This window comes from Manduca sexta, chromosome 25, assembly GCF_014839805.1.
Source record: "Manduca sexta isolate Smith_Timp_Sample1 chromosome 25, JHU_Msex_v1.0, whole genome shotgun sequence".
In the NCBI taxonomy this organism is placed as follows: Eukaryota; Metazoa; Arthropoda; class Insecta; order Lepidoptera; family Sphingidae; genus Manduca; species Manduca sexta.
Window position 1 is genome coordinate 2,028,802 of NC_051139.1, and position 288,358 is coordinate 2,317,159.

A 288,358-nucleotide genomic window follows, 5' to 3' on the forward strand; every position below is an offset into this window, starting at 1 on the left:
ACTATTATTGCCAATACACAACATGTGTATAAATTTCTAATTCTTTCCTTCATATGACAACAAATATGTGTGTATCAATTCCTCAAAACTATGTGAATTGATACGAAAACGTAAAAGAGTTAAATAAAAAGATACAATAATATATACAGACAATATGATATGCTGGTGGGATTATCTACTATATATATCCTAGATATACTCTTCGTCGTCATATGAATGAAGACAATAAAAATTGTATTAAATTTAAGAGACCCTTAATTCATTTCTGCCTACAGGTAAAGACGTGAACATGTTATTTATGATTTAGCAAGGGCATTATCAACATCATCTTATTTTTTATACGGGCAGAACAAAGTGCCCCTCTGCACCTGATGGTAAGTGGAGTGGGGTCCAATAGAATGTCGACAGACGAAAGATGATTACCCCTCGACAGTCAACACAATTTGACCGGCCTGTTGGAAGCGGATTTACACAGGCAAATCCCGGAACGCGACACACTTACGTGGACCACTATGGTGGGTTTTAACACCTTGCGTACGGTGGTCGCTATCCGGGCGGATATAAAATATATCCTACCACCAGCAAACATTTTAGCATTATACTTTGAGAAACACCAGTTGAGAACTAAAAGATCTCGAGTTGCACAAATGAAGTGTCTACATCGTGTCAGACATCTTGTAGATCATAGTCTCGGCTTGTCACGCGGACGTGTGGGTCGGACGCGAAGATTGATTTTACATGCAACGAGGTATATTTTATGACACTCAATGACGATAAGAATTCAGAATCCGTGAGAATCTTAGGTGAAATCTACCAAATGGCCTTGGTGGACTAACGCTTGCCTTTCTGTAGTAGAGAAGACCCGTGAATTGCTATGGGACAATGTGACATTCGGTTGGTTATTGTTGATGATTGAACGAACATTCATTTAATGGTTAACGCCATGCATGCCCATAAGTTGCATTAACAAAGAATTTGAAATCAGAAATGCAATCTGTTTTAGCCGAAGCTATCAAACTACTGGGTCCAATACCATCCATTACCATCCATAATTTCAAAGAGTTCAAGGATGCGTCGGCCTTTGGGAAAAGAAAACCAACAGAAAATTACTTGTTTTCTCTCTGCAAAGATAGCCTAATCTCAATCAAAGCTACAACATGGCTCTACAAGCGAAAATTTAATTTTCATATTATAATGTACTTCAGAATTACTACGCAGATGTCGCGCTCTTTAACTTTTTATTATATCCCTACTTTGTTTGTTAAAACCTCTAGTTTGAAATTATAATCGTGTAATATTAAAGTCGCTAGCAAGACGAATGAAATATTTAATATTCAAAAATGATTCGTTCAGTACAGTTTAAATCGAATTGAATTGAACTTGTTCGTAGCGCTTTAAATCAAATAGTTTACTTTAGAATTGCAATGCCCCGCTGTTCGGTTATATTCAACAATTCACGCTTGAAGAATTCGAAAAATGCTCATTTTCAGTTTTCTACGGATCGCTTTCTTAGATTTTGCATCGTATGCAAATTCTACAAAAATGAAGTGAAATTGCTTCGCATATAAGAAGCCCACGCATTTTTCCCTGAAGATTAGCACAGGCATTATCATGTAGTTCTTAATATAATATGATAGGAAATAAGCATACTTGCGTGTCAATCACGATCGTAATATTACGAATCTGGCGGGTTTTGGTTTGCGTTGTTTGTGAAAATCTTCAGATTTTTTGTCGAGAAAATGCAGCCTGTATACATTATTGACAGTACTGTTACTCTAGTAGAATTAGTCCTTTCAACGTTGTAGACATACCGGCCTAATTTTTATATTCAGAAATATTGGAAAACAAATTGTGATTCTAACCCATCCTAACCCAACCCGAAACGCGCAACTGGTATCGAACAGTATAGGCGAAACTAATTGTACTATTAAAGAGATGTAAGTTCAGGCAATTGTAACGGGGCACGACTGTTGGCCAGCTAATTGAAATGAGCGGGTTGTTAAACCGTGCCTCGTTTGTTTACCCGGTGTGGGCCACTATAATGACGCAATCGCGTGGCTCGCCTGCATTAGCCCGCGAACCTTGATGCTCTGAATGGGATCTCACGTTTATAAGTAATATGGAACATTATTTTACGTGCAATTTGTTTGTAAATTTTTGTATTTTAGAGGTGATTAACGACTCACATAAGTTGTGATGATTAAGGGTAAGAAATGTTATGCATAATAGTTATATAACGGAATAGAATATTTCTTATATATTATATGCTAATTAGTCAGCTGTGGATTATCATTGCTCCCTAAAATCCTACAGAGAACTATAGAAAACATGGCCTGCGTTTAAAAATTAGAAGGATTGTTGCAACTTCATTCAATGACAAAACAATAGCTTAACATATTTGAACTTTTATTTTAATTTTTACACCACCTTGTTGAGCCACCTCTACTAATGTGGTACCTACTACCCTGCTGGACTTTTTTTATTAATTCCATAATCAAATACGTATAGTGTCAATCTGCTTACAAAATATTTTTTAAATGCAATTGGACGCGTCTGATTGTAATGATCCTTTGTTTCGAGATCTAACACCGCTCATTATCATCTAATAACGATCTTAATGAAACAAAGTGCAATAACACTACAAATATGTACTTTAATAGAGCGCTTAAAGGTAACAAAAAAATAACTAATCATCTTATAATTTACGCAGAACATTATTTAAAAAAACGTTAAAATAATACCACAATAATAAACCACCCTAAAACAAAAGACTTAAATAAATACTCAATACTTCATACATAACGCGAAAGCCACAATACTGGCCATTGAATTTTCATTTTATATTTTAAATAAAAAAAGAATCTCCTACTAACGAACCTCGCTCGCATACCGATACTCGAATCGTTTCCGATCTCGTCTGGGACCCGATCCAGCCAGTCATCAATTAAAGCGAATGACGGCTCGTCCGGCCGGTTTGCCCACTCCGCTCGCCGCACCAAAGTGTTATTAAAGTGGGGAAAAGGGTGAACGATCACGTTGGAAAGTAAAATCGAGTTTTTAAATAATGATATGACGGAAATCGTACGTCGTGAGACGCTGAGTAATTGAACGCCGATGGTTATTGTGAACGTTTTTTAACGTCAACTGTACTTTATGCGGAATTTTTATTTTTAAATAACAAATATTTGAAAAATGAATTAGTGCGAATTCTTAGAAAACTTGACATATATAAAAAAAATACCGTCTGACGTCTAGATCAGATCGTGATTATTATAACATAAAATTCTTTTTATAAATTACCAGAGTAAAAACGCCATAAAAACATTCAACGTTACTACAAATATAAATAATTGATATTCCAAAAAAACTAAGCTCTTAAGAATGATTTACAATCGAGTCCAACCTTAAATCTAGATTTCGATCTGGGTCGTGTCTAGAATTTATCTCGTTTGTGCAACGTAAGATAGTAATTGTATGTATTTAAAATGTATAATAAATGGAATGATCAATCTTCTTTAGTCGGCATTATGAAGTCGAAATATTCATCCATCAACCGATTGCATTGGCAACTGATTGCTTTTGTGCGAACAAATCTAAGTCTAACTAATGTTTGGGTATTGACGCGGCGATGGTCAAACCACTTGTGAGAATGCAATGCTAAATTGCAAACATAAGTTTTACTCACAGTAGCAACTGGCCAGTTGTGAAAAAACTGGTACAGGCAAACCGTAAATATATTTTTCTATTTTTATGGAAGGCAAAGAGCCCTTATCATCAGCTCAAACCATTGTTTGTTTGTCTGTTGATCCTATAAAAAACTTAAATACACATACACACACACGCACACACACACTCATGACTTTTATCCCCGAAGGTGTAGGCAGAGGCTCAACTGCACCAACTTTCCGCTGGGCGTATTCCGTCCCATGATATAACAGGAACGATACTAGCATATCGGGCACAACTTTCAAAAGCCGGACTGATACTAAATAGAAAACCCAATATCACTTTACCCGACCCGGGGATCGAATCTGAGTCCTCAGCAGACGTATTTTAATACAACTACGCTAAGATACTCAAAAAACTTAAATAAGTTTAGACTTTTCTATTTGTATTATGTTGGTGGACAATATGGGGACAGAATCGCCCTGTATCTTTTGTATGTACCTATATGGTATATTTAACCGACTTCAAAAAAAGGAGGACGTGTATTTTTTTATTATTTAATACAAAGGAATATACCTGCTGATTGATCCCATAGATATTTTTTCAAAATCGCTTCAGTAGTTTGTTTATAAAACTAAAATAACTAGAATAATTATGTCGTCCAAGTAAACGAAATTGTGAGTTTTACTTTCTTCTGACGTTTTTAGTTATGTTTTTAACGAACTTAGTTGCATACACCCTCGGGTATCAACAGTTTAGCATTCTTGCATTATTAAAAGACCTAAGGGTCTATACACACGTTCATTAAACGAGCGTATCCTAAACTTCACACGCAACTATGACGCACAGTAAACACGATGCAGTCGCGATCTGTGGGATTTAACCTTTCATATAACGTCCTTACGTTTTTAGGTACAAAGAATAGCAATCAGAAACCTAACTAGAAACCTCAAATTTACTTAATTTGCCAGTCGCGAAGGGTCCATACAACCCGATTCCTATCGGCTTCCCTTTTTGTAGAATCTAATTATTATTAGAACGATATGCAGAACGCATTTATGCATATTATTAGTACCCATATGTTATGTCGGCTTCGCTTTTGGAAAAATCACTTTTCGCCACTGCAATCTGCTATTCTCATTCTTTTCCATGAAAATAATATATCTACCTATAATTTCTGCATTGTAAATGATGATCATATCACGTGACCCACCATTCACCTGTATTCTAAACATATTTTTTTATAACCTTGGTAGGCAAACGAGCAAACGGTCCGCCTGATGGTAAGCAGCATCCGTCGCCCATGGACTTTGCAATGCTAGAGGCAGAGCCAAGCCGTTGCCTACCGAGAGGTGAGCAATCTTTTTAAGCCTCAGCAAGCAGTCCGATTGATCGTAAGCAGCTCCGTCGTCCATGGACTTTGCAATGCCAGAGGCACAGTCAAGCCGTTGCCTACCGAGCAACCTACTTAAGATGTAAGGTTTAATTTTATTTTTATTGTCCCGTTGCGAATTGCCTTTACTTCCCAGCCTGGTCGTATCTCTACGACACATTAAAAATAATGGGCGCAACACTTGACGTTGTATGCTAACGACTCGTGTAAAATAAAATGAACACACGTACAAGAAATATTTTTATTTTTTTGTTAGGCAAATTACCGTACTAATCTAAATGTGAGTTTAACACGAATAAATGTCAGGATTGAGTTAGTAATAAAAAATTACCGGTACGGAAAAGTTTCGTATTGCGATTGTTGAGTGTGGTACAAGTGGCAAAGCGTCCATACAATCTGATTCCTATCGGCTTCCCTTTTAGGTTTATTTCCGATTGTCTTAGATTTTTCTGTAAAATTGTCCGCGATATGTTTTCTAAGACAATTTTTTTGCCTCAAGTTACCTTTAAAGAATTTCACCCTTCGAAACTGTGGTGGCGTGGTGTTATTACGATATGACTGCAGTGCTGAAGTCTAAGCGGACGGCAAAGAGTTAATTTGTTTTTCTACACTGTATCATCCCGGAACTTTAAATATACACGGTGAAAGAATGTGCACTACTTGCTTCTCTGTCTACCCCATCAGCGATAAAAAGGTTACAAATTTAGGTTAACAGTGGAGGTTACCAACACAAGCCGCTACTCCGTCATTCATTTGCATAAAAAAGATAAACAAAAGCTTTTAGCGTAAAACATGTTATTTTTACATTATTTATTACAATAACACAAAAGTAAATTACAAATATACCGTAATTCCACTTTATATTGTAAGCTACCGAAGCTATTAGCTAGCGAAGTGAACTAATAACTGCAGCCGGCTTATCTCGCGTTATCTCCAATTAAATGGGGTGAATTAAACCACAATCCACGCGGGGTCGAAGAGTAAGTGGTCGATTAACACCACGCACGAGCCTTCCGGCAGGCAGATTTACACGAACTATTTACGCAGACTGATTCATAGCATGAAACGTTGGTCTATTGTCGGCGGTTGTGTAACTCGAGGTCCAGGGTTCAATCTATAGTTTTATGGATGCGGAAAATTAGCAGAATTCTAAATTGATTTGTGTCTTTAATGATAAGTTCCTTTGTTCGTTTAAATTAGGTATTACACGCGGCTCCGCTTAAAGGCAACTAAATACTTTACACTATCTATTCTCCCAAATAATTATTAGTAATATTTACGTCAGATAGCTTATAGATTAACTTATGGATATTATTCATTTGAAGAGTATGAAGAGGCACAATTGCTGCACCCACTTTCCGGTGTTTGGTGGCGAGTCTATCACCATCAATCAAATCAATCAATCAGCCCGTCGCTATCCACTGATGAGGCCTCCCTAAGTTAGCGCCAACCATCCCGGTGTTGAGCAGCTCTGTCGCCATATCTGACACAAATTCCAGACTCCGGGCTAATACTGAGTAGAAAAACCCAATATCCATCACACCAATATCACCTAATAATCCACGTCCTCACTGATTAATTTTATAAATAGATGAAACTTTGTAGCAGTTCTGTCTACGCCCTTGGGGAAGCTGCCGTAAGCCAATGTCAAAATACGTTATAACTAAGACTTTGTAGAACGTATTGAGGCAAGTAAAAGCGCTAAAAGCTTTCCTAAATGCCTATTTATGAAAACGTACTTTATTAGTTTCTCAGGTGTTGCCGTGGGTGTACGGTATTGTTCTCATTTTGTTGGCTGTTTCTATTTAATTTATTTTACATATTAGCATACCTCACTGCTCTTGAAATTTTACGCTTCTAAGATTCTACTAGTAAGTTGTCACTTCCAGGAAGAACGGGAATGTATGGAATGAGCCGGCTGATTTGCATGTGATCAGATACGTAACGAAATGCTATGTACAGCGCAATACTACTAATCCAAATAACTCTAAACTTTAAGAAAGTCCCCTATTTGCTAACTTAGGTGGTGAACACCTAGAATGTTCTAAGTGGTATGTCTCTTGTCAGAATGTGTTTATGTAGAATAGTTCCGCAGTTGTATGTCTATTTCTGTCGCCCATTAGGGTTGTTCAATTTGGTTGTAGCGATGATGGATTTTTTGCCGGCGACAAAAAAGGGTTGTTCAACTATTGTTGTGTTCCAGTTTAAGCAAGGCTAAAGTAAAACACTATATGAATAATGATTTCTTATGTTCAGGCAAATCTTAAACATTGAAATAAAACTATTTTTCAGATTTTACCGCGGTTTTTTATTTAGTTTTCTCCCGACCTCGGACACTGTAAGTCTGTCTATAGCTAAAAACATTAAATTTTGTGTAAGTGTCAAATGTAGGTACATATTGTAATTTTGACTTTTCGGACGCGCAATACCTCAGCCCCCCCCCCCCCCCCGCTGCCCCGGGACCATGAAAGTTGTAAAGTCATAGAAACGTTTAGAGAAAATAATAATATAAAAGACCGCGCTAAAATCCGAGATATAGTTTTACTACACTGCTTGTAAAGTTCAATAAAATAGTGCTACGACCTAACCTAACCCTGCTAAAAATAAAACTGTACATCACTGCTTTACGTGCAATAAAAACATATTATTCTTAAACTGTACAGCCTTAATTAACCTGGATAAGAAATAATAAAAACTATGCAGCTAACTGAATTTTTCATAAAAAGTATTTATTTAATTTTAAAATCAGAAAATATTTTATTCATTTTTCGTTACAGAAAACCTGATCAAATCCGCGCACGCCAGTAATAAATGCAGTAAAGATCGTGTACCCGACACGGGTACCACGGTATCTCGAACGCGACACTTACATTAATTTATGCCGTGTCGCAACTAGCAACGATAACGTGCATCCACGCGAATATAAATTCGAATAATTTCCGCACGAAATTACCTGAGTAGGGCCGCAGTCGTGTACATATCGGGAACATATTTTGATTTGAGCGGTAATTCTATTACAAACCGTGGGTTATGAACAAGGAATCGATAAGCTGAGAACGAGGATCACATACCCTAATTCAATGTAAGATTACTGTTACAATGTGTATTAGTTTAATTATAAGAAAGCTTGCAACTCTATTATTATAAGTATTTTCTCGTAAAAGATAAAACCGTGAATTTTTTACTGAACAGAATTTATCCATCTCTTCGCTAAAATATGGTGATCCGTTCTCCACTTTCTATGAAAGGCCTTAAAGCGAACAATGATTAAGAATCAACCGTACTATACCTATGTGTATGCTGAGTGCCCAACGTACCTTAGATTTCTTGTATTTCCATATAAAAACCAAGTGATTAGTTAGCGTGATCTTCATCACGATAAAGATATTATAATAAATAGACTTCATAAGACATAGTGCAGGCCCATAAAATATATTTCTACCCGCAGATGGCTAAAATGGTTTCCCTCTAGCCACCAAGAAACAAACATATTGCGATTTGCTCCTTCATTTTCTAAAGTATCATTCTAATCTATTTTGATAATATTTTAGGTACTAAGGCATATTCAAATTCCATAAGGAATCTTAATTGTCATAGAGAATTCGGGCTCCAAACTGTATTAATTTCACTGTCATTCGATACATTTGTAAAACGTGTTTGTCTCTTTATTGTATTTATAAATTATAATGTTTATATTACTATTGTAACAATAAACAGTTTAAATAATTTGTTAGTGACGTAATAATAACGTCTGACATTTATTAGCTTTATACCGAAATGACAAAATTACTACAATCAAACCTATTCAGTCTTATTTCAAAGCAATAGGTTCTATAAAACCTACATAGATCAATTATTGCTAACAATATTCCTATTTTGAATATCTGTCAAAAGAGGTGACGTCAACGTGGACCAAAATTGCCTCGCCACGATCCATAGTCAGACGGGGTAAATTTCTTAAGCAATAATTGCGTACGTTTATTGCTAGCAATAATTGATCCGTCTAAATGAACCTTAAGAGAAAACTAAAACTCATGTTACTGGGCATTATGAGATTTGACGACTGATGTCTCAGGATAACAAGTATATGATGGTGCTTTGTAGTGCTAAGGTCAAAAGGTGTTGCTACTGTTTTTGATTTCTGGATGGTCGAGATGAAATGCTTGTCACAAAGCGAGAGATTTGCCCATTCGGTCATTCGGATTATTAAAAATGAAAATCTTTATTCTAATAATGAATTATGAGACGAGGAAGTCGCTCGTTATTTATTCGTCACTGAACCAGTTTTGTGTAAAATTAGCCGAGACATGTTAACTAAGGCATTTTTTTTGTCTGTCAAATAGCGGAGCCGCATCCTCTCATCCTATGCGAACAAAGTTACTGTAACCTAGTTACTAAGAAACATTGTAACCCATAATAGAGAAACAATAAAATATTTAAAAAAAAAATCAGATCATGTGAATGTGGGAACCAAACTCTAACACAATAATATCTGTGATACCATAAAATCCTCTAAGAGTTGGCGGTATATCCGACCGCAACATTAAGTTAATTCGGCCATTACAAATTTACATAACGAAATAAACTAAAAAACAAAACCATAAAAATAATTCAAATATGATAAAACACGATAATATATCAAATTAAAAACGGTGAAAGTTAAAAATGAGATATCGGATGACAAAATTTAAAGCAGCTGTTACACGGTGCGAGCTACTAAACAGACATTGACTTAGTGCAGTCTCTCTCTCTTACATATTACATCTCCTTATAATACTGAATACACATTGCAAAACATTAAAGCCTGATACATAAATAGATACTAACTGACACAAAACTAACATACGAACATACAGTACAAATAGCTTCATTAATTATTCCAAGTATCATGCACGCTCGCACTGTGTAACCAAGCCATTACGTGCCATCAAGCGAACCATTAAATCACTTAAAACATAAAACAGTTGCTCAAACTCACTCAAATGTTTCGTTAGTCTACAAACAAATCAAAACTCGCCAGACTTGTTATTTACATTTTGAACTATGATTTCTTCATTTAACGTGTTCGTGATATTAGGGATGTCGACTCCAATCGATTTTGGACTCGATTATATATTAAAGTAATCAATTAATTTGCTTATTTTTATATCTTTGTTACGTTTTTTTTTATTAACTGGTCATTAGCAATTTCATCTATTATTCATTTAATAGAATAACCATTTAAATACATTATCACATGAATTTTTGCATTAGTTGGTAAATCGAAGCAAATTAACATGGACTATATTTTAAGCTTCACTAAGCCAGTGAGCAACTATATGAATTTTCTAATCGATTAATTGATTTAAAAAATATCGATTTTATTAAACCTTTAAATCGATTTTCCATAGTCTATATTCACAATGATGTACAGCTTCCTACAAATTACATTAAATGTAACTCTACCGCCTTCGAAGGGCTGTCTTTGTCTTCGAAACTGTCCGACTACATAGACAGAACTGGCATAATCTAAAGCCGGAACTACACGAGCAGTTATTTCATGTCTATTGTGGAACAAAATGTACACAATAAAGGTCAACGCACACTTATCGCTCGACATGAGACCGAATCAAACTTAATAATATGATATATTATGTACTGAACGGACTTAGGTTATGTGGTATATATGTAGGACATTATATTTGCTGGTGGTAGGATATATTTTATATCCGCCCGGATAACGAATACCGTACACAGGGTGTTAACATCCACCATAGTAGCCCACGTAAGTGTGTCGCGTTCCGAGATCAGCCTGTGGATATCCGGTTCCAACAGGCCGGCATAATTGTGTCGACTAACGAGGGGTAATCATCTCTCGTCAGTCGACATTCTATTAGACCCCACTCCACTTATCATCAGGTTCCATTACACAAAGATCGGTAGCATATCATATTCGTATCAATATAATATCGATTCAATACGTAAAATTAAATTAAATTACCTCATTAGGATTATAATTCTATATACCAATTTACGTAGCGAATTATGATGAAAGTATTTCCTTTTATATCACACGTCAGTTAAAATCTTATCCACAGCAAACGCTGCATTAAAAAAACAATTGAAGCTTGAAGCAGCCTATAAGTCCGCGCCAACCGTAATTTGACACAACCAACTCAAATTCCGTATATCACGTTTAGACACTAAAATGCTATCACGCTCATAAAAAGGTACGATCCGCAACAAAAGTAGCTGAACAAAATCAAAATTTTATATCAGCTTTAAATTTTTGTGTCCCTATCAACCGCTTTTTCCCTCATTAAAATAAACTTAAAAGGGTTTACGTTATTTTGAATAAAGAAAAAATAAAATTCCGATTGATATTCATTTGTAGATGAGTTTGAAAGTTTCGATTTTGTTACTTTTGTTGCTGACTGTACCTACGAAATATTTTCCCACCGCCATGAATGATGTCATTCCCGATCGTAGCTAAAACAACAATAACCACTTTCCAAAGAGGTGACTCACACTTCTTTGAACACCAATCAAATTTTATTATAATTATTTTTATGTAGCGCCATTTTAATTTATCGATAAAAATTTGGTATCTAGTTGAAATACATCCACGTAGAATTTTATTTGCATAATGATTTCTTATGTTTACGCGAACACTAGAAATTGAAATAAGTAAAAAAAAAAAAAAAAAAAAAAAAAAATTATGTACGTTTAATTGTTTTTTATTGCTTTAAATGACGAGACGAGCTTGCCGTTTGCCTAATGGTAAGCGATATGACTACCATAAACAGTAGAAACACCATCCAACACCTTGAATTACAAATTATTGTTTGGTATTCCACTGCGCTCGCCATCCTGAGACATGAGATGTCTTCGAAACGTCGGGAAAAAATGATAATATAAAAAATCGCGATAAAATCCGTTTTTTTTTTTATTTCAATTTTATTTTTCCTTAAATTTATTCCTGTCATATGTTTCCGAAAACCATTTCTTAATGCTCGTCGTTTTGTGTAATGAACTCGTGAATTTCTGTTTAAGTTATTGGTATTTTATGTCAGGTAGTCAAAGGTAAATCTATATCAAGAATGTTATTTAGTAGATTTGATTACCGATTTGTAACCAACAATTATGTATAATAAAAAGTTTATCCAAAACCGTTTAAGTGGTGAAAAAGTAGATACTGAATACATATTTTTTGTATTTGTACTTTTTAAGTACGTTTTTCAAAATTTATACATTCTTCTCTCAGGATCTATACAAATGACCTCCATAACAAAAGCCTTGTGTTTTAGAAGGTCTAAACTCTATGTTACTTGTTAAGTGTTATTAAAAAAGGGTTGAATCTAGCCGGAACTAGTACGTTTCATAACAAGCAAACGTTAGCGTTTCTCAGCGACGATTCTCTTGACATAACAAATTTATATTAAGTTTTTTTACATGTCTAGATACCTCGTCCCTGTGATCTCGTAGAGCAAGCTATGGAAGAAACCACATTAGCTGCTTAACATGGATTCTCTATATGTCGTATAAATTCTATTATATATTATTATTAGCCTTTATAGCACTGGAATTGGAATTCGAAAATGGAAGTGTACATTTGTATTTGAAGTGCAAAAATAGTTAAATATTGTGCAGTCTTTGTTTTGCAATATACCCAATGTAATAAAACTGTTCCATTATAAAAATCATAGATCTATATAAACATATTAAACTTTAATCGGAACGCTGTAAAAACGAAAGTCACTACATGCTACCGTTTACTATATTTAGTCGCAATAAGCCGCCCATCTAGACATATATAACATAGTATGTCGAAACCAGTAGGCTTGGCAAACACGGCGATACACCCACGCGGCGCGTGCTCAGAATACGAACCTTGCACTCGGCACTCGCGGGCATCATCTGTGTAGGCCATTGTCTCCAAATTTACCCAATTTGGTATTGAAATTAGATTTGTATCAATGTTACTCGATTTTCTTTTCGAACCAAACTTGAATCGGAAAATAATCCTTCTCATAATGCGTATCATCTGATTCACATTTAATTAAAAAAATGTTTGCTTTATTTTTGATATCTTCAAAGAATGTGGAGATTACTCAATTCGCTGTAAAAATGTAATGTAAATCTAATATGAAGTGTACTTTGAGTCGGTATAGAATGACAATGCACTTTATGCACAGTATAGTTCTTGTTCTTGTAGTGCCTCTCCAATTAGCGAAGATTGACAGTCAGCTCAGCATATCTTCTTTTGTCCTTTGTAAGCCGAAATATTTCTGCAGCGCTTGCAATCCCCGTCCACTCGCGGATGTTCCGTAAGTCCAGTGTAGTACCTACGCAATATATTCTTATGTAAAGACTACCAACTCGCCCTAGGCCAGCCTACCATAGGTATTTCATATGCGAGTTTCGAAACATATACTCTGCCTCGGTAAGTACGCACCGGAATCTCTTCCTCCCGCCGACCAGTAATGTAATCCCCCGAGGCAATTCTTGTGCCCTCAGTCTTCATACCAAATGCACGCCCATTCACGGGAGACATTTGCCGCGGCCTTAGAACACAGTTCAGTGTGTATACCTCATGATTGTAACTACACATTAAGGTTTATGACACTCGAGAACATTTCCTAGCCTTCTACCCTCCGCCCTACTAAGGAGGTTCCTTCTTCTTGCCCCACACTTCCCCTCTCAGATATACCCCCAAAACTTTCCTTCAGGGTTCTGCAGTCGTTAAGCCAGCGGATTCCAGTATCCCATTCGCAGATTTCCCCCAGGGTTGATTGCGGAGGCCAATAATAAAATAAAACAGTTATGTATCACCTGTTCTGCCGAGGTTTCAACGATATTGATTATTTTTTTTTAACAATATGAAATGATAGAGTATTATTCCTAAATTATTGATAGTTTGAAGCAATATGCCGAATATGTAAAAACCCCATTTAGCTCAGAGGCGGCGATGCATTAAGTGTCGTGAGATCGTGCGGCGCGTCGCAACCCTTCGAGTCACGACTGCGGGACATCACAATGACGTCACGAACTCCGACAACCTCTTAGGACCTTGAATAAAAGGTAAGGGACAAGGGTCGAGAGAAAATACATTTTTAAAAGTTTGTGCCTATGACAGGGTTAATATGTGGAGAGGTAAATATGAAAATAATTTACTTTACAAAAATATCTTACGTATATCCTTTGCATTCATAAATGATCACTAGAAACACTTATGAGATTTTCTAAAGTAAATCTATGATTTCTGGACGTAAATAAGAAACGGATAGATAATTGTAGTCTACTGTGGGATACATTACGGAAGTATACCAGACTATCTCGTAGCTTGTCATCCACGGTTACATTATCTTTAAGCTATCCACAACGTTTATGCCGTATTATATCCTACATAACGTAAGAAAGCGACTAATTATTTATCCCAAGTTCACGACAGCAAAAGCAAAACTTTCTTCATATCCGCTCATTTATAACAGAATAACCCGTCAAGATGTAAGATAACGATAAACGTTTGTAGAAATATCAAAAATGGAATCTGATAAGGCATAGAGAATGAATCAAAATGAGTGCGAGTTGCGCTGGCGCAACGATTGTCTCAGGTCGGCGACCGGTCCGCGCGACCAAATGGACCGGCCAAAAACCACCAATACTTGCGTTTGGTTCGCCGCTCCGAACGTACGAAGAAAGTTATACCACGTATACCATGAACGTTTTACATACTGATTTTAAATCTAAAATGTGTATATTATATGGATTTATTAGATACAGATTTGTTCAGTTCGAAAACCAGTTGGAGTAGTAAGAGGTAAAGGAGTTTTTCTTTTCTAAAAACGGTCTGGAATTGTTAGAATTGTATTTTTATCTCGTGTACCGTTAGGCCTTTATCTCTCTCTTGAGAGGATATTATGAGCTAATAAAACCTCTAAAGCCTTCAGGAATAGGTACACTTCTGCCTACCACACCACAGCCTTATCATATATTTGTCACTCGTCAGAGCCATTTCAGGTTATATTTTATACCTGGTGATCTGATAATGGAATTTGAGCACGATACGGCGATAAGCTGGCATGATATCATATCATGGGACGGAATACTCAAGGTTAAAAATGGGTGCGGCTGTTACGCCTCTGCCTACCCCTTCAGAGATAAAAATCGCGACAGTATACATACGTATGTTAATCCGGTTCTATCTAATAGATACTCTATCAAACAATTATATGATCAATACTTTTTACTAAATGGCAATATCTGCCTTCACACTTAACTAATAAGGTCCAATATGCATACCCCCAGACCATTAGACACCTTACTGTAATATTTAAAGCAAATGTCACCAATATTAAGAAAACGAAAACTCATTCAGCTATAAATGATTTACATTTTGCAAAATCAATTTATCTAGATTTTATCTCGTGTCTCGCTATTGCTTTGAATTCAATCGAAAGTGTCATTAAAAACACGTTACGTTAAAATTCAGTTATGAAACAAATTTATTTAAATGAAGATGTTTATTCGAATAGAAAATAATATTTAGAACATTTCAATATTTGGCAAATGCAATAACTCGATACAGGTTTTTATTTGAGTGACGTTATGGAATTCAGATTTTGTGTATAATACCAAAATAATATTAATAACATACATTTTCGTACATTGTTGGTAATCTCTATGGTGATGCATATTGTTGGTAATCTCTATGGTGCTGCATATTAAGAAACTATTGCATTTAGGATATATTTTGAATTATCACATAAAAATTATTTTTATGATAAAATAAAAATACGCTTTGTATGAATAAAAGTTCTTTAATCACTGTCACTCTATATTCAGTCAGATTATAATTTATGACGGATAACTTTTATCTGACGAGTGAAAAATCGAGCCTGCGTCTTATACTTGGATAAATGCTAATTAATCTTTTATACTCGTATCTGTATTTGTGTATTTTACGAGAAAGTTCTGCTCACCGTGCATTCATAAATCATATTTTAAAATGAGATGATAGATACGAAAGGGTTAAGGACAGTAAAATTAAGGCAAAAAAAATACTGGATCAAATATTGTTTCGGCAAACAAAAATACATTTTTATACCTATAACACAGGTTCTCCTAGCATAGGTTTCAGCACAACATTTTCTTATTGTGACAAATGTAATGAAATGAACTACTCTATAACATGTGTACACCAACTGAGTTTTGTTACATTTGTCTAATACAAATTTATTATTATTTCCCAAGTCCATGTTATGTCCGGTCACAGCACCTACATACTTATACGCATCTCGCAGCGCAGCCCATGGGGTATCTCAGAAGACCGCATTCCAGACGCCCCACGCGCCCGCGCCCCGCCCGCCACCCGCTACCCGCCGCAACATGTTCTTTTATGCACCCATCAGTTGCTACCCAGTGAACCCTACCACCGCCTTATACCTTCGAAATAACACACAATTTAAAACAACAACTGTTAAATCAACTGCAGATATAGGATTGTATTCTGCCGCCGATCGGCGTCGTTTTTTTAACAGCACCAGCGAAACCACGGAAAGGATTAATTTGAAGCAAATAAAGTGTTACGTGAAATGTCGGCTTTATGTCAAGGTAATAAGAAAAGTCGGGATTACGGCATATCAAGGAATGTTTATGGGACGAGAATCAATTGGTTTTGCGATTAATTAAGAGATAGTTACTGCTTGCGATTCTCTTTATTGTAAAGGTCACAATAGTTCAGCATTGAATCACTTCCTATGTTCTATCAGATATTGGTAATAAAAAATATTTACCATGAATTGGTAGTATTTTATATAATTTATGGTTTCCCTCTAAATGGTAATACATTAAAATAAATACATTCTTCTATAATTATTCTGGACATTCTGAACAACATAATCATTCTATTCAAATTATGATCACAAAGTACGCTATGTGGCATTACGAGAAAATACTTCAAAACAAAGAACATAAGATTGAATGCCAATCAACATTATTCAATCTAAAAAGACATAAAAAATCAGTCTCCGTCACGCACTTACCTTAGAGTCCTCAATCGTACTAAAATACAAGCAAAACGCGACCCTAGAAAAACAGCTTAAAGGAACCCGAGAAATTGCCCTGTCATTTCTTTAAAGATACGCCACGGATAAATCTCGAAGGAAATTAAAGGAGCTTTAGAATTCGTTCGACGACATTTAATTAACTGAGAGAGTTAAATAGATCATGGAAGATGATAAACTAATTAATTTACCACCAAGTATGAAGTGTTATACTTGATTCATTTCTTAATCTATAAAATTAATTAATTTTCCTAGATATTTGCTAATTTTACGGACCTCCGTGACGCGAATCGGTTGTTGAGCAGAAAATTTATTTTGATACTCTGGTCGGCTTTATGCTGTCAACTACTACTTGCTATTCTGTGCTGTTGGACTGAAATTCTAACAATGAAGCAATGTATTAAAGCCTTATTTGTTAGCTAAGAGTGAATTGAATGAACGAATGATAATACTTTACACCACATACTGCAAAATAAATACAACTATAATATTTAAATAAGTGCATCAGTAGGCGGTCTATAGCTAAAAAGCATTTGATCCAGACACCAGTACTAATAATGAGAGTCTAAATATTACGAACTAAAGAAGCTAAATTGATCGTTAATATTATTATTATACAAGTATTTATATTACTAATCAATTATATGAAAGTCGAAATATTACGAGTTGAGGAAGCTAAATTGATCGTTAATATTATTATTTTATAAGTATTTATGATACTAACCAAATACCATAAATTCCCTATTCTAGGAGTAACTATTGTTTGTACTTTTGCCCTTATTACACACAAATAGAGCCTAACTTAACTGATATGTCATCTAAATTCTACACTACGCGTGTAAGTCTGAACCCTACACCCATTTCTCAGCTCGTACCCCTCCACATTCAACCAAAAATTCATTAACCCTAGATTTTAAAAAACGATTAAACTAAATAATTTGTTAAGATAAAAGAAATATTCAAATAGCATTTTAAAGTTTCCATTAAAGAGACGCGTATGGTCGTAAAGTCAGTGTTATAGCTAGACCAGGCTAGAATACCTAGGCGAGATCGGTTATCCGGTCAATGACCCTTGACAGTCGTGCACTTGGTCCGCTTAAATATTTTAGTACGTCTTGTCTATATTCAGCTAATTGGCTGTGATTGATGGTAAAAAAATTGCGATTAAAATTTGTAAACGTGTTTAGATATGAGTGATATTGTGACGGTTTTGGATATTATGCGAACAAGTTATTGTTTTACGATATTACACGGAAGACTGCTTCCGACAAACTTGCTCGGAATTTTATACAAAGCAGTTAAAAAGTCACGTTTGCACGCTCGATGCATCTACCACGTAATAATTTGGTAAAACTGCAGAACAAGGATAAAAAACTTCCAAACTAATTCGTATCATATTAGCATTCATTAAAGACAAAACCTTCTCACTTCATATAACACAGAATTTTGCTCATAGAACTTTACCAACAAAAAAAAATAAGTTTTCTTATATGACACAATATAACCTATAAGCTAATGCTTGGTATATTTATAAACCAAACAATCAGACAGCGAATTTCGGCGTTTACTTTTAACGACATCCAAATGTTTCCACAATCTATCTCATACATATAATATTATATACAGGCATCTAAATATTAAGGCTAGCCTTTCTAAGAAATATAGATGCCTATATTAGAGAAGCATTCGACCAGATATCAAACGCGCTATCTTAAGGGCAGCGCTAATTAAGGGCAACGTTAGAACTTATTTGTTACTTTCAAGTTTCAACTAACCTTTACAGTGACTGTTTAACTGCTGCTTCGGATACACGCATATATTGTACACAGAGTTATAAATAAATATCTAGAAGCATGCCTTTATATTATTTTAGTTATACAGTTTATTAACCACCGTATACATTGTGGTAAATGGCGATAATCGCTTGATCCGACATCACGGTTCGCGATCAGCTCGGGTACACTCTATATCGCTCGGCATAATTGTTAAGAGCTTCAAACCTTTTATATTAGCCAAAATTTCGCCCAAAATTTTTCAAAGTTTGTCTTCTATTGGTATTAAGACCTCATAATATGTCAGTAGGTATCTTAAGTATTATATTTTGAACCCAAAAAAAAAACAAAATAGAAACGCCGTTAACGTTAAACGAAGAATATTAACGATTTCTAACATTCGCTTAATTAATCCATTCAACAGAATAAGATTATCACAAGGCATGTTTAGGTCTCAGACAACGTTTCGACTACACAATATCATGAAAATACATTTCAATACATTGTAACAATAAATGGTGTGTGTTTTCCTAAGCCTCGCGATTGCATACAATAGACATCAACGCGCTATCTGCGCCTGCGCACCCGATCTCAGACACGATTCAACAAATGTGGAACAATGTGTACAAGTTGCCTATATGTACGTGCGGCATGCTGTGTTTAGATATATCAACAGTACATAAAGATGTATGTATTTTTCTAATATAAAATGGTATTTAAACATTTCATAGTATAGTTGTATTCCTTATAGAAAACATCAAAGCACACAAAGAAAGGAAAAATCGTGAAATCGTCACTGAACTTAATTTGGAATGTGTTAAAAAGAGGAGTCACATCTAAACTTTATGAAATTTCGCTGATCGTACAAAACGTTAAGAAAAAGAAACAAGTTATACCCCCGTTTACAGCAAATAATGGCAGCACTTAAGTAACATTGTACCTGTAACGGATATCTACCACTCATATACAAGACTTGTATCATCAATTTCGACGAAAAAAGATACCAAAAACATACATTTTCGGACTAAAATCATTTCCTTCGCGTATTCTTCTCGGCTCTCTCTCTCGACGTAACGACCACGTCACGCAACGTAAGCACGACAATTGTCGCCAAGAAATTAGGAAAATAAATACCGCAAAGACACAAATCCAATAACTCCATAAATAACGTTAACAAGCCTTATTTAATGTAACTACAGCCTCCAAAGCTCGGTCACAACCTTTGACATTCTTATAAACGCGGGCTGCCTAATTACAAAGTTACTTTCACGTGTGCCACGCTAAAATCATCTTTACCACCCGGTAATAAGGTTCACAGCGCTAATCAAATAAAGTTAGTAATAAAAAGCACAAAAGCGTCTACAATGCTGAACAAAGTTAATCTCAGGTTGCTTTGTACAGAAATAATAATTGTAAAAGTTTTAATTTAGCTACTCCAGTTACAGGAGTTTGTCTTAAGGGGGATTTCCGATGATGCGATTTTGTTGAAATTATTTTATTTAAATGCATTTAACGTAATTTTAAAAGAAGGATATGATATAAAGTTTATTAATAATTAAATCTATGGCTTTTACAGACATACATTTTTATAATTATTTGTGTAATTAAATCAGTTTTAATCACATGTAAATGTATTTACTGTCGGTAACTATAAATCCGACTTCATCAAAATATAAAAAGAATAATGAAAACCTGGTCAAAATATTGAGGTAATATTATAAAAAAAAAAAAAAAATTTGGTATAGGCACAACCAGCAAATCAATAACAATGTCGTAATCCCATTGAATCTAATAATAAAGGTCCAATCATTTGCGTCATAGTGCGACCACACCGTAATGATTATCGAAACCGCACACTAACCCCGTAATGAACCCCCCGCCCCGCCCCGCCTGACTGCTAAATTGCGAATTATAACATTATCTCCCTCTTATTCGTATCATTACTGTTGCCATGGAAACAAAGGAATTCCTTAAAATTGTTCAAGTATAACAATATGGAGGTAAATATTTTTTAAAGAATTTGTCGGTTAGTATTCTTTGAATAAAATGCGTCTCATGTTGATTGAATGGTGGTAGGATATATTTTCGACGGTCGACGTGGAGATCCTTGGGGGAAGGCAGCAGTGGACTTCCTGTGGCTGAGATGATGATGATGATGAGAATATATTTTATATCCGCCCAGATAGCGACCACCGTACACGAGGTATTAAAACCCGCCATAGTGACCCACGTGAGTCGCGTTCCGGGATCAGCCTGTGTATATCCAGTTCCAACAGGCCGGCATAATTGTGTCGACTGCCGAGGGGTAATCATCACTCGTCATATTCTATTGGACTCCACTCCTTACCATCAGGTGCAGAGGGGTCAAATGGCGGTGCCGGTACAAAAAAACCTTTGGATTTAGACTGTACGCTACTGGTCATCAGGTAGTGAAATCCACGAATGTATAAAATAGACAAATCGAGTAAAAAGCAGTCAAATATGTGAGAGAGCGAGAGAATATAGAACAATATCTACTCTACATACCTGCGGTAAAAAAATGGAACTGCGCCACATAGACGTTTTGTCTATTTCTACAGATGCTTCTTTTTGTGAGGATTATGATTACTCTCCTGTATGGCGTAAGTCATTCAAATCGGGTTAAAACAACCTGAAACTAGTAAAAAAACTAAATTGTACAAAACAAATATTTTAATAAAGTACTAACATAATAAGAAAACTATTATGTACTTAACAAACAAATTAGTATTGAAATACACGTCATTCTAATGGTTTACTTTACTTGCAGATAAAACTGGTTGTAGATACAGCAGCCACTTTCAACAACGTTGATAAATTAGCTGCGATTGTGCCTAACAGCCAACTATGTACAGGGTGTATTTTCATAATAAAACCTCATTTGTCGCGTGATAACTTATTCTGGTTCTACAACCGGGTTTCTGGGTTTTCTCAACTCAGATAAAAGTAATAGGCGATTATTTTCTTAACTTGTTTGTAAAGTTAAAAAGCAGCGTGTTTTGATTGTTACGCCGAGATCCTGGATTTCCCTAAGCCAGGCTGTAAAATGAATTAGTAAAATAACCTTAATTACATGTGTCATTAAACTCCAGAGGACTCGTGGCACACTTTAGATACTTTATTTAATATTATAAATACGAAAATGTGTGAAGTTATTTAGATGTATATTAGAACTTATTAATATCCTCTGTAGTTAAAATAAAAGCAGAAACTGCTAAACGGGTTTGAATGAAATCATGTATGTAGATAGACCATATCTTCAATTAATATATGGACTCCTTTTTTATTCGAAAAAAACAGCTTTTTGTCCATGGCTTTCTTACAGACGGAGTCGCAAACAACACCTTGTACCTCAAAAACCAAACAAGGAATCGCCTGTCACTAGCTATTATTCCCACTCTGTATAGCAACAGCAGCTACAAGTTATAATACTGGAAATAATTATGTACAACGAACAGATAACTTAACAGAGTAATGACTCATTCATTTGTTTACTAGTTTACTGTCCCACCACTGCATGCGTGGAAGTACGAAAAACATCCCCTTCGCACTTTTCTGGGATTAAAAGTAAAATGCCATCATATTTCTGACGTCAATCATTATACAAATACTACTTTGTTCTTGTTTAACATTGTAGTCATTGTAAATTCTCTTTATTATGAAATTTGATATCTAATGTCTTAGGATGTTGCGCGTAGTGCAAAGAGACGCAGTAGTATATAATTGAAATTCTGCGTTTTAACTGTTACCGCATTATCGGTTTGCTTCACAATTGAGTAGAAATAATCGAAACGAAATAAAATAATTTATTTGAACCTGTAAAATGATATACATTATTTAGATTCCGTCAATATTAACTCTACTCAGTTCGGAAAGCAGTTCTCACTATAGAAGAACGAGCAAGAAACTCTGGTGACGCTCTTTTAAAAATCAGTTGAAAATATTAAGTAACACAAAAATACTATGATTTAAAGCGCTACCAAATATTACAACGCGCAATGATCGCACGAAGATCTTCCAGTGAATAAGAGATGAAGCATACATTTACACTTTGAAAGCATATACAACCTTCAGCGATGAAACTCAACGGTCCCTCGAGAAATTTAGTCATCTCAGTCTCCAACTGGAGGAAGCTTTAACGTGTGCAGAATAAACAAATTATTTGATTGACGTTTAAGAAATGGGAAATATGGGAGGTACTGGGTAATTTAAAATTTAAAGTCAAATGTGAATAAAGTGTCCAATCGTAAGTCTCGGATTCAGACAGAGTTAAGCAGAAGCGCAATTAGTGCAACTATTTTCGTTGTTTATTCCGTCTCATGATATGATAGGGTACGCGCCTGTCGCCTCCGAGCTGATGGTGATCACAAAAACTAAATATCAAAAGTTATGCAGAATAGACGACCACAAGCTAAGCCAACATTGCAGGCGTCGCACCACACTTTGGTAGAAAACAGACAGCGTCTGGCGAGGCTGCGGTCTCGCTCCGTGTTTACCTCACACAAACAGACACGTGCTGAATATTGTTTCTTAGATATTACAAATGCCGTTTTCTGTTCAACGTCTAATCTTATTTCTTAGTAATATCATAAACGCGAATGTTAAGGAAAATGTTTGTTAGAAGTAAACGCAGTAACCACTAAACGGATTTGGATGGAATTTGCAAACGGATAGATTAGTTCCTGGATAACATACTGAGATTATCCCAGTAATTTGCTCCCGAGAGAAATATTTAAATTCTTATCTTATTTCTGAGTAGATGACATCATATAGATCACTCTAAGGAACACTACAATAATTTAGGTATTTTTGTGGCTGGATTTTTTTCACGAAGCCGCGATTAACACGTAGGCATGAATATAATTTAATTAATTATCAGGACCAAACACTAAAAAAAGTAAACTGTGTTAACATATTTTATTTATACATACAATTGCAAAAATATAGTCTTGACTCTACTTTTATCGGTAACTATAATGGACTTTCGGTTCCAAATACCAAAATTTAAAACTACATTCAATAGAACTTAGCCACAAAAACTAGCCAATTAAAAAAATAAACATTTTCTTTATTCTTTAAGTAATGGCAATCTAATCTACTTAATTAAAACAAAATATCTCTCTTAGTGACAGAAAACGCGCAACTACAACCAGAGAAATTAAATCTGATTTTCTGCACTTAATTTTTTCGTAACGTAGTTGATACCAAAAAGATGTTCTAGAAACTTCTTTAGAAAGTCAAATTCCATCATATTCAGAGGTAGTTAAAACGAAATCAGCGAGACAACTTTAGGTATAATCAATCCTAAAAACCATCTCAATAATTTAATCTGAGGTTTACATCTCAAACAAGAGTTGAACATGAATGTTCTATGAACATTAGATATTTATCGAGCGCTGTATTAATATTAAACCGTAAGCCCGCGGCTAAATTTCTCTAACATTCGGGAAGTTGTTTTTTAATGACACCTAAGATTTCTATAGAACTAAAGTATTAGACCAGGTCGTTCACAATAGAGTTTTACAATAGATTTGAAATAGCAAAAGAATGCATGGTCCTAGACTGGTTATTAACAATAGCTTATTCTAATACCAAAAATTTCATTGAACATTAAATGTATTGTTATGTCATGCATGACGTCAGAAATAGACAAATGGGACGCCCCAGAGACATGCTACTTTTTGAATTAAAGGGATCTGAAATAAAATTATTTTGCAGATTTTAACGCGGTTTATAAATTATAATTGTCTCCCGACGTTTCAAAGCCTTTGCCGGACCTGTCCGCCCCGTGACCACGAAGTGACCACGAATTATTATAATAATTATTATTATTAAAAACCGCGATATAATCCGCAAAATAATTTTATATCAATGTCTAACATTAAGTGCGTAAACATAAGAAATCATAAAGCGATGTGATTTAGATCAAAATTATTACTAGGTAAGTAATTTGGCTGTAATGGAAGCCACATAAATATATTTGCTTTATCTATATTCTCCTATATTTTTCCATGTCAAAAGGTGCTATTCATTTATCGTAATCTGTACTACAACAAAATATAATTAAGTTAAAATAAATTGACAAACTATAGACTATAGCAACAATGTATTAAATTATGTACATAATATTATATTTGCAATATATTTAACGCCCGGGCCCCATTAACACTCAACAGGTAATATTATACTGGCATAGAGCAACGACCGATATGGGCCAAAATTATATATTTTGCACAAAACAAGTTATGCGCCATTTTACGACGTTGTAGTTTCGGTATGTTGAAGTAATTTTGGTTTTTCTCTCCTTTTTTGTCACATCCACATTTGTTCTAATTTAATCAACACAAACACTGGTGGTTAGGGCACTTTTTTTGTTTGATTTAGATTTGATTTGATTCTTAAGGAGAAGGCAAAGGCTCTCAGCCATACAGCCTGGTTAGGGCACTTAATAAAATAACTTCTAGTAACTTTTTTTTTCACCCGGATACTCTACGACCCTTGTATCACAATGCCATCGTGTCTATGGTGCGAAAGACGTTACCATCTTTATGGCACCATTTACGCATCCCATTTTATACATAATCCATTAATTGCCCCGGATTGGGGCCGCTTTTTTCAACCTCACGCTAGTTTTTTGTTCACCAAGCACCTGTGCCTAAAAACCGACCCTTCGATTTCGATGACTAGTTATTTTTGTATAAATAAACCACGACTGTACATTCAAAACGCATTGATATTTGGACTGAATCCAGAAAGATTTAGGGTCTACTTTTCATTGACTGCATTTAATGTTTTACGTAAATTCTTTTCAAACGCACGATGAGAAGAGTTGAGCACGGACAAGCCCGGGGAAGCAGGTAGAAAATCAATTGTTATTGAACGTCAGATATTCTCATAATAATACAAATATATTTATCGTCCTTTGCGGAGAATAGGCGCGTAACAAAAGACATTATGTTAGATTAGCTTTGTCATTTCGGTGACGGTTTTTGACACGATGGGACGCTATTGACAAAAGTCACTAGCCGTGAACACGTTTGAGGACAGGTGTCATGTCATAAATAAATTCAGTAATGTCTACTAGTGAAGCCGATCTTAAAATAAATAATTTATATCGGAATAACTCAATAACAATGCAAAAATATTTTTTTAGTTTCAAGGCAAGTTAAAAAATTCAACAGCAGTGTTTTTGGTCAATTTTCACTGTATGTCCATAAATAATTAACTAATAATACTGTTTAATGTCTATGTGGATAAGGAATCAATATAAAATTTAAAAAAAAACGCAAAAACATGATTAAATATGAACAAAATTCATATTTTTTTAATCGACGTAAGTTGATGACTTACCATAGCCACCCATAAGCGACATAGTTCAATTAATAATATGTCAAACATCAAAAGACAACAATAAATTAAAATATTTATCGCCGTATTTCTGCCGGCGATCTCCTGCGTGCATTATGTCACTGCATGTCTGGATTTTCTCTCGACGCGCCCTTATGCGCATAAATTGCAATTAAGCTGCAGGCCGGCTAGCGGCTGTCAGCTCACCTGCCTGCATGAAATCATAATTTCATTGTATTATTAAGAATGTTAGATGCTATGAAATTCCAGTGTCTGGCATAATCCGGCCGCATACTGCAAATGCTTATATAATAAGTTGCTTTTTACGTCGAGATAACCAAATTTTATGCTGATATTAAACGCCTGCTGTTAAACAATAGCAATAAGACTCGCAAATTTAAATTATAAAACTTTGTATTACACTAAAGTCTAATTTTATGGCTCCTCTGGTCATCCCAAGACTTTAAATTTTAAGCCTCGTATACAAGACTGGTTGCACACTGATGATTTACGGTAAATATATAAATAATACGTAGATGTGTAAGTGCTCCGAATTTCGAACCCCAAGGTACAAGAGCGCACATCGAAACGATCTATGTTGCAATATTGAATTCATCTGACTTAATAGTTATTATCATATTATACTATGAACACACACATAACACAAAATAGTATCATCGTGTCCAAGATAATTCTGATTCGAGGGATAGTGATACTTATTTCGTCGTAGTGACAGGAAATAGCATTTCGAAATTAATAAAGTTAACGCTTAAGTATATGGATGTAGGTACACCATACATATAACAATTAAATACTGGTGATAATTTTAGTTATTTGATGAACATGTAAGCGTAACCATAGTAATAATTGATAAAAGGTTACTTTATCTATAAAGGGAGTGGAACTCGCGACGTGATTGGAAAGCAAAAACATAAACGCATATTAACTACTTTAGTTGGACTTTCCTGGAAGGGAAAAGTTACCTAACTTTCATCCATAAAACTAATACGATTATTTTAATACATATTTACGTCCAAAATAATTCAATCTCATGTCACTAAATCCGGCCACTATCGTACTGTTCTAAACCATTGAGCGTACAAAATAAACAAGCTTAATAAAATTAATAGATCCAAACAAAGAACTACTCGAGTTGAAATAAACGTTTTGAATAACCGCACTATCTATAGATAGAAGGTACGAGATTAGAAAACGATTGTTTCTTAATGCAAGTATCGTGCAGTCTCCCGGTGAATTTATTTTATTTTATACGATCAGAAGAAAGTACGCAGCGAGGCGGCGGCGGTACAACCGACCCGACCGGTTATGCTAACATCCATTGTGGTCAGTTTTTGTACACCAAACTCGCCGCTAGCCTGCGTACGAAGGGTTCGCCAAAATAAAAATACGTTCATGAGTAAATTTTAATGCTAAGTTGCTTTAAACAATTTGCTTTTGCGCACTTGATGCTTATGCGCATTACTGCATCCGGAGCTGTTGAGAGAGGCGGTTGATGTCAATTTTATACAGTAATGCTAATTAAACGAGTTTTTAAAGAATAATTTTGCAAATGAGAGTACCAAGGATAGTTTGCGAGGACAATTTAAATTAATATAGTCATTGATGAGACAAAAATTGCATGACAGGAATTTCCGAGAACGTTGCTACGTAGAGCCAAATCGGAACGATTACATTGTTGCAACTTGCCTGCGATTATTTTCGCTAATATATGTATATGACTTTACATAATTTTCTCGGAATGAGGTGGATAGAGGTGAAATTCCATCAAGATAACACTTTATACTGCGATTTAAGACCCCAGACTTTAAAGGTCGCGAACTTAAAACACTGTGTTGGGCACTTGTACCTACATAATGTTATTATTTATTACGGTGAATCACCAGACTACTGCACACCTGTTATTTGTATAGGTACATTTAAATATGATTGTATTTTTGAGAACCACTTAATAATAATAAAATATAATTTCCTTTTGCTAATAAACGTTTGTTTATGTCGCGAGAAAGAATTAAATTTACACTTATATTTAAAGCTGAGGAGTTTGTTTGCGCTAAACTCAGGGATTATCTAACCGGTTCAAAAATTCCTAATAGGAAGCTACTTTACTCCTGAGTACTAAGGCTACTATTTATCGCGGGAAAAATTTATCCGCGATAAATAGTAGCCTTAATACTCAGGCAAAAGCTAGTAGAATATGAATTTACCTTTCCTTGCTATAAAATAATAGCAAAATACGATACGTTTAATATAAAAATAAATAAATTTATTTTAATAAGCAAAATTTTCTAGGTCGCCTTAACGGATATAATTTAAACGAACAACTTTACAACATGTCATGTGAAAGTAGTTAAACTTTTCGGATCAACCTACATCTGTTATTATTTTGACAGTTTAGCCAAAAATAATTGATTAACGAAACATAAACTTAAGATGGTTTTACATTTTTATTTCATTCCACACCTTCGAAATCAAACAAATCATGCCAACTTTTGAGTATGCTTATAACATATAAATTTTTTAAAATGTATATTAAAAATATGTGTAGTTACAGAATCCAATGGGCTGATACCACTTGAATGGTTACTGGTTTGTTTTTTTTTTTATCGGGCACGGCAAAGTTATACCACTGCACTTGGTAAATGGAGTGAGGTCCACTAGACTATCAACTGACGAGATGATTATCCCCCGGTAGTCGACACAATTATGCCGGGCTGTCGGATATACACAGGCTGATCCTGGAACGCGATACACTCACATGGGCCATTCTGGCGGGATCCAACACCTTGTGTACGATACCTAGTCTTTAATATACCCTACCACCAGCGAAAGTATCTGCAAATCTAGATAGGTGATAACACCCCTGTTCCTCTCCTGATTTTTCTCTAAACCCATGAACGCATTTTTTATTTCATGGTAGGTATTCCACATTGTGGGAATGTAGGTATAAGTTTTGGAGATAACTTATGTAACAGATGACCCACATGCGTTTGTCGACCTATGGAATTAAAAATAATAAAGAATCTTATAAAATTTTGCTAGATCTGAGAACCTAACTCAGGACCTCCAGGTTTCAACCAATATAGTTACCGCTACGCCAAGGAGGCACGTTTCTCGGATATCCAATATTAATAAACCAAAGTAATAAAACAAATATTAATTACAATTAATTTTACATAATTCACATATTCATTTTGATATTAAATTACGTTTCACTACTTACTGGACTGCCTCGGTGGCGTAGTTGTATTGCATGTCCGGTACAATAGCGCTCTGAGGTCCTGGGTTCGAATCCCGGGTCGGGTAAAGTGATATTTGGGTTTTTCTGCTCAGTATCAGCCCGGAGTCTGGAATTTGTGCCCGATATGGCGATAGGCTCGCCCCCTATCACATCATGGGACGGAACATACTTGGCGAAAAGTGGGTGCCGTAGTTGCGCCTCTGCATACCCCTTCGGGGATAAATGCGTGATGTTATGTATGTATTACGTTTCATTTATTTTTCTAGATAATAATCAATTACATTGCCATCTATCGTCGAATAGATAAATTAAATAACAGAGCATAAAGAAGACTTTTTGACCAACGAATGGAGAATGTCTTTCCTTATGGCATCATTTTTAACCTGTGATTATATTTTCTAAAAGCTGTGACACTATGGTCGGTCAATGTCTGATATGACAAAATGTCTTTTTGACGTATTTCGCCGACAAAAAATATTTGGAAAATATATTTTATAAACCATGGGAGGCTCGCAGAGCACTCGAAAACTAAGTGTTGATAACGAAAATGCCATTCAAGTATCTCAAGAAGCAATAGACCGGATACAAGCTCAGCTACAAGCCAAAGTAAATATATTGCATTACATAATTTAGATCAATGTCATATCTATATAAAACAAAATACACCTGTGTTTGCACTATTCAACAATTCTCTGTTAATCTTCAAATATATTTATCCCATATATGCTACCATATTTGGAAGACTACCATATTCATTACGACACTGAAGCTTGCAGGTTATGTACTGATCAGCTTGGTTAAAAAGTGATGTCATCTCTAGATATCTCTGAATACTAAATTATAATAAGGATATGAACGGATAACTAGACCGAATGTGTTTTTCTATATACATAGTTTGTATACTCCTGCTTATGATTGTTGGCTCATAATTCAGTCATCTGACATACAACTTATGGAATTCTTATCCAGCTGTTAGTGAGAAGATATTCATGTCTTCACCCGAGGGTGAATCGTTTTATTGAATACAATTAGTACAAATGTAAAATAAGTTTAAATTAATTTTATTACTTGCCACCCTAACATGTTACTTATTAAGCAATGGACCAATACTTATTACCCCGCTGTGTGGAAATAGTCTCCTCTGCCAAGGCTATGACTAAAATTGTATGCTTTTGGAGATAGAAACCCTTATTTCCCTTGGTTTATAATGTCTACATAGAATTAAATGTTATAAACTTCAACAATCTTAATAATTTTGACTTCTCCTAATCTCGAAACATTGTTGCACAATAATATCAATAATACAATCACAATCAAATATGTTCATAGCAAGCTGAGCAACCACAGCCTACACCTCAGTACACTGCTCCTCCACCGCCATACTATGATCAACGGAAACAGCACGAATATGCAGCTGAAGAAGCTTACTGGGTTCGTCGTATAGAAAACTTGAAACGAGCACATGACAAAATAAACAGCGGCATGCATATTGAGTATCAAAAGACATTGAAAGAGGCCAATGAATTGTTTGATATGGTAAAAGATGATAAAATGGCAAGCAAATTGCCACCGTGCCAGGAAGAGAAAGCTAAGGTAAGATACATGGATACTTTATACATGTTTATTGGGTAGTGAATCTAAGGCCTTTTCTATAATTGTAAAAGGAAAAGTGTATCACATTCTTATCAAAGAACAAGTAAAACATAAGCCATACTATCTACTAAGCATCTTGCACAATAATTAATGCAAATAATTGATTAATGAAATTGACACCCTACCTGTATTGTATGTAACATGAAATAATTTATATGTTCCAACAATGTACTATTTTCAGTATTTTTGTGATTGTGCCTATTTATAAAACCCCAACTCCAGACCACAAATAAATGTCTAAACGTAATCCAATTGACATTCCAGGTCCTTCAATGCTACAGCACAAATCCAGACAAGTCACTGCTGTGTTCTGTGTTAGTGAATGAGTTCAATGACTGTGTGTGCAAGAGCCGGGTGGCGGCCGTGACGGCGTCCTGAGCTGTGTATATAATCAATTAGATAAAGATTCCAAACCCGTATCACTAACTATATACTGCGACTTCAGAAACAAGGCATGGCTCTGCGCAGTAGATTTAATTATTGCTGTATGAATAAAATGTTATTAATTTATTTTGTTTGTATTCCTTATACCTGTGTTATTTTGACTGCTACGAAAACATTGGATGTATAAGTTAGAACCGAAGTACTACATACTCTATGTAAAATAAACTTTTTTATGAATCTCGCACATGTCATAATATGAAACTTGGCGTTGTTCGGCTTCCACATTGCGATAATTCTGAATTTGCGCCGGCGTACCTTCGTTATGTGAAAATCACGTGACATTTCATGTATCAGCTGCAATTACAACATTGGTACAGAATTGAAATTATTATTAATTATTAATCTTGAACTTAGAGCTATCTGAAAAATTTAAGACAGGGTTCCTAAATGAGTATGAACTTGTAATACAGTAATTTAAAATTAATAAATAAATAGATGCTTTTTTCGAAAAAAGCTTTATATCACACTTATCTGATAAGGAATAGATCTATGATGTCATGACACATGTAAAATGATTATTGATAAAACATTGGTTACCGACTCTGGTTACCAAAGTGACATTTCTGCCAATAAACAAATAAAGTCATCCAAATTTTGGCAACCTACATTATTAAATTTATATAAATCATGACTGAGCAACCAGCAGAACAAAAAAGACGTGTTCCTCTATACCCGGGATTTCCCGAATTAGCCAGATCTGACGTTAGCATCTATCCGGCATATTCAAGACTAGCTCTAGCTTAGTAAGTAAACACATACGAATATTAATATACTTTTAGGATAAAATGAAACCCAAAAAAATCAGGCTTTCAATTTTATATAAGCTTAAATATTATCACCAACTGATAATGTTTACAGCCGCGTGGTCTGCCGTCATCGATACCATTGGGCGAAGGTAGCGCAGCGCAAACAGTTCATGCGGGAGCTGCATAGCTTCGAGAGGCTCCAGTCGAATGCGCTGGACGGAGTGAGAGTGCACCGCGAATTCTCTCAAGGAATCCTCTCGCACGTGATCCCACCGCGCCGGTACATACAGAAGTTGACCCCTGACCCCCTCACTTCTAAAGAGAGGATGCGTGTAGAAGAAATTATAAGCGGGAAGGTAAATTTCAATCAGAAATAAGAAAAAGGCGACTAGCAGTTTGTTAAATTATTTTAGAATATATTTGTTTATAGTTTTTCATTATTATTTGTAAGAAATTTGTTGCGGGAATCTTTATTTACAATGAATCTCTGAATAAATAAATTTATTATAGTTCTGAAAAGTGTAGATTTTTATTGCATATTGATGTCTTATCCTATCTTACTCTTGTAATACTTACTTAGTTACTAATTACATAAAATTTTGACTGCCCAAGTTGCATAGTAGTAATGCGTACGCGATACGAGTACGACTACCGCGCTAAGATCATGGATTTGAATCCCGGGTCTCCGCGGTCAATGAGAGTAAAGGAAGAGAGTGCATCTACGAGTATGTATTGCACTCACTAGTGCACTATAGTATCTCGTGCGTACCTGGCTGATCAGATAAAATTCCGCTAGGAGGGATTCAGTCATTTATTGTACTTTACTTACTGATTTACTAAAGATTCTTATTCTATTTAGTAATATTATAAATGTGAAGATTTATTCAAATGTTAGAATATTTTTTAGAAGTAAACACAAAAACATTAACACATAAGGTACTTTTTATCCCAGTAATTTGATCCCATGGTTTATTACGCGAGCGAAGGTTCTAGGTACTAATATTTTAACTTTATATTACCTTGAAGAACACTCACTTGAGTCCTCTCATGTCATACAATGTTAATTCCAAAATCAATAATCTCTTAACATTTAAAATTATTACCCTGGTTTAGGAAGTCATAAAACATGGGGCTTAAGTTATGCCTCCTAACCTAACACCTTCAATAATAAAGATGAACTTATGTATAAAATATTTCATAAAATAAAACTCAGTTTTTTTATAAAATAGTTTATTCAGCAGTAACCTTTTTTTTCTTAATTTTTTTACTCTTCTCCACATTGTTCTGTAAGTAATGTGCCTCCTTCTTAGCCTGTGCTATCTCTACTCGGAGTCTCTGTTTCAGTGCTGCTTTCTCGTAAGCAAGTCTTTCGCTCAGATGTATCCATTTAAATCTTGGTATGTATTTTATATTCCATATCATGTCATAGTATCGGGATTTCTTTCTTGTACCAATTTTTGTGTTGTTCAGCTTGGCTGCCACCTCTTTAGCAACTCTTTTCTTCTGGAACTCTACCCAGCCTTCTGTAAATTGGTTTGGTATTCTTTTTCTTTTTTCACCTTGTTCTGTAATATAATAAAATTATGGATATGGTATATAGATAAAACAGGCTTTTTTACAGACTGTTTCATGCACAATGGAATTTATTGTTAAAGAATTAGATGGCACAAACAGTGCCAACACAATATACTTAACCCTTACTAAGTTGCTTCTAAACATCTTGTTATAAAAATGATATAGTGCCTAAATATTAATAAAGGTGGTTATTGACCTAAATTGAATAGCCTTTAATGGCTTCAAAGTTATACAAAATCAGTTACTTTCATAACATAACCTTAAAATACTTACTATTACTTGGTTGTAAATAAATCCTTCCAATATCCCCGTGCTGACTAAATATCTCGCGTATTTTAGCTACATTCATGTACGGAGGAATCGTAGATAAGTAGACTATCCCTCGTTTCCTAGTTTTCTTCTTACGAACAAGTTTATCTTGTTTCAATGTATTGTCTTCACTATTTTGGTCACTTTCATAATCTGAACCGTTTTCTGGCACCCTTTCCATCTCGATATCCGGCATATTTATATTTCAATAACTTCACAATCTTAGCTTCTCTTTAATCTGAGCAATAAATATATTTCAAACTGTGTTTTTATTTCCAAAATCCAAACTTAACCTAACACGAATCAATGTGACTTTGACAGTTTATTAAAAAAATGGACGTTGATTATAGTTGTATCGTGAATGACATTCTTTATAATACGACCACAGAGGCTGTATGGCTAAGAGCCTTTGCCTTCTCCTTAAGGAGTAAATCAAACCAAAAAAAAAAAAATACGACCACAGACAAACTCTGCTGAGCCTGAATATGACGCATTCAGACGCATTTGATTACTGACGTCATCTGACAATACCTACCTATTTATTTGCCAAATGTCAATGTTGTAATTTGAACACTGTTGTACACAAACATTTCTGATTTCGAGTTTATTTCTTTCTATTTTCCAAGCAGTAAATTATAACCCGTAAATATGGGTTGTGATGGTGGTACTATTCCCCGACGAGATGAACTCGTTCGTATGAAAAAGAAACCAGAACAGGTGCGGAATTGTTTTTATCTCGTGTCATATGAAATAGTTACTTTTACTTATGAAAGCTTTATTTTACAGAAAGACAAAGATGCAGAGAGATCCTTCAAATGGCGAAATTGCGCACTATCGCAACAGCCGCTTCAGGAGCCCATAGTGGCCTGTGGATTGGGTAGATTATACAGTAAAAGTTCAGTGATTGAATCTCTTCTTGATAAGGACACAAAGCCAGAGTCGATTAGTCATATCAAAAATCTTAAGGTAGGTCATACATTAAAATAACAAGACAAAAATCTCACTGCAAATAATTTCATATAAAAAATAACCTTACATATCTTGACAGGACATTAAAGATTTGAAACTAGTCAAGAACCCAGCGCATGTAGAGACCGACCACACTGATGGTGTTGTGGGCAATGGAAGTGCCCCTTACATCTGCCCCATCAGTGGGCTTGAAATGACCGGCAAGTTTAGATTTATATTCCTGTGGAGTTGTGGCTGTGTGCTCGCTGAAAGAGCCCTGAAGGAAGTTAAGCAGAATTTATGTCACATGGTATGTATTATAGAGCTTTTCTTTGAAGACATCTATATATATAATAATGAATCCCTATTTCCCTTGGTCAGACCATCACGCCTGACTGGCTGGACCGATTTCACTAGTTTTTTTTTGTTGTGTTTGTTAGGAGAAGGTTCTTAAAAAAGAAAAAATTCAATAAATTAAAAACTTAAGGAAAATATTAATTTTATATAACTGTCAATTGTTTGAAATAACTGTCTGCGATTGACAGAAAGAGCACTGCAAATTCATAGTTAAGATGGGACAACGTCTGTCGGGTCAGCTAGTTTTTATTACTTACACAAATCAATTTTGTGGTACTAGAAAACTAAATTAAAACAATTTGTTCTTAATTTTCAGTGTCAACAGCCATTTATGGATAATGATGTTGTGGTCCTCAATGGGACTGAAGAAGATGTAGAAAAACTTAAGGACAAAATGGCGTTACGTATTGCCAACCGAAAAACTAGCAAGAAATCAAAATCAGAAAAAAAACTAAAAGTTGAAACTCTTACTGAATCTACATCAGAAACACCATCAACTTCTAGCACAGAAGTTAAGACTGAAATTAAGGAAGAACCAGAAGCTGGTCCCAGTAATGCTGTTAAAAAAGAAATTGAGACTATACCACTGTCATTACCAAAGTTCAACCCTAATAAACAGGCAAGAGGTCATTTTGGCTCATCAAAACGTGCTCACCCTACGGAGTTGGCAGATGATCCTTCATACAAAAAGACTAAGAAGAATTACAGCATCGCTAAAGATCCGCAAGCTAGTGATGTGTATAAGTCTTTATTCACAACACATAAAGATGAGAAACAACAGCAAAGAGCACACTGGGTTACGTACAATCCTTTTTACAATTAAGGACTTGTCTCACTGTCACAAATCTTATATCATTTACAAGATGAGTGAGTTTGCGAACAGCACTAGTACAAAGAATGCCTGTTGCAGAATTTTAAGCTTTAGGATTCATAGTCAGCTAAAGCAGGATGGTCTTGTGGCCACATTGGTTTGTATTTCATATACTTGGAGCCCAGTGCTGCAACTGCTCTGCTAGTTTAAAAGTGGTACCATACAAATGAAAGTAAATAATGTAGCCAGAGCACACAAACCATGCTATTGTGAGAAAATTGAATTGGAACTAATTTATTATACTAATAATCAACTTTTACAAGTGGGTTTAATATTTTCCTTGTTAGACTAATATATACTATTTTGTCCTGTCTCTTACTTTACTCAAGAATGACACCATAAAGAATACGAAACTAATCTTAAAATTGTGTAATAGAAATAAAATATACTAGATATTTTTTATTGTTTTATTTTGTCACATTTATTCTAAAATATTGCACATATGAATTGCACATAAATGGAATGTCACGCTACAGCCAATTAATCTAATCTTTGTGCTTCTTTGGTAAAAACTTAAGACAAACTCCATATTGGATATATGTGAAATTATACAAAATTATAATTCTACATTTTAAATAAAATTTAAAATCAGAAAATACAGTACTTAGAATTCAAAAATGTTTTAAAGTGCAAAATACCACATGTAATTGATATAAAAATAGAATATATAAGGAATGCAGACAAAACAAAGTCATACACATCAAGTGCAGTTAACTAAAGTACATAGATGTCAGTTCTTCTGAATAAGACAGGTGTGCAAAGTAAACTACAGCAAACAAAAATAATACTAGACCATTCAATTAAAAACTGTTCTACAATATATTAAACTGCTGTTGACAATATTATTTTAATGATCTATGACGCGTTGACTGAGGCATCAAAACAATGAATTACCACCCGGGCTTTACACCTGGCGTGTTTATCACGACGCTAACGCCAGTGCGTCTCCACTCACCTAACGTGTGAAATTAGCGCTACAAGCATACGGCCCACACGAAGTTGGTATATAGCCTGCACAACACATGTATGTATTTTGCCGCGCTGTTGTAGTAGAGCAAGAGCCCGTGTAACCCAGACCTTCGTTATTTTATAAAAGCTGAACGTTTATCAGCGCATGCTCCCAACACAGGTAACAACGATGGGCCATTATGAAGTTTGGGCCACAGTGGCTTTGGCAGGTACACGGTACTAAAGGTGTGTAAAATGCCGATCTAGTTTCATCAAATAATAAAGAGAGATTTTATGGTATTACCATCAGAAAATTATTAAAAATCACGTTATTCATTGACAGACACTTAACATCGTGGCAATCCCTTGCCAGACACCCTTAATGTTCATGAAATTAAATTTTATTTACGTTATAGTATAAAAGCTGATTTTTATATATAGTACTTGGGTAATAAGTAAATAATGTTTCCTCGTTAGCCAGACGTTTTTGATACACACACACCTTTTACACACCTTTAGTACCGTGTACCTGCCAAAGCCACTGTAGCCCAAACTTCATAATGGCCCATCGTTGTTACCTGTGTTGGGAGCATGCGCTGACAAACTTTCAGCTTTTATAAAATAACGAAGGTCTGGGGTTCACGGGCTCTTAGACTATAGCCCTTATTATAACACGCCTGGTTGGTGGTCCAGCACGCTAGAGATCTTTTATGACAGGCCTGGCTTGTGATACCGTAATAGCGACGCACATATATATGGAACACAAAAAACATATTAATCATAGAATATTCATATTGAAAGTAATTTTCCCGTATTTATTCATAATTCTATAAGTCACGTTAATAGAGATCAAAAAGTACAAAATTAAGTACATACGCCATACTGGGCCTGACCTAAGTCTAGCTATTCTACCCACATTTCTTTGCACGCATGAGGTCTTAAAGATATTAAGTAATAAATATGAAATATTAATGAAATCTCCAGTAGATTAAATGTCACGTTTACGCAGAGTTATCCTGTTGCACAGACGCTAAGGTAGCTTCTATTATAAGGTTGAAGTCCAATTCGTTGAGGCTTGCCTTGGCTGTCAGAAGATCCAAAAAAGTGTCCAATGGGGAGAGACGCTCGCCAGAGGGCAGGGCGGCAATTCCAGCTGAAAATAGAAATATAAAATAGGTAGGTAATTTTTTATTAATAGCAAGCTTTATAGCAATGTATTCCACAAACAAACATGATCCTTAAGGGCTGTGATCACTAGGTGGAGAGCAAATACGACTATACGTAACATCCATACTTTAAAAAATTATGATTTCCTGCCATTATTTAAATATGAAGAACAAGATTGTATGTATTGACTTTATAGTGTGTAAAGCAAGAATAAAAACATACCTGCCTCTTCATGCTAGTATTCTGAGTTGATAGCAAGGTGTCCGTGAAGCCAGCCAGGGTAAACTTCAGCTGAAGGGGATGTTACAATTTCAAACAGGTCTGGTTTGATGGCGCGTGTGCTGTGTGTGTACCGACCGGTGTCGCTGAGCGGGCGGTGGCGCGCGTGCTCGTGGTGGTGGCTGGCGCCGCCGCTGAGCAGCGTGGCGGCGTGGTCGCGCGCGCGCACGAGCAGTGCGGCGCGGCCGCCCCCGCCGGCACAGGTGTGCTCGGGTGGCGCGTGTGCTGTGTGTGTACTGACCGGTGTCGCTGAGCGGGCGGTGGCGCGCGTGCTCGTGGTGGTGGCTGGCGCCGCCGCTGAGCAGCGTGGCGGCGTGGTCGCGCGCGCGCACGAGCAGTGCGGCGCGGCCGCCCCACGCCGCAAGCGCACGCCGTGCGCGGCCCTCGCCGACCAGCTGGATCAGCCGCAGCTTGTTATTCACCGCAGTCTTGCTCTCGTCGTCCTTACCTGTGTTCAAATCATTTTTGCCATTATTCTTGTCAACGCACAAACTTATTAGTGCCTTGACTGCAGCCCACACCTATTGTGTAATTAAACGAGCAATACCAGTGCACCACAGGTGACGCATTAAAAACTACAAAGGAGCACACGTCTAGCGTGCATAACGTGTCAAGATAAGCGCTACACTAATGCAACCAAACACATAAAAACAATGTTATGTAGCCGATGGGGATACACCTGTCGTGTGAACCGCATGCTCGTAACGCTTATTTTTATACGTTAAGTATGTGAAGCCGCAGTCATTGTGGTCAGTTACGCGAATGAAGGAAACATGTGATGAAGCGATCGGATAGGGGTTTATGGGTTTGACGAAAAGTTTACGGATTAATAGAGGCATTCAAATGGATGTATTTATCAGTAAAACTTGCGTTTAAAACAGTAAAAAGATCAATATTAAAAAAGAAACAATAATACTTACAAGCAATAATAGCTTTCATGACGTCTATCTGCAGCTCGAACACGTTCCTGTGCACGTATTGTACGAACGCGTGGAACGGCAGCGCGCGGTACCCCAGGTACGTGAAGAACGAGCTGAACCCCTGCGGCAGCGGGAACGCGATCGAGTCCGCCGCCAGGTAGTATTGCTCGAGGATCTTGAATAGCAGGAATGCGTGCGTTGGCTCCATCTCATCGCTGTTGGAGCATCACTTCATTAATATTGAGTAAAGCTGTAAACTTAAACCAGTGTTAAGAGGTAACACAGTAACGAAAGTTAAACTTACCGTAAATTATCCGTGACACATTAAAACATTCCCATAACAAGCCAAAAAAAAAAACAAAATACAAATCACAAAAAATGAACGCACCAATAAAACCAACAAAACCACTAAAAATAGACAAAAGAACGTAACCAAACGAAGCACACACGTCCATTATTTAGGAAAACTAAACACATCACACGGTAAAAATAAGAGCAACTCAACACAACCGTCAAAGGCAGCTACTTCACGCGAAAATCGTCAAACCAAGAAAAGCGACAACACAATGATGAAAAACCTCGCAATGGTGCAAGAGGTTCGCAATCCATACATGAATGTGAAGCCGCGATGCTGGTTGTGCGCGGGCGCAGCGGCGGCGGCGCGCGTCACGGCGCGACACAGCGCGCGCGACGCGTCCAGCTGCGCCGACGCCCAGCGCGTCGCCACCGCGTGCACGCCCGACTCCACGCCGCGACCACCACCACCACTCGCGCCACCCGCGCCCGCCCCCCCGGCCCCGCTCGACCCGCCCGACCCGCTGCACTCGCGCATCAGGTGCACGCTCACCTCGCGTAGGTTCTGGTTATGAGCGAGTAAAGTGAGAGCAAGCTCCTATTAGCTCTTTGTTCTTGATGAAAACATTGAGATGTCTCATCAAACTAGGAACCCGAGGCTGGTATGTTGGGAATACCAGCTATAGCGACGTGGCACTTCGATACATGAAGAAGTCAGGGACAGGAGGCAATGACTCCGATTGCTACGGAAAGCCTCAAACAAACACAGTCCTACATTATAATAAGACATCATGTGCGTTCAAAATCACTCACCACGGACGAAGTGGATCAACACATATCAATGTTCTAAAAACGGTGTCACAATTTATCACTCCAATCAGGACATATACGATTATAATAAACTATCAGGTTTGCGCCATAATATATACTGCCTTACAAATATTAAAAATGTGAAAGTTTGTGAAAATATTTGGATTTTTGTTAGAAGTGAACTCAGAAACAGCTAAATCTAATTCCATACGCGCAATGATACTTTTGTTCCGGTAATTTGCTCGCATGGGAAATACCTTTTTTTATCTGATTTTTCAAAGAAATTGCGTTTGGTTCGAACAGGTGGCGCTATGAATCGCTACAATGCTTTAGGGACTTTTGTAGCTGAAAACACATTTTACGTAGACGAAACTGCGAGCATCACCTAGCAAATCATATATTACCAAATATCTTTTGCGCTACGTTGTACTACATTCTATATAACCTATCATCAGTAATTAAAATGACACAAAAACTGGATTATTCACATAATTAATACCCAACTAACACTACGTGACTCACCGCGGCAATAATATGCTCTTGCTTGCTAGCAGTGCAGACGTCTAGTTCGAAGAAGGGCAGCAGGTCCTGTCCGCTGCCCACCGACGAGCGGCGCTGCGGCGCGCCCAGCGCCGGACCCGCCGCGCTCGGCGACAGCGGCGTGCTGCACCGCGACAGCGCCTCCGGCTACACCATATTACATATTTACCTATACATTTGTCCAACCCATGCTGAGATTATAAATGCGGAAGTACGAGGTAACTCTGTCTATTTTGATAAAATTTGGTACGGTAAGCTTCAAACTCAAAGGAGAAACCGAATAGCGCAGCTATGGCTAAACACACGTAAATTGAGGGTTCGATAAAAAAAATGACTAATGTGTCAATTGGAGAACGCACAGACGAAAGTGTTTTACTAAGAATCAAAATTCGGCGGTCAACGTACACAGTAATATATATGGGAATATTATTTGTGGCATGTAGTCGTACCTGGTAGCAGTGCAGACTGACGCGCAGCTTGTCGAGGACCTGCTGCGGCGCGAGGCGCGGCGGCGCGCGGTCCGTGAGGCGCGCCCACACGCGCGTCCACACGTCCTCCGCGAACTGGCACACGCGCTGCCTCGGCGCCAGCACCACCGCCGCGCTGTTCCACAGCTTCTCCTGCGACACCGACACGCACATGTTGCGCACCTGTACACCAATAACATTCCAATTAATACGGTAGTTTAGTGACCATTTCCACCACTTTCACACGTAAATTGCGGCGCCTAAACAATGAATTATCGTACGTGCGGCACATTATCCGCACGGCCCATTGTTTCACACTCACGTAGCAAGTGCAACTCCACACACCTAGCGTGTAAAAATAAGTGCATCGCCAGTGCAATGACACAACACAGACTGTTGTGTTCGCATCGGCTACATGATAAACAGCGTATGTATTATGCTTCATTACTGTAGCTCTCATGCGTGTAATTTCTTGTGTGCATCCTTGTAAATATATTTTTATAACACGCCTAGCATAATATGATGCTGCACTGACGTTGCGTGCCTAAAAACGCAACAGGTGTGTGTGCCGCAGTCAAGTTGTTAATTACAAAACGGTGCGAAGAACCTACGCCGTAATTTAAGAATATTGACATATCAAAGACTATGTTCAATTTTGGATTTTTACTTTCCCAGCAAGTCACATTTTGATTATCACTGTTCTAATCTATGTGTAAAAGCCTCAAGAAATCCCCAAAGAGTAAGGACCGTCAACATTTAGTTTTTCCAATTATAGCAATCATACATTTACTTCCTCGTTTGTTAAACTGTAAAAAGTATTTGAGTGGTGCCATCGACCTTGACGTCAGCGAACTTGAGGTGCAGCGTGAACGGCAGCATGTTGCACAGCGGCAGCGCGGAGGCGGGCAGCGAGCGGCGCGTGAGCGCATGCGTCGTGCCCACCAGGTACTCCTGCAGCACGCGCTGCAGCCCCCACAGACCCTCGCGCTGCGACACGCACGACCACGACACCAGCTGCCAAAACATTTCACCTAATGTTATGAGGACCTCTCTGACGCCGAACCCCTCAACTCTCTGAGAGATCTACTCCAGGCACATCCTGTTAGAATAACAAACAAAATGCGTCCGGCCAGTTGGAGTAGAATCACGGATCGCCGTCAATAAACCAATAATGATCTTAAATTAATATTATCTATATTTTAAACACGTTACGTGTCCGACGTCCACTCCAAAGTTTTATTTAATTAATAATACTGCCTGCAACTTTAAACTACAAAAGACCATTAAACATATGTAAGTTTTCCATTATCATACCTCTTCAGCCAAGTCCATGTTCCCCTCGTGCAGTATCAGATAGTGCATGATCGCCAGCTTGTTCTCTATCGCCGTGTTGCTCTTAAATGTAGCAGCCAGGTCCTTATCGGCGACGGAAACAGTCACTATGTCTAGGGTGTTAAGGTCGACCATCGCGTGCGGCCCCCAGCCGAGGATGGGCGCCAGGCTTGGCCCGCTCTCGCGCTCATCTACGGGTATAACGATATGGCAGCACGGCTCGTGGTAGAGGCTGATGTCTATCAGATGGGTGTATAGCATCGGAATGTTCACCAGAAGATGGTTATCTGTAAATAAGATGGTATAAGAAGATAAAGAATAAATTTCCATTTATTCTTGACTAGGGTTTTTATGGCCCCGCCTTCGTAGACATCCTATCAGGACATATGAACACAATTCTGAGATAAAAACTACCCTATATGTTAATACAAGACTTGGTCTATCCGAGTTAAAGTCCATTCAAAATTGTTTAGCGGTTTAGGTGGTTATAGAAGGTACATTTAATTCTTAAAATATCTCAACAAAATTAATTGGACACGATTGCACTTTGTACAGCAAAAAATTGTACTTGTCATTAACCTAAAAAATGTGACAACTCATCATGTTTGCTGAAGACAACTATAGTGACCTTCATATAGCGTGTAGGAAGGGCGTAGTGACTTGGCAAGCGCCCACGGCAGGTCCGGCACCACGCTGTGCACCACGCACCCGTGCTGCAGCAGCGTGATGGAGTACGCGAAGTTCACACCAGAGTCCTTCAGGTCCGCGCTGTCTTCCATCACTAGGGATGTGGTCGAGTCGTCTAAGGGCTGAAAAAAAACCTCATTGTTCCGTGTACCATAAGGACCAATTTCAATCGCTTCGTTCAATGTTGAGATTAAACCAATAGGAATAAGTCATTTGTATGTATGTCAAAAAAACTTTATTAATTTTGACACCGCAATGACCCACTGCACCTGTTGGTAGAGTTGATTCCATATGGTGTCGACTGACGGAAAAAATACGTTACCAATCGATACAATTATGCCGGCCTGTTTTCAACCGGGGTACACTTACATGGGGTACTATATCGGGTTTTACATTTTTGTTCGGTTGCTGCTATTCAGGCGGGTATAATCATCCCACCACCAACATGCTTTAAAAAATATGTTGCGTCGCCGTGACATTAGTTTAACTAGCGACCTGCTTCGTATTATATTATCCATAATTTATTTGTCGTACAAAATATTAATGAATATACACATAAACTTCGTCTTAAATCCGTCCATTGGTAAAAGCCATATAAAAATCCGTTAGATAATTTTATAATAGCTTTTGCGGCTCCGCCCGCATGAAATAATTTCCCGGATTAAAAATAGCCCATAGCTAGGTGTAATGTAGTTTCCTATTAGTAAAAAAAATAATAAAAACCGTTTAGTAGTTCCTAAGATTAGCGCGTTCAACCAAACGAACTCTGCAGCTTTATATATTAGTATAGATACGTAAGGTGAAGAACAAATGGGAGAAAGTAATTCCTTACCTTGTACAGATAGTGATGGCAGATGCACAGTATGCCGCGCTGGTCGCACACTATCTGCAGGTCGAGGCTGCAGTCGTGCACGCGCAGCGGGATGGGGTCGTCCTCGTACGCGCCGCAAGCCGCGCCTTCAGACGAACTCGACACGTTCGGCAGGCTTAGCGGGATGTTCATCTGGGAGAGGACACTTACCATGTATAATTAATAATAAGGTGTAAAAACCCCAACTACATCAATACGTGTTACCGCCATTTTTAATGAATTCATAATTTCGGTCTAAAATTGGAACAGATCAAAGGTTTTTTGACATGCTTGCATATGAAATAAGACTGACTCGGTAGTGTAGTGGAATTACGGTACGACTGCAGTGCTAAGGTCTCTAGTTCGAGCCTCAGACAGGACAAAATTATATTGGGTTTTCTGCTCAATATCAGTCCGGAGTCTGACATTTGTGGTCTATATGGCGATAGGCTCGCTCCCTATCACATCATGGGACGGAATACGCACAGCGAAAAAAGTGAGTGAGGTTACAAATGACTTTAAATTTTGACCACTTTATTCTCTTAATCAGATCTGTATCACCGCGCAAGCTCTCCAAAAGAACCGGTCTTCGTACCATGATTTTCCACGGATAAAATAGAATATAAATAATAATACTCGCCTTGTATTATATACTTATAGGGGTTAAGGAAGTGTTGTAGATGTTTGGGCCAAAATTTCAACATTTATGTTAAGTAATTTATTTATTTATTTATTTATTTATTTCATTTTAGGAAGGCTTACAGACTAATTTACAATTATACAACAATATATTCTAACAAATTGCTGACAATAAGCCTCCACCTATAGATAACTTAAATAAGCGCCTTACATGTATAATCGAAATTAGGAAGGACTTTTACACGGCATTACATTAAAATTTAAGCCATTGTGTCCATAAGTATTTTATAAAGTATTCAATTAATTATTAGTAAAGAATTGCTGTGATAACAATCGTTTTACAGTTGTCGTGCTGGTGCAAAATAGATCGATGTTTAGGTTCAGAGGCAGACTATTAAAGTTGTTCATACTACGAAGCAAAAATGAATTTCTCCTATAATTTGTTTTAGCAAACAACACACTTAACATCCCTCTTTGTCTGAGGCCTAAGAGATTTGTACGAAGAGATATTCTTGCAAGTAAATCAGGGCAATCAATAGTGCCATTAGCTATCTTCATGAGTAAGCAAATATCATTAATTTGGCGTCTAATTTCTAGTGGTAAGAAGTGATACTTTTGACAGCGAGCATAATATCCAGGCGTCGATTGACGTGCTTTAAAATCAAGATATGTTAAGAATTTCCTTTGAATTCTTTCTAACCTCTTTATGTATGTATCATATTGAGGATTCCAGACTTGAGATGCGTACTCGAGATGGCTACGTACGAATGAACAATATAAGACCTTTAGTGGCTTTAGTGATCGAAAACCAGCGGTGGTTCTTAAAATAAAACCTAACGCCTTAGACGCCTTACATGTAATTTCATTGATGTGCTTATCAAAGAGTAATTTGCTATCATGTATAATACCGAGGTCCTTTATACTATTCACTTTAACAATGGTGTCGTTATTGAAGTTGTAGCTAACGTCTATGATTGATTTTGCCTAGAAAATGTAATATTATAGCATTTAGACACATTTAATTGTAATTTATTGCGACTACAATATAAAGCAAACCTATCAAGATCTTCTTGAATTTTAAGGCATCCGACTCTAGGCGGATGGATTTAAAAATTTTCATGTCGTCGGCGTATAATAATATAGTTGAATTACGAAAACATTCTTTTATATCTCCTATAAATGCAGTAAACAATAGAGGGCCGAGTATGGACCCCCTGCGGGACGCCTGATGGTATAGACTTCCAACAAGATGTGTGTCCATTGAGTACCACAGCCTGAGTGCGATTGTCAATATATGACGCAAACCACCGGTAGAGGTCACCGTGTATACCTGCAGCCATAAGCTTTTTCAAAAGTATTTGATGGTCAATTCGATCAAAGCATTTACTATAGTCAGTGTAGACTACGTCCACCTGAGCATAGAGACTGAGAGATTCAGTTATAAACTCATTGAACAGAGTAAGATTGGACGTAGTGGACCTATTTTTAAGAAAGCCATGCTGCTCATTAATAAAGTTACAGGATAAGGCAGAATAGACTGCTGAGTATACTATTCTTTCAAGGACTTTCGAAAATAGGCACAGCTTTGAGATAGGGCGGTAGTTAGTAACCTCTGCCTTGTTGCCTTTTTTATAAACAGGGGTTATAAAGGCAGATTTCCAAATTCTCGGAACAACTCCTTCTAATAATGAGCGCCTAAAGAGAATACAAATTGGAACAACAATGTTTTCGGCACAATTTACAACGTATATAGGTGGTATAAGGTCTGAGCCTCCAGATTTATTGAGGTCAAGCTTGCGAAGAAGCTTCAATACTGTACTCGGACATATATCAATGGAGCTAATCAATGAGTTGTTATAAGCTGTATAATTATAATCATCTATTAAGTTGGAATTTTCAACAGTGTCCTGAAAGGTCGAATAAAAGAATTCAGCAAACAGATTACTTATACTCTCACCAGTATCAGCGGAAGATTCTTGATATCTCATTATTTTTGGAAAATTGTTAGAACATTTCTTGTTTTTAACATATGACCAGAATGTTTTAGGGTTATCAATAATTGCTTTTTCAAGGTTATTCATATATGTATCAAAGCATGAACGTTCAATTTCAATGACTTTACGTCTTAACAGAGAGAAACATTGATAATCAGATTGATTGCCATATATTTTGTACTTTTTATGGTACTTGGACTTTTCCTTTAGCATTTTTATTAAGGCCCGACTATACCAGACTGGATGAGACTGCTGTGTTACTAATTTTAATGGAATAAATTTATCTCTTAATTCGTATAATTTACTATAAAACTTAGTTACTGCATCGTCTAATTTATTACATTTTAAAAACTCATCCCAGTCGATGTTGGCAAGAGCACTGTTAATTGGGCCATAATTACCTTTGCGATACATATATTTGGCAGTTACCTTGTCAAGCAAATTATCTATTTCAATATATTTTGTATAAATAAGCAATGACTTATGGTGAAGATCTATGGGTACAGCAAGAGAATCAGAACACTCAATGACTTCCACTTTATCATTCGCGAAAACTAAATCGAGGAGTCTATTATTCATATTTCGTTCTTTGTTATACTGGGATAAATTACATAGGTTCATAGTGTCAAAGAAGTCAGAGAGTAACCGATTTTGATGATGTTTAGGTAATAATTCACTACTGTCAGGGGAATCATACCACTCTACTTGATTGCCAAAATTAAAATCACCTATTATAATAAATTTATCCAGAGGGTGGCTACATATTACTGTGTTGAGGTTATTAGTGAAATTACACAGTTGAGTGCTATACGAATTACCAAAATTTTCATTACACAAGTACAGTGCACAAATATTTATATTATAAACAACTGACGGTCGCCTTTTCTTTAGTGAAATAGTAACCCATAAATCCTCTGCTGAGCTTCGCCAATCACATCTTTCAAAAACTGTCAAATCTTTCCTAACGGCGATTAAAACGCCTCCACCAAGCGATTGCGATGTCAGTCTGTAGTCTCGGTCACGTCTCCATACCAAGTACCGATTGTCGAATAGCTCAGTGTTACCTATTCCATCAACTAACCATGTTTCAGTAATTATAATCACATCATAGGAACTTAAACACGTATTCCTAAAGAAATTATTAGTCTTCGTACGTAGCCCACGCACATTCTGATAGTATATACTAAGAGATGAAGGAACCATTTATGCTGCGGATCCAAAAAACTATATAATAGCATACACAAAGAGTTACAATTTTTGTATTTAAAGTGACATAAGTTAAGTTTGAGAGGGTAAATCTAAATTTATTTAAAGCACACATTAAAACACGGTTGTTAGAAATCTTTAACTTCGAATTATTACTTACTAAGGTGAAATGAATAGAAACAAAGGCGGCTATTGTGACCGGGTCCCAAGCACAACACATCCTAATCGACAATGAACAGCCACTGAATATAAGCTCTAAGTATAAGAATCTAAGATTTAAATTTGTATAGCAACTTAATATTAAATAAAAATATAATTTCACCGTTTCTTTGCAACACACTGCACAGTGACACAGTATTTGATGAAAAACGTGAGTAGCACACACAGTGATGTGGTTCTCAACATTTAGCGACGTATGTATTATCAAACAATAATTTATAGACACTAAATTGCTAAACATAGGCATTAAATTATTTTTGTAAGGTCTTTTTCTGAATTTATCACAAGAACAGGCGAGGTATCGTTTTTTCTTATATGTATCTTTGCATGCTTTACCCAGATATAACGGAAATCCTTTACGGCAGCGGCTTTCTTTGCTTTGGATAGGAGTAGCTTGTTTTTTGCTGTTAAGTGGTCATTAATGAATACTCTGCGCTGACCTGGTAATCCAAAGTATGCAGCTGTAAATGCGGACGACTTAGAAGAAATCCTGGCTGCTGCAATAAAGTCCTCTTTCACAAATCTGTTATTGAAGCATACAATAATTGGTTTTATGTTGTCCTTAACAAGTGTTGGTACTCTTGTGATAAAGTTGATTTGGTTCTTAGTGATGGGATACTGAATTTTAGCTCCAATGGTTGTTAATATGTCGAACAAGTTTTCGCCATTATTTTGAGGTATGCCTTTGATTTCAAGATTATTCATTCGTGACCACTGATCTCTGGCATTAATTTCCTCCTCAGACTTATTTATTTGGGCTTGTAAGGTGTTAACTTGGTTTTGAATCTTCTCCACTTGAGCCAAACGCTGCTCGAAATCCTTGATTTTTATATTGAATTCCGTTATTGTTTTATTAGACTCTATTACTGAGGTTTGCAGCTGCGCAAATTCTGAGCGAAGAGCCTTAATATCTTCTGCCAGTAATTCCAAAGGAGCCAACTTTGCACTTATGGCCCTAATTTCTTTTAATACACGCGATTCCGTGTCGAGCTTTGGCGAATTTTGTTCGCTGGTAGTAGTTGATTGTTTACATTTAGCGCACCTCCAAGTGAGTCTTCTATCACCCAATTTCCTGAAGCCTGTCTCGGTGACACCCGCGCATTGGTAGTGTAGGACCAAGTGACACACTGAACATTTGGCTCCTTCCGTCAAGTGATCTCTGCAGACGCCACAACTTTGGGTATCCATTTTCAAAAATATACTAGGAAAAATGTTGAGACACACTGATGTTTTTAATAAAACGTAGTAAGGGCGCACGTTAAGAGATGACCGAACAGCACCAAGCCTACGGACTGACTGAATATTTACTGAATATTTTAATTAATACAATTCACATGATGTAGGATCGATTGTGCAGGCCATTCTAAAAACTAAGCGTAGTATTTTCCACAGCGTGTACATTTTGCGCTGACCCTAGTTTGAGATGTATATTAAACGTATAGGAGTAAGAGAATCAGAAAATATGGACGATATTAGCATGGATAAAGCTGGAATTTTGGAAACGGTCTTAAATGTAGGCTATATTTTATGATGTACTCGTAAGTAACTTTAGCGCTACCATTAAAATATCTTCAAATCACCAATCCAGACTGGCGGTAACCGCAATATCTATTACTGCCGCCAAACAGCCGTGTGTAGTCACTGTTGTGTTCCGATTAACATTGTAACCAATATAACTACTGGCCATAATAAAACTTAACACCTCATGTCTCAGGAAGGCGAGCGCAGTGGAATACCAAACAACATGGTCCCCCCCGTGACCATGAAGGCTGCAAAGTCTTCGAAACGTCGGGAGAAAATAAAATACCAGCACCGCGATAGAATCCGAAAATTAGTTTAATTTCAATACCAAACAATACTTTGTAATTGAAGGTGTTGGATTGTATTTCTACTGTTTACGCTCGATCGTATCGCTTACCATCAGTCATTCGAAGCAATAAAAAAAAATGACTCCAGCGACAAAAAAAAACTTATTCCCGTAACTATTGTACTAAGATAGTTGCCAAAACAAAACAGTCATCAGACAAAAATAACGACAGGTTAAATTTGCGCGAATGCATCACCTTCTTACGAAAATAGTGCAATAAAAATGTGCTGCGTGTGTGACAAACGCGATGCTTCTATGAAATATTAAAAATGCTGATTGTAGTTGCCAAGGTGTAAGATTTGCAATCTTTGCTGTGGAAAAACACAACAAAGTCATTTTCTAGGTAAAACAACGCGGGATTTTTCATGTTGCTAGCAACATGTGTTAGGCTTCTATTATGTTTAAGCAGTACGTCTGGGTAAGAAGTAGGTATCACTGCAAGGTCTGTTTCTACTTCCATGAAGCACTATGCAAGGACCAGTCCTGGATTTGTAAATAGGCCGTATAGGCCGCGGCCTATACGCGGCAGCTTCTTAGGGGCGGCAGATTTCAGAGGACGCTCACTCGATTTAAGTAATCATTCGTTTATTTAACTTTAGTGCCTTCCATAATACAAACAAACGGAAAATTATTAAGTATTTTAGAAACCTCCATACATACATAAGCCTACCTACGTGGTACGACGGAAATAAAGTGGCCTACACTCATAAAAAAATATAAATCTGGCACTGGCAAGGACTGTTATGTTCTGATTTGAACAACAATTTTTGCGAGTGTAATTACTGGGCATTGTGGCACGTAACATAAGAATTACGTGTTAGACTGAAAAACACAATTCGAAGTACTGCTACACTATGCAAACCATTCAAGGTGACGCTGCATAAGCAGTCGTTGCGATTATAATGACACGAGCGAACTGCTTTCGCGTTTCCACACAAATTACACACGACATAATTCTACATTTAAAGATCAATTATATTATTGACACAATATAATCCTTATATTAAACTTAGGTGGAAGTAAGTGTGAAAAAGGAGGTGCTTAATTGTACTTATTTATATTTTAAGCACTGTATAGTTAGGTAAGGATACACTGGTCTTAAAATTAGCTACACCATAAGGTCATATCTTAGCACTTACGACAGTCTCGTGAGGCAGGTCAGCGTGGAACTGCAACGCGGAGAGCGTCGGCGTTGCCTCCGACGGAGACTTCACCTCCTCGCCCTCCGCGAAGCTCTGCGCTGATTGACGGAAATGGATGTAGTAGAGGACCTGGATACAAAATAAAATTACGGTAACTGAATATCAGTGTTTAAATTCTGCAAAATATAATTCATTTAATAATAGAATTTAAAAAAGTATCAAGCGAATCAAGGACCACGAAATAAAGTAGGTACTTGGGTACAGTTTTGGATATGTCCTTATAGACCGTGGCCTAGGAGCGACAGCGGTTTAAGGGGCTGTATATTATACAATATGTACGGCATGGCTGCAATCAGGAATCTTTTTTTATGCCCCTGTTAAAACAGGCGCACAGACACGGGAGTGGCTTATACTTAGGAAAAATATAAATCCGCACTACTTGACTATCCATATATTAATAAACGCAGTTTATAGAATTATTATCCAGTGCATAACCACACATTCAACAAATGTTTATTTTGTGCATAAATTATCTAACTGCCACTTGACTCATAAAATTATAACTTATCACTGTACCCATTTTCCTTGTTTTAAGTTGTATAACAGCCAAGTGTACTACACTGGTTTAAAAGATTTGAAGTCAACAATAATTTTAATGTTAATTTCAAAACTGAGTGTGTTTTTCCTCCACTACTCAATTATCATATTTTTATATAATATTTAACTTGCAGCTGCACTTGCACATTATTCTTGGAATAAAAGCACTGAGCATTTGCTCAAATTAAAAAGAAGCTTCTATGTTAATTCAGGATTTATCTATGAAAAATATTTATTCAGTAGTAAATGAGTGATATGCTAACAAACATCATCACAGAACCAATCTATATTAGTGAGATTACCTGATTGACACAGTCCCACTGCGCCCATGAGAATACTTTGACAATGGTCTCAGGTTCAGGGTAGATGCCGTCAAAGCCCCATTTCTCTGTCCCATCATCAAACTCATTTAAAAACATTGGGGTGCGGTAGATCTTTATACCTAAAATCATAATCATTTAATATATAACATAATGCAATTTTATAACAAGATATATTTATTATTGCCACATTGACATCCAGTCACAGAGTAACTGTCAACTATGAGGTTGTGGATTCAAATTATATGGGCTGTTAAATTTATTGCTTGTGTTTTTTTTTATTTATTTAAATTTATTGTTGTATTTATTTGTGCAAAAAAACTATTCATCAAATGGTATATTCTTAAAAAAATGTGTCAATTTTACCAAAAAAGAGCTTGCCTTCATTTGCTACTACTTTGAACTATGGTCAACCTGAACCCTCTATTGACCTCTTAATTAACTAAAAGAAGTGGCTTAAATGGCATGACAACTTACACTCTAAATGTTTAAAAAGCAAGAATCTATCATTCCTTATACCGGGACTGTACTTATTGGTCTTTCCATAAACATACTGCAGCATTATCTGCTTCGTAGAGCACTCTTCAACTTCTTCAGGCACTCGCTCTTTATCAGGAAGCAAGCAGATCAGAAATGGGCAGTATAGAGGTTCCTTTACTTCTGAATCATCTGTTGGTAGTGTCTTCACCACATAGGCTAGTAGAGTGTGTGTGGCATTCACAGAAGCTTGGATTATGTTCAGTTTATCATCAAATGTGTGGAGTATAGACAATGTTTTAGTTTTATTGGCATAGACACCAATGTTCTGAACTTCCTTATCATCCTTTGCTGTTGATATCCATGTGAGGATCTGTGAACCATCTTGTTCCTGGCCGAGTAATCGCCACTCTCGTGCTGTTACCTCTAAAAGAAACATTCATCACAGGCCATTCAATAAGTTAAAAAATTCATTGTTAAAATCTGATAGGTTATCTGACAATTTTTTTATTAAAATTATACTGCATACCTCCTCCTCACAATTTCTTATGAGCTGTAGAATTACGTTTTTATAAAAGTGTAAAGATATAAATGCATTATAATTGTTTTTTATTTCTGAAATACTATTATAAAAGATTTATGTATGTCATAATATTCGAGAATAATAATAGCCATCATAAAATTAAAATCTCTTATGTACACAACACTGTAACAGTTTATAATATAATGTAGGTGCTGTATTCCTCTCCTTATAAGGCGCCAAGCTCTAGCTAGTGACAGAAAAAGCTCGTGAAATGTGACATTAACTATCATCAATCGAATTATTATTTGATATAACTGAATCGAGATGATCACAACACTATTTTCATGTAGTATATACTTTTACCGTGTTTCAATAATTGATTTATAAATATAATGCTTTTAAATTGCAATCAAGCACTTCAATCGAAATAAAAACATTGGTGATAGTGAACCGACGCACCTACCTTCTTCAAGTTGAGTTTCAAGAATTCCACACAACTTGACAGCTAGATTTTGCACGGCCATTTTATACAGTATTATACACTGAATTCACCTGTTTTACACAAAAATACTATTTAATACCATACCATATCGCCACGTTATCAATCAAAATAGCGCACCTTTATTGACTTTTCTCGCTCATTTTCTATCAGCTGGCGCCCAGCTGTTAGAACAATGTGAAGTAACTAATACAGAACCAACAACATAAAGAACAAACATTGAATGATAAGGTTGGCCATACTACGGCGCTACTTATACAAATCAACCAATTGTATCGAGGCGCTTTAAATCATAGCGCGTTTCATTTCCCATATTATAATTTATACACACAATTAAAACTTTCACAATTTTTTTTTAATTTATCATCTCACTGCTTTATTACATCATAAATATACTTAAATTTCTCGCTTTATGTCTAAAATTCTGAACAACTATAAATAACCAATAACCGCACAATATTTTTAATTTATTAACCTTGCTTGTTTGTAATATAAGGTTTTCATAACTTCTTTGAATTATACGAAATAATATAATTTTACCGAAATACATTAACATGGAATCTTCTAACGGTGTATCAATATCATTTCATAGTATTTTCTGAGTGAAGTGTAACGTAATCAAACGGTGACGTACATTTTCAGAAGAAACAAACATGAAGTTAGCAACTTATAACCCCGCCGAGTACCAAAGTTTTACCGCGACATTTTCGCGCGGAAAGCCGGGCGTTATCGAGCCGTGAAAACCTGAAATGTAATGTGTAAAGATAGATATCCTTCTTAGGTGTTACATTTCTATTTATATTTTGTGATTTTAAGAACATATGTGTGAAATATATAGCAAAATCCATGATATTTGTGCTTAAAATTAACATCCCATATATAGTGGAGGAGGAAATTTCGTTTTGTGGATATTGGATTAATTAGTGAATGATCAGGTATGTTGTGAGTAACGATTTCGTAACTTAAAGATACGCTTCATCTTATACGATAAGTAAATTTACCAATAATTTCAGACTTTGGTCATAATTAGGTTATAAAACTACGGTGGGCGATAAACCAAGCCAATTATATTGTCAACGACTGTGCCGTTTTAGATGCTTTTACTTTGATTTTTCTACGAATAATTCATTTCTAAATTGGTTTTAAGATTGTATCATCTCGTGCACGGGCTATTTTTATCAATTTCCATAAGTGGATGGGCCGAGAAACCCAAGCTTGCGACGTGTCTAATGGCGCTGACGGGATGATTTCGCGCGCGAATGTGACGGATTCGTGGCATTTTTTCGAGCAGCGGATTGATAAATTTCAACATTTTAACGCTTAATATCGATAGTTCATGCTCTTTAGCGAATGTAAAATACTAAAATATCCACATTATCTATGAATTACTGCCCTAAAATACGCTTAGAAAAATTTTCTCCCGCCAATCAGCAGGGGGCACGCTGTAGGAAGATCCATCTATTTAGCGTACAATACGCCCTAATATACCGTATTTTTAGTATTTATGCAATTCTACAATGGTTCCAGTTAAAATAGAGCCGATCAGTTTTATGTTAAATTTGGAAATATGCCCTCAATTACGGTTGTCAAGTGACATAACCCTATTTGCAACTTGAACATGACATGCGGTAATTTTAGGCAGTATTTAGCTAATTTGAATAGTAGAAATTAAAAATGGAGAGTCGAATAATGTATGGGCTATATGTTTTAGGCTGTGGAGATAGTGTGGCGGTGTCGCTGCCCCCTCTACAATGGCACAAACTGGGTATGTAGAAACTCGACTCGGATATCACATTCGAATGCTGACCTTGATGTCTATTGCTTATTTATTGCCATTGACACTCATTTACAGTTCCTCCAGCGAATCTAGTGAAAATCGTATGAATCTAAAGAGAAAGAGGAACTCCACAGACGATGAGGTGAGTACAGTCACAAACATTCAATGCACAACCACACAAACCCATGTTAACACCACTCAATCCACTTGTAGTTAGAAAACCAGCCCCCGGCAAAGATACCTTCCAAGACTGATGAGGACATTGATGACCAGCCTGCTCACAATGTGGTGGTGGAGTCATCATCATGCTCCAGTGACGAAGAGAGCTCACAGTATGAAGGGAATGAACCAAGGAGTGTTTTCACAGACTTAGATTATAACCCAGACAGTTTCTTAAGCCCACCGAGTATACCTGATCTTCCTAACTGTGTGCTGAGCCCTTTGGAGAATGTTGCTAGAGGCGAGTCCACTCCACATTCAAATAAGAGGCCAAGGTATGTATATTAACTAGTTTAGATGCAATTGTTTTACGAATCACTGTTAACTGCATTAGTCCAATCAGTATATTGTAATTAACATAATGTTTAAGTTAAGCATAGACTTCTATTCAGACTGAAGAACTACAGAAACAATAACATTCCCCTGCAGTGTCATATTCTAGGTGTTGAATATGTAAACTTTGACTTCCAGTACAAGTAAACCCCTGTGCCCCACACCACCAAAACGTAAATGTCCCCTGCCTGGATTGTCCTGGGCGGATCCTAAAGATGTGTGGAACAGCATGTGTGATTGTGACGCCAGGTCTAGCATGAAGAAGAATCCCAATATGTTTGACAATCATCCAAATCTTCAGCCGAGGATGAGAGCTATCCTGCTGGACTGGCTCAATGAGGTAAGATGAGGCTCCTTTTACAACTTATTTATAGTCTTTTAGAGTTTAGAATGTAGGTCCAGTATTACAGAGGGTTGAATGTGTAAGGGATATATGGGAAAGGAACTTCAGTTCAATGTAAGCACTTGGGAGTAAGTACTTCAAATACAGCAGCAAAATTGCAAATGTTTTAAAGGTTTCTTATACAATTTTATATGTCATTTTGTGTACAGATCTTAAATGAGTAGTTGTATTTAGGACATGAATTTAGATAGTTGACTTTATACATAGATAATATTATGTATATGAAGAAAGTAGACCTGTTATGAAGTAGTCATGTTAACATATTTTTTGTAAAATTTCATGCTGTCATGCAGTGGTTTTTTGATGGTAAGTGTAAATGGTTTTTTTCTACCAAATCTTTACATGTGGAAAGTGATGTAATAAAGGGTTCAATGACCTCCTTTTTTGCAATGTTCATTGAACTCTTGGCCACCGCGTTCCCGATTCACCACAGTAATTTGTTTTCAATATGATTTTTTGACAGTTTTGATGAATCCTTGACATAAAATAGCTCAAGTGAAATTTTGTTAGCACTTGTTGCTATGTCGAAAATTAAACTTGATTCGTTTGCATCCGCGAATTTATCGAATAAGTGGAGGACGTAGGTATAATACAATTAAAATACCGTTTTTAAAATTTCATTAGAATGGCGTGGTGTAGCCCCGCCACAGAACGACAGCACGTGGTGCATACGGGCGCACCGTTTCGCGCGTTTGCAGCGTGTGACTTTCGGTATAACCCTAAAACCAAACCGCAGAATATCAGCGACGATAACCTAGCGTAGAGGAAAGCATCCCGTTGACAACATTGTAGCTAACGCTTTAAATATGTTTGTGCTATATTGGTTTATATATTTATTACCTAGGTTTGTAATATAGAGACTACTGCAGTGGTAGTCCTAATATCCTATTGACATCATGAATATGCAAAAAAGTAGCGTAAAACAAGAAATTCCATTAATAATTATTTATTATTTCGGTCTCGAGCTAGGCTGCAGCCAGTTTTGTGTACAGAATGTCTTAGAAAGCCGGCGTGCATATTTTTGCTCTAGCGTTTCTTACATCCAGTAAGATTATCATAAGTTCCCCATTCTTTACCATAAATATCGACAACTTAGTGTAAACGTTGTCTAAATTCACTTACCACATGCATAATGCAGGCATAATAGTAACAAACTATACTGGTAGGGGAACTAATTTGTTAGAACATAGATTACCAGCTTACCGTCATTAAAACATGCACAACACAATGGAACTTGACCTTCATGCGCATTTTCGATTCCGATTGTGTTGTGAATGGTAGAGATGCATTGCGGGTGTTTACTTGGATCCGGCTCGATTGAGGAATCCGTCCCATAGAAATTTTGTATGAGGAAACATGCGATTACTTAATATTTGGGGTGTAATCGAAATAGACGGTTTTCGAGTGAATATGAAAACTTGGACTTAAGGACTCGTGATGCTTAGTCTGTGAAGTCGGCGAGGTCCTGGTTCCAGTGTTGAATATGTTAGTATTAGTTGCAGCACTGTCTTTCGGAGTATAAGTAATTTCATCATTGACTAAGCTAAGATATGTAATCGATGCCTGCACAGTAAATAGTAATGTCTCTAGTTGCTCGTTGCATATTTGACGTGGTCGCTGAAAATGCGTAAAATTCCATGTTACGATGTTATGTATATGAATAAAAACTTAAATTGAACTATAACTGATTTATAGCAATAATTACTAGATACTACGAGATTTAACATCATATGCCTCAAAGTGGCGGGCAGTTCAGTGCCAAGCAGTTTTTATCAACTTCTGGGTTATATACGTACTTTAAAGGATACGGTATTTACCCACAAACAAGCCCAACTCGTTATTCTATTGCACGTTAATCACGACTGTTTTCTCCATTGCTTGTTGTTTTTTGTCTTTAGGAGTAGCGTTGTTTTTCCTTATTACCATCGGTAGACGAGCAGGCGTGCCACCTGATGTTTAGCGATCTGCACTCCCCAAACACTTACAATTTACAATCATGGGTGCGCTACCGACGTTAAGGGAAGGGAATAGGGATTAGGTATGCGTGAAGGGTTCTTTTGGCATCCAAATATCTTAGCAATAAAGCTACGAGCCGTTACTCCACCTCGGCTTTTGTTATACCGGTCGAGCTGGTCATTTATGTCGTAGATAATGAAATATACAGCCTCATGGTAGATAATTTTACAAAAAGAAATTAGTTTAAATTTATCAGCTGTTTTATGACTGCCAACTCGCGTGTATCACTGGTAGGTACCGGACTATATTCGGCGCAGCGGTCGACTACCTGGCTGTAAAAAGAGAGGCCGCGAGTTCGATTCCCACACGGATACATTTTTGAGACATCCGTAAATATTTATTTTGAGTTTGGGTGAGGGGTGTCGAATATTCCTGATATCTAAAGATTTCTAAGTGTGAGATCAACGAATGGATTTTTAATGTCACCTGTAAATTATATTGATTTTTTGAAGTTTATAAATTATATGAGTTACCTAAAATCTCTAAAGAAACACTTTGCTTTAAAATTATAGTCCGCAAATTTAAATAAAAAATAAAATCGCAACTAAGCCTCATTTAATACAGCATCCATCATCACGTATTTTGCTTCAGGTATAAGGTGGACAGTGAAACTGAACACTCGTTTGACGGCATTTCTAGACTCGACAGTTACACGTATAGTTAGAGCATCTATTTTATATATAGAAAACATTATGATTGACCTTGACCAGCATCTATTTTCCGCTCAGTGAATAAATTGTTCCCTAGGTTACCAAAATTATGTGGGAATTTGCATATTTCAGGAAGAAACGAATTCGATTTTTTTTAAATAATTGTAGGACTCTAATCCTTTCCTTCCTCCGATCCTTTTCACATGATATAGGGAACTGAGCATCAATCCCTCACTTCACGTTGTCGGTGTGACGTCATGCCGGCAATTTTTTGTCGATAATCAAGGGAAGAGAAATCTCTTGCCGGTAGACATTTTATTAAGTTTTCTATAGCACTATATATAAATCCTTACAGCATGAAAATTAATTGGTACATAAATCATGATTACAGAAAACTGTATGTTGTAAGTAAAGTACAAAAAATAAGTAAATGTTATCTTAATCAAGAATGTTTTGAGATGATTTTTCTTGAGCTTGACTTCACCTAACATGCACAATGATGTAGACTGTAGACTTAACGTGTTAGAATAGAGAGACGGCGCGGCGCGACGGTGCCGGTAAATTCTTACGATGGACTTATCTAGCTGCTCTGGTTCATCTTGCTAAGCCAAGGCGCTATTGACAACGTCTATCGATGCGATTGTAAAGAGCTGATCACATTATATCCGTTTTGAACGGTTAAACTTGGATCCACAACACTTTCACGCGAATAATTATGCCCGCATGATTTAATTTTAAATGCATTTTTTGTGTCGTGCATTTGCTTTGTCCACGTGGTAACTTTATTAGTTTTTGAAGGACTGAAATGCTTATTGGCTTGTAATAAATATTTTTTTTTACTGTTATTAAATTAATTTGTTTATATATCTACACCACCCTGTCGAGTTGACTGGTACAGAATGACTTTGACTACGGCATTAAATTCGCCTCTACACCATGTATGAAGTATTAAATAAATTATAACAGGTTAGAGAAATATCTTATATTGTAATACGAATTTATGAGAAATTTATTAGCAATAAAAGTTATGAATTTTAAACCTTATGGTTTCATAATAAGAAATATATACCTAATTAAATAGTCTTGTAAGTGGCCATACTATGTTCACAGAATAAATGGTGCGAATTTAAAGTAAATTTTGGAAACGTTTGTACGTCCGTCACGCCATAAATATCGATGGCATTTTAATGGTACTTTTACTGTTAACTAGTTGAAGGTCGCGTCTGGCTTCTGTGTTCAGTGTTCCGGCCATTGGGTTATCTTTAATCTATAGATGAGCATTTTTTGCGCTTTGACCTTCGGCAGTCTGATGGCTTATATTTGCCGTATCATCGACATTGTGATAGGTATTCCACCATCTGGATGAATATTTTGTTTTCTACAACTTCCTTGTGAAACTTCCAATAATATCCTTATAGAATCAGCTTTGCGGCTTTAGCAGCAGTGCTTGGCATTACTCTATAAGTAGAAGAACACGTCCTCCCGTTTCAAACCTTTAAATATACTGAATGGCGAAGAAAAACATCGTGAGGAAACCTGCATACCTGAGAAGTTCTTTATAGGAATTTCGTGGGTGTGTGAAGTCTACCAATCCGCACTAGGCCAGCGTGGTGGACTAAGGCCTAAACCCTCTCAGAGGAGGTAGTGCCCAACAGTGGGGCAGTATATAATACAGGGCTGATATTATTGCATTATAAATATACTGAAGTTTAATATTATAAAGCTCACGTGAAATGGCATGTTCTAGAATATAGATAGAGCGAGCTGTAAGTCTCTACATATAAGCATTCTGGGTAGCTATTTAAAGTGTTGTACTGAAAACCCGCACATAGTATTCCCCTTGACGTTAAATAAAGCTATTTCAATACCTTACACTTTCAATATGAGGAAGTTCGCCATTTAAATGAACGGAATAAAGTTGGCGCGAGTCGATCGGTAAACCTAAAGCTGCTACAAAAAGTTTATCAATCGTGAGCCGTTGTCGACTCTCGTAAGTAACTGTTTATGCGACAAAAAGCGAAGGTACCGCGCTCCACCACCTCGAGTAATGTTAGACATATTGTGCAAGCCTCGCGGGCGTCGGCTTTGTCAATGGACATTGTTGGAGCCTAATCGATCTTCGACTAGACGAATGACGATTTTGAAACCGACATTTGTATTTGTAACTTTGACACGGACATTGTTAGACCAAAGTCTTTATATCTATGTGATATCTTAACCAATGTTTCAAGTGTATTTGTAAATTTGTATGCGCAGCAAAGAATCTAGAATATAAATGATTTAGTGTCTAAATAGGAGCTGGAGAGTATGGGCTAGTTTTATATCGAAAATAGTGACTGATGGAAATTCACTCGGGCGAAGCTGCGAGCCAAAGTTATTTAAAATAAAATGTATAAAATTTCTATTTAAAACATGAAATGATCTTATTACCAATCTCTTTGGTCCAGTTGATTTAAAAAGAGCATTTAAATGATTAGATATCGCGGGCCCGCGGGAAGAGTCGCGCGCTAAGTTTTTTTGTATTCGGACAGGTGTTAGTTTTCATTCAAGGTGCGCGTGTTGCGGAATCATTGCTTCAGTTATACCTCTATTCTTTATTGAAATGTTCATTGTATAATGAACTTTGTATATGATTGAAAAGACTGGAAAAACAGTTATGCCTGCGGTTGAGAAGTGTAAGTCCCTCGTTGATTAATCTTTTACTTTTTTCCCGTAGTAAAAATCCATGCCACGGGTGCCATTTATGAACCTGGGAATTAATGTTTTCCGTGGCTTTGCATTTAATGTCAAATAAAGTTCATCATTGCTGTTTTAGGATGTACAAAAAATATTATACATCCAGGACATTCATAACAATGTCAAGTATCGCCAAATTTGCCCATTGAGGTCATGACCGCGCAAATAGAACGTGTATATGGTGTTAAGAATTGAACCAATTAGGACATCCTTTGGTACCAAAACCCTGGTCACTGCGATAGACGTAATTTAATTATTCGTGTGGGTTGCTAGCCGCTACACACGCAAGAAATGTGACTTTGGACTGCCAATACTATCCTAGAGTTCCGCAACTTATAAACAAAAAAAGTCAGACGCAATCAAAAATATAGATTTTATTTATTTGGAGAAGCCTTACTCCAATTTCTTATGGTTAGGCCAAGGGGTGACGTATCAGCAGTGGACTTCATGTGGCTGAGGACCGATGATGAGGGATAGAAGGTTAATAATTTAGGATTGCGAGCAGTTTACATGTAGGGGTGGTTGCTTCGGTCTTGAGTACATTGTAGAAGATTAATAGTGTCGCAAAAGTTCTATAATTATTTAAAGTAAACATCGAATTTCACATTATTTTTCTAGTCTGCGTTCTAACTTCTCCCTACCTTTCTATTTGATTAATTTCGTTGCGGCATAAAGACAAATTAGTGGTCCCTGAGACCCGCCGAGCTTCGCCGCTCGGTGTCATAAAATGCGTGCAACTGCTTCTGCTTACAGAAGTTGTAGTGGTGGTTGTGAGGGCGGGAAAGTTTTTGGCTTTTACGTGTCTGATGTTATTTTTAGAGCGTAAGTACGCATAAATTATGGTTCTCGAGGTGTTTTTTAAATGACCACTCACACGTCATTTATTTCGTCTATAATATATAAATATGTATGTGCTTATCAATATAATGCTAAAAGTTTCGAATGCGCAATTTATTTTTATCAATCGTCCAAAATTAAGACGTGTATGAATCAGGCAATGCGTGGGGTCAATGCTCTAATTAAGCGTCCTGCAACACTAGACACGACTGCCCCTAGTCACAACATAGCTACGTTTGACAGAAGTATTTGAGAACTCCATTCTTCCGAGAAGATTATATTTAAATTAAAATATAAAAATCGACATAAAATCAGAAAAATAGTTTAATTTAAATGTCTAACATTCGCGTAAACATAAGAAATCTTTAAGAATATTTATATGTCAATAAACAAGATTTTATTACTTTTAAGTCCAATAATAAAGTTAATTCTGAGTTACTATGCTATTATGTTCTTATAAAAGCTTCTTAATTATAAATATTCTTGTAATGTAATAACATTGATTCTAATTAATTTAGGGGAGACCTATGTTTACCAGTTAATTTCCATAGGCTGAAGAATAAAATGTAACCTTGTACAAAAATCTTGAAATTAACCACAATAATAATGAAGGAGTTAGAAGGTATGCGGATAGAGGATAAATATAAAATTTTAAGAGAGCGGCGTTGGTATCACTACCTATCTAAAATACAACCACAAAGCTGCAACTTTCTAGATGATTCTACAAACCCAAAGCCTGAAGATCATTCCCCGGTTAGTCATGTCTTGATGTTTGTTGACAGGTATGCGAGGTGTATAAACTGCACAGAGAGACGTTCCACTTGACGGTGGACTATGTGGACCGATACCTGTCCAACACAGAGGACGTGCAGAAGGGCCGCTTACAACTTATTGGTACGTTACCTGATCCTAGACGATAATAGCGTTAAAACTAAAGTTGCAATAAAAAGAAGTTTTACTTATATTGTTTTGAACGATGCTTATTTACTTGAGAAGAAAATAATATAACATAAACATGATAATATAATGAAGAAAACTTTTTTTTTTCAGGTATCACATGCTTGTTCATAGCGGCGAAAGTGGAAGAAGTGTATCCTCCAAAAATCGGCGAGTTCGCATACGTAACGGACGGCGCGTGCACCACCGACGAGATCCTACTAGAGGAGCTCCTCATCCTGAAAATCCTGTCGTGGAACATCACGCCCATCACCATCAACGGGTGGCTGAACGTGTACATGCAGCTCGCGAGCGAGGGCCGCAGCGCGCTGAAGCGTCTGCTCGGCGAGCAGGAGTCGGGCGCCAACGCGCTGCGGCCGTACACGTTCGTGTTCCCGCAGTACTCGTCACTGGAGTTCGTGACGTGCGGACAGCTGGTGGACCTGGCCGTGCTGCACGTAGACGTGAACCGGTGGTCGGCCGGCACGGTGGCGGCGGCCGCGGTGGCGCACACGTTCGGCCGCGACCTGGCGGAGCGCGTGTCGGGGTTCGCGTGGGAGAGCGTGCGCGCGTGCCACGCGTGGCTGCGGCCCGCCGCCCGCCTGCTGCGCGGCGCCGGCGCATGCGTGCTGCGCGCCGCCGACGGCGAGTTCGTGCAGCGCGCCGCCGGGCTCGACCTCATCTGCCCCGCGCTCAACAGCGACGAGAGCCACCGCGTGCAGCAACACAATGTCAGCCTCGACATGTTTGTCAGTATCACTATACTTTTAACATTGTGTCTCTATCTTGCCGCACTTATATATTTTTAAATTATATCACTTGTATTTTCGTATGACAGGATAAAGTTTACCAGGAGATGACTGAGCAAACGGAGTGGGCGGGCGCGGGCTCGTCGCAAGAGACGGAGCTCCCGCCTCCTGAGCAGCACATCTACCCTCCCACGCCGCCGCAGTCTGACCACAAGAGCCCCAAGACTCCGGGCACCAAGACGCCCTCCTCGCGGCACGACGCCCTCGACGTGGCACTCAGGCCCGACCTGCATTGACCGGTGAATTATCTGTGAATGTTGTGTTATGTCCGTGAACTACAGTGTAGTTCAGTTTTAATAAGTCGATACACGGGACTCGGTGCAGTGTGTCGCCGCTCGCCGCGCGAGCTTGTTAAACTTTTTACCGAGCGCAAGGTCACAGTCGTAGCAAATAAAGCGTCAGTGGGACATTTTGAGCAATTCTCGTAACATCGGTGCCTACAGCGTGCTTCTACGCTGCACCCATACTCGAGGACGTGCTGGACCGACTGCGGCCGAACTTATAGTCATTCGTGACATCAATATACATGATTGTCGGAGGAAGTGCCGATCTTTGACAAACGTACTCGCGATGAAGAATTTAGCCGACTGATATCCAATCTTCATCGCGCGTATTATTAAACGGAACTGTCTAATTTTTAGATGTAAAATGATCTGATACTGCTGGTGACTCTTGGACAATGATATATTTGGTGACTGACGCTGTCTTCACAGAAATGATTAGCGTATTCACCAGCTAATTCAAGAAATGTAAATAAGTATCTATAGTTCAGATGTTTGCTTAATGAATGTGTTCATTCAGCTTTTCTAAGAAAACTGATATTGGGAAATTCATTAATGACAATTTTGACTATTCTAAAATTACACCTAATAGCACCGTACATCCTTGACAAATAGGTAAATATTTACATTTCTGGAACCGTCTGATGAACACACTACCTGAACAAGACGAGCACACTCCGTCTCGGCAAAACTACTTAAAGCTGCAGTCATGCCATTTTTATCGTATCAGTGGGATTGTAGGAAAATACCGTTCCTTCTCCCAGTACCCATTCCTACCCTTAAAGTTGGCAAGACATCACAATTACTTTGAATTTGTGGATGGTAATGAGCAGTGACAACCACTTAGCACGTTCCCACTCTTTGGATGTCGGGCCTGACAATACATCTAGTGCTGTAGTGGCCGAACATTTTACATGAAGCTGTTAACACTTACCCGACAATGTTTTTTGTAGACACTTAATATAAAATGTTCTGCAACTAGAGCACCCGATATCGGTGGCGAATTGTCCACATAACCGGATTCTTGCCGGCTTCTCTTTCCTTATATAAAATCTAGTAATCATTAGAACGATTTGCAGTATGTATGCATATTTGTAGTACCTATATGTTGTGTCAGGTACCCTTTGGGAAAATTTCACAATGCGCCACTGCCTGATTATTATCGGCTTCGACATCCGACAAGTTGGAATGAGCTGTTACTACGGTAGAACTAGTTCGTTAACCGGCCTTCTTAAATACTCATTGTATCCCAGTTAAAGCTACTAACACGCGACACTAACTCGCCCGTGTGGAGTGTGGCAGCCTTCTAACCAACTAGCGCACTAATTTGCTGTTTGATGTTTAGTTACTCACATCTATTTAACTGGGATATACTGTACCTTAATATTTTATTCATCCTCGCCATTAATCAAGTATCCCATGCTTTTTCCTCCTTTTCATCCCAACTTACTTTGTTTTAGGTCGAAGACTTTTTTGTTGTTTCCATAGACTGAGTAGGGTTGGCTTAAGGGTGCTTTTCCTTTGTAGCAATGCGCGACTGAGATAATTAGACATGCAGAAATTGACAATGTTATTTTGACGCTCCGCTTGTAAAGGCATCGTAAATCTACGCAAAAGTTGCTAGTTAATTGAACAAGCGTCACATCAATAAGTCCAAGATAGGTCCCAGCAACAGCTTGATTGGTGGAGTATGAAGATGCATTTGTGCATCAAATTGACTGAAAATGTAAACTTAGGTACTTGTGAATACGTTCACATAATTCTACTTAGTCTCCGAAGAGAACTTTGTTCCTATGGTATCTTGGATGGTGAGCCGCCGAAGAACCGCTCGCTGCTTAGACATTCCTATCGTGTAATGTAAGATATGAGTAATGTAAAGAGTCGACAGTCCACCGCTTGTTTCTAACCGTTATATATGTGTGTAGTTATAATTCATCAGTTAAGGTTGTGTTCACTCGTCACTTTGTTTTATTATATAAGTGAATATTGTAAATAAGAATGCATTATCCCTAATCATTATCAATAATCAATCTTATTGCCGTATGTCGATGAATGATATTGAGTCGTATATTTATTTAAAACATCGCTTATACTGCGTTGTGGTGGTATTTTGGTTTAAGATAATAGTCTTGGAAAGTTTAATAGATACTTTTTGTCACATTAGAAATGCGGGAACGGGATGTTGTCTGATAAGATTAATATTTTATAACTTTCGTGAATGGTAATAAGCTGTATATAACATATTGACGTCGACTGATAAACTCCGATATAAGTGATTAGAGTTTTTAGGAGAATATTTTTGGTATTTTTGCAGAACGAAAAATGAGTGCCAAGATAGGCGTATTTTCGTCGCACGATTGCTCATTATTTTGACATGCGTATGATGCACATGCACATATTCCGGGGGTGTACCAACGCTCCAACGCACTCGAACTTACCTCTTGCCGCTTGTGTACCGTAGGGGGTCTATGAAAATGTTCTAGTTGTCAATTGGGAATATTAAGAAAATTTTATTCGTATATTTATTTGTATTTCATTGTGCTTTATATTTAATTTATACTATGTAGTGATAAATCGGCAGCATCCCAAACATTGAAAGTTCATCTTAAACGTTAATACCACTGCGTGGCTTTGCATTATACGTTACCACAATATTATCCATTTTGTTTTATCCCACAATCAAATTGTAGACCTTAATCAAATAACATACAAGCATATTATGGGACATCCCCCAACTGAACTCTCAAAATTAGTTTAAGTAAATTTAATAATAATAATACCTAGTAGTTCACATTGCTTTAAATTATGTAAATAAATTGATAATTCTGTAATTTATTAGTTGAATAAACGAACTATATAAACGAGTTCAGAACTGATTTATATTCAAGACTTGCGCGCAAGCAATGCAATTAATATATGATAAACTACGGAACATAGTGTATTTTTAATTCAACATTTTAACCAAAGACTGTCCGCTGGACGAGAATCTTCGTTTGTTATTTTGAAACCCATTTGTGTAATACTTTTGTCAACTTGAGAGCGAATAAAATTATTATCAGTCCAGCTAGTCCAGCTATATTTTACGTAAAAAAAAATATGGTAAAATTTACAGTTTTTTGAACGGTATTCGGTGAGTCGAGTTGGAAGATATAACAAAAATTATGCACATACACCTTATCAATTTATTTACAAAATACTGTGTGCAGTGGAAGTCTATAAATATAACTCCAACCTAGTGGCAAGAAGTTTCCCTTGCGAGTTATTTATTGCATTTCTTTACGCTACAAATTGCACTAGTTTGTAAAATTAGCGACATCACGTCATATGTATTGTACGCTTTAGTTTATTGTTACTGGGCCACACGTGTAGGGTCCGTGCAGTGGCAGGGGTTTGCCATTATTATTGACCAATTGACAACATATTGACGGCATCCACGCTCCGCATCCTCCGTGGCGGATGCGTGTGATATCGTTCGTATAATTAATGTATGCATGATCCCAAGAATGCGCACGTTGCCGCCACATCACGGTCATTGCGTTGTGGCCATTTGTGCAAGTACGGGCATACTTGTCTACATTAGACGAACCCCAACTCGACTGAACGCTTATTGAGCGCTGTTCTTGGCAATTCTGACTGTACTTACAGATTTTGTGTATTAGCTGCCTATTTATATTATAACGTGCCTTAATATTTAATCACTATCTAGCGACTCTGTACTATAAGAGGATGTATGTGCATTCTGGACGCGTGTATATAAAATATAGAAAATGGTTTTACTAGTTCGTAATAAAAAAATATATATATTTATTGTATGACGAGCCACGCTATACTAGCATCTACTTCGGTAAGGTATTGTACAAATATTTATATTGAACAGAAAAATAAATTCAAGTATCGTTGTAGCTCACTCCTCGCTGTAAACACCAACTTATTTGTTGTGCGTTTCGCTTTTTTAAGATTAAACCATTTTGTAACTTACAAAAGCGGACCATTAGAAAATTGTTAGTATCTGTAGTGTGAAAATGATAGTGATTTATTGATGTTACTGTTAAGTTTAGAAATAATAATTACAGCGTCGGAGTTGTGTTTGCGAGCGAGCAGTGAGCCGCCTGTCTAACAAATTGCGTTGTACCTAACATTAGAACCGGGTATCGTAGCATTACTGTAGTTAATTCTTGTAGCATTAAGTTGAACGATTACGCTTATCCACTAAGGCGAAGGCTCACCTTATTAATAAGACTCTTATAGATGTGTTACTTTCATTGAACAACTTAAAATATATACGTAGAGGCAATGACGCCTTTTAGTATTAAGTTATTTTTATATCAATTTATGGGAAGCTTATAAGATAAAACATAGTAATATAATAGGATTTTTCAATTGTATTTCTGGATAGTATGTGATCTCATAAGTTGAACTCGGAAGCCATTTGTTATTGTTCATGAATCGTTGTCTCTTGTGCAATACGCATTGATCACATTGATTGTACACTTGGATGTCACGAAATAAAAGTATTAATAAACGGTGTTGATGATGATTTATTAGTTTTATTAAGCACGTAAAGCCGTCGGTCCTGCGCCTGATACCTCGCCGGTCATGTCGGATTGCCTTCTCACTGGACTATAAAGGAATAGAAAGTGCACATGTATACAGCGCTCTATAATATCACCTGCGTACTTGGCTGTCTTGGGATCGGCCGTTCGTTGTGGCCGATATTCGGTTAAGTGGAATTCAGTTTTATTTGCATCTTTTTGACCATAATAAATTATGAGGGCGAACAGGCGCTTCGGTCCTGATAATAAGTGTTCTTAAGAGTATCTACAGTAACACAAGAATCATGGATATCTATCCTCTAACGAAAATAAGGGCGATGTGTGTTTGGACTTCTGACTATTTCATTCACCATACGAAACTAAGGAAAGTTGTTCCTTTCGGTTAGTTTTCTTTGAGTGCGTTCTAAGTCATTTAGCCGGTCCATTCATGGTGTAAGACCAGGATGGAAACGTTAATTGGTTACCGTGACTTTATGATATAAAATATCGTGTGCGTATAACTTGCCTTCTACGACCAGCACTAGGCTATTCGGGAGCCCCCCTTTCTGCATGGAGTTCCTTTTAGGTCCCAACTATATTTTGTTTGGCACACATTCTCAAATTGGCGTGTTCGTATAATTTTGTCATGTGGTTCGCTATCCCTGGTTTAGAGATCAATTTGAGACCCACTGTAGGGTAAGCCGTTAAGTGCAATCTAATGACACTGCTGTGATAGGTCGTAAATAACAAACAATTTAATTAAAACACTTACATTTATATTTAAAACACCGCTTTGGTACAATAGAACTATACGTACAGCAAAAATACAATCTATATAAAAATATAACTCCCCATGATATTGTCATTTGTACATAATGCATTGAATTTCTCGTGGGCTATGGACGCGGATCGGCCATTCTGCAACAAAAAGAAAAAACAATTTAAAGCGCACATAAGTGGTACGACATTGATAAGGGCTCAAAAGCTTCTCACTCTGACCCCCTCTACGTCTTACGGCCAATTCCAAAGAAAATCCGAACCATTAACAAAGCGTTAATAAGAATGAACCAATCAACTCTTCTTTGTTCTGATTGGTCAATATAAGCTATGGATCCAACGTTTAAGAATGTATAGGAATCCGATATTTGAAAATAAACGAATCGAACAACTTACACGTGTATGCTTATTTGTGGAGAGGCGACGATGTTGGGGACATCTTGCGGTGTGAGGAACACGAACTGTCTGTTGCTGTGCTTGGACGCGTGGTTAAGGAGGATGTTCGTCACTATCGTGCGGTTCACGTTATCCTGTACGGTCAGTACAATGCATTATTATCTCACTGCTGGGTAGTGGGATAAGAACTCAAGGAAAGGTTAATTTATCACTTCAACGGGTTAAACTTAACTTCCAAATTCTTTGAAGAACTTACGTGTATGAATATTGGTTATATACGGCATCTGTAGCAGTACCAGAGATCTCAGATTATGGATAGAACCCTAGATCTATGTTTATGATATGTGCGTCGAGATACTAGGGACGTAAAACAGGTTTTTTAAGGTTACCAAATATTTTCCTTATTTACCAAGCATGATGAGTCACAAGGAAAATTTAAGCTGAGAGCATTATGGCAAAATAATATAAGGACATAGTTAAGGACATAACATTTAGGGTTTTCCTCTACACTTTATTTCTGCCAAGTATCTTTTAGAAAGATATGAGTAATATTACGTGACGTGGCGTGTTTAGCGACACCTTCAGCGGGTATACGCACCATGAAGACGTCGTACTCGTCCATGAAGAAGAACGGCAGGTCGACGCACTCCCACAGCGCCATGATGAAGGCCACGGTGGAGTAGGAGCGCTCGCCGCCCGACAGCGCCGACACGCCCTCCCCCGCGCCCCCCGCACCACCCGCGCCCTCCGCCTGCCGCCCGCGGCACCACACCTCCAGCGTGCCGTTCACGTGGTCGATGTCCATGCTGCCCTGCCGCACACCGGCGAACCGCCGCTATACTCAATAGATCTTAACACTCGTCAAAATTCATTCATCTCTTTCACTGGTCCTGACAACTACACGAATCCGAGTTTCGTATTACGTAAAATTAAAATTATATGGAAGGAACGAAAGAAACAAATATGTTTTCTAACAAGAAGGCTAACTAAATTAAATGTCTCTTTCACAACGAGTAAATTAAATATATAAAAAGACGTAGACGCTGGATGAGGAGAGCTGAGGACCGAGCAACGTGGCGCGCTTTAGGGGAGACCTATATTTAGCAGTGGACAGTTGTAGGCTGATGAGATAAGACGTGATGTATTGGTTCCACGGCTGACGGTTCGGCACTCACGGTGTAGTCGCGCAGCGTGAGCATGGAGTTGAAGCAGTGTTGCGCGCGGGCGGCGATGCGCGTCTGCACGAGGTGGCAGTACTTCAGGTGCTTGCTGATCGCGTCCTTGATCTGCACACACATTACACCATCCATAATATCGGGTTCGAGTATACCATTTTATTGATAATATGTCGGGCAATTATCTTATAACTGCAGGCTTATAGCAAACAATTAATTGTTACACTTACAGCTACCCCTGAATGGGTAGGCAGAAACGCAACTTATTCACCGACTTTTCACCATGATTACTCCATCCGAAGACGGGGGCGAGCTTATCGCCATATCAGACACATATTCTTAAATTTTTCCTAGTATAGAAAAATCCAATATCACTTTACCCGACCGGAAATCGAATCTGAATCAACACACACCAGCACTGTAATGACTACGCCACCGAGGCAGTGATACATCAACCATACAGCCAGTTGGATGTTATGTCATAGTGTTATACAAACATATTATATATGGTATTATATAAACGTGTGTGACCTCGTGTATGAGGGTCTGCAGTCGGTTGAGGTCCTGGGTGGTCTTGTTGTACTTGGTCTGCACGTCCAGCAGCCGCTCGGCGACCTGCGCCTTGCTCATCCCGTCGCTGCGGATCGAGCTCAGCTTCTGCTGGATCTTCTTCAGTTCGTCTGTCACTACACTCTTCTCCCTGCGACAGCAATTGGTGCATTGACTAGTTGTAACTGGCTCAGAACGTATGTCCCCCCCCCCCTTTTTTATAAAACCTACTGCATCTGATAGTAAGTGGAGTGGGGTCCAATAGAATGACTACTGATGAGTTATAATTAAGCCTCGACAGTCGACACAATTATGCCGGCCTGTTGGAACCGGATACACAGGTTGATGCCGGAACGCGACATACTTAAGTGGGCTACCATGGCGGGTTTTAACACCTTGTGTATGGTCGCTATCCGGGCGGATATAAAATATATCCTACCACCAGCAAAGTAACAGCAATTATTTACTATTTTGGCATAATGAGTAGTCTATTTGTTAGTCAAAAACATGATTTGTCGATGTCATTTGAAAGGGTAGAATTAGTTACCATTTGCCAAAAAAATAGCTATTAAAAAAATCAAAGATTTTTTTTACATTATTATAGAAATACATCAAAAATATTACACGTCACTCCTAATAATTGTGCGTAGTAAATGTTGTTATCAACACATTGATAGCGGTTACACAATTAACCAAAAAAAATCTAATAACAAAGGGTTATCATGCTCAAATCCGAGAACAAAAACACATAAACAACAATATCAACGTATATGGGACACACTCGATCTAGTCTACACTAATATTGTATACATTTATTTTTAAATTATTATTACCTTGTCGATAACAGAAGATTCAAACTCTAAAAAAAACGTACAGATTAGAAACAAGGCGTGTGCACGACTGTCTGGAAGTGAACACACACACACACGGCATCACGAATTTATCCCCGAGGGGGTATGCAGAGGCGCAACCAAAGCACCCACTTTTCGCTAATTGTATTCCGTCCCATGATGTGATAGGGGGCGAGCCTATCGCCATATCGGGCACAAAATCCAGACTTCCCACTGACACTGAGCATAAAAACCTAAATATCACTTTGCCCGACCCGAGATTCGAACCCAGGACGTCAGAGCGCTGTCGTACCGCGCATGCAGTACAACTACGCCAACGAGGTAGTGAACACTACATGCAATAAATGAAGATACGGTCATTTACAGCTTACATAATTATTTCATATTCATTTTCTTTTAGGTTTATGGCTCCATTATTACAGCGGGGATTATACCAATGTCAGAACATGTCGATATTAAAATAACTCTAAAAGCGTAACTTCAAGTTATACTATTCCCTACGACTACCTGAAGTTTCCTTTGAAAATTATAAACGTTGTATATATATGTAGATTGTAAATTAAATGATGGCATATAAAATCAGAGAACTATTAATTGCAAGCCGAAAAGCATAGAATATAAGCGTGCTGTATCTAAAGAATTTAATGTTTGCTAGATGTGTGCAATTTCGCCGCGTCGAATATCTTTTCGAAGCTAAAAGTGCCTTATCCGTTACTACTCCTACCGTAACGTCGCGACATATATCGTCACCTGGCGTTGTCGACCTTGGGGCACAGCTTGAGCGCCTGCTCGGTCTTCTTGCTGATGACGGCCTGCTTCTCATCGAGGATGTCCTTCACCCGCGCCAGCTTGGCGTTGTCCTCGTTGACGCGCTGCTCGTACATGGCGCGCTCCGACATGCCTCTATCCACCTTCATCTGCTCCTGGTCTATTTCTTCCTGTTATACAAAATCATGCTTGTTGGTACTAGATTAACTTCAAAACAGTGCAAGAAATATTATTAACTGTTAGCTATTGGGGTAGAGCTAGACTGTCATCCTCTAGAGGGAAAGTAGCTTGTTTGATGTTATACCAAGCCAATATCTGTGGCCTAACTTTTAAATCTTTTCAATAGTAACGCTTGAATAGCTTATGAACGTTTATTTTTTTTCCAAATGCTCGGACTTAGAATCTAAAAAAATGCTTACACTTAGAATTCTGCACTCCTTATTGGCTTTAGCTACTTTTTCCTTGAGTTGTGTTATCCTCTCGTCCAATTCGTCCGCTCTCTGTTTACACTGCTGCTCTTTATCCAATAGAACATCCAATTGTTCCTGTAGACTTTCTACTTTGTTCTTGGTCACATTTAATTCCTCCACCTAGAGTGGAAATATAATTATAATACAAACTAGGTTATAGATGTTTTATATGAGAACTCATCTAGTATGTAGTATTCATGTAGTATTGCAATGCTTTGTCTACTTTCTTGTGCCAAGCAGTATCGTGTAACAGTTTTTAATGTTTTAAAATTCATGATAGTAGATTTAATAAGTGGATATTACGGAAGTAACAATTTCAATCGTATGACAAGCATAGTACAGTCCGTGCACGAGCTCCGTGTAATTTCAAGAAATGTTGATAAAATAACTGAATACAGTGATATAGCTGATATTAAGTTATAGATAAGTTCAGACGGCGAGCGTTCACCACATTTTTGATGTATGGCGTGGAAAATAAATATTTTGTGTCGACTAAGAATGAATGAACCATCCTCAAGCCGGTCGTAGGGTAGCGCGGCGCGTGGGGTAGTGAGCAGTGTACCAGCACGGCGTGGTGCGGCGCGTGCAGCTGCTGCAGGCGGTCGGCGGCGCGGCGCTGCGCCTCGGCGGCGTCGTGCGCGGCGCGGCGCAGCGCCTCCAGCTCGTGCGCCGCGCCGCGCTCGGCCGCGCGCGCCTGCCGCAGCTCCGCGCTCAGCTCCGCCGCGCGCTCCTCCAGCTTCCGCAGGTGAGCTTCCGCTTCTTCGATTTCCGCTTGCACTTGTCTGACGAACGATATAACCGTACAGGAATGTTACCGTGTCTTGACACTGCGCTCGATGGTGAGTACGATGTGATAACATTGCCATATATTTTGTGCTTTACGATGTCACCAACGCTAATATTCAGAAATGCTGTAATTAATGTAGACCACCTGCCCTCAAAAACTGCTAATCAAATAACTGACTACAATTCTAATACAAAGTTGACAATAACATTAGAATAAATTACCTTATCCTCTCAGCAGTGCTGACCTGCAGGTACTGGCTCTCGCGCCGTTTGCCGCCATAGCTGCGGTAGTTGGGCGCCGGGTGGTATTCGGTCGTGTCCAGCGTTACTATCTTGGCGCAGTTCACCGGCACGTTCTCCGCGTTGTCCGACAATCGAATGGCGTCGCCTGACAATATTTAACCAGAATCGTTTGAACCGTTCAGGAGTGTTGGTAATGTGTAATGTGTAATGTGTATAGTGTGCCGTGTGTACTGACTGTGTTCGCGCACGAGCAGGATGGCCTCGAGGCCGAGGCTGTCGATGAGGTGGTTGGCGACGACGACGTCGGGCACGTGCAGCGCGTCGAGCGCGCAGGCGTGTCCGGCGGCGCGCACGCGGTGCCGCGACACGTCGTGCCGCGCCGGCAGGAACTTGCTGCACGTCACCGACGGCTTGGCCGCGCGCCCGTACACCTGCACACGTCCACTGCCTTTGTACACATATGCTGTGATGCTATACCGGGTAAAACTGCACGGGATCAACGACATCGCAGCGAGGACGCTGTGCGTTATAATTCACTAGTAAAATTATAATTATTCGATAGCATCGTCACTGTGCCAGAAATCGCCAACACTACACTATCACATAGTGGCTAGTTGCGGGCGATTTCTGTTTTCAGGAGCATTTCGTTCTGTCCTCGTTTTCAGGGGCGTCTCCCTTACCTTACCCAGTACATTACAAATCAATAAAAGTAGAAAAGTATATGAAACTTACCCTGCCCATGATGTCGAACAGTTTCCGCGAGTCTTCTGCAGTGTTGACGCAGAAGGACCGGACAGTGCCTCCGAGGATGTGTTCTAACGCACCTCCCCATTCCTTTTCTTTCACTTTAAGGTAAGAACCTAAAATCCGTGCTAACATCAATAGTGTTACAAGCATGATTCATATTTTATTACTAGCTTTTGCCCGCAGCTCCGCCCGCGTTATAAAGTTTTTCGGGCTAAAGTTTTCCATTATAAAAGTCATGCTATATATTTTCCCGGGAGGGTCTCCATACCAAATTTTATCCTAATACGTTGGGTAGTTTTTGAGTTTAACACGTTCAGGCAGACAGATGCAGCGGGGGACTTTGTTTTATATTTCTGTAGAATTTTTTAAGAGAAACAATTCCGTCATACATCGTTGTTGCATAATTTTAACCGTTTACGCAGCGCACGCAACATAAGCTCTCAAAACGAATAAATTTTTTCCGTTTTTGCAACATGTTTCATTACTGCTCTGCTCTTTTTGGTCATAGCTTGATGATATATAGCCTTTATTACGCCAGGAACAAAGGGCTATCCAACACAAAAAGATTTTTTCAGTTCAAACCGATAGTTCCCGAGATTAGCCATTACTGCTCCGCTCCTATTGAGTATAGCGTGATGATATATAGCCTATAGTACTCCATGAACAAAGGGCTATCCAACACAAAAAGATTTTTTCAGTTTGAACCGGTAGTTCCTGAGATTAGCGCGTTCAAACAAACAAACAAACAAACTCTTCAGCGTTATATAATAGTACATAGATATAGATTATTTCTGCTTTTTTTAATCGTATGTAGATGCCAAAGAACTTTAAAGAAATCAAAGCCGATTTTGAAAAATAATAAAACCGTGTCACTAGAATTTTGGAGCCTAAATTATTACTCGTTGATAAAAAAAATATTACGGAAAAACGAAAAGTATTACCTACTGGTCCTTTAGGTGGTGCGCTGAACTCTCCCCTGGCGACGGCCTTTTGTATCTCCAGGCACAGTTCCACCATGTGCTTGCCATACACCGCCAGGGAGTTGTTCCCGCGGGACTCCAGCTCGCGGTACTCCTGCTTCAATTGTTCTGGTACGCAGATATGGATAATAGTGACGGTTTAATATTATTACTGACTTTACAGGCTAGAATAACGTGTGCCAGTACAGGATTGTGGTTTTTCGTTTCAAATGTGAGTTAACCTATTTGAATACGCAAAACACAGCAATATTGAAACAGAACAAGTAATTGTACGTGTTGCTATGAGTATGTATACTGACTGAGCCGCTCGCGCTGGCGCTGCGCGTGCGCGGCGGCGCGGTCGTGCAGCTGCGCCTGGTGCGCGGCGTGGTGGCGGGCCTGGTCGGCGTGGTGCGCGGCGGTGTCGGCGCGGGCGCGCGCGCTGCCGGCCGCCGCGCGCGCGCTCTCCGCCGCCGCCTCCAGCCGCCCGCGCTCCGCCGCCGCGCCGCCGCTCCTGCACCGCCACACACAACACCGGACCTACTTACTCACACTGTTCACATACTAGACATATCTAATTGCAATTAGAATCACTCAATATAAACGACATCACTCACTCGATATTGCTGATCTCTCGCTCGAGGTCTGTCACTTTCCTGCGCTCGCGTTTGAGCAGCTCTTGTTGTTTAGCAGTGGCCTGGTGTGCACTGCGCAGGCTCGTTTGCGTCTCTCGCGCCTGGGACTCCAACTCCTGTAATTCCTGCTGGTACACCGCTTTCTCCTGCTTTTTTTCTTCCATTTTATTCTTTAGTGCCCTTGTGAAGACAATTATACCATCAGAAAACCCACTTATGAATACAATTTTATTATATGTAATGATTTAACTACATAATCCAAACGAAGCAGGCACTGTGATAGCAGAACTAACTACAAACACAAACTAAACTAAATAAATACAAACTAAGTTTATACGAGTCTATCTCCGACATACTATCCCATCCGACTTTTTACCCCTTCACCTTCCCCTATCGAACCCCCCATATGATCTTCTCATGTTCGTAGAGCTACTTATTATAGCGTATATTTTTGATTCATTCATTCATCAATTTTCGTCCACACGCAAAACTACCAAGTTAGACAAAGTTTAACAAAAAGAATGCCATTCACTAATACACCAAATACGAATAATCATAAAAAATATGCTACATTATTTACTACCCTTTTAAGAGAACATATTATGCCCACAAACAGCTAAGTTCTATCTTTATGTAAACCCAGTACTACTATAGCAACTAGTCGATCACAAAATAATTTAATTTTTAACACCGAGTAAAGCTTGCCGTAAATTTCATATAAACACATTCAACGTGTGTTATCATCATCATCTCAGCCACAGGAAGTCCACTGCTGAACATAGGCCTCCCCAAGGATCTCCACGTCGACCTGTTGGAAGCGGCCTGCATCCAGCGACTTCCTGCGACCTTAGCCAGGTCGACCGACCACCTTGTAGGGTATACTTATCGGATCCGACCAACGTGTGTTAGCTCGTAGGGTATACTTATGTACTTCTGTCAACTCACTCAATAATCGCGTTACTGCCACCGAAGGTATCATTCATCTGGTGAAGCTTACGCATCATCTTGTCTATCTTCGCCTGCGACTTGTCGTATTCTCTCTGTATGTCGTTGTAGTCGCGCTCGAGCTCCGCTATCTCGCTCCAGTAGTACTCGTTTTGCAACTTTTTCTTCTGAGACTCCACCTCGTCGCGCGATTGCAATTGGTCATAGCTCATTTTCCATTTTTTGTATTCTTTTTCTAGTTCTGCACAAGCCTAAAAAATGATTCTATATTATCTATATATATATAAAAGAATCCCTATTTCCCTTGGTCACGGCATCACGCGTGAACGGCTGGACCGATTTCACAAATTTTTTTTGTTGTGTTTGTTATTGTCAGGAAAAGGATCTTATGAAAGAAAAAACTAAAAAAAATGCTCGGAAAATTAGAAAATTTAAGAAAACTTAACGACAATATTAATTTTATATAACTGTCAATTGTTTGAAATAACTGTCAACGATTGACAGAATGCGCGCTGCAAATTCATAGTTAAGGTTATAGCTTAAGGTGGTAGCTCAAGGTCCATTTTCATACATTTTGTTTCGGCTTTAATCTGGGTAACTAAACAAGTATTGGCAAGTAAAGAATTTAAATTCACGTCTAGTTAGTGATTAGTTCTCGCAGTTGAAAGAAAAACGTAAAAATAATTAATAATCATGGATATTTCGGCCTTTAAAATTTAATATGACGAAATTTTAAAGGCAGAAATATCCATGATTATTAATATTTTTTTAACTGCGAGAAGCCGAAACAAAATGTATGAAAATGGACCTTGAGCTACCACCTTAAGGTCCATTTTTCATACATTTTGTTTCACCTTTAATCTGGGTAACTAAACAAGTATTGGCAAGTAAAGAATTTAAATTCTCGTCTAGTTAGTGATTAGTTCTCGCAGTTGAAAGAAAAACGTAAAAATAATTAATATGCATGGATATTTCGGCCTTTAAAATTTCGTCATATTAACTTAAGACGGGACAGCGTCTGTCGGGTCAACTAGTAATATATACATTTAAATGGGTTAATTATTTTGCCATATTTCTAGTATGTGTTTACTTCATAAGAAATACACTCCCGGGACTAAAAATCTACTCATACATTGATGACGATGCAGTGATCGTACCAATATCTTGTTTCACACTTGGCTCATACACTGACCCAAAAATTGTTTTTAATGATGCAAAATATATTTGCAATGATCGTTTATAAAACCTTTATACACTGCTCAATAAATAAATAAAAATAATAGAGTATCGTTAATGCGAACATAGGCGTACAGATAAAGAAAATGTAGCATATGGTGGCCTTGAACTTTTGCAATACCGAATATTGGCGTCTAAATAGAATTCGTGCGTGCCACTAACGCGCACATTTCACACGCACTTTAGCTAATGGTAACGAAACTAAATTAGCTGATAGGGTAAATACTCGGGCTCGTGAGCCACTGTAGAGCGCAGTGGCAAAGGGTCCATACAGGGTCTTAGCTATACTTGAATTTAAGGTAGGGCAGCTGTGGTTACAGATTGGTCGGAAGTAAAAATGTTACTAGATCTGATCTAGTCAATCGATTTTTGGCTTTCTTGACTTGTGAACGTGAATGGGTCAGGTTAATACTTACGAACAGATTGTAACAAAATTCCCGTAAATCTCAGAAAGGGGTTATTCCACCCATCAATACGAATAACTATTACTATGGGACCCACTTGCAAATTGTGAAATAAAAAATCCGCTGCTCCACATATTTGATTGAGTAGTTATGTATAATTTAGTTGATTATTAAGGTAAGGCAGTTGTATTTTAAGGTAGAGCGTTGCCCCACAATCACCCCCCTCCCCTCCCTAGCTACGGCCCTGGGTTTTACATATAATTTATATATAATTATCATCAAAACCATTTGCAGACCGATATATGCATATTAGTACCTATATGTTGTGTTGGGTTCCTTTATGAAAAACTTCACATTTCGCCACTGGTAGAGCGACCACCGTAATTGTGTCGCGTTCAAGAATAAGCCTGTATATATCCAGTTTCAAACAGGCAGGCACAATTATGTCGACTAGCGAGGGTAATCATCCTTCCCCAGTCACTACTCTATCTGGACCCTACTTCACTTACCATCAGGTGCCGTGAAGTCACTTTGCCATATGATAATATCAGCCCTGTATTATATACTGTCCCACTGTTGGGCACGGGCCTCCTCTTTACTGAGAGGGATTAGGCCTTAGTCCACCACGCTGACCTAGTGCGGATTGGTAGACTTCACACACCTTCGAAATTCCTATAGAGAACTTCTCAGGTATGCAGATTTCCTCACGTTGTTATCCATCACCGTCAAAAGCAAGCGATAATTCACAAAGAATACACACATATTTTTTTAGAATAATCAGAGGTGTGTGCCTTTGGGATTTGAACCTGCCGATATTCGTCTCGGCAGTCCGTTCCATAACCAACTAGGCTATCGCCGCTACGCCACTTTGCGATTCATATAGAAAAAAGAGGTTACTCACATCTTTCTTCCTGTTCCATTTTAAGGTGGCCATGTTACAGCCCTCCTGAGCTTTCTCGTAATTTTCCATGGTTTGATCCAAGTTGGTCGCTCGCCTGAAGAACGAGTATTTCTTCTTGGAATCTGATGTTTTTTTGTCTGGGTTGTGAAAACTCCTGGCGTCATCCTGGTTCAGTACTGATATTGGATTGTTCACTTGGATGTCGTGTGCGAGTATTATTGCATTTACTTCTTCATACTTCGTGGATACCACCTCACCTAAAAATCAATTAAATACAACACAAGCCTGACAAAAAGAGTGCTAGTAATTTAGTGTTTCAATATGAAGGATGTCATAACCGGTGCGTTTACTGCTCAAATATATACGTAACACTTCAATATCGCTTATTACTCCAGTGGCCGAATACTTTTATTATAACTGTTAATTTCCTAATTCGATTTCCTTTCGAGCCTTCAAAGTTTGTTTTTCGATTTTAAATACTCATTAAGCTGCTCAGTATAAGAAAAAGGAATAAATGTCTGATTTAGCCTCAATATCAGACGTAATATGTGAAAGAAAAACATTATGCTAAATAATTAACACGAATTTCATAGATAGTAATTATTATGATTAGAAATTTACGACAACGAAATTGTTTTTAAGATATTATCGTAATATCTTCTGTCTACAATCTTTAACAAAATTATCAAATGCAGCTATAAGTACTTTCATTAACATAATTTTATCTGGTAGGATCGCACTGTATACTCTTATTATGTTAACTGTATCAAATCCAGGATCTCGCGCAGCTTTTACAAATGACAAAAAAAACAGCTTTTGTCCGCGGCGACGCCCGCGTCATATAAGTTTTTCCGTGATAAAAATCCCGCTTTATATTTTCCCGGGATAAAAAGTAGCCTATAGCAGAAGTAATATCTACAGTCCCTACGTATAGGCATTAGGCGTATTTGCGTAGGGATTGTCGATATTTAAACGGTCCTTATTAAAATGAACTGCATCTATTTAAGACAACAAGGATCGAAGTTCTTATCGCCATGGTAATTAACACTAAACAAGCGATGTTTATTCGACGGTCCCTACGTAAAGTATTGCATCTGCAAAATTGCATTTTTCAAACTCAATACTTTGCGTAGGGACTGTCGATATGTAAGGTTCATAACATTCCCAACACACCTCTTTCACCCTTAAAGATTGGCAACAAGTGTCGCCGGTATTATTTTTATGTAGGCGGTGATCACTTAACATCTTACTTGATTGCCGGCCTATTGCAAAAATGGTGAGCAACTACCAAGATTTTAGAATATAGGTCAATCGCATAGATTGTTCGAGTAAAAAAACAATTACGAACCTGAGGCCGCCTTCACCTTATAGCTGGACCCGCCAGAAGCGTTGATAGTGCGCACCACTGTGATGTAGTCGCCGTACACATCGTGTTTGTACGCGTTCGGGCTGTTGTTCTTTATCTTTATCTCTACTGTTGCTGAGTTTGTCCCTTTCTTTATGAATGCTGCAAAGAGGTTATATATAAATATACACATATCGCTTGCTTCGCGTTTTGATAGCATGTATGGGTTTAGAATTGATAACTTTTTTCCCAGTTCGGGTAAAAAAATAGTACACGTTTTGCTAGGGATTGGTTCTTCCAGAAAATTTTGACGAGGAAAGTAAGAACCAAGCAAAATTTAATTTCTAACATACTCCAAAAAATTGTGTTACTCTGTTTCAGTGAATGTAGTCTGTGCTCTGAGCCCACATTGAAACATTAAACAAATACAGAAGTATGAAGACTTAATTCCTATACAATAACCTCTACCACACTATAGTATACACGTCATATCGTTGATATCAGGTATTCTAAGTAAATTGGTGTAACACTCAGGTTCAAACCAAATGTTTGGGATTCATTCATAATTAATTCTCCCGATAATGAACACGCAATTGGAAATTTACACGTGTAAGCCACACCCAACTCGACAGCTACTCGGCTGGCTATTGTATGCCACTTCCGCAAACGACATTACTACACGCAATTACAAAATAAAATATTAATTCAATAAAAATAACATACATTGTTTGCGTACTCATCCATCGGTCTGAATAATGTGTGGTTAATTGGTAGTACAATATTACTTATAACCGTCCGGATAACGACTACCGTACACAATTCATAAAACCCGCCATAGAGGCCATGTAACTGTGTCGCGTTCATGGATAAGCCTGTGTATATCCTGTTTCGAACATGCCCACATAATTGTGACCACTAGCGAGGGATTTTCATCTCTCGCAAGTCAATGCTCCGTCTGGACTCTAATCCAGATCCCATCAGATGCAGTAGTCACTTCGCCGTGGCCGCATATAAAAAACTGCATCACTACCATTTGGATGAATGCCGTCTAAGGGTACGATTTACAGGGAATATTCAATAAAAGGTACCTTAATACCGTTGGTCTAGTATTTTGTGTCAGCAGTGAGTTGTGATCATTAACTATCAGAAGGTACACCACACACATACCAAAATTCCCAACATATCCTTCCTTTGGCTGTTGATTTTTCAAATTTATTCTTGTTACATTGTCCTGTTACTTAGTACACAAAAAAGTAAGTCAAGCTGATCAAGCCGTTCTCTTTCTTCTTTACATGTGGCAAGGGATTTTTATTCAATGTTCAATTTTCGTCATGGGTAGCATAACACCCCCACCTCCAGGGTAGGATCTAGGTGGCAAATACACGCGAATGACACGCGTAGGTAATAATACTAAAAGCTATTATTTCACTTATATTCAGAGGAATTCATTTCGTTATTTATTTAGTACATAAATAGATATGCATTGGTTATATATTTCTTTTATCACGTCATATAATATTAAAGCGTAACCTTATCTATATATACTATTACTAGCTTTTGCTCGCGGCTCCGCCCGCGTTATAAAGTTTTTCAGGCTAAAGTTTTCCATTATAAAAGTAGTAGTTTCCCGGGAGCCTATGTTCTTCCCAGGGTTTCAAACTGTCTCCATACCAAATTTTATCTTAATACGTTGGGTAGTTTTTGAGTTTAAGACGTTCAGGCAGACGGATGCAGCGGGGGACTTTGTTTTATAATATATTTTTTAGAACTTTTTAAGAGGAACAATCCCGTCATACATCATTGTTGCATAACTTTAACCGTTTACGCAGCGCACGCAACAGAAACTCTCAAAACTAATAAATTGTCCCCGTATTTGCAACATGTTTCATTACTGCTCCGCTCCTATTGGTCATAGCGTGATGATATACAGCCTATAGCACCCCACAAATAAAGGGCTATCCAACACAACGAATTTTTCAGTTCAAACTGGTAGTTTCTGAGATTAGCCATTACTGCTCCGCTCCTATTGGTCATAGCGTGATGATATATAACTTAGAGCACTCCACGAACAAAAGGCTATCCAACGCAAAAATAATTTTTCAGTTTGGACCGGTAGTTCCAGAGATTAGCCATTACTGCTCCGCTCCTATTGGGTATAGCGTGATGATATATAGCCTATAGCAATCCACGAATATAGGGCTATCCAACGCATAAAGAATTTTTCAGTTTGGACCGGTAGTTCCTGAGATTAGCCATTACTGCTCCGCTCCTATTGGGTATAGCGTGATGATATATAGCCTATAGTACTCCATGAACATGTATAAAGAATTTTTCAGTTTGGACTGGTAGTTCCTGAGATTAGCGCGTTCAAACAAACAAAGAAACAAACTCTTCAGCTTTATATCTATATACTATTATATAAAGCTGAAGAGTTTGTTTGTTTGTTTGTTTGTTTGAATGCGCTAATCTCAGGAACTACCAGTCCAAACTGAAAAATGCTTTTTGCGTTGGATAGCCCTTTATTCGTGGAGTGCTCTAAGTTATATATCATCACGCTATGACCAATAGGAGCGGAGCAGTAATGAAACATGTTACAAAAATGGGGACAATTTATTAGTTTTGAGAGCTTCCGTTTCGTGCGCTGCATAAACGGTTAAAGTTATGCAACAATGATGTATGACGGGATTATTCCTCTAAAAAAGTTCTAAAAAATATATTATAAAACAAAGTCCCCAGCTGCATCTGTCTGCCCGAACGTGTTAAACTCAAAAACTACCCAACGTATTAAGATGAAATTTGCTATGGAGACAGTTTAAGACCCTGAGAAGAACATAGGCTCCCGGGAAACAACTACTTTTATAACGGAAATCTTTAGCCTGAAAAACTTTATAACGCGGGCGGAGCCGCGGGCAAAAGCTAGTTATAATATATGCGATACGTGTGTTGCCAATGATACGTGCGTGGAAGTTTGCGTGTGTACTTATTTCGATACTTAAAATTAATTTGTTTAAATACCTATTTATGTTCCTATTTGCGGAAATGACATCAGCGATTCTAATAACCATTATCACGGATACAACAAGGCACTTGTTTAATGCTTAATGTATAATATAAATCGGAAAGATAATGCCATTTAAGGCCAGTCTCCACATTTTGTCGCATGAATATGGTCGTTTTTGAGCCACTCATCATTTAGCATGTTGACTAGCTTTGCATATTGAAAATCGGTCCGTTTAGGAAGCTACTGCCGATTGTTGTTTTTCTGCCATCGACAACAGTTTCCTGTTGATATGAAAGGGCATTGAAGCCAGTGTAATTACTGGTGATTTTGAAAGTTAACATTTAATGTCTCAAAATGATGAACTTTGCCCTCCCCGAGCAAACGACCTAGAGCGATTTGCGGCGTTTGAGTTTTTATTACGAGCAGATATGGAAAGTTTAAATAATTTCTTAAAAAAATATTAGGTTTTTTTGAAAATTATAAACTACCAAAATATTCCCTATTAAATTGTCTATCCAATGTTGTTGGTTTTTAGTTAAAATTATGTGCTTTTACATACATTACACACCATTCAACATATACGCCAAATAAATAACATTTCCTTAACACGTACACGCTCATAGATGAGCAAGTGGCGCGTGACAGCCAGCTAGCCCAAAACAAACAAGTTCCCGGTACACAAACACGGGCGCGGCCACAATGAAGTCACCTTACGGGAAGGTGACTTGTTAAGGGCGGTTCTGATGGTTTAAGCAGCAAGGGGAAGAGTTAAATCCAATTTACGAGAACCGGTTAAACAGAAAAAGGTTTTAAATAGAAAAATAATAATACCTAAATAGAAATCGAGTGAAATAAGCACGCGGAATCCACCCATGCAGGGCCTCAACTATGAGATAAAAAGATGTAAATATAACATATTTTTTGTACAATAATTGTTTTGCTGAAACTGATTAAACTTATTATTTTTAAAACATTTTATTCCCATATTATATTTTTATATTTTACATCTACCTATAGTATTCGCGTCTCTGTATCACCCAAAGGTTCACTGGTAGAGAATCCCTTTGGCATTAAGTCCGCCTTTATACATTGATGTATGTAAAGTGTAAAATAAATAAATAAACTGAGATTTAAAGTCAGTAACATCAAAAAATAAAGTTCTGTTTTGAAAAATTTTACAGTTTGCTGGTTCTGGCAACTATGTAATTGATAAAATACTGAAATTAATATTGTCTCATAAATGATATTCTCTCCTCCATATAACTAACAAAATTTGTCCCAAATGATCTGTCAACTAAAACATCCCACTTTGGTTATGGAAAATTTTCATAGCTTTCATATTTATAATATAATAAAATGCATGATTTATAATATTAATCAAAGTATTTGCTATACATAGCATTAAATACTAAGTGGTGTCCACTTAAGATAAAATGTGACTCACTGTTCAACAGCTATGACCAATGTATATCTGATAAATAAGAATCAAATTTACTACTGAGTGTAAATGTATTTACTAGGATTACGAGTTGCAATGCTGGCAGCAAATTACATTTTCAGAACATTATATTTTCAAATTAAGTCACTATCCATGTCTGTCTGTTTGTTTCTCCTCATTCTAAATAACCTCTTGTTCATCCGTACTTTATTCTAAAGTATCCAACCACTGTTGATGTGAATTTCTTGTCATTTACATTTTTTAGGGGAAAATTTTTATGTCTATGAAATATTCAAATAATGTTTTGTGTAGTAGAGAAATGTTTTTTTGTGATGATCACTGAAAAAAATAAAGGCTCATAGTGGCCAAACATTTAGAGGTATGTTAAATAATATATGTAATAATAACTTACGAAGTAACAACTAACCATGTGCCAATTTTCATCCAAATCCATTCAACAATTTCTGTATTTACTTCTAACAAGCATGAAAATATTTTGACAAAATGTGGCATTTATAATATTATTAAAAATAATATGTAAGAACATTGTGCTAGGATAAAAAATGCTCTTAATTAAGTATAAGTAAAAATGAACTTAAGTTACTTAAATAATTATCAAAAATTACTCATATATCAATATTGATAGTACATTGAAATAATAAAGGCATAAGGTGAAGGGTCACTATTACCATAGACCTTACATTTACAATATTGGTGGAATAATACAACTACGTACATATAATAAATACACATACAACAAATCATAAACTATTAAGTAAATTGCAAGATCATGTTAATTAAGTTGCCAGTATTACTAGCACACAACACACTGATGATATCTCCAGAAAATGAATGTAGGGTAAACCCCACTGCTAAAAAAGAAATGTGTAAAGAAAACCAGCTATAATATTGGAGGTGATTTACAATAGTATAGAACACTAGTAGAGAATAATATTTTGGGCGCGAAAATACAATACAACCATAATGATGGACTTGTTTGGTGTATGAACAACTGAGAACATAAAATTACCAAGAAAAACAAAACCCGATGTTTATGTTTAAGCTACGTATTTGTATGTAAGCATTGGCGATGGCGATTTGTAGTGTTTTTGCAACACTTACGACGCGGGAATTACGGGAGGCGCCGCGCGGGCCGTCGACACGCGTGATTACCGAAGGTCACCACTAAAAATAATTCTGCACGAAAAACTGTTGATCAAAAACCCCAAGAAGAGCACCGACGCCGTGTTAGCGGCACAATAGACTGCCTTAAAACTTTTTCGTAACATTAATCTAGATCGGAATTAAGCACAAAAATTTGTCAAATTAGTAATTACTTCCTTATACAGGGCCCGGCAGAAAATAATTACTATAACTCATAAATATCTTGGGAATTCCCGGAAATTGTTGCATTTAAAAGTTTATAGTCAAAAATGTATTTTCATGGTAAAACTTACTAGACAAACTGCTTCCTCTGTTTGTATCGGCTGCTCTTCCTCCTAAACCAACAACTAAAGCACTCAATAAAGCACTTTTGCCGCTCCCATTGCGGCCCACTATAAAATTCACGTTTGGGTTCAAATTAATCTCCAAGTTTTCGTGGCAAAAGAAATTACGAACACGTACACTAACTATTAATCCGTCAATATCTTCTAATATCGGTTCAAATGCCATTTGAAACTATTTCTTATTTATGTTTACAACAAAATTCCGCCAAAACTGCGACATTCAAACCATTCAAACACTGCCTTGTAAAAACAACTTCGACGTTTTAACTTTTGACTTTTGTTTGACAGATGCACATAGAGAGAAACTATGCTACAATACAGAGTAGCACAAAGTTAGCAGCCATCGAACAGTCGTTATTTTTATAACAAATATTACCAATTTAGCAAATCGTTGATATCTAAACAGTTTAAAAATAACGAACTATACTTGATTCTGGATTTGTTAAGTTTTTATAAGTTATTAGTAACATAAGGGATTTTGGTGGAAAATAAATTTTAAAGTAAGAACTATTCCTAAACTAATAATATGACGTGACTTTGATTTCGAAGTCACATCAAGTTATATAATACTAGCTTTTGCCCGCGGCTCCGCCTGCGTTATAAAGTTTTTCAGGCTAAAGTTTTCCGTTATAAAAGTAGTAGTTTCCCGGGAGCCTATGTTCTTCCCAGGGTCTCAAACTGTCTCCATACCAAATTTCATCTTAATGAAATTAAGTTACGTTGGGTAGTTTTTGAGTTTAACACGTTCAGGCAGACAGATGCAGCGGGGGACTTTGTTTTATACTATATTTTTTAGAACTTTTTAAAAGGGACAATCCCGTCATACATCATTGTTGCATAACTTTAAGCGTTTACGCAGCGCACGCAACGGAAGCTCTCAAAACTAATAATTTTTCCCCGTTTTTGCAACATGTTTCATTACTGCTCCTATTGGTCATAGCGTGATGATATATAGCCTATAGCACTCCGGGATCAAAGGCCATCCAACACAAAAAGATTTTTTCAGTTCAAACCGGTAGTTCCTGAGATTAGCCATTACTACTCCGCTCCTATTGACCATAGCGTGATGATATAAGGTCAGGTGGGGCAAGTGCGCCGACGGGGTAAGTGCACCTGCCCTAAAAAAATCGAAAACTATTGATATTATAGAATTACCGCAATCTTATATCTGTGCTACTAACTGAAATACAGTTCCACTAAAAACCATAAATGGCTCTGTTCATTTTAATACGATTTATTCGCCATTTTATTTTAAGTGTCATTTAGACCTGTAAACAGAGATGACCCCGTGAAAGATAACATCAAATATTTTAAGATATTTAACATATTTCTGTAAACCAGCAAGGTGAGTACATAGTTTAAACCTTTTATTTTAACTTCCTGTCTGAATTTTATTTATATATACTAAAATAAAGGATTTTTTAGCAATGCGAAAAAATGTACCTCAAAATTGTCGAGTAAGGCAAGTGCGCCACAGTTACTAGTCGTATGGCGCACTTGCCCTTGAACCATATATTACCAACCTTTTTTGAAAATATGTTTTACTAATATGAATTATTATTATTAAAATTTTATATTGTATTTTGTTTTGAGCCGACTTAAATAAAAGGGCGTATTAGTTAATTCGTTTTTACAAAAGAAAAAATGAAATACCTTGGTCTAGAGCAACTTTACGTGACGAGGTTGCAACTGATCGATCAGGCACGTTATCTGGATATAATGCAGCTAAAACATATTAAATGTCATAAGGCCAAATTCTAAGTAATTGAGTTATAAGGCATTAAAAATTGTTAATTCCTACATTTTTGTATGTTTTTTTTTAGTTTTTAGAAATAAAATGGATTTTGTATAAGGGCTACCATTTTTTTATTCCAACATATCCGCACACAAAACTATAATATTAATACCTAAATATAGCAAAAAAAAATCTAAAATGTTTTGAAGCCCTGATTTACAAACATATGGCGCACTTACCCCGAATTTGATTTGACAGCCATAGTTTGTTATAATATTGAGTGATTAAAAATTATCCAAGAGCAATGTGAGTAAAACTTATTTCTCTATGGACTAAAATGAGTGTTTTCTTTATAATGTTCCATATTGGCGTTTTTTACACAGGCGCACTTACCCCATTTCCAGAGGCAAGTGCGCCTACTACCATTTTTTTTTTACTTTGAGCAAAATATTATTAATTTATGGTCCGATTTCCTCGAATGGCTATAGGTTGTTATCACAAAATACCAAATATTCTTAAATTAATAAAATTACATTCTTAAGTCAGCACAAAAAGAAATTATTTTACATTGAATCCAGCTATGAAAATTTTATGGCGCACTTCCCCCGACTGACCTTATAGCCTACAGCGCTCCATAAATAAAGGGCTATCCAACACAAAACGAATTTTTCAGTTCAAACTGGTAGTTCCTGAGATTAGCCATTACTGCTCCGCTCCTATTGGGTATAGCGTGATGATATATAGCCTATAGTACTCCACGAACAAAGGGCTAAAACCTTGACTAAAATTCTTGAACTGGACTAACACAAACAGTTAGCCGAATGAAATTCTAGTTACCCGTTCAAAAAAAAGCCTTGATTTTCTGTAGCATTCATAGCGCCATATTATGTACTACACTAATATACTATATAACTTGACTGAGAAATTGGAAATAAATGTTAACTTTAAAATGTTACATTAAATAACTAGTTATTTTTTTAACCTTTAAAAATAACTATCCGGTAAAAATAAAATAATAACTAATTTATATACAAATGGTCTTATTCATAATAAAACTATCAGAATTATCGGAAGTTTATCTGGGCGTTATCGGAGGCATGTAAAAAATTGGTATTCATAATGGTTAAATTGCGCTAAAAGTCTCCGATAAAGATGCTTTGATTTATCGAGCCTAACCCCCGTCTTTACACCTATGTTAAGCGTTCGATAGCAAAAAAAATGGCTGACGTCGGTCAGCTGTTTCGTGTTTGACGCTTGTTGCCAAAGTCAGTTTGTACTTAGAAGTAAACAACATTTCGATCATTTTCGTTTCAAGAAATAATTTTATTTAGTTACGTATTAAAAATGCAAGCTAGGCTGCTTTAGGTAGAAAAATGTGTCGTCAGAAATTAGATCCATTTTCTCTGGATAATGATGAATTCCGTAAACGGTATTATTTTTCCCAACATACGGCTGCATTTATAAGTGACTGATAGTCCGCGAAGAGTTGCAGCTTCACCGTATAAGTTGTGGCAGATCATCAGAATTGCAAGTATTAATTAACTGCATTGACATGTTGGGATCGTCATGAGGTAAGTTAATTCTATTCCATATTTATACAGACTTCGGTAAATACGTGTACCTAATGAAGAGCTACTTTTAGATTCGTTTTCTTAATAGATGTAAGATGTTGGACATCTCTATGGATTATCTTAAGCCACTACCAGTGGTATATGTAGCAAAGTGGAGCGTGCGCTCGTATTACATGCTGCAGATTATAATTATACCCCACTTCTTTTCAGAGGAACCCTTGTTAAGGCTGGAATTTCACCATGTAAAGACTTCCCATCTATAATTGGTTGTATTTATTACACCCATATAACATTAAAAAATATGGTTGTGATGCAGCCTAATATTATATAGAAAAGGATATTATTTCCTCAATGTTGTTGTTCAGGTAAGATTTAAAGGTTTGTTGTAGGTGAATTGTGATGCTAATCTTCAGATCAGAGATATTTGATGGCAAAGCAGCACTCAACTCCCGGATATTGCAACAAGAACTTTGGTGTGTGGAAACAGCATTTTCAATGTCTGTTTCATGGCATATCTTAAATTTGGAAATGTGAAGACTACTATTGTGGCTCTTGCAGTGTTGCACAACATTGCAATTGCTCAAAGAAAGATATATGCCACAGAAGTGTGTCCAATATTGAAGAGGTGTCAGAATCAATTTTTATCATCATTGACCCAAAATCTAGACTAAAGTTGTTCACACTGAAAGGTAACTAATTATACAACATAATTAAAGTTAGTCATTGTCATTTGTTTTTATAAAATTTATATTTTTCTTTTATTAATATATCTCAATTTTATTTTTTATTTCACTGGAGCTCATTGTCCATCTGAATAGCATGTAACTCTTTCCTGTCTTGCACTTCTACTGTTGCAATTTATTCTGCAGATGTGGGACAAACCTGAAATTATGCAATGTATAAGCATTCAACATAATTTGAAATAAAAAAAATGTTTATTCAAATATACAACAGTAGTATCCCACAGGATTATAGTATAAAATTTAAATTACTTAATGATGATTTGTTAATACCTCTCTTATATTTCCAGGTGGAGGTGGATTATAGTATACTAATGCATCATATGCATGCCTTAATCTGTGTACTTTACAAATTGTAAATCATATTTGATTATATGTTGACTTGTCATAAGAGCCTTTTATATATATGCCTACATGATAAATAACGGTTTTTATTTATTTTCTTTCTTATTTCAACTAATAAAGACCTCAAAAATATGTTTTACTTATGACCTACCTAAAACAATAATATCCTACATGATTATAGCATAAAATGCATATATAGATATCTCCTTTATATTTTCTATTGGAAGTGGGGTCTGAGGAGGCACAATGAGCATGATCTAAAAAATAAAATTGATTTATTCCTTTTATATTTCATTGTGCTGTTTTAACTTTATTATTTGTACTGAATGCCACCACGGTACATAATCACTATTGTATATTATCCAAATATTTTATTTATATGAATATTTTAAGAGTGGCTATCATTGTGCGTATTGTTGCGTAATAGTTGCGTTGACATGCGCAATGCAAGAGTAGCAATATTACATTTCAGTTAGCACAGCTCCCTCAAATGAATCTACGACACCTATATGAAATTGTAGTTCGTGTCGACATTCACGTTCAAGAATTCATATTCTTTTAGGGAGGGTTTTGGTTAGGGAGCGGGTTCATACCCGCTCCCTAATCAATTTCTTCAACGTAATCTTGTAAAAAAGCAATAGTTAGTAATGCAGGAATGCATAGCGCAAACGTTCAAATACAGAAAAGAGCTGCACCATCTTTGTCTTCCCCCAACTACTTTTCACTTCTCTACCATTTTATCGCAATTTGCTGCCTGCGTTCTTCCAAGTTTTACAAAGAATTTCGAGAACAACAAATAAATCTTTCTCCTGTATTTATTTTATTTACTTTTTTGACAAACGCCATTGTGACAACGACAGACAATTTTTTTTTATTGTCAGTTTCCAGAGACAAAACTTGGTAGTAATTGGTAGAACTTATTTAAATGATTTTTTCTACGAAATGGCAACATTGTGCACATTTAAAGGCCTTTTTGTTATCGGAGGTTTATGAAACCATTATGAATAAGAAATTTTATCGAAGGCTTGGTAAGCTTATAGGACGTTTTAACTATTTGCGATTTATACCTTCGATAAGGGTTTTATAATGAATAAGACCAAAAGTATTTACATATATTATAATAAATTTTCTCCAAAACTTTGTATTACTAAAAGACTGTGTCTATACAATCAAGAAGCTTATACTCAATTTCGTGACGAAACAGAAATTTGTATCGTTGAGAGAACATAGTTTTCTCTTCTATATCTAATCCACGATTAAAATTAGTTCAACAACTGCGTAATTAACAAATAAATTAGTTGTAATATTATACTCTTTAAAAGGTTCCTTCTTTTCCATCTGTTTCGATCAGAGTGAATTTAGACGATATCACATCAAAGATCACGAAATAATTTACATTACATATCGATTTTCGTTATTCGTAATAAAATAGAAGTCAAAGAGAATTAGATAGAAGTTTTCAAATTGTATTTCTGGCAACATCCAAACGCCATATTTTGCTTTTGTGAAAATTACGAGATCGTTTAGTTTTGTATTTTGTTGATAAATTACAAATTATTGAGGAAATAACTTCCAAGAGTCGGCTGAAAATATATTTTGTTATTGGATGTAAATAAGGTTCTTTACATGCAGGAGCAGGACGATCAAAATCAAGGTAATATCGTATGCATACACCGGACGTTATTGAATTAGATTTATGAATTATTGTTGCGGTGAGCATGTGTTTTCTTTGACATTAATTTAGTTTAACGGCTAGACTGAATAAATGTCGTTAGTTTTGGTACATTTCCACTTCACGTCAATGCATATATAGTAGAGAAATAACTATTTATTTGATGGTTATTCGAATCAATCGAGGGTAAACATAAGTCGTCTTGTACTGGGATTATCAAATCGGAGTATAAAGAAATGTGTGTAACGCGTGACTGTCACATTATTTGTTTACATCGTGACAATATTAGGATTACTGTGTGATTTTGTTAACTTATTTGTATTATTTTCGTTTTTAGAAAATACAATGAGTGATTCACCAGATCAGAACGATCCTCCGAAGGATGTGAGTATAGTTTACTTCACTTAATACCATGCAACATATCTGCAGCTAAGCTACAAAGTGAAATTAGGATTACATTGAATTATGAAAGTTGTCATTAGACTGCCCTTGAGTTTTGCACACTGCCCAATACATTTACATTGCTCACTTCGTTCATGGCTATTGTCAGGTTGCAGGACACTTACTTATTTGATATTCTTGTATGTTGATACACCTTGATTACTGTAATATCATACAAATATATAATTAGTATTAACTAGTACAAGGTACACAAATACAATGTATATTAATGCATATCTATTGTAGTACATAAATATTATAGAGATTATATTGAAAATGTGATATTATCAGAGTTAATGGCATATTTTATATTAAAAATTTACTAATATGTAACACAGAAGTTATAACTTAAGTAACAGTGTCATATTTAATTATTGACACAATTTATTTAAAATATTGCATTAGGTTCATTAAGAATTGTGTTATATAAACAAAAGTAATAGGAAAAGATTATAACTTCAGTATGAATAGACTCAGACAGTCTATGTCTGTTATACTTATTCAGATTTGGTTTTAGCAGAATAAGTAAGTATTGTCTGTATGTCATCAATGTTTGGTGCATATTGCATAACTTTATTGATTTTTAAGACAATGCAGCAAGGTGTTGCATCATATATGATGCCATTCATTAAAAAACCTCACATACTAATATATTACTGCATAGTAAGGTAGTGTTAACAGGATGCTATAAAGCATGGATAGCAATATAGATAGTTCTTTATTTTATAACTACATAATCCTATGAAAAAAAATCACTATACATACTTGTAAACTATAGCTACTGGTATAGACACTTAGCACTAAGAGTGACTTCTTCCAAAACAATCATAAAATGAAGTAATTTCTGCAGACAAGTCAAAATGTGGGTGTATTGTTATAAACTAATGTTTCTTTTACAGCCAAAAGAATTAGAAAAATTGGAGGAAGCAAAATTAAAAGCTAAATTTCCAAATGCAATGTTGGGGAGAGGACCTGGTGGACATTCAGCTTTCTTGCAGAAGAGGCTAGCTAAAGGGGTAAGCATTACACCTATTTTATCTATCTTCTCCTCATTGACTACTGTGGCTATATTATATGAGTTATAAAAATTATTGGAAATAGATTCAAATGTAATTTGTAAAAGTGTGAAATAAATGTAACATCATTATGTTTTCAAGTATAAGTAAATAAGTTGATAAATGACATTCTTAAATGCTCTGCCCTCAATTAGTCTGTATCTATCAAAAAGAAGAGATATACAATCTCTTCTTTGGTTTGGCTGTACGTATTATTTAGTATCAAAATTGAAAAGTCTTTTTGCTTTAAATTGTGTTTAGCTCCAAATTTTCATTTCAATGGTATGGACCCTGGTAATTTGAAAATACAAAAAGAAACTCAACAAAACGAGTTCTGATGATTTTGATGATTCTCCTTGTTTTGCTTCTTTTGGGTTTGTAAGAAATAATTCTTACTAACAAAAATTTTGATACTACAAATATTATCATTTTTGCCGCTGTACTAATATATAAATTTGCATGCTGTGGTCTCCTATAATTGAAGAGGCACGTCATATTGTTAAATATACCAATATTACGACATTGTATTTATTATATGCCATGTATCCTTTGTTGGAGGTCCTTAAATAAATAAAATACTTATCATATGGCGATAGACTTATACAGCTATGGCATTACGGTCACACTAGTATACCATATTTTTTTTAAGTAGTTCATTTCCGTTTATATTGTCTCCCTGTTATCAATACGATAATATGTTTTTCTTGTGCTAATAATAATATAAAATAAGCACACTGAATAACTTGAAATAAACAATGAAATTGAAGTAGAGCATCTTTCCAACCATATTGTTAGTTTCTCCCGTGATTTGTCTTCGGGGATAGTGCAATACCGCATAAGACACAATTAAAATTTATACTTATTATATGAAGCTTTAGATCGATAATCCTATTTTTTTTTCTGGCACGCGCCACTATCCAACGTCGTGTACGTGCGTATCGTGATTAGGGAAAACAGGGCGCGTCTTGGTGCAGAAAATGATCTATTATACTTAGCTTATATTCTATTTCGTTTTGTATATAGATAATTATTAAAACTAATTTCATTCCAGCAAAAATTCTTTGACTCTGGAGATTATCAAATGGCGAAACAGCGGCCCGGTAACCTGGCGGCACCCTTCAAAGCTCCCGCAGCGCCAGCCAAGCTACCCACCGGGGAGGCCATCCCCACGCCCGACACCGTGCCTATCCGCAAGACCTCCATTATCCAGCCCAAGTACAGCACGCCCAGCCAGACCTCCTAGCCTCGTCCGTCCACGCTGGCCGTCAGTGCCTGCCGCTGACTAATATTCCAGATTTTTATTTTTGCTAATGCGTCACATCGCTTTAATATTACGAAGCACTGGTACACTATTGTTAGGGTAGTCCAAAGTGGTGTAATTCCTTGTGTAGCACTAAAATTATTTTATAACAATATTGTGATTGATTAGTCTATGTTGAAATTTGAAAACATAACTTTTATAAGAACAAGTGTTATAGTAATGTATAAAATTAGGTATTTAGTGTATCGAGGTATGTGTGTGCATTATGTTGAAAGAGATATTTGCAAATGTTTCATTCTGTTTCGAGTAATTTGCTGTAAGCTGTAATAGCTAGGTAGAAAGTCTACTTGCCAAAATTAACATTTTACGCCTATAACGTTATGTGCTTCTAGTTCCAATGATATTACATTTAGTTGCCGAGGACTGTGCACCTGTGTCCTCATTCATCCTGTATTGTCGCCTCTAAAATCTCCATTTATATCTGTTATTTGTATATAGCATTATCATTATTCGAAGCGCGTGCTTACCGCAGCCAAATGTAGGCATCTCTTAAAAAAAAAATAAAGTACACACATGTTATGCTTTAGAAATAAACATTTATTCATGGAATAAGAACAATTGGGAATTTGTGAAAATTTTAAGGAAGTTGAACCTTGGTCCCTGTACATAAAGTCCTATTGAAGTGGAGTAAAGTGATCTTAAATATGTATAGATCTGCTCTCTGTAGCCTCAGATGTGTGGAGAAACACAATTTTTATTTTTATATGTAACTTAATAAGTGTTTTTTTTTTAACTCCATATAACAACATTCAACATAACAATATTTACATTTCTATATTCAGCTGAAAGTAACTAAACTATGATGAATGAAATAAATAAATGTACAGTAAAGCATCAGGGACGTACAAACCACATTGAGTGTAATATTCGCACGAGAGTGATACATGTATGGTATAAGGAGCGTTGAAGAGTTAGCCATTATTAAATTAAAATAAATTCTTGGTAATAAAATGTGTATCGGTTTTATTTTCGTCTCGTGTTTCGGGCCGCCATGCCTCGATATTCGAGTTAACATTCGAGATTACGCAATAAATGGCACTTTGTTAAATAAAACTTAAATAAATGGTGAGGGCATGCATGCGGACTCCTACGCCATGGATTTGCTCCGTCCTACATCCGATCCTGTCACATTGTACAAAACTCCGACCACCCACACCTTGTTCGTTATATTTGGCTGCTCTCTGAAACAACAAAGATTGTTAGTAGTAGTCTACATTTCGAAGATGCTTTACATTGCAATTTGGCAGAAAAAAATTGAACACAATCGAGCAATGTTACCTGGATTCCAATGCACATAGTCTGGCGTGGCGGCGGCCTGGTACTCGTGCACCAAGTCGTCCACAACGCTGCGCGACTCGTCGAATTCCTCGAGCGATTCCTTAAACATGGGCTCTTTGCGGAATACCTCGAGGAAAGCTTCGCGCTTGCGCAACTTGTCAAACTGCTGCAAACATCTATCGAACAACTGCAAACCAAAATCACAAAGAAAAACAATGCTTATGACATACAAAAAACCCATGGAATTATTACGTACTACGTACAACGAAAGAACCACATTACTATTCAAAAGAAAGTAAGATACAATTTGAGTATAACCAGCGTAACCATCCTGATAAATACAGCACTCGCTACCTAGATAGTAGATAGTAATAAGTTAGAACTCACAGAGGATATGTTAGTGTGGTTGGCAAGCAGTAGCCCAGACACCTTGTGCGAGGCGTGCACGTAGGGAGAGCGCCGCGACAGCGCCACCTGGATGGACGCCGGCCCCCACGGGATGAACGACGCCAGCTTGCGCTCGCGTATGCGCTGCAGCGACTTGTGCACTTGCGACGGGTCCACTTCTCCCTACGACAATTGTTTACTTCCTATATTGTCCTTTCAATTGTTTAAACAAAATATTAGTCTGTTTGACTGCCTCGGTGGCGTAGTTATACTGCATGCGCGGTACGGCAGCGCGAAGAGCTCCTGTGTGTCGAATCTCGGGATGGGTAAAGTGATATTTGGGTTTTTCTGCTCAGTATCAGCGCCGAGTATGGAATTTGTGCCCGATATGGCCATAGGCTCGTCCCCTATCACATCATGGGACGGGGAACTCACTTGGCGAAAAGAGGATGCCCTAGTTGCACTTCTGCGTACCCATTCGGAGATGAATGCGTGATGTGGTGTGTATGGGTGTGTTTGATAGTTGATGATTACAATTCCCGAAAAATCAAAAAACTAGATTATTCTTCTATTGCCAACGCTATTAGCAAGGGATTGAAACTTGGAATTAGGGGAATTTATTGATCTGTAATATGCGTAAAACACAGCACCGATGCCACGTCGTAGTAGTATGTGGCGAAAAGATGACATTAATAAACTACAACTCATACATACCTGTATAATATTTAATATCGATATGTAACAGTGTTGGTTCGTCCTGTCGGGACTGAGCGACACCATCATATTCTTTGGCTGCAGCAACCTCTGCATTACATCTAACACTGTTGTCTTGCGAATTTTTGGCGCCTACAAAAACAAAAAAATACAATAAAGAATCCAAGCTAACCACACAATGAACATAGACTTATAAATCTACTAGCTTTTGCCCCCGGCTTCGCCCGCATGGTTGAGTTTTTCCGGGATAAAAGTCCTACAATTTCTTTTCCCTGGATAAAAAGGGGCCTATGTCTTTTCCAGGATCTTAAATTATCTTCATACCAAATTTAAAAGGGTCCAGCAGTTTTGAGTTTATCGCATTTAGACACATGGCAAGGGACTTTGTTTTATAAGGATTAGTATTGAAATTGTTCTCTTGTAATTCCAGAGTAAGCACTAATTCTTATTCAATAACCAGATTATTAATTCATTAGGCAGAAAAGAAGCGATACGTAAAAACTAGTTTTATATAAAGCTATAGTAGAAATTGCTTACCGCATTAAGCTCATGGTCGGCTGTTAATGGAGTATATCCTGTCATAAGGAAATGAAGCCTCGGTGTCGGAATCAAAGGTGCTACCAGACTTATCAGATCATTGTTCATGTATGAAGGGTACCTTTAAGAAAGATAAAAAATATATACTTATACAAGAACTGTACTAAATTAATATTAGTTCAGTCTAACCCATAATAGCCTAATACTGAGTTTGTCATTAAAATTTAAAAAAATCATATTAATGACTCCAGGAGCAATGTTACATGTTTTAGAAATTACCTTGTATAATTTCATATGTCTTACGGAAAAGCAATTAAAAATTCCACCAATTAAAAGCCACAACAGACTATTTGCATACCTTAAAGTAGCAGTGCTGGCACTCATAATGGTTGAGACAAGCGTGTTGATTTGCGCGAAGGATGGGTTCTGTATATGTAGCCGGTCACTGGCGATGCGGTTGAGCGCCGTGTTGTCCAGTACCATCACGCAGTCTGCACTCTCTGTCAGCCTCTTCAACGTCAACAGCGAGTTGTATGGCTGCACCACTACGTCACTGGGGTAATATAACACATAAACATAGGATAACTTACACTAAATGGTGGTTGGTTTCAAAACACATAGATTTCATCAGCTATCTAGGAAAATAACAACAAGCAACAGAAGGTGAGCCTATAGCCATTTATCAGTGACAATTCCTAACTCTGAGGTACTTACTGATCAAGAAACCCAATCCCATTACCTAACCTGAGGATTGAAGCCTAAAAAATGATGATTGAGAATTATAGCTAGCGGTGCAATAAATGTAGACAAATATTACAAAGCTATTGTATTGAAGTAGTACCCCCGCATGGTGGTTGCAACATGGTATTTTGAATACAACTACAGTAGAGTCTGATAAAAATTACTCAATTGGAACTGACAATCACATCAAACTAATTATAAAGATTTATTCATAACAAAAATTTGAATAAAAAGAGCCTACACACAATAAAAACTGTGCTATTTCCTTACAAATATGAAAATATGAGTGATAAGTCACTATAAGGAACCATTAATAATTTTATTCAAATTTTGTGTTTTTAGAAGTTTGTATGAAAAACAAACTTATTTAACAGTTTTTATATATAAAACCGGTCATCAGTATAATATATAGAGTGAAATAATTAGGGTGTTTCTCTTTCTAGCATGTTAATGCTAAAAAAAGTGATTTAATTTGATAAAAGACATTGTAAACATGTCTTTGTAAATCTTACCTTATTTCATCCAAATTAGGGAAGACACTGTAAGTTTGTACCAATTTCTTTGGAAATCTGTCAGACAAGTGCTCCAGAATATATGAGCCCATTCCTGAGCCAGTGCCTCCAGCAATTGAATGACACAACACAAAACCCTGAAATAATTCTTTATCAGAAACCATACCAACAATATTAAATTGTTTGTTAATACGATTATGGCCAATTATTTACAACCCTTACTTAAAAACAAGCAAGGTGGCTAACAAAATGCAATTTTAAGGACAACTAGACGTAGATGTAAAGTTTGTTCAAGCAATTAAATCTAATTTAAACACTTACCTCCAAATTATCGCTACCATCTGCCTCTCTGTTTATGATATCAAACACTTCTTCATTCAGCTTTTCGCCCTGAGCATATCCAGATGCCCAGTTGTTGCCCGCACCACCACCATGTTTTGATAAATATACATTCTCAGGATTGTAGAGCTAAAAACATATATCAGTGGTACATTGGTACATACATGTAATGAAAAAAACATTTGCCAGAATAACGTAATTCCCGGCACAAAGGAATGAACAGCTATCTCTATAAAAAAGTGTTATTATTTTGCTGTAATACCACAAGCGACTGACAAAATTATACCTATGAAATGCTTCATTGGTTCTAATTAGACATGGAGATATGTTGCATCATCGTGATATATATAATATTACCTTAGCGTACGGCGAGTTCATAATGGTATGAATAACACGGGGCTCGAGATCCAATAACACCGCCCGCGGAATGTAATGATCGTCGTCTGCTTGATAGAAGAATACATCTTTGCGATCCGAGCCAGCTGATGCGAACTCCTCCAAAATACCCTCAGGAGATATCCCGTGCTCTATACATAACTGTTTCCAAAATTCGAAGCCAACTGCAAATAAAATACAGCATGATATCACGACATAAATTCAAAATAACTGAACATTTTTAGTAAAAATTTCACTCACTTTGATTACCGCATTGGCCTAGTTGGAGTGTTATCATTTCACTTGGCATTTTGTTGCAGTTTCTAATGATTTATATTTGTAAATTTGGTGTTATTTTCTTTGTTTTGTATTATTTTTACTAACTATATAAACAAATACATTCATCTGCCGCTTGCTGTTGCCCAAATTGACAAATGACAATTTAAATTGACATTGATCGTTCTCTATGTTTCCTAAACTCGTGCATTTGAAGCTAATTTACAGTTGACCAATAACATCAAAGTTTTAAATTAATGATCAGTCCATAGGAAACGTAAAATTGAAACAGAAATGCAAGGGTTGATTATCGAATATTTCTTTAGAAATCAGGGACATATAATTTATTAGAGAAATAAAATTTATTTTCTTTAACATACTATTCCAGGCCCATAGCTGTACCAATATTATAAAAATAGCAAGGATGCATCTAGATGCTACAATAAAAATAATGTAGCAACACTAAACGTAAAAAAATATATCAAGTATCTAGTTGGCAACTCTTTTATTGAAATTGTCAAAAGTTTCGTAAAAGTTTAAGACTGGTTATCTATATAAAGTTTTATTTTATTTTTATTATATTTTTAACTATTGAATATCATACATTAAATAATTTTAGAGCATAATATTTATGCTTTTTTCTAAATATAGGTTTTCATTCATAGATTACTTATTTAGGAAGTTCAAGGTAAGTGTTTGCGGTCTTGGTGGATGGCCTTCGATTAACATATTTCTTAACTTTGTTATACAACCTACGGTGTATGTAAAAATTTACGAGGATAACGAGGACGTGGGTGTCGCTTTCGTGAATGCAAGGTTCTGTAATAATAACTTAGTTATACGTCTTATTAGGTAGACAAAAAAAAACTATAATTCTTGGGCTACCTTTTTATTTCTGACATCATTTAAGCGAAATAAATTTCCGTAGTGAGGAGGCTCCGATTATATAATAAATTTACATAAACAAACAGTAAAGCGGGTGAAATGTTCATCAACATAAATCTTACATTTCTTCCTGGTGATTTGCGTGTTTCTTGCGTAGTTTTTACGTCGAGCAGTACAAAGAAGACAAAATGCCGCGCAAACTGCTCAAGTTCCTGATTGTGTTTGACAACACATCGTTATTATACTTCCCAGGGCAGTTTTTGTCTGGTAAAGTGTTGATGGAACTGCAAGATGATACACCAGTCTTAGGTAAGTCTAATTAATGTATATTATTCAGTTATACTCTAAATCCAATTTGAATCCAATAGAAAAATAAGTGTCCAAATCAGTAATTACATTCAATTTATATTTTATGCATTTATTTTTTAATTAAATATTTCTTCAACAAGTAATTCAAAAATTAATTGTACAAAAACTTGTCATGTCTATGCCGGTGTTTAAAGCATTTCTCGCTGCAAAAGTCCCTCAATCACTGTAATAATCCAAAGCAGAAAATTAAAGATACCAGCACCGCCTTTGAAAAAAAAATCCCACAAGAACATGTTACTGAGATGAAAAGTAATCTATGCGTTATCTCAGAATATGGTCTATGTATGTGCCAAATTTCATTCAAATGGGTTTTGTTGTTTCTGAGTTTGCTTCTAACAAACATTTGAACATTTACAATTACTTTCACATTTATAATATTAGTAAGACATAAGATAAGATTATTTTTATTTTTCCAGGTCTACACTTCCATGTAGTGGGTGAAGGAGTGGTGAGAGTGGGCTCTGGCAGGCATGAGAGACTCTATGACAAAGAGAACTATATTGATTTTAGGATGAGACTACTTGGTGAACCTGGTAAGTGGAAGTATTGTTGTAATTATTATTTATTGGCATCAGCATTTGATATAAAAAATATATTAATTATAATGATACTGGGGAGTAGGCCAACTCTAATTTTATGCCAAACTACAATAATGTAGGAACCCCAGTTATTTATAAAATTGGAATGATAATTTATGAATAATAAAATATACTTTTTGTTACTCCGACAATTTGGGATACGAAGAACAGCTGCACTAAAGCTTATCATTGTGATAAAATATATAGAATCCTTGTACACTAATTGTGCTGATATTTCAAAACTAAAAATATTTTGCTTGTGTTTTGCCAATTTACATGTAAAATTAATATGTTTAAAGTCCTAAGTAAGTTTTATTAGTTTCGATTTAATAACAATAGATGACCTTATTAGCACATCACCTTGACATCTACAGTCTAAAATTTCATTTAAAACTGAATTATGTAAACATCAAATCACAATGCATATTTCTATTAATTATAAATGTCAGACTGTTTCTATTATTCATTTGCCATTTCATATGCAAGTTTGTTTTTTTTTGTCTGTCCTCTGATATTGACCTACAAGCATTGTTGCTTAAACATCTTCTTTCATATGGGTTACTTTAATTATTTGGAACCAAAGAGGAGAACCTGCTGGTAACATACAAGTCCTTTTTAACAAATTTAACTATATAGATCTATCTATGGAGCTTAAAATTAAAATGAAAATCATGAGAAGTTAGGGAGAACAGCTTGACATTACTAATCATGATTATTAATAATGTCTTTTCATTTCACACAGGTCATGGCACATCAGTGCTTTCACCAGGTATCCATAGCTTTCCATTCAAGCTGGGCCTGCCGATGGGGCTTCCGTCCACATTCCTTGGTACCCATGGTTGGGTCCAGTACTACTGTAAGGCAGCATTGAGGGAACCCAATGGCTTGACTCACAAGAACCAACAAGTTTTTATTGTGATGAATCCGATTGACTTAAATCTGGAGCCACCCGTCTTGTCGGTACGTTTTAATATTTTTTTTTTTTTTTTGTTATAGCCTTATTGATTTGTTTTTAAGAGGTTGTAAGTGTTTTGTTTATAAGACTTCATCTGGTTAGGTCTATATTGTTAATGGTAATCATGATCATTGTATAATATATCCAGTATTTTACAAAAACTTTTGGATTCTGAATATCAAACATAGAGCGGCGCGTGCTCAAGAAATGTTGCGTTGCGAAAAAATTTAAAAGATTCATATCTGTTAAACAATATAATAACAAAAAACAACTGACTCCAAAAACCACGACAAGAGACATGCATGTCTTTTTTGTGAATTTAATCAAACACATTTAATGGAACAAAATACAAAAGGAATAATTCTATTCTATAGCGATTCCTGCTTCATCTTCGATGTTCAAATTAAGCAACAATATTTTTAATATTTCTAAACCTAATTGAAACCAACACAAAAAGATTTATCAAAATCCTATTTGATGTTAAGGAGTTCCCCTCTGCATCTTCGAAGTTCAAGGGACGGAATGTTCACATTTTAATTTCAATAGTATGGACTAATGAAATTAAAATGTGACCATCAAAAGTTCGTGAAGCTCACTATTGTCGAGACAAGACTATGTACGCTTCTCTGTTGTTATTTTTTTTATAGAAAAAGGCAATTCACGGAACTTGTTTTATATATTATCTTCATAATATAATAAAAAACATAATTGCTGACATGAAATGGATTGCAATTACTAAAACTTTTTCCATGGTCATGACTCCAGTTCTTGTGTGCATGATGTCATAATACCTAACTGTTGTGAACCAGAGTAAATCGTCAGCGATTGTAGCAGGTCTGTTGCAAGTCTACATGTTGCGACCGTGCGACCTCTCTATTATTATCTCGTATCATTGACATGATCTTTCGCATCTTACTCTTTTTGTGTAACCAATAACAATTGCACAAACACACCGGTTCTATGTTACATAAAAAGATGCATATTTCATGACAATGGAGTGAATGTTAATGGGAACTTTAATTACTTAATTTGATGGAACGATCGTTAGTCACGAGAGGCGGTGTTTATATGGTTGTTGCTTTGTTTTTTTGTGGAATGTATTCATTTGTGTGGCACAGTGTGATGGCATCTTCACATTGTATAATGAATTACATGGTTCTTCGATGGAAAAGAATATTGTATCAGCAAGTTTTCGTCGTTAGTAGTATTCTAAATTAAAACGGCCAGGTATATTGGTGTCTCCGCCCTATAGATTGGGGGCGTTTGAAGAATACCACTACGGTATCCCTTGCCACGTTGTGCGTGTTTAAGCACATGTTTGACCTCTGGGATGTACGGCAGCGTGAAATGTAGGCCTCGTGCTGCTGTTGACGCCGAGGACGTCCTTCGGTGCGCGGGGGCTTTTGAGCTCCCCTCCTTAATAGGAGACAGGTCGCACTAGGTGGCAACGCGCAGGGGCGGTTACGGACGAAAACTTACGACACATCCGTCGGAGGAAGCCCGCAGCCGTCCCTAATGCGTCGAAGATGGCGACCGCGGAACTCAACGTAACCGCTGTCGTTCTCCACGAAGTCTTTTTTTTATCACGGACGTACGTTTGTTAGCCTGGCAGAGCCGACTTATACAAACACACCCGTCTTACGAGTGAGTGCTTTAGGCACTGCAAGTCCTTAAGTGACCATACTGAGAGCGACCCTCTAAAGGGTCACGGAATCGGCTCAGGCCACCGAGAGAGGATGCGACATCAGCGATTATATTTTTCGCGAGGTGCGTGAAGCGACCTAACAAGTTATCTGGATTTCATCGGCACGCAAAGAACGAAGTCTAGGTGATAATAATAATAAGGCACTTTCAGCGCGTACCTAATACAAAAAAAGGTATAGAAGTGTCTGGACATAATGCCTTACTTAGAAATCTAATTAAAGATTATTCGATTATAATATTACGGCAAATAGTAACCAGTTAGTAAACTCTGGGATAAATGGAGTTGCGTAGTTTGTTTTCGCCTCAATATATAGGTATTTCAATTACCCAACATTACTTCATCACTAACCCTCACTAGAGTGTAATAGGAATGTAATTTGTAGTCATGTGGGACAGTTTGTTGCTTCGGTTGATTGATATCGCAATTTTATGTGGCAAATCTAATATTGTGCACGCCATTACAGGATATTCATTATAATTAATGCTAGACGTATGTAACTGATACAAATATATTACTAATTGCGCCACCTCAGTAAAATAAGTATGGTTGTAGTATAATAGTAAAATGAATTTGCAGCAAGAGTTCGAGTGTTCGGTGGAGCACCGCGTGGGCGTGGGGTGCGTGGGCGGCGGCGCGGTGCGCTGCCGCGTGGCGCTGGAGCGCGGCGCCTACGTGCCGGGCGAGAGCGTGGCGCTGTCCGCCAAGCTCGTCAACGCGTCGCGCACCACCATCCGCGCCACGCGCGCCGCGCTCACCGAGACCATACAGTACAGCGCGCACGGCAAGCTCGCCGCCAAGGAGGTCGGCATGCGATCCTCAATGTCGATACAGCAACCGAAATATTGATATTATCCTTATATAACATTAACCATACATTCAAAATTGGACGAACTTTTATATAAATTTCACCATTATGGGGATCAACATATTGTACATAGTGTAATTAGTACTTGATAGAAAAACAATTAAAATACTTACACACTTAATACCAAATATTATCGTCCAAAGTATCGATAGTTGTCCGTTATCGATAATGGTGTACGACGTGTCTGCAGGTGCGCGAGTTGTCGACGCTGTCGCACGGCAAGGTGCGCCCGGGCGAGACGGACGTGTGGCGCCACGAGCTTCTGTACGTGCCGCCGCTGCCGCCTACCAACCTGCGCGGCTGCCATCTCATCTCCGTGCAGTACGACGTCTTTGTGAGTACATACACATAACAACTATAAACAAGACTTGTATCTCGAAAATGCTTACTAAACTTGGTTATTCGTATTCAGGACACACCCATACGTTGGCTGTGTCGATTTTATATTTTTTGTTTTATGTTTCCCTTGCAGTTTATAATCGAGCCGAAGAGCTTGGAGAAAGAAGTAAAGCTGCAGTTGCCGATCCTGTTGGGCACGTACCCGTTCCGCGCAGAGCAGGAGGCGGCGCCGGCTGGGACGCACTATCCCAGCACGCTGCCCATCTTCAGACCTTGGCTCAACGACAAGCCCAATAACTGACCACACTACACATGGAATGTTTACTCGATAAAATTACAGTAAGGCTTGATTTCACATGGCTTGAAGTTAGTCAAAGAAAATGGAGACGATGGGTATATTGACTAGCTTCAGGCCGATAGATTTATTTTCCAAATCGCAATTCAAGTTTTATCAATGTCGATCTTTTCGACACCCCTCTATTAATCTATAAATTTGACATAATGATAGGGCCATTCAATGAATTACATACCATCGATTAAGCTCGATTGACTATTCATAATCGATTGACATCGATGAGTAGTTTTATCGACATTGGTAAGGTTAGTTTAGTGTCATCCGCTAGATTACGAAATGTGATGTTTTGAAAATTTATGAATTATTGGAACTGAATTTAATTTAAATAAGAAAAACTGTTAAAGTATTTACTCCAATAAGTAGCTTAGGTCCTTTCTAGAAATTGACATTCTAGATAAGAAAACTTCTTGAAAGTTTGGAACTTTTTTGTAGACTCGTGTTGAATCTCATAAGTCTAAGGTATTTTTGATGCAACCCTTTGCTGTTCAAGCAATTATTTCAGAATTTTTGTTATTTTAATTTCCTGGAGCATTAGCTCCGAGGCTCCTTTCTTTTTACTGGAAGGAATCTCAAAATGCTAATCGAAAGTCGAAAGAGTCTGTTTCCGAATAACTTTTGCGATGGATAACTGCGTCTCAGACTCATTGCATGGCAAAGGGTTGACAAATATTCCATCAATGATAATATATGAATTGAATATTTCGAAATAATTATTTTAATTCGTATTTGAATATCTGATGTATGTTTGCGTATTTTTTTACTGCCCTTATATGGCTATGACCCGATATAACAATCATTTACAAACTCAGGGTGAGATGTGTTCAGCCAAGTTTCGGCTGGGCCTCACAATAAGCATGTTCATATTTTGGATAGTTATAAAAAATAAATGTATATTATCAGAACAATTATAAACAAAAGATTTTGATACTTGAAAAATCTTAACATAGACAGTTTACACTCGTTTTTTTTGTGACTCAAGTCTTGGTCCTAGTTGGTTTTATAAATCTCGGCCTAGGACTAAGCTCTTAGTTCTCACATATCCAGGCATCAGCCCAGTGTCCAACACTAGTGCCATTAAATAATTACTCACATGTATCGAATTTAGAATCGAAAATTTTAATATTTTGTATAGTGGAATGTAACTGTATTAAAATGTACTTATATTATGTAATTCGCTAGATGTTTCGTTTATAAGTTTGTTTAAGGACGATAGTTTTTGCAGCCAGTTAGAAAATGAATCGACAATTTAATAATTATTTGGATCTGACTAGTTACGTAGCGCCCAATGTAGTGACAGCAGGTTTCTGCATTCGATGACAATTTAAACCGTATTTACATCATAACTTACGATGTAATAATATCAACCATATGTTAAAACACTATGGTTGATTAAGAATATTCCCGGCGACTGTACTTAGGCGCTGACCCAACTAGACTGGCCGAAAACTATCGTCAACAGTCAACTAAACTGTATACGCACTAATTGAGATGTATATAACTAACCTGTGATATATAAACCGTCCATTTTAACGTAGTTGCACTACGTGTATAATAAATATTTACTATACAGCGTGTTTTTTTTATTACTTTATTTTTATTTAGTTTCTTTATTTTTTTAGTTAAATACGTTGAAGTAAAAAACCTTAACTCTATATTAATTATTAAAAAATGGATCGATTTTCTAAACATATTCCTCAAAATAGTAGAACCTATAAGTCGTGCTTAAATTCAAAGTAATTTATTCTGTCTGTTGGTTTATTATCGTACTAGATGAATCTATACATATTATAAAACAAAGTCCCGAAAGCTGTCTGTCTGTATGTGATCGATTTTCATAAATCTACTATACTGAATTTTGTACAGTTTTTACTAAAAGGTTCTTGAGGAAGGTATAGGTTACATAACTATTTTATGTAAATTAACAGAAATATAACGATTACTATTGAAGAGGTCGCGTGGTTGTCAAAAATCTCGTGGGTCGGGAATTATGCGGGAAAACTTTTGTGACACACTGATTTCACGCGGGCGAAGCCGCGGGCACAGCTATTAAGATAATAATTAAAGAAAATCGAAATTAAATATTAATATTCCATTTATTAACACTGGTTATTGACAATTTTTGGCCTAGACTCACACTGGCAATCGTACTGCAAGTGGACCGTAAGCTAGTCTGGCAATTCACCAGACACAACCAATTTTATTTTAGAATATATCAAAAACTTATGAAACAATGGTGTGCTACTAAATACATTAGGGTTTACACAGACATAGTGAGGCTAAAAAGATTTATATGATTAACTTTTAATTCTGAACCTTATGTATTTACACATACTGCTGATATTGGTATAGGAAAGTTAGACACCGACACAAAGTCTTGCTTACAATTTGTTATTTCAATATCACCTGTATGGCAAAGGACATGAGGCTCAGTTTCCATTTTTATAAAATTGTAGGTTCTTTGTTGCCATTTTGTCGCTCTGCACTGACCTGACATGCAAACATAGCTAATTTTGAGCCTTACATTGTTAAATTTTTTCTTTCTTATTTTATATAATATAAAGTACAATAAACCAGACAAAGCACAAATACATGTTGCCCATAATTCTTCAATGCATAAGAGAATTAGACTATGGCTGTGGATACACTATACTTCTTTTAAGAAAAGGACTGTTCATAGTACAAATATCGTAAAAATCACGTAATTAGATATATTTTACCAAGTGCGTTTACGAGCCCGTGCGACCATTGCGGGTAGTGCTCTCAGATATAACTCACGCGGTTTACTTTATGCCAGTCAAACCACAAAACAACTGTAGTTTAATCGATTCATATTGCGCACAGATGTTACATATAATACCCACAATAATATCGCAGGACAAATTAAACGAAACACATGTAAGACTACGACTAAAACCTTGTAAAGTTTGTCACAGCTGCGACAATCGCACTACAAAACGACCACACTGTTGTAGTATGCGTATGCGCAAATTAACAAACTCAGTGTCGAGACTGTATGTAAGTGCTAAGTCCTACAATCGATCCGCCACCACCGCACTTGTCACTATAGATTCCGCCCGTAAGTCGAAAGGATGGTATACGTAACAGCGATAACTATGTCCCAAGCAGCGTTTATAGAGATGCAACTCACCCACCGAGGAAACAAGACGCATGCGAGTTAAGCCTTACAAATCGTCAAACTGCCGCAAGACAGGTATCCGACGGATGGGGAAGCCCGCGGCGTGCGGACAGCCGGGCCGGTGCGGCGGCACGTGCGCGGCGCGGGGCGGGCGGTGCGGCGGGCGCTAGGCCATCTTGTTGGCCAGCGCCAGGTGCAGGCAGGCCAGCTGCGCCGTCCACTTGTCCAGCGCCGAGTAGCGCGCGCCCGCCCGCCCCGCGCCGCGCTGCAGCTCCAGCACCGCGTTCACCTGGTCGATGCGCCCGCTGATCGTGCTGCAACACACACAGCGTCACACGCATGCTCCCCACCTACTGTTACATGTATAAACATATTTACTCACTTGTCCAGTATGCAGGTGACGAGCAGGTTCTCCACCTCTTTCTCGTCTATGTTCAGCTCTTTGGATATGAACGGTATGTGGATCCTGGTATATGGACCTATCAACTTTATCAACACTTGGGTCCGGATGTTGCGCAGGAGGTCTTCTATGTGCTCTCTTATGAATGGATCGTCCATTATGTTGTTTCTGTATACAAGTATTATTTTTAAGTAGTTATGGGGGTATACATTTCGAATTTAAAGCATTGTATTAACTACGAGTCGGGATTGTAATCGAATTCTAAAACTATTGTATATCGATATCTTTTATATTTACAAACGATATCAGATCGAAAAAATTACCTACTTTTTACTTAAAAGTGATACTGAATGTTAAAATTTGTAATGTTTGGCTTAGTATGGATGTTTTCCTGATCGTCACATTAAATCGCAGAGGCATTAATCAAAGTCTCTAGAATTAACCAAAGCGAAAATCCTTCAGAAATGCAAATGGACTTTGATAGTTTTACATATGCAAGAGTTGTAGTACATACCATTGAATGCCAAACCTTACCTTTTTATACATAAATAAAATTACCTGTTGTGTTTGAGTATGGACTCGAAGTCATTGATGTCGTTGTTCTGGTAAGCCATAACGAGGTTCGTCATGGCGAGGATCTCGGGGTCGTTCTTGTATGGCTTGGCCTCTTGCGAGTCGAACGGGTTTATGCCGGACTTCATTAACCTGTTCGCACAAAACATAGGTAATTATAAATTTTCTTAATTTTTTAGGGTTGTGAGCATCTAAAGCGCTCACCCAAAAGTCAGTAATTATAGTGAGACAAACTCCTTACATGTTGGCCAACACCAAGTACTTCAGGCAGGTGGTCCGGCGCGGGCTGCCCGACTCGTCGTAGTTCTTGAAAGCTTCGAAAAAGTCCGTGTGCGCTTTCTCAAATTCACCTTCTCGTAAATGCATTTTGCCACCGCATTCTGTAACGTATTTTTTATTTTTAGTATATTGACTTTTACTATATTGTGAGATTCGTGGCGCACTGATTAGATTGAAAGAAAGAAATTTTCGCACCAATGCAAAAACACCTCTTTCCTAAAGGAGTTTTATAATAACTATTTAAATGTAGAATATGAATCATTTTTTTTTTTATTATATCAGTTAAACTCAGTATAAGTCAGATATCATAATGTTTAATTATACAGAAAACGAAAATCCATTGGCATAGTCTAAATCAAAAATTTAAAAGTAATTCACATTCCAAATATTGATCAAAGCAAAAATGACCTAAATACTTTACAATAAGAAACGAAACAGTACTACTAAACATAATTTGCACAGTACCTCTAATCACTCCCATAATTAGCGGATGTGGTATGGCAGACTTGATGTGCAGGGATTGTTCGTACAGCGCTTTTAGTTTCTTGTTATTCTTCTGTGCGGTGTACATCTGGATCTCCAGCGCGTATATCTCTAACAGTTGCGTGCCTTTCTTGAGGTCATCCTCGCCTTCATCAGTCTAAAAAAAAGTCACATATTACGAAACTTGATAAATATCCTCCGATTGGTTAGTATCATCATCCATGGGTTCGAATGCCGTGTCGGGCAAAGTGATATTTGGATATTTCTGCTCAATATTAGCCCGGAGTCTGGAATTTGTTCCCGATATAGCGATAGGCTCGCCCCCTATCACATCCTGGGACGGAACACACTCGGCGAAAAATGGGTGCCTTGGTTGCACCTCTGCATACCCCTTCGGGGATAAATGCGTGATGATGTGTGTGTGTGTGTGTGTGGATAGTATCAGTACACTAACAAAATAACAGTGTTTTGTTTTTATTTAATGAATAAAGCGTAAATGTTAAGATAATATCATTTAAAGTCATTACCTGACAACTCTGGTGAAGTTGTTTTAATATTTTAGCTAATTTATTAAAGTCTCCTCTATCATAATACAATTTGCCGAGCTTTGTGTTTGTTTTGAACCATAACCGATCGTTCTTGGCGTCTTTGAGCGCTTCCAGTGTTGTTTCATAGAAATCTTGTAGGAGTTCCATCTAAAAGAAAAATTTCATTTAGAATTATAATTTCTTATAAGATGATTTTTTGAAAATGGTACCACGCCCTATAGATGATTACCAAAATTAAATAAATTATGGTGCATATTTAATCTAATATGCAGAAATTGTATTTTAATACATTAATTATATGATTATATAAATTACAAAATTTTGCTTGCAGATTCCCCTGTGTGAAAGTGGTTTTCCAGGAAAAATATACCAATATATATTTTCATGGGATCAAAAGTAATATAATATGTATTTCCTAGTGTCCCAAATTAATCATACCAAATTTAATTGAAATAATTTTGGTAATTTTTTGATTTATCACATTGAGGGAGACTGACAGACGCAGTGGGGGACTTTGTTTCATAATATGTGATAATAAGATATCAAATAATATTATATAACTTAAATTAAAATAACGATAATTAACGCTAGTTCACATTAATAGTGAAAAACTACCAAATCTCATCAACTATAATGATACTCACATTCCTAGAAGTAGAGATATAATCCAGAATAGAATTAATTGACTTCTCTGAATGGTTTCTAGTTACAGCACTTTTTATGTATGTCAGTAGTTGCTTGTACCTAGTCATCATTTCTGTAAAATTACCCTGAAAATAATTACAATATTGATTATTAAATGTTGTATCTCACCCACAATGTTAGCACTAATATGGCTAGAGGTGAGGGCCAATGAAACATTTAGATAATATAGAAAATAAAATTGAAGGATCTCTCATGTGAAAAACAACATACTCTGTTCAACATATCTTTATAATAAAATATTCATTTAAAAAATAAAAAATGATAAGCCATGTTACATTGTAAATGAATATTCTGTCCTATTTTCAGTTACTAACTTATCAGTTTCAATTACAATTTAATTAAATGTCAATACAATGACTTGTTATAACAATTATCACAATTTCTAAGAACTTGAGAAATTTTTTCATAACATAATTAACTATAGTTCCTGTTTGCATAACAAAATAATTGTGACATCTTATTTTACTTATAAAATAACTAGTTTTTATTTGTGGCTTGCCCCATGTATAGATTTCCACAGATAATTATCCCCTCCTACACTTTTCTGGGATAAAAACTATCTTATATTCTTCTCAGGGGTTCAAAGTATCTCCATACAAAATTTTATCCAAATTAGTTCAGTGGTTCCTCCGTGAAAGCATAATAGACAAATAGTTACATTTGCTTTTATAATATAAGTGTAGATGGAAAGGTAAACTCACTAATTTAAAATTAATTTTAATCATTTGCTTTAGAGCTTTGAAGCCCCATTCACCCTTGTCTCCACCCTCTAGCTCCAGCACCTTCTGAAAACTGAGGAGGGCTGCTTGGGGCTCATCCTCTTTCAAAGCTTTACTATTGTAGTACTGGTTCTCTAAATCCACATCAGGCTCTGAGTTACTGTCTTCTGAATATTCCTAAAATAAAGCACATTATCATTATTGTTAATAACATATTTGTACCTAAGGGGATAGGCAGGATTATGTCTAGCCTATTTTGTGTAGAGATGTCTCTTATGTGTATAATGTATCACTTTGTAAGGTAAATAATCAGCCACTATACTAATCACATATTATATGAGCCTCAATTAATAAATAACAAAAGAACATAATAATCTAAAAACAAATAATGCTCAAAAATATTAATATTAATTAGGATATAGTGTACTCTTGGTAAAACTTATTAATCATTTAAGATAATCATAATTAGCTTTTATATACTCAGTGACATTAAACCAAGTTGGGCATTACCAAAAAATTAGGACAACTAATTTACAATTTTTAAAGTAGTTTTTAATGTTTGTAATGAGCAGACATTATCAATGCTGTTTGTAGATTTGGTGTTATAATCTTTCACGATAAGTAGACATATATATTGTTTATTTTACTTCAACAGAGTTTCTTTGCTAAGAGTAAACAAAATATTTCATTGCAAAGTCTAACATTTTAATTATGTAAAATTTTATCATGTATGATGTATTTTATTTTTGAAGAAGTTTATGTCTTTGGACGTTTTTTAATAGAAAACTTATACTGTATCACTACCACCTAGCTTACTATTTTTATCATAACAAAACATAAGAAAAATTGATTATAGGTTACCTGCATATACATTCGGTATTACAGGTCCTATCAAAGATACCATTCATCTATGATAAAATGATACGATTATAAACATCATGTTACATTCTAACAAATACTAGTAGTAAGCGATGCTTGCCAAATAGTGTATCATGTATATTTAGAAGTTCAAATGTAGAAAACATAAAGGAGATCTTTTCTTGGTGCTGCGTGCATTATTAGCATACATCAACATGTTAACATACCAAACCATAGTCCTCTTCCTCCTCACACATATTATAATCATCGTCGTTATCCGACATATTACAAATTTATCAACGAAACAGAAGAAATTACAATGTAATTTTTTTAAGAAATGATTGCTATTATTTCCTCGCAATGACGTTTGCCAAAACATTGACAATGACATTTATAGTATTTTTTATCTAGGATTTTTGGACGCAAAGACTTATTAATTATACACCCCAAGTACATAAGGGAAATATCGTTACACATTTGCAATTCAAATATAAAAAATAATAATATATGAAAAAACTAGGTAATTTTAATTATATGATAATGTATTCAATATAGTCAGTCAATTATATATTATCAAGTCCCATTATTAGTAAAACTATTGAAAACTAAACATTATTATAAGATTTATCTAAAGTACGTATACACAAGTATTTTACCCAATATCCCATAAATAGCTTTTATTCACATTTCACAGTTAAAATTTTACTCATTTGTAGTTGAGTAATATGTATTTCTAATCGAGCTTACATTTCGAAACTTTATGACAAAATCTAAGTACAATATAAAATTACATATGTACCTATCCAGTTTTAAATTAATATGAACGCATCTTAAAGAACGCAATTATAATTTTTCTATGATTGGTTCGTTTTTAGCCAATAAAACATCACTATTTTGCCGGTAAAATTATACTCAGCTCTATTTCAGATTATTTTAATATTATATGAGGTATTGTTATTATAACCAAATAATCCTGACTCGACTTAAAATTTAGTATACTATACATTTATAAAATATATGGTTTCAATTTGTATAATTCAATTTCAGTAATGTCTTAGTGGGAGTCCTGGAGTTCCCGCGTTTTCCATCAGCTGCCTGTGAATGGTTCATTGAACCTAATAAATAACATCTGTTCACTAATGTTCCGAATACTACTACCGAAAATTTTTTAACGCATTGTATTATCATGTTAATCAAAGAATTTATATTTTTGCAGAGTTTGCTATTTATTAATAATATTTTTTTCTTAAATCGCAAAATACTTGTGTTATTTATTTAGTTATTTACTACAATATCCATTAAAATAGTTAATTTTCGTGATTGTAGTTTTAACTATACTTTGTTACGGAACGTAATAAAAGTAACAAACACCAATACGTTTCCCGCCATTTGTGAATTGAGCGTATCGAACCGCTAACATTTCCGATTACTCATTACGCCATTTATAAATAAACCAGTCACAAGTCGTGCTTCGCATTGTGTGTTTCTCAGTTTGTATCATATTAACGTATATTATTCCAATACATAACAATGGCACCTACAGTCGACAAAGAAAATGTACACAACGGTGCCAACACCGTACCAATGAAGGTTTGTTTATTTTTTAACATGTGCTTTTCCTATTTTAATTTGAATAGTTATTTTAATTATGGTTGTAACTTCAGTCACCTATGAAGAATACCGTATTGGCGACAAGAAATGGTAATTTGAACGAAGAAATGGAGGTGGAGAAAGTGGAAGAAACCTTGGATTTCGATCCCCAAAAGGAGCCCCTACTGCGGGAGAATCCCCGTCGCTTTGTTATTTTCCCCATTCAATACCCTGATATTTGGGAGATGTACAAAAAGGCCGAAGCTTCTTTCTGGACCGTGGAGGAAGTTGATCTATCAAAGGTGAGGTTATTTTGAAAATAATGGATGTTCATTTTTAATGCAGGGTATTGTTTCTGTTCTCAATAACTTATTTGTGATTTCTAAATATTGCATCATAATTTGTTCATCAAAAGATCATCTCTATTCCTTTCTAAACTCATAATATAATTAAAATAAATATTATGTCTGTAGTTAATATGATAAAACAATGTCTGTAAAGTTATTATTGTTTACAATTTCACAAGTAAATTGTTGTAAGAGATAAATTTAGTAGGATACTAAATTTATCTCTTACAGTCACCATGTATTACATTAAAGTAATAATGGATCTATAGAACTCAGTGACAGACCAGTTTTACCTCTATGTATATTGGTAATGGAACATTGTGCAATATAATTTGTTTATAAAAAAAAAATATTTAGTTATACAATGCTTTAAATTTTTTTTCTTTTTATCTTAAACCAGGATCTGTCAGACTGGGAAACCTTAAAGGACAGCGAGAGACATTTCATCAAGCATGTACTGGCATTCTTTGCTGCATCTGACGGTATTGTCAATGAAAATCTTGTTGAGAGATTCTCGCAAGAAGTGCAAGTGACGGAGGCAAGGTGTTTCTACGGATTCCAAATAGCCATGGAGAATGTGCACTCAGAGATGTACTCATTGCTCATCGACACATATATCAGAGACTCCAAGGAGAGGTATTGTCTAATATTGTGTAATGTGTATTTCAGAGTAATTTCCTTATTTTTATTATATTCAAAATATTTTATTGTTGCAATTACCTTGCAAAGATTTATGCATTTTATGACTCAATGGGTAATATTTTACAAACCACATGTAATTGATCCTCTGGATTCATGCTTAAAGATTGTTTGTAGAGCACAAATATGTTATTCTATTGATTTTATTCACCTTGTATTTGAGGACAATTTGATAATGTTCAATTATATAATTTCATAAAATTATGATAGTAAAGTTAAATTTACTATCATAATTATTTGAAAACTAAAATGTAAGGCCTCATGGTTAGTGATATAGTTAATTAACAGATACATCAATTATTGTAAACCACATAATTTAACTATGTAGCTACTTTGCATATACTGTTAATGGTAAATGATGATTCATGATAGTTTATACGCCTACTTGTACTTTTCCTTTTTGCTTTAGAATGTATGTTTTTCCTTATCAGGGATTTCCTGTTCAACGCCATTGAGACTTTGCCATGTGTGAAGAAGAAAGCAGACTGGGCGCTGCAGTGGATCGCGAGCAAGACCGCCACCTTTGGCGAGAGGATCGTGGCTTTTGCCGCCGTCGAAGGCATTTTCTTCTCTGGCAGCTTTGCCTCCATATTCTGGCTGAAGAAGCGTGGACTCATGCCTGGACTTACCTTCAGCAATGAGTTGATCTCTAGAGATGAGGTTTGTATTTATATTAATGATTTTTAATATATTAATAAAGATATTACAGAATTTAATAATCTGTGTAATATCTAAGTGTCTTGTGATATTTGTGCCAGAAAACTAGCTACTCCTTGTTTTCCTGTGTTTGTAAATGTCCTAACCCAGTAAGTTTAAACATTGGCATGAACTGGTCTCAATTTTTTTTTAAATTTTCGGGACTATAGTTAAGATATACATACATACATGTTCTCTTTAATCTTCATGTATTAAACTAGGTCGATTTGTCACATAAATGAACAATGGGCCATGAATATGCATGTGTTCATATCATAGTGTTTATAAAGGCATCAATTGCAGTATCTCATTATTTGTACAATTTTCTTGCAAATACACAATGCACTGTGCAAGGATATGAACTTTTCAACATTGCAATAATTTGTTATCAGCAGTGTTTTCCTCACGTACAGCTTATCATAAACGAATAAACACAAAGTAGGCTATGTGATTTGATACGCCATATGTGTCATGAATGCGTTTGTATTTACTATTTATTGATAACATTATCGCATACTCGATAATGTCCATTCCGAAAAAAATCTAACTATGCCACTCAATAATGCCTTACTTTTATGGCTATCGAACTTATAAAGTCCAGTAAGATAACTAATAATTTTATTACTGTAAAATTATATCGCAAATTGGATGTAGAACTAGACCATTGTAAAGTTATCTTCATCACACTAAACTGAACTTGTCCTTCCTATCACCTTGTTGGTACATTATAGTATGTATCGCCTGCAAGTATCGAAGTATGAGGTTGGGTAACATATTTGAGAGTTATATAAATATTTGGCTTGCTAGTTATTTGCATGTTAAATTCGTGGCAGTCAAGCATTTTCCATCACCACGTTATTGTGGAATTAGCACAAAAGGATGAATTGACATGTGGTTTTGTAACCCAGGGTTTGCACACCGATTTCGCATGCCTGATGTTCCGGCACCTGGTGCAAAAGCCGAGCAAGGCGTGCGTGCTAAACATCATTAAGGATGCAGTGCTGATCGAGCAGGAGTTCCTCACCGACGCGCTGCCCGTGCGCCTGCTCGGCATGAACTGTGACCTCATGTCACAGTACATCGAGTTCGTAGCCGACAGACTACTCGTCGATCTCATCGGGGAGAAGGTGAGATATTTCCGCGCGTGCCAGATTATTTTTATCTTTGTTAAATGATAAAAAAAAATCTCCTGAATTCAAGAATTTAATGCTGCAACTTAGGTGATACTAAATGCGCATTCATTTTTCAGCATTACAATACAAAGAATCCATTTGACTTTATGAATCTCATCTCGCTGGAGGGTAAAACTAATTTCTTCGAGAAGAAAGTGGGCGAATACCAAAAATGCGGCGTGATGGCCAACCGCCTGGACAACGTGTTCACACTGGATGCTGATTTCTAAATAAGCTACTTCATCACGTATCTGACTACAGACTGACAGTATTATTGATTCCAATCTATTAAGAGAGATGACGCGTGTCGTTTGTGCTGTTTAATTATAATAGGAATATTTCTTTCTACCAGTGGAACTGGTACTTCATAGTAGATTATTCTACTTACTAATGAAATAGTTTTGTCAGTTTTGCAAAATATGCTAAAATTAAATGATGTATCTATTAAGTATCATTAATGTTATTGTATTGATTTATATGCACAATAGATTAAATATTAAGGAATATATCTGACAGTTCACACTTAATTATGTTAAGTTAATTATAAGGTGATCATTGAGCAAATGATTGGTTGTGTGATAATAAATGTTAATATAGTGTAATATAAAACTATTTGAATAAATATTTTTTTTAATTGTAAGAATGTCGTATCATTTCACAAGACTAAATAAAATAACCAAATAACAATCAAATTTTATTATTAAAAATTACATTACAATGGATACCACTAGCTCATACACTCTGGAACAACATAGACTTGTGCAATATTACTATTTTCCCTTAAAAACCTATCAAAACTTGTAATACTTCATAGTGTGGGAAGATAATATTTTTATTGTACACTTTTTCATCCTCTGGACAATTGTAACTTTTATTATTTGTTATCAGGCAGGCAGTTTATATAACTGATATGCCTGTATCCTGTAATTATCGATTCCGGTTTCACTACCTAGCAAAATAATTATCAAGTTTATTCTTAAATCTGTTCACATTTCTGGTTAGGATATCTTGGCGTCCCGGGTATACGAGCATAATGAAATGAAAAATTGATTTCCATTCATTCAGTTGAACATAAAGGAATGAAGATTGCAATACTTACACAAATCTCATATTTGGTGTTTTAGCACACAGTGACACAACACAGAATATCCTTATGAGAAATTTTATTTATGAAATAAATAAAAAATTACCAGAACAACTATCCCCAATGGTTCTGGCCACACTGAAAATAGGGACTAAGTATAAGAATTAGTTTAAAACTACAAGTATGACAGGAGGCATAGTGTGGTGGCGGGGTAATTTCAGACGCCAGAATTATTGGGTATAGTTTTTGTCAGTAATTAGCGCGCGGCAGTTTTGTCCTGCACTAGGCGCCTCAGCAGGCGGTGTCCGGAAAGGAAGGTGATGAGCGCGAGCGGCAGCAGGTAGCGCATCGCCTCGAACATCGACAGCTGGAGCCACAGCACCGCGTACAGACCCAACGAGCCTGGGAAACAATACATTAACATTATAATGTATGTTGGCCAAAAGCAAACTAATATAGTTAAAAATACAGTATATTTACTGATAAGACGGTAAAACCGCATAATTACATATTTCCAGAGTTTTGTTTATAAATTGTCCTAATTTAACATAAATGAGATAAAAATTCAACAAAATCGTTTTAGGCATCACTAAAATTATATTTTTATGCAGACAAAATAATTACTAAACGTAATTATCAAAAAAAAGTTGAATGCCGCATATCAGATTTGTTACGGCCGTGCTTTTTAATAATCGATAATAATTTCTTAAATGAGATGAAATTCCAATCATATATTTTCATAACAACTTGCAATTATAGTGAAATTTCTATTTATGACACCTAACAAAATAAGTCATTTGAAAGCATTAAAACCTTTTCTTATCAATAATTTACCAATAATTTTTAAAATTTTTGCGACCAGTTATTTTTTCGTGTTCCCTATTCTAGATATAGTATAGAACAATAAATAACCTGTTAATAATATCGGCGCAGAATTCAATAATCACATGCTTGCTATGATTACCTCAATAAGTGTCGGTCTGAAGGTCAATTTTTCAATTCGAACTAATAGTTCCAATAGATATTGTGGTGGTACTTACCCAGGCGAACTCTCACATAAGAGACACCTACCACCAGTAACAAGACCAGCCAGTAAACAGATCTAAAACATATTAAGTCTCCTGGTTCAATAATATGAATATATTTACCTCCGAGAGCTAAGTGGAATATAAGCGCGCTGGGAGTGAATGGGAAATGCGCGAAGTTGATGCGCAGGCGCGCCCACAGCACCAGCAGCAGCAACAGCGGCGCGGCGCACGCGCACGCGAACACGTCCGACACCAGCCGCGCCGGCCGCGCCTCCGGCGACCGGAACACGTGCGAGATCTCCGGCAGCGCGCCCGAGTACGACTTGCGCGGCTTCGACAATACCTCACCTGTACAAGAGAGATTATTACTAGCACTGTCACAAATATACCCAAAATGAAGTAGAATATTTTAGTAACAAACAGCAATCCTACAATTCCTCAGACATTGTATTGGTGGAGGTAATTTGTTTACATATTAATAGGCTTCACAGCCTTTTTTAAATCCCTTTGCCATAGCAGAATATGAAGCTGAATTTGTCGATAGCCAAATTTTCATGAAATAAATTACCATCACATCAGTGTTGCACCACATTACTTTACGTAACCGCCTTATCTAATATCTCAGAAGGTACAGCCAAACAGCTGCAACAAACACCAAATACAAACACTACACATACCAAGTGCGTTGGCGTCCTTGCCAAAGTTGAATTGTACATCGCCAACGGGCCACGCGATGGGGTTGGACACAGCGCTGTCGCCCAGGTACATTGTCAGCGAGTACGAGCCCGACATGTGGTTCAAGTGCTTTGCAATGCTCCCTACATTCTGCAACAATTTCATTTCACTTAGTTTTGGACCATCTGGTATTTAGATTGTATATCTACAACTCATAGTTTTCTCTCAAATAATTGTGATAATATTCATGAATGCATACAAGCCATTCTTTTAATACTCAAGTATACAGATCACGATTTACATCTCAGGAGTAATTTAAGTAAGGAGGTAGTATTAACTTGTATTAATTTGCAAATAAAGTTATATAAAAGTACAACACCAACCAGTTCAACTTTATACGCCTTGGTGTTGTCTGGCTCGGCGACGAAGATGGTCTCGTGGTCGGGCGCTTGCGCAGAGCCGACGCGCACGAACGCCTGCTGCACCAGCACCGGCTTATTGTACTTGTCGCGTACGCTGAACTTCAGGCTCACCCTGGCAAATATTGATTCAATGTTAAATTACTGCTGTTAATATATTAAAATAAACTTTTCTTCTACTCTTTTCTTTCGATTTGTGACTGTATCTGTCCTATACAGACAGTGATTTTAATTTTACTTAACTCAGAGGAAGTTTTAGTAGTTCATAGTTCTTCCTAAACTTGAAACTGAAGCTTGCATCAGATTACTTGCGCCTAATATTACGCACACTTGTAGTTGCTATAAGGTAGATTGCACAAAACTTACTTTTGCAGATGATCAGCTTGCAGCACCTCACTCAGCTTATTAGGGTATGTGACAGTGGTTATCTTCGGGCTTGTGGTTCCATCAACATCACCAATACCAACCTCGACACTGCCAACTTGGATCTCTCCCAACACAGCCACATTCACATTTGTGGTCTTAGCTCCAGCGCTCAACGCGATCTTGTACAAGCCATACTGAGCCTTAATCTTATTCAAGTTGAGGACAAAAGTTGTTGGCTCATTGGCCTTCTGAGAAAGAGGCTGTTTGGAGAGAACAACAACGTCATCGGCCAATCTCGTGCCTGATTGCGCGACCACCTCTTCCGGTTTGAGGTTCTTGAGTGCGCGGCCGATTAAATCAGTAATGGCGAACTCGATAGAGTCCGATTCTGATGTGATGTATTTCTTGCCTTTGATCGCGATGCTGATTGGTGTCGGCTGTACGGAAATTGATAAATGTTTTAAATTTGTATTAATACAAATAAACATATGAGCAGTATACTGTAATTTAATTACAATTTTGAAAATGACAGTCCTAAGACAGGTTGTGTGTTTGAATAACAATATAATTTGATCTTTTTTATGGCTACCTCGTCGTCAGCGAGTGCGAGGGCCGCGTCGAGAAGCAGCGCAGCGCCCTTTGCAGAGTTTACCGAGCGTCGCGACAGCAGGTACTCCGCGAACTTGTACCTTTGCTCTTCGCTCAACGGGGTTGGTTTTTTCAGCATTTTGTAACTCCTGGGAATGAGGGCAATCATGTGTAACATAAAAAGTTAACAATACAGTTACAAAAAGTAAATTGAAGTATTCATTAATATCAATGTCTTGTTTTTAACTAAATGTGTAATATATGTAAACAGCCACTATTATCATTCACCATTTGTTTGAGAATGAACTGTGTAAGAATTTATTAATAATTTTGTGTCTGTGATAAAGTTTCTGTGTTAGTAAAAAAAAATTCTACCTTTTACAATAGATGAATAAACTAGCAACAAGCAGGTATGCAGATGAGTAGAAACACTGACCTGGTGATCGTAGTCAGCAGCAGCGAAGTGGTAGGCAGTCCGCCGTCGAAGTGCAGCGCTTTAGAGTCGGTCTCGTCGGCGGCAAGGAGCAAGCCCTCCGCGTGCGCCGCCGTCCACGCCGCGCATCCCATGTGCTCGCACAGCGCAAATACATAACCATAGCTGAAAACATACTTGTTATATATACAGGTAACCGACAAAGTAATACTTAGCTACATGTTTAACAGTTAAAATAAGTTACACACTCATTAGTTAAATATTATACCTATTTAACTAATGGACGGAACAAACTTTATAGAAATAAATGATATAATTTTATACATTGTATTTATTTTATGCAGTTTGATCTGTTTTTAATGTAAGAGATTATACATGTCCAAATTATATTTCAGCTAGCATTCTACAAAGATCCAAGATTTAAAAAGAAAAGAATTTTTACTACTGGAACTGAAATATGAATACTACATATCAGTTTCAAGCATTACGTAGTTTGATTTGAAACTTTAACAACTTGTAAATTTTTCTAGTTTCTAAACTCCGGCCACAACTAACTTACATATCAACAAAGACTTCAAAACAAAATGTCAAAACTTACTTAGCAGGAGAATCATCTTTTTTCAATAACTGAATGAGATTTTTTAAAGCATCCTCTCTGTCCATAATACTGCCTTTTCCTAATGCCTTCAAGGCATATACAGCATAGTATATCTCGGCAAGTGTAGCATCATTTTTGTCAAGAGTTTGAGTTGGACCAATCAGGATGTCGGGAGTCAAACTGTTCTGGCAACTTGTGAGAGCCGAGAGACTTGTTAGATGGAAAATTTGTTCTACATTCTTAACATCATATTTGTATGCGCCAACTTCCTGAAATGATACTGAAAATTGGCAAATTCTTCTGCATGTATAAATGTCATCAATAATTGATATTTAAAGGGCTTTAGTTCTCTTTCAAATAATTATGATACTTTACCGCACAAAGATCAGGTACTGGTAAATTCAAGAGTTTCAGTCCTTTGACAGCATAGTGCAAGGCAGCAATGTCCTTGCTCTTCAAACTCTCCTCTAAGATTGATTGCAGTCTTTTCAAGTCTAGTGTGCCCTGTAGTGTGTTAGCATTGCTGAACGCTATTAGGCTTAGCAGTAATATAAATAATCCTGGAAATAAACATTTGCTATAATACTAGGGGACTTGCTTATAGGGAATACAGTAGTGTTGTATGGTAATACGTTTAGAAAACATAATATTTTCATTTTATTTCATAAAAAGTAAACATTGGATATGAGTATATTTTGTATTTTAATAGCTTCTTTATAATTAACAGAAAAGGATAGTAACCAAGATATTATAAAAAATGTTTAGGTATTCTGTAATAACCTCGAAACGATAGTGTTAGCGACCGGCGACGATGCAAATCACTGACGTGTCCCTATTTGTTTTGATATACAAACACGTACGAACAACAATGCTGCGCTTAATTATTAAATATATTAAAACGAAAATCACTTTTGATAACTAAATTAGGCAATAAATAGACAAAACTTAATGGAAACAGGATTTTTTTTACCTTCACGTTTAGAGTTTGTTATTGTATGAAAGACAAAATTCTTACCATATGAATTCATTATAAATATTTTTACTAATCAGAGGAACCCCTGATTATGTATTTTCAAGACTTTATTTTACTGATTCTTCTAATTTTTAGACATAAAATTATATAGGCAGCCGGCCCCACTTGACAAACGTGTTTGACAGAAATGAACAACGTAGCTTTATGAATTGCCAACCTAAAAAATGATTTAAAAATAATCTAAGAATTGATAATCGACTTACGTGCATCTTCTAAACTATTCCTATCCCTAGTGTTCATGTAATTTTTGACAGCTAACTTGACATTGACATCTGAGGCCATCGAAAAATCCATTTTCTTTCATTCCAAATTCGAAATATTTCGATTGGTTTGTGTCTTTCCATTGTTTCAATAAAATTAACGAAATGGCCGGTGCAGTCGCTAAAGTGCCGTCTTTAATCAACAGTATGTATAACCAACGGTGGTTTAATTATCATAATTTAATTTCATTTGTTGTCTACTTGGTTATGTAATTCTCCAAGTATGTATATACCGCACACTGAACATTTACTTATAATTTGTGCTTCAGCTCAAATGTTGAATTTTAATTATTTTTTTTGTATATTGTAATTCCATAGATCAAAATGTCTATTTGTATTCAATCACTAAAATTATTCATAGGTTATGTATTAATTTTCAGCGGCTCTCGCTAACGCCAGGCCGAAATTCAACATCTTCATGAAATACGCCAAAGTGGAGATGGCCCCACCTAAGCTGAGTGAAATTCCTCAGATCAGGGCAGGTATTGGCAAGTTGTTGTCAAGTGCCAAGTCTGGAGCATGGAAGGACCAGACAGTGAAGCAGGCCACGTTAAATGTGCTTGTCGGAGCTGAAGTTCTTTTCTGGTTCTACATTGGAGAATGCATCGGCAAACGCCACCTTGTTGGCTACAAAGTTTAAATTATTTTTAAGTGCAAATCTGTAGATATTATGTTCCATGTAATAAATTAACATCAAGGTAGTTGGGATATTTTATTTTTTTACCTATGTAAGGTATTTATTGTAGTTCAGAGTTTCACATATCCAAAAATAGTCCTAATTGCATACTGAAGTTAACTGCTATGAAATGGCTAGTATAAATTAAATTATCATTTTGATTATAAGATTATTATCTCATTTACTTTGACTTGTAAGTAGATACTAAGTACTAACATTTTATTAGTATCTAACACAGAGACTATAAACACTAGTGTTTATAGTCTCTGTGTTAGATACTAACTTTATCTAGATAAATGAGGTTATAATCTAATAAGAAATAATATAGTTAAATATGCTGGCAGACAATTAAAAATAAAATGCTAACATACAAGTAATATTTTTTTGACTAAAAAAGGTTTTTCTTGATTATTTTTATGGTGATAGTAAATTCTTAAGTAATAAAAAACCTCAGTACAAACTACATTAAATATATTATCTAATTACATTACAATGGTGCACACTGTATCATAAAGTTGTAGGGATTGCATGCACTGGTGAACTTTAACTCTGTTTCTATTTCTGTAGGGCCTCGCAGCCACAGCCTGTCTCTGTAGTAGTTGGCACACGTCAGGAACTCCTTATCAGTGTACCTCCCCACTTCTATTGGTACAAATGGGTCTAAATGTTCAAAGCCCTGCAAAAAGAAGTGCCAATATGGATTATTCAAGTTTTTAAAACTTGGTAGTTCTTGTCACACAATATATCAAAATAATGTCAAAATAAAACAGAATGAAAAAATATTTGTACCTTTTTGAATAATAAATATCTTGGCAGGTAGCTTTCTTGGTGCTCTTCAGGTACAGCAAGCTGGTCTGCAGTCACCACTATTACGCCATTAGACTGTGAAAAAAATAATTAAATCATAAACAAGAGTGTACCTTAACTTACTATTTATTTTTATTGTTATAAATAGTTTTATTTGCTAACAAAACTTCCACCTTTTTTAACTGAATTTTTTGAATCAAATATTTCTCACCCAATCATTTTTAGTAATTTCTAGGAAAGATGTGGTAAGTGTGACTTCCTCAGGCCTCACTTGTTTCTTGGTTGGCGTCTTGAGTCGCGTCATTGGGTAAAAGAAGCTGTTGAAGCCATCAATCGCCACAAAAGTTTTACATCTGTAATCAATTAGCATTTGTTGAAAACATTGTGGATTTTAAATTATTTATACTACTTAAAATTTTAAATTGTGTACAAAATTTCTTAAAAATAATGTCATAAAAATCTTTGCAGCTGATAGAACAAAAACAATCTTCATTGCATATTTTATTTGCAATCCACAGTGGATCAGGACTGTAACTTACACTTTACTATCTGAGAGTATCTTGATTTCGTTGACGAGCGCGTCGATGACGTCACACGCATACTTGACTCTGTTTATGCCGTGTTCTACGAGCGCCGCCAGCGATGACCCAGCTTCTGTCATCTCTCGCTTGCTCCATACATACTCCTTGGATGTTTTCAACTGGAATGTAGATTTATTTTGTCCATAACATGTACTTATCCAAAACATAATATCGAGATTCACTAATGATTATTAATAAAGTTTCAAGTATACTTATTTGTTGTGAACAGGGATAGAGTGTGGAGTAATAGACTAATACTATGTTTAATTAAACTTTATCATACAAATCCTGTAAAAGATTTATGCCATTTCCTTGAATGACTTTGTGGGTCACAGCTTATATTATGCAATACTTACTTCATTATTTTTAAGCATAGCCTGGTTCTGATTCTTGAAATGCAACAACCAGGCTGCAGCATCTAGTGGCAGATCAACAAAGCCTTCACGCGATTGCGAGTTGGCCATCTCTTTGTGCCGAGGTGTTCTTCTTAACCACTCTGAAACTGTCAAGAAACAATATATTATTTTTAAGTAACAGCTTGTTTATCAACCGACTTCAAAAAAAGGAGGAGGTTATCAATTCGACGTGAATTTTTTTTTTGTATGTTTGTTACCTCAGAACTCGCTCATTTATGAACCGATTTCGAAAATTCTTTTTTTATTCGAAAGAATTTCTCTCCAGATTGGTCCCATAAATTTTTTTTGCAACATCGCCTCGGTTGTTTTTTAATTATGTCGTCCAAGAAAACGAAATCGCGAATTTAGCTTTCCTGTGACGTATTTAGTTATGTTTATGCATTGAGTTTGGTTGACTGTACTTCTCACATACTTATACATATAGCATAACACCTTTTCCCCGTGTCAAGGGTAGGCAGAGGCGTAACATTTCATCGCGATAGTCGTACTGTGTGTGAAACATATCAGTTGTGTTTTTGGGTTGGGTTTAATTGACTCTACTTCTTACATACATACATACATACATACATATATATAGAATCACACCTTTTCCCCTTTTCAGGGGGAGGCAGAGATGTAACACCACAGCGCGATAGTTTTACTGTGAGCCAAATATATCAGTTGTGTTTTTGCATTAGGTTTGCTTGAATCTAATTTCTTATATACATATATATAGCATCACACCTTTTCCTCTTTTCAGGGGTAGGCAAAGGTCTAACATTTCAGCGCGATAGTCGTACTGCGAGCGAAACACATTAGTTGTGTTTTTGCGTTGGGTTTAGTTGCCTCTACTTCTTACATACATACATATATACAGCATCACACCTTTTCCCCTTTTCAGGGGTACTCAGAGGTGTAACTCCTCAGCGCGATAGTCGTATCTTGAGCGAAACACAACTATGCCATTAAGACGGTCTATTTTTTAGTAACACAAAAAATTTAACATTAAGGAAATATTTAAATTTGTGAACTGTACACTACCCAAATTCTTCCCCTGTTACATATAGCTGGTCAAATGTATGGGTATATTACACTCCCTGCCCCGAAAAAAGAGGAAAGAAAAAGATGAAACACCATACATGTGCTTGGTATTACACCTTTCACTGTGTATGTTTGTTAGTAGAAATGCGAACCTACTCCTTTTAATTAATTTGAAAGAAATGTAGCTCATAAATGGACTATGCAACAAATATAGCTAACTAGCAATTTTAATTAGGCACCGACTCCAAAATTGGTATCCAATATATAACTGTTATGTGAAATTATTTTTTGGTTTAGAGTGGTTTTTGAAGGCGGTTTAATTTTTTGTTAAAATTATTTTATTAAGCTACTAGCTTCCGCTCGCAGCTTCGCCCGCGTGGATTTCGGACTTCAAAAATGGAGCCGGTCGCGAACATTCGAGAATGTTCGTTTTACGAAGCCACTCGCTAGGTGATTCGCTAGCCTCTAGGTGCCAAGCAAGCCGCCTGCCTGTGCGTTCGCGACCTTATATATATACAAAAATAATCCTTATAGCATGATTCAGTATTCACGCATGATGGCTTATTATTAGCGTATTTCATGTATAACATTGGTGTTTCTATACCGATTTCTATGATTCTTTTTTATGGAATATTTAATAATGTTAACTTTTTTAATTAGGGACGACTGAGAGTGTTATAAACGTAAGAGTAGACAAATATAATGAGAAAGCTTCGAACTGCTAAGCTATCGGGAGTTACACGTGTTATTGTGAGTCAACCATAAAAGATAGACATATGCTGTCGTGGGATATTTTTTACATAATTTTAAGGAGAACATTTCCGTCATACATGATTTCTGTGTAGCTTTAACCATTAAGGGTGCACACGCGACGGAAGCTTAAAAAATGGAGTAACTTCTCCCGTTTTCCCAACATTTCCCTTCACTGCTCTGCTCCTATTAATTGTAGCGTGATGAAAAGTATACTATAACCAGCACAGGAGTATGACAAATAATTGTACCAAGTTTCGTTAAAATCCCTCGAGTAGTTTTTGTTTCTATAACGGTTATACAGACAGACAAAAATTTTACTAATCGCATTTTTGGCATCAGTATCGATCCCTAATCACCCCCTGATAGTTATTTTGGAAATATATTTCATGTACAGAATTGACCTCTCTACAGATTTATTATAAGTATAGATATAGATTATGAATTACAGAAATATGAACAGGATTTTTATCTGGAATATTTTGATAATCTACAATGCTATTAAGAGAATGAACAGGTATGTGGAAATAGGTTGTTTTTAGCATCAAGACAGCAACATTTTTCATAATATACAACATAATGTTATATTTAGGAAATAAATGCAATGTAGATTTATAAATAGTAAAAGAGGATTTACTTACCCCATGGCACATGTGCAATAAGGTAACCATTTTCGTGGGCATAATGCAATAGATGTGCTATAGTCAGTGATTTACCTACACCTTTTTCACCATCTGTGGGATATTATGTTAAGGAAGTCAAATTTGAGCACAGTTGTATGGCACATGGAGTGGTGTGGAATTCAAATAAAATATTATAAATGAGAACATGGTATAAAAATATTAATGCTCTAAAATTCGGTGGTGGCTTGAACAAAGATATATTTAAAAATCTGTCTCAATCCAATTTTAAAGATAATATGAGTTACCCTGCAGCTGAGACCTTCGAAGGCTTCCCTGTTAGCATCCCACAAAAGGCATTATGCTGTCTTTTACTTACTGAATGATTATAAAATAAAATTTGTTATGTAGGAATGAAGAAAATGAAGTGGGGTGGCATTTGTGAGATCCCTAAAAAAACATAGCATATATGCACCAATTCTTATAAATAATAGACAAATTATATCATAAATTAGCTACAATCATATGGACACTGAAATTAATACTACAAAATACCTATAAATTCTTATCATAATATGCAAGCTCTTAAAGTTTTTGCATAAAGATTGTTAAAAGGATACAAAGCACATATCTGATAGCTGGTTGATTCATATCTGAGGCCTTGATGCAATTTATCAGGTCTAGTGCAGGTTGACGCACCATAATAGCTGTCTCTGTGAATGTTTTGGTCTGCTTCATGAAACTCTTTGGGAGACCACCTGAGCCGAAAAGCTGTTTACACTGGGCTTCTTCCATTGTGTAAAATAAACCTATTTGATTTTCATTGTGTTGTGACTGAAATTATTTAACAAAATTTAGTTTATTTTTAATAGAAAAAAATAAACTTCTTAATGTAATAGTATCGGAAAAGACATGCATATTATTTGAATATTTAGTTATTAAGATAAATTGCAAAACTGGCTACAAAATAATATAGGAAGAGTATACAATCACTTACAGGAGAGGCCTCTGTAGTTCTGAATGTAACTGCTTGTGAGTATCTGCGACATAAGTGCCTCCAATTACGAGATAACATTTTTTATTTATTCTTATATAAATTGCAATTATTTAACCAGTTTTTTTTTTATTGGCGATAACAATTCACAACATAACCTAAAATAGTGACAAGTAGTGTTTAGGTCAGGCTTAAACATCAGCATCTTCAATTCAGAATTTATGCTAAACAAGATTTCGAATTTTTCTTTGGGCGAATATAATAGTTCTTTAATTTTAAAAATTAAAGATTGCCTTGGGGATTGAATACATTCATTTTGTTTCACTGAGTTTATAAAGTGTTATTATGTGGGTGTATATTTTATTTTTATAGAATAAAAAATAACAAGGTATTTCTTATATTTCATATGTTTCGGAGTACATTAAGTTCATATTTTAATTTCGGTATATTTTATTAGTTCTATTTATACATAGAATATATTTTGCTTTGAAGATATTTCTTAAATGGTAAGGTATCTTTTTAGCTACACGACGTTGTGTTGGAATGTGGCAACACTTCTGAATCAAGCGTAAAATTTTTACCGATCTCTATTTCAGTGCTAGATGAGGATGCTGAAAAATAGATGTATGGGCCCGTCCTTACTATGACGTTACGATGAACCTATTGTTTTTGTTTGATTTTGATAGGTTAGGTTATATTTTGATATTTATTATCACGAAATTGTAAGCTTTGTAGTAAACTTATCAAAAATTAATATAACATGAGTTTCCTTACGGACATCTATAATAAGGTAATGATTATGATTACATAAATGATGCTTTATAGTCCAAGACTAAAACTTTTGTTAACTTTTCAGAGCATTCAAGAAAATGAACGAAATTTGCGTTTTTGGGAAGATTACCTACAGGAATTAAAGTCAATGGATTTCGGTGCATATTCTGACAAATTAAGAGTGCCTGTGCTGGTTCCCATTGGCAGTCGGATATGTTTTAGAGGTGATATTAAACACACAAACGAAGTGACTGTTTCACTGGGCGCCGACTACTTCGCCAAGTGTTCTATAAAGCAAGCTGAAGTGTTGAGACAACATAGAATAAAAAGTAAGAATAATAAACTTTGTTCATGTTTAAAAATTACACAATGTTTTTAAGTTGTAATGGTGACATCAACAGTATGATTCTAAAGGATATTGTGCATCTTACTCGATATTGTCATCGATAGATAGACTATAAAAGCCATAATCGTTAGTTAATAACTAGCTGGTGTTAAGTTTTCAGACACCAAAATCACCACCAGTTTTTGGACTATATTCTACAAATTAGTGGATACACTGATACAACCTACTAAATCTATGTATCCATTTTACAGATGCTCAAAATAAAGTTGATTTATACCTTAAAGAAAAAGATTATTTGGAAAATCAAGTTTCTTTGAGTAAGCAAAGTTTGTTTGAACAAGAAGGACAGGAGATTGTTGAAGTTTATACAGAAGAAGAAGATGAAGCTTGGAGGAAAAAACACAAAGAAAATATGAGAAAGTACAAACAAGCAAGCAAGAATGATGAGCAAAAAGATGTAACAGATGAAGAGCTTTGGCAAAGACTTGAAGAACTTGAACTTCAAGAAGAATTAGAGAATGAGTTGCAAGAGATGAATAACAATGAAGATTTAGATAGTAGTGGTAGTAATGAATCCTTTATTATCAAAGAAGATGAAGAAATTATAGCTAAACAAACAGAAAGAGACAATAAACTACTATCTTCAATAGACAACAAATCAAGTGATCTAATAAATAGAACTATAGAGCGAAATCGGGAATTATCTATTGGGGCTCCATCTCAAACATCAAAATTAGATTTATTACAACAGGTAATAGATAGGCAAAATGAATTGGAGAATAGATTACTTGAGTTGAAAAACAGAGAGAGGAGTCAAACTAAAACAGAAAGAGACTTATTTTCTAGACTAGATGAAATTGATCAGCTTGGGGACATTGAAGATGAAATGGACAGGTTTGTAGCAATTTAATTTACTTAATATAGGTAACTGCTGGCATTAATTTATTTAATTCCTAAAATTACTTGATGAGTTTATTGTACTATAATTCCATATTTATTTTTTAATTTTATTTAGTTTACAAATCATAGCACTTACATAATATTGTTAATACAACTGACTTAGGATACACACTATGCTTAGAACTTGTATTACATATATTTATAAATACTTGCACTATTCTGCAGGCTAGATGATGTACTTGAAAATGAAGATATGCAGGAATTAGAGGACCAAAAGACTTTTCAGGCCACCACAGTGAAGCGACAAGTTACATTTGCAGATGATGATGACAGTGAAACATTGGAGCTGACATTTAAACACTCCGATGTACAACCAGATAAATCTCATTATGATCCAGCCAAGGGCATACAAAAGCCCAGTGATATATTTGAAGCTTTTCCTAATTCTTTTAGTGGTTCAACATCTATTTTGAAAAAGTCCAAATATGAAATTAATGAAAGTTTAGAGACAAAGATAGCTAAGCCAGTTTCAAATAAAAAAAATACTATGCAAGAAAGCCAAAAACAAAACATAGAACCAGAAGAGTTAGAAAATCAAGATCCCAATGAGACTATTGTTATTAAAGATGTCATAGAGAGATTAGGTCAAACTGGAAACAAATTGGAAAATGAAGCTAGACCCACTAGTCTCTTTAAGAAAAAAAGAATGCAAAAGAAATGATTTTAATAAATAACTTCAATATATCTTCCTGTTTGTTTCATGAATCTCATCATTATCCACAGATGGGAATTGCTGAACATAGGCATACCCCAGTTTTTCTTTTTTTGGTTTCTTTTTACACACAATTTTTCAAAGGTTTTACTAAGCACCAATTAATAAAGGTATCACACACTATTAAAGAGGTTTTGTTCCATAAACCATGAGTGTGTTGGTGGGTGAGAAAACAAACTTACACTTGCTGGCAATATTCTTAGTCTTTTTAAAAAAAAAAAAACCTTAAAATTGCTAACAAATGGATTTATGAGTAATAAAAATTTACTTTGATACAAGTATTGCATATCAAGCTTTTTGTTTATTCTTATTTTATTACTTATTATATTATGGTATTTAATTTAATGAAATCACATAAGGCACAATAAAACGATAAAAAAGCAGGTTTAACATTTTTAATATTCAGGTATTATAAAAGAAGAGGTAATACATTTTTAGGGTATTATCTATGTGATACATCTTCTGTTAATAATTCCTTCCTAAAATCGTTAATTAAATGCTCCTTAACGATGCGTCGTACAGTCGATGACGAAGTGCTAGTAGCCTTCGCTGTCAGTTCATAAATCTCCATAACATTTCTATTAGCCCCCAACACAACATGATTTTTAATGAAACAATATACTGAATATACCATTTCTCTTGTTTGACTATCATTCAATATTGTGTCCTTTTTCTTTGGCATTTTATAAAGCACAAACGTATAAGCGTTTATGGTCTATATTCATCACAATAAAACAAGGAATAAAAACAATAAGTAAACAGAAATAAATAATTACATCTCTACTTTAGTTTAAATCGCTAAAACTAAAAATGCACGTAAGTTTTTAATTATATACAGAAACAAATAAACCGGAATTATATACCTACTTGCCTAAATCGAGCAGTGCGGATCAGTCATATGTATTATAATTCTCTTTGGGATCAGTGTATTGGTTCTGAGATGTAATGTGCAGAACTAGAGTATTGTGTAAACTGGTGTAAACAAACGTCACCGCCAGAGACCAATAAACTAGAGTCACCGCTAAGAGAATAATAATACCGTCACCGTCAAGGAAAAAACGGTAGTAGTGTTTCCAATTACGATTTTCATTTTACTTTAGATTTTCCCTTATGTATTGTTATCCCTAAAATTCGCACACCGAAATCCCTTTTTTAGGAAAAAATATTAAGAATAACAGAACTTGTTAATTTAAAATAGGCAATAGCACAGCTATCGTTTTTGTGCCCTATTGCATCTCTGCCAACCCTTCAACCCTTCGGGGATGGATGATAAGTTTTATTTATTATAAATAATATTACACTTTTTCTTTATTCATTAGACACTCGAGTATGATTTATCAAACTACTTCTTTCATTAGATTCATTCATAATCGTAGTCGATTATAATAAATCGATTTAAATGTAGCACGTCTCAGGTTTTTACTTTTTAATGAATCGAACACGTATATGTCAAAAGTAATAGCGAAAACATCGGTCGATTTGCAATTTTTCTGCAGGAGAAAAATAAAAGTGAAAAGTGAATGAAAGTAACGACATAAGTGTATTTATCATCCGCATAGATGGCATTTGAAGTCATGGAGGAGAATAAATCTATTTTACACGAATTGTACGTATATTCCGAGTGGAAACCTGAACCGGAGTATATTGTAAGTTGAAACATATTTTGGTGGTTTTCGGCTCTATTAATATAATTTTATACGTCTTAGGCAGATAATTAGAGTATTACATGTACAAGTATTTTAAAAACACTTAAAATTAATTAATTTTCGCGTTGAACTGTCATGGTTTTTCTTTACAGCAAAAGCCTGATAATATTTTACCAGAAAATATTTCAGCATTATGGAGGTGGTTAAAGTTTTTTGGACCCAAAAGAAGTTTAATCGATAGTGTCACTGCGTAAGTTTTTTTGTTGTCTTATAATTCATTTTTTAAATAGAACAAAAAATATGCTTTATACATTTTTAGAAAAATCATTCATAATATTACTACTACTTAAATACATGACAAATAGTTCCTTTATAAGTTGATTAAAAAACTATTTTTATTTTAGGCACAAAGAGAAGCAACAGAAATGGCACATAGCTCTTGGTGACGAAGGAAAAGTAATTGCAGTGTTGACAGATAATATACTAGAGATCAGAACTAAGAGATCTGAATATGCTACAATAGCAGCTAGAACAACGGGTAAAATTATAATAATTCATATATAGAGGAATTTTTAGAAAAAAATAATGTGAAATGAAATATTAATAATATTCTTGATATGTAATTTGTACTAATATCAGCTAAATTATATTTTGGTGTATTTTTTCAATAAATAGGAATGGAATCAAGTTTTAAGTGAAAAAATAATATTTGCTTGGTAAAGTTGTATTTGTGTCTTGTACTAACCTCAGCATATTTGATTGTGTGAGTGTAGTGAGCATAACTGAATAGCATTTGGTAATGTACATTAGAGCATGAACAGTATGGTTGGTAAGGCAAATGTTTGGCCCTTTTTCAATAGTAAACTTGTGTTAAAAAAAAATGATTTTTTGGATTTTATGACAGTTTTTAAATTAAAATGTTCTCCCGACATTTCAAATATTGTAGCTTTTGTGGTGATAGGGCAGATTGAGATGTTGGTCATCTGAAAAGTCAAAGATACAATATCTACTTACATTTACTGATATTTTATTGTCACACTTGGCTTGTTACTGTTGTAGTGAACCGTGACCCGTATTCCCAGTGGCGTAAGCTAGTGTGGAGTCCTGACTGCTCGTTTGTGGTGCTGGCTTATGGCAATGGTGTTGTCAGTTTCTTTGACTTGACCGCTTCAAATCTCTTCAACATTCCTATTGTAAGTTAATAAACTTCGCTAGACTTAGCTTTTGGTACTAAACTTAACAATTATATGATAGTTTACTTTATATATGTTTTGTATGTTATGCTATTGTCTAATTTATTAATTTGAAATAAAATATTATAAGAAATTTTCTTTTTTAATGAAATGCAATAAACGTTTGTCTTTTTTGTATACCATATTCAAAAATATAATAGGTGAAAAATGGCAGTAGGTGAAATATAAGTTCAGCACCAATTTTCGTTAGTATTTTTTTTATGACATGTCACACACAATCATTAAAATACCTATTTCCATAAAAATAATTACACAACAATCACACAGTTGTTTATTCTAGGATTGTTCCCGTCCCGGTGGCCTGGAATGTACGGACAACACTCATGCAGTAGCTGACATCATTTTTATGCCCCTTAGGGTCAAGGGCAACAAATGGTTTGTATTTTTTTGTTTTTTTATACCTGTTCACTTTTCGATAATTATTTGTTGAGAATTGGAACTGCTATTTATAAATAATAATATATAAATAAAAAATATTGAAACTGCCCATGCATATTCAAAAGGATTCTATGTGTATTTGTTGGCTAGTAGTATTTATGTTGCAGCATAGGTTACATAGCACAGCCAACTTTAAGCACTAATAAAACAATCAACTATTGTCAGTTTTATGCTGTTGCTTTAACATGACTTTGTATATTTTGATATTTATACAGAATTCTAAATATTTGCATACAACTCGCTGACTTACTATTAGAAGGTTATACATTCCTATGTTAATTATTATTGACTGTGGTACCTGGGCTATTGTGTAGGAACTGGGAGGTGGTGGTGGTCACGTTCGACGGCAAGCTGCGCGGGTACCTCGTGTCGCAGACGGAGGGCTGCAAGCTGCACCACACATTCCGTTTCGCGGGCGGCGTGTCCGCGCTCGCGTACAGCGCGTGTCATCAGACCCTGTACGTGGCTGGACTGCCGCGAGGGAAGGCAAAGGTGACAACTCCAATATTCTACAATAATGACCTTTGTTGTTGGTATATGACTTATGTAATAAGGAAATTGTACACTATAGTTTATCTGTCTAATAAGAATCTTACAAGATTCTGACAAAATTTATTTAATGCAGTAGATAAATTAATTTATATACTAACAACGTTGTTAATTAGATATTATTTGAATGACTTTTTGTGTTTGATTTTTATATTGAAAATGTGATTAAAAGTTCGTTTTTCAAATTTATTTATGGGATTCAAACTATTCCTTTTACCTCATGACACTTATCAAACACAATCTATTAGTAATTTGTTTGTGCCGTAGGACCCAACGTCGCCCCTGAGCGCGGGTGTGACCGCGTGGCGCATCGTGAACGACGAGCCGTTCTACACGCTGTCCGTGGTGTGCGACCAGCTCGACGCACAGCTCGCGAACGAACGCTTCCAGCTGTACATACCCTTCCTCACTAATAAGAACTTGGTAAGTAACCCGTTACAATATATACAAAATAAACCTACAAAATTATATAGGATAATTGGTTTAATGGTGGCTAAAGCACATTTTAATAATGTATAAATTGTAGTAAATTGACGAAAATATAAAGCTGTTGGTAATTAATTAAGCAGATGATAGAACGGATGGCGTTAACGTTATGATAAGAATTGCACAGAAAATGCTATACTTTAGGACGTCCTGCTGTGGAAATTCGACTGTCGATTTTATTATATTTGTGTCAGATATTTATACATCAATTAATTTTTCTCCACTCTGTATGAACTTTAATTATATCAAATCTCACGTGCGCGCAATGTCCTTAAAAAGGCAAATGCAAAGTTTTTTTATGTGTTAATTATATCAATGTTGTATACTCAGTATAACACGTTCGTTTGTCGCCACCAGGCATTCATAGTGCAAATGCAGCTGTCTACCGACGGGTGTCGACTGGCGTGCCTGCACTGCAGCGGCGAGGTGTCGGTGTGGCGCCTGCCGCTGCTGCGGGCGGAGAGGCGCTGGCCCCTCGCCACACAACCCCAACACAACCTGCGCAACCCGCTGCTCACCACCGACAACGCCAACAAGGACCCCACTCTCTTCTACGCGGCTGATGTTAACTGGTGGACGCCTGAGGTGACCTTGTCTTTCATCATCTGTTTTGGCCGAAATTAATATAACAAATGAGTCTCACACCACATTAAATATCCAGCAATAATACAATGAGAACCATTATTAGTCAGAAAATTATAAAAAAATAGTAGTGAGAATCCATATTTTACAGATTGTTTTAGTCGTAATCCATCTCAGAGTTGTGTCGTGTCAATGTTCATAGCTGGGCATTAACTCGTTAATCCGTTAATCGTTAATTAACGAAGTTAACATTTTGATTAACGAATTAACTTTTAAGTTAACTTTTAAAAATGTTAACGGACACGTTAACTTCCGTTAATATGCAGAAGCCCGTTAATCGTTAATCTAATGCCTACTATTTACCGCACGGCACCGCGGCGCGGCGCGAAAAGCAGGTTCAGACAAGTATGAAACGAATGACAAGTGCCGGGCGGCGCGTGGCAGCGCGTGAAACAAAAACAACACTAGATATATTTTGCCGGCACGTCATGGAAAAAAAGGTAGAAGATGCTTTACGACAAGAAGCAGCGGAAAATTCGAAGGACAGAGATAGTTTAACTGGCGGAGGGAGCAATGCGAGTAACAACGATGATGACGAGGAGGAAGACTTTTTCAATTCTGTCACTCAGTCTATAGAAAACCAAAGAGCTCCAACTCTTTAAAGTGTAAAGCGCAAAGTCTCGTTAAAATGTGGCTGGATATGAAATCAAAAGACTCGTTCAACGATGCTGCATTCCTCGGGGAACAGATATTCATAAATCTATTTATTAAATACAATACTGCTATACCCTCAAGCGCTGCAGTTGAACGTCTGTTTTCCACGGGTAAAGACATTTTAACACCAAAACGAGCCTCGCTTTCAGACGAGAACTTCAACATGTTAATGTTCATGAAGGGGAATATGCACCTTATGTCCGACGATTAAATTACACATTTGAATTATACAAGTATTTTGTTTTATTCTTAACTTCCAGAACCTAAACCAACAAGTTGTATAAGTTCACTAACGCAACCATATAAAAATGCAATTTTACACATATTAACGGATTAACGATTAATTAACTTGCGTTAATTCTTCCGAAATGTAACGCTTTAACGCTTAACGAAGCTAACTTTTTTTGTAGCGGATTAACGATTAACGAAGTTATTTGATTAACGGTGCCCAGCTATGTCAATGTTGATGCTATAAATATTAAAAAAAATTCAATGCAATAGTTACCAGTTACGATATATTTAGTAGTGTAGTATAATAATTTTAAATAATAAAATCAAAGATATAGATATTAATTAGGTAGTTACGGTACGGTATGTTTTCAGGAAATTATCCTGTCGCGGTTCAGCGGCGCAGTGTCGGTGTGCAACATAGCCGATATGGTCAACATCCTCGGCAAGCAGCCGGAGTTCTTCCAGGGAACGCCCCGGGTAAGTATATCATGCTTTCCAGGTCTACCGCCATTTTCGATTGCTCTTTTCGACGCTTCGCAAAAAAAGTACCAATCAAAACAAAGTTTTCTGACATAATATTTACAAAATAAAGTGTTTTAATTGGTTTAGTTTTGGGATCGGATCGAAGATTAAGCATGGTATTAAGTAAGATCTTATGTAGACATTTAAGTTATTGAACTATTCAATAAATAAACTATTCTAAAATAAATCAATATATTTTTTTTTTGTATCAGATCACTTGCGCACACGAGGGTACTTTCATGGTGCTGGAGTGCGAGTCCAACGTGCTGCCGGCCAAGAAGTCACGCAGCGACGAAAGCGTGAGTATGGTTTGATTTTGGACACATAATGCTTCACAACACGAACAGGGGGGCTTGAAGAGCCACTTTATTTCCTCATACTAAATTCAGCCATATGCGAAGACAGGTAAGTTTTGGTTTCAATTGTTATCGATGATGGAGCGTTGTGCATGTATGGATTTCAATGCGCATTTAGTAATGACGTAATAGCGTCAAGCAATCTCTTTTATTCAAAGTTAATTCAAGCTATTTTGATGTCACAAAATATTTTTTTTATTTTGTTAGACAACATCAACCGTATAAGAGATATAGTGTAATAACAACGAATTGAATAATATTCACATTAGATGGAAGTGGTGAACATCGAAGCTGACACTGAGGATTCCATGCTGGAGCTGACGAAGGAGTTGTTCAAGACGGTGCTGTACGCCATCACCGACATAGAGACCTTCCAGCCGAAGCCGAAGCGCATCACTGTGGTCTCCAGGGTCTACAGACTGCTAGGGGTCAAGAGCACCACGCCGACGGAGCTGTTCTCTCGAAAAGTAAGCAAGTGTTTGTAATTTTGTGTCTATACCGAATTTGATACTAAGTAAAGCTCATTCAATGAGCGATGATGAGGGCTCGGTGGTCGCCAGAATTTGCAGTAGTTCGTAGTATATACAGGGTATTTTTAGGAGCTATTTAGAGTGTAAATATCTTTCAGTAATTATTTTTATTTTTGGATACATTTTTGTTCCACAATTACATTCTACAATGGACAGAAGTCTTTTCTCGACTCTTTACACTTTTTTATAATGAAGGCCTAAGAAGTGATTGCTCAGAGAAAACATAAGATTTAATGTTTCTTCTAAAGTTCTAAGATACTAGGGTCATTTATAATGCACTTTATTAATTCTAGATTGAGAGCGGCAACTATTCAGAAGCCTTGACCCTGGCTGAACGATTCAACCTGGACAGCGATCTGGTGTACCAGCAGCAATGGAGGAAGAACCCAGTGTCCACAGAAGCGATACAGAAATATTTGGTAAGGCAATGATTACAAAACTCATGTGCATCTTGGTTGGTCATAATCATTTTAATTACGTAATGTAATTATAAAGGTAACATTTGGCTTGTAATAGCATTGGTCCCATGTATTGCTTCCGAAAACATTACTCTTAGCGTGATTTTGTACGACGCGTCCTTCGACCCAAAAAAGATGGTAAAATTTTACTACTTACAAATATTTAAAATTTTAAGATCATTTATCCACGATGTAGGACTACCGAATTATGGTTAGACATGGCTTTGAAATTAAACCGCGTTGTCGAATTTCCGTGGTCAACTATTAGTACGTAAGTACCCTGTATACAGTGTAACACTTATTTGATAAAAAATATATTCATAATTTATATTCGTAGAGCAAAGTGTCGAAGAAAATCTGGGCAGTACATCAGTGCGTGGATCGGCTGCCGGAGACGCTGCCCGCCGCCAAGGAGCTGCTGCAGTTCGGACTCGAGCTCACCAATGAGAAGATCATGAACGGTTAGTCATTGTTGTTGAATCACTATAGTGGTTTATTCCAACTAGTCGTGGTCATTTTCAGCGGTTAATTGGTTTACATTCCGAAATTGTGACGCTTGAAAAATAAAAAATATGTTATTGATCTATAGTACATATTGCATTATCATTTCCATCAGTTTCCGACACAAGGATAAAAACAAAACGCTGTAATGTTTCCTTTTGTTTTTAACCAGAGATCAATAAGGAGGCGGAGGAGCCGCTGACGGACCCCGAGGAGATCACGCCGGAGCACCTCAACGCGTACACGAGCGAGTTGCTGCGGTGTCGGCATGTCATGCTGTTTTACAAGGAACGGCTCACTTTGTATGAGGTCAGTTAACTAATTGCCGTGGGGCAGGCCGTAGGTGCTTGATCTCTTGAGTAATGAGCTGCGTTGAGTGTACTAGAGGTTGTTTAGAAATTGCTCCAAAGATTTCAATTGGTTATTTTGTTATACTTGATATTACTTCAATTTGCATAATATATTTGATATTTAGACTTTAACTAACAATTTAATTTACTCCACGACTACAGTCCATATTGCGCTGTGAGAAGTCAAAGTACGTAAAAGACGAGTACGACCGCCTGCGAAGTAACAGCATTGTGCACAGCGCCATAGAGATCGCAAAGGAGGGCCGCATCGAGGCGCTCACGTGTCTGTGGCCACACATCAAGACAACTGCGTTGCAACTCACTGTACTAGACATGCTGCCAGAGACAATCAACCCCATAGACTATCAGCATTTACTGCCTACAAAGCAGCCGTGGCAGTGGTTCGAGACCAAGTCGCCCATCAAAGTGCCGCCGTCGAAGTACGAGCATGATTGGTGCAGGAAGAAGATATTCAAGTGAGTGTGGATGATTTGTCACATAGTATCGGCTCGAACTTGTTTTTAGCTTTTGTTTGTCAGAATGATTTTAAAAATGGTCAAAATAAAATTTTGCTCGGATAATAGGAAGTAATTCATACCGTTTTAGATCGATCTGGAGTTCTAACTGGTCGGAAGACACGGCGGAGACGGAGGGCATCGAAGCGATCGCCGCCATCGCTTTGGAAGGGGCCGCCGCAGCCGCGGAGGAGGACGGGAGCGGCGCGGGCGCGGTGCGGTCGAGCGCGGAGGCGGTGGCGGCGTGGGGCGGCGCGGACGTGGCGGCGTGGTACGCGCGGCGCGCGCGCGCGCTGGAGGCGCGCTCGGGGCTGGTGTCGCACGCGCTGGCGCTGGCCACGCTGGCGGCGCTGGGCGGCGCCGTGCCGGGGCTGGAGCGCCTGCTGTTCCACCTGCTGACGCTGGACACGCTGCTGTACGACATCAACCTCGAGGGCGTCACGCTCGACCAGCTGGAGAACCTCTCCGCGCTCGACACCTGCAAACTACTCATGAAAATGGTGACTATGTAACTTGTTACTGCAAATCGTTATTCATATAAAAAGCAGAATGTTATCGAAACAATATTATAGATAATATTCGACATATAACAGACTATAAAATACAAAATTGCAAGCGTAACAAAATATCCAATAATATCCATTCTAAAAGATATACATGAGGTTCAAAATAATATAAATAATGTCATAAATTGATATTGCTCTTGTCCAGCAGTATTATAAACAATTTTAATATTTAACGTATCACCTCAGTCGACCCCGGCCACGTTCGTCGCGGACCTGAAGCTGTTCGTGATCCCGTTCCTGAAGCGGTACGAGCAGCTGATGAAACGCACCGACACCTGCCTGCACGGACTCATCGACTACCTCGAGAGCATCAGCGTCGACGACTTGTCTTCGATATTATTGGTAAGTAAAATAAATGTATTTCATTGTTACACTAGCAGTTTTGTGGTTCACTACTTTGCTCCAAAATATAATATTATAATGACGAAATAACAAATAAATTCCGTTTAGAGTCTATAGAGCTAGACATTAGAGAAGTGTATAATATCAAAACTAATTTTATGTAACTCGATGTTGTTTAGGTGCTACAATCCCCGAGCGAGTTCGAGCTGGACGTGAGGACGCACCTCGAGTTGGCGGAGCGCTGTCTGTTCGCGCACACCGGCACCGACCAGCTCGACAAGGCTTGCGACTTACTTGATACCATATTGAAAGAAACGTGAGTTAAATATATATTTGCCTGCCTCGAAGAAAGTATCGTACTAGTTGCTAGATTGTCGATGTTATTTTATAAATTTAGTTTGTGATTTTTACAGTGTTTGAATGGCAATGACGTTTATAACTAAGACGTGCTATTGCAGTGCGTTGTTCACCTGGGTTAGACATTAGGTGTGGAGTTGTGTGGGTAACGTGAGTAATGAGTGCGTTGTCGGTCAGTGACGGCAGCATCTCGGGCAGCGAGCTGGTGCGGCGCGTGAAGGAGGTGGAGCGGCTGGTGTCGGCGAGCAGCCGCCTGGCGTGGCGCGGCGTGCGCGTGGCGCCGCGCGAGCTGCGCGACGTGCGCGCCGACGCGCGCCACGCGCACAGCCTGCTCACCAGGATGGCCAGGCATCTCAGCAAGGAGTACGCCACTATACACTACACCTGCCTTGTTACTTACTACTTCAACTATTTATAAAGACAATTTGTTAACAGATTGCTCGTTTAAACTTAAAACCATCAATATTACTCTATATGGAATGACGATTTCATTCAATATTGGATATTTTTATTTTATGTACGTAGTGGTAAGCATAAGCGTACCATTACATGTCACATTTCACTTGTTTGGAAAACCTTTTCTATTATTTTACTTGCTTATTTATAATTTTAAATTTTTTTTTGCATATAAAACATCCTCTTTTTTATAATGCTTTAAAATACAAATGGGTTAACGTTATGTATAAAATAATTTTGGTAAATTTATAAAACGTCTTCGTTGATACTACAGAGATGAAAAACCAACACAACAGGACTGGGAAAAGCTATTGAAAGACCTCCTCGAATTGCAATCTACGATATTCAACTGCATCACTAAAGAGCAGTGTTATGAGGTAACATTTACCACATAATATATATTCCATCCATTTTATAAGCTCATATCACCTGAAACTTATATGCCTTTGTATACGACCTAAAATATTAATTGTAACGGAAAAGTAGTCTCGTATTACTTCAAGTTCAATTTCTTGTTGATTGTACCAGTTTATCTATTCCAAAAATATTCATAATAAATTATTGTTGCCGTCAGTTGTCCTTTAAAGATAGCATCGATCATCTTTTTTTCTGTAGTTATTATAAAAATCGTAGTTATAATAACATTACTAGGTATCTATAATTATTAATTGTACTCATCATCAGATCTATGCGTCGGCGCTGCTGACGTCAGGCGTGGCGTCAAGCATCAAGCTGGCAGGAGAAGTCCTGATGTGTGAGCAAGGCGTCCGACGCAGCAATCAGCTCGTTAACTACGAGCGCAGCGTCGAACTCGTCTCCAACGCCGCCAAGGAGTACTTCAATTCGGCCTCTGCCCTCGACGATCCCACACTAGAATTGGCTAGGTAAACATACATTATCAGACAGGCCAACATAATTAAATCGACTGTCGAGGCATAATCATCTGTCAGTCGATGCTCTATTTGGTCATCACTTCACTTACTGTCAGATACAGTAGGGTCACCTTACGGTACCTCTATAAATATAGTTTGCAGAAATTATATAAACGTGTGACCAGCTTGCTACGTTATTAGCTATTTTAACGTATCTAATTTTGGTATTGGACTACATAGCAAAATCGATATCGGTATTCTAGGAAAGTATCGATATCTCGGCGTGTTTGGTGTGCAAGAGATGTTGTGTAGATCATGTATTGTAATGCTGAATAAGTACAATATTATTTTAACACTATTCAGTAGAAGTGTTTTGATTATTATATACCGTTGTCTAAAATAAATCGATTATGTTATAGAATTAATAATAATTATAATATTGTGAACATTATCTGCACTCTATCGTTTACATTTTTGGGTAATTTTATTGAATGTCTGACAAGCATTTGAGCTCATATTCATACCAATGCATGCTTTGAAGGTCGTCTCATTTTGATTTGCAGATGCTGTTTGAGTTTAATAAAAGATGGGAATCCTGAAATTCAAAAGGAAATGGATCTCATCTCAGCGCTTCATTTGTTAAGTTCATTTAACTTAACGCTGCTGCCTATTCAAGGTTTGTATGATTAAATTTCCGCCTCACTTCGTATACACCTGTCATAGTTAAATAATACTTTGTCTTGCTTCCTCTGGTGTCAAATGCTAATACATATCCACAAAGCATTGGTACAGGTACATATATGATGGTATTTGGTAAGGCGGTAATAGCTCTAATTTTCGTTACTTATTAATTATTATAAATAACATATATCTGAGATAAAACAGCGGCGCTAGCCTAGTTGGGTGTGGAACGGACTGCCGAGACGAATGTGCGCGCAGGTTCAAATCCCAAGGCAACACACCTCTGACTTTTCTAAAATCATGTGTGTATTCTTTGTGAATTTATCGTTCGCTTTAACGGTGAAGGAAAACATCGTGAGGAAACCTGCACATCTGAGAAGTTCTCTATAGGAATTTCGAAGGTGTGTGAAGTCTACCAATCCGCACTAGGTCTGCGTGGTGGACTAAGGCCTATTCCCTCTCAGTAGTAGAGGAGGCACGTGCTCAGCAGTGGGCAAGTATATAATACAGGGCTGATATTATTATTATATCTGAGAAGTCGTAAATTGTTATCGTTTTTCGTTTCAGTTCGCTTGTGTGAGGATAGGATGATATTGATCGACGAGTGTCTGAAGTTGGACCCAAAGGCATACATGGCTAGTGCGAAACTGCTTAAACTCGCCGAGCTTTTGAGGATTGCTGGAGATGACGCTAAGACACGGTTTGTTTTGATATTTTTGTTGTCATGGTGGGTTAGAAGTATCTGCATGTATATCGGATACTCATTCGGTATTGGATCTTGTATTATAATATTTTTTTGTAAAAACACCTGTTTGTAAGTATTGATAATTATATCAAAAAAACATCGAATACGATCTTTCAAGAATCGAAAAAGGAAAATATAATATTTGTTTAGCTCAAAACAATAAATAGCCACTGGTGTAGGTATTTTTTGATTTGTGTATACCTAATGTTGGAGTAAAATGTACATGTACGTTCAAAGAATCGAGCTCAGTGCGTGATGTGTTGTGATGCGGCAGGGAGGGCTCGGTGGTGGTGCGCGCGGGCTGGGCGGCGGTGCGCGCGGCGCCGGCGGGCTGGGCGGCGGCGGCGGCGCTGGCGCGGCAGGCGGCGGCGCTGCGCCACGGCGCGGGCGCGGAGCTCATGGCGCGCGTGGCGCACGACGCGCCGCACGCGCCCGCCGCCGAGCGCCGCGCGCTCGCCGAGGCCGCCGTGGCCGCCTGCGCGCCCGCCGACATCGAGGACCTGCTGCGCACCAGGTACGCCGGGGACACTTCTCACTACTAAACATTCAGACATTAATACCGAAAGATATATAAATAAAACATGTGTGATATGCATAAATCGACCATCGACTCTCTCTATAGATTAAACATCGAGCTGGAGATGCTCCAACAGATGGGTGTGAACATGAAGGAAAACAACCACCTCGCCGACCGAGCGCCCTCCACTGACGATGAGTTTGCCGACGCTGTGACTACGGTACATAACAATATCTTTCTAATCACGGGCTACGCTTAACTCTTGAGTAATGTCATTAATACTATACTAAATAATCACATAAACATGAAAGGCTTTAATTATTGTGCATTGATTTCAGCCCAATATTTGATTCACTTGCTGGTCTATAAAAATATACTTTATGTTTTCAACTTCACTCAAATATAATAATTATTTTTTTATGTTTACAGTTCCATGGTATTGCGATGTCAAAGAAAATCTAAGCTTATTTATCCTTTTTTTCAGCCGGTCATCGAAAAGAAAGACCTGGTGGCACCTCCATCTGATAACAAAATGCCTTTCTTCAACTATCTGCTAGACAAGTTTCAGAACAAACCGTCCACAAAGTAAGTACTCAAAACTATGTTTTTGTTCATTAACTAAGGTGAATATATAGGTATTCTGCACAGCCGAATGTCAAAATTTGACATCAAAAGAATTTTTGGTGATATTTTAAGACCTTAAGAAGACTGTTTTGACATTTCGAACACCGTTTTGGTCCTCCGAGCAACCTGATTGGTCCTTCGAACTGAATATGTTAAAATTTTGTTTAGTACCGACACGAAGCTAGTTCCAGCCGAGAGCAAGGACCGTCGCGTGCGATGCCAGGAGTTCTACCACTCTCTGTACAAGGAGCATGAGGTCTCGGAGGAGCATTACCGATACAACCGGTTCTCGCTACCGGGCGGCGACGCGCCGTCCGTCGGCCGCGCCGCTCTCAACTGGTTCTACGTGCACAACTGCTTGGAAGACGGTGCTGATAGGGACCTTGAAGCTGATGGTAAGTATCGCTTACGGCCGATAGCAATGAACTATTTCAACCGCGATTTTCGAGTTAAAGATAAAAATAAACTAATCTAAATAACATTTTTAAGGATGTTAAACAACTATTCTGATTGGTTCATTATCGCTTTGAAACCGAGAGTAGTGGGTAAGATCGTTTATATAAATTGACCATTAGTGTTTTTTCATAGGAAGTTATCTATCAGATGTGTCATTGGATGACCAGTAGTATGTAACTATTGATGATCACCTTGAATCTTTATTGCCAGATTATACAGATACTGATGTTGATTTTTGATATAAAGACATTTATTTGTTAGCAATAAGGCCGTATGGTGTAAGCAGTGTGTGCTTGGTGTGTTTCAGTGGTGCGGCTGTGCGCGGAGGAGTGCGTGCACGTGGACACGGCGCTGTGCGTGTGCTGCGTGTGGTGCGCGGTGCGGGGCGGCGGCGGCGGCGGGGGCGGGCGCGCGGCGGTGGCGGCGCTGGTGTCGCGCGCGTGCTCCACGGCCGCGCTGTGCGCCGCACTGTACGCCGCGCTGCTGCGCTGCAACGCGCCCGAGCTGCGCGACCACGTGTATCTCGCGCCGCCCGTGCAGGTACACACACACGCACCCACACACACTGTACAGAACACGCGTGTGTTAATAATATTATATATATCATTTTATGTGACAATAACAGCTTGTTTCTTCACAAAATGTTAAAGTATAACTAACAGCTAAAATAAAAATTATCAAAACTCGAACATAGCGAAAACAACAATAACTTTGATCGTTACTGTTTACGTTTAACTAGCTAACGAATCCAGACAGAAAAAAAATATCCCAGCCACCATTGATTTTTATGCAAATCCTTGAGCTTGTATATTGTCTCAGTTGGCGCGCACGACGCTGAAACAAAACAACGGTTCGGAGGAGCAGCTGCAGATCATCCGCGACTGCATCGACCGGCTGACGAGCATCGGCGAGGTGGCCACCATAAAGAACTTCGGCCTCAATGTGAACGCGCTGCTGTTCAGTGTCGACGAGGATTATAGGCGCGAGATTGTTTATCGACTTGCCAGGTAATATTTTTAGCCAATATTCTGTGAAAAGAGAGAAGGCAGAAAATCAGTCAAACTGATAAATTTAGATTTTTTCTATTTTTGTGTTATTATTAATGGAATTAAAATATTATTATTATTTAAAACTAATTTCCAGTTTAATTTTGTGATTGTTTAGAAAAAAAATTGTATGCATGTTTATGTATTTTTTAAAGTTAGTAAAATTACCTTCAAGATGTAGTTTATAATATTTGTAAAGTCAAAATGAGTAAATTTATTTTAACTAAAGACCTCTTGAAAAATAAATAAAATACGAAAAAAAGATTTGCCGAAACCCGGGATTGAACCGGGGACCTTTAGATCTTCAGTCTAACGCTCTCCCAACTGAGCTATTTCGGCTGTGTGGGAGTATGTAAAATTCCAGATTGGTATTATGAGTACCATATTATATTGTTTTATATAAAGTTTCAATATATCTCTATTTCTTTTTTATATTTTTGTATATAAAAAAAAGTACTATTGGTTTTCTTGAAAAAAAAAAGAAAGGTTTTTTCTTACATGTAATTACATATTAATTTAACAACATTCTAAACACACGAATATTTTCTGTTTTTACTATAATATACACGACTATATGCGGGCTGCCCAAGGCCGGGATGGTCGGCGCTCACTTGGGGAGGCCTAGATCCAGCAGTGGACGGCGATAGTTTGCTTTATGTATTTGCAGTGCCCAATTTATACTTTCGCTATTCAGTTTGTACCGCCCCGCATGTTCTTGGTCTGATGTGACGCGTGTTGCAGGTCGAGCGACAAGGAGCAGGTGTCGCTGGCGCTGTCGCTGGGCGCCAAGTACGCGCTGGACGTGACTGACGTGTGGCTCCAGCACGCCGCCGCCGGCCTCACGCGCGCCCCGCTCGCACTCGCGCCCCACCCGCCGCACCACGCGCACGCGCACGACACGCACCGGCGGTCAGTACACACACTACCGACCTACATATCTCTACTAATATTACAATACTACGAATATGTTATCGCCTGAAATTTACGTCAATATAAAATTATAAATTTTACACTAAACCATATTTAAAAAGGAAGAGTGGCCTTGTTGTCTTGCTTTTTGGCTACCATAAAGAATCCTTCAACCTTCTTCTAATTTCACAATTCCTCGTAGTTGTCGAAGTCTTAATAAAGTAGTTGTTCTGGTTGCGTAGGCATTAGTTACTTATTAGCTAACCCACAGACTCGTCAAGTTCCCGCTATAGACAACTCATTGTACGTAATAATGGTATCCAGTATCCGCGAGGCGCTGTGGCCGGAGCTGCGCGGCACGGACCACAACGCTCTGATCAACTACTTCACGTTGCTGCGCAGCGTGGACGACAAGCCGCTCATGTTCGGCCTCTCCGCCGCCGAACACATCAAGCTCCTCAAGAAGGCCAAGGCCGCGTCCCCAGGTATCTTAGCTTGTATTAAGGTATCAATAGGGTAATGTGATAAAATCGCTATATTTTTTTTATAGATTTCAATATTGAGTAATTGAGTGTTGATAGTACGCCTATAAGTGTTTGCAATTCTTTTAATATAACATTTGAAACGCTGTACTGAAAACTTAGGGGGTGGGGGGCATAATCTAAAGCCGGGCCCGTCAAACAAATTTGTGCAGTATAAATCTGATGTTTATTAAGAAATTCTGTCCCCTGATCAACTGCTCAAAATATCAATGAATTAAGAACGTAACAAGTTTATAAACCTCTGTTCCCGCCAGAGTTGGACTACAAGTTCCTGCTGGAGCAGTCGTCCCCGGAGCAGTTCACGCGGCGCCTGGTGGAGACGCTGCGTCCGGAGAACGCGGGCATGGTGACGAAGTTCCTGCGCACGCTGCCGCCCGCCTTCAAAATACCCGTGTCCGTCAACACGCTCTACACCAAGTGGCTCACCAAGTACTTCTTCAGTGTGAGTGGATTATATCTATTTAGTATTTGATATTGTAGGTTGTTTCCACCTTTAAGTAAGGAATGCTATAGAATATCTCAGTAAAGTTATGATAATAGGAGTTTGTTGCCAATGGTCACTAAAGATGGGAGAGGAGTGTTGCTGTATTTTTCAAAATGGGAGAGTAACGTTGCTGTTATCTTCAAAATGAGAGAAACCTTTATTTATTTTAAAGTAAAGCAGAATATTGATTTTGGAAGTTGGATGACGGAACATGAAAATGCAAAACAGCCACTTAGGATTAGTTACTATTTGTTTAACCAAACTGTAGAAATATAATGCCTTGTGACTATTATAATAATAATAATAATATCAACCCTGTATTATATACTTGCCCACTGCTGAGCACGGGCCTCCTCTACTACTGAGAGGGATTAGGCCTTAGTCCACCACGCAGACCTAGTGCGGATTGGTAGACTTCACACACCTTCGAAATTCCTATAGAGAACTTCTCAGATGTGCAGGTTTCCTCACGATGTTTTCCTTCACCATTAAAGCGAACGATAAATTCACAAAGAATACACACATGATTTTTTTAGAAAAGTCAGAGGTGTGTGCCCTTGGGATTTGAACCTGCGGACATTCGTCTCGGCAGTCCGTTCCACACCCAACTAGGCTATCGCCGCTCGGCTGTGACTATTAACTAACCAGTTAACTTTGAATTCGTGATTTGTCACTAATTTATATTTTCATATAAAAAAGCATTTGTGTAACCCGTGTCCCTTCTCCAGGTGTCCCCCGCGAACGCGACAAGTAAGAAGTGGATGCAGCAGTACCGGCAGTGCGCAAGCTACTTCAACAAGCTGTCCAAGGAGGATCTGCTGCAGTTCGTCGCCGACACCTGCTTTACTGACGACGCTGTGCAGCGGTATAATATAGTCTCTATTTTAATAGCAGTACAGCGTCTATTGATCAATGTACCAACTTGCTGCAAAGAATATGCATTATGCACTGTACAACATCCTGAGGTATAATCGCTTTTATAGTACAAAAAGGATATTTGAATCTTACATCGCAGTGGGAATTTCAAATGTCGTGTCATTTTATTGCAAATACGTTCTTCATACAATTAAACTGGAAATTTTATTCTCTAACTACCTGTATATTTAAAATTTTGATATCTCTTTAAATGAGGTAGTTACGGGCTAGAATTGGTTTTGTAGTAAAAAAAGCCTTTACTTTATATACATGAATTTTAAAAGTGTCTGTGCATCTTCATAGAAAAACAAATAAAAATGTCTAGAAATGTGAAATTTAATTATTTTGTTCAACTATAAAGTCTATGTTTGTCCTTAGAGAGATTTGAGATTTCAATAATATATTCTCAAGAACTTTATATCGTCCGTAGCGTCCCGGCCGGCACACGCAACCTGATGATAATGCAAGCCGTGGATTACTGCCAGCAAGAACAGGAAAACGACTTCAAGAATACCAAAAAGTAAGGGTTGTAACAAAAATATTATCAATATTTTCTGTAATTCGTAATACTTCGTCATAACTGTCGCCACCACTAATGAGCCTTTATAAAGCGTTTTGTCAAACTAAACTTTACTTTATACATAATAATTTGTAGTTTTAAGTGTTTTTAATAATATTTCATAGTGAGCAAACTTGGGCGCATGTGGGCCAAGAGCTGACTCGTTGGGCGCGCTTCCTGGAGAACTTCCACTCGTCCACCGTGCAGAACATTATCGATAATAGCAACATCCCGCGCGACGAGATATGGCCGTGAGTATTAGCTATGTGTTGCTAATAAGTATCGAAAATTATAATGAAATAATTGTGAGCATTGTAGTGAAAATTTTCGTTATTAATACAGGATTCATATTTATCGACTTTGAAAGCGGCTTAATATTAAAGTAAAGAGAAAAAGAGATGAAATTAAAACGTTCATAAAAAAATATGTTAAGTTACTTTAGGTATGTCTATGTCCAGATGTTGTTCTGAAATAGGTACGCATTAATTTTTATAATATTAGTTCACTTATGTTTCTAAGATAAGTTCATTTTAGTATGTCTGTATGATATTATGATAGTGTATTTATCGAATGTGCCATCCTGATCGAGGATAGCATTTTAAATCATAGGAATTGAGATTTACAACTAAGGACTAAGAATCCAAATGGCCGATGTCTTGTGTGTGATACTTCGAGTTGCGTTGTTTAGTGAGATCGAGAAGAGTCACGGGTGCCCGGAGACACTATCGCGGTGTGTGGCGCGCGTGTTGCTGCGCGGCGGTGGTGGTGGTGGTGGTGGTGGTGACGGCGGCGGCGTGGCGGCGCTGCGCTCGCTGCTGCAGTGCCTGCACGCGCCACACCATCTACCCACCGTGCTGGCCCTCGCCGCCGAGGAATGTCGCGACCTCATGTCAGTGTTTACTTATTTATTTATATATTATAAGGTAATAAGTCTAAAAAAAGCGGCGATAGCCTAGTTGATTGTGGAACGGACTACCGAGACGAATGTCCGCAGGTTCAAATCCCAAGGACACACACCTCTGATTTTTCTAAAAAAATATGTGTGTATTCTTTGTGAATTATCGCTTGCTTTAACGGTGAAGGAAAACATCGTGAGGAAACCTGCATACCTGAGAAGTTCTCTATAGGAATTTCGAGGGTCTGTGCAGTCTACCAATCCGCACTAGGCTAGCGTGGTGGACTAAGGCCTAATCCCTCTCAGTAGTAGAGGAGGCCCGTGCCCAGCAGTGGGCAAGTATATAATACAGGGCTGATATTATTATTATTATTATTAAGTCTAAAAACTGATAAACGCCTGTATTCTATTAATATCTACTTAATTGTTTACAAACAATTGTTATAACCTTCATCCCATGATGAGTACTATATAATATGGAATAGTACTAATAAGAGTTTTACTTTGTTCTATAATGTGAATGACCCATTTTCCCGAGATGCTAAGTCTCAAAAATATCCTTATTAAACCGACAATTAGCTTGAATAATAAGTTTCGTACGTTTAGCGAGATTTCCTACTACAAAAATTCCATCTACTTTTCAAACGCTTACTCAAAAAGTTGGAACATATCGTCTATTTGTTTAATGGCAGTTGGTCTACTGACTTGCCACAGGGAGGTGCAGACCCTGGTGTCGCGGCTGACGCAGCTGCACAAGGAGGGCGTGAAGGTGCCGGAGGAGGTGATCTCGGCGGCGCTGGCGCGGTGCGCGGAGCACGGCGTGGCGCCGCACAAGCAGATGTCGCTGCTGGCGCTGAGCGAGCGCGGCCGCCACCCGCACGCCGCCGACGCGCTCAAGGTCGCGCAGTTCAGCGTGCACCTCTTCCGAGCCGAGTGGCCCGGGGCGGCGCCTCTGCAGCAACTCGACGGTCTGCACTGCTCACTCAACATTGTTATATTACGGGAACTCTGGTTATCTACAACATAATGCTTAGTTTAGACTAACACGTTCCTGTAGTAGTATATTTGTTTATATGGAAAAAAAATCAGAAATCGAGTTCTGCAAGTTTTCCTGATAATTTAAAACACGCTTTACATGATATCTACCGTAAGTTTGATCCTTGATAGTCTTGACGTAAAAACTTGTTATTACCAGAATCGCAGTTACTGATAGACGAGGGCAGGCGTGAAGTATTCATGCAGTTCCTGAAGATCTCCGACACGTGGCAACAGAAGAAGGCGCTGGTAGACGTGCTCAACTGCTGGCCACCAACCATGATTAGGTATTAATAAATAATCAAGCAAAGTCTTAATTTTAATGAATACTACCTACTTACCATACCTTTTAGAACAGGTTATTACATCGAATAAAAATAAATAATTAGAAAACTTATAGATATTTATAATCACGTGGTTGAGCAATTTTCTTGTTGTATTGCTATTAGTTATTGACAGGCGCTTACCGAGACGAATGACAGGTTCGCCCTTTTGTGTGCAAAAAAGATATCTTATACGACATAAGAATAGAAATATAATATTATTACATTCCAGTGAGACCCGCAGCTTGCACGGCGAGTTCTTACACGCGCTGCTCACAGACACCACCGACCACAAGGGCAGCCTCGTGCTCATCAAACTACTCATGAGGCGACCCGCGCTAGTCGAAGAGGTGCGATATACGAATTTGGACTTTTTATCTATACACAAAGAGATATAGAGTATTTGCTATAATAATCTAGGTTATGATCTATCTATGAGCCAAATTTCATTCCAATGGAATAATGCGAGATGTGCAAATTAACTTCGTTAGTCGTTACGAATATTCACATTTGTCATATTAATAGAGTATTAACCATTAGATGGGATTTAAAATATAACAATGTGATTAAAACGTAAATAACATTATCAATGGATTCAGACTAATGTAGCCCATTTAAACTAGATAGTAAGAATCATACTTAAGTAAAAGTATGGGATTCTTATAATTTGTCAGATAATGATCGATTTTTTTTCAGGAAGTAATATGGCTGGTCGAGAACGTGTCCGGCGACGCAGTCGTTAATGCTCTCTGGATCGTACTGATGAGTAAAATAGATCATTCCAATGAACAAATACTGAAGCTAGTCATGAAACATAAGGTGGGTTCAACATAGTTTACACAATTAATGCTTTTTACTTTTTACAAAATACCCTTCAATTAAAGGCATACTATTTTATCGCATTCTCGGTGAGAATTTGACGTAAATTTTCGTCAGTGCGGCTGTATTATTGATTCTATTGAAAAAATATATGTCTATCCTGGGGAAAATTAGTTAAAAATTCGTCATGTAATTTAATTTATTCATGAATTATGATGTAATATGAAAAATAGAAAAATCATAAGTCAATGAAGTTATTGTAATACTAAGAACAATATTTTTAATATCTTTTTTCAGGATACAATAGGTAAGCTAGAGATAGAAGATGATTTGATCAAAGAGTTACTGGACAATGAGTTGTTTATTAAACTGGTGCAAACTCCATTGTATGCCAGTATTATAAGCTATATCATAGAAAAGGAGTCGTCGAGCGAACCTGGACCGTACACCATAAAATGGGCTACGGATAAACTGCTAAGAGCAAATTATTTAGCCGAGGCTGGGCACCTCAACTTAATGTCTATGGGTATCCCGGCGCCTCTGCGCGGTTTTACTCAATGTACTATGTATTCCAAAAATGTATTGAATAAGAAGTAAATCCATAATGTAATCAATCAATGTGCAAGCTATTAAATTATTTATGTGAAGTTTAGTGTTTTATTGCTATGTGTTTTTAATTCTAAAGTTTATTTTCCCCACTTGTATTGAATTGTAAATTCATCGTAGGTTCCGTGTCGCGATTCTGCCGTTTTAAATAAACGATCCCAATAATTATGCTTTTCATTGCGATAATGGACCAACCAGAATATTTTTTTTTACAAATGATATTTTGGAATTGAAGATTTAAGATTGTGGAAAAAAAATAATAATAATGTTAGAGATTAATAACCATTATGCCATAGTCTAGCAACGATGGAGCTTACGTCCATAGTCTATCAATCCAAAAATTAGCTTGAATGGCTGATGGCTAGTCTCAAGCTCAGCTCAAGTGTCCATAGTTTGAAATTGGTAATGTACAGTTTCCATAAATAAATGCCTGCTACCTAACTTGAAATTGGCATAATGTACAATTGTCATTAAAAAAAATGCCTGCTGTCAAAGTGACAGCTACATGTTTATAGGTTATATTAGACATTTACGAAATATCAGATTCAGCTTAACTCGGAATTATAAATTAATAACACCCAGGAATTGTGAATAAAAATGTTAAGTGCTATCAGAAATACTTTACGTGTGCCTGTTGCGAATGTGGCGCGTTTAATTCAGACGTCAGCGCCAGTGGCGACGGAAAGATTTGATCACAAAAGAATACCAGCGGACGATGAAGGTGTACAGGGAGAAAAAATAGTTGATCTCGACGCCGTTTTGAAAGCGTAAGATTATAACTTATTGATATGAAACCCACCAATCTTCACAGTAATACTATGAGGTCCAAGTCTAGGAATATCCTGTTACATTAACAACGCTGTCCTAATTGGCTATGTATATGTGGTATCGCCTTAATTAAATACCCTAACTTGCGATAAATAATATTTGTAAATGTAATATCCTTTCAATTGAAACACAATAATTATTGAAATATTTTTTTGTTTATTATTTCAGTAAACAAAACATATATCCAACATTGGAATCGGATTATCAATTATATGATGGGATACCTTACAAAGACCTACCTATCTGCAACGTAAGAGTGAGCCACAACAACACCATCTTCACAATGACAGATTCTGCAGGCAAAGTAAAAGTCATAAGGTCTTGTGGTATGGAGGGATTCAAGAACACTAAAAAGGGAACAAATATTGCAGCACAGACCACTGCTATAAGTATAGCTACTGTAAGTTGAATGTTGATATCCAGTAATTGTTTCACTAAAATATTATATACTTTTACCCCCTTATTCATAGATATTGTTGTATCTCAATATTAGCCAATCACAACGGCCCTATGTCTATACACTGCGATGAGGCTGCCATGCCATCAGCCAGTGCTGATGGCATGAGAAACAGACTTGTTATCACAGCTTTACTCCATCCTTAGATAAAAAATGTATATGAATAAAGGGGTTAATGTATAAACACTATTTATTAAATAAACCATAGTTATTGATGTATTAAATAAGTCTGTCTTTAATATGTTGACTCTAGCTCACTTAACAGTTTTTTTATGGGGTGTAATGTCTGTAAGGTTAGCACATAACTGGAGTGTTGATAAAAATACTTATCAAAGACTGATTCACTCACTTGTATCATGCAGCCAAACACTGTGGTGCACCACCCTGGATGATAGTTTATTGGTTTGATGTAAGAGTCAACATGTTAAGGTATAAATAAGTGCTTTGCTTAAAAATTCCTTAATGGTAACAAATATGGAAATATAACTAAACCCCTTCAAAATTTTATTATATTATGATTTGTGGTTTGTATTAACTTGCAAACATTTCTGCCATCATGTAAAAAAGACATAACCTTTTTTGAATTGAGTTTACTTCATATTGGTAATCAGTAAAAAAAGATATATCACATTTCTTTTTTTTATATAAAATTTCATGTAGAAATATGACTTGTGATGGCCAATTTGTTGAAATAAAAAATATTATTATCCTTTTCTTAATGATCTTATAAGAAATTATATACTTATTTTTCAGAAAGCAATAGACAGGGGTATTAAATCAATCAGAGTGAGAGTGCAAGGACTTGGGCCTGGCCGCTTGGTAAGAACATTTTATTAATGTATAATTTTTTAGAGCAGCCAAACTCAGCCTTTTTATTTATGGGCCACAAAGATATCATAGAAAAGGAGCTTCAGGCGACAGCTTGAATTTATTACCTTTTGAATTGTCTATAAAAGTAATTGAAATATAACTTAGGTGTAATATGTTTGATAAAGTGTTTTTAGTTTTAGGGACATTTTTGAAGTTGAGTTGAGATAAAACATGAGTTACTTGCTTTGTGGGTTGCAGGTTGAGTGTAGCTATTCAAGATTTCACTCTTGTCTAATTATTATTTCAGTAAAAAATACTTTTTCTATTAAAAAAAGCAATATGTTTATATTTGAAATGTGATATTTGTTACAGTCTGCAGTGAAGGGCCTACAAATGGGTGGCCTCCAGATTGTGTCAATTACAGACAACACACATGTATCTTGGAACCCTCCAAGACCAAGGAAAGCAAGGAGATTGTAGATATTTATAAATATAGTGATGTATATGTTAGTAAATAAAAGAATTTAAAATAATATGAAGTTGTATAAACTTATGATTTAATGAATATGTACAGTTTAAATAGATACATTTAAAACCCATATTTTGATTGAGTCTGCCTTTTTGACATTCTGTTGTTTGCCCATTGGTTCTGCAGATCTGCCTCATTTGCTTTAGCCTGAAATAAGTAAAAAATATCTTTCAATTACACACAAAGATTCAGTACTATATAGATCAATTTTTATTAAATAGAAGTATGTAGCAAAAACCAGAGAGGTTACTGTATGTGGCAAATTTTCGAAATTTTTCTGAAGATGCCATAAATTTACTGTTAATTACCTGATGTGCCAAATATGTGATTTGATGTTTTCGCTTCTGCTGACTGGTTGGTTCATTGCCCTTTTTCTTACTGACAGACACTCGTTTGGTGGTGTCATCCATCAGGCCTCTGAGTAACATTTCCCGCGCATCCGCCAAAATCTCTTGTTGATTCACATCTACAATTTCGATATCTTCCCGCCTGCGTTTGCCGCGCGCTCCACACAGTTTCCGAATCTAGTTAAAAATTACAGAAAGAATTTAGGAATCAAGATAATTTAGTTATTAAAAACAAATTGCAAGTGTACTTGAATGAATTAAATGTATTGTTATGATTTTCCAAATATGAATTTTGAGATCTGGTAAAAGAAAACTTACTGCTTCATCATCCAATACAGCTTCACTACTGTTTGCTTCAGCTTGTCCATAACCATTACTACTTGAACTAGCTTCTGCATATTCTGTACTGCTGGTAACATATGCATCAGATGGTTCAATATTACTCTCATCATTATTTGGTTTGAAATATGTTTCAATATTGAATGGTTTTCTTTCATTGATTATATTGTTTGGTTTATTAATATTTTGGTCAATATCCAGAGGTATGTCATCAACAGCAATATCCACAGGTTTGTTTATTGAGAAGAAATCATTTTCCATCCCTTCATTGTCACTTTCATCTGAATATTCATTAATGATAGATTTGGGATCAACTTTAGGCTTTTTCACAAGAGATGGCAGAGGCTCTTTTTTCTTAACATTTGCATTGTTTGTTTTTTGTGTAAGTGCATATGGTAGGAATGAATTTGCTGTTGCTTTCACACCATTCCTTGGTTGTGGTAAGATACTGAGAAGACCAGATTTTTTCTAAAACATGAATATATAACATGATAAAAAATTACCCATAATAAAAAATTGCATGAATATGTGACAATAACTTTTAGATGAACTAAAATAATTTAATTGATGGATTAAATGGCCATTATGAACAATACTTACTCCACTAGCTACTCTGGGTTTTGCTGCTGGTATACTGCTCTCTACATCTTTGAACTGAAAACAAAATGAAATAAATATGCATTTCATAAAGTAAAATATTTACAATTTACTTTTGTAGAAAATATTATTTTAATCATATTATGTGGATGTGAAGTAATTACAACTCATACTAGCATTATCAGTTTATTTAATTGAATATAAAATAGGTCAAGTTAACAACTAAACCCATAATAATATAGTTTCTTTCTCCCTTAAAATGGATATTTTTGACCTAGAAGCGAGACTAAGGCTAATTAATACAATACTTAAAGAATAAAAATAAAATTAAAGTCTTTTATTACAATATTTACTCAACATGAAAGTTTATAAAAGCAACTTACATCACTAAGAGATGGCACAGTGATTTTAGCTTTTGGCTTCACCACATTTGACACAGTTTCCTTCTTGTGCAGAAATTCATCATCTTCCTCTATAACTTGTGGTTTTTTTGTGCTAGGTTGGGGAAGGAGATTGAACAAGTTTGAACCTTCTATACTTGGTGCTGATTCGGTAGTCTGTCTAGCAGGAGTTGCTACTGTTTCTATAATGCCAGATTCTGAAACGAAAACAATCATTTACTGTTGTGGTGTCAATTAGTGTATTACAAGTGAACGAGTATGTCACTAGGAAAGTATTATTGAGTTCATTTCCTAAAAACCTTAATTTTTCTAAGACAACATTTTGTTCTAAACACATCAATGACATCATTGATTATAAGATACTTTGCGTTCTACTTTTAACAGATATAATAAAATGTCACGTTGACTAAGGTGGTACGGTATTTACTGCAGTGCTATAAAAATTCTCCGAAAACTATTACATGGTCTAACCCTCTTTATTATTAAATAAAGATAAAAAAGACTATTTCATTGTTATTAATTATATACCAATATATTTGTGTCGAAATTCGTATTTTACCTCCAACTTCCTTGTGGATTGTGGGATTGTTTGTAGTTTCATCATCGTCTTCAAATTCGCTAGAATCACTGTTGTCGTAGGCTACTAATGCCATTATATTGAAATTTTGAATAAAATTAATAAACTATGCAAACAAACTACAAATATAAAGTTGCTCTGCTCTATTTGTCTTCTTCTTTTATATTATGGTTTCCGCCATTTATCTATCAGTGATTTTGGCAATGTCGAGCAAATATTTATGGCGGATATAATACAAAAAGTGACTAAATAATATAAAATTTTAAGAAATTGAATAATATAAAATTTTTGACAAGATGGCTTTGCTCTACGAGTTTGACAGTGACCTGTATTTTGACAGTTTGGAGACAGACGTAAAATTTTTGGTACGTTTAAGTTTCTTGCAAAGAGAATATAATCACTACGTTCTTGTTCAAATGATTTCAAATAAAATAGAGATATCGAACACAAAGAAGACCTAAAATCTTCTCGCGACTACGCTTGAAGATCAAAGACCATGCTGCTGTCACAATGTTCCTAATATCTACACAATTTTTAAGTACCTATTTATTCCTTTTTCTTCTATACATAATACTCCTATTCTTGAATATATTTTGGCTTTAGACGGGTATAGGTATATAAAGTAAAAAGTACTCTGTGACAGTTATTGAGCTAATTATAAGTATTTGGCAGGATGGTCTTTATACTTAGCTGATGTTGTAAAATGAAAAAATAAAAGAAGTCTATGCACATAACTTGACAGCTGACAATTGACAGTCCCTGCCAAAATTTCCACAAATCTAAAAACGGCTGTCTGGAATATTTTATTCAGCGCAATTTTCTAGAAGTTCAGTATCGTATGTGAGTTTATTTTACTATTTCAAGTGTTAACAAAATCTGTGAGTATGTAATCCTTTAGTTTAGCCAACAAGATTTAAATGTAGTGCAAATAAATTCAAAAAATTTACTCCATTTATAGATCAATATGCCCAAGAAGTTTGTTGGCGAAAATAGTAAAGCTGTTGCAGCTCGACAACGAAAGGAAAATGTTAAGCAAGAAAAAGACCAAAAACTTAAAAAAATGATAGAAGATGCAGAGTGGGAAGACAATGATGAAAAACTTAAGAAAAAACAACAGAAAAAGGTTAGCACTCAACATTTCATTCACAACTGATTTTTTGTAATGTTTCATAGTTATTAAAAACCTAGTTTAATTATAGTCACATTTGAAAGTGGCAGTCTTATCTTTTTAATTTTTTTTTTGTCAGGATGAACAAGAGAAAAAGAGGCAAGAACAACTACAAAAAAAAGCAGAGGCTAAAGCTCTATTGGAGAAAGAGATGGAGTCCATAAAAGGCAGTGTGAAGACTGCTCCGCCACCACCCAAGATAACAAGAGCACAAATAGCACACATGAAGGAGAAAGTCATCAAAGCCGAACCTGTTGCTCCTGTGGTAAACACACTTCATATTATATTGTTATGTATTGACAAATTCTGAACAACTTTAATTACACTGTCTATTGAAACTGAAAACAGTAATAAAACCATTGCTTGTAAACCATTTATGTTCTTGGAAAAAATATATATTAATCATATCATATAATAAATAAGACTGATCTTAAAAAATATATATAATTACTGTGCCTTATAAAACCATTAATTATTGCAGCCATCCAGAGTGGTTGTGGAGGAACCACCATTGGAGGAGAATTTGAACAGGATACAACTGGATGGAGAGGTTGCACAGACAGTTGAGGAAGCTATATCTGTTCTCACGTATGTATTTACTTTACATATATTATAAACCACCAGAAATTATATAAACTGGATTGAACTATACACCTATAACATATTGACGTAATATTGAATTAAAAAACAGTTTTATGAATTAAAAGCTGTTGACACCAATGTTAGGACAAGTGATCACATTAGGAAATGGTCTTAGCCTTTGATCTGCTTTATGAATCCAAATCTGATTTGAAATTTTGGCTTTGTAAGGCTCACCTTACAAAGTTAACTATGTCCATGCTCACATGGACCAGGGATGTTATGAATATGAAATTTCGGATATGGATATGGGAATAAAATTATATCGGTTTCGGATACAGTTATGGATATGTAATTATTTCGGATTATCCGGTAGTTTCGGATAGTTTCGGTTACGGATATTAAATTAAAGTAAAGTAAAAAAATATATATATAATGTAATACAGTTGGGCGACAAATACTAACTATTGTTCGTGGTCATCGTCGATTATTAATAATTATCGATGAACTAATTGGGGGGCATGGGTGTTCGAAAAACCTGTGTGTTAATTTGATATGAAGTTTTAGTGAAGTAGTGCCACCTCCTCTCCGTGAAAAGTTTTTATCATACTGTTTACATTTTGCAAAATTACCTTTAACATGTCCAAATTAAATTACTTTGGACGCATTTTGTATAAATGAATTTAGTACATAACACAAAACTTTTCCTTGACTTTACTAAATAAAAAAAAATACTATTTATGAATGAGGTTATGTTATGATTAAAAATAAACTATACAAAATTAATGTAGCGCGTGAGCGGTGAAACAAAAACCTGTCGGAACATATTATCCGTAACTTATCCGAAATTTTTATCACGGATACGGTTACGGTTACGGATATATTTTTAATTCGGATATCCGATAGTTTCGGTTACGGTTACGGAGCTCCATAACATCCCTGACATGGACATAGTTAATATAGATATTGGTGTATATCTTCTTCTATACTTATAATAAATCTGTAGAGAGGTCAATTCTGTACATGAAATATATTTCCAAAAAAACTATCAGGTTTAGGGATCGATACTGATGCCAAAAATGCAATAAGTAAAATTTTTGTCTGTATAACTGTTATAGAAACAAAAACTACTCGACGGATTTTAACGAAACTTGGTACAATTATTTTTCATACTCCTGTGCTGGTTATAGTATACTTTTCATCACGCTCCAATTAATAGGAGCAGAGCAATGAAGGGAAATGTTGGGAAAACGGGAGAAGTTACTCCATTTTTTAAGCTTCCGTCGCGTGTGCAACCTTAATGGTTAAAGCTACACAGAAATCATGTATGACGAAAATGTTCTCCTTAAAATTATGTAAAAAATATCCCACAACAGCATATGTTTTTTTTTTTATGGTTGACTCACAATAACACGTGTAACTGCCGATAGCTTAGCAGTTCGAAGCTTTCTCATTATATTTGTCTACTCTTACGTTTATAACACTCTCAGTCATCCCTAATTTAAAAAGATAACATTAATGAATATTCCATAAAAAAGAATCATATAAATCGGTATAGAAACACCAATGTTATACATGAAATACGCTAATAATAAGCCATCACTCGTGAATACTGAATCATGCTATAAGGATTATTTTTGTATATATATAAGGTCGCGAACGCACAGGCAGGCGGCTTGCTTGGCACCTAGAGGCTAGCGAATCACCTAGCGAGTAGCTTCGTAAAACGAACATTCTCGAACGTTCGCGACCGACTCCATTTTTGAAGTCCGAAAACCACGCGTGCGAAGCTGCGGGCGGAAGCTAGTGTGAAATAAATCTTTTAAAAATATTGATACCCTCATATAATCATATGATTTTTTTTACATTAAAAATCAGTTGTATTTAGCATATCATTATCGTTAACAGTGATAAAGCGGATGTGGACAAACATCCAGAGAAGAGGCTAAAGGCAGCTTACACCGCATTTGAAGAGATAAATTTACCGAGACTGAAGGCAGAGAATCCATCGCTGAGACTTTCCCAACTGAAGCAGATGCTCAGGAAAGAATGGCTCAAATCACCACAGAATCCTCTCAATCAGACATCTTAAATATTGCATGTTTGAATATTGGCTATGAAACTCTCTCTGATATTATTCATGTAATGCAAATAATGTCTTTTAATATATTTACCATTATAATATAGGAGATACTCTCATATCATAGGCTCTGTTGATACTGGTAATATTTTTCATTTTGCAATAATTATGTAATTATTAATGCTTTTATAGATATTTTAGAAATGCTGAGACTAATTGTGAATCATTTTGCATCACATATTACACTGTATTTGTGATAATAGCTACATTTGCTGGCGAAAAATGTTTTAACCAATTTACATGCAGAATGATTTCTCTCATGGTCACTGTAATGGACTGTAGAGGGAATAGAAAGTATGCTCAGAATATGAATGTGTTTTATAATATTTCAGTTATATTTGTAAGCCATAGGATAAAACAGACCATAGTAGATATGTGTAGTATAGATTTCCTTCATTGGCCTCAGCCTCAGACTTAATTAAAACTTAACTGTTAACTGAAACCATTTACAAGTGAGAGTGAGTGAAACCACATCATTTGGAATATTATTTATTGTATATGGTCAAACAGTCTTACAAAGTAGGACAAGTTTTGTACTCTAGTGAATTTAAATTGTAAATATAAACAATAAAGTCACTCTGGTTCATTACTGTACTGCAGAGGTATACCTTTGCGTCCCACCTCTGCCTTTTTGACCTCTGTCTCTCCTAATTTCTGCTCCAGACCTTTCCAAGACCTATCCTGAAGGTTGCTTCCTATTGATTCTAGTGCCCAATTTTGTTTTTCTGCCAACTCTTGACTTCCACTCTCATTATTTTCTATTCTTGTTTCTCTAATTCTGCCAGTGATGAGACTGACATCAGTGAGCTCTTTGACGTGGTCAATGTCGCAATAGTGACGCTTGCCTGGAAGGAGGTCGTCGTAGTCTGTGACGTGGTGTGTGAAATACGGTTCTCGGTTAGAGTTCAACGCGACCTCCAGCTCGTATGGATACACTATTGGTTTGTAAAAATCTCGGTTACTATAGAGATCGTTTTCTGGACAGGCGATAAGCACGTAGATATCGATCTGAAAAGTGGAAACTATGTTTAACTTGGTCATAATGAAATAATCTATTATAAATAGAAAACACGGGAAAAACTATGCCCAATTTATATCTTGTGTTACCCACCATATCCTATTATAGAAGTGTAAATTATAATGCCATATGAAACACAATGGAAAAGTTATAATTGATTTCTTATGTTTACGCGAATGTTAGACATTGAAATAAAAACTAAAAACTATTTAAACGGATTTTATCGCGGTTTTTTATATTATTATTTTCTCCCGACGTTTCGAAGACTTTGCAGCCTTCATGGTCACGGGGGGGACTGAGGTGTTGTTCATCCGTAAAGTCAAAGTTACAATATCTACCTACATTTTTCAAATATACAACTTTTTAAAATTTTATCTGTTGACGGTCCGATCTACGCAGAATGAGCTCACAGTGTCTTGAGGTCTGGCAGCCGGTCTTTTTGGGATCCGATTTAATTAAATGTAGAACAGGATCCCAGGCTTGTGCAAGCTTCCAACCATCTTCCCTATTGAAATTTGGGTGTTTTTTAATTTCAATAGCCTCGCGAATCATCCTAGGCAGGAATCGGTGTTCTTTGGCAAGGATTTGTGGCTTGTCTAATCGCAAATAATGATTGGAGCCTCCTTCAGAATGTTCAGCGACTGCAGACTTCGTTATAAGTTATAATTATTGGTATGGACTTTCAGAACATAATGTTTACAAACAGAACTACAAAATAAAAAATCAACAAAACTACTTTTGACAAAAACACTGTAGATAGTTAGTTATCTTAAACTCTACAAGTATACTTACTTCTGGAAAATTGGCTAACTTGGCAACATTAGGCTTCCCCACAGAGACAATGTAGCTCTTCTTCCCATTAACTTTGCAAAGGTGCTTCATTCTGCTTATGATATCTTTTGTCTGGTCTCCTGCAAGCTTGCACACCAATATACCCACCACATTTGCATCCTTACATTTCTCTACTAAATAGCGTCTGCGTTTGAACCACATTGTTTCTTCCACATGTTCTAGTCTATCAGACTCAGGGTCCAATAAATGCCATTCAGCTGCTAAAATGGTAAATTCTTTTAATAAAAGAGGTAACAGTTTTACTGCAATCTTATACAGCCATTTTGTTAAACAATCCCATTCTCAATCTTCAATCTGATTCTAAGAATTAATCAATCAAAATCATTCATTCATAAGCATGTCATAAAAAGATTTATTCTGATAGATTTTCGAGATAGATCAAAAAAGTGGGTTGGATCGTTTATTGAAAATGGCAGTTGGATAATGCTGCACAGTAGTCATGACAAAATATCCCAGTATCATAAGATGATTCTCAAACACCATCAGAAAAGTTATGGCTACCAATAGCTGTCCATTTAATGCACCATAAGATAGACTGGGCAATGACATTGTATGTATTCAAATAAGGACAAAAAACAAACCTGCAATTGATATTGTATAATTAAACAATGTTTGTCCCCTAGAACCTATGTAAATGCAGATGCAGTCTTTGAGTATATCTGGGGGATATATGGTTCCTTGTTTGTCTCTAATAGTTCTGCCTAAGAATCTTTCAGGCTTGTCTTCCATTTCTACACTGGCTATATAACTCTTTGAATATAGTCGGAACCAATGATGAACCAAATCATCTGAAATTAATTTTATTAGTATTTAGTGCTCCTGGAATATGTATTGGCTTCTTAATTGTAAGAAATAGTGTAATTATTGCTTTTCAGAGCTGCCGTTGCGTGCATGGCGAAAATGGTTAAAGTTTATTTATTTTATTTAATAAGACACGCCAACAACATATACAACATACATAAAAAAAAAAGCGGCGATAGCCTAGTTGGGTGTGGAACGGACTGCCAAGACGAATGTCCGCAGGTTCAAATCCCAAGGGCACACACCTCTGACTTTTCTAAAATCATGTGTGTATTTTTTGTGAATTTATCGTTCGCTTTAACGGTGAAGGAAAACATCGTGAGGAAACCTGCACATCTGAGAAGTTCACTATAGGAATTTCGAAGGTGTGTGAAGTCTAGCAATCCGCACTAGGCCAGCGTGGTGGACTAAGGCCTAATCCCTCTCAGTAGTAGAGGAGGCCCGTGCTCAGCAGTGGGCAATTATATAATACAGGGCTGATATTATTATTATTATTATTTACAACATATACATTCTACACTGACAAATTTGTTGAATAATTAAATAATTAATAATGAGTTGTGAAACAATGATATAAAAAAATTATGTTTCTCTCAGAAAGTTATAAAAAGTATATGAAACAAAGTCCCTCACCACATCTAACTATCTGAACCCGATAAACTCAAAAACCACCTAACGGACTTTAACATAGTATGGTAATAGTTTGAGACCGTAGGAAGGATGTATGGTTCTTTCTATGCCGGGAAAATATATAGCGAGACGTTTATCCCATAACTTTGATGCAGGTGAAGCTGCGAGAAAAGCTACTATTACATAAAGACATTCACTGCACAACAGAATACAGTGAAGATGTCCTATATGATGGACTTTTCAATCCACACATATAATAGTATTTAGATTAGAAATAAAAACTTGTTTACCTTTACAATGTTCAAATTCTTCATCATAAAACAAACAAAGTTTGACATTGTCGTCTATTTTGTAATTACTAGCAACAATCTTCATACATCCTTGGACATTGAGTTCTCTTTTGGGTAATACTGTATAAACAGGTATGTTTGTCTTGGAGAAGCATGTGTGGCCATAGTGTATAACAGCTTCACTTTCGACATGCATAGCTGCCACAGAGTCAACACAGCAGCTAAAAATTATAATCCTTAATTTATCTTCATTTTCTTTTATTATTCATTGTATATTAATGTTTATGAAAATTTATTCAGTACATATGTGTTCCTGAATAGTCTATTATAAGGTGTATTATAAGCTTTTGGGTGTGAATATGAGTCAGGGTGGGAATAAGCATTTCAAATATTTATTAGCAATCTGAAGGACTCTTTTCCATAGATAAAAAAATTATATAATATATATTTATTATTATTTATATTTGTATATTATATATTTGTATTTGTGGTATTAAAATAATTAACAATTTTTATAATATTAAGTATATATGTTTATACAAAATACGGTATCAGAACATTTACCTTGCGTATGATGTGTCGCCAAGTATGTAAAGATCCACATCAATTTGTTTTTTTATTTCTTCGTAAATTTTTGCACTTACATTCAAAAGCTCATCAGGAAATTGAAGACATACCTGCATGAAATACAATATTTATAATACAGTGCGCATATTTGTTTTGCAAGTTTAAACCGGTAAATACCTTTCCGTAATTGTTGTCCCTGATCCACTGGCATGTTTCGTTTATATCAAACCTTGAGATAATGTCGTCATAATGCTGTTCATTTGCTACAGGTAATTCGCGTTCAATACATATTTTCCCGTCTGTCGTAAAATTAGCCATATTCAGAAAGGTATTGATTTATTGTGAATTGCAAGTGAGCTGTGAAAATAAAAATATAACCCAAAATCCAACTGCCTATCACGTACACAACACTGTCAATGTCATAGAGTAAGTAATATACTACGTAAGAAGAGGCGGCACTTAGTACATTGAATTTGAACTCACGCACACATACGTGAGCCCAGTAGAATTACATTTTGTACCAACATTACGCAGAAAAAATGATACGCAAGGCTGCCAACTTACTATAAATCTGCTCGTTTCTAGGAACGTTCCTGATTTAATCGATATTATCGATAATTTTGTATCGACAGCTTTATATCGATAAATTTGCTGACCATAAATCTTACAGTGGTATAAATTATGATTGAATTTAGAATATTAAAAATAAAACGTCCACAATTTTTAATAATTCCCTTTAATTAATTATAAAATACACAATATTATCACGTGAATTTCTTATGTATAAATTGTATAATGTTTAGGTCTCCTACTTAAAAATTCATAACACTCCAGTTTTCCGTTATTTATTTCCAATTTTATATGGAAATTGAAAAATTTTATACCTTACAGATATGATCTTTTTCCGTCTAATCAACAATTACTATGATACAATTATTGCAAGGGCAAATTCATAGATTTCACACGTGCCTTTTTTGATTAGGTTACTAAGCATAGAATTGAAACTCCATAATCTAGAGTATTCTCTTCAACGACTACCTGAGGTTGTAAATTTGAATTAAATATACATCACTTTTATGTAATGTTTTAAATCATAATATAAATTTTCTATTACCGGTGTAGATCAAGTGGATACTTAACCATAAATATGTTTGACTTTGGGTACTTTTGTATGCCACAAACCTCACATTTTTATACACATTAATTCTTTTCCCCATTCTCGCACACAAAATCAATAAACTACACAAATGTAAACAGAATTAGAGTCAATATCTCGGAATAATAAGAATCACTATCTCGTAACACACACTACACAAATTCCTTCAAGAAGAAATATACACGAAACGGAAAAGCTGGCTCAACTCAACGTATTCGGCATAAAACATAACTTATTATTGAACATAATCGCAATAATACAATTTTGTTGGAAATAAACTTCAACAATGACAAATCTACCGTCAATAATGGCGGCAAATTATCAACTATCATGGTAGCCAACATACTTTCAAAATTTATTGGATTATTATGTTGGTACAAGATGTTACGATGAGACATCCTTTTGTCAACCAAAACTAAACTCTATGTAATGGCATTAAGATATATAATCATTCATCATTACACAAAATGTTCTAAGTGTCCACCCCCTGGTCAATGTCACCAATCTCGTTTTTTTTTATTTTGAAAAGTCAATACGGGTGTAGGGATGTGGGAGTTACTGAGCTTCAGACTTTGAGACGACAATGTTGTATGAACGTTGAACATTATTATTATGTTTTATGTGTTTATCATTATACAATTCTATCTATTTTATATTGAAAAAACTTTAATCTGCACTAACTCCTGTGGAAATCAACACAATCCGTGTATAGCATGTACAATTTTTTAAATCGATTGTAGAAATAATCGATTCCATTTGTTATACATTTTGTTAACCGAAATCACAAAATTCTCGGTGAGATAATTCGAGTCTTTTTATGGACCGTATTAAAAAAGTATCGTAGCTGTTAGTATTTTTATTTTTACTTAGATTTTAAAGGTAATTGGACAAGGTAAAATGCACCTGTCAACCTTGTTCAATAATAAAAAAATATTTTCAATAGGTGGATATACATAAATAATTGTAGAAACTCCAAAACTGCGCTTTAAAACATTCACAATCTATTCTTACAGGTTATAAGACAGTAGGTAATGTATTCTTTATAGTAATAAGTCTTTTCAATTTGTAACTCCTTGTACTATTGGGATAATTGGGACCTAGGTAAATAAATATCTAGTATATTTTTTAAAGGAAAAATCTTATACAAGATAAAAACATACTTGACATTATGATGGCTTTATCCATTATTCATAATTTAGCTGATATTTCAAATTTTACTATGGAGTATATTTTCAGATATTCCCACATGCAATCGCTTAGCCTCTCAGCTAAATAAAAAAATAAGATGTCCAAATGTGATACACTTTAATAGTAAGAATTATAAAACATAAATAAATGTGCAGTTTCTAATTAGTATCCTTCATCACTCACACTGATGGCATAATCAGGGTAAGTGTCTTTAATAAGCTTAGCTGCAATCTCATGGTCAGCCTTGCCGTAGCCCTGAGAGTAGCCATAGATGTGAATCTTTTTATTGTCAGGCTCATGGGATATCCTGCCTCCACCTAATGGTTCACAATCTAAGGGATGTAGTTTGTCTTGGACCTGTAAACAAAACTATCTTATTAAAAATTGTTATTACTAAATTGTATTTCATTTTCATAAAATAAACCAATATATATAGTATATATTGCAGTTGTCTTACACTTTGTTAAAATTTTGTATTTAAAATTACCTTTGCTTAAATTAATTGAAAAATATATTCTTTAAACATTTTAGAATATAAATATATTTACCTCATCAAAAATATCTGAATGATAGTTACACCTTTTGTAACCCCTGACAATGGTAATGGATGGCTCAACATTGTCTTTTTCTTTATCATATACTTTTACTAAAATATACTTAAATACTCCAGATGGGTCAATGTCCACCTTTGGCAGAGCATCCAAGGACGTAGATGACATTGTTCTAATGATTTGTTGGCAATATGGAGCTGGAAAACAATTTAGTTACTTTTTAACTATGTATTATTAAATTCTGGAATCATAAAATATTGAATGCAGTAACTTTTAAAGAGCCAAAGGTGTAAACGATGATGGAATGGAACCTTAAAATATATTACCGAAGTGCGTGTCTTTATTTCACAAAAAGACAGGCATGTGCTAAGAACGCGATGAATATATTTTCTAGCATGCAGTGCTAGTCTTTAAAAACTTATTTATGGTATGAAATTTTTTTCAGAAAGTTTTTAGAATCGTTCTATGACACCGAAGTTACGGGCTTGTTTGGTGAAAATACATACCTGACTTAGTACCAGAAAGATGATCTATTAACAAACGCACACTTCTGGAATGAGATTTGTTTAGGAATTTATATATCATTCGTATAGTAACAAAACAATTTAACCTATGAATAGCGGGCAGCGGGCGACTATTTTTAATTAAAATGTCAAATTGACATGCGTGATAATGACATCTTTGACCTGACAGTTGCCAGCTGACTGATATTTTTTTCTTCGTCCTGAGAGGACAGGCTATAATCTTACGACCATACTGCCTAGTCTTACGTTAAAAACGTACTCCAGCTGACTGATATGTGCTCAGAGATATGTACTTCTTGTATGTAGGTACTCATTTACTTCCTCTATGGTTCATAACCAAGGCGATATTATTTTTACCTGACAGTAAAGTGTAGTACCTACCTAACTCAATTTTAGTGGAATAAAGCCAGTTTTCTTGTGGTAATTTCAGTTATTTATGTAGATCACTGACGAAGTAATGATTGATATGGTCTGGAGCTTGTTGAATATTAGTCTATGGTACTTACTTTATGTACTTTTTACTTTATGGCAAACTCAAAGAGAGTAATAATATATGGCAAACTCTATGGAGTTGATGTCATGTTTGATGGTTAGCCTGTTGATGTAATTCGATATTTTCAATATTAAAAATGAACACGGGATCTAATAAAATGGATTCGAATTTAACTGGTAAGTAAATTTTGCATGTTGCAGAAATGTATTTTACATAATTTAAAATAAAAGTAACCACGAGAACGAAGTTTAGGATGTGCCATTTACCACCTATCGTAATAATATTTTTACACATAAGCGTGTTATCAAAATAAACATACTCTACTTCATTACAAAATATCAGATATTTAATGTTCTAATTTAAACTTATTCTATTGAAAACTGAAAAATATGAAAGACCTTGGGTGATTATGTCTGATGTAATGTAAAAAAGATGTAGTACATGTATATCATCAACCGAAACATTTCTTAGTGGGTGTTAGTCGAGTAGCCGGTGTATTGGGTGTTAGAAAACGTATTCCTTTATTATAGTCATTATCCTTTCCAATTAACATCTTCTTTGAAGTGTTTCTTTTTTATATTACAAGGTTCTGTGGAATATAGGGAAATCACATTGTAATAGTTATAAATATAAAAACCAAAATGTCCCCTGATTATCTGTCGCACTGGCTTCTATAAGATGATATAACCTTTAATATGTTTTGAGCTCAGGCTTTTTTGCTAGGGTTGATATATTTCATTCCCTCGACAAAACCATTCAGCAACTCCTCATGATTCACATTCTGCAAGTAAAAAAAATATCTTAGTACTGACTTTATAATTTAAATTTTCTTTTTTATGTTTTACAAATACATCTGTTGTGAGTATTCACCATGCAGATTGTTAGTATAAAAATATAATCAAAATGATAATTTATTTAAACACAAAGGTATAAATCTATTTAAATAACATGTTGATAAGATATAAAAACTGAAGCAATAGTGAACAAATAGAAATAAAAATAACACATCACAATGTTTATTTCATAAGTTTTGAACTATAATGACTTCTTCATTATTATTCATGTACAACATATCAATGGTTGAAAGCCTAATTGACGTAAGCTTTTTTTTTTATTTTAACTAATTTAAAAAAAGATAAAAAAGTGCTGATTTTAAATATGTATGAAACTTAGTGTTGCAAAAATATTTTGCTCAAGTCAATAAGCCTTTAAACCATCAATATATATTTTAATGGTTGCAGCTACCTAACTTATAATTTATGCTCTCTTCTAGAAAATACAATCAGAACTAAACATACCTCCAAATGACTCTTTTAGGTATGTGGGTGAGCTTCTTCACAGCTGCTGGTATCCCGTCAGATGTGGCTGCCACATATGCTCTGACCTTCACCGAAAACCGGATACAGACAGACATGTTCCTCGACCTCAACAAGGAGTACCTGAGGGACATGGGAATCACCCGTATGGGAGACATTATAGCCATATTACGGTGATTAATTTTGTGACCTCATTTTATTTGGAAATTAATTACGAGGAGTGGTGTAGGCGTGCCATAGTGATTAATTTAGGTAATATCAATATTACCATCCAGTCTATCATATTCTATTTTGGGTATGGTTTGTGTCTGTGAATTTGTTAAACATTTTAGAAAATCTAGAAGAGAGAAAATGGGTGTGATGTAAGTTAGTATATGTATTGTCAATTGTTCTTATGTATGATATAATTACTGTGAAAACATATAACATATTTGTTAAATGATTGGTATGAAATGAAATACTTTGTATATCATATGAATATTTTGAAATCTTATGAGTTCATTACCAAAACTACTGTAAACATAATACCATAGATTTACAAATTCTTTTAAGCAAGGCAATTTTCACTGTTGTATAATAAGTATCATGTATTTACATAATATTAATATTGTACTAGTGGTCATCCAGTCCCGAAATCAGATTGTCAAATTTAATATATTTGTTACACTTAAAACAAAAAAAGTTATAAATTTTTTCTGTATGCTTTTGAGTAGAAACTTGTAATTTTATTATAAAAGTAGTAGTTTCCTGGGAGCCTATGTTCTTCCCAGGGTCTCAAACTGTCTCCATACCAAATTTCCTCTTAATATGTTGGGTAGTTTTTGAGTTTAACACGTTCAGGCAGACAGATGCAGCGGGGGACTTTGTTTTATAATATATTTTTTAGAACTTTTTAAGAGGAACAATCCCGTCATACATTATTGTTGCATAACTTTAACCGTTTACGCAACGCACGCAACGGAAGCTCTCATAACTAATAAATTGTCCCCATTTTTGCAACATGTTTCATTACTGCTCCGCTCCTATTGGTCATAGCGTGATGATATATAGCCTCTATCACTCCACAAATAAAGGGCTATCCAACACAAAACATTTTTTTCAGTTCAAACTGGTAGTTCCTGAGATTAGCCATTACTGCTCCGCTCCTATTGGTCATAGCGTGATGATATATAACTTAGAGCACTCCACAAACAAAGGGCTATTCAACACAAAAAGATTTTTTCAGTTCGAATCGGTAGTTCCTGAGATTAGCCATTACTGCTCCGCTCCTATTAGTCATAGCGTGATGATATATAACTTAGAGCACTCCACAAACAAAAGGCTATTCAACACAAAAAGAATTTTTCAGTTCGAATCGGTAGTTCCTGAGATTAGCCATTACTGCTCCGCTTCTATTGGGTATAGCGTGATGATATATAGCCTATAGCACTCCACGGACAAAGGGCTATCCAATGCAAAAAGAATTTTTCAGTTTGGCCCGGTAGTTCCTGAGATTAGCCATTACTGCTCCGCTCCTATTGGGTATAGCGTGATGATATATAGCCTATAGCACTCCACGAACAAAGGGCTATCCAACGCAAAAAGAATTTTTCAGTTTGGACCGGTAGTTCCTGAGATTAGCGCGTTCAAACAAACAAACAAACAAACTCTTCAGCTTTATATAATAGTATAGATGTCACACTTTTCCATGCATGCAATGTGCTTGAAAAGGGATAAAAAGCTTTATGTATTTATATATAGATATTTTCTTAGGCACGCAAAGCAAGTTCACGAGAGCACAGCACGCGACAGAGTTCTGAGCACCACAACCAACGCTGCCAACAAGGTGCCCGTCGCAGCGATCACAGGACGCTCCACGCTGTCGCAACCGTCTTCGCGTGAGTTTAAATTTTTATGTCCACATAGGTACATTTTTTACTGACGATTTCTAGCTACAATCTTGAGTGCTACCTTCCAATCAACAGTGGAAATGAATTTTTGAGGATAACGTTAGTTTGACATTCTTACCAATTATTCACTTTGTTTGGTTTATTATTGATATTGATCAGATTACCATTGTTTATTGAAATCGGCCGATAATAAAAGCAATTGTCGAGCTAACTCTTATATCCTGTCTCTGTTACGGTACAAATGCGTGATTGCATGTGTAGCATACGAGTAGTGTCTGTACATGCCCCAATATAAAAAGTGGTATTTTTTGTAGCGGCTAGTCGTATTTTGGAGCACTACACTCGGAATCCACAGGCACCTGAGCCTCCTGCGCCGGCGCAGAAACTTAAGAGGAAGTCAATAGAATTTACTGATGATGGGTAAGGATTTCTTTTTCAATATAACTGGATTGATGGGACAAGAATGGGACTATGTTTAACAGTATAACAAAAATGTGTTTTGTTATTATTAGTAACCAAACTAAAAAAGTGTGTCTCTGTAACCTAAGCTGTGTTTCTATTTGTATACTATAAGTGATAAATTGAATAAAGCATTTTGATATATTAATTATTCAACAGATCTGATGATTTAAACATGAAAAAGGCTCGCCTCATACGTTTTGGATCTCAGGGGAATACACACCAGCAAGAAGGTATGGTTTTGTATATGTATAACATAAAATTAACATATTATTTACATATGAAACTAATGATATTTGGTCTAATATAGTAAGAATATTAGGAGCATATTGGGTTATGTGGATAAGCAACGGCTTATATAACTATAACTATAGACAGCACTGATTATGAGAAGTTTTTATTAGGCTACATTCTACATCCACACCATCTGATGCAATTATTTTAATCACTAGACAGGCCACAGCATCAAAAAGTTGTGACTTGTGTAATTATTTGAATCAATGTAATACTTTTTCAGGCCCGTCAAACAAACAGACAGTGTTCTCACGTCTTGGCACTAGTGATGCTGCTAACGCCACCTCAAAAGCCGCCGTCAAACCTATATACGCCCGGCTCGGCTCCAAACAGCATCAGCACGAGAAGCAGCAACATCAACCTGTGCCGATTGAGAAGGACGCTCTCAAGTACGAGGGCATACTGAAGAGTTCACCGGTAATCAAGAAGGTTGTGACAGTTACAACAACCAAGAATAATGTGAGGAGAATCGCCATGGGTGCGTGCACTATGCGGGCAGACGAAACACCCGTCAGCGTCAAGGAAAAATTAGACTTACCCAAAGCAAAATCTGTGAAATTTTCCAACCATGTCCAATATAAAGAAATTGAAGGGAATAAGAAACAAGTAGTGAAAGGTAAGGCAGTGACTACAGTGTTCAATAAGCCAGAGAGGAGGTTGTCTATGCCAGAGAGTAACGATGTGAAGACCAGGCTGGGAACCAAGAGTGTAAAAAATATATCAGTGAACAGGAATGTGTTCCACAGGCTCGGCGCCTGATGCGGCTGCCGCTCTCTCGCAGTCACTGCATATTTGTGATGAACATGAGTGTAAAATATGTAAGTGAATGTTCAAACTTTATAGTGTTGTGTCAGTTGAAGATAAGTGATATTTGTAGACATCTAAATTGCCTCATTGTTAGCATACTTGTGCTGTGAGCCATGAGGGCTTAGAATTGATCCTCAGGTTAAGCAACTCATATTTTTGTGATTTGTTATGCGAAAACACGCACCTAACTTGCTTCTGGCAACAGGATTAGTCAGATGTATTGCAAAAATATTGTCTTGAATACCACACAAATTGAAAAAATTATATAATTCCAATGTCATTGTATGTAAAAGAGTTATAGGTAAATACTATAATGATCAAGTTTTTTTGAATTAGCGAAGTATACATACAAAGGCACAAGTCGTGAGCATACTCGTGATTGGTCGTTTTGACGTCCAACACGAAATTGTTTCGCGCGATTGGTTCATTAGTTGATGCTCGTTGTCTATTGGCTAACGCGTGGCATGCGGTTACTATACATATATTTTCGTTCAATTAGTGCCCACGTGAGCTCGTCTACACTGTTCATCTGTGTTTATGACTTGTGTTGTTTACTGTATTCCCCTACCAACACACGACGTGGGCTATGATAGTCAATCATATGCTCCATCGGCATTGGACTATATAAATATATTTTCCGAATTTATCTTTTCAAAGAAAGGGGGCATTCGCCTCGCAGTGTGACATAATAGCCTTTTTATTGAATAATAGGTTACAGCACTTTATTATATTTTTTTATTATGTTTTAATTGAAGAGAGCTTTGTATTGTACAGAGATGTATGAGTGAGTGTGTATGTATATTTATAGGTAGGTTTAGTATAAATTGTGTCTATAGTCATGTAAGATCTTAGGTTACGAAAAAAATTAGAGTAAGGTCCCTCGAATGTCATGTCTGAAATATAGGGCGTTTGAATGCCTCGCGTATTTTCGGGATAGCTTTGACGTTTATGAACCCGCCATTAGCCTGTCTAATATTTTGACATTGGCTAATCGGTAGTGTCATTGAGTCTTCAAAAAATAAGAATCGCGGTATCGCGCTAAAGGGGAGGCGTATGAAGCGGTTAAAACAACTTACTCTAGACCAGCGACAAAATGATCCGTATTGTAAGGACGTTAAAAGGCATCCGCAAATACACCGAAACTGTAAGCGCTATTTATACTGGACTAATAAATAAAATAAAAGTTGATTTTGTGACATTTCAAGTGTTTTATGTAATAATTTTTTTGGTGCTTCGAATAATATAGACGTAGGCTTTTATGATTTTTACCCGTAATATAATTTTTTTATATGTAACCATAATACACAGATAACTATAGGACTTGTTTACACGTGAGTCTGAAAAAGAAAAGAAACAAATAAAATGGAAGCCTTGAAAACTATAATTTTGCGAGTCATTTTTTTCTCGAAGGACTGATTTTTCTATCATCAGATAAAAGGTACTATATTATAAATATGACATATTTAATTATGACAGACCTATGTTAAATTAAAGCACTTCAAAACAAAATCGGGTATCAGCTAAGGTCTTATTGAACAATGTTGGAGATCGTGACTTGAGCCTACTGGAGAGCTGTCGTTTTTATCATTTTCTTACTTGTAAATTATTGAATTTATGTTAATTATTTATTACTCTAAGGGCCAGACAATACTGAAAAAAAAAACATGTTACACTTTTATCTGATGATCGAAAAAATAGCTCTAAGTTGAAATCCTTCCGTGTAAAGTGGGTAGTTTGATATATTGCGTGAAGTCCGTCGACAGAATATTAATTATGCATAATTTAATGATAAAGTTCCTTTGTGTGTGAGCTATGCGTGTGCAACATAGTTCTGCAGAGTTTAAACACGTGTGGCGTGTATAGGCAAATATTTTTTTTAAGTAGTTCTATTATATACCGCTAGATGTCTGTAATGGTAGTTTAGAAAATATAGGATGAGTTTGGGTATAATCGTTATTTCTAAATTGCGGTTACGTACCTCATTTATTTGCCTGTGTATTAGTTTTCGTTACAGTTTAGCTGTGAACGATATTACCCCGTGATCCGGTCTTACCCCAACTCAACCGATGGCTTTTTTTAAAGTTATAAATGACTTAAGGAAAGTTATTTTGATGGCAGACATTACGTTTAAGAATAGCGTAAAAACAAATAGTCTTCTTTGGATATTGCTTTAAAGCACTAGAAAAAAACTGGACTATTGTTACGCTAGACGTATTTTTCGTTTTATTAGCGACATCTAGTGTAATTAATTTTAAATTGTATAATTGTAGAGATCAAAAGTTGTGATTAGTGGAATCTTTTTAAAATTTATTTTATCTTTAGTTCTCTCTCATGTCTGATAAGTTATATACATTATGTGTATAGGTTAGTATGCACATTGATAAACTATTTTTTATATGTCATTTCGAAAATTATTTGATTATGTCTATTCGCTAATGAGTAATTTTTTTAAAATAAAACTAGCTATAATAATTATATACAAGTCCGTGATTTGTGGTTTTAAATTACTAATCGGTTCGGGTGATGTTTACACGTTCCGGTTGCCTGTTAGACACTTATACATTCATTTATATACCGGAATATTAACACATTTATTAAAACCGGGACTCCGGTAGCAACATGTATACCGGAATTAATTTCCAGCTATGTGTACTTGCAAATAAAATAAACAAACGTAAATTGCCAATTTTATAAAGATCCTTTTTTAGTTTTGTAAATCTTTAGTAAATCGTATTACTGCTTTTTAAAAATAGGTTTGACGAATGTGTAAATATTAAATTGTGTAAAGTCACTGTCACTGTAAATACTGCATTATTATAATTTCGTAGTGTTTTGTTGATGAGTTTAGTTACAACTCTCCCATATAATGATAATTTGCTCGCCACTCCGGCAGTACCAAAACCCATTGCATGCATCCTTCTAACCTGTATTTAATACTTTCAGGCTGAGGTTATTAATTTTTTTTAATGTTTGCAGTTTTTTAGAAACCTACCTCTCAAATAAGTATTGGTTATTCTCCAAATTAACTGATTACTAAGTGATTCATGAGCTACTATGGACAAAATATATTTAAAACTAGTAAGGTCAGGGGCTCTATTCCGTCTACGGGGGTTTATCCGTCTTTTAGCAAACACGTTGTAATCGAAGGACAGCTTTGATGGCTGTATATATAGGGATTTTTTTTACTTTCTTACTTATACGGTATCGAAGTTGCCCTTCGAATAGAATGCCCGTAATTGCAAAAATAACGGATTCGCTCCTATAGAGGGAATAAGGTCGTTTGCCCTTAAATACAAATTTACGGATAGATCTCCTGCTGATTGTAACGAGGCATGGCGTAGACTCTTAGGCAAGCGACCTGTACATAAAAGATTTAAATAAGTAAAAGAAAGAGTAAAAACGTGTGTAATCGGATATTAAAACATAACAACACACTGTTTCATTGACAAGGTTATACAGGGTGTGCACACAATGTAAAGAAAATATTAAATGTAAAGGTGAAAACTATTGTGGTCGTTTTCTTTGACAGTATTATTATGAAATGGAGATCAGAGCTGTTTAGTTTGATTTATTTTTGTTTAATGTTGTTTGGGTCTTGTTAGGTCTAAATAATTATGTCGAAAATGGCGGCATTTTCATCATTGGCGGGTAATGAAAAGAACGTTAATTTTAAATTAAATTTGGTAATAAAATATTGCATAGAGTATTTTTTACATTAGATTGCCGGCTAGCCCGAGGTGGATGACTTTCGACCGTTTCGAATAAATTGGTAAAGCTTTGCTTTGGGTTTGTATTTACAGAGATATGAGACGGTAACTCATGTAAGTATGTCGGAGTTTGTCTAGGTAGGTATCGTCCGGTCTAGATATTTCGTCGAGCAGCTTTTATGCTATGTTATTTCTGTCTGAATAAGCTAAGTCCATTAATAACGTGAGGTGATTTTGGCGATTTTTAAATCTTCTGTCACGTGAGATTAGGGGAGATGACCCCTCCCGTAATTTTACGTAAGATTGTTCAAATTTTCAGTGTTTAGTTAACTAGTTTAATTTTTATTTGGGGCGAGTTTGATTGCTCGCAATATTATTGTTTCTAGCAATATTACATTGATACTTCTCAGGTCCTCTGCTTTCCCCCTCATGAGATTGGCTAAGATTAGGCTCTCTTCGCCACAAAATGCTTAACGTAATGGACGCTCCGTAAGATGGTGAAACTGTATTTCAATAAATAGGCAAAAGATCTGCGTGGAGTGGCGGTAAATAATAATTGATTTTATTGTGAGTAAATTACTAAAAACAAAAATTTCCACGACAGTATGAATATAATCATTTTGAAATTAAAATAAGGCTGCCATTTGAGTGACATCAGTTAAATCAGTTGCGTTAGGATATATGATTATACAGTTTTATTCACCATTGTAATATAATTTGTACTATAATTATATGGTTTCTATTTTGATAAGGAATAAATGAAGTCGAATTTTTAAACTTTTGTTTGTCTAAAATTTAACCTTATGTCATATTGTTGGCTCTTATTTTGTAATTGAATACAATAGGGGACCGGACAAATTTTCAGAAGGTGTTTTAAATTGATCATTGTGGATATAAATAGCCAAGAAAAATAGTATTTTGCACAAATAAAGCTTAAAAAGTACATAAAACCATGCCTAAATGTTAAATAGCTATAATTCCCGCGCAAATCCCACATTATGTCATTTCGTCTCGTGTGACGTCATACGTGGATAAAGCAACTTGACAAGTCTTGTCATTTGAACAGTGATTCAATAATGCCAGATTAGGGTTATTTACCCTAGATTTAGGGTAAAACTGAATCAGCAGGGTATTTTTTATGGTAATTTTTGGGGTAATTCTACGAGTTAAGGTATTAAAGCTATTGTTTCACGGTATTGTAATAAATATTGAGCTTAGAGAAAGATGTTTCCTACAAAAATTGTAGGCCATGAAACAATTATAATTTTTTATTCAATACAATTTTCGTGTACAGCTAGTTATTCCTAATAAAATGAGATAATTAATTTAATAATTATTGAAGTGGAAGTGAAGAAAGAAGTGGCGTCTGCATAGATAAGGATATAGAAAAAAAAAGTACCGAATTATTTATGATTGGTTTAAGGGTAAAATTTTAAATTCCAAATAATCCTGGGGTAAAGAGAAATTATGATCTGGCAACACTGCATAGACCGTGCTAATCTCAGGCAATCTCAGGTTACTGTGTAACAACCAGAATTCTATATAAATAAATATTCTATTCCATATCATGTGGCAGCTAAAACATAAATAAATACATCTCATAACCATAACCTCCCCTGGGTGTACAAATGATTTAATTAATTGAAATATTCATCGATTTATTTTAAACCGAAACACTATTTTTTATTTACTTACATCAAAGTGATCCTCACAGAACTAAATCGGCAAGTCTGCAGACATTCCGTCGTAGGTTCGTCTTGCTAACTGCAACCACTTTATTCGTATATCTGCTTTTCGTGGTACATCAATAAATAATTTGTTTGGTAAAGATATAGAAGTATTATTACATTCAGGTACGACGCACCAACGATATTTTTTGCGGTCCATTATGATTAACGATTAAACAATCTGTAAACGTTAAGCTGGAAGATAGTAACAACGTCCCGTATAAATTAATATTAATTATTAGAGCAGTTCTGTCAAAAAACTCCTTTAAAGCATTAAAATAACACAACGCGGTATGACATCCAGATGACGTCTGTTTGTTTACATTTTACCCACGTGTGACGTCATGCGCCGTGATTGGTGTTTCATTTGCCGTAAAGAATAGACTAAAAATATTATAATTATTGTATTTTATTTATTGATTTAAAAATACAAATCACAACTCTTTTACAAAAACAAATATGAGATAAAAATTTTAATATTACAAACTTTACTTTATACTGAATTTCAGATTTTTTGGTAATACCTGTCCGGTCCCCTATTTAGAATGCGTCAGTTAGCTATAGTTATTCTAAAATCTATTCTTTCTTTCCTCCTTCCATGAGAATAAAACATTATTGCTAAAATACTGTAACAACGAGGCACACATACAAACAGAACAACTACATGTATTCGTGTGTTCTGTGCGACCACAAGCGACAGTGATGATTCTCGAATGTCCCAATGACACACTCACGAGCACTCGATATCATGGTCTAATAGGCCAATGGAACCAGTAGATCCGTGCACTTTCGCCCCGGCGCGTTGCCCGTGACCGCGAAGAAAGCCCCGAGAAAGTAATGGATATGTTATACAGAAAGACTTTAAACAGTATAGTTATAATCGGGACCAAATTTGTGCTCCAAAGTTATTACCAATTAGTAATAAGACGTTTTTTTATTTGAAATGTTCGTGTGGCAAGATGTCACAGCGTTTTTAGTTAAATATGCTAATATGCGCATTAAAAACGTGCATATTACGATGTGACAATAATATGAAGTATTTAACATAAGAGTTTTGCTATTTCACTTTATATTGAGTAACGATCGCATGAGCGCAACATTTTTGTATGGTAATTTTCCCAGTAGTTCCCAATGTCCGCTCTATATAATCTTAGAACTCTGGTTATATGTAAGTACATGTTGCTAAGTTAAATCTAATCGGTTATATACAGTACCTGATGATATGGAATTACTGTTGAAGAATAGTCTGAGATTAATTATGGGTGCTTTACCTCCAGAAATCTACTGTACAGTGTGCAACGCAAGCAGTTTTAAAATTGATATTTCGATAGTTTCTCTAACTTGACTACATTCCGGTTGGTAGAATGCGTATTAATTATAATAGTCCGCAGGTCTGAAGGATGAAATTTTTCGAAAGGGAACCCAACACAACTCATAGGTACTAGTAACATACATAAATGTCTGGAAATCGTTCTAATAGTAATTAGATTTTACATAAATGACGAAAAGGAAGCCGGCAGAAACCAGGTTGTATAGACATTTCGCCACTGATAGTCTTTAAATACTTCATAATACGGTCGCTATTCCCAGGACACCCAAACAAAATCTAAGTATACTGGCTTGAAATATGTCGCATCGATCTGGCGACGTTGCTCGTGTGAAAGGGAATTGATTCACCGCGGTTCGTACTTCACGCCTTAATTCACAAAGCGGTATAAACGACACCTGCTTTATTTTGCAAAATGTTTTGGCAGTGTACCTGGAGATTAGATTGTACAAGATATTTCAGTAACTTGGTGTTTCCTCACGATATTCTACTACGACGATAGCGCTGTACTTAAAAGGTTTTTTACCAGTAGTCTCAATCGTAGCCTGTTGTAACTCTGAGATGTAAAATTTTAAGTAGAGATAAATTTTATTTTTGCACAAATTGTACAGTCAGCTACAAAAGTAGCTAAACAAATTCAAAATGTCAAATCACTTCTAAACTTTTCGGTTTTTCTTGAGTAATATAAATTCTAAGTGATTCTTTATTTTAGATAAAGAAAAAAGAATATTCTGATTGTAGTTAAGTCATTTGTAGAAGCGTTTTAAAGTTTTTAAATGATTAGCTACTTTTGTAGTTGACTGTACCTGTCAATCATATTGTAGTTACCCGCACGCGGGCGAAGCCAATTATGCAGTTAAATTTGTTTTTAATTTTTCTAACGTTGCTATACACTGCTAAATATTCGTAATCAACCCCCCTCCCCCCACCTCACAATTCACTACCCCTAAATAAAAGTTATGGCGTATGCTGCTTTAAAAAACTCAATATTAATGTACTTAAGAATTTCGGAGTGAAAAGTATTTTGGCAAATATTTTAGCGATGCCCTCGAAAGTGGTAAGTGTTTGATGAAGTAGGTAGGTATCTGTTATTATATTTTTTTACTTATTTTATCTATGAAACATTTAAATTCTGTAAATTAAGTATAACAAGAAATTACAAGTAGAGTTTGTTTATTCTGCGGGATAACCATTGATGTTTTTTATGAGAATCTAAATCTACGTCTAAGGAAAACATACTTAGTTATTGCCTTCGTGTTTGAAGAACATGAAAAGCTAAGTACTCAAGATGTATAACAAAAGCCTCGAGATAATGATGAGCAGAGATTAATGCCAAACAATTTTTTTTCGTCCAATTCTTAGGTGATGTAGTCATTCTACTTTTTAACCGACTTCAAAAAAAAGGAGGAGGTTATCAATTCGACGTGAATTTTTTTTTTATTTAAAAAGTTAAGTTTGGGTATGCGCCATGGCGATTTTTAAACAAGCATGCAATGTCGATTTTCGGCTTCTCATTTAGTTATAAAAAATATTGACGTGCGCATTTAGTTTTCAACGCATTCTAAGCATTTATTTGCTATATAAAATTATAATTTCATTGACTCTGAATTTAATGCCTACTTATTGAGATTGTACAATTTTGTGTATCGCAAAAAATGTGACGAATTCTATTTTCCTAGTGAAGCAAAATTTGCGCGTGCACAAAAAATATATTTCTTAATCTAATAAAATTACAACTGATACTTATTAAACTTATTTTTTAAACATTGTTTTTTATTTTTTTACTTTAGGGTTGTTTGTTAGTTGCTAATATCTTAGTTTAATAATTGTATGTATAATAATTGTAGTAAATTATACAGTGGGTCCGAACTTAAAGTTACATGGTTCTAACATGTGAGCTATTTCTTCGCACACATTTATCTGCAATTGTTTTTCCGTGAGTGTTTTTCGCATGTTAGATGGTAAAAGTAAAACACGGAATGAAGTAAATTAATCATGAATACTAAGAAAGTAACTGTAAGTATGTTATGTAAGCTTCTATTAATGTATCGGTTTATTGTTTGCTAGACATTTCTTTGAATTGTGTCAGTAAGTTTTCCTATTTGTGAAGTTTATGTATTTTTATATTTAATCAAGTGTAACTAACGAAAAACGTTGTTTAGATCCGTTTTTTGCTTCTCAGATGGCAAATTCGTTTAAATTAGGTTTCGCGGTACTTACATTCTTCGGGGGTCATACTGCAAAAAAACATGGACGAATATGCCAACGCTATAGAAAAAATGTCATGAACTTAAGGCGATACCTCAAGGTCCATTTTCATACATTTTGTTTCACCTTTAATCTGGGTAACTAAACAAGTATTGGCAAGTAAAGAATTTAAATCCACGTCTAGTTAGTGATTAGTTCTCGCAGTTGAAGAAAAACGTAAAAATAATTAATAATTTTGGATATTTCGGCCTTTAAAATTTAATATGACGAAATTTTAAAGGCAGAAATATCCATGATTATTAATTATTATTACGTTTTTCTTTCAACTGCGAGAACTAATCACTAACTAGACGTGAATTTAAATTCTTTACTTGCCAATACTTGTTTAGTTACCCAGATTAAAGGTGAAACAAAATGTATGAAAATGGACCTTGAGGTATCGCCTTAAGCAAAATACATGTTTAAACGTTCCTAATTTATTTAGTTTCTAGTTTTTTTTTTTAATATTTCTACAGACGTCATTTATACTTATAATTTAATTTCAGACCTCTTGCGATACTAGTGCTTATCGTGTCTTGTTTTTGATTCATTCTTCTCTGTACTCTTCTAAGCAGTCTGATCGATACTAATTTATTGTTTTCTAATAGAAATGGTTATTTATCAAGAAATCCTTGATTTCCGCGACCTATTGCATTGCTGTTTCAATAATCTTAGAGTTCGAGCGTGAAAACTTTTCTGAACTACGCCCTTACGTTTGTAATCGATGATATGCTTAGACGGACAGTGCACTATGCCGTAGAATCTTTTGTGGTATATCTAATAGATAATGCTAGCTCTAACTTTTAAAAATATGGATACAAGAAAAGTGTTACTTGTCCTAGAGGAAGTAGATGCTTTAAACACCAATAAATACAAAGATTTATGTTTACAAATTGTTATGCCTGTGTCTACGGAAACAGAGACAGATTATATGAGTAGGTTCTCTGTTCGTCCATGGTATTATCGTGCCATAAATAGAATGAATAAAATATCGTATTTACGTATCGAAAATTAGCACAAATTTTTTTTTGCTCGGCTTGTCAAGCTTTGTCTCAGAATTTTGTCGGTGCCGTAGATCAAGGTTTCATGGCCCTGTGCATTAGACCAATGATTCCAGGTAAAAAGACAAAAGGTAAAAGTTATTTCATTGCGATATTCATTTATTTTGTTGAGAGATTCCAATTACGTTGTTGCTGGTCTTATAAATATCTGTTACCCACCCGCCGATTACATAACGTGTTGCGCCCAAACCTATTGACGACAATTCTTTAGACGAGTGCACAAATGTAGCGCGGAAAGTGGTTTCCGTTTGAAACTCATTCAAGTTGAAAACTAATCGAATATTTAGTGTACTTGTACTTTACAATTATCCAACAGAGTAAAGTTGAGACGAATCTGAAAAAAGACGATAGTCGGTCGACGGTTGCGCTCGCGCACGCTAAGATATAAGTGCGCGGAGGGCGCGCGCCGCCGCAGTGCCGCTCCCACTGGCTTCGATACAACGTGGCCCATCATGGGGAGACAGGTAATTTAAATATTATATTTATTAAACATTAAATAATTTTATATAAATATATTATGTTTGTTTATATAAATTATTAACCTTTTTATATAAACTGCTTAGAAGAAATTGGCCTGGAAATCTTTGGAGACTATGTTCAGCAGTTGGCATCCTGTGGCCGATAATAATTATTAATATTTAAATAATTGTAATAGCCTTGTTCAGCGTAAAATTAATGTATGCAAATAATTAAAATGTTTTCTCTATTTTTGCAGGCATTATTATCGCTTGCGTGTTTGTTGGCGGCGGCTGAAACTTTGGGTGACCCAGCCGCGCCGAAGGGTGCTCCGGTTGCAGACAACGAGAGTGCTGAAAGTGCTAGACTGTATCGTAACGTACCACTCGGTGTTTATGCAAGTGCCGCGCCATATGGAGCCTACTCCATTCAGATCCCGGCGTTCGTTGCCGCGCCGAAGCCAGCTGCTTCACGGATTATACCAGTGACGGAAATTTTCCAAAACGGCGGTTTTCTTAAAGATTCATACGGAAATAGATTTGTCGGATCTCCTCAGTCGTTAGGCTATAAATTCCCGCAGCAATTTGTGCCACTTCAAGAATTGCCTTCGCATCTGTCGCAACCTATCGTTGCAGCGGCGCCCAGCTACCATCACCGACAGCCGTCTCCTTTCGTGCTTGGTTCTCATTACACGTACCCCTTACAATCGGCTTCTCCTCAACGCTTCGGCATCGCTCAGCCTCTCGTGTATGCCGGATCATTCAATGCTGCAGCGCCTCCTGCACCGCATCATTCTTCACCTGGTAATACGGCTCAGCAACAATCTACAAGCAATCAAGTTGTTTATTCAAATACGCAGCCTCAAAGTCAGTTCAGTCAGCCGAGAGATGCACCTAAGTTCCAACGTTTACAAGAGGCTCCTAAAGAGGGAAAACAAGTGACAGTACAAGTACAACAAGCTACTAATCATCATGATAAGGAACAATTGCAGGTGGCTCCTAAAGAAACAGCTATTTCTACTGTGGTTAATGGGAAGAAAACAGTGATTCATTTAAAAACAAATCCACCTCTTCCTTTATTGGACCTCGATCTCTTGGAACCTTTAACATTCGATAATCCTCTCGTGCCTCAAGTTCAGCATTTCCTGCCCAGGATTAACCAGGCTACGTATAAAAAGTTGCCAAACCCAAATTTGAATGACGCAAACACCTATCAAAAGGAATTCGTCGTGATGAAAACAAAATCATACGATAGCGGGCTTATAAAAGGCAAACCTCAGAAAGATGCACCTAAGAAGAAACATAAACGACCGGAGCCTGAAAGAGAAATTCCACATGAAAATGAAGCTCCAGTGAAACCAAAGGTAGTAATCACAGGTAATCCTAATGGTGAACCAGAGATTTCATATGAAATAAACTCTCCTAACTACAAGGAAACTTACAAAGAACAAGCTATAAGCTACAATAAGGAAACTCAATCGGAACCTGTCCACTATACGTATGGAACAAAAACGGATAATGCACCCGTTACATACAGTTATTCCCATAATACGAAGGAGCCGCTCAAAGTTCAAGGAGTGCACTACAAAAGTAATGGTCAAGGACCTACGCAACTTATTTATAAGTTTAAACCCGAAGAACAAAACAGGGAACAAGATGAACATCCTGAAGAAGCTCCGCCTCAAGAAAACAATCACTCTGGGGAAAATACAGAACGCGAGAATGAACATCCTGCCAACTATCATCCAAGAGAACATCATGAACATCACGGTCATCCAAGAGAACATCATGAACATCACGATCATCCAAGAGAACATCATGAACATCACGGTCATCCAAGAGAACATCATGAACATCATGATCATCCAAGAGAACATCATGAACATCACGATCATCACAAACAGCAAGATCATCATGAGCATCATAAAGAAGTGACAAATCCCCGACCTTCAAAACCCGAGTACCGTGAGATAAAGTATCACGAAGTACCAAGTCAGGGTCATCATAAAACCGTGCATCAAAGTCATCCTCAGCAGCATCCCCAGCACCATCCCCAACCGCAACATGTGCAAAGCGCGCAGCCGTTACACCCTATAACGCAATACGAAGAACACATACGCATTATTCCCAATCATAAAACCGCCCGAATAAAAGTTGACCCAAGTCAACATGTTCAAAAAGGACAGACTGTGCCCCAGCAACAAGCACATCCATCTCCTGCGCCGCAACATCACCCACATCCCTCACTGGGGCCACAACATCATACACAGGACCATCCCGCGCCACCAAGATCATATCACCCACCTCCCCAGCATATTCAAGAGAAATCGAGGCGCGTTATTATTCAAGAAGAAACGCCCGTAGAAATGCATTTACTCCGAGAACAAGCTTCGGCTGAAATGATAGACGAGGAGGAAAACAATGAAGAGGATTTCGAAAAAGCGTACAAGAATGCCGCTTTAGGATTTCCTGCCTTCCATAAAGATCCTGTCGACATAGAAAAAGATATTTACAACCCAGAAAGTTACGGAGTTTCACACGACAGTAATGAATATAATGTAGAACACACTCCATTCCAAGAATATCAAGAAGAAGGTGACGAATATCCGAAAGCAACGCGCTTGAACTATAAGGATCAGAGGGACAAAACGAAAGAGGATTACTATTTAGACTACTCCGTCAGTAGACCTGAAAGTTTGACAGATCGGTATAAAAATAAGGTCGAATATTACAAACTGTACAAAAAACAAAGACCGGATGAATATTTTGGTGGTGAAGAGAAAAAGAATCAAAATCAAAATGCTAAATATACGGTAGCACCGTTTATTTTTAATATTGCTTCAGAGAAACCTAAACAAGCTTTTGCACAATACAAGCAAGCGGCACCGATCAAATACGAATACGATTACCCTAAAAAGGATGTGCGGGATAGTTCCGCGTACGCATCGCGACCTCTCCAAATGTACAAGAGTAAAACTAATTTCGTGGAACCGCAGTTCCAATACGGATTCGAACCGATATCTCTGCCCCGCCTTCTCGACAGCGAGCTCGCTGCCATGGCGAGCAATCATAGTCCGGAAAGTGAAAAGCCCGGGTTGAGAAAGAAATTGTACAAAGAAAACTGGTACATTAAAAAGACAAGCACTTCCGGCAGACAACCGGATAGCTGATAACTCGTATTTAATACGTTAATTTTAATTTTAGCTATTAAGGTTTAGCGTTTACCTATTAATTTAATAAATTTATTGTTTTTATTTGGTGCTTATTATTTTCTGGTTCTTTTATCTTAAAAATCCATGCATGAACTGATGATAATTCTAAGAGGTTTAGTCCGAGCTATATGTTTTTTCGGATATTATTTACTATAATTGGTAGTAAATAGAAAAAACTAAATAATAGTGATTGCACTCTAATTTTCAGTAAAATATATTACGTAAGAGCACTTTCGCTATCAGCATATTACGTGACCGCGGCAGCCGCTCCCGTTTTTATTGTCCATCGATATAGAAATAAACTAAAGCAAACAACCGCAGTCATCGGAGTCACTCACCGTAGAATAGGTAAAAAGTTTCTTAGTTACCATTTGACGATAATCTAACCCGTTTGTATCTGGTGCAATAATGATTAGCAAAAAAATTCGCAATCTGTTTCATTGTCTTCTCATTTTCATACTAAGCATAATAAAATAATATTTTCACATTTCTTTAGAAGACATTTTTCTAACTAAGTTCTTGAGAGCTTAAACATAGTACACTATATTACTATTAAACTATTATTTATTTATTTATATTGGTTATTAAAACTTGTACAATAAATACTTTTAAGCTTGTAAAATTGGGTGAATTGACATTAGCAATTACTAAGTGGCGTCTTCAATTAAAAAGGTCGGAGGCATCTTCCATAGAAGGAGAGACATCTGCTACATACCTTAATAGTGATCCTTCTCAAAATTGAACGATGAATGACAAATAACGAATCTCTTGAGTCACTCATCTCTTGCGCAATATTCAATTATTAACGCTGAGACAAGTTGCAAGAGGTTTTATTGGAGAGAACACAAAAAATATCTTCTCTTTAACGATTTTACTGTAGGAATTCGATATTAGCCAACCAATCTTATTATAATATACAGTTTGCCGATTTCACTTCCATTGAAAACAGTTGTTTTTTAGGAAGTTAGTTAGTCGCAATAAAGTTACTATTGTAATCTCATTATGACCTGCTACTGATTAATTTACAATGGCAATGAAGTGAGACTTTACTTGTTAGGTAGATTTACTTGATAGCCTTGATAGATTTTTATTTTTAAATATTTCAGAAGAATGTTGAATTATATTTTTTCTTTGGCTTTTAAAAAAGTAGCCTTATTTAATTAAATCTTTAAATAGCTTGCAATTAAATATTAAAAACATATATCGCTAATGACAATAACGTTTTTAAATAAATTTACGGAAAATGGTACATTACGAAAACCAAGACTTCTGAGAGACATGCAGTGGCGGATTTGTCCTAAGGTCCAATAGGCCCGGGCCTAGGGCGTCTAGACGATAAGGGCGGCAAATCGGGCCAAAAAGTCTCATGATTACAAGAAATAACTCAAATGCAAAGTATCTTAATGTATTAAAGGACGTGAGCTTTTAATACATCTCCCTAAATCACTATTTTGGGTGCTGAGACATATGTCTGAAGACATGTCAGGAATATTAAGACTTCTCCAGGAGCAAACGGCCTTGAGCAATTACTTGGCAGTGCTCGAGTTACAGGCGAAAATATACAAAAAAAAATCGGAAGAATTACTTTAAAAAAACTGTTTTAAACCTTTTGGAAAATCTTAAACTATCAAAATATTCCATCTTCAATTGCCTCTTCAATAGCGTCGGTTGCCAATTATCATTGTACGTACTTTTGAAGATGCACGAAAGCAATAGGTTTAGTGGGATTTTCATTAAGAAATTAAAGAACCAATATCCCGGTAGCAAAATTTGTAAACAACTAAAGTTAATATATTATATGGGAAAAATATTATAATTTATTTATTTCTATAAGTATGATAGATGTCGAATAAATAGCTTAAAAAATACGCCTAGCACGCCGTTTTGTTGCGGATAGGGCCTAAACACTTACCCCCTTATTCATAAACGTTTTTTATCTAACGACCGAGTAAGGCTGTGATAACAAGTCTGTTTCTCAGTGCTGACAGCATGGCAGTCTTCACAGTGCGTAGACGTAGGGCCGTTGTGATTGGCTAATATTGAAATACAACAATAATAACCAATCACAACGGCCCTATGTCTATTTCTCAGTGCCGTTGGGCACTGAGAAACAGGCTTGTTATCACAGCTGTACTCCGTCCTTAGATAAAAAACGTTTATGAATAAGGGGGTTAGTCAATGTCCAAGTCATGGAGATGGTTAAAGTTAATCCTCAAAAATATACATTAAATCAATAATATAGTTTTAATCTTATCATAAGATAAGATCATCATGATTAGTCAAATAAAACTCAAATAAAAAAATATTTAATTTTTATTTAAATAGGTCATCTGGCTGAAACCTTACATCTACTACACAATGACATCATGTCTTTTTTATTTTCGAACCTTTCTTTTTAATTCTTACATATTTATCACAAGCAAGATCGTATAGACAAAGCTGTTTTACAAATATTAGACGTTCAATAAGGTAATCATGGAACATGGAACTTCTACGCATTTATAGTTTATAATCTATGTTATATGACTAGTAAAAATATAAATATGTGCTTTTAATAAATATTACTTCTCAACGTGTCTGTAAACACCTATTCCTCAATTTAGAGAGACAATCATTATTTACCAACCTAGTACCTACATTAAAAGATGTATAAAAATATAGCATATAAAATGAAGTAATTTACTTAGTAGCACTGGCACCTATTAATTATTTTTTTCTTTTATTTGCTATCTCGACTTTCTTTTTATTTCTGTATCCAGTTCTACCGTATTATTTCTTTTCAAAAGACGTATAGTCATGACAACAGATGCTAAGCCGAGGGTCAAAGCCATGACCGCTAGAAGAATGATTCCAGACGATATTTGGAAGCCGTTGTCAAAGTCGAATAACTCTGCAACCAATGCTACCGGCCTTAGTATTTTCACAACTGGTTCACAGCCCGATTCCCTGACGTACTTCGCCCAAGTTCTGTTGGCGTAGGTGAGCTCCCTTGGTTTCATGAACGGTCGCCTACCTGGCACTGTTTTATTCAGAGTTAGGCTCATGTTACGCAGTTGTGTCTCGTTGTAGTGGCAATACAGGTGTTTCTTCTTCTTGTTACCCTTAACCACGATATCTTTCTCTGCGCTTTTAGCGCCAATAAGAACGTCCAAATCTCCTTTGATCATATTGGCCCAGTCCCACATCTCTGCAATTTTGCAGTCACATACGAATGGATTTCCAAGAAGATTAAGGGAATGCAGCTTCGGATTATGTGCGAATACTTGCGGATCGATTGTTGTGAGATTATTGTTGCTTAAATTAATTTTCTCTAAATGTTGTAGTCTTTCTAAGAAAGCAAGGCTTCCGTCAGCGGACCTGATACGGTTTCCGGCTAAATTCAGGTCTGTAATATTAACAGTATTTTGGAAAGCATCGATGTTCAACGATGTTATGTTGCAATTGCTCAAGTCAAGTATTGTCACTTGGGATAATTGTTTAGGGAATACGGGCCCGGCGGGTGGGATCACTAACGGGTTACCACCTAGTTTGATTTCTCTCAAGTCCGTGTAAGTGAGATTTTTAAAGAAGGCGTTTGCATTCAAAGGCCGTTTGAGTCCACAAAATTCCAATTCCAATGTAGTCAATTGTGTAAGATTTCCAAATAGTCCGGCCTCTAGTGATAAAAGATCATTGCCAGAGAGTACTAGCCGTTTCATAGATGTCATCTTTGCGAATGAGTCTGGTCCGATATAGGACAAGTTACTGTAACCCATGTTCAAATATTCTAATTTCTCGAGAGGGGCTAATAATCTTGTGAATACATTATTAAGTGGATTGTGTGATATGTCTAACTCTAAAAGATTGTCAAACACGTTGAAATTATCTGGAAGGTTGTGAAGTCCACAATTACTGAGGAACAGCTTCTCCAGCTTTGGTAATGGTGCCAGTGCGTCGCGTAGGTCTGGTGCAAACAATGGGTTGCCAGAAAGATAAAGGCTCTTGAGTCTGGTGGCATTTGCGAATGCTTCACCAGATATAGGTCCCAGTATTTTACAATTAGATAAATCAAGTAGTTCCAAGTGATTGACGCTATTACCTAACGTGGCCGCGACGTCTAAATCGCGTAACTCATTATCTGCCAGAATAAGCGAGACTAAATTCGTGCAATTGGAGAACGTGTCCTCAGAGAGATAAGTGATTCCAGATTTTCTGAGATTTAAATATTCCAATCTCGTCAACTTTCCTAAAACTTCAGACCAGTCTGTGTTTGTTAGGAAATTGCCAGCTAATTCCAAACTCTTTAAATTCACACTGGATATAAAGAGATTTTCCGATATACTGCTGAGCTGGCAATCGTTCAGTTTTAATGTTTCTAAACTTGTGAGAACATCGAAAACACCACTTTCAAGCGTCTTGAGAGGATTATTTGAGAGGTCTACGGTAGTGAGCGTGGTTATATTTTCAAAAAACTGAGGATTGATAACAGTGAGATTGCAATTACTGATGTCGAGGTACTGCAGCGTCGTGGAGATCAGGAACGGACCTTCGATGTTGCCGATTGGATTATCTTGGAGTTCCACGTTTAGAAGACCGCGGGAATCTCTGAAAAAGGTAAAACAAATATAACTTTTATAAAAATAAAAATAAGTATTATGACGCTTATTGAATAAAGTAAATAAAGGCAAATTTATTACGTGTACAGATATTTTACGATTGTATATAGTACTCTCATTAATTTGATCTTATTGTGTAACCTTTGTAGTTACATAGGTTTCTGCGGTCCCCAGCGAGACGCTTGACCAATTCATAATAGCAAATATGTAATAGGAAATATTGTAAGCGGATTCAATTTGCATTCGTTGTGTGACCATTATCTAATATTGGCACCACTAGTTGGCGGCAATTTGTCTCGTTTCTGGTTCGACCATAACAAGTCCACGAGCAATTGGACAATTTTATCATCAGCCGTTGTGACTTGTGTTCAGGGATAAATGTCAGATTGGCTCGAAAAATATGTACACTAGTGTAAGAGTAAGGTAAAGACATTTTACGGTATAAAGTACTTTTTCCATAGAAATTATTTTCTGAAAATTTGCAGCAAGAATTAAGATTTGGGTTTTTTAAATTAAAATCATTTGTGAATTGTTGATTTCTCATCTTGATGTATGTCACACAGTAGCTACGTAATAAACATCGCAGTGTTTTTGATTCGTTATACTCTATTTTTAAACCAAGTTGTGGTATTTTTAGTCCTTACACCCCTTCACGCTGCACACACGTGCTATACATATATGTACACAAGCTGCCTTGTTAGTCAACGCACAGATGAGTTTTTAGTTTCTTTTAGTCCCTATAAATAGCTTTAGAACCGGTCTATATTCAAAGACCTGCGTTATAAAAAATTGCAAGTGTATGAAGCGCATTACGCTATTACTTATTGGATAATGTAAGTCTTTGAACTGTTACATAGACGTTAGGGTTATTGTGCTAATTTTACTTATATGTCTTCTTCGAATCAGCTTAGCATTAAATATTACTATGTAATAACTACTATTTAAAAACATAATGCGTACAGGTCTACTTTACGAGTTATATTTTACTACTACGCAGCGGTGTGTTTCGATTTAAAGGACTGACACTAAATTTAGTGCAAAAATACGATCACACATCTAATGGTGACGAATGCAGTAGATTTTGGACGTAAACGAGCAAGACGCAAACTGTCAGGACTGGCAATAAGCAATAGCAACACTATAAATGACTAAGGATTGTGCTCGACATCCGCCGATTCTGGAAAGTTTATAATTCCAATAGTTATAAATAATCTACTCATATGTAATTTTTTGGTTATGAACAACCAGTAAGAGTTTATTTATTTATTTAATTCGGTTTGCTTACAGTCGTAACAATTTTACAAACGAATATAAAACATGCATACTAGTTTAGAGTAAGTTGCACAACCAACAAGCAAACACAGAATGCAAAAAATACAAACACAAAGAAAAAATAAGGGTAAAAACGGACAAAGGGATGTGATATAATTTACTTAACTTCGTTCTTACTATCTCACTTCTTACAACTTCAATTTTATATGCAGTTTCGAATACTACGGGGAGTTACACTATTACTTATATTAAGGTGGGAATACAATATAAAATCAAAAAGTTTAAGTGCACTGCTTTTGAAAGTTGCCACAATATGCATTAGAAAAGATAGCAGTAACAATTATTATTAAACTAAATAAATCAGGAAAAGTGAATTAGATTAACAAAGATTACTTACAAGAAAGCCTCGGGATCCACGTAGCTGATATTATTCCCCGAAAAATCAACATCTATCAGATACTCCAGCCCTTTGAAAGCCTCTCTCTCCACCCTCGTCAGTTTATTATTAGCAATCTGAAGTCTTCTCATCTTGATGTCACTTGGAAACGGCTTTAAACTCGTTATATTGTTTTCATTCAAATCCAGGATGTAGACGCTAAGACTGAGCTCATCGTAGGGAACTTCAGTCAGGTTACTCTCGGAACAGTCGGTGACCCAATTGATCCTGAAGTAGTGGCAGTCGCACTCGTCAGGGCACTCCAGCTCGAAGCTGTCTCCATTGAAGCCGAGAGTCAGGCCTGTCGCGAGGTATACCGCCAGTGCCGTAATAGCGATCATTTTGCAAGGAGATCTTCAAACTGTCTGCGAGTCCATATTATACCTGGAATAAGAAATAGAACGTCTAAGTTTGTGTATCATATGCGAAGATATTTATGCGGAACTGCAGAAAACACATACGTTTTTATTTGTTTTGTGTTGTGTAGATGAAATATAATAGGTAAATATTTTGAAATAAAATACTTTTGTTGTCATCGCGTAATATTACATCGAAGTTTGTAAATTAGCTAAATTGGTATTTTTCAAATACCTAAGAAATATCTAATTTATAAACGTCTATAGAACGATTTGTAGCTAATTTAAATTATTAACGTTGTATGATCCGATTACTATTTAACTTGTATTAAACTAACATTGCTAAGTCTAAGAATACCTAGGTATATTCTAACGCTGAATTAGATACTAGCCACGGATCGTAAAAAAACATTTAACCTTGTTAATTTCAAAGTTCAAGCATCAATAACAGTCATCGATTCGTGAGCCCCCACGGCGCGCGTGTTTTTCCACTCACGACAAAAACGTAACAAATCATATATAAATTGGTTGAAGTAATCAACTATTTGTGAAACACTCAAATAAAATAAATGATGCCTCTAATACAAATAAACGTCAAGATTTTCATGTATGTTGGTATTAAAATTTATATTTTATTTATTTATTTAGACTCACATAAAATCTTGAATAATGTACATTATATTATTTTAGTCTTGCGTTTTAATAAGAGATTAATCAAAACGTAACATACGGTTTTTGTTCGCTACTTTAAAAAAATTCACGATAGGTATTAAAGTAAGTACTAGGTAGTACCGTCGACACTTAAGAATCGACTCTTATTTTTATATTGGAAACTGTAGAATTCCAGAAAACATGGAAATAATATTCTGAGTTTGTACTTCGGAATCCATTTATTTACAAACTGACATTTCTTTGAAACAAAACATTATATTAAGAAAAACGTACCAGCCAGTACACTACACTCCTCCATACTAAATTAACAAAACACTCAACTCTACAACTTAAAATGATAATACCTCACATTCTATAATCAGGAACGTTTGTTAATCTACACTGCCTAATAGGGCGTTGCCTGGGACGTGGAGTCGTTGGCTCATACGGTAAGGCGTCCTGAAATTCAGGTGATAGCGGGGTGGCACTACCCTGAAGTTCCACTAACGGAGACCGCGTCGCGATCAGTCTACTGACCGGAGTATGAATTGCGGAATCGCACACTCTCTGCCCCTGCACCGATGATAAAGTGGCTGGCTCTGAACCTAGTGCTGACCTTAATCCTGCATTAGGAAGTTGAGACACCCTTTTCATTGGAATCGCTAGGGATAAACTAGCGTTCTCCTTTCTAATTTGGTATTCATTTTTATGAAACTTCCTTTTAATTTGGTCTATATGCCTGTGAACTAACTCTCCCCGGCTGAATACAATCTCGTAATCAGTATTCCCTAAACATCTCTGAATTTTGCCTGAGACCCATTTGTCTCCACTCAAATACTGACGGTACCATACCTCTTCACCCTGATCGAAAGATCTGTGTACCCCTTTTCTAGCTCCACTTTGCCGTTGTTGAGCTTTCCTTACAAAATTCTCCCTGTCTGGCCTTAAAACGTCTAACTTCGTCCGTAACCGTCTACCTAACATTAACATTGCAGGGCTTTCTCCCGTAGTCGAATGCGCAGTATTTCTATAGTGTAAAAGATAAGTATAAAGTGCTTTATCAACTTCTTCCTTAGCCTGCACTGCTTTCTTAATAACCCTTTTAAAGGATCGCACTGCAATTTCCGCCAGACCGTTTGAGGAAGGATGATATGGCGCCGAAAAACGTGATCTATACCATTAGATTTAAGGAAACTACCAAACTCATTGCACGTAAACTGGGGCCCATTATCCGTAACGATCTGCTTGGGTAGGCCCCATCTGCTAAAAGTTCACATAACTTATCTATGACCTTCGGTCCTGTTGTATTACTCATATGGAAAAGTTCCGTCCATTTAGATGTAGCGTCCACTACGATCAAGTATGTTTTCCCAAATACGGGCCCCATGAAATCTAAATGCAGCCTGGTCCGTGGATGATTCGGCCACGGCCACATACTCGGAGTTTGCCGCGGCGGAGCATCCGCCTGAGCAGCACATATCTCACAACTACGACACATGCGCTCTATTTCTTCATCAAGTCCGGGCCACCATACGTAACTACGAGCCATAGCCTTGGATTTAACTATACCCATATGGGGCTCATGGAGCATCCTCAAAACTTTTCCCTACACTTCACCGGAATCAATAATCTATGCCCCCACAACACGCAACTCAATTGTTCATAGAGTTCATCTTTCCGATTAAAATAAGGTCTAAACTCTTCGATATCACAGTCTCTTGGCCAACCATCGCGCAAAAAACTCAATATCCTCGATAAAACCGGATCCTTACTAGTCTGTAGTTTTAACTCTTTATAATCTAACAATAAAGCCTGTTGAACAAAATGCAAATAAGTTTGTTCCGGCACAGTGACATCTTGCTTACTATTTATCGGTAAACGCGACAACCCGTCGGCACCATTTCTCTCCGACCTAACATACTCTATTTCAAAATCATAAGCAGATAAAATGATAGCCCACCTTTGCATACGACTAGCTACCATCGTTGGAATTCCTTTATGAGGGCCGAAGATCGATACCAACGGCTTATGGTCCGTTCTCAAGAGAAAATGACGCCCATACAAATACTGGTGAAACTTTTTGACCCCGAATATTATTGCCAACGCTTCACGATGTATTTGAGAGTAATTCTTTTCCGCGTCGGTAAGAGTGCGCGATACATAAGCTATCGGGCGCTCTCCCGTTCCGCTTGCCGCCGGTTGCGATAGCACCGCTCCAACTCCACGCGCACTCGCATCACAAGTCAGAATAAGAGGCTTATTTGGGTCGTAATGCGCTAAAACCTCTGTACTCATCATTAACTGCTTAATTTTACTAAAAGAACGTTCACATTCGGCCGACCAAACCCAAACCTTGCCCTTTTGAATAATTCGTAGAGCGGTACTAATATAGTGCTCATATTCTTTACGAATCTCGCGTAAAAGTTAATTAGTCCTATAAAAGATCGCAACTCCGTAACATTACTCGGTCTAGGTATTTTATCAATCGCCTCCAATTTCGCTGGGTCGGTTTTAATGCCGTCCTTATGTAAAACGTATCCTAAATACTTTACTTCATCAACTAAGAAAACACATTTTTCGGTTTTCAATTTCATTCCTTTAATATAAAGTCTCTCAAGCACTGCTTCTAAAGCGGCCAAATGCTCCTCCTTATTGCTACCTCCTATTATCACATCGTCTAAAAATACCTCTACATTAGGAATTCCCTTTACTAATTCACACATTATGCGCTGAAAAATGCCCGCACTAGACGCTAGACCATAAACTAATCTATTATACTGAAATAAGCCGCGATGAGTATTTATCACAGTATATTTTTTGTTTCATCTAACTCTATCTGGTTATAGGCCTGGGATAAATCTATCTTAGAAAAATATTTAGCCCCGCCTAGGCGCACCAATAAGTCATCAATTCTCGGTAACGGAAACCTATCTACATATAGCATAGGATTAACAGTAGCCTTATAATCCGCACAGATTCTCAGAGAGCCATCCGCTTTATTTACCGGTACCAGAGGAGACGCCCAGTCGGAACAATCGACTGGCTCGATTATTCCATCGCGCAGCATTCTGTCTAACTCTGCGTCAACACGGTCGCGCAGTGCGTAAGGCAGTGGCCGCGCACGATGGAACACCGGAACCGCCGATTCCCGTAATTTCAACGTCGCCTTACAGCCAGTGAATCGGCCCAAACGTCCATCAAACAGCTTGTTATATCTGTCAAATAATAAGTTTATTTCTTTATTAAAATGAGTCCGATCAACATTACAATGGTTTACATTCATATTGGTAAATAGTGGTATTTTGATATGTAGTTCAGTTAACCACTGCCTTCCTAAGAGTGAGGTAGTACCTCCTTTTACTACAAACAACTCTAATCGTTTAGTTTGTTCCCTGTAACGTACTAGCGGATTAATAACCCCTATGGGTTTTATACTTACACCATTATAAAAATTAAAAACTATCTTGTGCGGCTTCAGTTTTAGATGATTAAAATACGCATCATATGTGCTCTTACTAATGCATGACACAGCTGAACCCGTGTCTACTTCCATTTGTATAGTACAACCATCAATGGATATGGGCAAACTCTCCGCCTTATAATTATTTAAACATAACTGGTGAAGGTTCTCTTCTACATCCGACTGCTCTTCGGCATTTTCCCGTTGATTGGCTTGGCCGTGGTGTATTCCTGTGCGACCCTGAGATCTTGCCACCGCTGGTATTACACTTGCTCGAGTCTTCGATGCCGCGACAAATCGGCACATTCGCCGTAAGTGACCAACAATTCCGCATCTTCCGCATACGAAGTCGCGGTACCTACAGTCTACATTACCATGATCTATAGAACCGCATCGGCCACAACCTGTGCTGCGGACTCTGTGCCCTGTCCGCGATCCGCTATTTCCGTGAACAAACAGACCGCCACGAGCCTTCTTTGCACGCTCATGCGACGCGAGTAAGTGCACTTTTCCCTCTGCAGTCGTCGGTGATTCCGTCACTTCCGCACTCAGAACCATCACAGCCGCCGCATCTCTCTCCGCCGCTTCTAATGAGCTCGCCAACATCACAGCTTCCGGAAAAGACAGAATACCGTTTTCGGCAAATAGACGCTGCCGAATCACCTCGCTTTTAATCCCACAGACAAATTGATCTCTTAAATTTTCGTTCAAATTTGCTCGAAATTCACAATAACGTGACATTTTTTTTAATTCCGCCACGTAAACGGCAACAGTTTCTTGGCTTTCTTGTCTCCTCTGCCTAAATTTATAGCGCTCCGCTAGAGGCGATGGTGTGGGTTGCAGATGATTCCGCATCTGCTCCACCACTTTTCGTACTCGGATTCTGAGGGTTTTTTTCGGACTGGATAAATTGACTAATAGTTCATAGGCCTCTTCGCCCATTACAGCAATTAAAGTTGGTAACCTCATGTCTTCTTTCACATTATTTACTTTGAAATACATTTCCAGTCGGTCTATATATGTTGACCACGTACCATTTTGTACGTCGAATTTTGATACCTTTCCAATCGACATTTTAACACGCTATACCCTTCCTCCGAGATAACTTACATACAATATGTTCTCAATTTTCCTCGTCGCCACTGTAGAATTCCAGAAAACATGGAAATAATATTCTGAGTTTGTACTTCGGAATCCATTTATTTACAAACTGACATTTCTTTGAAACAAAACATTATATTAAGGTGGTAGCTCAAGGTCCATTTTCATACATTTTGTTTCGGCTTTAATCTGGGTAACTAAACAAGTATTGGCAAGTAAAGAATTTAAATTCACGTCTAGTTAGTGATTAGTTCTCGCAGTTGAAGAAAAACGTAAAATAATTAATAATCATGGATATTTCGGCCTTTAAAATTTAATATGACGAAATTTTAAAGGCAGAAATATCCATGATTATTAATTATTTTTACATTTTTCTTCAACTGCGAGAATTAATCACTAACTAGACGTGAATTTAAATTCTTTACTTGCCAATACTTGTTTAGTTACCCAGATTAAAGCCGAAACAAAATGTATGAAAATGGACCTTGAGCTACCACCTTAAGAAAAACGTACCAGCCAGTACACTACAGAAACATCTATTGTTATTTCAATATTCTTTTTCATATTCAAACACTCACCAGCTATTCATATACATAGTAATGTATAGAAGTTCCATTCACATACAGCAGAAATTGCATAGGAAAGCGTAATCGACATATTTTCCAAGTTAATATAAAAATATATTCTGTAATAATATTTTGTATTCCCAAACAAGAAGTTTGATGTAGCCCTTGTTAGAGTGGTAATAAAGAGCAAAATCTAACAATCGGAACTATTACAATGATAATTACAAACATTGACACTGGAATACGTATCTCGTCTCTACATCTGCAGATAAACAAAGATGTATTATGAACGTGCGATGATAATTTGCAAACAGCAGATGGTAGCAATACATGGTATTATTAAATAAGAGTTGCATTAACTTTTACAAGTCTCGGTGGTCGATACGTCAGGGTGTCAATACAATTTATCATAGAGAATCTACGATCACCAATACACTATGGTATTGTTAATCAAAGTAGAGAACTTACCATGGATAGAAATAGAATATTGTACATTTTAACATTTATAAAACTTTTTAAATTGTAATACAAATAGAAAGTGAAATAAAATAAAACATTGCACATATTATTCTCACAAAGGAAGAAAATCTACACAGAACTCTGTATAAGCAGAGACGAATATTCTATGCATAACCGTGTCGACTGTCAAGGGATAATGATCTTTCATTAATCGATTTTCTAACTTGATGTTACTCTACTTAGCAGCATGCAGAGGAATCATTATGCCGTCCTCATAAAAAAATCGTGCCGCTGTTGGATATGCCTATATTGTCAGTCGAAAATTACTGTCAGCGATACCTATCTCATTTATATTGAAACTTTACATGGAATGAAGTACATAAACAACGTCAATTACTAATTAGCATCACGAATTACTATCATAATTAAGTAAGCTACGTGACAAAGAAAATGAAAATCTATAATGATAAACTATTGCGCATTATTCACGTTTCCTTGTTGCGAAACTTGAGGGAATCCACACTCGAGATATATCGCTTGATAGATGTATAATAAGCGACCAATTTACTCACATAACGTAGGAACAATATCAACAATTGCTTTTTTATTTACACACCTTTATACATTTGCACATTTTATATGAGTATGTAGAAGCGCAACAAGTGCACCCATTTTTACACCCTGTAGGTATATTCCGTCCCATGATGTGATAGGGGGCGAGCTTACCACTATATCTAGCACGAATTTCAGACTTCGTGCTGATACCGAGTAGAAAAACCTTTTGGACCTACCCGGGGATCGAACCCATGACACCAGCATTGCAGTGGTACCGGAATACAGTTGTAACTACGCCACCGAGGCTGTATTTTTTTATTTAATTGTTGAATTAATCAGACGATCTGGTAGTAAGTAACTCGTTATCGTTTACGAAGCTGTAGATTTTTCTGGGTACAAAACATTAAGTAATGGCATACGTCATCGATTCGATATATTTTATTGTTTTAATAACTTGGGCGTGGACACAATTTTCCCTTCACTTCGAAGCTTGGAAAGTTTCCATTGCGTTCAACCAAGTATAACCTCAATATTTGCGAATAGGTACTTACTACAGGAAAAATTATGTCACGTTCTTGGGTTAACATCATCATCATCATCATTTCAGCCGGGAATCGTCCACTGCTGGACATAGGCATGGGTTGACATATTTAGGATAAAAATGAGGATCCATTCTTGAGTTGATGTAATAAGGAAGCGAGATACACTTTTATTTATACAACTCACAGGACATGAACAAAGAAAAGAAAAAAATAATCGTGAAAGACATAAACCATACGCACATACATAAGGTAGTAAAATATAATTGCTTTGAATAAGTGTGCGTGGGCAGCGCTATTTTCGAAGAACAATTTTCTTTAGTGTCTCAATATTATGTTATATTACTCATACTGCAAGCCAGATATCTAGTAAAATAGTTCTTTTATACGTATAATCTTCATTCATACATACGAACAATCAATCATTGTCCCACGGTAGGCTAATTAATGAGGATGTAGGTGCATGAATCGGAAGTGCATGTTATATTGTCTCATTACCATTTAAACCAAGCGAACGTGTATTAATTACATCGTTTGCAGTACAAAAACGTAATCAAAGGGGTACAAAGGGATCGTTCTGGAACGGAGCTCGAGACGGTAGCGAGCGGTCGATTGTATAAGTCGTAGGTCTGACAATGGCGGCTAATGGGCGACATCCTGCACGGGGCGCTGCGAGCCGTGTCCCGCCAGAATTTTCCAGAAACTACACAATGCCAGGCTGCCAGCTCATCTTTGTACCGGCTGATAGGGTTGTCGGTTGACTCTACCTACTGTTATTAATAAAATTGCACGGAATTTTATTTTACATTACTCTAATATGTATAACATTGTTTACTTTACTAATCAATATAAAATTAGTCATGATAAATAACTTTTCATATTAATCATATAACCAACTAAAATAACATCCTACAACCGCCAAAACCAAGTTCATATACACAAGTTATGTTCAATACATTTTTGGTAAAATGATGGTCAGCAATTTTTCTAATTTTTGACAACCCTAAGAGCAGGCGGGTGTGATGGATGCGCAATTGGGCATCGGCTATCGATCACCCCGAGCACGCTAGATGAGCTCGTAGGGATTAAGCCGTCCAACTCATTACGTGCTATCGTTACTGTGTAATGTCATTCTTTTATGAACCAAGTATTGATATATTTCGTCAACTGTTTCGCTCAACAATAGGAAAATAGAAAGAGAGAGAGAGCAAAGATGGTTTTAAAATAATAACTTTTCGGGGGACTTCTTTCTAATCGAACAACTTGTATTTATTACGTTGTACCTAAGCGTATTAATAGTCGAATTTATCATGTGTAAATTGTTTATCGTTTGGTTATTGCTTTTTTATGTAAATACGGTTATTTCAATTCGTTGAATTGTTACGTTCTTTTGAAGTTAATACTTAATAAAAATGAGCGACATATCTTACCAAAAATAAACAAATACGAATATTTGAAAGATTTAGATACTGTGATATAAAAAATCCGCATAAGTAATTATTACGCATCGTCAAATAGGCAACTAATTTTGCAAATAATATTATTTAAAAGTTGACAAAAATCGAAGTTAATCACCTTGCTATATACTGCAAAAAATTATCAACATCCCGCAAGTTAATAATTTGTAATGTTGTAATCCTATTGTAACGGTGGGATTGAGTCAGTCCCGGCAGCATATTAACTGAATCACAACTATTGTTCATTCGATAGCCCCGCTCTTATTATGTGATGTCACAACAAGGGATTAAATGTGTCGTATTATGTATGAGTAGAATACGTTTGCACGTAGGATTAGACGAAGGTAGCCCTTGATGCCGGTCAGCTACCTTTACTTGTTTTTTTATTTATTACAAATGCAAATTCTTTATTGCAGTATGTAGGTACTTAATATAGAGGTGGTTTTAAAATATAAAAAATGTTCCAATACATTCTACCGGGATAGATGCAATACTATTTTAGTACACAGTGCTACTACTTTTACATCGTCTTTTTTATATAATACATGATTCACATTATAATTTTACAATATTTTTTGCAGAATGGAAGTCACGATAAAGATTTAATTGTGTTTGTTGAAGTACTTACTTATTTCGAAGCGGTAACACTGAAGAATACAGAATTATTCTACGCAGTAAACGTTTTTCCTTTGGAGAGTAATGAAAAACAGAACTTTGTTCAATATTTACTTTAAAACATAAGTTGTTTGTTTAAGTTGTAACATCACTCTAAATAAAGATAAAACAATGCTATTCCATTATGTAGATATACTTACTTAGTAAGAATTATAAAATGGAGCATGTATTAACTCTACATTTTTTTTGTTTTGCGTTGCTTTGCTCTATATGTTGCTTTGCTCTATATGTTGCTTTGCTCTATCGATCGATATTTGTAATATGTGATGAATTGTATCTTGAAAAAGAAAGTAAATATTATATAATTAGCGTAAAGAGGTAAAACATGCATTTCCAAATCAGATAATTATTTTCGGTTTTTAATTTAAAGGCCACCTCGTGGCAATGAAGGCTGCAGTCTTCGAAATGTCAGAAGAAAATCATAAAAAAAACCGCGATTGAATAGTTTTGTTTCGATATTTAAAATATAATTCGAAGCGTATATTGCAAAGCCTAATACACAGAAATAAAATTACGAGAAGATTGCAATTGAAAAGCTGTTTCATTTAGTTTCTATCCTAATTCATATCAAATGGACCGGAGTCGATATGATAGTGAATATCATTAAATCGTGTCGACAGTTGTATTCACTGCGTCCATTGTCAATAACAATAGTTCAATTATTGACATTACGATAATAATTCACTAAAACGCTTCCGAGTTTTATACAATATAATTTATTTTATAACTGCATTGAACTATTCCACATTTTTAGGGTTCTTTATCTAAAAAGAACCTTTCTAGGATCAATTTATTGTCGGTTTGTCAGTCTACGTGTTCTTGAGAAAAAGTATCTTGACGTATGTCAGAAGTATTTCTGCGCTACTCGAGTATTTGATATATCTTTCAAATAGATAGAGTTTAAAGGTATATCAAATATTTGGGTCTATGGTACCTTTCAGCTGTGAAAAATCACACTTGTAAGTCAACGTGATCAAAATATATGACCTATGTCGCATATTAAAAGGGACTCAAAACCTATTTGTACTAATTGATTGATTCCCGTTGATATAGATTCAAGAAATTTGGCAAGAAGTAATGTCACACGTACTCATATATTAAGATACCTTACCTACTAAGTATGGAACCTTCTGTGGACGAGTCCAATTCGCACTTGTCCAGTTTTTTTCTTTATAATTGATCGAGATAAGAGCTTGCCTGCCAGTCGAAGTGTAAGGCTTGCCCACGAACAGTATCTCCTAAGTATCGTCACATCGAACCCTGCATTACACTGAGGCAATTCTTGCTCACTCGGTCTTCACACCGAAATCACGGCCTTGCACTGCTGGACATTTGCCGCAGCCCTAGGCTCACAGTTCAGTATGTATATCATGGATGACCATACACACTGAGGTCTATAAGGGCCCCAATGAACATTTTCTCTTCTTTTCTCATCCTACGAGGGTTCCTTTCATTCCCCCACATTTCTCTTCCCCAGATATTCCCTCCAAACTTTCCTACCTTACATTACAAGTAACCTTAACACATTACCAATCTACTATACAAGTTAATATTACAAAAATTTAAATCACCAGGGTATATTACAAATTATATTAACAAATGCCTTTATTTTATTGAATTAGTCCTATTATATACACGATACAAAAGCTTTATTATTATGCCTTGAACCAAACAAATAGATAACCATTGTGTAGACTTTAGTTTAGAATACACGTTCCATTGTACCTATACCGAGTTACGCATTCATCTCTACAAATGATAAAATAAGCTATGCATGTAAAAACGGCAGAAAACAGGTATTAAGAGGTTTTTGTAGTTACATGTTATTTTATTGTCTTTGATATATTCGAAATTTATGCCAGGCATCTAGAGAGCTAGAGCATATTTTGAGAGCTTTATTATCAGAAAACAAGATAATTATGTTTCGTGATCACAATCTATTTACATCGATACTGAGAGAAGTTTTACCGTCGAAGTTCCAAGCCAACCGAATAATGTGGATTACAATTTAAGAAGGCACAATCAATTTTCATTCTAGGCTTTTTATCATTGATCCCTTTTCTTCGTAAATAACCTGTCTATTGTAGTATAATAATTATCGGTTTAAAACCTTTTTCTTAGCACACTTATGGATGTTTTCCAGATTAATAAGTCAGTATAATAACTAAATATAGTGTAATTGGAATCTCAGGTCTATGAGTGTAATGTAGCGCCATCTACCATGCAGTCATTTTGTATTCCATTTAAAATACTTAATGGTAATGCTAATATGCTTTTAGCTTTGTTGGGGGCTTGTCAAACAAGTGACTCGACGTTTTTAAAAAATACTTTATATAAACCTTCCTTACATGCGTTAGTTTAAATGGTGTAAATAACAATTTTCGTTTTCACACTATTCTGCCTAAATTTTATTAAATTTTATGTTTCGCGTTATACTCACATTATGGTTTAATTATTATGAATCCATACTCGAACCGATATATTTTTGCAATAACTTTATGTTTTCTTTACATTTGTTGTGCACAATTCTATATATTTATTATTATTTTAACAACAAACGCATAATGAATTTTAAAAACCGATTTTGAAATGCGGGTGCTCTAGAATAGAGTATGTACAAACAATGTATCAAAGGGGTTTCTGAGGCTTAGTAATTAATGTAATGTTTTACGATGAAGGAAAATCTATAAGAAGAACTACATGGCCTCGAAAAAAGTAGTTTTGTTTATATTAGTCAATAATATATTTTATTTAATCACGATTTGGCACCGTGAACACGATAATTAATTTTATTTAACTATACGCATCTGTACAATCTTTGCTAAAAGTAAAGTTTGTAAATATTAAGTAGTACATTTAATATTCATACAGTAGCTATTGCCATAGGTAGACCTATGTATAACTATCTTGTTCTCACCGAAAAAAAACTAAGTTTCTATATGTTGTGGAACTGCAGGCTGCATCAACAAACATACTATATTATATTGTACACCGACCATCGCACCGGCCCATTACATTATACTTGTACACAATATTCACAACACTGTTCATTAAAACTCATATAATACCGGAAAAGCCACATATAAAGAATTCGCTGACAACAATGCAATGTGACCTCGCGAAGGGATAGTCGGTTTTGAAACTTACATGTATAGGTCCAAGACGTGTGTTCGCCACCGACCACTAGCTCCACTGAAGGCAGACTGGCTGTTTACACTGCCTAGTGCTGTCCATACTGATTAACGAGTTAATCGACACACATCGAATGGCTTAATCGATGTAACATTTTTGCTTTTGTGTAATATTTTACGAATCCGAGTGTAATTTAGTTATTACACTTGGAGAAATTGGACAATAATCCGTGATTCTATTAGTATAGGATCACGGATTATTGTCTAATTTCTGGGGCAGTCTTACCAAAGATGTGTAGCAATATTTTCCGCGTTGTAATGCGGATTATTGGGAAAATGTGAATTGCTTACTCGATAGAACGTTTAGAACCTTACTTATCTTTTTCTATGCAGCATCATTATTGATTTTATTTTAACAGTACAAACTACTTAATTATTATAAAGCAAAGTAATATGATAAACGAGTAAGGAGCGAAGTGAGATTAATTTTAAAGGCTTTGTGCAAAGTAACTAATAATTTAATTGCTCTAAAAATATTGCTAGGCGTTGCAAAGTTTAAATTACATTTTTACCTCGAAGGTATTGATTATTACGATAGGTAGACATTAGTGTAGTCGTTTTTTAAGTAAAAAATTGTTAATCTAGGCACTGGAAACCAAGTGCGTAATAAATATATATATACGAACGTTGTCACGTCATGACGAACTATGGTTTGATTTATTTATCTAATTTATAAATTATCACCTGCAACTATTGCGTAAGAAGTAAAATAAACGTGAGATAGCATTGCATGAATGCCGTCTGTGGTAAACAATTACTAGATAATGGATTACGTACACCGGTGCAGAACTACGCAACAACGATTACCGCGGGGAACGCCTACTCTATTATCGACTGTCTGAAGGCTGTTATTACGTCGCTTGAACCCGAACACATATTACCGTTAATAAATATATAATTGAATAAAATTATAAAATTTGTCACCGGCAGCAGTATGTAAATTATTTTATTGATGTAATGTATTTGATGCCTGAGTGGTGTTCTATATATACTTAGCCACTCTGATATTCGTAGAAATATTCATATTGTAATGTGCACAGATATAATATTATTTAGAATATCTAAAAAATAATTAATTATGTACCTTGTTTAAATAAGATCTCTACACATATAGAGGCCCTATAATAATTTTAAAAAATATTACCACGCAGAAACTTACATAGATTTAAAATGGTGGCCGTATTAATGTGTTTTAGTATCACAAACAAACTATGTCAAAGTTCGAAATTAAAGTTTTTAAGTAATTCTATATATTATGTAGAGTAGGTACACACATTTAAATACAAATTGTACTTCGGAATTAAATAATAAACAGCATTATATGGGCTTACCGGTTTTATGGAGACGGACTAGGTATGTGCTTTAGCTGTGAGCTTCGGGATTTGAATCCTATTTCGTCTTTTTATTGACAATAAATTCGCTTCTTATCATGTATCAGTAGGTAACGATTAAGGTTTGAATGCATCAGTTTCACCTCTTTCTACATCGGGGTTAAAAAAGCGAGTTCGACAAGTTTTAAAAGATTAAACAGTAACCTGCCTATCGCAACTAAAATGCTATTCCATAGACCGAACTAACGTTTTCCTTCCCCAAACCCACGCTACTATTATACGACGCTACCACGCTGCTATATTGCGAGTAAAATGGGTTAGGAGTAATCCGTTGAACAAGTCCAGCATTAAGGTTAAAGACTCGTTCCAGTTGCGCCTCGTGATCTTGTTAGGCACCGGCAATAACAAGCCAATTAGCCTGCGTCTGTGTCACCGCGTGATATGTGAATTGAAAGTGTATAGCACAAAGGATAATGTGGCATTGAGGCTAATTAAGCTAAGTGAGTTATATCGAGTTACCTTGCTTTGTTATCGGACTTACGTTAGATTAGATACTTACTCTTCCTTATGTTTTGTTTTAGGCCTGTGGAGGAACCAGAATGATCCTGCGCTTCTGGAAGGAATCGGGTTGGCTAGAGCCATAGCCGGCATATCACGCACAACGGCCCGACCTACTTCGGGCTAAGTGCGGAAAAAGGAGGCCCTCAGCATAGAACATCTAAGTATATATAAAAATGAATCCCTATTTCCCTTGGTCACGCCATCACGCGTGAACGGTTGGACCGATTTGACTATTTTTTTTTGTTGTGTTTGTTATTATCAGGTGAAGGTTCTTATGAAAGAAAAAATCCAAAATTTTGCGCGGAAAATTAGAAAATTTAAGAAAACTTAACGAAAATATTAACTTTATATAACTGTCAATTGTTTGAAATAACTGTCAGCGATTGACAGAATGCGCGCTAATTCATAGTTAATACGGGACAACGTCTGTCGGGTCAACTAGTAAAACATAAATGTGTTGTTGAAACTCCACTGCTTACGGAGTCTTCAAGAATTTACTTTTCCGTAGAGTCATTATTGTTTAGTTTAGAGTACGAGTATTTCAACTCAATACCATCTTTATAAAATCAATACTTATATTATAAAGAATAAAAAATTCCTGGGTTTGTAAGTCTAATTTCTGGAACTCCTGGATCAATGTTGAAAAAATTTCAATAATAGGAAGCTACATTACTTACCCTTGAATGCTATAGGCTACTTTTATCCCGGGAAAATATATATCCTGCAAAAACTTATTCATATTTAATTACTCAATTAGGCGGAGCCGCGAGCAACGTCTAAAAAATTTATAATCCTTAAAACACAATCGGACTACGATAAAAACGAATTGAAAGTACGAACCACAAAAATATAATATTCCTTTCTTAAAATTATAGATTGCAATAAATACGGTGATGTTTAGGGCAATAGTTATCCTAGATATATATATATATCCTAGATATATAATAGAATTCCATCTCTAGCCAGAAGCCTTACGGCCATGCTCTATGTGGCAAAAAGGCTATCTCGGGGCTTTAGTAGTACGTTGCGGCGCGGGGTAGCTTTTTAATCGACTTCATAAAAAGGAAAAGGTTCTCAATAGGACGTGTGTTTTTTAAACTAAAATTAAATTAAAACAGAATTATTTTTTTTAAACAGGAATAATTATGTCGTTCAAGTAAACGAAATTGCGAAGGGTATTTTTCCGTGAATTTTTCAATTGTATTTTTGCCTTGGGCTTGATTGAGTCTAATCTTTACATTTACTTACATATAAGTACGTATATCGTATATCATACAACTTCCCCTTTTCAGGGGTAGGTAAGCGGAGGTGTAATACTTACCTCAGCGTGGTGTAATAGTCGTACGCGTACCGAGACAGTCTATTCCTTGCTAACACAAGAAATAAAAAAATCAAATCTTTTTAAAACAAAAAGTAAAACTGCCTTCATAAAAACATAACATTAATCATTTAACATTTTATAACTTTTGGAGTCTCTGACCAATGAAATTATGTATGGTTATAAAATATAGAAAAATGCCATAATATGCTAAAAAATTATTATAGAATTTTAAAAACACAAATAAAATGCATTTTTTTATTATTATTACATAGCATTGACGTATATTCTACCCTCAGAACAAGAATTCTACCTATTACATAGTAATATGGCAAGTGGTCATAAATACATTTAATTTCTATTGGCAACATTTTTTAGAAACGTCAAGAAGACAGTAGAAAGGTCGTTGATTTCTGTGAGAAAAATATTTATTTCTTAAATAATATCTTGTTAGTACAATGGCACAAGTGGAAACCGGTCAATCTTCAGATGAAGAGCCATTGAAGAATGTTTTCGACCAAGCCATGAAGTTGTTCGACAATATAGAAACCGGCAAAGATGCTACCAACAGCGATCAAGTTCAAGTTCGTATAAATAATATTCTTTTATCGTAAAAAGCCTAGTCTCTTGTATCATGTAGGCAAAGAAATCATGAGAAACTGGGTATGTCCGTCGGATTGTGTCTGTACAGTGTACATTTTTGTGTACGTCGATTTAGTAATGTGTTTACTGTTTTTTTTTTAAGAACGTCACCGTTAATAGGTAATAAATGGTAACTAACATACAAATACAACTTTAATTTTTATGAACAAGAGTTGAAAGTCATTTAAAAATATAGCTTTGTATATTTGTATATTAAGACTGCATTATTACATCACAATTAGTGATTCAATTTAATGAGTTGACAACACTAAAAGCTATTGAAATATAACGAAAGTAGTTTCCTTGTATATTTCTTTCACACTTTTTAATTTCTTGATTGTGGATGTTTTTATAAACATAAGATATTTTCAGGAAAGTCTAATACATAGTATAATGACCAACATATTTATACACTCTTGTTATGCTATATTGCAGAAAAATCAACACTAAAGTCAATAATATACTAACAACACATCTTCTCATTCCAGTTAAGCATAAAAGCAGCAATATCAAAGTTTGAGAAGTGCACAAATATGGTGTCTATGTCGGGCATGTTCAGCCAGAATGAGAGCATCGAGGAGCTCCCCACAGAGACACTGCAGTACCTCCTCCTGCCTGCACTGCTCGGAACTCTCAGCTTAAAGATATGTAACCAGCCAAGGAAACAAGTTATTGATGTTGCTGAAATATATTTTAGGTAATGCAAATATAGTTTTTTTTTATTTGTCTACAAGCATTGTGTTGCTGTACTATGCCAATGTCATTGAAGCTTTCGTTAATTTTATTTATGAATCTGGATATGTTATCCAGATTCATAAATAAAATTAACGAAAGCTTCCATTTACACTCTTCACTGTTGTGAAGAGTGTAAATGGAAGCCTCTTTAGTCTCATTCAGCTGAGAAAAAAACTTGTAAGTCAATGCAATTGAAATATATGATGGTTTATGTCATATATTTGTGATTTTACACATTGCAGTCAAAACCTATAAGGTACTTCTCATTGATCTAGAATCATAAAATTTGTCGAAAAGTATCCCTTATAGTACATATGAAAGAAAAATAAAAGAAATGTTAAAATATACTTTAATAAAAAAAAGGTATTTGTCCAGAATAGGTGCGTCTAACTAGCGCTTGTCCGGTTTTTATTAGCGAGATGTTGATACGGTTGATACTATAATTTATTTTAAGTATGGCCTACAAGTGCATATGAATATTACATTTATCATTTCCAGGGACTTTCTTCAAAGGTGCAAAGACTATGGTGTTACAAATGTGGAGATTCCTCAGCCTGTAGAAAATGGTTCTACCAGTGTAGACCGCCCTCAGAGTGAACAGGCCAAAATAGCTAACATGGTAGGTATATCCAGGTATATATTTAAAACATGATGATGTTCAGTCAAAAGTACTAGAATTTGTCATAATATTATATTAAGTAAATTTTTCTAGTATGAAAAATATGCTAATTTATCTTGAATTTATTGCTAATGAGCAGCTACAAATGATAAATAAAAACTAGACTAAACAATTCCAAAACAAGGGTAACATAAATGTAATAATTAAGTTCATTGGCTATTCACTACTCCTAAAATTTTATTTATGATGCTAATAAATTAAAAAATATATATTTTTATATTTTTTATCCTGGCTATGTCACTATTTTCAACAATTTTTTAATATTCCAGGTAATGACAAGAGAGGCAAAAATCAAAAGGTATAAAGAAGGAAAGGAGCTCCAAGAGAAACTTAGTACATTAACAAAGGCCATGTCGTCACCCAATGTGGATGATGAGACAAAGAGAGAATACTTTGTCACTCTGCTACTGAACTATGTAAATCAGGCTCTGGACGAATTGAACAGTATTGAGCAAGAGAAACCAATATTGGAATATATGGCAAAACATGCTGGTGGTAAGTTCATTTTGATTCTTAATGTCAGGAGTTTATAGGTTTTTATTGAAAAGGACAATGCCCAAAACCAGGCTATCATTGCGTCAGTCATGCGTCTTAACCAAATATCCACGAAAAATCATCATTTTAATTATTACTTCATTTGTATTTATTTCAGTCATAAGCGAATGGGGGTTTAAAAGATATGGAAAAAAACGTTGTTTAATTGTTGCAAATCAAACACCGGATAATTTACTGCCAATATGGCGAAGTGATACCAATTTATAACAAATTCCCCTTTTAAATGGAATAAAAAGTTAATATGCACAATAAATGTGCTTTTACTTGAATCTATAACATATGGATTCAATATTTTATTCATTAAACAAAAATATTGTTATAAAAAATATATATTATACTTAATAATTATGACCAAACTCCAAATAGCTGGTAAAAAAGATAAAATATTAATCCTTCTAAAAACAAACAAATGGCGACTTGTACTTGCATTGACAGAAATACTAAAGTCAGCTAAAACATTTCTGGACTTTATTTTTAATTAAATGAATATATGGGTACAGATTTTTATTACACTGGCAACTGAAATTAATGACATTTTGACACTTTAGAGTTGTCTGAATGAAAATATTTCATTATTAAAATATTTTACTCATGATCGGAGTGTTATTCTTATGTATTTTAATGTTGAGTCGAGAAATTCATTGTTAAGAAACAAGGTGTATAGTGTGTGTTCCGAACTTTGAGACGGAAGGCTTTTAGTTAGCAATACAATGTCGTCTAGAGCCTAGACCCAGGACAGTTAATCGAGACGACATATCCCGGCGGTGTATTAACTGCACCATTGCGGTGCCACAGCAACGATAAGTATATTTCTTAGACAAGCTATCCAGTTTGTAAGTTATGTAGATTATTATTAACCTACCCACAATGTGGGAAAAATCTTGCAAAAACTAAAGAAAACAGTTTAACAATAATAATAATCTGAACATTTTTACTCAACTTCTTCATTATATTTTAGGTTTCAAAGCTGGAATGAATTTGTCCTGCCTGCTGGTGATCAGTTAATAGAGAGGTTCACAGACAACAACGACATGACATGACCCGACCAGCACTGCAAGAAGTCATTCACTCACTTCAACAGTATTATAAGCGTGTTGCGGCCACATCAAGTCCTTATCTGTTTTCTGGGAAGCCATATCTATCAAAAATACACATCTATATAAAAATATACATCGGATTTCGTATTTCTTGTTTTATTTTTTCTTTTCATATGATAAGTAACTATTAGCCTAATCAGGCTGTGAAGTTAGTTCCTGGGTTCCTGTTCGATTTCTAGGCCAAGCAACATTTTATCTCGGTGTTTCTAACACGACTTGCCTCGGATCCGAATCCTCCAAAGAGGGTTGGCGTCAGGCATGCGGCCGATCATAAAAACTAAGCTGAATCTATTCTACAATATGTGTTGACGCCATATTGAAATGAGATAAATTGTAAAATAAAAAATAAAGTAAAATGTAAAATAAATTGATTTGATTTGATTTGATAATGTTAGGTGAAAATAAATATTAAGTTAAACCATCTAATAGAATTAGTCATAAGTCAGAAAAATATGTACTTACACAAAGAGTCGGGTAGTATATGCTCAGTAGAAAAACTAGTATTCCGCCATCCTATCTTAGAAGTTTTATTGGAGCTTCGTCTCATCAGATATGTTAATACCTATCAGTTTCTTATAAGGGCAATTAAAGCTAAGTGAAAAGAATGTCCAATAATTGTTTATAGCAATATCAAGTAAGTACTGCAATACTGAACTTAATTAGGCACGTAGGTACTTTCTACCGTACATTATGGCGGTCCATACTTAACCTCAAAATAACCGAGTTACAAAAATTCTGATTACTCCGAACTCCCATCGAATATCCGATTGTTTTCAATTTATATAAGATTTAGGATATATTCCCTATAGTTTAGTGAAGGTTTTGTACAGACGCAAGCGTAGCCCAACTTTCATACAAAAATGGGCATTCTCCTTTAGATACAATACTTGATGGGCATGTTTACATACTATGTTTGTAAATGGCATATCCTTACTCATGGGTTAAATTCTCAGTAGGATCAATTAAAATTTTTCACTTTTTGATTAGCAAAACTATTAATCTGCTTTGTTTAGAAATGTCTGCTCAAATAATTGTCCATCAAAGCATAGAACGAAATACGCTTAGAAATTTCAATACTCTTATATAATTAGTTACTTCCTTTACATTACTTTTATATTTCTGCTTAACCTATTGGGGCTTCAGTTTGATGTAATCTTACATGAGAGTAATTAAAAAACAAGGCAACTTACAGAACCAACTCGTAAAGAGAAGCCGCGCGCCACACCGCTAAAGCCGGTAATAATAACGCGCGATGCGGTGCAGAAGGCTGTGTATGGCGCTGGGTACCCCGCTATACCTACCATGACCGTCGAAGAGTTCTATGACCAGAGGGTTCGGGAGGGCACGTGAGTATTCATTGATACGTTGGTACCTTGTATGTTTTGTAATTCAATAGTTATGAGAAACTCAACTGTAAAGAACTATATCCAATTAATAAGTAGAAAAAGACAATGACTGACTGTATATAATGCATTATTAATCGTATATACTTTGGCAGATTTCCAGCTGCCTCAAATATACCACACACAACCATACAGAGTACAGATAATGAAGCGGACGAGTTGGAAGAAGTGCGGAAAGTAAGTGCTTTAAAATAATATATTATTTTAAACTGGGCTATGCTTATGCATTTAACATATGATATAACATAAAAATACGTGATCCACACTGATACTGATACACTAGTTTGCCGGTCAATAATACTGCCATGCTAAGCGCAAAAGCGGCACGTCAGGGAAGCCTTATTTCGAGATAATCGAAGTTTTGTCAATATAGTTTTTTATGTAAAACTGAGATAGAGAAACTATTTAAGGTTTTTTTTTTTAACTAGTTTTAAACAAGATACCGTTACTTAGGTAAGTTCATTGGATGGGTATTTCTTTAAGCTATCTGACGTCATAAAAATCTAGTTTTTTTTGATATACCACTTTTGTGTTTAGCACGGCAGAATAGAGCCCTATAAATGATCTTTACTGTTACTGATCCATAGTGAAAATGGACTAATCAAAACAAAGTTTGTTTGACACGCTTACAAATTAGTTATTTTGAATTGTTTATTATAACCATTAATATAAAGTGGTTGAGATAGTTAGTTAACTGGAATTGTCCGGTAGACGATATAAGTGAATTAGCGGAAGGCGTAGACGGAACTGTAGTATGTTTCCCTCTCAGTATAACCTGACATCTAGTACTGTTGCATAATTTGGTATCTTACTTGTCCCAGGAGCGCCTGGTGGAGGAAGACGACCCTGAAGAGTTGGAGAGGCAGCGCAACATGGACGAGTATAAGGACGACCACCGCCGCGGCTGGGGCAACCGCTACAATAGGAGCTAACTCACCTACCTACCGCCTGTGCGGGGATATTCACAATATTTCGTATTGCACCATGAATTTGGATTATATTGAGACGGAATACAGAATTATAGTATTCAGTGATTGATACAAGCAGATCTTGGATATTTTTTGTATTTGCTTAGGGTGAAAGTGAACAGAAAAAAACAGAGACATTTAAATTACTGTCAGAGTATTATTATTTTTGTTAAAATGTAAGCCGGTAGGAACTTGAATATTGCGGTGCTCATATTATTCTTTTATGTTTTAAGATTTGTTGAAAATAATATAGTAACGCGAAATATTAAGTATCCGCGTTATTGATATTTATGACGACTTTAGCAAAGCCAACGAATACGGCTTAAATTCCAATTATAGTAATTCGTATGTCCAGCTTAATAAATAAGGTTGATTTTTCCTTGCCCTAGGATGTGAAGATATGATTATTGGTTGAGACTTGAGAGTATCACAAATAAATACTTTATTTAAATATTATGAATATCCCTGCATGCATATTTATACATTTGTAACGCAATAATAAAATGATAACTTGTATTGTTATATATTAAATAAAATGAAGTCGAATTTGTGTTTTATTGATCCTAACTTATATTATAAAATTAAATTTGTAGCAACGATCCAATGAGTCGTGCCAAAACGGTGGAGTGTTCGCCGACCGCCATACTTGATTACTTGCCAGCGCCTGTAGGTGCTTAGAGACTATAATACACTTTTAAAATGAATAGGCGCATTTTATGTAAGGGAATAAAATGTCGGTTAACGCGTCTCCCGCAAAATCCAAGTCTTTTTCAAATTTTCTTTTCTATTACCTAATGAATAGAAACAAATACTCTGCGGACCGTGGGTGCTTAGGTTACACCACTGCTAAACTCCATTGGCGAAAGCTTATACATATTATTAGATAAGTGTTAACTAATACTTTTGTTATACCCCGGAGATATGAAATTATCATAAAGACTAGTCGTGTGCCCGTTGAGGTTTAACCTCTTACGGGCCAGTATTTATAAAAAGCATCGTTTATTGGTTAGCGATAGTGAATTCCTCTAAAAAGATCTTAAACGCTACCGTCTTATCCATAGTAAAAATGAAATAATCAGAAAGTTTGTTATACATAAGTACTTACCGATGATTTTTTTATTGGTTTATTTTTTACTATTATAGTATTAACGCATAGTTAGTGGGTAGGATATTTTAATGAAATCGCCTTTAAGAAAATCGTAATGTTTTTTAACTCCCAACACTTTTTAAGTTTTGCATTGCCTTTTTTGCAGGGAAATAGTCTGCCTCTGATTAAGAGTCAAGAATTATTCAGTACTAGCTTTTGCCCGCGGCTCCGCCCGCGTTATAAAGATTTTCAGGCTAAAGTTTTCCGTTATAATAGTAGTAGTTTCCCGGGAGCCTATGTTCTTCCCAGGGTCTCAAACTGTCTCCATACCAAATTTCATCTAAATACGTTGGGTAGTTTTTGAGTTTAACAAGTTCAGGCAGACAGATGCAGCGGGGGACTTTGTTTTATAATATATTTTTTAGAACTTTTTAAGAGGAACAATCCCGCCATACATCATTGTTGCATAACTTTAACCGTTTACGCAGCGCACGCAACGGAAGCTCTCAAAACTAATAAATTGTCCCCGTTTTTGCAACATGTTTCATTACTGTTCCGCTCCTATTGGTCATAGCGTGATGATATATAGCCTATAGCATTCTACAAATAAAGGGCTATCCAACACAAAACGAATTTTTCAGTTCAAACTGGTAGTTCCTGAGATTAGCTATTACTGCTCCGCTCCTATTGGTCATAGCGAGATGATATATAACTTAGAGCACTCCACAAATAAAGGGTTATTCAACACAAAAAAAAAAATTCTGTTCGATTCGGTAGTTCCTGAGATTAGCCATTACTGCTCCGCTCCTATTTGGTATAGCGTGATGATATATAGCCTATAGCACTCCACGAACAAAGGGCTATCCAAAGCAAAAAGAATTTTTCAGTTTGGACCAGTAGTTCCTGAGATTAGCGCGTTCAAACAAACAAACAAACTCTTCAGCTTTATATAATAGTATAGATTAATAAAAATATTTCCACTCACGATTCCTTGAGAAAGTGTTGTGGTTTTATGATTTCCTGCAATACGTAGAAGTAAACGCGGCATGCACTATTAGGTGATATCTCTACTCGTTTATACTTCTGCTATAAAGACTAAACGCTTACGAGGCATTACAGTCAATTCACATAATGTCTAGATCAACACAAGTGATGTGTTTCCGTGACGTTGCAAACATTCTTCAAGTGATGTAGAATTTTTAAAAACCGTTTTTAAAAACCGCGATAAAATCCGTTTAAATAGTTTTTAGTTTTTATTTCAATGTCTAACATTCGCGTAAACATAAGAAATCATTACAGAAGGAATTATTAAAATCCGGTAAAAAGATCAACAAGTTATAAGTCTTTAAATTTCGGTGGAAGAAGTAATTAACAAGAAACAGAAAAGAGACGAAATACCCACATGTGACGTCATCGGGAATAAGGACGCGTGCGAAAAAAAGAGATGAAGCGATATCCCCACATCGCGCCCACTTCTGTACATTACAATATTTCAAATATGAATTACTCGCTCATTTTTAACAAATTTTTATGCAGTTTTCGCAGGAGTGCTTCTTTTTTGTATTATTAACCATTACATATAGAATAATGTACAAAAACACGCATAGCCCGGTCCCCTATTCACGTAATGTCTAGATTAGCGACATGAGTGACGCGGTGCCGTGACGGCGTACGAAAGTGATGGAGATAACGCAAAACAAGCCATTAAAATTGTTACATGACACTTATTACACTTTCGTTTTCGTTGTCGGAGAAAGCGTGTACTGCAGGTGTAGCTGCCATTGATAAACCATCGGTAATAGCATGTCAATGTATGTTTACATCTTGTTTATGTTTTTGACAGCCTCTATAGCGAGCGTTGAGCCAGCTGTGAAACTTCAAGTTCCACACAGGGCCGCATTAATAGATGTAGCTTAGTGCGATATCAGCTGAGATGTTCTTAAGGATATTATCTTAAGATAGTCGTTATTTAATAAGCCCATTTTAACATCAGCTCGAATTATATCTTCAATCACACAATATATGACGGATTTTGATAGCTAAGTTTTGTTTATTTAATAGCGCTGACTTAGATTAGAATAACAACTTAGGTAAGTTTTGTTTATTAAGAGGTTCAATGCATTAAGGGCCTACTTAAGATTTTACTCAATGGTGAAATTGATTGATTATACGGCGTTCAGAGAAATACATATGTAATCCATATTATAATAGATAAGACAGTTTCGGTGTTATTGGTTGCTAGTGGATCTTATAGTTATCGGTAGGTATTATTGGATTAGTATGTATAATAAATGGAGTAAAATTGTGTTTATTAACCGTAGTGATTTATCCCAACTTATGGCTAAGCGACTGTTTCATAAAATTATTAGGGAGGCAATGAAAGTAATTATTAAAAATCTTCTTTTTTTATCGAGGGCGTATCAAACTAGCCTTATTGCACTTGTTGATAAGTGAAAAGACGTCCAGAGGAAAACATCCTCGGATGGTTGGTACAGTTATACCGGCTTGCTTAATTGCTTCTTCTCGCTCCGCTTGATGGACCCCAAGGTGTTGGAAGGAGGGAACACGTATGCTGGCAAACTGTTCTACAGCATAATGGTATGGAAATATGAGTAACTGAATCTTTTGGTTCGAGCCGGGATGGAAGAGACCACGAAGCTATTTCGCAAACCAGCACGCAGGAAAGGAGAGGGTGGAATGAGGTTAAATAATGCTTCACAGGACTCACCGTAATACAGTCGGAAGAACAAACATTATTGTAAGATATACCAAATTGAATTTCTAATGCTGAGTTGTGACGTAGTCAAGCTCAATAGATTTCAAAATGTTTTGTACTATATATTACAATCCATCACCTTGACACCAAATCCAATAGAGACATTAGAAAAGCAGGTAGATATTAAATAATTACCTACATTTTGTTGTTGTTTTACACTATAAATATTTTACTATCCGTGCCTGTAGGAAGTACCTATCATTGCCATAATATTACTTAACAGGCGGGTACCTAGATATTTATTCACAATGAGTTTTTTGCTTTCACTGATTAAGTTAATGGGTTTTGTTAATTACTACCGGAAATCTTAACTGTACATTGACATTTGGTGACAATTCAGATCAAGGGTAGATATTTAGTTATTTGGTGTTACTGCCAAACGTCCGGGATCATTGCCTCTTGTACAAACTGTGATCGGGCAAAAATACGTATAGCAATTGACAGTGTTTGAGATTCTGCTCAGTCTACTTCATTAAAAATGTACGTATTTATTTACATTAAAAGATATTAAGTTCAGGTTGTGTTGTGTTCGTTTTGTAACCTGCTTATAAGCGGAAAAAGGAAACATTTAGGTTATAATATGCGTACACTATTGTGGTAGGTACAGTTTATGATGCCTCACTTACCTACTACTACTTAACAAATATTTAGAAACATTGTGAAACACTTTCTGTTTTTAAATTGTGATAAATTAGAAATAGTTTATTATTATTCTTTGGGAATTTAAAATATAGGTGTTTTACGAAGGTATTTTTAATATTATCCCCAGAAAAATGACCTACTTAAAAATCTGAATTCTTAATTAAATTCGCAAAAACTACAATAGTTGATGAGAGTATTCCCGGAATATTTTTGTTGTCAGGTTTGGAAAGCCTTACGTAAATCGTGTCCGATTTTCATCATTGATGATGACGTTTCTTCATTTATCATTTACATGGAAGGCTTACGATCCGTCTCTGGAATAACGGTTAACTGGGTTTATTTTTCTAGTTAATTTTGATTGTTGATGTTATGCTGAATGTCAAGTGATCACTCTTTATATTGCGGACCAAAAGTTCTATTGCAATTCTAAGTAAAAATAAAATAGTTTATTTTTTAGTCGGGCCGAGCACGTTTATCGTAGGGAGGGGCATATAGGGCGAGAGAGAGCCCCGCTCCGCGTCCATCAGTGGAACGATTTCCGCGACTCGTTTATGGGAAGTGGCGCGTGCGTCGCAGCCGGAAACCGCGGGACGTGCGCCCGATCAGCGCAAGCGTGCGATCTCGTGGATACGGCACTCATATGACGTTATGCAAGATATTTTAAGTCAATATTTCCGTAGTTGGTATTTATAAATGACAAGACGAGCTGGTCGTTGAGCTCGCTTGATGTTAACAGCAACAGCTGTGTACCCATAAATAAAAAAAAATACCCGACACTTTTTATTATATAGACTCCGTTTTTCATGCCGATAGAATTGAAGTTGTATAAACAGTAATTTCACTGGCTATAGATTATTTAGAATTGGAACAAAATGGTGACTGGAAACTTGGCCGAGGAAAAAGAAGGGCGGTGGTAGGTATCTATCCAGGCGAATTCGCGAAAAGGCCTATTTATGCTCTTCCGAAAATTATAAATACACTTTATAATTTTCACAGGCACGGAAATTATTCTATTCTACTTTAGTATCTTAAATAAAAATTATTCAATAACATGGAATTTTGTAACCATGATGTTCACTAATTCCTGGATTAACCCTATCCCCGCAAACACAAAGATAAGACATCATGTGACGATGTTCACAATCAAAAAGTGCATAATATAACTTATTATTTTTACAACGTATATAATCAGATAACATTGGTAATCTTTTAATTAGTAATTGTAAGTATTTGGATAATGAATTAAGCATCTGAGATATGCCACATCTACGAATGTGTAACATTCGTACTTCTGAGGCGAGCCAAGGTCGACCTTTACCTACAGTTAATCGATTACTTATCGTGAATTCATTTACATTTTGATTGCCAAGTGTGAAAGCCGTGAAGATAGTTTGACGTATTTTATCCTCAGAATTTTATCATAAAACAGATCATGTGGGCTGATCTCAAAACATTGTATTTATTGTCTATACCTATTGAAATTGTACAATGGTCTGCGTGTTTTAACAGAGACTAGGTAAAAGAAAATATTACTTGCTGACAAGGAATTGTAAATTGTCATAAGGTTTTTTTTCATTACAATATTAAACAATTAAATGCATGATGATAGTGCGTAACTTACCATGCAAATTTTAAGCATCACGCAACAGCAATAACTAAACGCAAATACATATTGAATTTAGAATTGAAAATGAAAGTAAACAGACGCCAGTTTACTTGTTGTGCGCGTATATATAAAATGTACATTTTGCGGATACCAAATAAACCTGAATGATTAAAAATAATGAATAAATTGCTGTTAGTAGAATGATATTTGAAACGCTCTTCTCTTAGAAAACTGAAGATCAACTCAGTTTAGCGGATAATGTGATCACAACTTCAGCAAATACAAATGTTTAATTATACTTACATGATGTTATCTAGTAATATTATATCAATCGATGATATCAATAGTATAATTATTTCCCAAATATTACTTTGCAGAGTTTACCAAATTTTATCAATAACTGTCTAATTCTATCTTATAAATCATATACTTTTTCTTGGTTTGCGCAAACCCATCTTGTATCAACTCTTCATCTCCCGAAGGCATACCGAAGTACATAATATAAACAAACATATATAAACAAGATTTCCTATACAATGCGACGGTTCAACTCACAGGTGGTCGAAAATAATTTCGCTCGGCACAAACGGCACACATACTCAAAGACAGAAACGAAAGCCCATTATTATATGAAATTCCAGCAATTTTATTCAAGGCACGAGATCTGTAACGGGCAGGTTGAGATGTTTACAAGCGGCTTTGATTTAGCATAACATTACAGAAACGATTTCTAGGCTGTAGTTATGCAGTTCCGTTAAGGCTACTACCCAGTTAACGATTGCTGAGACGGATTCAGTATGTTTACGAGGGAGTGGAGTTAGATACAATCTACAATATAATTAGTATTTACCTAGAATTATATTAACTGCCTGTCGACTGCCTCGGTGGCGTTGTATTACGGTACGGCTGCAGTGGGTAGGTCTCGTGTTCGATCTTCTGGTCAGGCAAAATATTGGGTTTTTCTACTCACTATCAGCTAGGAGTCCAGAATTCGTGCCCGATATGGCAACAGGCTCCTATCACATCATGGGACAGAATATACTGGACGAAAAAATGGGTGCACCAGTTCCGCCTCTGCCTACCTCTTTGGGGATAAAAGGCGTGATCGTGTTTAGAATTAGATCAAGTACGAATTTAGGCCAGCGTAATTTCACGCAATTAATTTTCATCTTTGCAAAAATCGTACTTAATGTAGTAATTACTGCGCACTGGGCATGATACTTAACTTTTTAACTCATGCGGTGTTCTGTATGGTGTTGCTCTTGTTTATGGGCGGTCGTACCGTACTATCGACCAGCGGTATACTCATATTCTCATTCATTGGCATTAAAAAAAGAGAAATCTAACAAACATTAATTATAATTAATTTAAAAATTTCCACACTCGCTTCGAGCCGCTGAGACTAGACCTTCTACCGTCTGAGAACTGACAAAGATCTCAATGAGTAGACATTTATTTAAATCGTCTGAAGCGACGTTAGCTCTGCAGTCAGTCGCTATCGTCCGATGCTTGTCTGAATCTAAACTTTGAATTCCTGTAGTATTTGCTTCGTCATTTTATTCACTTTATTATGTTGTCATAGATAGCGTTCAATTCAGTGCATGATCGATGGTTGCAGCTCCTTGGTGCTGTACCAGGTATTTAGAAAATGAGTATTCTAGAAACCATAAAAAATATAAAAATGTATTTGATACTAAAAGAAAATGTTTTGGAGGATAAATCATATACGGAGGTTTTTTAATTAGTATGCGGTACATTACACCTCTATAAAGATTTTTAGCGTTTATAAAAATAGCAAATCTAAAACGAAGAAATAAATAAGATAATTATTTTCTAAAAATCTAAAACAAAGAAATAAGTACTTATTATATATACTTTGTAAAAACATTAACACTTTTATATGTCTATGACTAACTAGCTACCAGCCCCGCTCGCGTAAATATTATTTCTCTGTATAAAATTCTAAAGAAACATTAAAATATTCTGGCCTGCGGATATTATAATGCATTTGCTGGTCAACATGTTAGTCTTACAAGAGTATAATATAAGGAGCCTAATTCTTTATGACAGTGTAAGCTTGTAACTCGGCCGTGCTACGTTATACATACATACATAACATCACGCATTTTATCCCCGAAGGGGTATGCAGAGGCGCAACTAGGGCACCCACTTTTCGCCAAGTATGTTCCGTCCCATGATGTGATAGGGGGCGAGCCTATCGCCATATCGGGCACAAATTCCAGACTCCGGGCTGATACTGAGCAGAAAAACCCAAATATCACTTTGCCCGACCCGGGATTCGAACCCAGGACCTCAGAGCGTTATTGTACCGGACGTGCAATACAACTACGCCACCGAGACAGTCACGTTATCACCGTGAAATTTGTGTGGAATGATATTCCGTGTGTTATTTTCTATTGTCTTAAACCCAACGCGGTGCGTTACATACTTGTACGAACTGTCAAAATAACTAATGGCATAAGCCCCCTATTATATTTTGTAAGTCCAAGGCAAGATTGCAAGCATACTGGTATTATAAACCCACTTTTTCCTCTCAAATAAAAAATATAAGGAAGTTAACCGTGTCTAATTTTGCATAAAATCGCGCCCGGTACACCGCCTTCAACCCGCCCCTGGACCAAGCAGTTAGCAGTTAAAATGCGCAGGCTGTCTGCAGGGATTTGCATATCAAGTGGCATGTGGCGTGCCATAAGTGGGTCACGTGGACCTGGAACAAGTCCCATTGTAATTACTCCTCCGGCGGCCCAGTTTACACTGCAATAGACATGGCGAGTATTGTGAGATGTTAAACGTATTGCTGTTTTTTGATTCGTCTGTACTTCCGTGTATTTTAAAGTAAATGTCGTTGGACAATCTATTTTGATACTAGTAAAAAGGTATTATAGTATATTGTTTTACAATTAGCTTTCGTTAACGGTTTGCGTTTGCGGAGAAAAATAATCCAATAAATGAAAAAGCACTTCAGGAAAAATTCAATAGTTCTAGACATTACGCTTAAGGCGATACCTCAAGGTCAATAATTAATAATCATGGATATTTCTGCCTTTAAAATTTAATATGACGAAATTTTAAAGGCAGAAATATCCATGATTATTAATTATTTTTACATTTTTCTTTCAACTGCGAGAACTAATCACTAACTAGACGTGAATTTAAATTCTTTACTTGCCAATACTTGTTTAGTTACCCAGATTAAAGGTGAAACAAAATGTATGAAAATGGACCTTGAGGTATCGCCTTAACAAACTAATTTTCTGGTATCAGTGTAAATAAATTGTTAAATTTCTAAAGAAATGTTGCTAATTAGCGCTTCGTTTCCAAAACCGTGGATACTATACGGATTTCCACAGAATCGAGGTCCCGATAGCGATCGGCGTCAAATAACATATTTATGCAATTTATTTGCCGTATAATTGTAAGTAGCGGTTCGTAGATTGGATCGGTATTCTGCAGTCGGGCGAAAATGTGTGCACTGTACAGCTAGCCGGAATGATTTATGTGTACGGCGGATGATAACCGCGCTGTTCACAGGAATGATGGCTATGTGCTGATTGGATTCTGATTTGTTGATGCAGATTATTTTCGTGTATTTGTGTTTACAAAACGATCTGACGAGCAAGAAGCTTATCTGCTGGTGAGCTTCGATTTTGCTATATCTACGCCAGGCGTTACGATTGCAATAAACATCCCTATCTAGTAAATGATGTATGATGGGTATCGTGTAATTGTTTGATGATTTAGGTTTAGGTTTTTTTACTATTATTTATTGGTCAATTCCCTTTATTTTAAAGGTATTTTTTTTACATTTTTACATGTACATTTAAAAAAAAACATGCATATAAAAATATAAAAAAATTAATGATCCTCCGATGGCAAAGGGTTTATTACTTATTTATTATTTAGGTATGTCCGTACTTTCAAATCCCAAGGGCGCTCACCTCTGACTTTTATAAAATTATGTGTGTATTCTTTGTTAATTACCGCTTGATTTAATGGTGAATGAAAACATCGTGAGGAAACCTGTACATCTGAAAAAATCTCTACAGGAATTTTGAGGGTGTGTGAAGTCTACCAACCCGCACTAGGCCAGTGTTGTGGACTCAAGTGTAATGCCTCTCAGTAGTTAGAGGAGGCCCTTGCCCAGCAGTGGGACAGTATATAACACATGGCTGTTATTATTATCATTATAATATATTTATGTATGACCACAATTTGCATTGACATCCTGGTGTGCAACATACTAAGTCGGATGAGCATATCTACGAGCCAGTCGGAACGCAATGGCTCTTGGTTCGATGATCAATATTATTGACTACAATGCATTAATAATCTCAAGTTCCCAGGATAAAAATTATCAGCCCCTTGCTTCCAAAGACAAACATACGACTGTCAATACACGCAAATAGATTATAATCTAATAAAACCAATGTCCGATATACTAAGCAATCGCTATCTATAAATAATAAATATATATTTATAGTCTGACACAGTTCACTCGATTTATAATATAGTAAACCAATGGCAAAGCGTCCATACAATCCGATTCCTATCGGCTTCTCTTTAAGATTTATTTACGTTTGCGTTAGTTTCTGTTCAATTGGCCGCGATATGTTAACTGAGGCAATTTTTTTGGCCTCGGCTTCCCTTTAGAAAAAATGCACCCTTCGCCACTGGTAGAAACACGAATTTTAATTAAAGTGTAGAGAACGACCAACTTATTTTCCAAATAATTCCTTTTGTTGGTAACTTTGCTCTTGTTACTGACAGTCGCAAAGCAGGTATACTATACATTATTGCGGTATTGTGCCAGGGAATCGCATGCAAGTTACAAAGATATTTACAGATAGGTTTCTTAAAAAAACGCATACATCAGGCCGTTTCCATGAAGGAGTAGGCAGAGAGGTAACCAGGGCCACCGCTTTACGCCATGTGTGTTCTGTCCTATGATGTCACAGACGAGCCTATCGCCATATCTGCACAAATACTAGACTCCGGGCTGATACTGAATAAAAAACTAATACTGCCCGACTCGGGTTTCGAACTTACAACTTCAGAGCGGTGGACGTTCTGCACACGCAATATATCTACACCACCGAGCAGATAAATATCAAGTTTATCAAAATTGAAGAATAAAGCGGGCAGACACAATGTTATAAATCTACACGTTGTAAATCATGTTTATGAGCCTTTCTTTAAATTAAAACGTAATTGATATCGCTATTGGTACAATTGTTGCGTAGATTGTAAATTATGGGGGACTTGGCTTAAATAAAAAATCTGTCAGATATTTTATCGGAATTGCCTTTTCATTGTTTTGTTTTTCTGTCTAGTCTACAGTTTAATAGATGCTTTTTTCTCCTTCCTTTCTTCATAGTGATTGATTCCAAATGATTTCCATCAGTTTTCGTTAAACAGCTCGAGATCACTATGATATGTTTACAAAGTTTTTTCGCTTACTGTCTAGTTAGACAACCATGGCGGGTCAATTTGGTTTTGTAGTTCCAAGGAAATTGAAAATCTCTTGTTTTTATGTTCTGAACATAAAAACCAAAGGTTTTCAATTTCATAGACGGCTAAATAGATGCGATTGTAATTTATCATTGAAAATAATAGAGACATATATTAAAATTTGTGATAATCGCTGTTTTTTACTATTTTAGTTTATCCAATTTATGTCCACATCTGAGAGAGATAAAGAAAACTTATGATATTCAATTGATACGATGACATTGTAGGTCGCAAGAGTTTAAAAACAGTATTTTTTCAACGCATTTGATACATTATCTCGCGTTATCTGTATGTGCCATCTCTTATCGTCTTTTACTTAGTTTAAACCGGTGTTTATGCAAGGCAGAAGTGAATTCGTATTTATTAATAATTAAAAATGTTGCAGTGCGAAGTGGATTCTTTGAAGGTATGAAAAATTTTATTTTACGTTTGATGTTTTATTTTTTTTTACATTTGCACCTTGATGTGGTGGTAGATATACACTTGGTTAACTGACAGCTGAACTTTTTCTATTTCATAAATCGACTAGACGTGATTCTATTTGCATTTTTAGCATAAAATCAGATCTTATATTTTTCAAAACTATAGAGATCCAAATATTTGCGTAATCTCCAAATCTTACAACACTATCTAGAATACAAACGCGGTTACAAAACCAACAGAGCAATTTAGAATTTTGAAAAGAATATTAGGTACATTGCAGACATAACGTAACGGCTTCTATCGCTTACGAGCGCATCTTTGAACACAATGCGGTTAAGTCCAGCGAGTCTTTGTCTTTATAAAACTCAGCTGGCCATTATATCTGAAAATGTAAGATTAACGAAGATTGATGATTTATTATCTTGTTACATTTTTGCACGACTTCAGCGCCATCTTGTACACCACGTTGCCTATTTGTTATTTGGGTTTAACCCTTCGTAAATAATATCTGCACTGATTTGAGATGATGGATGATGGCTTTTGTTTATAGTAATATCAGTTATTGACTTCGTGACACTCTTTTGTTCGATTTCATATTGTAGTAGTGAAATCATTTATTAGTTTTTGTATTTGTTTTAGAATACATCCAAATACTATATACTAGTTATATATAATTTAATGATATCAGCCCTGTATTATATACTGTCCTGTTGGGCACGGTCTTCCCCTTCGCCTTTTAATTGAATTTAAATAAATATATTTTCATTATGTTCTTTCTCATTGACTCCAATTATTTGGAGAAAGGAAGAATATAAAAAGACAAAGTTTATCTAAAAGACTTCTATTGTAAAGCAGATTAAGTCTTGTTTCTTTCCTTCTGGGATAAGGCTTTTGTCTGTAAGCCAAAGTGGCTTAGGTTGTGAGGCATTTCTATCTATATGTCGAAGGGAATAATGTTTGTAGAGTTCCGTACCTCAAAAGGGACCCTTATACGATTACATTGTTGAACGTAGATCTGTCTCTCAATACTCTTTTTCTCAGGAACACGTAGAAATATCAAGTTGAAATTTATATCAAATACTCGGCTCTGCTGTTTTTCAGACATGAAAAAAAAAAACAACTCGACCAAAAAATATTACCGTTTATGACGCATATTTTGCGTTTTCACATGGGAATCAAGACCTAAAGGGCATTGTCCGTAAATCTAGAATCATAAAATTTGGTAAGAAGCAATGTCATATAGCGGTTATAAAGGAAAATCTGAAAACCGTAAATATGTATTTTAAAATAAATAAAAAAGCTAGTTTGCATGGAACTCACGTTGTGCGAGTTTACCTCGCACTTGTTAGTTTTTTCTTTATGCTCTTAGCAAATACGAGGCTCCGAGCAGTTAGCTCATTCGTCATCCAAGCCCGCCACTGCACCAGTTATTTATAAATACAATGTAACAAATTTCTAACTGCCTCCGAGTGTTACACTTTGTACTAAAACAGACTTGAAAGTACCTTATTGTTCCTTTAAAGGATAGAGACGTTTGCATTGTTCAGTCCACACGACGTTAGTGGAGACAGCTAGTGGAAAGGATAGTTGTCAAGTGGGTAAGCAAGTAGGACAGTGATTTATTTATACTAATATTAAAGGTGTTTGTATGTTGGGTTGTTCGGGAAATTTTTGAAACTAGTATGGTTTAAAAGTCTTTTTCGGAAAAGGAATCTGCATAATTCGATGGGGTAGACATTGATGCCCAAATAAAGTTAAACTAACTGAGTAGGTGTTACGGAAAAAGCCGTCCATTGATAATAATTGTAAACGTGATACATAATTATGATCCCATTAAATAAACATTAGCGCAATAAATACTGTATTATAAATTGTAAACAACAATCATTTTATTCAATCTAGATTAATTTATTCAATCTGATAGGATGCATATGAATGTTTTATAGTCACCGATAATGGACTTTTCCTTATAGGATGAGAACTCACCTACTTGTTGACATTTTTATTGCCAACAAAATAGCAGTTAAATTAGTGTAAATAGAAAAGAGTGATGCCTTGGTTTGGACCATAAAAAATATTGTGTCAAATAACTATATTTTTATAAGAATAAGTCATATTCTCGTGTTCCATGTTCTACAAATTTAAATTCAAAATGTTGGAATCACCGCTTCTAAACACAATATAAGAGAAACGACTAAAAATGCAGAAAGAGCATATATCACCGACACGAGTCACATACGAAGTACACAAAATACTTTGGAAAAACACATATTGCGTAGGAAAAATTTGTAAAGCAATGCATTGTGGTGAGATTTATACACTGACCCCACCTAGACAATTTACTTTCAAGAAGCTGTCTAGTAGCAAGTGTCAACGTGCTAATAAAATTACTGTCCACGTGCGAAATGGTCGTCTCGGAAAAGTATACCAATTACATCAGTGTTACGTTAGAAAGTCGCTTGGTGAACATAAAAATTTCGCCAACACTACTGGACTGGTTGACAACACGTTTCTATTGTTTATGGAATGAAGATAAGTTTTTTGACGACCTCTTAGCAATCTAGGACATTTCCTGCTCGTTATGTCATGTGAAATGCTAGAATGATGTCTTATGAACATGATTTGCAGCATTTTAATGTTTGTGGCTTGTGTTTAGTCGCGCATTTATGAGTGTTTTTTTTATTGACTATGAGTTAATATTTCAAGCTTTCTACGCGGGCCTTATTCTCTATGCTATATGTTATTTTAATAGCGCACAAAAAGCACGTGACCTAACGCGTTGCGTTTAAGACAATAGTAATATGGGCATAAAAAATATTATTCTACGCTAATTTTACAAAAATAACGTAACATGGCCGCGTTACCAGTTTACACTATCAGGATGCGGCCCTAGATGGCAGCAACTGTTTGTATGCAGACTAGTGTTTCTTACTGCTTCTCGGGGACAAGTTCATAGACTTATGGAGCTTATATTTATGTTATTACTATTTTGATATACTCACCTGTTTTTTCATTAACGTATTTGACTTGATCGTTCGATCCCTATACATACTGCATATATTTACTCGCTGTCAATGAAACTCCATATTCGCCTAAGTTCCTCCATAATTTTGTAGGTATTTCTAGTACCTAACCATACAAGCCTGTTGTTTACCTACATCTGATTACTCATAGCTCCACCATTTGCATGTTGTTATGGTGAAGTCCAAGGTCTTGTGACACGACAAGGACTCCACGTGCAGGTACGTCTGTTTGTGCATTCCACGCTGGCCTGCCCCGGTAACTCATGTTTACTACGCATATTCCATCATGTTTATTAATGTGTTGATTTATTTTAAGATTCTCGAGATATAAGCTTTGTTCGCTGCTCTGTTATACACTCAGGAGTGAAATATTACTGTACTATAAAAAGTCGTCTGATGTCAATTCCAGTGTCTGTGAAGCGTGGCTATGTTACTTTATCCATATTTCTTAATTTTATTGCGTCCATTCGTTTTGAGTTCTTAAGTCTTAAATACACATAATAATAAACCAATTCTAGTCGGGACGATGAACTAAACATTTTATGGCTGACGGAACACTTGTGTCATTCACAGGATGATTGCGTCCCTAAATAGAAATGAATGTATAGGTATTATTTATACATAATAATATAATTATTATTCATAGATAGGTTAGGGAGTTGGATATCAGTTTTGTACATCAAAGAGTAAAGGATTTTAAAGTGACAATCCTATTAGCCCTAAACAGTCAAAGGTTATGCTGGCGCCTGATACTATATTTTGGGTATTTGTACACATATGCGCATTTTGGGCGAAGCAATATCGACTTTGTGTTTTTATGTACATAGTTAATGTTGGCTTGTTAAATAACGCATATATTTCCTTACATACGTTACGTGTGGTGCCATCATTAGGCAGAGGCTGTTGGTAAATTGCTGGTTCATTGGAGTCTGAACGAATGAAGTCGAAGATAATAAATCCCACTTTATTCAAATCCCAATTATTTAAGCACAATGTTATTTATCGTAGGACATATATACATGAGTAAATTCTGATTTATTCTGTCTACACCAAAGAAGTCACATAGCTATGTACCCGCTTGCTGATCACGTCAAAGTGAACAAATAAAATTAAATGACAGATATTAGGAAGCAAGCTGTATGCGACTCTATCGAATCGGTAGGATGATGTCACTACGCCTATCTCAAATGTCGACGTTACGTAACTATGGGCGGCTCCTACAGGTTTACGACGTGTAAATCCTGAGATACGTCTTTGTTTTGTAATCTCGTGTAGATCGAGCTTGGGTTGTGCAATCGACGAGGACAAGCGAACGCCCTGAAGAAAGCTTTATGTTGAAACGAGAGGTTCGTTCGATGCGAATATTGAGATAAATTTGCAACATTAGCAAATATTTGTTTTGATTCTAGATATTTTGGAAGGGAAAGTCTCTCGTAGTGTCTGATGACTACTATACAAGACAATCGTTTTAGATGTGACGTGGATACTGATTTCCTCTTCAAATTACTTGGTTTTATTTCTGTCTCTTCAGTTTTGCTCGAAGCTTCGTCCGTCTGGAAGACTGTTTTTGGGATAAAAGTCCCGCTATATATTTTCCGTGATAAGAGGTAGCCGATGTCCTTTCTAGGATTTCAAACTATCTGCATATCATATTTCCTCGAAATTTGTTCGGTGGTTTTTGAGTTTAGCGCATCAAGACTGACGCGGCGGGTGACTTTGTTTTATAATACCTTATGTAAGGATGTTTCACAAGGAAGTTGAATTCTGACTAATTATAATAAAAGCTGTGATAAATGGCTATATGAATAGCTATAATTCAATTGCGTAATGTCTAATATATTTACCATTCCTAATGACTTTACTTACAATAACTCAGATAGAGACCAGGTGTTAAAACTCGCCATAGTGGCCCACGTAAGTGTTGCGTTCCGGGATCAGCCTGTGTATATTTAGTTCCAACAGGCCGACATCATTGTGTTGACTGTCAAGGAGTAATCACCTCTCGTCAATTGACATTCTATTGCACCCCACTCCATCTACCATCAGGTGAGGTGGGATCACTTTGTTGTGCCCGCATAAAAAAAAAACTTACTTGTAATCATTAAGTGGCATTTTGGCGCATATTTTCGCAATTGCCTACTTATGCCTACTACAAATGCCTAAGTACTACAAATCTTAAACCTTTCCCTTTTGTAAACCATAGTCATCTAATTAAATAATTTGCGGAATAATGCGGGTAACAACGGCAGTGGTCATCACTTCGTCAGGGAACCCTCCTGCTTGTGTTAATAAGTTATGTAAAAAAATATTGTTTCTTTACCTTTTATAAGCTTACAAAATCTCTTTTTTTTTGCTATAAAATGAAGAATTCTTGAATTACACAAAACGCGCATTAAGAAAGCTCTAATATAATAAAAAATATCTTATTTTTCACTTTAAACGTCCCTCCTTAAAAGTTGACATTTTCAAGTTAGCATAGTGTTAATTGTGGCTGTCAATTTTCAAATTAGATTTTATTAATTTCATTTTCAACTGTATTATTGTAGTGTATGCTACGGGGCAATTAAAATATTACGTATTTGATAGCGTAAAGTGCTCTTAAGCTTTATTTATAAACCAATAACTAGCCGTGACAACCTACAATGAGATTTACATTGTCTAAACTGTTCCTTATATTTTTTTGTATACCATTTTTGTCATAATAAATAAATAAGCATTTAAAATATTATATTAACTGACAGGTTACAAATGTATTCATGTTTGTTAGAAAGTTGTTTGATAATGTTGCGATTACCATACAATTCATAATCGATTGTATAATGTGTTAATTAGTGATGTAATACCATTCATTCAACATCGTATCAATGGAATAACCGTAAAGGAACGGTCTTCAAGGCATCAGAAATCGTAATCGTAATTCCACAATGCCGTGCTCCAATTATAACCAGAATGATAAACTGTTTGTGAAATGTAAAGTTTTTCAGTCATTCCAGTGTGTACGAGTTTTAGATGTTTTTACTCATTCTTAATTACTTATGATTGATTGCGCATTCCCCTCACTGTTTATTAGAGAACGTAAAATAACGATTCTATCGGTATTTGTGTATCTGTTAATTAGAAACTGGAATATGGTAAATATATGGGGCATGTCGCTGTTGCGTGTTAGATCTGGTTTTTAGGATCTTCGGAATGAGAACAGTGATGATCTAGTGGGTCTATCGTGAGTCTAGATATGTATCTGTTTTGTTTATTGCCGCTGCCGAGCGATCAGTTTTATTATGGTTTTTATATTCAATAAATTAGGTGTTAGACGTCTTTTCTTTACTTAATATTTAAATCTCTTTCTGATGATCATTTCTATCTCCAAATAATATTGATTTGATCAGCACCGTGATTTTTTCGAAGGTGGGCAAAATCTGGAAAATACCACCCCGGCACACTTATATTTTTACCTTTGTCATCATCATTTCGCGTCCCACGGAAAATTATTGTTATATTTAACGTACTGGTGGTCATTTCAGTAGTCAAAGGTCATTTCGCCATCCGAGGCATGGGCTCCGGCTTGCCCCCCCTTAGATCCAGAGCTGGAGTGGACTGTTACCAAAAAGATCAAGACTACAAAAATATGAGCAAAGTCTAGGATCTTTGCTAAAGGATTATCTTTGTGCAGTGCGTATTGACCATTGCTTTTAAAAGTCTTTGCTAAAAGATTAACTTTACGCATGTAGATATTTTCTTTCAAAAGAGTTAACCTTAACGTTTGTAACAAAGCGATCCTCTTAGCAGTGCAAGTGACGACGCATGGTGTTAAATTGTTATGCAAATATTCGTGAGCTTGAATAGGTATATAGCGTACTCTTGACTGTCGGAGTACTCTCAGCGAATGCTAATCTACAGCTCTGTATTAACTATATTGTCTATGGAAATACCGATGAGTGGAATATTCTAGAAATTATTATATGAGAAACCTTTTATAGAATAGACGTTTCTAGAATTTGAAAGATTTCAATAATTTTAGGTAGGTACATAGGTATTTGATTTTATTTGAAAAGAACGCAGGAACACTTATTTCTCGAATTTGCTTGTTACCTTTCCGTTCTTTTAAGTATAAAATTCTTTTCTAAAATTTTCAAAGCACCAATAGTTTTATAAAAATATAACAATAAAAGTATATAAATCACATTTTTATGTATTTCATGCACCAAGATTGACAATAAAAGATTTTCTTCCTTTCTTAATTATTGTTGCGTTTATTGCAAGTTTCTTATTTACTACAGTATAACTTATATTGACTTTATATTAAAACTACATTACGTACATCACCAGCGGAGTGCCGAGCGATGTTTAGTCATGTAACGCGACGTGTTTATTAACAATGTTGCATTCAGTGCATTGCAAACATACGCTTGTTCGTTTGTATTTGCTGTATTTTCAAACACGCTGAGTTATTCGGAATACAATGTGGTGCTTAATCATTCATCATGCGTGAAAATTCATGTAGTGTTAGTATTTATTGTGGCAGGAGGTAACAGGTTTTACCTGATAAGTGGTTGTCGTGAGCATGATTTCAATTTGCAGCATTCGGATTTGGTAGATGTAATTGCAACCCTAATGCAAGCAGAATTAAGGTTAGAAAGGGAGTACGTTAGGTATTTGATGGTCTACATACGGAGACACAAGAGTAAAGTTTACTCCGTGCTGCTTTATGAGACATAGTATTGTACTTCGGTTCAAAAAGCCACTAGTTTAGTCAAAACCATCTTAGTGCGACTCTTCTTTATCATAAACATATTTATTTATTTTAAATATCTTATAATAAACTTTATTTCATTTTACTTAATCTGCTGGTATGTACTTTGATATTTTGACAATTATTATAAGTTTAACCTTAAGAAAACAAGGTGGTTTTCTTGACCTATCATTCAAGAGAAAAATGGCTAGTAAAAACAAAATTAAAACGACAAACAAGACATCTTCCCGCCCACGGCTGTATGTTCGGTATTTAATATGTGCATATTTAATGCAAATGAGTCGCGCACGCGTTTGTCATTACAGACCACGATGTGGCAGAATGTTTGACTGCCAGTGCCTTAGAGTTGCTATGGTATAAATCTCATTTTCCGGCAATTATTGCTCATGATATTAGAGCGTCAAAATGAAAGAAGATAAATGTAGGCCATATATGTGTGTTTTTGAGCCATAAAGTTTTTTTTTTACATTTAACCATAGCAGTCGCTCTATTAATAGTCAGTCTTGTTCGAAAATTACCGCTTTTTAAGGGATTTCCAAGATCATAATTATGTTTTTGGTATTACGGATATCTCACTTCCAAATATTTTAAATGCGAAAGTTTGTGAAAAAGTTTGGATGTTTAGTTGTCCAGATATTTGTTATAAGTAAACACATAAACAGGCGAAAGCATTTCGATGAAATTTAACACACAAGAAGACCGTATCCTGGATTAACACATAGGCTATTTTTTATTCCGGTAATTTGTCCCTATGGAAAGTTATGTTTTTTTTTAAATAGATTTTGAAAGAGATGACTCAGTTGTCTAACAGATGGCGCTATGAATAGTGCTTTAAAGACTTTTGTATCCGGAAAGGCTTTTCACGCAGGCGAAGCCACGAGCAACACCTAGTAACTAATATTTTCCTCCATATGTTTGTATCTAACTAGATTCAATAAATTGTCAGTAGAGTGAAAAATCTACGTAATTTCAACACTAACTTTCGGCATCAATATATCCTAAAGTTTCCAAAAAAATCTCGGAAATCTGGAATGCTGGCGCGCTATCTCATAGCGGCACTCAGCATTGACCGAGATTTCCTTGATTATTGACCTTAGTGTTTTGGCAGTAATGTGTGGTGTTGAAAAATTGGAGTACGTGTGATGCGTGTTATGGCGCGCTATTATTTATCTAAGATGTTAAGGTCATGGGCTCAAGAATTTAAACGCGCAAACAAATGTTATTGACAAAATTTGACGTTTCCAACTACTGAGCATATTATTATGTAATTATGACGTCATTTCGCACTCATGTTCGCGTAAAAATACGTATTTCCCATAATTATTTGCCCAATGTGAATTTGTAGTAAAAATAATGAAATACTATACGTGAAATGAAAAATACGGATAAATTCAGAGAATGTTTTTTTATCATTGACCACTTGTTTTACACGAGTTGACATAAGACATTTATGTTTTTAATTTTTAAATTATATTCGAACAAGAGGTTCTACAACAGAATTGTAGCAAATATTATTCATCTTTTTTATCATTTCGACATGCAGACGTTATCTTAACTATTATTGATGGCGGGATGACGAAACTCACATTATCATAGCAGATTGTTAACTCGTATTTCGACATTTTTGCACAGGAAATACACATATTCTCAGATCACACGTCAGAAATCATTTAATTATGTAACCGACTGCTGTGAGATGTTTGAAGTTACGTAAAACGGAACGTTTTTTCAGGAAGTTGTAAATAACTTCACATGTGCAATAATTAATATAAAAAATCCACCGCTTCTTACTTAGAGATTGTAATTAATTTGCAGTATTTTCTTAATTTATTATGCAATTGCAATTAGAAACAATGTTTTAGAAATCTAAATTACTCGTACAGTAAATTATTAAGCTTGATATGTTATAGAAAGTTTAAATTAATAACTTCATATTATTTCGGTTACGACATACGTCGTACATAATATGTGTACATATAAGACACATAGTACATCAGCCTTGTTAAAAAAATGTAAAGAAATATCGACCTTATCACTTCTGTTTATTGCGTCTGTTATAATTTTGCCACATACTACGATACCTCCGTTCTACAACGCCCGGTGTAAAACAATTAGTAGTCAACAACCATTTAAAAACCTATTAATGTCAACATAGATTATAGTCATTAATAATATTTTTAAACGAAAATATAAAAAATTCATTGATTTTATTATCGCATTTTCACTTTTATACAAATGTATACCGATGGACTTAATGCCAACAACATTCTCTCCTAGTCAATTTTAGGGTACAGGGAATTACGTAAGATGAGTAGGTCCATCAAGGTAACTTGACATTTGAAGATACAAATAAACGTTATACATATATAAAATAAGGTCATTAATGATAAATACCTACGTATATTCAATATAAACATAAAACAAGTAATTTTATAAATGTCTAAAGACATTAAATACAAATTATTATTACATGTATACGTGAATAATAATGACGCCTCTGCTTTTTAACAGTAGCTCTCGTACTTTTGAAAGCAAACAAAGAAGTGGCCCATCTTATTTGGAGGGGGAGTGAATTTTGTATAATACATTGTATAGCGAAAGAAGAGTTACCAAAGTCACATCTGTAAGGGGAGCTGTAAAAAGTATTATTTTATTGTAGGTTCGTATTTTTATAATTTATGGTAAGTCTTTAAACTATACTTCGTTCATCGTTATTATTATCACATGATTAGTCGATATTTTAACGCCGGTATCACTAGCTGTTTCAACAGCTTTAGCCGTTGTCGTCGGTAGTTGGTGATAGGGACAGCCACTCGGAACACAGCATCTGGAAAAGAAGAGGAATGCGAAGTATGCCAAAATGAAGAAACTATATTAATTTTGATTATTGCTTCAAAATCCTTCTGAGCGTTTTAACATTATAGTGTTTCCAAGCATAAACGATTACTTAGCTCGAATTACAAAATAAGCAATTGAAGTAAAACTTGCTGACGTCTGAATATACTAGCACAATATATTACGTAACTAAAACCTACATCCATACGAAAACTTCCTAATTCGTGAACCGAATGCAAAGAACCAACAAACAGTTCTCTTTGTTACATTTGAAAACCTAATTTTGGCTGGCGTCGCGTAATGAATGCGAAATAGTAGTCCCAATAATATTGTGTAGAATTGCGCCCGACGCTTTTGTATCGCGCTGTGAATTTTTACTATTGATTATGTCGCATTTCGGTTTATTAGTTTCAATATGCTGTTTGTTAATGAGATAACAGAGGGAAATAACTGGATGCAGAGAGAAATCTAGCGTAGTGGCGTGTAGCAGAAGAGTTATTGTACGCAATCAACATTGGACGAGTGCAGGATTTTAAAATACCCAGTATTCGGGATTATTACCTTTCTACCTTAAGACGGAACCTGTAGCAAAACAACCGTATTTATAAAAGCCAAAAATTCGTAGTTTATATTATTAAAAAAAAAAAACATAGATAATAAATAAAATAGTATGATAATGTTACTCGTATTGTGTGAATGTTGTATATATCTTTAATGAGCATGTGCATCAGTATGTTTTATTCTGTATAACGGTGTTATTAGTAATTTATTAATGCATATGCTGCTGGTGGGCCATTAAATAAATAAATATATTGATACAACATGGTATCTTCTCTTTGCTTGTTTCAAATTTTTATAATGTCCATAAATTCTTCTCAATGAAAAACCCCTTAAAATTGTTGATTCCGTAAGTACATCTTCTCCTAAATTACATATCATTTTAATTTGGAACCAATATTATTAGATAGATAATGTAATAAGGGCCATTTGGGTAGATTAACATTTTCAAATAGATTCAAAATAAATTTTTAAACGAAGTGATACGGAAATCATGGTATATATCCGCCTGTAACTCATGCGCCGTCAAAGTATGAAATGAATGCTTTAGTCCAAAGGTAAAGGAAACAAACAATATTATACTTTATACTATTAAGTAATTATTTAGGCTAATAGTTTAACTTATGAGGTTTAATACCAATAGAAACAAGGAGGTATAATTCTACGCATACTCTTAATATACTACAATTCATCATAGTAATTCCCATTCATTTTGTATTTGCGTATTCAAGACGTCAGCTGGTAATGAGCAAGGCACTAATAAGCGAGACGAATTCAACAATACATCAAAGGCGCAAGACATTTGAAACAAAGTAAATTGTCGACGGCCTATTTGTCCGCAGCCTTCGAGATTACAGTAATTTTGTGGCTGAATCCGCGGAACACAACTGTCCATTACTGGCGCTAGTCTATCAATTAGAGTTCGTATCTCCGACACGGCTGCGTGCTTGAGAAATAGAAATATCGTCGGCATGACAAGAATGTGCGACATTATATTTTTTTTCCTTAATCAATCTTGCAGTCTGGAAGTTGGGCAATGGATTTCTTTGCTTTTCTTTTTAATCGTTAGTATGTGATAGCGTCTCTTAATACTGGCTATAGGGCGACTAACAACTACTTCTACAGCTTCTGCCTATGCTTTGAATAAACGGCCGTGAGATAAAGAAGAAATACGGTATTCTATCTGAAGGAATCAAGATGTACATTCCACTGAAAACATGCACTATTTACTGTTCGTTTAACACATCTTCACACGATATTGTATGCCGTTATAACATTAAGCAGTACTCTGTGGCCAAATGTTAACCGACGTGCAATTAGGCGACAAACTGAGCTAAATTAAACTAACATAGCGCGTTGAATTGTTTCAGCAAACACTATTACATGATACAGTTATGTGTAGGGTTGTCGGTGTTACATTTTGTTAGATCATGAGGTGAGGTAGTACTCGGATTTAAATTGTTTTTGTCTCCAGTTAGTGTACTGAAGCAATCGCTCATAAAATGTATTAGGTATTTATGTGTTCTCAAAGTGACTGTCTCGGTGGCGTATTGAGTGCGCAGTACGACATTTGCTCTGAGGTCCCGGGAACGAATCCTGGGTCGGGCAAAATGATATTGTCGACTTCTGGTCTGAGGGCCTGGTATCATGTCTTGGGTCAGGCAAAGTGATATTGTTTTTTGCTCTATATTAGTCTCGAGTCTGGAATTTGCGCCCTATCACATCATGGGACGAAATACAAAAGAGGAAAAGTGTATCCCTGGTTGCACAAATGTGTGATATGTATTTGTACCCAAAAGTATTACAACCTGTTAAAATATAGGAAATATTCTTGAATAAGACTTCGTGCGTTCCAATACTTTCAAACAATATGCACGAAATTTTTATTTAAACTTTTTCACATACATTTCGATAATAATGTTAAAATATGATACCATAATTAATAACGCCTAATGCTTCATTACCGTATCAAAAACAGTTAATTGGACGTATAGTGCGTGCCGGCCCTATATCGGGAAAGTCGCCAGTCGTCAGTCGCGGTCGCTCAGCGCTGCACCACGCATTCATAACAACTTCCTTGGATATGCTCACAATTACATGCTTGCGATGTTCAAATGTGTATTACACAACCGGCCCCAGTTAATAGACGTTTGGACTCCATTGCGCAGTGCGAATACACGTTCGCATTGCGCATGCGGTCGCGGAAAGTTCGCGAATCAACCGTGAAATTGCCCATAATCTCAAATACTAATGTGTGTATGTCTTTAGGTCACGTGACGTAATAGTTTAGTAGACTGACATACATATTATATGAGAATTTTGCTTATGTTTAGGCGTAATGTTGGCAACATGCGATTGTTTGTGTCGAAGTCATTTACGCATATTGAATAGGGAGTTACTTCGTCTAGTTGCTTAAAACCTGAGGTTTTTCGTGCCACAGAGAATTAATTCTCTTAAAACCTCATCATTAAGAACTAACCCGGGTGAGAAGTCATATCTCATTACCCAGTAGGAAGTGTCATAGGGGTGACATTAGCTTGAGTCCTAGTTATCAGGACCTCCATAGCTGTTAGTGCAGAAAATACATCGTAAAGTTAGACAGAGATAGCGTAATAAAAACGTATTTATGGGAGAAATGACCCACAGACAGCAGGATTTGGACAATAATGAGTTGCATTGAAGCTTGTTTACTCCTAATGTACTCGTAGTAAGGAAGTTAACTGTGTATTGCCAGTCCGCGGCAGTTAAATAAACGCTATCAACTCCTGCGAACATTGACGTCGCCACCGCTGGGCTGTAACGGCCAACGCAAACTTATGATTAAAAGTCAGTTGGTATATTCGTCGATTTTCAAAATCATGACCCTATTTTATGTCGTAGGTTGTTGAAGTTTATAAGTTAGTTACTTTCGTTCTGCACATATTTCACATTTATTTTCAGATTTTCATATAATACGAATCCAATTCGGTGTTTTAATTTAGAATAAAACTATATCAAACCTCGATAAATTATAAAAACAATTAGGCATTTTGTAATTTAAATAGGTACTTAAGTAATAACGAAATCATATTCAAGCTACGGTGATGATGTTTACGTGCAGGCATGTTGCTATTTTGATATGTAAATGCCCCACTAATGCGTAGTTAAAATATAGCAATTCCAAATAAATTTAAATATTTTTTACCAGGTTTTAATGCGGCATTCATGGTCACAACTCCAATATGACAAAACAGTTTAGTCAACTATAAATTGTTCGTGCGCGGAGGTCCTAAAGCGGAGTGTGACAAATCTAGGTTTATTATAATTTTACTGTTACAGGAGGCTATCGTCCAGCCTTTATGATGTTATGTGCTATTAACTTAATGTACTCTGCTGCCGCTGGAGATTGTATGCTAACTGTGCAGAGAATAGCACATTACTAAATCTACATCGATGTACAGACTTTATGTAAATATTATGGGAAATGTGTTGTATCTGATTTGGTTGAACTCGCCATATTTCTGATTCTTGATACACCAATATTTGGGAGCTTGGATGTTTAGTTTCGATGTGAAGAATAAGGTAATTAAAATTTTAGTTGAAGAAGGATACCTATACGATAATCTTTATTGTTTTACGTTATCATGTGACTATGTCTGTGATATAGGATAGTACTTATAAGTTACTAGGTGTTGAACGCGGCGTCGCACGCGTGAAATTTTTTTGCCGCTCAAACCATGTACGACGTCAGCATCTATTTAAAAATTAGAATAAAAAAGCACTACTTTCCGTAGGACCAAATTACTGGAATAAAAGTAGCATATATGTAAAGAAAGGTATTCCATAAAACTGCCGATGTGTCATCGTGTGTGATGTATAACATAAGTATTATTGCTTATTTGTCATTGTTACATTTCCATCAGTCAGTCTAGTTACCTCGCACGAGGATTTGTCCTTTGTTGTTTTGACAAGCGTTTGTATTTTTAAATGTCATCCATTATTTAACACTACTTTAGAATGCAATAAAAATACTGACTTTAAAAAGTTTTTCCTTATATGCCATTAAAATACAACAATAACTCGTAAAAACACGACGTCCTTCATAAAAATACCTATGAATTAAAGGAATACTCGCGAGGAATTCATAACAGAATTCTTGGCTCGGTAATAATAGACCGCTGGCCAGCTTGTGCCCACCTGCCTTGTGTCCATAATTGGTCCCAACATTGTGTAACTGTTTTTTTCCTTTATAGTAAATAGCTAGAATACACCTGATACAGGTGCTTTACACTAACTGTAATTAATAGTAAATTATTTATCCCCTTTTGAAAAAGTGGCATTGTGGTTTGAATTGGACAAGGAGGTCCTTCAAAGGGTTCCAGTGTTAAGTTGAACGTTTTAGTGGATTTTTCTACCTTCTTTATTTAGGACTGTAGATCCAATGTTGATGTCAGGCGAATGTTGGTAGTAAAAAATTTGCAAATGACTGAAATCTGTTCATGCATACTTATAAGAAATATATATATATATATATATTGCTTTGAAGTATTACAGTATAATAATGACATGACAGTGGCTTACCATGTAGCTGTGGAGAACATAACACAGAAAGGCAAGACATAATCTCTTCCTAAGCTCTAACATTATCTAGAACGTTCATAATTGGCATGTAGAAAGTGAACCGATTTAAAAATGAAAATTGTTGGCAGCACACGGGCGTATCACTTGTAACATGTGGCTGCGGCGATCACAATGTAATTATGTCCAGACTCGCCGGCAAATCACTCCGCTGTGTACGCATGCCGCCGCTGGCACGTTCCGTTTGTATCCGACGGGCTTAGTCATTATTTTTTCTGTAACGACAAGGCAAGCAAGCTCTACAGGCTTTTACGACGATATTTCGGAAAGCGTAATTGTGTTGACTAGTGAGGAATAATCATTCTTTATCCATCGATACTCTATCTAGACCGTGCATGACTTACTATCAGGTGTTGTGGACTGTGGAGTCATTTTTCAGTGTCAGGAAATAAAAAGCTGGAAAGCGGCATGACTATCTTTAAAGACTACAAACGTCATCAGGAATTTCAATTTGAATGCACTTCGTGACACTGCATTGCGTCCATCACCCTGAAACTTGAGATGTTAAGGTGCAAACTGCACATGATGCCTAATTGTCAATGTACTGGTTACAAATGCGATATTGTCCTTCACACAGGAACAGAATATTCCATAATGCTGCTTGACAACGGAAATAGAAATTGTAATAGGGTTCGATACCTCAAAAAACTTTGGACTGTGTTTACGAGTTCGAGGTCATTTTTGCGGTACAGGAGTAACTTACGTCTTTACTAAGGACATGATGTACACAATTCTAAAAGGGTCAAGTTTGGGTTGATGAATGTAAATATAGAGATTACGATTTGAAGGAGAGTATTTAGGTCTCCAGAAATTTTGACACGTATTTCTAAATGTATGAGTTTCCGCCGTAATAATTTTAGTTACCAAGAAAAAAACTATTATTCACTTGTCATAAATCAGGTGAGACCAAACAGCACCAAATGGAACACATCACAAGACAAACGCGTGCGCAACAAGAGCGCGCTTTCACGACACTTTCACGATTTTAGCATTCGGCGCGGGCGCGGCCGCGGCCAGAACCGGCGAATCTATTGACAAAACGTAATTATTGCCAATTACGGCCCGCTTCCTGCCACACACGTGATCCACATTACGTTTATGTAACAGGGCTTTCGCGGTGAGTGCTACATGGAATTCTGATGGTTTATTTATTGCGCTTAATTTTAATGGTATTATTATGTTACTTAATAGTTGGCATCTGAAAATCGTAGAAAAATAACCGAGCAAAGAAAGTGTGTGTACTTATGTATGTACGTAAGGAGTTATACTTCTATGGCGTAGCAAGATAAAAATCTTTTTAAAAAAAATATCCTTCGCGTTATCCTATACTGGTAGAGAAAACGACACTTATAATAAAAAATAATCTTTTATCCCTATTGCGCCAAAAGTTGCTGCATCCACTGTTTTAATTGAATCAGAAGTTATATATAATATTTTTAATGAAACAAAGTCTTATATTTGTGATATGTTTGCACCTGGATACGTTAATTCTAATTAGAAGCAATGTCTCACGAAGCTTATTTCCCATTAGATCTTCCTGTAGGACACGTCCGCCTCTTATTGATACTAAATTAATCAGGCCAAATTGGTATCTGGTATATTGTTCCAATAATTTCCAACCCCACTGGTCATGTGTTAAACACAGACATTACGCAGTCACGAGAAATCAAACTCAGAAGCAAGATCTTTGTTGATATGCATATATAAGTTTCGTGAACAATAATTACAAAGAAGTCGTGCGGCGCATCAAACAAGTTCTCTTCAGCCTTCGTTCTTCATTGTGTAATAGTCGTGATGCGAATAAAATGTGTCAAGTGTATTTCTGTTTCCTCGTACACGCTTCCTTTAATGCAGACGTTTAGATTACCGACCGGTGACTATACACGAGTGATGTTCGAACGGATCTGTTTGTTTCACGCTCTTGCGAAGATATTGGTGAGATATTTATGTGTGTATTAGTGTAGAGAACAAATATTATTTGGGGTCTACGGTATCACCGATTTGGTCCATAATCAAATAGCTAGGACCTCAAACCACGTTTGATAAATATGGTAGGTGAAACGCGAAATCTAGGTCACATTTTATATTTCAAATGGGTTATAAAGATAGTTCTCGGTAGTAATACATCAAATAACGAAATCTGCTTTTGAATTTATCTTATGTTTTTGGCTATGTCAGATTACAGTTGAATTGCTTTACTAAACCTGATCAAGGTTAATAAAATTCAAGGGTTTTGATGCTACTACTGATGACGATGTCAAGTTAGTTGTTATTTGCGTATTTTTTGTATTAAACTTGTTAATATTCTACTTTTCCTCGCTTAGATATTCAGTGAGCAATTTGTCGATGTCACGGAATCTAATTACACGCTCTAGTTTACGCTAATTTCTATGCGAACACTTAATAACAATGTTTTCTGTTTTCCTAAAAGCTATAAATTGAAGTCTTCAGGAAACAATTTTACTTCACAGGTTCTCAAATTTTTCAGTTTAAAGGTATTTGAGTATTTTTATGTATTTCTTCCTACGATCGATTCAATCATTCCAAATTATGTAATAAAGGTTGTAAGTACTATTATCCTTAGTGAGAGAGAGCACAGGCAAGCCATGTACCTACCGCGAGCTACCGGGATAACATACATAAAAAAGAAAGGGAGAAAAGTACTCTATATAGTAGCAGATCAGTATTGTAATTTACTTTAAAAGTTACAATCGCTTACCGTGTATGATACCAAAAATTAATTTCGTCTTTAATCTCTTTAATCTCCCGAAAGAGTAGGCAGAGGCGCAACGGGTGCACCCACTTTCCAATGTGTATATTCCGCCCCATGGTATAGGGGACGAGTCTATCGTCATATCTGGCACAAATTACCGCCTGCGGGCTAATACTCTATAAAAAAACCAGTATCATTTTGCCCGACTCGAAAATAGAACCCGAGACGTCAGGACTGTGGACGTACCGCAATACAACTACGCCACCGAGGTAGTCAAAACATATAAACTTGTGCTATATATTGCTCATCATACTGATGTATTGTTGCAGGAGAAAAATTACGGGATGTCTGTAAGCCGCGCACACTTGCGCCGCACCAACAGCATGACCTTTTGGCGCCAGTTGAACACTGAATGCGTGAGTCTAGTTTTTATTGCTTTTTCTGTCCGCTTCACTGATTAATGATCATTAATAATTGAAATTCCATTGAGTACTTGCTAGTTCGAAATATCTCTTTACAATGGCATCATAAAATATGTCTGACTCAGAACCCGAAGGCATTTTGTTTACGTTCGCATTTAAATAAATTAAAAAGAAATAACCATGAAATTATTAATATGTACTACGTAAAAAGATACTTTATTGTTTATGGCATAAAAACACTAGAACATTGTAATATATTTTTCGGCGTAGAATTTACAAACGTGTTCAGCATACTTTCGTTTTTTTGGCTACAATTTAATTCCAGTTTAAATAAGGTAAGTGGATAAGAACAACCCCTTTGATCGAGCGATGTCCATCACTGGTTCTTAAAGATATCTGCCAAAATTTTAATATTATCCAAGTCGTTATAGCTCTTTTATAATATGATGTTTTGTTTGCAAAGTAGGTATTTCCTAAATTCATTTTTTCGTAACTGTGAAAAGGTTTAAAATGAAAGACATGCGCAGGATCCTAGATGGAACATTCTCACGGCGCATGCGTGTCGTGTAAAACAGTTAATATACAGTTAGTTTTATTATTTTAAATGACCTGTTCTACGGTTATATTAAGAAAATGATGTAAGATTGTTTTTAATTTATGTAAAATATTTAGTTTTATTGTCGTATAAATGACGTTTACGTCAATTATTTTAAATATTTAGTGTCTAGTTTGCGCTTTACTTCGACTTAATTTATTTATAAATAATAATTATTTGATGTCCATTGAATTTATGCCATAACAACATAACGTATGTTCGGTTTTTAAACATAAAAAACAGTTTAGCAAAGGCAATTAAATTAAGATAAAATAAAAAAAAAAAAACAATCTGATACACCCCAGCATTTATCTTTTCACAAGCTCAATAATACTGTCACTGCGTATTGAAAACACGTATTTTATAATATTAATTGTTGCATACAACCTTACAATAACACTGGCATTCGCAGGTCAGGTTATCGTTTTAGTTTCGTCAAATTTGCACAAACCTTCACGCACGAGTTCCTTAAACTGTTTCCGTTTTTTTGGCGGAAAATATTAGGGACACGACTGAGGTGAATTGTAATTGCATCGTCCACGCGATGGTCATGAACTTTGCACAACTAGTGGCGCACGGGCAACTATCAGACACGTACTAGGCCGCGCCGTGGGCGGCAATTTCCACTCTGAATATGGTGAATGCAATTTTACACGTCTTGGATTTTTTTTAAGGTTTTGGTATTGTTCATGATTATTTGCGGTTGGATAAATTGCGATGGATTATTGTGCGGTATCTATGGTATAGTGTTTCGCTTGTCTTTTGGAGGTAGGCAGCTGCAGAAAATAAACTCATTGCCAAAGGTTTTCTTTCCAATGATTTTTGAAGGTAAAAATGATTTCAGATTTCAGAACTGTAATCCTTTTGGGAATTTATTAGAGAATATTTAAATTAAATCAAATATCCGGTCAATAATTCCAGTTACGTGCCTGCGTTGCACCTATTTATTAATTACAGTACGATGCAAATCTAATGATGTAACGTATAACGTAATTACTGCGTACAAATAACAGCGGCGCTACCGTGGGGCAATGATGCGTCGAGTTCAGCCGCTAAGTGGTTCAGCTATTGCATAACACGCTATTATATTACGGGACATATCATTTATACAGGTATCTGTTTAGTTCTTTAATTTTATTTGCATATAACCTATTTTTTTATGGTTATAATAAAGATTCAATGCAGTGATGAGGCCTCAGGTTCGTTCCTGTGGTAAAGTGATATTGGGTTTTTCTATTTAGTATCAACCCAGAGTTTGGAGTTTGTGCTTGATATGGCGACAGGCTCGCTCCGTATTACAGAACACATGGGACAGAATACACACGACAGAAAGTGGGTGCATTAGTTGCGTCTCTGCCTACCACTTCGGAGATAAAAGGCGTGAATGAGTGTGTGTGTCAATAAAATAAACAGATATCATTTTACCTATAAAACTAAATAGTTTAAGCTCACGCACATGTACATCTTGTATTACGAAAATTGTGAAGAGTACGGAGAAAACCGCACGTGAGCAAATACGTTATGATATATCGGTGGTAAGATAGCGACCACTGCATAGAAGGTGTTAAAACCCTGGTATTGCGAAAAGGAGAATAATTCACAATGGACAATACCAGTAGCAGTGAACAATAATCTTAATCCATTTTTGGACATAATTCTCCACCAATATGCGCCATTTTACCCTGTTTTCGGCCAGTCGTATCTTATTGCCAGCGACCTTTTGCAGATTTTCTCTTCACCTAGCTGGAGGGCGTCCTACACTACGTTTCCCAAGTCGTGATCTCCACTCAACAAAAGTAACAAGCACCTGTAAATTACTAACAAGTGTAATGTCACTTTCAGATAGTCTGTGGTGAGATAACCGATATTGGATTAGTCGTTTCTCCTATTCTACGAACGGTCGGTCTAAATGGAAGAGATAATGCCTCTGATTTATGTACTAGTGTTAAACACCGCTTTCCAACATTGTGTATTTGTGGTTGACAACTTGTTACATATATTAAATGTATTTGCATACTTTCTTTAGGCCTGATTTTCAATATAAGACATCTATCTGATAAATGACATATTTATAACCCAACTCAATGTAATGGCAAATAATTCGTTTTTTTTATTACGTTGCTGATTTTTTAATCGCCCAATAAAACACAAACGGATAAAAATGAACTTAATCCTCATTGCACGTATAATGTTGTCAATTTGTCTCCGTTTTATATTGGGTCAGGTTATAATTTTTTTGATGGATAACTTTTATCGGACTATTGAAAAATGAGCCCTTATACTGTGCAATAAGTCTTAAGTTAATAAATATTTATCGAAGGCGTTTTTTTGTTAAGTTAGTATATATTTTAAATACTTACCGGTTTATCACTATTATGAGACGAAAATAAATTTTATTTTATTTTATCAGTACCTGACGACATCCTGATAAAATCGATGCGTTGGCAGATCCTATACAGATTGGTATATTTTCTATTAAGGTTGAAAAATTGGAGAAACACGCATATGTTTTTAATATTATGAATTTTGATTTTAACGTTTGTTCTATGACCATTATGATGGTAGGCTCGCACCATATTATTGCATATTACAAAAATCAAACCTACCACATCCGTCGGCCTATCCGATCTTGGACGTGGAGTGAGTCTAGTATATGTTTTATCTGATATCTCATTAATTTAAGAAAATAAATGAAAATATGTAGACAATGTAAACTATTTTAATGAGAGACACTTCGCTTACGAGCTGGTGTGTTGTCACCAGGTATTTGAAACCGCGCAAACCCTGATTTATACCAGACATTTGATCAGAAAGCGTTGCGGCTTATTTATTGATGAAAATTTTGTTTTACCGCTGTAATAGAGATTGTTAAAGATTAACAGTTTAATATATTAATGCCTCGACGGACGCAGAATAGACAATCATAGTTGTAAGTCCGGCCGCATACGGACGATTCGTAACAACCACAAAACGCAGTGACTGAATTAGGAGCTAAAGTTTCAAAGTTTCTTTTTTTATTAATTTATTTATTTGAAAAACAAACAAGTGGACAGACAGGTGGTAAATGAGTAGGAACTAAAGTTTTCAAAGAGTTTGTTCAACAACAGCCGCCAATTACCGCCTCCGAGCAGCCGAAGATATTTTTTTATTAATTTTATGAATGAAAGAACGGCCGTCGCCAGCGGACTTTATACACCACAAATCGAGTTTCAGATTGGCAGTTAAGATTGATTCCTGTCATGATGCGACAGGTATACGACAAAAAAAGAAGGAGTCTGTATGACTCGCTTATTAAATAAAATATGGAAATTAAAGTTTCTTTAGAGTAGACGCGCACGAGTGATTAAATGAACGCCTGTCAAGCTGCCGCCTGAGTTAATGTGTAGAAACCGCCACGGGGAAATTGCGCACATTCATATACACTGCAGTATAATATATCGCGACTTCTGATAGCAGATCGCACGTGCGCGGTTACTCTAACTGAGAAGTCGTAATATCGGTGAAGTATAAAAACGGTCGTCTGCGTTCGGCCTAATTGAAATCTTATTAGTTAGATCCATAACGAGCTTAATAAACATTCTTTAGTGAGAAAAGCCTTGGGCACAGTTATTCAGTGAAACTCGTTTCGATAACTGTTGAGTAAGACCTTGTAGGAGTTTTCATTAATTGCATACTTTTATTACTAAGCATTCGCTTGTAATATAAATCAAATGATTGCCTCGGTGTAGTTGTATTGCAAGGATGCTGTGCTGAAGTTTCGAATACTATCCACGATTTGGAAAAGTAATATTGAGTCTTCTGTGCAGCATTAGCTCGAAAATTGGAATTAGATAGATCTCGTTATTAAATACCAGATAAGTAGAATAAAATGGCACACATACTTATTAACTACAGCTAGTGGTAACAATAGGCTGTCTTATTGCTAAGAGCGATTTCTTTTAGACAACCATAGGATGGAATCTTTTCTACGGAGAAGTTGGAGTATGAATTTAATCATAATTAAATAAATAAATAATTAAAAAATATATACATATATTGATAGATATTATACAAATACCGGGCTCTATGGCGTACCTTGGGCGAGGCCTTATTCCAGCAGTAGACTGAAAGGGGCTGATGACGATGTGTTCGGAAAATGGAAACATACCTAATAATTTGTTTATATCAGAACTACTTCACGAGTTCTAAGATTATACAGAGCGGACATTGGGAAGATAGTTATACAAACATTTTGCGCTCATGCGATGGTAATTCAATCTACCGTGCAATAACAAAACACTAATGTAAAATACTTAATATCTTTTTCATATTGTGATTTGCACGTTTTTAATGTGCATGTATCCTGTAAGTATTTTATTTTTGTAGTCATAGCTAAGGACGTTGTGACATCTCGTCACACGGACATTTCAAATAAGAAAACAAATTACCAATTGGTAATGCTTTTGCGTCCTGATCAAAGGTTTATAACTAACTATATTCTTTAATGTCTGATGGCGGTAAAATATTTTCATTCGTCGCCGCGAGCATCACTATACAATATGATTTGAAGCTTGTATAAGTAGGAACTAGTATGAAAGTGCAGTTTATACAGATGACTTGTAGATACGTGATGTATTATTTCGCATTACCGATATTGTTCAATATGATGCAATGTTAGGAACGTCTGGTCATAGCATGATGTTTTTGTACAGCAATGCAAAGTGAGAAAGAAAGTAAATTGATCTAGTGAAGTTCATTAACATCTATAAGTCTGGAAAGTTGTTGCATCAGCTATTGGAGTTGGATAGTCGAGGTCGAGTTCAAGGGTTTTTAGCGGCATAAGAATCTGTTGCGCTCTCTTACTTGACATTAGTTATAAAATTATTACTGTGTAGCAAGAGGATTAACGCCAGTGCTGCCAATATTTGTCTTCTACAGGTCTTTTTTTACATGTCTTATATGTGTTAGCCTGACGAGGATCGGCTTATACAAATAAACCTGACCTTAGGTGCTCGCAACCCTTAAAATAAATTAAGCGACCATGCTGAGGGCTTATACAAACACACCGGACTTTTGAGTGCGCGCGTTAGGCACTCGCAACCTTTAAAAATTATGTGACCATGTTGAGACCACATCCATTAACGGGTTACGAGCCTCGGCTCAGGGCGGTCACTGAGAGATGATGATGATGAGTTGATGATCAACAATTAGGGATTTAACAGGTCTGTATATAAATGAATAGTAGTATCCAGTAGTTTTAAATGTATCTATGGACCACACGATGGCCATATCACTCTCTTTTCTATCCATATTCATTTAACTGGATAGAAACGTTCCATTCTGTAGGCGTATCTAATTTATTTTAACCAACCAGGAAATAATAACCTTTATACACAGTGGCCTTTTTTCGAACAATTTGTATACAATTCGTATTTGTGGTTGTTCTAGGCCAAAATGTCAAGGTACTGCGCACAATCGCGGCAATAAGAGGAAATTGCACGTCAACAATCGTCATTGTGGTCCCACAATGCGTTGACGCATGTTTAGATTTGGCGAATCGGGCCCGGCGTCAAACACCGTAAATACGGGATTTTGTGTTTTAATTGAATAAGAGCGATCATGCGTAGGAACTAAGATCAATTTTCCGTTAAAACCGAATTTAGCTGAATAAGAAATCAACATGAAAATTTATATTACTCACGTGGAACTTGCTAAGTCAATCACATTATGTAATAACGAATAGTTAAATGGAAGTAACAAAAAATCTGCGTGGTCATAGTGAATGAGCGTATTGGATCTTAATTCTTTTCGACTGTCTGGGCATCTTTGAATGACATGCTTTTTCATACAAAACGAAGTTCTAAAGAAATTAGCCCTGGTAAACTCCTAAAATCAAAAAAACCGCGATAACCTAGTTGGTTGTGGAACGGAGTACTGAAACGAATGTCCGCAGGTTCAAAACCCAAAAGGCACACACCTCTGACTTTTTTAAAAATGATGTGTGTATTCTTTGTGAATTATCGCTTGCTTTAACGGTGAAGGAAAATATCGTGAGGATACCTACATATCTGAGAAGTTCTCTATAGGAAGTTCGAAGGTGTGTGAAGTCTACCAATCCGCACTATGTCAGCGTGGTGGATTATGGCCTAATCCCTCTCAGCAGTAGAGGAGGCTCGTACCCAGCTGTGGGGCAGTATTAATACAGGGCTGATATTATAAACTCTTAAAATAGGTATACTGCTGACTGACTGCCTCGGTGGCGTAGTTGTATTGCATGTCCGATACAATAGCGCTCTGAGGTCCTGGGTTCGAATCCCGGGTCGGGCAAAGTGATATTTGGGTTTTTCTGCTCAGTATCAGCCCGGAGTCTGGAATTTGTGCCCGATATGGCGATAGGCTCGCCCCCTATCACATCATGGGACGGAACATACTTGGCGAAAAGTGGGTGCCCTAGTTGCGCCTCTGCATACCCCTTCGGGGATAAATGCGTGATGTTATGTATGTATGTAAAATAGGTATAAGTCTCTTTAGCTATAGTTTTGTGATGAAAAAAGCACGAAAGTTAATATTCTTTATGATCTTTCTACCTGTATTGTAACACATTATTCGCAAATATTTGTGGGTCTAAAACAACTAATAAAATGAATACTAATTTAGTTGTTCACACCCTCATCCGTAACAAGATACTTAAAAACTTTTCACAAAAAGCCAAGGAGGTAATGTTTTAACTTTTTGACTCATCTATTGTTCCATAAGGTTAAAGTCCTACAATTTAAGTCTTTCCAAGTTTCATGAAATGCCATCAGACATGATGTTTGCTTTGAATAGACGGATGTTATGTTTCCCGGACATTGTGTCGTCTTACAGGGAACGCCGAGCGAGTTCAACCGAGGTTGATTTTTAGATTTCATCGGATTATTTGAGGCCACAAAACTTGCAATTTTAATGCTTTGGTTATTTTTGTTCATTACGCTAAAACAATTAAGTATATGTAATAATATAATAGTATTACAGTTTTAATATAATGTTGATGAACTAGACATTACATCTCTAAAGCGTAATGGTATTATAGTTTAAATATAGTGTTGATCAACTAGATATTGAATGTTAAGAGTCGATGAAATTATTACCGCTTGTTTGTTACGGACATTTTGTTATCAAATGCCTCGTATTGTGGTATTTGGTATAATTCTGCTCAATAAGAATTTATTAAAATCTATCGTTGTATTACAAATCTTGACTTTGAATCTAATCGTGAAAATATTGTCATTGTCAAAATAAGTCACAACAAGACAGTTTAAAACAGCGTAGATAATCTCTGTAACTATGAAATTAAGTAAGGAACGTAAAACTTTCTCTTTACACCTGAATATTCGTTTAAATGTGGGAATTTTGATACACTTGCTCTCTCGTTGAAGTGAAAGGTATAAATTAGTGTCGCTTACGCGTTAAATACAAACAAACGATTGGGGTACGAGCGTTCGGATCGCTCTCTTCGTGGCCTCGACCCTCGAAATTGTCGCGTTTGTTCCTCGAATCAATTACCGTTCGCAAAGGTTTAATGACTTGTTACCGGTGGGCAAAAACTGTCAAGTCAAATGTTCGGTCGGCGACCGGGCGTCAGAGGCTCGATGGATGCGCATCTACCGCAAAAACACTTCATTTATCATGTGTGACGTGATTTATTTTTGCGTTTTTTGCCCAAAAATTGCACTTTAATGGCCTCTGTGATTGTGGAATAATTTGTGGACGTGTAATAAAAAAAATAAATGAATGAACGTTTTTAGAAATTGAATTTACTGTTGCAGCAGAGGAAATTATTGTTACGAAACATCTACATGTAATTAACTATGTAATGTAATCAATTATAATTAATTAGACTTTAATCAATTAAGACTACATGAGGCATTCTATAACTATAAAGTTTTTAGACATTCGTTTTTTGCCGATTTCGTAATCAACTCATAAAATCTATGAAATATTTTCCTTTCGGTTGTTACTAGTGGATATTTTAGAATATTTTTTATTATTAGTTCTAGAAATTAAATAATAATTACTTTTTAAATTTATAATAATAATAACAGCCCTGTATTATATACTGTCCCACTGTTGGGCACGGGTCTTCTCTACTACTGATAGGGATTAGGCCGTGGTCCACAACGCTGCCTTAGTGCGGGTTCGCAGACTTCACATACCCTCGAAATTCATATAAATAACTTCAGGTATGCAGTTTTCCTCGCGATGTTTTCCTTTAACGTTAAAGCAAGCGAAACACTCATATCTTTAGAAAAGTCAAAGGTGCGTGGCCTTGAGTTTTGAATCCGCGGAGTTTTGTCTCGGCAGTCCGTTCCGCTCCCAACTAGGCTTTCGCCGCTGTTAAGATTTAGTGTGTACTGTATTTAATTTTACTTCATTTCATTAATAACGTGGGTTGCGTAAGTTTAATCAAATTAACGTAAAAAAATAATGTATATGCATTTATTTCTTACGTATGAATATAATGTTGAAATGTTATAATGTAAACGAAACTGTAAAACTAATAATCGTCGTTGAAATGTATAAACCAGTGGAGATTGTTTACAATCTCTTTCATGTGATCCTTTATCTTGACTTCCTGTATTATAAATAGACATGTTGTATCGTACATCTCTCTTGTTTACTTGCATTCACAATCTCTTATCTTTGACAACGGTGGAAAAGTTCTGTGATACGTTTACTTATCCATAAACTAATATGAACATTTATATGTAAGACTAGCTTCCGCTCGCAGCTTCGCCCGCGTGGATTTCGGACTTCAAAAATGGAGGAGGTGCTCAATTTGTCGGGATGTTTTTTTAATGTATGGTGGTATGCGGGTGGTCCGATTGTCCGGTCAGGGTCTGATGATGGGATCCTGGTGAAATCGAAGGAAGCTTATAGCATGATTCAGTATTCACGCGTGATGGCTTATTATTAGCGTATTTCATGTATAACTTATTTATTTATTTAATAAGGTACACCAACAGCATACATATCCTTAAATCTAAAATAAAAAAAGTATTGCGTGTTGACAATTGGCTGATATGCATGATATAACTTTGGTGTTTCTATACCGATTTCTATGATTCTTTTTTATGGAATATTTAATAATGTTAACTTTTTTAATTAGGGATGACTGAGAGTGTTATAAACGTAAGAGTAGACAAATATAATGAGAAAGCTTCGAACTGCTTAGCTATCGGGAGTTACACGTGTTATTGTGAGTCAACCATAAAAGATAGATATATGCTGTAGCGTGATGAAAAGTATACTATAACCAGCACAGGAGTATGACAAATAATTGTACCAAGTTTCGTTAAAATCCGTCGAGTAGTTTTTGTTTCTATAACGGTTATACAGACAGACAGACAGACAGACAGACAGACAGACAGACAGACAGACAGACAGACAGACAGACAGACAGACAGACAGAAAGACAGACAGACAGACAGACAAAAATTTTACTAATTGCATTTTTGGCAACAGTATCGATCCCTAATCACCCCCTGATAATTATTTTGGAAATATATTTCATGTACAGAATTGACCTTTCTACAGATTTATTATAAGTATAGATAGATATAGAAGATATTTCAAAATGGCGCTCGGAATTTGACAGTTATAGGGACGCGCTACGATCGAACTGAATCGATTCATCCGCGAAATATCTTAATTAATTTTACATAGTGACAATTATTTTGTAACGTTTCTTTAGGCATATTTGTTTTGTTATTTGATATAATATTACATTTGATATATCACAGAATACTGAATAGTATTACTTAATAATATTATTATCAGGATGTAGGGTAAAATATTCGTAAAAATAATTTTATCGCAGTGATTAGAAATGTATTTAAAAATTATTGAACTCTTCTACATATAAAATTTGTTATTATTTCTCCAAGATAAATTTTGTAAAACTAGTTACAATCCTCTAAAATGATGACATGATACAGATCTCACAAACAGACAAATACGGATAAAAAAGGATGTAAAAAAGACTACGTTTGTCGTCAAGGGGCAAGATTTTAAAGGTTTATGTAAACAAAAGTTTGTGCGGTAAAATATTTTTTCTGGGATGTTGTTTCCTGTTTAAATAGATAACGTCTGTTGAGTAGCGGGAAACGGTTATTTATAAATATATTGTCTAACTACTGCATCACGACGATTTTTTAATGGTCGTGGCACTCCAGTCGAGCCAATCTATTCATGCTGCAAACAAAACTGTCTAAAACATGTCAGCAAGACGTGAATAAGATTGCTTGATTTGTCTTGCTTCGAAATTACAAGTTAGCTATTAAATATTTTGTGTTGTATCATTATGGCTTGAAATGATTACTTGATCTACTGATGAACTCGGTCGTTTCCTCTATAAACAAAAAAAAAAAAATAGAACTGGCTTATGATACCTCATTAGGGATTAAGGAAGTTATACTCAACCGGACACTCCAACTAATATAATGTAAGTTATAAGCTTTCGATCGAGGCTTCGCCCACGTGAAAGAGTTTTAGGAGAATAACTCAAAACACCCTTACATATATCCCGGAATAAAAGTAGTTTATGTCCTCTTCAGGAGCAAAAACTACTTCCATACAAATTTACATCATAATTCATTGAAGTAATACATTTTTTCGGATTTTACTGTGATTTTTTTGAAGGTGTAAAGAGACGAGACTTTTATTTGAATGTCTAACATTCGCGTAAACACAAGATATTATTCATAGTAATCCGTTCGGTAATTTTTGAGGTTATCAGGTTCAAACAGACAGACTACGCGGCGGGGATTTTTTATAATACGTAAGGTACAGCAAACAAACTTTCATAATGCTGTATTTACAGAGATACGTTACATAAATCCACCATATTCATTGCGAATCACGCGTCATTGCACTTTTTCTCATGTGTCACCGTGTTACATAACTACTATCCATTCAATAAGTCTGTTCATTGGAAAGTCACAACATTGACTTGCTTTACCGTTTTATGATATTAAAATAACTTAATTACAGTTCGACGACATTGTTGTGATAACAACCCCTTTCGTACATTTTTGTTGTTATTAAATTGATCACTCTTATTATCTATTCTGTTGATATGTTTGAGTTGTTTATGATTAGAGATTTGATTTCAATCTTCATTGAGAGTATTATGGCGTTTAAAATTCTTGAAACCTTACATGAGCACCTACCTAAGTTCAAAACTGAAGCTATCATATTTTTGACAACATGATTATTATCAGTAAGGGTAACAAGGAAAATTATATTTAAAGAAAAAACGATCTACAAGTAGTAAAATAGAGCAGTTATTAAAGTGAGAGCTCAAAATTTACATTATTTCTTTTAGGAATGAATACGGAAATCTTAATAAAGTGGAGCTATTGTTAAAATTACTTGAAAGTAAAGAGACATGTTAAAATTATTTTCAAAATTTTATTTAAGGGACAATGCTTTAGGGTACTACGCATGTAAGCCGTTAAGACATTATTTTTTATATATCAGCAAAACACACTACTCCATAATGTAATCTACTGGATTACCTACTTGTTTCAACATATCTGGGTGCTATATCTTATCAGCCATCACATCGTTTCTACAGCACACAAGGCATTGAACTACGAGTTTATAAATTAATTTCTAAAGCGCACATATTTTATTATAAATAATAAATTTCAATTTTAAAATCCTCAATAATGTAAATAATTATGTGTTTGTCTCCATTAATTATTCCCAGTGCGAGCTTCGCGATAAGTCATTGTTAATTCAAGTGTTTTTACATCAGCCCCTTTTTACTTTCTTATTTGGTATACTAGCGATTGTAATACGGTTTTGTTTCATATTTAACCGATAACATAATAATAATCGTATTATGGATGAATGGATGTTTCATCAATCACGATGGAAGAAATTGCTTCGTTCTTCCTATGAAATTATAATGCCATTCGTGCCGGATGCATTTCGGAGCGTGGCCGACGCAGTGTAATGGATCGTGGGATACTTATTATTCTAAATGCACCTAGAGCGATAACAAAAAAAAATGGGTGCGCGTGAGGTCGTCACAGAAAATCATCTGAGGGCAGGTTGTCTCGAGAGTAGAGTTGCCCGAGCGTAAGCCGAGGCTTTATGCACGAGCGAGAGGTACGGACGACGCGCCCGCCGCCGCGCTCGCCGCCGCGCCCGCCACTGCCACTCGATTCATTCTCGATTTCTCACCAGCGCCAGTGCCGCGCCAACCGCTGACATTATCGCCAGTCGTGTCTTAACGCCGTCTCGAAGTTTTTGCGTGCTTAGAAAAAAGTATATTAAATCGAAGTCCGAGTGTTCTGTAAAGTTGGTAACAATACGAGTTTTTGAATTTCGAATAACGAATTGTATGGTGTTGTGAACAAGTGAAACAATTGTTGAAAACATCTACCTGAACGACGCGTGGCGGAACATAAAAACAAACTGTTGTCTCGCGTTCCGAATGGTCCCCGACAATAATTAGTTTGGTAAAAGTGAGTGTGTGTACTGTGAACGCTTGATGGTTCAATTAGAACTGTTCTGTTGAGGCATTCGTTTCGGAGATCAATCGGGATTACGGATGTTGAAGCTGGTTAGTGTTGGCATTAATGCGTCATTCGCACGCTAATTATTATGAACCGTCACATCTAGTCACTAGTGTGATTATGAATGACTTGAATCGCTTATCCTGCACATCCCTAACTGTTTACATATTTCCATTTCCCGTGGCGGGAATGGGTCTTTGAATTGTCAATGGCTTTTCTTAACAATTTACATTTTATATCTCAAAACGTGTGATGCATTTGTATGTATTGTTACCGTGTTGGCAAATATTAATTCCAAATGAACTTGATAATTATCGTGCGACATGGTTGATAACGTCAACAATAGTACATAATTATTGTTTTAAAACACACCGATAGGTCCGCAGGAACGCGGCAGATTACGCGACGAACATAATATTCAGATAACATTTTGTAAGGATTACAGTTTGTTGCCACAAAATTCATCTGTTTCGTAACCAGTTCAATGTTATTGCGCTACAAACTTGATCCAATGGCTGAGATCTCGTTAGATCTTACGTTTATAGTCGTCTGTATAGCTAATATCTTAATTAATTGTTATTGTTCGAAAAGGATGCGCGTTCTGACATCATCAGTATAATTTGACAATTAATTTTGTACTTTAAACTTCAGACTAAGTGTCTGATAGTCGATCGTATTTCATGCTATGTTTACATTTAAAAAAATACATTGTTTTTTTTTATTATCAAAGAGTGATCATCCACTCTTTAACCACCGGAATGTCAAAGGGATTAGTTTCACAAAGGAAAATAATTTTTGAGGCTTTGGTAATCCTACCGACTACGAAGTGCAGTATCAAGACGTAAATTAATTACGACGCTTTTCTGCAAAAACACTATTAATTAAACTCTTCGATACCGTATGTGTTGTGTTAATATTTTGTTAATGATTCATTGGTTTGATCAATTAGTTTCAACGTGTTATTGTCGTGGGTCGTTTAAGTTCATATGTTTTGTTTTTAAACTTCCTGCTTCTTTGTTTTAGTTTATCATAATTCATTCCTATGATTTATTTTGATTGTTAGATTTAAAATAAATTTATGAAAACAATGGAATTCAAATTTGTTGTTTCAGTCTTTCTTTTAGGAGTTTTGGGAGTAATGAATAATTAAGGTATAATGAATGCCATATCTTATGCTTGTTGACTACATAGTCTTAAATCTTAAAACCTTTATTTACTTGTTTTGACGTCAAAGCACTAAGGGGTTAGAATTTTTGTCACTCATCGTATACTATTAAGAAAATATACGTGTTTACGCATAAATGTAGGTACTTTAATTTAATTACTTGGAATTCCACTTTCGAGCAATAAAATCCGTAACGTATACTTTGCACTTCTTTAATTGGGCTTACTATCGTAGACAACACACCAATGGGATATTTCGTGATCACGCATATATTGGTACTAAGACAAATATAACTTGGTGACTCGGTGAGTGAGTTTTCAAAGAATCAACCCTTTCCTTTAAAATAGGTACTTTGAGACTACAAAATTATCTTTCTTTAAGTTTATGGGCTTTACTGAGATTATGTGATTATTCCATTAAAGATTAGCTGGTATTAAAATGGTTATTTTTTAATGAGAATTTACAATAAGATAGTCTGTGATTTTTGATTAACAATTTACTCCAAAGTCTTGTAAATTTACTAGTCTTTGGATATTAATTGCGTTAGAGGACAGAAGGTTATCATTGATTTAAAAAAAACATAAAGTACCATTAAAAGTTTCGAAACCGTAGTTGACATAAAACATAACCATCATAATGACATTTCGTCACTTCCCTTCACGTACTGAAACACCATCAGCCAGGCACATATCTAAAACAATAGACCACTCGTTTGTCGAGATAAGTGGTTAATTTTTTCTGTCGCAAACCGTTCCAGTCACCCATTTCCAAGTTATTTTTAGCTTCGCGTGTTTACTGTCACTCGGTTACTAATATACGTACATTCAGCAACACAAGTCATTGATATGAAAGTCGATATAGCTACTTGATTCTGCTTCTTGTTTTGAATTGACCTACTGTTATGTTGTGGATCGAATGTCACTTCGTAAAGTGAGTAGCGTTAGCCTTTTTACGCTATTTGATGTGAAGAATAAATGTCAGCAGTAGCATCATCTAGAACATTGAGTTACTATGTGCTGCATGCTATTGCACTGACAATGACTTGAATGTCCTTCAAACAAGATAATGCTTGTACATAATTTGCTGTTTGGGCATAGAAACAGACAAAGCGGAGGTCGAATTTATTCGGAATTGTAGATTATTTGAATTCGAGTAAAAATAAGGTTCGGTTAGCCCCTTGTCGCGATTATGTATAGATATAATTTTAGAGTGATGGTAGACGGGTATCATTAGAATAAATTCCATACCAAATTAAGTCAGAATTAATTTTAATCAGTAAAGATGGTCCAGACGCCTTGATCATGAAAATTTGGGGAGGCCCCTCCTATTCGTAAATTATCTATTGATAGACCAGTAAAAATAGCCACCATCTAAGTGGGAAGTAAACGGAAAATTAAATTTCGTCACGTAAGAATCTAAAATTGGTTGTAAGTGGTTTCGGAACGTCCGCCATGTGACAACTGGGAGCCGTTCTACGCGTTAAAATAAAATTATTCGTCGTATAAAAATATCCAATTGACGCGCGAATGGAGTTTTATGTTTATTTTTGTTGCACTATTTGTGTTCTTAAATTGAATTTGAAGTAATTATAGACTGGTACGTTTATTTACATATTATTTTGTAAGAAATAATAAGGAAACAAATGAAAGGAAATTAATACAAATTAAGGTTCTTCTAGTGGCGTCTAATCCGTAGAAGATCATGATGGGTTGCAGTAATTCACATCGTAATTAAAAGAAATTAAAAACTACTTAAACTTGAGTTTATGGGTATTATGAAGAAAATATATAGCCTCTTCTTTATAGTTCCTTATTGATGCAATTCTTTTTTACTTCTAAATAATACCTGAAGATGACGTTGCAAAATCAGTCAGTATGCATTTTGAACTACAAGGAATAAATCGTTTGACGTCACTAACATACAGATAGGTATATGTGTGGGTGTACCATTATTGGACACGTACTTTCAGTATTTTTTATTACATCGTCGTGATTTGTGCCGACTAATATTAATTACGATTTTTTGCGCGTCGGATACATTGAAGGGGTCTGATTCATTGCAAAACTTGTTACATGTTATAGGTTTTTTACTGTGGGCAAGGAACATTGATAATTTAGTTCTTACTTGTTTGTCTGATGGTGTTGTACTTTGTTTGATCATGTTGGTTTATATTTGCAAAGCATCTGGGGATGATGCTTCAAATTGCCTATCTCTTAGTAACCTTTATTGAATATTACTGAAATAATGTCCAGGGAAAACGTAAAATTTCTCCAAAATGTCCAGGCTTTTTTTTACTTGTTGCCACTAGCAATTTCGTTGACAGAGAACCTAGGCAAAATATGACATTAATATCCATTTTTAATATTTAGATTTCCGTTGCTTGTTTATTCTTTTTTCATTTTATCTATTTACTTTATGACATTTGTTTATCTATTATAATTCACTATACTCCACATTTGATTAATAAGACGTCTATAAACCGTAAGTGATGGTCTATCTATAGCCTACTACTTAAGTCTATCGGCTTATACAGGCTTAGATAAAGTCTCTTGATTTATGATAAACTTTCAGTCACGAGGTGTCTTTAAATCTTGGACCAATATGGATTGATGGATGTAAATTATAAATCTGAATTTTATTCAATCATGATACATGGGTTCATATGATTTTATTAAAATAAGCCACAATATGCAGATTACATCTGGGATACCTTCAATACCATGTCACTTACATGACAATAATCCAACTCTACCTAATTATGGAAAAGTTAGGGGAACTTCTTGAGCAGCATTAGGACATTTTTAACAATAGCAATGGAACTTTAAAGAATTTGATTTGACTGCTGGCGGGGTAATCTTCGTCTCAGGTTAGAAATGTCCCAAATCTACCAGAGACGTTTTAACTGTTTAATACCAGCAATTTTCTACAGACTTGCGTCGGCAACTGTACGTTAATTATCATTTTACATTAACGTGAACGCGAGCGTTTTCTCTAACGCGTCCGAGACGGTGATCTCTCCGCCAGTTACATCAACTGATGATGGATTGATTTTGGGGCTGCTTCCAGTTTCACCGCTGACTGATTGCTGTATTGTCTTGGTATTCGTAAGCTAATTGGTTTATATTACATTGTTTATTGGGTTATAAGTCTTTGGCAATTGGTTTCTTTGGGCGAAGGTTGCTAGGTCTCGTTCATATTTTTGGGTTCACCTAGTAATTATTACGAAGAAAAAAGGTATCTTATCATTCATAATTGTTACCTACATAAGTCATATTATGTCGAGTCGTTAATAAACATTCACCCGTTTAGGGAATGTAGCTGTTGTTCCATTATTTTGCCTATAGACTTAGAAAATATATATTTAGAATTCTAAATACATATATCGAATCTTATTTAAAATATGTTTTGAAGTGAATAATAAAACTGTCGATGTTACAAATCAAACTTGTTATGTAGGTGACTTGTGAGCGCATTTCAAACTAGTTGCACATCTTGTCATAAATCTGAATAACTGCAGACGCCAGAATAAGTCAAGGTGAAAACTTTGAACATTCGACCTCTGAATTCTAGCATTATGTTAATTACTAACATTACACCACCTACTTGGATAATGATATTTCTTAGTTTTAAAAGTATATCCATCCCTTTCCCTCATCACTTTTAAGACTCAAATTACTGTGTATAAAATATCAAATAGGGATACCTTTCAATGGCTCCCAAGAAGCATATAAAGTATTACAAAGCTTAAGTACGATTTCTGATCTCTGCCTGAATCTATGGGTAAAATGCCCACATTTTATAGAAACAGACTTATCTACAAAATAAATTACCCATTAAAGAACACGAAGAAAAACGCAAACTAGGATTAACCTTTGCAAGGGAGCCGTAAACACATTTACAAAGGCCAACGTGTTCAACTTTCAAGGACGCAGTAACATTGCCCGAGGCTCATAGATGTGTTCATTAAAAAGCTGGCGCTAACTAGGGCGGCTAGACTCGGCAGGTTATGTTAATGCAGTGGGGTGTCTAACCTAAGTGTTAACTGCGCGTGAGTTGTGTTTGTAGTTTTTTATCTTGACACTGCAAAGTTGCTACCTCGTATGGTACATCTTAGAAACGATGTTTGGCTGTTCAGAACCGTCCAATGTTGTTTTACTGGCTGGATAATTGTTGATCCCGGAACAAGCTACTGAGTCGAGCTTTATCTGCTAATGATTTTTGATGGTGTTAAAGTTAAGTGCACGGTAATTGCTTTTTATTAAGTATCCTTTGGATATTCTATAGGGTCTTACCCTTGCATTTCTTTTATATTTTTCTTGAAATTTTATCAAATATGAAGAAAACTATTTTATAAAGCCGTATTATTAATCGTCACTGCAAGTTCTTTGCCCGTTCATTGAACAAACTTTATAAAGATTAGCCAGAACTACGTCGCCGAACACATATCAATAGCTTCTAGATTGTTATCAACTATGTATGTTAATTCATAAGATTTTCCGTTCAACGTACACGTAGTTTGCCTTGAACTTACGACTGATATTCCTTATTTAGAATCTTATTTGAATCCGATATGGTTGAGAATGAATTGTACATCATCAAAAGGCAGCAATGCGTAGATTTTATTAAGATTTGAATCACGTACGAGGCTTTGTTTTCGTTTGTCAAGTCATAAACTAGATTTGTCTGTGGAATCTCAAGTCTATTTTTTGGTACTTCAATGACATGAAATATTTGTTCTATTACATCATTCGCTTAGTTTGGCGCGCAAATAATTGAGATTATTTCGACATCTATTATTTTAAGAAAATTTTCAGAGATGTAATTTCGCTGTTGGTTACTAAAATATGAAAAAAAGGCCACCGTTATCCATTGTCATTAATTTAAGCTTTCGCCAAACAGTGTGAATGACGTTTAAATGTTTAAGTTAGTTGTTTTTTAATCGTGGGGATTTCCTAATGCCCATTCTCTTTGCGTGAGATTGACATCGGACACATTATTAAATCCCTATTAGTTAAATTCTTTTTGAATACAATTGTTACCGGTAAAAGGCATTATTTTGGATACAATAATTTCAACGTTTTTTTGATATATTTATTTTAAGTCTTTAGACTTGGCAAACACAATGATTTTAGTTTCTCAAGTAATATTAAGAGTTTCTCTCTTAGTAATATGGCAAACGGCATGCTAATGCTCTGGTGTTGTACCCAAATTGCCTTCCACATCGCTATTTATTTTAGTTGCCCACTGATTCTCGGATACGGCAAAGTGACTGATCTGAATCTGGGTTACGGATAGGATATCTTTTTGAACTATTATATTTTGTGAAAATTATACCAGTCTTCATGATTGTTAAAATTATGATAGGTCGTGGAAAGAGAGAAACCTTTAACAATTTATTGTTCTGTACCTTAAATAATATAATAATAATTCTTGAATAGTGGTTGTATTTCGATTCAAGAAATAAAAGCGAGATGACAGCCATAGTTTGACATATGTTAATACACTTTATCCTTGTCCCATCGCGAGATAGACTGACGTTTAATATAAGATGCCTGCCTTATACTACTATCGTACTCCCTTCCTCATTGAGGACACAGACCTCAGCCTATGTCAAGGTGTTTGAATGAATTTTCATATAACTAAGTAAACAAGAATTAGTTGAATGGAAATTCCATTTAGATTAGTGACGTTATCGTCATCAATCAAGATGCGAATCTATGAATAAGATCACGCGCCAATTGCAAGTACGCAAATGATAAGAGTTCGTGACATCTGATGACTGATTTGTTAACTTGTGATAAGGTTCGATATGACTTGGCTTTACCCTGTCAAGACTTGTAGTAAACAAATCACTTGTTTACTATTAGATATTCGTGTTGTTTCTGATTTTAGACGTCCTATGGTACATATCTTATATGCGAAAGTGTATCTCGGTAGTTGCTATCGCTTTGTGTAATTCTGCCGAGCAGTATAGGCAAATTAGATGTGGTGGCTATTTCGAAACTAATCTCTTAGAATGCAGATTGAAAGCCGTGAAGAACTATTAATAATGACGGCATCCACGTTAGAAGGGCAATGCTCTTATCAACTATAAAAACTTTAATATCAGGACCGTCCATCATAGCAGACAATACACACTTGATTTTGTCTGATCATTATATGCACGATATCGGAATTTTCCTTGTAAAAAGTGGCATCAAAAGCCACGCCTCATTAGCAACCATCCGTGTAATGCAAAGCCATCGTTCAACATTCCTTACGTCGTATTTTTTATTGTCTTTAGATTATGGGATAATAGTCGTTCTTTATTAGAGACACTTGAGTGGGAGTGTTTTTGTCAGAGCATTATCAAAGTCTTTTGCAATAAGTTCCAGTCGGTCTTCAGTACTTCGAACTGCAAGGAACTTCAACGAGCTTCGTTTTTATATCACTTTTGATTAAATTGTGTTTTTGATATAACAATAGGAGTTATGATTCCCTTAAAATGGGCAACACTTAGATTTTTTTATGTGTTCAGGGATAATAATGATCCACTGGAATGAAGTGATATTTACTAATATTAATCATCTCAAAGACGACACAATCCTGAAAAGACATGCAGATATTTCATCGGCACGAGACATTGTGATTGCTTGACACGCGTCGATCAGTTGCGTCATCGATTGTTCTCAGCCAAATAGACTGCAACTCTTGTGGCGCAACACTTTCAATGTAAGCCTACGAGACAATGAATAATTCGTTCCAGCATACTATAAAACCTGATTACAAGATACGATAATATTGGCTGTTGGATTTGTGATCCAAAGTTGCTAGTTGAGTGATAGAGGATTGCATGGATGACATATTTCGTATGGTTTTGCTCGTATGGCTTCGTATTCCGAAGCGTAGTTCTTGCAGTAGTATGGCGGAGTTATTGAATTATGGTAAAATCTGGAATCATTCGTTATCTGTGTTGCTGTCTGTTGCTTTTGTCGTGTCATCCAGCTGATTACCTAAACTCGACTCATATAACGTCACCGTAGAGTATCTTTTCAGTTTAGTTTATCTCGCTGGCGACATTTATCATCAAGCAAAGCAGGTACAAAATTAGACATTTGAAAATCATACGGACAAGGGTCATGATCATGATAGGATTATTGAAATGTGTTTGAATATGGTAATTGAAGCCAGGGCCTTATGGTCAATGGGGACATAGTGACACGTAGTCCCTGGCAACAGTGATGCGCGTCGACTGCCTTATTATTTCACTGAACATATTGAATTGCTAACTTCAACATTGTTATAACCTCGCTTACATATTAATAATCTTGCCACTTACTTTTAAGCCTATATACGTTTATCTATATTAAATGAGAAAGCCAAGAATTGTAGATGAAACGTTTTTAGAAAAGTTATTAAGATTTACATCGATTTTAAATATTTATGTGGATTTAGGATTTCCATAAATGGCAACCCTGAACGTTTGAAAGGAATGAGTCGGTTGAAAACTGCAAGCATTGCGCCTACGCACGCATTATAAATCAACGACTGTTAGTCGGATTGAAGGAATGTCAAGTTATTGTAACCTTGCGTGAAGTAACTGCTTATGAAAACAACAAGTAATAACACCATTTATAATGAAAGGAGACGGGAATTTTATTATGTTACGATTGTCTTTGCTCTTTGTATCTCCATTTTATTTTATTTTTACAACTCATACAAGATGAAGGCCGATTATACTTTTTTCTTCTTTTAAGTCGGGCACTCTTGACAGAGTGGTAATTTCAGCAGTCTGACATAGAGGACTGTGTTGCCGTTGTGAACAAATCGGTATAGTGAATATTAAATATAATTACATATTATAAAAATATTAATTGGCGTGGTAATTTTTCTCGTATTTGTTGCAATTCTTTTAAATTAGATTATACTTATGTTTTCTTTGTTCGACCCGCTTACCCAATTATTCTTTCTTCCTAGCGTCGGCAGTGAGACAATGTAGTGTTGAAATGAAGGAAATACAAAAGTTATTGTAATTATATCTCGGTTCCGCCATTTGGTTAATTTAGAAATTCATTTGATATACCATGTGAAACTTTCAAACTACAATATAATCCTCGTGTTATACAATGGATTAACATAATTCCAACCGTCTCGTCTCTGTTTTAATGACGTTACGTAAATGCGGCCATCGTAATTATCTAACAGCCCAATTTATTTCTGTTACGATTTTTATCTTAATTATTTAGGATTTTTCTAACTATAAATCTTACGATTTTATCGCTCGTGTGTAACGGGTTTTAGATTTTGGGACGTTTGTTCACATGTGACGCGATCTGGCAGTTTGGTAATGATTAATTAATTTGTTTTTTATTCTAAATTTAAATTTGAATAAATCTGATTCAGTTTTGGCGCAAACTCTGACAGGGGTCTTTTAATTGCTGCTGTGATTTTTGACTTTTGTATTTCAAGAAAATGATTGAGCGTTTAGCGAAAAATCTATATTTTTGTTACTTATTATTTTGTTGGCTGGATTGCATAAAAATCACGCAATTATTCAAATTACCACATGTACTGAAGAAAGGACCAAATGCTATTTAATTTTTATGTTATTGATTTTCAGTCAACAGTAAAATTTAAGACAAATACGCAACAAGTAACAATAAATAAATCTTGAAGTCTGCATTTTTTATTTTTATACTTACGACAAATTGCAAATTAAGTTTTGTGTACAGACTTTAGTCGTGAACCAAATTAACCTTATTTTTGTTTTCGTACGTGACACAACGAAGATTTATATCATACAAGACAAAAATAAGGCATTACATAACGTATGTTTACTTCCCGACTCAATTTTGAAAGACTAATAACAGTTATTAATGATAATATTTCAATTATTTTCATTATTTTTCGTGAACGTTGGCGTATTTAGCAAATGGTGATTAATTACTGTCAGCGACTTTCTTTTTTACTTAATTTAGGTTTCACGTACTTAATTATTGTTGCGCCATTTCAAAATTTGTATTCTTGCAGTTGAATTCTTTTTGCTATTCCTATTTCAAACTTGTGGTATTTGCGCCGTGTTTTAATGGTGCCTGCCTCATTTTAAAAATTCTTAATTTTTTTTAGTAAATATAATCTGTTTTAATCTAGACATTTTTTAAAGGAACGAATTAAGGCAGAATCGTCTTCTAATTTTGTTATCTGCATTTCCCAATATGTTAGTATTTAATTTGTGTACACTATTAGTTATAAAAGGTTGTTACCTTTAGCCGTAATCATGGAACACTCCTATGATTTGTAATTCCTTAAAGTATGACTTAAATCTATCGACTACGTTCTACATTGTCAATACGAGTCAAAGATCCTTTTGCCAAAATTATAATGTTTGTGTTGTCAACTCTTAAGGCTTGTACTTAAGATGTATTTTTATATTTCATGATGTAACTGGCTGTATGACGATTGACTTAAATTATCAAGTGGCCACCCACGAAGTATTTCACAAATTATAGATCCATGTTTACGTTTGATTTGTCAATCAAAGCATTAGCGGTTTCGATGACGCAATTGAACGATAATTATAAGAGGGTCGACTGGTTTGTGCAACGGTATGAGCTTGTATATGTATGTTTTGGTCCAATGGTGGTACAGCCTAATAACCGAGTACAGAAGTAATAATCATGGGCCTGCAAGTAGTAATAAGCTTGGGGTTACGAGATATTCAATATAGGTTAGTTTATAAACGTTTATTATTCATTGAAGGAAATCTTTTCCTGGTATATTTTGAAATTTAGAATTCCGAACTTACCAGTATTCGCTGAGAAAACAGTTTCAAAATACGTAAGTATAGGAAACTTAGAAATAAATTGGTATAAAAAATATCTTTAGAAAGAAGCGCTTTCGATTTTGAATTTGGTGGTGAATTTTGAAAATTATTAATTATATCATTAATAATTATGATTAATGATAAAATGCGGGTAATTTATTGTAGTTACTATAAAATAATTGTAATATATTTACCGAAAATAAATTCATAATGTATTCTGACTTCTTTATTCCCTTTTATATTGTCTGTTAGTACATTACTTACGTCTATAACCTATACATAAATACTAAAGAAACAAAGATTTATAGACTATGTGTAGAATGCAGGACATCTCATGCTGACGTCAACGTGAGATCCGTTGTGCAGAAGGTGTTTTCTGCAGTAAACCGGCTGCAGGGAACTGTGCAGGTGAATCATGGCTGCCTGCGTTGACGTCATCACATTCCTCAAGACCCTTTTACGTCTAATCAATGTGTTATTTTATTTTGTCTTTATAAAAACATGATTAACAAAAAGGTTAATCAGATAGTAAATCATTTGTTATTAATTTTAATATTTATTTGCTTACTAATGTATAATTGCTGTTGTTACATTTTATGCTCTTATAACTTAGTAGTCCTTTTCAGACATTGCAAATCTGAGGGCGCTATATCAATAACAATTTACTATAGATATAATATTTAGGTAATGAATTAAAACTATTACCTATATAAAAACAATACTTAATATTTATAACATCCAACATACAATTTTGCTTATTTCCTGGTGGTTCTCAAAATATATATAAAATATAATAGTTCTTAATATTTTAGTGTAATTTATTAGAGTATAGATTATAATTGATTACAATTTGATAAAGGTCGCAGGAACACGCTGGATGCAGCCATTGAAAGGTCCTTCTGGAATTTTCTAGAGGTCTATGTTAAGCAGTGGACATGATGTGGCTGATGATTATGATTGCAATTGCCACGCATTGGGATGTCGCAAAGATTTATTTCCGACATAAAATACGAGCACAAATCCTGGACAGTAGTCGCTGTTATCTTTTATCAGGACTGTTTAGTTACAGAAATGTTTTGAGCCTTAAAAAAAATCTAGGTCAACATAATAACAACGACTGCCATAACACGCAATTTCTTTCGTCGATACGAAACATCAATCCCTGCATAATCGTTTGCTGAGGCATATTACAAATAATATCGATTATAAAAAAAAAACATAAGTATTTGCATGCTAAATACTTCTTTAGAAAATGATATCGATACATAAATCGATATAGTATATCGATTTTATATATACAAGTAGAAAGAACGTCTGATGACGTAAACGATATCCCTGCCGAGGTTTTCTAAAGAAGTATTTACCATACAACATATAAATTATACAAATTCTTGAACATCCGGAACGGGCGACTATCACGAGCGGGCTTTGAACTCGAAACATATGGTGGATGGCTATATTATGTATTTTTAGTTTAACTGTTACGCTGCTTGTGGGTTTCAAATTTGGTAAATGTAGGGGGTTATTCGTATGGAACGGAGTATGTGTGAAATTATTATGAATCTGTTCTTGCTGCATTCTAGGCAAAAGTTGGTACAGAAGAGTAAAAATAGCCATCTAGATACTAAATAGGAATATTCATTAATATAAAATGCCATATTTAGAAGATTATATCCTTTTAAAACTAGAATAAATTATTGGATAAATTTTAAATGAATTAAGAATTAGCTTTTGCTGCGATTTCGAAAGCGACTAAGATTTCTTCGAAGTTCGAGCCGAGTAAGGATTCCATATTTTAGCTCTAGATGCCTTTCACCGATAATTTGAACCTGATCACTATGCCAGTGTTGGCACAAGGTCCTTAACGTACAGACAGGTAAATGCTCAAGGATTTCATCCTAATTGCTTAAATAACAATATTTTGTGAGAGTCCATGTAACCAGATTCCTGCCGGCCTCCTTTTTTGATTTATGTAAAATCTAATTATGATCGATTTGTAGACCACATGCTTATTAGTATTGATGTGCTGTGTCGGGTTGCCTTTCGGAAAACTTCACTCTTCGCCGCTGATAGGGAGTTAACCCATACCAGGATATGATCCTGCTATGTTGTCTGTCTCGTAATTTACTAACACATTGTTGCATAAATCATATAGTGACGTTTGCAACTATAATTAATTTATATCATATTGTATCCACTGTAAAGATAATAAGGAATAAAACGTTGTCAGGTGCAAAGATATTTTTTTTTGTTTGATTCATATCAGTGACGTAGTTGTAACTGTCTTGCTAATTATACGTTCAGTTGTTCTCATAGCTTTGTCATTCTGTGACATGAAGAACATTCAGAAAGAATCCATTGAAATTAAAAATGTTCTTTTTATGTTATAAAATTTGAATTTCGAATTCAATTAAAAATGTCATGACGCAGTTATTAATTCATTTACTTTGAAGGAATAAGGTTCAAATTAACTGCGTGAAGAGTACATTCCTCATCGCTAACGTTTATACTAAAATGATGAGCATCTTCGGAATGTTCGTATAAATATGATAAGTTATGCAAATCGGACGCTTTCAAGGAAAGAGCGACATTCACCTTCCAGCTTACGTGTGTTTATTGTGGATTAATAGTAAGCCTACAAAATTATGTGTTTAATATTCACTTGTACGACATTCCGGGACGATGACTTGGTTATGTCAAATAACATGATATAGACATGTCAAGCGAAGAGGAAAGGAAATGTTAAGTTTGTTCTTGGTTTGTTTTGTTCTTTTCGGATAATGTTAGAGAAGCAAGGTAAATTGGAAAGTGGTTTCATTTTTAGCTTCTATAATGATGAAGCTTGTAGAACAGCCACCACTACCTGTTACTTGGCCTTTAGCAAATATAACTTTTTAGAGTCCTAGGATTGTTGTTGTTTGGTTATTTGTTGTTTTTTACTTTTTTGAATTTTGGTTAGTTAAGTTTTTTTTTATTATCGGACCCCGCTGTCAATTCCGGGGGAAACTTGCGAATGGGATAATAGAATGCCCCGGCTTAACGGCTGTAGGGCTCATGAGGAAAGTTGGTAGGGGATATCTGGGGAATGGGAATGTAGGGGAAGGAGTAGGAACCCTCTTAGGATGGGAGGAGGGGAGAAGATTAATTAGTTAGTCCGGTGCCTGAGCATCTTTAAGAGCACCATAATTTCTTTATTTACTAAGCACATAAATAAAACTTGGTACCTATTCACTGCTAAGTTATTTTTGCGCACCGTGTCTTCATTTAGTGATATGGAAATTTATGTGCAGATACTTTGGCGGCCATGGTTATTATGCCCGATAAGTTTTTATCACTTTTTAGGTGTATTTTTATTCACTTTGTTAGTTTAATGACGTACGTAGAATCGAAAAATTTTATAAAATGGCTTGGAAGTATTATAAATAAATTTTGCTTGGAATTCTATGGTATTAAGTCAAGTATCATTTCAGTTAGATTTATGTCATGATTTAGGTGGATTACCTTTAGCTGTTAGGTCTACATTGATAAGGCTACCGACTACGACATTATCCAAACCTTTCGCTAAAATGTTCAGACGCAATTCACGTTTTTCCGTTAATAGCTTTAGAGTACCATTTTCAACTACACCAAATTTAATTTCAATATTAACTAAATTATACGACAAAAGTCCAAAGTCCTTGACTATACAGGACATTATCGCGTGGGTGCTCCGGAAACGGCGTCGGATGTTTCTGATATTTTGTATAATGAATAACAAGGAGCAAGTGATTACTATGCACCGATTGTGAGCTTCCTCAGTTAAGAAAGGGCCTAATTGGAAATAGTCGAGTGGAATATTAAGACAAAACGGAAATGGCATTTGGTAACTTATTGATATGCTCGTGTTATATCTAAAGACTTAGGTCGCTCGGTCCTCTTTCGCTTTTTAATCTGTGGCAAGAATGACTCGTGTACGGTTTAAATAGAATTTCTATTTTCAACTTCCGGGATACTATGGACGATTGATGTGATATGGCGTCTGTTTGATCTCCTGACGAGTCGTTTGCCGCAAACGCATTATACGCAATACCAAATCTCTAGCTTCAACTTGATTTTCTGTATTCTACCTCCCAAATTCTACTGGCTAAATAACTCCAAGGTTACTTAAATCGGTTGGCATTTTCTTGTTTGGATTTGCCTCTATTTACTTGACTGTTTACATATCCTATACACTGTTGCACACACGTGACATCAGGTGTGTGGCCTTGCGTTATCTAGTATTTGCAATGGACGCCGACGTCATCCGATAAGGTTGTTTGATGAGTTGATAGGGCGTGGTATGCGCATGCTTAGTTGGATTATGTGAGTATTTAGCGAATGGCGTGTGTATCTTTGTTGTTTATTTATATTCATTCAGATAGGCATCTGCAGTGCTTAATTAAGTACATATTTTAGCCTTAATTACTAATATATACTTCAATCACAGTCATTAAATTGAGACATTCAAAGATAGTCCGCAATATCTTATTAACATTTTGCGAAGTTATGCAAAAATTGGTTGAAACAAATAAAAATTTCGCGGTAAGAAATAATGCTCACAAAACAAAATAATTTTTAGCTTTGACGGATCCGGTTACTGAAATGTTGGTAAGAAAGTTGCATTTCGCTTGTTTTTGCTTTTCCACGTTAATGCGACCAGTTTTTGAAATGATTATTACCGCCGCGCGTCACGAATTGACATAATAATGTTCTTAAATTAGTAAGGATTTTTCTGTTGTATTTCGGTTTGAAGGACATTAAAGTCAATGTTACACTGAGGAGACCCTCGTATTATGGTGTCAGGAGAAGATATCAGTCCCTTTTGCGGTCTAATCCCGAATAAATCGTATTAGAAAATCCCACATGTGTTGTCCGGTTTGGAAATGGCATCCAAAACCTCCCAGGCCATAGCCAGTTTTAAATACAAGCTTCAGTTTTAGAAAAAATATAATTATGGACCGCATTATTTATAGTAGCTTGCATGTATACAATGTATGTAAATTGTAAATGCTATATACTCAAAGTTATAAATTTGTTTGATTAATTTATATAACAACTTTTCTGCGCTCTAAATGCTCATTTAGGGCTGAAGCTTAAGTATAATATAAAGTGTAGTATAAAGTATAAATTTCCTCATTAAGAGACAGTCAATAATGTATTTACAATTATACTAGGTGTTTCATGCGGCTTTGCTCATCTGCAAAGCCTTTCCCTGTCGGTTAAAAATATTTAATACGCCACCACATTTAATTTTAAACAATCGTTAAAAATGCCATTATTTGTCATGGGAGCAAATAACCGAGATAAAAAGTAGCATATGTGTTAATCCAGGAAACGGTCTCTTCCTGTGACAAATTTTATCCAAATGCTGCGTTTAATTCTGACAATATACAAACATCCAAACATTTCACAAAATTTCTCATTAATATATGAAGTAAGATTATTATACCCGTGGCTTTTGAGTTAACATGACATGACAGCTTTACTTGCGTTATCCTTCATCTGGTTGCGCACGAGCAAGCTTCTTGACGGCACTTCATTTATTATGGCAATCTGTTTCAAAAGTAATAAAGTAGAACCGCTCTGTAGACAGTATCAACACGATCCGAGCGGACGAGGGTACAGGTTGTGCCTAAAAAAAATATTTGATTATGGAGACATTGTTGATTGCAATGTAGGCTACCTATACAAGCCTATATAACAAGTTATTATTAATTGTAGTATCGCGGATTGGATTAAAACGATTTTATGATAGAATTATTATTTTATTTAAAATTTGAATTTAGAATAGCTGATGACTGTTAAGCCGCTTTTGGACTTTATTAGTGTTTATGATAAGATTTCTTTGACTTTACTATAAAACATTCAACATCGCATTCAACTTTATCTATAGCTCTATCTCTTAACCTAACTCAACATAATTAAGACAATTCCAGAGCTCACATAAATCTAAGATAAATGTGTATTATAATAACGTTTCACAACGAATGCTCATTGTGTTTTGAAAGCATTGACTAATGCTCGTTTCGCAAATCTTGTGTGGTTCACGGTATCATTGTATGAAGATAATGTGATTTCTGACTGTGATTGTTCTTATTATTTACGGATTTATCATTGTTTGGGACATGTTTGTCTATGTTTTTTGTGTTTATCTTACTAATGAATGATTGAAGATTGCTACTGGCTTATTGTTTGTGTTTTCTCATTTTCAAATCTATTGTTGGACTAAGGCTATTTTGTAATAGGGATGCTACAAATGGAAGTAGTGATACATGTTTATAAATAACATTTGCAATTGCACTAAAAACATTGTTTACATCGACTAAGCCCATCGATAATTCTTGTATGCTTTTCCTTTTTTTAATATTTTTCCTATGTATACATATATGAACTTTTTTTTCCTTCCTCCTCAGGAGTCTCCCGAGGTCCGCATGGCGCTGCCGCTGCAGCCGCGCGCGCCGGATCCCTCCGCCCTCGCCGCCTATTGGGCAGAGTACGAGGACCTCTGCCGCCAGATCAGCACCGCTCACCACAACGACGACGACGATAACCATTATGAAGGTAGGTTTATTAGTTTTTTACCGCCAGTATTATTCAAATATCGATTAGTACTAAAAATACCGTAGGCAAAAATATAAATAAAAAAGAATAATTTCGTGGTTCTTCCTACAACAAAGTAAGGTTACATGATTAAGGTGATTACAGAGATTTTACCGCCCTTACACCACTACAACTCTTGTAAACCATCAGCAGTGGCACGGATTTTATAAGACCGAGCGGTGAAGCACAGCGAGTCTCAGGGAAAACTAATTTGTCTTTATCGCGTAACGAAATTAATTAAATAGAATAGGGATTAGTTGGAAATATTAATTGTCCACTTCCCACCATAGCAGATGGAAAGTTTGTGAAAAGTTATAATGATCGTGTATGCGAAAGGAATAAACAATGTGTATTGACGTTCTGTCTGTTATATCATCAACATCTGCTTACCCCATCGAGACATGACTTTGCATAAAAGTTTCTCAGATTTTGATATATAAGTGATTATTTATGTCACAAGATTCAGTGACCGACTTGTTTACTAAATATCTATTTAGCTTCCAACTTGACATTATTAAACGTAACTAATTCACAATCTCGACCTAGACAGGCGAATGCTAAATACCTAACTTTTTGCTTGTCTTTTTGTATGTTTCATTCAAATCTGTGTCGTGACAGTGGGTTCACTATTTTAAGCATGTTTTTTTTTGTGTTTTTACTATTGTGTTAACGACGTCAATGTCTTTTATCACTAAAATAAAATCGACGCTTGAACAATCAGCACATAATTTGTCATCGTTTAAAACGATAGTGCTTTGTTTTTTTTAAGATGATAAAAACAGCAAAATGGATGGAATGATCTCTCTCGTAAATTTAACTCATACGGCTGGCGTTTTAGAATGTAAAAAAAAAAACACAATTCCCAAGCTACTTTAAGGCTTAAAATATTTCAAACGATTAAAAGAAATTGACAGTTAATTGTGAAAAATAGTATTTTAATTATCGGATTTATTTATTTTTTAACCTGACCATTATAGGTAGTACGTTTGTTAGATTGACAAGAGTCGGCTTATACAAATACACCGAACTTTTGGATGAGGCGTTTGCAACCATTAAAAAATGAAACGAACATGCTGAGGGCAAGCCACTAACGGGTTACAAACCTCGGCTCAGGATGATCACTGGGAGCGGTCGAGACATACTATTTTAATATCACGTTGGTTTGATAAGGATTCTGTTCTGACTTGATGCTAACCAGAGAAGTGTGACTAGATCTTAGGCTTTATAAAAGTTGAAAACTTTTTGTTCATACGTTCTTTAACTTGAGTATTTAGTGTTTGAAATCAAACCATTTAAAACACTAAAGTCGAAAACTTAATCCAAAACTAATGCAATCTTGATTCGTTATAAATCATTGAGTTTATGTCCAATTAGTTAGCATGTGGCTTGTCCTACTCTTAATGGTGTGACATGCTTTACGTTTATTACATTAGGAAAATGTTTATGCAATTTATAACACCAATGGTAATTAATATGAGAAGTGCTAGATGAATTTCATTAATCAATTTGACGTCAAGCCTAGCCTTGGCCCAAGGTTTTACAAAATATGATCCTTATCAATCCATTAATCCTTACATTAGACGATCAATCTAATCGATTATGCCGAGATCTCGGATTGGACTGATGTGAGATTGAAGGTATAATGGTCACCTTACTTCACTCCTCGGTGATAGAAAATGCGTGTCGCTGGTTGCAGTGGTGGATGGAAAATCGGGATGGAGTGCAAGTTTTTGTTGTATTTGAATTTATATTGACCTAAATACTCGATATGGAACTCAAATACTTAATTTCTCAGACTAGCGTCATGCTCTAAATGCTAATAACGATATCCATATTACTTAACAGTAGTTCATTATTGATAATAACCTGTTCAAAATAATGTATGACTCATCATAATTAAGGCTTAACATTTCGCGATGTTCTTGAAAAAAACGCTAACGTTCACACATGATTTCTTAACTGTGTTCATTTAATCCACGGTCATCGCTGCCGGCCCACTTGCGCAACTGGCGAGATATTAAATGGAACGGAAGGCTAACATAAAATCATTTAATAGTTTATGTAAGCTAATTATTTTTCTAATTAATTTGATGATCTCTCGTATATTGATTAATGACGTTACGGTACGCATGTGGGTTTTAGAAATTAAGCAATGTTATGCGCAATACATGAAGGCAATACATTGGTGTATGTATGATGCTTGGTTATAGAAATAGAAAGAACAATAGTATCTACGGATTAACAAGGAGCCTAGTAATGACTTGCGTCTAGACGCCGCCGACTTGACCCTGCACGGCGTGTACCCAATTAACTTAATTACCAACGTCTAGAGTGACTTAGGTCGAAAGTCGAGGACGTAAATGAAAGAATATGAAAATCATTATAAAATGCTACTGTTTAGATTTCGTAGATTACTCTATCTTTAAGAAAATTGGTTAGTAAATGTTGGTTGATTTACTCTTAATAGTTACTATCAAGGTATGAAATTATTTTATCGTTTTATTCTTGGTACTCTTAGAAAGAAACTAAAGTTACAGTTTTATTGGAGGAAGAGTACCCACGCCACCATACAAATGGCGACAAACCCAAAATAGTCGCTTATTTTGGAGCATAATTCTGGTGACCAAATGTCAACCATTTGAATTGCACTTAATATCTTTCTATAATATAAGTTTGTCGACTTATAAAAGTTAGTGTTTATTCCATCAGAGAGGTTACGTCGTAAATTGTAATCCAAGAGCCATTATAATAGTTTACAGTTTATGACCATAATAATGATTTTTATTGCGTCGTTATTAAACAGTAAATAGAGCTAGATAAGCGGAGGTAATATTCAAAATGTTATTGCGATTTAGTTTTGCGAATAAGGTTGTGTAACCTGTGCTATTATGAGTTGTACCTCTGGATTTAGCACGCGACATTTTAAAGCAGATTCTGGATTGGATTTTGGGTCTGAAAACATACTTATATTACTTGGAATTAGAATCTCTGTTCTTTTATCTCGAGATCGTTTGATCTCGAGATAAAAGATAGTTTAAGACCTAAAGTCACTGCTTCAAGAATCTTCTTACTGGTTTCTTCTTTGTTTACCCCTTCGAAGAAATTAGCTTGTAATATATTTTTTCAAATAAGCGTAATATTGCATAATTGGAACATACTTATTTTTAAGTATGTTTTAATTTACAAATTGTGATTTGGTGTTACTTCCTTGTTGCTCAATGAATTTATCTTTTATTAATACATAATTATGGTGGATAGTAATTAAATCGCTGTTAATGAAGTACTTTTATAGCAAGAGGTAACTGAAAGAGAAGGTGGAGATGATAAATGATCAACTTCGCTTATGATCATGCAGGCAGAGGAAGTGGACAATGCAATTATACTGAAACTTATAAGTGGAAAATATAATTGGATACAGATGAGAAATCTCGGAAGTTAAAGTCTAGGTACCACTGCAACTGCCAAAACCAACACCTTTGCTTAACTCGTTCAGTCCTTTAAGAATCATTTATCTTTAATGGTTTGCTTGCTTGTATCTTATAAGGAAAATGCA

General features: G+C 36.0%; 28 protein-coding genes and 1 non-coding gene across 46 annotated transcripts in view; 16 read left to right on the top strand and 13 right to left on the bottom strand.

The window, feature by feature from the left end:
* The first annotated feature begins 29,863 nt into the window (after positions 1-29,863).
* Positions 29,864-31,662, top strand: LOC115446595. Its single transcript, XM_030173315.2, has 3 exons — positions 29,864-30,105; positions 30,829-31,092; positions 31,417-31,662. The coding sequence occupies exons 1-3, from the start codon at positions 30,001-30,003 to the stop codon at positions 31,528-31,530; spliced, it is 483 nt and encodes a 160-aa protein (XP_030029175.2). The 5' UTR covers positions 29,864-30,000; the 3' UTR covers positions 31,531-31,662.
* Positions 31,663-31,774: 112 nt separating this feature from the next.
* On the top strand, positions 31,775-32,861 carry LOC115446597. Its single transcript, XM_030173316.2, has 2 exons — positions 31,775-32,339; positions 32,455-32,861. Exons 1-2 carry the CDS (start codon positions 32,224-32,226, stop codon positions 32,717-32,719), a joined length of 381 nt encoding a protein of 126 aa, XP_030029176.1. The 5' UTR covers positions 31,775-32,223; the 3' UTR covers positions 32,720-32,861.
* Positions 32,862-33,555: 694 nt separating this feature from the next.
* On the bottom strand, positions 33,556-34,564 carry LOC115446585 (pre-rRNA-processing protein esf2). The gene is made up of 2 exons (XM_030173304.2): positions 34,191-34,564; positions 33,556-33,907 (listed from the first exon to the last, which is right to left on the bottom strand). Exons 1-2 carry the CDS (start codon positions 34,420-34,422, stop codon positions 33,573-33,575), a joined length of 567 nt encoding a protein of 188 aa, XP_030029164.1. The 5' UTR covers positions 34,423-34,564; the 3' UTR covers positions 33,556-33,572.
* A 130-nt stretch (positions 34,565-34,694) lies between these two features.
* On the top strand, positions 34,695-36,800 carry LOC115446583 (replication termination factor 2). The gene is made up of 4 exons (XM_030173302.2): positions 34,695-34,943; positions 35,013-35,192; positions 35,275-35,484; positions 35,848-36,800. Exons 1-4 carry the CDS (start codon positions 34,875-34,877, stop codon positions 36,352-36,354), a joined length of 966 nt encoding a protein of 321 aa, XP_030029162.2. The 5' UTR covers positions 34,695-34,874; the 3' UTR covers positions 36,355-36,800.
* LOC115446584 (protein pigeon) lies at positions 36,795-54,374 on the bottom strand. 4 transcript variants are annotated; one of them, XM_037442719.1, is made up of 15 exons: positions 54,300-54,374; positions 54,144-54,232; positions 53,158-53,583; positions 52,663-52,802; positions 51,761-51,892; positions 44,679-44,849; positions 43,788-43,968; positions 43,142-43,446; positions 42,665-42,841; positions 41,810-42,010; positions 41,343-41,507; positions 40,328-40,575; positions 39,717-39,931; positions 39,038-39,244; positions 36,795-38,503 (listed from the first exon to the last, which is right to left on the bottom strand). In XM_037442719.1, exons 2-15 carry the CDS (start codon positions 54,202-54,204, stop codon positions 38,352-38,354), a joined length of 2,781 nt encoding a protein of 926 aa, XP_037298616.1. In that variant the 5' UTR covers positions 54,205-54,232; positions 54,300-54,374; the 3' UTR covers positions 36,795-38,351. The 4 variants fall into 4 exon arrangements, with proteins under 4 accessions (XP_037298616.1, XP_030029163.2, XP_037298618.1 ...); XM_030173303.2 differs by having other exon boundaries at positions 54,144-54,372; XM_037442721.1 differs by lacking the exon at positions 54,144-54,232 and having other exon boundaries at positions 54,300-54,359.
* On the bottom strand, positions 48,993-49,958 carry LOC119190552. Its single transcript, XM_037442723.1, has one exon. It carries the CDS (start codon positions 49,940-49,942, stop codon positions 49,001-49,003), a length of 942 nt encoding a protein of 313 aa, XP_037298620.1. The 5' UTR covers positions 49,943-49,958; the 3' UTR covers positions 48,993-49,000.
* A 497-nt stretch (positions 54,375-54,871) lies between the features above and the next one.
* Positions 54,872-69,713, top strand: LOC115446603 (G1/S-specific cyclin-E). 3 transcript variants are annotated; one of them, XM_030173324.2, is made up of 8 exons: positions 54,872-55,114; positions 55,891-55,944; positions 56,032-56,098; positions 56,170-56,450; positions 56,647-56,848; positions 63,933-64,044; positions 64,201-64,835; positions 64,925-69,713. In XM_030173324.2, exons 2-8 carry the CDS (start codon positions 55,931-55,933, stop codon positions 65,129-65,131), a joined length of 1,518 nt encoding a protein of 505 aa, XP_030029184.1. In that variant the 5' UTR covers positions 54,872-55,114; positions 55,891-55,930; the 3' UTR covers positions 65,132-69,713. The 3 variants fall into 3 exon arrangements, with proteins under 3 accessions (XP_030029184.1, XP_037298720.1, XP_030029186.1); XM_030173326.2 differs by lacking the exon at positions 54,872-55,114 and adding an exon at positions 55,255-55,807; XM_037442823.1 differs by having other exon boundaries at positions 55,891-56,098.
* A 749-nt stretch (positions 69,714-70,462) lies between these two features.
* Positions 70,463-89,123, bottom strand: LOC115446601 (structural maintenance of chromosomes protein 6). The gene is made up of 18 exons (XM_037442822.1): positions 88,792-89,123; positions 82,899-83,057; positions 81,551-81,807; positions 79,010-79,260; positions 78,047-78,244; positions 77,750-77,943; positions 77,412-77,558; positions 76,456-76,583; positions 75,959-76,154; positions 75,703-75,868; positions 75,257-75,476; positions 74,644-74,814; positions 74,207-74,394; positions 72,588-72,756; positions 72,057-72,167; positions 71,480-71,692; positions 70,882-71,015; positions 70,463-70,626 (listed from the first exon to the last, which is right to left on the bottom strand). The coding sequence occupies exons 1-18, from the start codon at positions 89,006-89,008 to the stop codon at positions 70,605-70,607; spliced, it is 3,141 nt and encodes a 1,046-aa protein (XP_037298719.1). The 5' UTR covers positions 89,009-89,123; the 3' UTR covers positions 70,463-70,604.
* Positions 89,124-94,646: 5,523 nt separating this feature from the next.
* Positions 94,647-98,673, top strand: LOC115446605 (cAMP-regulated phosphoprotein 19). Of its 2 annotated transcripts, none has more exons than XM_030173328.2 (4): positions 94,647-94,887; positions 95,243-95,289; positions 96,246-96,362; positions 97,453-98,673. In XM_030173328.2, exons 1-4 carry the CDS (start codon positions 94,860-94,862, stop codon positions 97,642-97,644), a joined length of 384 nt encoding a protein of 127 aa, XP_030029188.1. In that variant the 5' UTR covers positions 94,647-94,859; the 3' UTR covers positions 97,645-98,673. The 2 variants fall into 2 exon arrangements, with proteins under 2 accessions (XP_030029188.1, XP_030029189.1); XM_030173329.2 differs by lacking the exon at positions 94,647-94,887 and adding an exon at positions 95,006-95,143.
* Positions 98,242-103,108, bottom strand: LOC115446604 (tubulin gamma-1 chain). The gene is made up of 10 exons (XM_030173327.2): positions 102,867-103,108; positions 102,588-102,790; positions 102,213-102,359; positions 101,892-102,028; positions 100,997-101,191; positions 100,639-100,759; positions 100,102-100,233; positions 99,388-99,570; positions 99,001-99,187; positions 98,242-98,903 (listed from the first exon to the last, which is right to left on the bottom strand). Exons 1-10 carry the CDS (start codon positions 102,913-102,915, stop codon positions 98,887-98,889), a joined length of 1,371 nt encoding a protein of 456 aa, XP_030029187.1. The 5' UTR covers positions 102,916-103,108; the 3' UTR covers positions 98,242-98,886.
* A 261-nt stretch (positions 103,109-103,369) lies between these two features.
* LOC115446579 (arrestin domain-containing protein 4) lies at positions 103,370-110,502 on the top strand. The gene is made up of 7 exons (XM_030173294.2): positions 103,370-103,569; positions 103,924-104,075; positions 104,552-104,668; positions 105,456-105,673; positions 107,950-108,174; positions 108,429-108,572; positions 108,711-110,502. Exons 2-7 carry the CDS (start codon positions 103,955-103,957, stop codon positions 108,876-108,878), a joined length of 993 nt encoding a protein of 330 aa, XP_030029154.1. The 5' UTR covers positions 103,370-103,569; positions 103,924-103,954; the 3' UTR covers positions 108,879-110,502.
* Positions 110,503-111,006: 504 nt separating this feature from the next.
* LOC115446580 (COP9 signalosome complex subunit 2) lies at positions 111,007-117,028 on the bottom strand. Of its 3 annotated transcripts, none has more exons than XM_030173298.2 (10): positions 116,861-117,028; positions 115,758-115,952; positions 114,996-115,121; positions 114,331-114,498; positions 113,786-113,960; positions 113,283-113,421; positions 113,027-113,173; positions 112,451-112,636; positions 112,353-112,382; positions 111,007-112,213 (listed from the first exon to the last, which is right to left on the bottom strand). In XM_030173298.2, the coding sequence occupies exons 1-10, from the start codon at positions 116,915-116,917 to the stop codon at positions 112,108-112,110; spliced, it is 1,329 nt and encodes a 442-aa protein (XP_030029158.2). In that variant the 5' UTR covers positions 116,918-117,028; the 3' UTR covers positions 111,007-112,107. The 3 variants fall into 3 exon arrangements, with proteins under 3 accessions (XP_030029158.2, XP_030029157.2, XP_030029156.1); XM_030173297.2 differs by having other exon boundaries at positions 111,007-112,210; positions 112,341-112,382; XM_030173296.2 differs by having other exon boundaries at positions 112,071-112,382.
* Positions 117,029-118,163: 1,135 nt separating this feature from the next.
* Positions 118,164-121,777, top strand: LOC115446593 (ribonucleoside-diphosphate reductase subunit M2). Its single transcript, XM_030173312.2, has 6 exons — positions 118,164-118,223; positions 118,298-118,525; positions 118,971-119,206; positions 119,701-119,929; positions 120,874-121,092; positions 121,215-121,777. The coding sequence occupies exons 1-6, from the start codon at positions 118,164-118,166 to the stop codon at positions 121,365-121,367; spliced, it is 1,125 nt and encodes a 374-aa protein (XP_030029172.1). The 3' UTR covers positions 121,368-121,777.
* Positions 121,778-121,818: 41 nt separating this feature from the next.
* On the bottom strand, positions 121,819-127,495 carry LOC115446575 (dolichyl-diphosphooligosaccharide--protein glycosyltransferase subunit 2). Its single transcript, XM_030173289.2, has 10 exons — positions 127,344-127,495; positions 126,704-126,888; positions 126,329-126,597; positions 125,734-125,895; positions 125,299-125,446; positions 124,710-125,146; positions 124,308-124,458; positions 123,927-124,074; positions 123,370-123,597; positions 121,819-122,623 (listed from the first exon to the last, which is right to left on the bottom strand). Exons 1-10 carry the CDS (start codon positions 127,354-127,356, stop codon positions 122,478-122,480), a joined length of 1,887 nt encoding a protein of 628 aa, XP_030029149.2. The 5' UTR covers positions 127,357-127,495; the 3' UTR covers positions 121,819-122,477.
* Positions 127,496-127,577: 82 nt separating this feature from the next.
* On the top strand, positions 127,578-128,322 carry LOC115446577 (ATP synthase subunit g, mitochondrial). Its single transcript, XM_030173291.2, has 2 exons — positions 127,578-127,766; positions 128,002-128,322. The coding sequence occupies exons 1-2, from the start codon at positions 127,727-127,729 to the stop codon at positions 128,259-128,261; spliced, it is 300 nt and encodes a 99-aa protein (XP_030029151.1). The 5' UTR covers positions 127,578-127,726; the 3' UTR covers positions 128,262-128,322.
* Positions 128,323-128,751: 429 nt separating this feature from the next.
* Positions 128,752-133,724, bottom strand: LOC115446576 (28S ribosomal protein S29, mitochondrial). The gene is made up of 8 exons (XM_030173290.2): positions 133,489-133,724; positions 133,112-133,325; positions 132,513-132,605; positions 130,042-130,187; positions 129,644-129,804; positions 129,316-129,457; positions 129,087-129,179; positions 128,752-128,973 (listed from the first exon to the last, which is right to left on the bottom strand). The coding sequence occupies exons 1-8, from the start codon at positions 133,564-133,566 to the stop codon at positions 128,785-128,787; spliced, it is 1,116 nt and encodes a 371-aa protein (XP_030029150.2). The 5' UTR covers positions 133,567-133,724; the 3' UTR covers positions 128,752-128,784.
* A 364-nt stretch (positions 133,725-134,088) lies between these two features.
* Positions 134,089-136,247, top strand: LOC115446578 (unconventional prefoldin RPB5 interactor-like protein). The gene is made up of 4 exons (XM_030173293.2): positions 134,089-134,275; positions 134,342-134,585; positions 134,854-135,496; positions 135,728-136,247. Exons 1-4 carry the CDS (start codon positions 134,246-134,248, stop codon positions 136,221-136,223), a joined length of 1,413 nt encoding a protein of 470 aa, XP_030029153.2. The 5' UTR covers positions 134,089-134,245; the 3' UTR covers positions 136,224-136,247.
* Positions 136,248-137,701: 1,454 nt separating this feature from the next.
* On the top strand, positions 137,702-159,195 carry LOC115446602 (neuroblastoma-amplified sequence). Of its 2 annotated transcripts, XM_037442829.1 has the most exons (41): positions 137,702-137,920; positions 138,073-138,170; positions 138,325-138,458; positions 138,980-139,113; positions 139,454-139,548; positions 139,926-140,103; positions 140,428-140,583; positions 141,004-141,231; positions 142,546-142,650; positions 142,908-142,994; positions 143,321-143,518; positions 143,875-144,000; positions 144,377-144,500; positions 144,713-144,849; positions 145,053-145,366; positions 145,497-145,905; positions 146,158-146,313; positions 146,493-146,629; positions 146,848-147,033; positions 147,401-147,503; positions 147,811-148,010; positions 148,562-148,674; positions 149,247-149,379; positions 149,699-149,938; positions 150,047-150,161; positions 150,426-150,526; positions 150,734-150,960; positions 151,329-151,561; positions 151,841-152,028; positions 152,809-152,976; positions 153,301-153,461; positions 153,773-153,960; positions 154,731-154,867; positions 155,348-155,437; positions 155,602-155,727; positions 156,165-156,365; positions 157,086-157,339; positions 157,567-157,693; positions 157,962-158,079; positions 158,426-158,548; positions 158,846-159,195. In XM_037442829.1, exons 1-41 carry the CDS (start codon positions 137,834-137,836, stop codon positions 159,143-159,145), a joined length of 6,735 nt encoding a protein of 2,244 aa, XP_037298726.1. In that variant the 5' UTR covers positions 137,702-137,833; the 3' UTR covers positions 159,146-159,195. The 2 variants fall into 2 exon arrangements, with proteins under 2 accessions (XP_037298726.1, XP_037298727.1); XM_037442830.1 differs by lacking the exons at positions 137,702-137,920; positions 138,073-138,170; positions 138,980-139,113 and having other exon boundaries at positions 138,339-138,458.
* Positions 152,334-152,406, bottom strand: Trnaf-gaa. The gene has a single exon. It is a non-coding gene; the product is annotated as a tRNA-Phe (tRNA).
* A 453-nt stretch (positions 159,196-159,648) lies between the features above and the next one.
* LOC115446592 (28S ribosomal protein S11, mitochondrial) lies at positions 159,649-161,850 on the top strand. Its single transcript, XM_030173311.2, has 4 exons — positions 159,649-159,921; positions 160,151-160,382; positions 161,193-161,258; positions 161,622-161,850. Exons 1-4 carry the CDS (start codon positions 159,752-159,754, stop codon positions 161,727-161,729), a joined length of 576 nt encoding a protein of 191 aa, XP_030029171.1. The 5' UTR covers positions 159,649-159,751; the 3' UTR covers positions 161,730-161,850.
* LOC115446591 (proline-rich protein PRCC) lies at positions 161,780-164,375 on the bottom strand. The gene is made up of 6 exons (XM_030173310.2): positions 164,022-164,375; positions 163,445-163,659; positions 163,065-163,118; positions 162,444-162,932; positions 162,087-162,302; positions 161,780-161,925 (listed from the first exon to the last, which is right to left on the bottom strand). Exons 1-6 carry the CDS (start codon positions 164,113-164,115, stop codon positions 161,839-161,841), a joined length of 1,155 nt encoding a protein of 384 aa, XP_030029170.1. The 5' UTR covers positions 164,116-164,375; the 3' UTR covers positions 161,780-161,838.
* A 389-nt stretch (positions 164,376-164,764) lies between these two features.
* Positions 164,765-168,502, top strand: LOC115446587 (coiled-coil domain-containing protein 124). Of its 2 annotated transcripts, none has more exons than XM_030173307.2 (5): positions 164,765-164,917; positions 164,998-165,162; positions 165,287-165,472; positions 165,689-165,795; positions 167,695-168,502. In XM_030173307.2, the coding sequence occupies exons 2-5, from the start codon at positions 165,004-165,006 to the stop codon at positions 167,876-167,878; spliced, it is 636 nt and encodes a 211-aa protein (XP_030029167.1). In that variant the 5' UTR covers positions 164,765-164,917; positions 164,998-165,003; the 3' UTR covers positions 167,879-168,502. The 2 variants fall into 2 exon arrangements, with proteins under 2 accessions (XP_030029167.1, XP_030029168.1); XM_030173308.2 differs by having other exon boundaries at positions 164,766-164,879.
* LOC115446586 (2-(3-amino-3-carboxypropyl)histidine synthase subunit 2) lies at positions 168,403-172,527 on the bottom strand. Of its 2 annotated transcripts, none has more exons than XM_030173306.2 (6): positions 172,262-172,527; positions 172,082-172,194; positions 171,518-171,738; positions 170,378-170,584; positions 169,737-169,993; positions 168,403-168,934 (listed from the first exon to the last, which is right to left on the bottom strand). In XM_030173306.2, the coding sequence occupies exons 1-6, from the start codon at positions 172,400-172,402 to the stop codon at positions 168,500-168,502; spliced, it is 1,374 nt and encodes a 457-aa protein (XP_030029166.2). In that variant the 5' UTR covers positions 172,403-172,527; the 3' UTR covers positions 168,403-168,499. The 2 variants fall into 2 exon arrangements, with proteins under 2 accessions (XP_030029166.2, XP_030029165.2); XM_030173305.2 differs by having other exon boundaries at positions 169,737-169,996; positions 172,262-172,525.
* Positions 172,528-174,528: 2,001 nt separating this feature from the next.
* LOC115446598 (14 kDa phosphohistidine phosphatase) lies at positions 174,529-175,686 on the bottom strand. Its single transcript, XM_030173317.2, has 3 exons — positions 175,486-175,686; positions 174,977-175,176; positions 174,529-174,785 (listed from the first exon to the last, which is right to left on the bottom strand). The coding sequence occupies exons 1-3, from the start codon at positions 175,562-175,564 to the stop codon at positions 174,591-174,593; spliced, it is 474 nt and encodes a 157-aa protein (XP_030029177.1). The 5' UTR covers positions 175,565-175,686; the 3' UTR covers positions 174,529-174,590.
* A 353-nt stretch (positions 175,687-176,039) lies between these two features.
* Positions 176,040-185,245, top strand: LOC115446581 (uncharacterized protein C19orf47 homolog). Its single transcript, XM_030173299.2, has 6 exons — positions 176,040-176,172; positions 177,314-177,485; positions 179,065-179,189; positions 179,516-179,621; positions 179,820-179,893; positions 180,178-185,245. Exons 1-6 carry the CDS (start codon positions 176,133-176,135, stop codon positions 180,711-180,713), a joined length of 1,053 nt encoding a protein of 350 aa, XP_030029159.2. The 5' UTR covers positions 176,040-176,132; the 3' UTR covers positions 180,714-185,245.
* A 5,602-nt stretch (positions 185,246-190,847) lies between these two features.
* On the top strand, positions 190,848-194,511 carry LOC115446572 (chromatin modification-related protein eaf-1). The gene is made up of 2 exons (XM_030173285.2): positions 190,848-191,294; positions 191,546-194,511. Exons 1-2 carry the CDS (start codon positions 191,283-191,285, stop codon positions 194,453-194,455), a joined length of 2,922 nt encoding a protein of 973 aa, XP_030029145.2. The 5' UTR covers positions 190,848-191,282; the 3' UTR covers positions 194,456-194,511.
* A 2,281-nt stretch (positions 194,512-196,792) lies between these two features.
* Positions 196,793-213,870, bottom strand: LOC115446573 (leucine-rich repeat-containing protein 15). 2 transcript variants are annotated; one of them, XM_030173286.2, is made up of 3 exons: positions 213,767-213,870; positions 200,762-201,184; positions 196,793-199,081 (listed from the first exon to the last, which is right to left on the bottom strand). In XM_030173286.2, the coding sequence occupies exons 2-3, from the start codon at positions 201,139-201,141 to the stop codon at positions 197,224-197,226; spliced, it is 2,238 nt and encodes a 745-aa protein (XP_030029146.2). In that variant the 5' UTR covers positions 201,142-201,184; positions 213,767-213,870; the 3' UTR covers positions 196,793-197,223. The 2 variants fall into 2 exon arrangements, with proteins under 2 accessions (XP_030029146.2, XP_030029147.2); XM_030173287.2 differs by lacking the exon at positions 213,767-213,870 and adding an exon at positions 206,947-207,327.
* Positions 213,871-217,377: 3,507 nt separating this feature from the next.
* LOC115446574 (immunoglobulin-binding protein 1) lies at positions 217,378-223,643 on the top strand. Its single transcript, XM_030173288.2, has 7 exons — positions 217,378-217,604; positions 218,151-218,359; positions 218,896-219,016; positions 219,346-219,571; positions 221,921-222,074; positions 222,227-222,308; positions 222,953-223,643. Exons 1-7 carry the CDS (start codon positions 217,479-217,481, stop codon positions 223,061-223,063), a joined length of 1,029 nt encoding a protein of 342 aa, XP_030029148.2. The 5' UTR covers positions 217,378-217,478; the 3' UTR covers positions 223,064-223,643.
* Positions 223,644-227,352: 3,709 nt separating this feature from the next.
* The window catches only part of LOC115440763 (rho GTPase-activating protein conundrum), a 123,482-nt gene continuing 62,476 nt past the window's right edge, over positions 227,353-288,358 (top strand). For 2 of the 6 annotated variants that reach the window (XM_030165201.2, XM_030165202.2), the window contains exons 1-3: positions 252,821-252,880; positions 253,988-254,074; positions 284,619-284,766. In XM_030165201.2, coding sequence (XP_030021061.2) covers positions 252,836-252,880; positions 253,988-254,074; positions 284,619-284,766 — 280 coding nt within the window. In that variant the 5' untranslated portion in view covers positions 252,821-252,835. Of the gene's footprint in view, positions 227,443-235,039; positions 235,146-252,820; positions 252,881-253,987; positions 254,075-266,869; positions 267,268-284,618; positions 284,767-288,358 lie in introns of those variants that run through there. The other 4 variants (XM_030165204.2, XM_030165203.2, XM_037442610.1 and 1 more) reach the window with 4 other exon arrangements.

Excerpts from the sequence above, each read along its gene's own strand:
- LOC115446576 (XM_030173290.2), bottom strand. The coding sequence starts at position 133,566 with ATGTTATCTCGTAATTGGAGGCACTTATGTCGCAGATACTCACAAGCA. Across the intron at positions 133,326-133,488 it reads GAACTACAGAGGCCTCTCCT|TCACAACACAATGAAAATCA; the intron begins GTAAGTGATTGT and ends AAATAATTTCAG. Across the intron at positions 129,458-129,643 it reads ATACTCTCAGATAGTAAAGT|ATGTAAAACTTTTGTGGCGA; the intron begins GTAAGTTACAGT and ends AATTGATTACAG.
- LOC115446603 (XM_037442823.1), top strand. The coding sequence starts at position 55,931 with ATGGCACAAACTGGGTATGTAGAAACTCGACTCGGATATCACATTCGA. Across the intron at positions 56,451-56,646 it reads CATTCAAATAAGAGGCCAAG|TACAAGTAAACCCCTGTGCC; the intron begins GTATGTATATTA and ends TTTGACTTCCAG. Across the intron at positions 64,045-64,200 it reads GGGCCGCTTACAACTTATTG|GTATCACATGCTTGTTCATA; the intron begins GTACGTTACCTG and ends TTTTTTTTTCAG.
- LOC115446604 (XM_030173327.2), bottom strand. The coding sequence starts at position 102,915 with ATGCCAAGTGAAATGATAACACTCCAACTAGGCCAATGCGGTAATCAA. Across the intron at positions 101,192-101,891 it reads CCTAATTTGGATGAAATAAG|TGACGTAGTGGTGCAGCCAT; the intron begins GTAAGATTTACA and ends ATATTACCCCAG. Across the intron at positions 100,760-100,996 it reads GCCAGCACTGCTACTTTAAG|GTACCCTTCATACATGAACA; the intron begins GTATGCAAATAG and ends TCTTTCTTAAAG.
- LOC115446595 (XM_030173315.2), top strand. The coding sequence starts at position 30,001 with ATGGGAGGCTCGCAGAGCACTCGAAAACTAAGTGTTGATAACGAAAAT. Across the intron at positions 30,106-30,828 it reads AAGCTCAGCTACAAGCCAAA|CAAGCTGAGCAACCACAGCC; the intron begins GTAAATATATTG and ends ATATGTTCATAG. Across the intron at positions 31,093-31,416 it reads GCCAGGAAGAGAAAGCTAAG|GTCCTTCAATGCTACAGCAC; the intron begins GTAAGATACATG and ends TTGACATTCCAG.
- LOC115446585 (XM_030173304.2), bottom strand. The coding sequence starts at position 34,422 with ATGCCGGATATCGAGATGGAAAGGGTGCCAGAAAACGGTTCAGATTAT. Across the intron at positions 33,908-34,190 it reads TTATTTACAACCAAGTAATA|AACAAGGTGAAAAAAGAAAA; the intron begins GTAAGTATTTTA and ends ATTATATTACAG.
- LOC119190552 (XM_037442723.1), bottom strand. The coding sequence starts at position 49,942 with ATGGATACCCAAAGTTGTGGCGTCTGCAGAGATCACTTGACGGAAGGA.
- LOC115446601 (XM_037442822.1), bottom strand. The coding sequence starts at position 89,008 with ATGGCATTTGAACCGATATTAGAAGATATTGACGGATTAATAGTTAGT. Across the intron at positions 83,058-88,791 it reads CAGAGGAAGCAGTTTGTCTA|CATTCATAAAGAAAGGGACA; the intron begins GTAAGTTTTACC and ends ACCTCTTTGCAG. Across the intron at positions 78,245-79,009 it reads GGCAGTAACGCGATTATTGA|GGCACTAAAGAATAAAATGG; the intron begins GTGAGTTGACAG and ends TGTCTTCACAAG.
- LOC115446592 (XM_030173311.2), top strand. The coding sequence starts at position 159,752 with ATGTTAAGTGCTATCAGAAATACTTTACGTGTGCCTGTTGCGAATGTG. Across the intron at positions 159,922-160,150 it reads CTCGACGCCGTTTTGAAAGC|TAAACAAAACATATATCCAA; the intron begins GTAAGATTATAA and ends TTATTATTTCAG. Across the intron at positions 161,259-161,621 it reads GACTTGGGCCTGGCCGCTTG|TCTGCAGTGAAGGGCCTACA; the intron begins GTAAGAACATTT and ends TATTTGTTACAG.
- LOC115446580 (XM_030173296.2), bottom strand. The coding sequence starts at position 116,917 with ATGTCGGATAACGACGATGATTATAATATGTGTGAGGAGGAAGAGGAC. Across the intron at positions 113,422-113,785 it reads AATTATGGGAGTGATTAGAG|AATGCGGTGGCAAAATGCAT; the intron begins GTACTGTGCAAA and ends AATACGTTACAG. Across the intron at positions 112,637-113,026 it reads TCCATACTCAAACACAACAG|AAACAACATAATGGACGATC; the intron begins GTAATTTTATTT and ends ACTTGTATACAG.
- LOC115446602 (XM_037442829.1), top strand. The coding sequence starts at position 137,834 with ATGGCATTTGAAGTCATGGAGGAGAATAAATCTATTTTACACGAATTG. Across the intron at positions 142,995-143,320 it reads AGTCACGCAGCGACGAAAGC|ATGGAAGTGGTGAACATCGA; the intron begins GTGAGTATGGTT and ends TATTCACATTAG. Across the intron at positions 157,694-157,961 it reads TGGCCACCAACCATGATTAG|TGAGACCCGCAGCTTGCACG; the intron begins GTATTAATAAAT and ends ATTACATTCCAG.
- LOC115446597 (XM_030173316.2), top strand. The coding sequence starts at position 32,224 with ATGACTGAGCAACCAGCAGAACAAAAAAGACGTGTTCCTCTATACCCG. Across the intron at positions 32,340-32,454 it reads TCAAGACTAGCTCTAGCTTA|CCGCGTGGTCTGCCGTCATC; the intron begins GTAAGTAAACAC and ends TAATGTTTACAG.
- LOC115446593 (XM_030173312.2), top strand. The coding sequence starts at position 118,164 with ATGGCACCTACAGTCGACAAAGAAAATGTACACAACGGTGCCAACACC. Across the intron at positions 118,224-118,297 it reads CCAACACCGTACCAATGAAG|TCACCTATGAAGAATACCGT; the intron begins GTTTGTTTATTT and ends TTGTAACTTCAG. Across the intron at positions 119,207-119,700 it reads ATCAGAGACTCCAAGGAGAG|GGATTTCCTGTTCAACGCCA; the intron begins GTATTGTCTAAT and ends TTTCCTTATCAG.
- LOC115446577 (XM_030173291.2), top strand. The coding sequence starts at position 127,727 with ATGGCCGGTGCAGTCGCTAAAGTGCCGTCTTTAATCAACA. Across the intron at positions 127,767-128,001 it reads AGTGCCGTCTTTAATCAACA|CGGCTCTCGCTAACGCCAGG; the intron begins GTATGTATAACC and ends ATTAATTTTCAG.
- LOC115446598 (XM_030173317.2), bottom strand. The coding sequence starts at position 175,564 with ATGATATATAAATTCCTAAACAAATCTCATTCCAGAAGTGTGCGTTTG. Across the intron at positions 175,177-175,485 it reads TCTTTCTGGTACTAAGTCAG|CTCCATATTGCCAACAAATC; the intron begins GTATGTATTTTC and ends ATTGTTTTCCAG. Across the intron at positions 174,786-174,976 it reads ATTCAGATATTTTTGATGAG|GTCCAAGACAAACTACATCC; the intron begins GTAAATATATTT and ends TTTTGTTTACAG.
- LOC115446605 (XM_030173328.2), top strand. The coding sequence starts at position 94,860 with ATGCAGGAGCAGGACGATCAAAATCAAG. Across the intron at positions 95,290-96,245 it reads AGAACGATCCTCCGAAGGAT|CCAAAAGAATTAGAAAAATT; the intron begins GTGAGTATAGTT and ends TTTCTTTTACAG. Across the intron at positions 96,363-97,452 it reads AGAAGAGGCTAGCTAAAGGG|CAAAAATTCTTTGACTCTGG; the intron begins GTAAGCATTACA and ends ATTTCATTCCAG.
- LOC115446579 (XM_030173294.2), top strand. The coding sequence starts at position 103,955 with ATGCCGCGCAAACTGCTCAAGTTCCTGATTGTGTTTGACAACACATCG. Across the intron at positions 104,669-105,455 it reads GAGACTACTTGGTGAACCTG|GTCATGGCACATCAGTGCTT; the intron begins GTAAGTGGAAGT and ends CATTTCACACAG. Across the intron at positions 108,175-108,428 it reads GCAAGCTCGCCGCCAAGGAG|GTGCGCGAGTTGTCGACGCT; the intron begins GTCGGCATGCGA and ends ACGTGTCTGCAG.
- LOC115446591 (XM_030173310.2), bottom strand. The coding sequence starts at position 164,115 with ATGGCATTAGTAGCCTACGACAACAGTGATTCTAGCGAATTTGAAGAC. Across the intron at positions 163,119-163,444 it reads CTGTGCCATCTCTTAGTGAT|TTCAAAGATGTAGAGAGCAG; the intron begins GTAAGTTGCTTT and ends TTTTGTTTTCAG. Across the intron at positions 161,926-162,086 it reads TCACATATTTGGCACATCAG|GCTAAAGCAAATGAGGCAGA; the intron begins GTAATTAACAGT and ends TACTTATTTCAG.
- LOC115446574 (XM_030173288.2), top strand. The coding sequence starts at position 217,479 with ATGGCACAAGTGGAAACCGGTCAATCTTCAGATGAAGAGCCATTGAAG. Across the intron at positions 219,017-219,345 it reads AGGCCAAAATAGCTAACATG|GTAATGACAAGAGAGGCAAA; the intron begins GTAGGTATATCC and ends TTAATATTCCAG. Across the intron at positions 222,075-222,226 it reads CAGAGGGTTCGGGAGGGCAC|ATTTCCAGCTGCCTCAAATA; the intron begins GTGAGTATTCAT and ends ATACTTTGGCAG.
- LOC115446583 (XM_030173302.2), top strand. The coding sequence starts at position 34,875 with ATGGGTTGTGATGGTGGTACTATTCCCCGACGAGATGAACTCGTTCGT. Across the intron at positions 34,944-35,012 it reads TGAAAAAGAAACCAGAACAG|AAAGACAAAGATGCAGAGAG; the intron begins GTGCGGAATTGT and ends TTTATTTTACAG. Across the intron at positions 35,193-35,274 it reads GTCATATCAAAAATCTTAAG|GACATTAAAGATTTGAAACT; the intron begins GTAGGTCATACA and ends ATATCTTGACAG.
- LOC115446586 (XM_030173305.2), bottom strand. The coding sequence starts at position 172,402 with ATGGCTAATTTTACGACAGACGGGAAAATATGTATTGAACGCGAATTA. Across the intron at positions 171,739-172,081 it reads GGCGACACATCATACGCAAG|CTGCTGTGTTGACTCTGTGG; the intron begins GTAAATGTTCTG and ends TATAATTTTTAG. Across the intron at positions 169,997-170,377 it reads TTATACAATATCAATTGCAG|CAGCTGAATGGCATTTATTG; the intron begins GTTTGTTTTTTG and ends TTACCATTTTAG.
- LOC115446578 (XM_030173293.2), top strand. The coding sequence starts at position 134,246 with ATGAGTTTCCTTACGGACATCTATAATAAG. Across the intron at positions 134,586-134,853 it reads GAGACAACATAGAATAAAAA|ATGCTCAAAATAAAGTTGAT; the intron begins GTAAGAATAATA and ends TCCATTTTACAG. Across the intron at positions 135,497-135,727 it reads ATTGAAGATGAAATGGACAG|GCTAGATGATGTACTTGAAA; the intron begins GTTTGTAGCAAT and ends ACTATTCTGCAG.
- LOC115446584 (XM_037442719.1), bottom strand. The coding sequence starts at position 54,204 with ATGGCCGTGCAAAATCTAGCTGTCAAGTTGTGTGGAATTCTTGAAACT. Across the intron at positions 41,508-41,809 it reads TCAGTCTGCACTGCTACCAG|CCGGAGGCGCTGTCGCGGTG; the intron begins GTACGACTACAT and ends AATATGGTGTAG. Across the intron at positions 39,245-39,716 it reads CATGAAAGCTATTATTGCTT|GTAAGGACGACGAGAGCAAG; the intron begins GTAAGTATTATT and ends ATTTGAACACAG.
- LOC115446587 (XM_030173307.2), top strand. The coding sequence starts at position 165,004 with ATGCCCAAGAAGTTTGTTGGCGAAAATAGTAAAGCTGTTGCAGCTCGA. Across the intron at positions 165,473-165,688 it reads CCGAACCTGTTGCTCCTGTG|CCATCCAGAGTGGTTGTGGA; the intron begins GTAAACACACTT and ends TAATTATTGCAG. Across the intron at positions 165,796-167,694 it reads GAAGCTATATCTGTTCTCAC|TGATAAAGCGGATGTGGACA; the intron begins GTATGTATTTAC and ends TATCGTTAACAG.
- LOC115446575 (XM_030173289.2), bottom strand. Across the intron at positions 124,459-124,709 it reads CAAGCTGATCATCTGCAAAA|GGTGAGCCTGAAGTTCAGCG; the intron begins GTAAGTTTTGTG and ends AATATTTGCCAG. Across the intron at positions 123,598-123,926 it reads CAAGGACGCCAACGCACTTG|GTGAGGTATTGTCGAAGCCG; the intron begins GTATGTGTAGTG and ends TCTCTTGTACAG.
- LOC115446581 (XM_030173299.2), top strand. The coding sequence starts at position 176,133 with ATGAACACGGGATCTAATAAAATGGATTCGAATTTAACTG. Across the intron at positions 179,622-179,819 it reads ATAGAATTTACTGATGATGG|ATCTGATGATTTAAACATGA; the intron begins GTAAGGATTTCT and ends ATTATTCAACAG. Across the intron at positions 179,894-180,177 it reads GAATACACACCAGCAAGAAG|GCCCGTCAAACAAACAGACA; the intron begins GTATGGTTTTGT and ends ATACTTTTTCAG.
- LOC115446573 (XM_030173286.2), bottom strand. The coding sequence starts at position 201,141 with ATGATCGCTATTACGGCACTGGCGGTATACCTCGCGACAGGCCTGACT. Across the intron at positions 199,082-200,761 it reads GTGGATCCCGAGGCTTTCTT|AGATTCCCGCGGTCTTCTAA; the intron begins GTAAGTAATCTT and ends TACCTTTTTCAG.